Source organism: Oncorhynchus kisutch, linkage group LG2, assembly GCF_002021735.2.
Source record: "Oncorhynchus kisutch isolate 150728-3 linkage group LG2, Okis_V2, whole genome shotgun sequence".
In the NCBI taxonomy this organism is placed as follows: domain Eukaryota; kingdom Metazoa; phylum Chordata; class Actinopteri; order Salmoniformes; family Salmonidae; genus Oncorhynchus; species Oncorhynchus kisutch.
The window spans coordinates 20,622,525-20,878,418 of NC_034175.2; the positions used below are offsets into that span (position 1 = coordinate 20,622,525).

At 41.5% G+C, this 255,894-nt stretch overlaps 5 protein-coding genes and 1 pseudogene across 8 annotated transcripts; all 6 read right to left on the reverse strand.

The window, feature by feature from the left end:
- Nucleotides 1-39,339: 39,339 nt before the first annotated feature.
- LOC109902054 (ETS translocation variant 1-like) lies at nt 39,340-57,933 on the reverse strand. Of its 3 annotated transcripts, none has more exons than XM_031790397.1 (13): nt 57,811-57,933; nt 57,312-57,432; nt 56,786-56,876; nt 56,408-56,455; nt 51,728-51,781; nt 46,766-46,895; nt 45,561-45,752; nt 45,024-45,271; nt 43,042-43,110; nt 42,871-42,939; nt 42,510-42,679; nt 41,261-41,362; nt 39,340-41,089 (listed from the first exon to the last, which is right to left on the reverse strand). In XM_031790397.1, the coding sequence occupies exons 2-13, from the start codon at nt 57,354-57,356 to the stop codon at nt 40,862-40,864; spliced, it is 1,446 nt and encodes a 481-aa protein (XP_031646257.1). In that variant the 5' UTR covers nt 57,357-57,432; nt 57,811-57,933; the 3' UTR covers nt 39,340-40,861. The 3 variants fall into 3 exon arrangements, with proteins under 3 accessions (XP_031646257.1, XP_031646271.1, XP_031646265.1); XM_031790405.1 differs by lacking the exon at nt 57,811-57,933 and adding an exon at nt 57,626-57,743 and having other exon boundaries at nt 39,655-41,089; XM_031790411.1 differs by lacking the exons at nt 56,408-56,455; nt 56,786-56,876; nt 57,312-57,432; nt 57,811-57,933 and adding an exon at nt 55,734-56,378.
- A 1,981-nt stretch (nt 57,934-59,914) lies between these two features.
- On the reverse strand, nt 59,915-119,884 carry LOC109903753 (diacylglycerol kinase beta). 2 transcript variants are annotated; one of them, XM_031790414.1, is made up of 25 exons: nt 119,467-119,884; nt 115,925-116,050; nt 110,272-110,348; nt 109,884-109,904; nt 109,627-109,774; nt 108,817-108,966; nt 107,026-107,075; nt 98,727-98,801; nt 98,417-98,536; nt 97,108-97,225; nt 96,810-96,898; nt 96,430-96,546; nt 95,852-95,950; nt 95,599-95,703; nt 94,579-94,652; nt 93,827-93,901; nt 92,145-92,230; nt 90,863-90,952; nt 90,386-90,546; nt 85,541-85,605; nt 72,841-72,931; nt 71,599-71,794; nt 65,099-65,219; nt 64,869-64,929; nt 59,915-63,134 (listed from the first exon to the last, which is right to left on the reverse strand). In XM_031790414.1, the coding sequence occupies exons 2-25, from the start codon at nt 115,992-115,994 to the stop codon at nt 63,027-63,029; spliced, it is 2,367 nt and encodes a 788-aa protein (XP_031646274.1). In that variant the 5' UTR covers nt 115,995-116,050; nt 119,467-119,884; the 3' UTR covers nt 59,915-63,026. The 2 variants fall into 2 exon arrangements, with proteins under 2 accessions (XP_031646274.1, XP_031646280.1); XM_031790420.1 differs by lacking the exon at nt 109,884-109,904.
- Nucleotides 119,885-138,220: 18,336 nt separating this feature from the next.
- LOC109909144 (alkylglycerol monooxygenase) lies at nt 138,221-174,720 on the reverse strand. Its single transcript, XM_020508097.2, has 13 exons — nt 174,487-174,720; nt 171,439-171,569; nt 170,963-171,114; nt 162,676-162,779; nt 161,660-161,755; nt 160,317-160,383; nt 160,131-160,196; nt 159,969-160,048; nt 159,268-159,402; nt 158,277-158,393; nt 151,663-151,745; nt 151,273-151,369; nt 138,221-138,835 (listed from the first exon to the last, which is right to left on the reverse strand). Exons 1-13 carry the CDS (start codon nt 174,604-174,606, stop codon nt 138,755-138,757), a joined length of 1,329 nt encoding a protein of 442 aa, XP_020363686.1. The 5' UTR covers nt 174,607-174,720; the 3' UTR covers nt 138,221-138,754.
- Nucleotides 174,721-176,244: 1,524 nt separating this feature from the next.
- Nucleotides 176,245-186,913, reverse strand: LOC109909151 (homeobox protein MOX-2). Its single transcript, XM_020508110.2, has 3 exons — nt 185,863-186,913; nt 180,585-180,757; nt 176,245-177,113 (listed from the first exon to the last, which is right to left on the reverse strand). Exons 1-3 carry the CDS (start codon nt 186,407-186,409, stop codon nt 176,895-176,897), a joined length of 939 nt encoding a protein of 312 aa, XP_020363699.1. The 5' UTR covers nt 186,410-186,913; the 3' UTR covers nt 176,245-176,894.
- Nucleotides 186,914-232,022: 45,109 nt separating this feature from the next.
- Nucleotides 232,023-246,845, reverse strand: LOC109903757 (D-ribitol-5-phosphate cytidylyltransferase-like; annotated as a pseudogene).
- A 2,313-nt stretch (nt 246,846-249,158) lies between these two features.
- On the reverse strand, nt 249,159-252,018 carry LOC109902063 (sclerostin domain-containing protein 1). The gene is made up of 2 exons (XM_020498127.2): nt 251,195-252,018; nt 249,159-250,189 (listed from the first exon to the last, which is right to left on the reverse strand). Exons 1-2 carry the CDS (start codon nt 251,400-251,402, stop codon nt 249,741-249,743), a joined length of 657 nt encoding a protein of 218 aa, XP_020353716.1. The 5' UTR covers nt 251,403-252,018; the 3' UTR covers nt 249,159-249,740.
- Nucleotides 252,019-255,894: the final 3,876 nt, after the last annotated feature.

The window sequence follows — 255,894 nt, forward strand, 5'->3', positions numbered from 1 at the left end:
TTACTTCCTTAATAGCCAGCTCTAGTTAAGTGTTAAGTTAACAGTAGATTCTTAGCAAGAAATAATACTTTATTATTGTGGATGAACTATAGCATGCTAATTGCTCTCCCTGTTAGCATAGTGGTGAAAGGCTGTACCAAAAGCTACATTCTACAGAGTTACAGAAGAGAGAGGTGTGAGGACTCTGTGGCTGGTACAGGCCGTGTGGGTCAGGTGGGGTGAGGGTAGGGAGTGCATTGTATTAAATCACTGCTCTGAGTTGCCCTTAATTAAGCACAGATCTAGAATAGTTTGTGCTCCCTTAATCCAGTATTTGCTAGCACGTATTACAGTGCACAAGACTGACCTTAGATCAGCAAATGACTATAGAGAGCAGTGTTTCAGGACTTAAGTATTAGGAGTGGCACTTGTATGTGGATACTTACACCTGCACCTTAAAAATAGAAATGTTGCTCATGATTCATTTAATTTAACCTTTACTTAACCAGGCAAGTCAGTTAAGAACACATTCTTATTTTCAATGACGGCCTGGGAACATTTGGTTAACTGCCTGTTCAGGGGCAGAACGACAGATTTGTACCTTGTCAGCTCGGGGGTTTGAACTCACAACCTTCCGGTTACTAGTCCAACGCTCTAACCACTAGGCTACCCTGCCGCCCCATTCATAGTGTGGGTATCCAGTTATGTCTTCCCAAAATGGGCGTCAACATGTCTGCAGGCCAATCACTCCAATAGGAGGTCGATGGTCAAGTTTAGGAACACTTCAAATGTGTATTTTCAGACGATGGAGTATGTAGGCTATATACTGAACATTCGTTATTTAGTGTATCCAGTTGAATGGATTCAACACTTACTTATAACTGAAAACGTTTGAGATATGAAGCAAGCTCTTTGGATCATTTGTGGTGTATGAGGCTCTGCTGTAATATTATAATATCTGCTGTAAAACTGCAAGATTCCAGTTGTGTGTGTGGTGCATTAATATGAAAAACTAATTCAAACAGGGTTAAACCATTTAATGGTTTCATTTCCCCTTCAAAGTCACATTTTGGCTATCTTTAAGATGATCGCATGGGGTTAAATCATTGAGTAATGCGTTCCTATATGTGCATCAATCCCCCATAGACGACATATCCTCTGCCCACATTAACTATGGCCAAAACTGCAGAACGTTCACTTCATACATCATTAACGACTTTAGAAAACACAGAGGGTCCAGAGGACTAACATTAACTTTGTTTTTTAACAATAAAACGTACAGATACACTTCTTTGATATGGATGCACTGGGGAACTGGGAGAGGGTCAAATGAAAAGCAGTGCAGTGCAGAGGAATTTATCATTCAGCAATTACAACCGAGCCATACATTCCCACTCCTTTGGTTTATGCCAAGTGTCTGGAGGGAATGTTTCTACTGTCAGTGGGAGGAGAGGGGGAAGAGAGAGGAGAGAAAGAGAGACTTCTAGGATCTGTGGGGGGTAAACATCTCTGAGTGCCATAGGGGAGACGTATTTGAGAAATGTGTTTTTGTTGAGTTCTCATGCAGCCCAACCTCTTTTAATGCTATTCTCTTAAGGCAGTTTAGTAAGGGGATAGCAGAATACTATTTGGTGCCTATGTGGAAATACCCTGTGAGACTTTGGGGAATAATCTACTACCAATATTTGTGTTTTGAAAGGGGGAAGATTTTTTATTTAAATACCGGTTTCACGGTTTTTCAATTGTAATCAGAACAATTTCAATGACTTTATCCTTTTGAGCTTATTTTCCTCTTCAACAACCTCCTTTCATTGCCTTCAGGATCGGCACAATGTGGCAAAATGGACCTGTGAACTTTAGGCATGAAATTAGACTGATGAGTTTAAGTACTTCACAGCCCCTTGCTGTATTTCTGGTATTTATTGCCATATGTAGCGTTGGCTATAATTAAAAGATACCTGCAAATAGTAGAGATATACAGTTTTATTAGATTGTGTTATTCTGTAAAAGTAGTAAAAGGTTTAGTTCACTATTTTACAACTTGATGTTAAAAGGTTCCTCACCCTGAAAGTGGTCTATGGGCCAAGAGAATCTATAATTCATGGATCAGTTTTCTTTAAACAGCCACTACAAACTTCAGCTAACTTTAGCCACCACTAGCTAACAATCAATGGATTTGATGGCTGGCATGTGAGCATGTTTAAGTTATTTTTTTTACATGCTCACATGCCCCCATCACTTCTATTGATTGTTAGCTTGTGGTGGCTAAAGTTAGCAAAAGTTTGTAGTGGCTGTTTAAAGAACCATGGATTACACTTTATCCGGGCCCATAGGCTACTTTAAGGGTGAGGAACCATGTACCATAAAGTGGTAAAATACATATTAAGAGGGTTGTTGGTTTTCAGCCCAGTGGGGTTTTAACAGTAAAGGCCGTTATCTGATGCTAAACTGCCCTCTAGTGTAGAAATGTGTGGCTGCAGATATTCTGTCAGGTCCCACATTACAGTAAGACCAGGATTCAACCAAAGGAGCGTTGTCGACATACACGCAGCACGAGACTTTTAAAGGTAAATTACAATTGAGCCGACATCCCAGTGTTTACCATGAGTATGATCTCCTTGAACATCAGGGGAATTGCCTTCAAAAGGCACATTGTCGACGACGTGCCTTTGATTGAATCTCGTCCTAAGTGTCCCTAATATACCTATATTTACATGGTACTGCTTACATAGACAGATATAGTATCATTACATTGTTATACACTTTTTTGATATAGTTCTCACCATGTAGAGTGACTGCAAAGCCTCTGTGGTGACTCATCCCCATACATCACAATAGTTTGATGTTCTGATTTCATACAATCAGTTACCGGTGTCACAAGCCTTTCGTACTATTGTCATGTCAACAGCAGGGTTCCTGATATTGTGTTACTGTACACTAGCTCTCTTCTTGTGTAGTGTTAATGAGTGACTGTCATTGCTTTTGTTAGTGTGTCAAAGGGATGCTCCCTAGCACCTAGCCCCCACATCCATCCCCTTCAAAGTGCTAGCGAGTGATTCCTACAGTACGAATCAACACTCTGCTTAATTGGCAGCACGAGTTCTCATTGTTGTACAGTGTTGTCTGCTCTTTGTTTTCCCGTTGTTGTATTACGGATGTCTTTTCAGAGCATCTCAGCCCTTTATTTTCATATCATCATCACGGGGATCTTTATTGTAGTCGTCCGTCCGCGCATTGACCAGCGCACTGATGGTGAAGTCTTTTGGTTTAATCCATCAAACATTCAACAGAGGGCGCTATTGCAGCTCCTATGAACACTGAAGAGAGTCCTCAATGGAGTTTTACATGTAGTCTATTTGCCTGTCTGACATTCTGTATGCTATGTGCTTTAGGCATGTATTTTTGGACACTTCTATATTATTCTCTGAAGTGTGTAATATTGTGTCGAGTTAACTTTGAAGAGCCCAAAGATGAAACATTTGTTTTTCACCAACAGGCGTCAGGGCCACTGAATACAAGCACTCTGCTCAAACTAAAAACGGTCATTTTAGATATTCAACCATTAATATCTATTTTAATTAATTTCATTAATTACTTGAATTAATATATTTTTTCTACCCCAAAAAATGGGTAATAACAGTCCATACATTGTATAAAATATCATGTCAACTCAACTTTCAGACATTCTACCAAATTTCACCTTCCTAGGCCCTTTGAAACTGCTTTTCTGTTGTTGTTTTTCCTCGACCTGGCACTGTGTCACACCACAGACCGCAGTAACACTTTACAGTTTGCTCCGTGTTCTTCTCCAACAAACAGCAACACTTGAGAGAGTACATGGGCGGCAGCAGCGTTCGCAGCTGCTTTGTATGCATGCTCACAGTCGCACGCCGGGCCGTCAGTATCTGCGAGCGGTGTGATTAATTAACATCCAGTTCATAACCCCCCAAATTAGCGCTGGAGCACACAGGCTAATGAGCTGACTGTGAACCTGGAGGATACAATAACCAAACCACACCTCATCTATCAATACTGAACTTTCTCTTAGCTAAATAGGCCCAGGCATGACTTAACTGAATCTCTCTCTCTCTCGCTCTCTCTTTGTCAGTTTATACATCATTGACCATAGTAAAATACAGATAATGAAATGGCCCATGCCTTTTCTCTCATATCCTATAGCCTTGTCTGTCTCACAGGCGGGTCTTTCTCAAACATTCACCTTGAGTGACTATACCGGGCCAGTGAGCTCACCAGTCTCAGCCAGAGCCCCAACCAGCGCCGTCAGTGTCAAGCCTAGTGGCAGTAACGACAGCTGCACAAACATACATGGTGTAGTTCTTATTTCTTTCATACTACATCCAAACCAAATGCATTATTTTGCCATTCAGTCACAATCTCCTGATGGTTTTCGGGTGGACACAAAACAAACATGTTACCAAGACAGAGCAGAATACATGTAACTGTGCCCTGTTAGCTCTCAGAGACCTCGCTAACAGCTAACCCACTTGGCCTGTAAGCCACATGGTCCCATCCCGAGCTGCCAGCCGCTGTTGCCGCAGGTGATGATGAAGATGTTGGCACAAGCAACACAGACTCAGGTGCCATCTCCAAGGGACCCAGCATGCACTGTGACAATGTGATCACCTCTCAGGCGACTGACGCCTGCTAACCCCAGCCTGTGAAGCTGCCTAACTGGAAGCAAACTGATAAGGCTTGTGTATGAATGACACAATGACTTTTATGACACGTTATAAAAGGTCATGACAACGGCGATGAAGACAAAGGTTATGGTAAAAAGACTGCATACGCTACTTTATGTAGGAAAGACGATGTAGGCTACTTTATGTAGGAAAGACTCTGGGGTACTTTATGTAGGAAAGACTGTGGTATACTTTATGTAGGAAAGACTGGGATACTTTATGTAGGAAAGACGATGTAGGCTACTTTACATAGGGAAGACTGTGGGATACTTTATGTAGGACAGACTGTGGGATACTTTATGTAGGAAAGACGATGTAGGCTACTTTATGTAGGAAAGACTGTGGTATACTTTACGTAGAAAAGACTGTGGTATACTTTATGTAGGAAAGACTGTGGTATACGTTATGTAGGAAAGACGATGTAGGCTACTTTATATAGGAACGACTGTGGTATACTTTATGTAGGAAAGACTGTGGTATACTTTATGTAGGAAAGACTGTGGTATACTTTATGTAGGAAAGACTGCGGGAAACTATATGCAGAAAAGACTGTGGTATACTTTATGTAGGAAAGACTGCGGGATACTATATGTAGGAAAGACTGTGGTATACTTTATGTAGGAAAGACTGTGGTATACTATATGCAGGAAAGACTGTGGTATACTTTATGTAGGAAAGACTGCGGGATACTATATGTAGGAAAGACTGTGGTATACTTTATGTAGGAAAGACTGTGGTATACTTTATGTAGGAAAGACTGTGGTATACTTTATGTAGGAAAGACGATGTAGGCTACTTTACGTAGGAAAGACTGTGGGATACTTTATGTAGGAAAGACAATGGTATACTTTATTTAGGAAAGACTGTGGTATACTTTATGTAGGAAAGACGATGTAGGCTACTTTACTTAGGAAAGACTGTGGGATACTTTATGTAGGAAAGACTGTGGGATACTTTATGTAGGAAAGACTGTGGGATACTTGACGTAGGAAAGACTGTGGGATACTTTATGTAGGAAAGACTGTGGGATACTTTATGTAGGAAAGACTGTGGGATACTTTATGTAGGAAAGACTGTGGGATACTTTATGTAGGAAAGACGATGTAGGCTACTTTATGTAGGAAAGACTCTGGGATACTTTATGTAGGAAAGACTGTGGTATACTTTATGTAGGAAAGACTGGGATACTTTATGTAGGAAAGACGATGTAGGCTACTTTACATAGGGAAGACTGTGGGATACTTTATGTAGGAAAGACTGTGGGATACTTTATGTAGGAAAGACGATGTAGGCTACTTTACATAGGGCAGACTGTGGGATACTTTATGTAGGAAAGACTGTGGGATACTTTATGTAGGAAATACGATATAGGCTACTTTACGTAGGAAAGACTGTGGGATACTTTACGTAGGAAAGACTGTGGGATACTTTATGTAGGAAAGACTCTGGGATACTATACATAGGAAAGACTGTGGGATACTTTATATAGGAAAGACGATGTAGGCTACTTTATGTAGGAAAGACTGTGGGATACTTTATGTAGGAAAGACTGTGGGATACCATACATAGGAAAGACTGTGGGATACTTTATGTAGGAAAGGCGATGTAGGCTACTTTACGTAGGAAAGACTGTGGGATACTTTATGTAGGAAAGACTGTGGTATACTTTATGTAGGAAAGACTGCGGGATACTATACATAGGAAAGACTGTGGGATTCTCTATGTAGGTAAGACGATGTAGGCTACTTTACGTAGGAAAGACTGTGGGATACTTTCGTAGGAAAGACTGTGGGATACTTTATGTAGGAAAGACTGTGGGATACTTTATGTAAGGAAAGACTGTGGGATACTTTATGTAGGAAAGACTGTGGGATACTATACATAGGAAAGACTGTGGGATACTTTATGTAGGAAAGACTGTGGGATACTTTATGTAGGAAAGACTGTGGGATACTTTATGTAGGAAAGACTGTGGGATACTTTATGTAGGAAAGACTGTGGGATACTTTATGTAGGAAAGACGATGTAGGCTACTTTACATAGGGAAGACTGTGGGATACTTTATGTAGGAAAGACTGTGGGATACTTTATGTAGGAAAGACGATGTAGGCTACTTTATGTAGGAAAGACTGTGGTATACTTTATGTAGGAAAGACTGTGGTATACTTTATGTAGGAAAGACTGGGATACTTTATGTAGGAAAGACGATGTAGGCTACTTTACATAGGGAAGACTGTGGGATACTTTATGTAGGAAAGACGATGTAGGCTACTTTACATAGGGAAGACTGTGGGATACTTTATGTAGGAAAGACTGTGGGATACTTTATGTAGGAAAGACGATGTAGGCTACTTTATGTAGGAAAGACTGTGGTATACTTTATGTAGGAAAGACTGTGGTATACTTTATGTAGGAAAGACTGGGATACTTTATGTAGGAAAGACGATGTAGGCTACTTTACGTAGGAAAGACTGTGGGATACTTTACGTAGGAAAGACTGTGGGATACTTTATGTAGGAAATACTCTGGGATACTATACATAGGAAAGACTGTGGGATACTTTATGTAGGAAAGACGATGTAGGCTACTATACGTAGGAAAGACTGTGGGATATTTTATGTAGGAAAGACTGTGGGATACCATACATAGGAAAGACTGTGGGATACTTTATGTAGGAAAGACGATGTAGGCTACTTTACGTAGGAAAGACTGTGGGATACTTTATGTAGGAAAGACTGTGGTATACTTTATGTAGGAAAGACGATGTAGGCTACTTTACATAGGGAAGACTGTGGGATACTTTATGTAGGAAAGACAATGGTATACTTTATTTAGGAAAGACTGTGGTATACTTTATGTAGGAAAGACGATGTAGGCTACTTTACTTAGGAAAGACTGTGGGATACTTTATGTAGGAAAGACTGTGGGATACTTTATGTAGGAAAGACGATGTAGGCTACTTTATGTAGGAAAGACTGTGGTATACTTTACGTAGAAAAGACTGTGGTATACTTTATGTAGGAAAGACTGTGGTATACGTTATGTAGGAAAGACGATGTAGGCTACTTTATATAGGAACGACTGTGGTATACTTTATGTAGGAAAGACTGTGGTATACTTTATGTAGGAAAGACTGTGGTATACTTTATGTAGGAAAGAATGCGGGAAACTATATGCAGGAAAGACTGTGGTATACTTTATGTAGGAAAGACTGTGGTATACTATATGCCGGAAAGACTGTGGTATACTTTATGTAGGAAAGACTGCGGGATACTATATGTAGGAAAGACTGTGGTATACTTTATGTAGGAAAGACTGTGGTATACTTTATGTAGGAACGACTGAGGTATACTTTATGTAGGAAAGACGATGTAGGCTACTTTACGTAGGAAAGACTGTGGGATACTTTATGTAGGAAAGACAATGGTATACTTTATTTAGGAAAGACTGTGGTATACTTTATGTAGGAAAGACGATGTAGGCTACTTTACTTAGGAAAGACTGTGGGATACTTTATGTAGGAAAGACTGTGGGATACTTTATGTAGGAAAGACTGTGGGATACTTTATGTAGGAAAGACTGTGGGATACTTTATGTAGGAAAGACGATGTAGGCTACTTTATGTAGGAAAGACTCTGGGATACTTTATGTAGGAAAGACTGTGGTATACTTTATGTAGGAAAGACTGGGATACTTTATGTAGGAAAGACGATGTAGGCTACTTTACATAGGGAAGACTGTGGGATACTTTATGTAGGAAAGACTGTGGGATACTTTATGTAGGAAAAACGATGTAGGCTACTTTATGTAGGAAAGACTGTGGTATACTTTATGTAGGAAAGACTGTGGTATACTTTATGTAGGAAAGACTGGGATACTTTATGTAGGAAAGACGATGTAGGCTACTTTACATAGGGAAGACTGTGGGATACTTTATGTAGGAAAGACTGTGGGATACTTTATGTAGGAAAGACGATGTAGGCTACTTTACATAGGGAAGACTGTGGGATACTTTATGTAGGAAAGACTGTGGGATACTTTATGTAGGAAAGACGATGTAGGCTACTTTACGTAGGAAAGACTGTGGGATACTTGACGTAGGAAAGACTGTGGGATACTTTATGTAGGAAAGACTCTGGGATACTATACATAGGAAAGACTGTGGGATACTTTATATAGGAAAGACGATGTAGGCTACTTTACGTAGGAAAGACTGTGGGATACTTTATGTAGGAAAGACTGTGGGATACCATACATAGGAAAGACTGTGGGATACTTTATGTAGGAAAGACGATGTAGGCTACTTTACGTAGGAAAGACTGTGGGATACTTTATGTAGGAAAGACTGTGGTATACTTTATGTAGGAAAGACGATGTAGGCTACTTTACATAGGGAAGACTGTGGGATACTTTATGTAGGAAAGACTGTGGGATACTTTATGTAGGAAAGACGATGTAGGCTACTTTACATAGGAAAGACTGTGGGATACTTTATGTAGGAAAGACTGTGGGATACTTTACGTAGGAAAGACTGTGGGATACTATACATAGGAAAGACTGTGGGATACTCTATGTAGGAAAGACGGGATACTTTATGTAGGAAAGACTGTGGGATACTTTATGTAAGGAAAGACTGTGGGATACTTTATGTAGGAAAGACTGTGGGATACTATACATAGGAAAGACTGTGGGATACTTTATGTAGGAAAGACTGTGGGATACTTTATGTAGGAAAGACTGTGGGATACTTTATGTAGGAAAGACTGTGGGATACTTTATGTAGGAAAGACTGTGGGATACTTTATGTAGGAAAGACTGTGGGCTACTTTATGTAGGAAAGACGATGTAGGCTACTTTACATAGGGAAGACTGTGGGATACTTTATGTAGGAAAGACGATGTAGGCTACTTTATGTAGGAAAGACTGTGGTATACTTTATGTAGGAAAGACTGGGATACTTTATGTAGGAATGACAATGTAGGCTACTTTACATAGGGAAGACTGTGGGATACTTTATGTAGGAAAGACTGTGGAATACTTTATGTAGGAAAGACGATGTAGGCTACTTTACGTAGGAAAGACTGTGGGATACTTTACGTAGGAAAGACTGTGGGATACTTTATGTAGGAAATACTCTGGGATACTATACATAGGAAAGACTGTGGGATACTTTATATAGGAAAGACGATGTAGGCTACTATACGTAGGAAAGACTGTGGGATACTTTATGTAGGAAAGACTGTGGGATACCATACATAGGAAAGACTGTGGGATACTTTATGTAGGAAAGACGATGTAGGCTACTTTACGTAGGAAAGACTGTGGGATACTTTATGTAGGAAAGACTGTGGTATACTTTATGTAGGAAAGACGATGTAGGCTACTTTACATAGGGAAGACTGTGGGATACTTTATGTAGGAAAGACTGTGGGATACTTTATGTAGGAAAGACGATGTAGGCTACTTTACATAGGAAAGACTGTGGGATACTTTATGTAGGAAAGACTGTGGGATACTTTACGTAGGAAATACTGTGGGATACTATACATAGGAAAGACTGTGGGATACTCTATGTAGGAAAGACGATGTAGGCTACTTTACGTAGGAAAGACTGTGGGATACTTTATGTAGGAAAGACTGTGGGATACTTTATGTAGGAAAGACTGTGGGATACTTTACGTAGGAACGACTGTGGGATACTTCATGTAGGAAAGACTGTGGGATACTATACATAGGAAAGACTGTGGGATACTTTATGTAGGAAAGACTGTGGGATACTTTATGTAGGAAAGACTGTGGGATACTTTATGTATGATATTTGACTTAACACTAAGTTCTGTATTTGATTATTATTATCTCATTATTGCTTCAGTTTAATATGTTTAAGATGTTTTACTTGAGTGATTTTCCTTGAAACTGTGTTGACCACAGTAAAATAAAAGTCGCACTCTATACACACAGTAATGTATTAGGTAAAACACTAACGTTTCGGGATCATTGTGCCTTCTTCAGGGTTAGTATGACACTTATGTAGGCTGCATATTTGGCAATATCATAAGATGGGAATTGAGTTTGTAAGCTTTTCTTAAATGATGACATATTGTAAAGTTTTCTAAGTTGGAGCTGAAATAAAGGCTCTTGAGCTCCTGGGTAGCTCAATCAAGTTAGAGTGCAATCCTCGCTTTGTCATTATTCAACATTTTCCCTCTTTGATGTTGATGTTTCGTGTTCATCCCTCCCAGCTAAGTACTGTACACACTCCAAGCTTTTTCATATTTGGGTGATGTCCCCCCGAAGCAGCTGTTTGACAGGGCTCAACTCCATGTAACAGGATCAACTTTATCTTTCCTTGTTAAATCAAAGGAATACAGCCATGAAACTCTGCTGGCCCATAAGAAAATTATTACTGTATTGTAAAAATCAAGCATAAAATGTTTATACTACCAGAAACCAGCAGTATTTTGTAAAAGGACACCAGTTGATTCATAGACATGTTGTTTTGAATATTGGTCATTTATGTCATATAATGCATTTGCCCAGGTCAGACAACCTCAATAGCTCATTGCTAAATAAAAGTATTTTAAATGTTCATTGGTTCATTAGATAAGTGTGCCCATTTTGATTGGTAAAAGCATTCACTGGGCTTTTTCTTATTGGCTCTCCCTTATGGGCCAGATGACCATTAAGCATCCATGGGTCCGAGCCTTTTCATTACCTATGTCACATGTCGCCACCGACAACAATAACAAGGAGGGAGAAAGGATTTAAGCTCCCTCTTTAAAAGTGTAATGCTATATTTATAAGGCAGTATTTATAAACACATTTGCATATATCAAGATGAAAAAGTTGTTTGAATTGGGGGCAATTTGCATTTGGTGAAACATATGGCGGAGCCGCGGAAGCCATGGGCCATGCCTTCATTACCCGATCTTCGTTTCATCAGCTCTTTGCTCCCCCGCTGAGCCTCCCCACGGTGTCGCCTTCTGTCCCCGAGGTTCCAGTGACAGGGGACAATATGTCCCCAAGGTGAGGAGCAGGGGGAAAACCATGCGCGCCGCTTCTCCAATGATTATTTAATCAGACTTTTCACTCTGGATCTTAAGAGAGGAACAAGGGGAGAGAGACAGAGAGGTACAAAGTGCCGCTTATTACCCATTTGTTCAATGCTGGGATGAGAACGAGGGGAGACGAGGTGATTGGTGATTTATTAACGTGGAGAGAGGAAAGATGAGAGAGAAGATGGAGAGAGGTTTATGAGAGAGAAAGAGGAGGGTGAGAGGATATAGTATCCAATATTGTAGAGAGGAGAGATGGGGACAGTTGATACGAGAGGAGAAAAAGAGCAGTGAAGAGGAGGAGAGGAGGAGAGGAGGAATGAGAAGGCCGAGAGAGGAGAAGGCAGAGTAGAGGAGGGCAGAAGGGAGAGGAGAGGGGGGCATGCAGGTGAGGTGCCGGTTGGCAACTTGGCACTTGCCCATCACGGCTGGCTGCAGCTCGGCGTGCCACTCGCACCACATTTGCATGTGCAAAAAGGGCTTGTGTTGATCCACTGCGGTGGCACTCTCCTCTCCTCTAAGCATGTGTGGTTGTCACTGCTTGTGCTTTGTGTAAGTGCTTATGAAAGGGGCTCATCACAACTCTCTTTAGCTCTGATCTGATGTGTTTTGACAGGCGATACCTCGTCTGGTCCCATCTTTTCATGACTTCAGGTTATTTTCAGTCACTATTTGGAGCCTGAGTGCACAGCCAGGGAGGGCAGAAATAGTACGTCACAGTTGTCCATCACGGTTTCTCTCCTCAATGTTTCTCTTGCTATTTCCATAGTTGATTACATTTAGATGCTGCTGGATTTAGAGCCAGGTGGCTTTTACTGAAGACTACTGTTAGTCAAATATGGTGAGGTGAAAGACCTGTTTAGCAGATTCTGTGTTATTCCATTTAAAAATGAGTGACCCATATTTTTATTGCAGAAAAATCATTCAATTGCAGTGAAATTACCAGTGAAGAAAGTAACCACCCTTTTAGAATTTGTTTTTGCAATTGCTGTCTATACTGAACACTTTCCCTCCTGCAATTTTGTTCAATCTTTTCTGCAGGAACTGTACTGCAAGAACAGACAACAGGATGTAGCATATTTATATTTTTAACAGAGTATAAAAGGACATTGTCTTTTCTACATAGAGTAACAAATAGTATGTTCTACATAGAGTAACAAATAGTATGTTCTACATAGAGTAACAAATAGTATGTTCTACATAGAGTAACAAATAGTATGTTCTACATAAAGTAACCCCAATAGTATGTTCTACATAGAGTAACAAATAGTATGTTCTACATAAAGTAACCCCAATAGTATGTTCTACATAGAGTAACAAATAGTATGTTCTACATAAAGTAACCCCAATAGTATGTTCTACATAAAGTAACCCCAATAGTATGTTCTACATAAAGTAACCCCAATAGTATGTTCTACATAGAGTAACAAATAGTATGTTCTACATAAAGTAACCCCAATAGTATGTTCTACATAGAGTAACAAATAGTATGTTCTACATAAAGTAACCCCAATAGTATGTTCTACATAAAGTAACCCCAATAGTATGTTCTACATAGAGTAACAAATAGTATGTTCTACATAAAGTAACCCCAATAGTATGTTCTACATAAAGTAACCCCAATAGTATGTTCTACATAGAGTAACCAATAGTATGTTCTACATAAAGTAACCCCAATAGTATGTTCTACATAAAGTAACCCCAATAGTATGTTCTACATAGAGTAACAAATAGTATGTTCTACATAAAGTAACCCCAATAGTATGTTCTACATAGAGTAACAAATAGTATGTTCTACATAAAGTAACCCCAATAGTATGTTCTACATAAAGTAACCCCAATAGTATGTTCTACATAGAGTAACCAATAGTATGTCCTACATAAAGTAACCCCAATAGTATGTTCTACATAAAGTAACCCCAATAGTATGTTCTACATAGAGTAACAAATAGTATGTTCTACATAAAGTAACCCCAATAGTATGTTCTACATAGAGTAACAAATAGTATGTTCTACATAAAGTAACCCCAATAGTATGTTCTACATAGAGTAACAAATAGTATGTTCTACATAAAGTAACCCCAATAGTATGTTCTACATAAAGTAACCCCAATAGTATGTTCTACATAGAGTAACCAATAGTATGTCCTACATAAAGTAACCCCAATAGTATGTTCTACATAAAGTAACCCCAATAGTATATTCTACATAGAGTAACCCCAATAGTATGTTCTACATAACGTAACCCCAATAGTATATTCTACATAGAGTAACCCCAATAGTATATTCTACATAGAGTAACCCCAATAGTACGTTCTACATAAAGTAACCCCAATAGTATTTTCTACATAAAGTAACCCCAATAGTATATTCTACATAGAGTAAACCCAATAGTATTTTCTACATAGAGTAACCCCAATAGTATATTCTACATAAAGTAACCCCAATAGTATTTTCTACATAAAGTAACCCCAATAGTATTTTCTACATAAAGTAACCCCAATAGTATTTTCTACATAAAGTAACCCCAATTGTATTTTCTACAGGGAGTAACCCCAATAGTCTTATCTGCATAAAGTAACCCCAATAGTCTTATCTACATGGAGTAACCCCAATAGTCTTTTCTACATAAAGTAACCCCAATAGTATTTTCTACATAAAGTAACCCCAATAGTATTTTCTACATAAAGTAACCCCAATAGTATTTTCTACATAAAGTAACCCCAATAGTATTTTCTACATAAAGTAACCCCAATAGTATTTTCTACATAAAGTAACCCCAATAGTATTTTCTACATAAAGTAACCCCAATAGTATTTTCTACATAAAGTAACCCCAATAGTATTTTCTACATAAAGTAACCCCAATAGTATTTTCTACATAAGGTAACCCCAATTGTATTTTCTACATAAGGTAACCCCAATAGTATTTTCTACATGGAGTAACCCACTAAGGGATCTATTCAATCTGTATCTCTGAAGCGAGATAGAAATGTAAAGATTTCAGATTGAGCTGACATGTGCAGCGTTCACCGTGAATGCTGTCTCCACGTATGAAGGAACATTGCCTTGAAATTTCAGTCACTCTATAACGCTGAACTTCAGCGATACAGATTGAATAGAGCCCATAATCTTTTCTACATAAAGTAACGTACATAGTCTATCTAACATTAAGTAGCCCCAATCGTCTTTCCTACATAAGCTCATTCCAACAGAACACATGGAGAAAAAGGTTATCTCCACCAGGGTTAAAACCATCAGTGGGCCGGGCCCTGAAGAAACAGAGGCATTAAGCACAACCGGGCCTGAGAAAACGACTTTTCAGCTATGTACACAGTCAATTCAAAATACTGGTTTAATTAATTTCCCCTTATGATAATGATTTCATCTGGGCCAATAAATAGACATTTTCACTTAGTTTTATCAGCGCGCAGAATAACCCGAATATTTTTTCTGCCATTTAGTTCAAGTTAAAATAGGGGTATACAGGATGGGTGCATGTTTAGAGCCACACATCCAGTTGGTTAATAAGTAATGACTGCCCGAGATCACAGGAACCTTACACTGCAGCAAAACAAGTTAAGCACAAGCTTTGATAATGACTGTTAATAATTCAATGTGTGTAATTATCCAAATATGGAAAGCAACAATGGTGGCGGGGCGCTGTAGGGATGACGAGAGTAATTACAGCGAGAGATCGGGGTCACAAGATCAAGGGGGACATGACAGGCTACCATCTTGTCGAGTTGACTTGGTTGAACGTACAGGTGTTGTCGTCGGGACCGACTCCGTCAAACTAACTTGATCTTCTGTTTCCTCCGTCTATCAAGGGACGATGGGATTCTTTGGATGACTGACAATATGATTTACATGCCACTTCAGATGACAGACAAGGGCACAAATGACAGCATTTTCTCAAATTCCATATATTTCTGGAGGAAATGTGTTCATCTCAATCAATTCACGAGACACTAGGCTACTGCTTAACATTCACAGGTTCACAGTGTGCTCTGGCGTTTTGAGTAACCTAAATGAACTGTGACCTATTGCTTCCTCAGATATGTACCTCCTTTGTCTGTGCCTGTGATTCACTCAGGGCCCACATTTTGAGGTGAAGGATTTGCAACTCAAAACCATTTACATTAATGCCAGAGCTAATCACTCTATTTGTCATCTCCAGATTTGAATCTCATAATGTGCTCCAAAAAACCTGGAAAGAATCTGGCGTCACACAAAATCACTGTCTTTCAACAGCCCCTCTCACTCTTTTACGTGAAAAGGGCATTCACACGCATTTGGCATCCATTGTTGGGGGGTAAATGACTAATCATAACATCATTGAAGTGTAAAACAACAAACGTGGTGTCATTGACAACCTTTGCTCCCGAGCAGTGAGAGTTAATTTGATCTTGATGACACCAGGCTCTTTCAGGCCTTTTCAGGCCATAAGCAGCTGGAGCTAAGAGCACAAGATGAACGAGGGATGAATTCCACATGAGGAGAGAGAACAGAGGGGTAGAGTTGTTATTATACCTCTATTGAGGGGCTAAGAGGGGCTGCTGAATTGCCCTGGATTACATGTGTCTAATTCCAGCGCTAGGCCCTGTGAGCACTGAGCAGCCACTGGGCCTAGGGCCAGTATTAGGCGCTGGTGGAGCGCTGGTAAAAAATAAGATCACAATTGCATTTAAAGCCCAGAGAGGGAACGAGAGGGAGAGAGAGAGGAAGCCTATGAACCCTAATTGCCAGATGGCGAATATTTTCGCTCCCTTTCAACGGCGCATTAATTGCAGGGCTGCCCGGGGGTTGAGACGCACTGATCAGTGTGGTAGAGGATCCTGACCCTGATTATCCCCCGTTGAAGGAGGGAGGTAGGGAGGGCGAGGGGGGTTGTAACAGATATTCACCCAATCATTTGCCTATCGAGCCACCTGGGCCTTGACACTAGGGGTGGCGAGTGTGGAAGGGGGGGGGGGGATTTGGAGGGTCTGTGGGGGCAAGGGAAAGGCTGGTGGGGTGGTAGGGCTGCGGTTTAGGAGGTTTGAGGGGTTGTTTCAACATTCCGTGAACCCCCCCCCATCCAACACAAACTCCCTCTACCCACCTAACCCTCCTTACAAATCCCTCTTACCCCACCACCACCCTAACACCCCCTCTGCGACTCGTTTACATATCTCCCAAAGATGTAATTGAATTAAATGAAGCTTTCTTGGGGGCAGCTGCCACAGCTGCTGTTTGTGGCATGTCAAAAGGGCCGCCACTTTAAGAGCACTTACATATGATCCAAATTAGCAGGTCAGATAGGCAGGAGCTCGATGACAGGGCTGAGGCTGCCAGCGCTACGAGGGGCCCACAGCTGGGAGCATTTCATTGGGAGTGAGGGGCCTTTTCAGTTTAGACCCCTGATTATGAAGGGTGAGAGACACACACACACACACACACAGGTCACTGGGGTAATTAGGGAGCATTAGTTAACTGTCCCATTAGTTGCTCATAAACACAGAAAAGCAGGGGTCAGTGAGTCAGAGGATGAGCTCTCTAACCAATCAGCTGTGAATACTGTAAGACAGGAAGTGATGCATTGATAAAACTGTCCCTCTAAAATATACATTGAGGTAAAATTATTTTAAAAAACACCACATTTTGAATTAATTCCATTACACACAGTGTTTTCAAAAGTAGTTATAGCTGAAATCCGAAATAGGCGCAACAGCGCCACTGTCCGCCCCAGGCGCATTTATTATTGTTTTGAGGAAATGAACATCTAGCATCGTGGTAGAAAGAACAACATCGCTGTTCTATCGCACGTGCAATGATGTCGGACATTAGTTGTTTGAAGTAAGGTCTTTGCTTCTTTAATATCGCAAACGGACATGGCAGTTTACCGCTATGGATTCCAGCATAAAGGATGATGTTATTTCGAACCAATATCTCAATATATGTCCCAACATTAACTGCATTGTTTGCCATTGCTCATTGTGTTGTCAAATTATTTCAACGGTATACTTTAGTAAAGTCACTGCTTATTATAGTGTTAATAGTTTGCATTAGTTGCGCATCCAGGGGATACGTTTATATTCCAGTAATGCCTGTCATACTAATCAGCTTTCGCAAACAATTATCTAATGACTTGTCACTCAAAATCCGTCTGGCAATTATGTTTATTTTTACTGCATGGTAGTGTGGTGTTTATGACAAATGAACCATTATGTAATTGCACCTCTGTTTTCTTTAAGAGGTGTGCTGTATGATTAGCTAGCAGTAGGCTTGACATCATTAGACAAATTAGCCTTAAAGTTAACACGAACATTGACAACCTTATGTAAACAACATTGCACTTGTAAAGTGGTCATCAAACATGCGATGACAACGTGTGAAAATGTTTTTAAAAATGGTGTCACACCGCTATGAAAATGTGTTAAATTATATATCTAAACTATTGGATAAGTGCTTTACAGTGTGTGTATAATTACAGCGAAGCTATAGACGTTGGTCATGATTCCCACGGTGTGTTAAAACTAGTGCCGTTTATTATCTAGTTCATTCAAGCCTCGTTGCATTGGTGTATATTGAAGATTCTATTCCCAAAACGCTATATCCATACACTATCTTTAAGATGAATCCACTTAAGGAAAGTCTTTCTTGATAAGAGCATCTGCTAAATGACTAAAATGTCAAATGTAAATGTTTTACATACAGATATTACTTGACGTAATTATTTGTTGAAAGAAATATATAATATTGATGTCACATGTATCATTGTACAGTTCTTTATTTAAACATAGTTATTTGTTACATTTGACTGTGTAAAACCTATCAGTGCTACTTATTTCTCTGAGAGTGAGGCGGATATATAGCATTTAGCAAAAAAATACATGATTATTTGTCTCTGAAATGAAACCATCAAGTGATAGATTTGAAAACAAATACATGGAATGTCATTGAACAACCCCATGCCATGATTAAATAGTGAAAAAACACCAATCTCTTTCATAATTTCTTTCAACAATAAAAGCTGATATACCAACATTTCTGAAAAGGGATGTAATAGCGTTTTGGAATGAATCTCTTTATCTGCCTTTATCAGACGTATCATCTATGAGGTCTACCTGTCCCCTCCAAAGCCTACCATGTTTCCTAGTTTCTACCAAAGCTAGGAAACACCACTACTAACCAAGAGTATGAGGAATGAAGTTGAGTTATCGTTAACCATTTATGTCTTTTTTTGTCTTATTATTTTTCCATTACTTCTCTTATTTTCTCTCTGCATTGTTGGGAAGGGCCATAAGTAAGCATTTCACTGTTAGTCTCTAAACCTGTTGTTTTACGGAGCATGTGACAAATAACACTTGATTTGATTTGAATCTAAGGCGTTATTGTTTCTTTCCCGTCCTGTGGCGAGCAGAAAGCCTGTGACTCAGCTGTTTCCATGCTGCATTATAGAAAATGAATGTGAAGGCACACCAAACAGGCCCTTTAAAAATGCATGAGCGCTCCCTAAACCTCCCTCTCCCTCCTTCCAATAGAGCTATCACTGGGGCCTGTTATCTCCCGAACCCCCAGGTAGAAAATGGTAATGATACCACTTAACATCGCTGCACATATGGAGGGAAAATGGAAATGCCAACAGCACCTCAACTATAAAGCAAATCAAATTGAAATATTAATCCGCTGATTAATATAACATTATGAGAGCCCATTCTCTTTGTTGTTTAACAACAAAGGGTTGCAAAATAAGCAACTGCCTAAGAGGTAAGGGGTTTAAAAGAGTCCCACAGAGGTGCTAAAGCCTCTTTCAAACATCATTACTGTGCATAATGTATTCACTTCCACAGTGCTGAGATTTGATATTGATGTTTACTCATTTATTTTTTAATTAATGTTCGTTGTTAATGAATTCTTTGATGAGGGGCATTTTGTAAAGCATTATCCATGCAAGAGAAAAAAGGGGTGTAGCGTTTCTCGGCCGTTGAACTGGGTATAACAATGCTGGGTGTAAGGAGAAAAAGTTGGTGAAAAGTGGGGTCATTTGTCCCCCCCCAAAAAATCCCCAGCGATAAATTTTTTTGTTGTGGGTTTGTGATCGCAACTTCTATCCACGCGGGGATGTGTGTTGAGAAGTCGACTGGGAGTTGCACGGGAGTGGTGAGAGAGTGAGATACTTAGCTAATTAAACGAATCTTACTCAAGGCACCAAGAGGAGGAGATACAGGTTGGTTTCTCCACAGAGCCTTTGGTGGAGCTCTGTCCTTCCCCTCATCTATATTGATCACTGGGGATCTTATGGAGGACAGAAAGTGAGCAGGGAAAACAGGAAGTAAAGTGAAACCACCATCGCTCAGCATCAGCAAGAGATAGTTGAACTGTTTACTCTGAGTTTTACAAACACCTCTTGTATTATTGGTGAACTATTGTACTGTATGTTCCTCAGTTACCACCAAAGAAAGATTGTCCCATGACCTTGGATGATACTGAATCTGTGGAATCACAGTAGGCGGTTTGTACCATTTGGCCATTGGTGAGTCTCCAGTCCCCTACCCATCTGGAGACCGTTTTGTGGAAGCAGAAACCTGGACCTCGTTAGACAGCTCTTGGCAAGGCCAGTCCTGTCTCTCTACAGATACTGTACGAGGCTGTTTAAGGCTCTAATCCTACCAAACAATTAATTGCGTAATTGGATCAATTAGGCATCCCAATTGGTCACACTGATCTGCCCCAGTTGCATTATGGTTTATAAATGTATGGAAAACTTTAACACAATATAACAACACGTTCCATTCTGCTACTATTCACCTACATAAAAAAGACAATCCGCCAAAACATTTACTCAAAAATGTTGAAAAAGATTGCATGAAGTGTCTCTAAAGTGGAATTTGAATTAATCCTTGATCCTTTCTAGGTTTTAGGCAACACATGCAGTTTTGTATTTAGTAGGTTTTGGTCTGTATCACAAACATTTTAATTCCATTTCAATCATGAAAGCACTTTTCAAGTTTCCATGTCTTGTCATATTTGCAGTATATGTTTTCGAGACAGAGGGGAAATCTTTGTGACTTATTGTGTTTGCAATATCTCAATATCTCAATGTCTCAATATCTCAATGTCTCAATATCTCAATGCTCATACAGCTTCTTTTTCTGTCTATCCTTCCAGCCAGTCTCAAATGGAGCCCAGCCACACCATTTTAACGGCACATTTGTCAAAATGTGAAAGCGAAACATGGTGCAGATGTTACGCGTGTCGTAAATGATTGCTCCCACTTTCCCCCAAAAAATGTTGCAACTAGAATTACGGCTTTTCATCAGCCGATATATTTCACTTGTGATTAATTGCAACACTCACATTTGGATCATTTCTGCACAAGAGAAAGCATTTCTGCTTTGTGAAATTGATATAAAAGAAATGCAAATCGATGGTGTTCTTGGCACCAAACATATGCTGCCACAATGCCAACAAGCCTGCCCCTGACAACCCCAGCTGGGGGCTTGTAAGACTTGCTCTTGGCAAAAGAGGTTTTTTTCCAGCCGCTTTGCAAATGAACACCAATTAATACGAACAGCATCCAATTCTAGTCCTGCACCTGGTTAAGTCTCTGAGATTCTCCAAATCTATTACATGCTAAGGATCCAATGGATTGAAAGTCCATAAAGATCATCATTGTATTGGTGATGTGTGTGAAATCCTCCTGAAATCCAAACCGAGACTCTGGCCCACCATCTCAGTTCAGTTTTTTTTCTTGATCATCAGGTACAATGTAGCATTTTTGTCCTGTCCTTTTATAGCTCACCACTAACCTAGTTGTCTCTCAGCAAATGCATAGACATCTCGACTAGTCAGTTTCCCATCGACCAAATTCTGAGCTGCTGTGGTAACATCCTTGTCTCTCTCTCTCTCTCTCTCTCTCTCTCTCTCTCTCTCTCTCTCTCAAACGGATAGTCACCATATGACTTATGATGGATAGGAAGCTTTAATGAGCTCTTACAAGCAATTAAGTAATCAGGGAACCCCGCTGCTCGGCGCTGGAGCTAAGCGAGAGCGGTGACAAATGGAGGCCCATCAGTACTGTAATCAACACAGGACAAGCTCCTCTCCTTCGCTCACCACTCCCAAACAATGACACGCAAGGACAGCGATGGGGCAACCAGCATGGACCAATCTCATGTTGTTGTTGTGTCTCCAAATAGGATCTGAACCGTTGGACATTCCAATGTACTCTTTTAAAATTGTACGCACATTAGATGTGACTTGCAATACCTACAAGACAGGTTATATAGGCACTGAGTGGAAATAAGCGCAATGTCTATGCTATGTGATGTTTTTTTCTGCGTTCTGATCAACACAAACATATTGCTATGCACGATTCCTATCAATGATATCAGTATACAGTTACATTACCACTTCAGTGGGTTCCAGATGTACAGGTTTACATCTCAACATGTGGTGACAAGGAAAATGGAATCTAATTGCAAGACTTGGCCTGCTCAGCTCCCAGTCCGCCTGGGGCTACAGTATGTATGTAGTGAGGCTCTACGTTCTCAGTTTCACATTCTCACCCACCCAAAGCATGGTGTGCACCCCAGGGTGGTATGACACCTCTCCCACACTCCTGATCTTCCCTGAATAATTCAACTCTTACCATACGTCTGGTGTCGCCGTGTTGGATATCAGAACAGAGTTGGAGCCCGACACAATATGTTGCATGTTGAAAATCAAATATGTTGCTTATTAACAGGGTGGCTTTGGCGAACACTACCTGGAGAAATGCCTAAGGGAGGCTGAGAGAAGAGCGCCCATAGGGTAATGCTCTCTCATGTGAGTGAGGGAAACAGCTGAGGGTGCAGATTTGACATCACTGAAACTGGCACAGTGAACACACACCCACCCACCCACACACACAAACATGCAAGCACGCACTGTATGGAAATCAGAGAGTTAGGCCAGCCATGCATGACAAACTGTGTGTGTGTGTGTGTGTGTGTGTGTGTGTGTGTGTGTGTGTGTGTGTGTGTGTGTGTGTGTGTGTGTGTGTGTGTGTGTGTGTGTGTGTGTGTGTGTGTGTGTGTGTGTGTGTGTGTGTGTGTGTGTGAGAGAGCGAGAGAGAGAGGGCGAGAGAGCCCTGTTTATACCTGGTGCTAACATGGGTCCTTTGTCCTGATCTTGTCTACATTCTGATTGTGCCCACATTTCCAGAAATGTGTCTACACATTTAAATTAAAATGTGTCTGTTATCCGGCCATTGTGTCCAGATTTCCTGGTCCCTTCCTTTATGCAAATTAATTCACAGTAATTTTTATTTTGTAATTATTTATTTATTGTAAGACATATATTGATGTAATCAGGCAATGGTGCCACCTTTCAATGATTTTAGATGTCAGAATAATGATGATTTAAATGGTTTCTCTGTCCAGATCTAGCTACACTTGTAAGATATCCAGACACTATGCATGTCTGACTACCCTCCGGTGATGGGCAGGATGATCTAATCACAATCAGATCACAATGTGTTTTGTGAATGCCTACACCTGTCAAAAAATGTAGGCACAATCAGAATGTGGACAAGATCAGGACAAAGGATGCGAGTTAGGGAGAGGTAGAGAGAGGGAGGGAGAGAGAGAGAGAGAGAGCTGGGGGACAAAGAAAAAGGCAAGCTGGCAGGAAGTGAGTCCAACCCTCAATTGACCTCTGCTTTGAGTCAACGCTGAGGGACAACACTATGACAGAACACAATCAAAACAAGGTTTGATGTTTGGGTGGTTGCAGTATCACAATAAAGCACCGGACCAGTTATGTTTTGGTTAGCTACCATCTGGCCCGGTGCCACATGGATTGTGTTCCTTCCAATTCAAATTGGCTCGGTGAAGGACTCATGTCCTTTCATATACTGCTCATTACATTAGCCACCAAACTGAAGGTATAATAATTACCCCATCCACTGCAATTATTTCTTCACATTTTTCACTTTAAGTCATTGTGTAAGCAACAATGTTACAGATGTCTGTGGGTCCATACAGTGATGGTACACACGGAAGAGTGAGCTCTGTTGCACTGCTAACTTGGCGTCATTTCCTCAGATTCCGTACAGATTGCACCAGCTAATTATGATCTAATAACTGGCAGACTGTCTCAATATTATTACAGGAAGAGTAGGGTTAAATGAATAGCTCATCATCTGCCCTCAGTATCAGTCATGTTGTTTTAATGATCATAATTCCACCATTAAATCTTAATAATATGTCAAGGTCTTAAGGGAAGTATGTCAATTTGCTGCTTCAATTGGAATTAACCCAAGCATTGCTCAAGTTAGGTCTGTTTTTCCAAGGAGGCTTATTTTGGTAGCTATGTACACAGCACGCGAACAGACGCAGAGCCACATCATTCTTCAATCAGAGACACAAAAATGTATGTCCATTCCTTTATTAATCTGTTGATGTAGCACAAGATACAGACAAACCAATGGTTTTCTCCTTTGATTATTTGGGCTCTGGCATGTGCAAATACTCAACCATTGAAATGTTGGAAAAATTAACTCTGTTTTAAAGAGCTCCGTGTGGTTTCCATTTGGATATGCATCCCTAAATGAACTGATTTTCAGAATAAATGTGCATCTCTGATTTATAAAACAACCATAAAGACTCAAAGGACCCATGGCGCTTTTGGCTGGACTTTCAGAATCGCTAAAATCACTGCTTTGAGGTGTAAATCTGTAAGATAACTGGTTTTCTCCCCAAGGCGTTCTATTTGTGAGGGAGGCAGACACTGCAAACAGCTTCCAGCTAAGAATCGCCGTAGGAGACAGAGAGAACAAGAGAGCAAGAAACAGAAGGGGAAAAGAATAAGAGAAAAGAGGGAGAGGATGTGGGAGGGAGAGAGAAAGAAAGAAAAGAGAGGGAGAGAGAGAGAGAAACAGAAGAGGGAGAGAAATAGAAAGAGAGAAAAAGAGTGCAAAGGCGTCTGATATAGTAAACATCATCACTGCCATCCGGTAGTGTCTAAGTCTGTCTAGCTCCGCGCTATACATGTCACTAGAACACTAGAGGGGCGGTGGAGCACCAGCAAGACATCTAAATCAATCGGTGGGGAGGAGGGTGGGCGGGTGGTAACAGGGTGTACCCAGCCCCAGGCCCAGGGGTCACCACAGGCATGGGAGGGGGACCAAGGGAGAGGGTGAATGGTGCACAGTGTCAATCGCCCTGTTGAGGAATAGCATGAAGAGACAGTGCTAATGAGAAGAGCACAGTGTAAAACTCACATTAGTGTTGTATTGTGCAGTAGATAAGAGGGAGAGAGACTGTTTTATGGACTGCTGTGTTCAGCAGCTTTAACTTTATGGTAGGCATAGCCATCATGTCCATGCTACAGTCTTATAATAAGTTGCTGTTTGACTTAGCAAGAGTGGGCTCATGATCTCTGTCATTATACTGTGAAGACAGATATGTGGTAATAGGTTATCGATGAACCTATATACTTCAGTCAAAACAGTGGAAATACTATTTTTCCATTCCTCTGAGATGCCATGAATAGAAAGGTGAAATATAGACTACATGGTAAAAATAAAAATGTTTCCTAACATGAGCTTTACCACACTCAAAGGCAGAGCCCATTAGAGCAACAAAGTCTCACGAACTGAGAAACACAGTTATCTCTGAATCCCCCCCTCCTCTCCACCAGATCCTCACCTGCAAAACAACATCTCCCCAAAACGAGGTGAACGCTTGCTAAAAATAACCATTACACCTCCAACACCAATTGATCAATTGTAATTACCTACCTGTGGATTGGCCTAGTGCTGCTAGTGCTGCTTCTTAGGCCCCTGGGGCCGGTGCTATAGACAGACCTGGAGCCTGAGAGCCAGTCACAGGTAGAACTCCATAGGAAGGAGGAGAGAAGGAGCTTTTAATTGCTTTGTGCACTGTGTGTAATTGAAGGTTGAAGTGTGTTTGCCATGAGGAGTGTGACTTCACTTGGCCCTGTCTAATTAATCCTGTCACATGAGCCTTCTGCCTTCAATTTTCACTTTGCCGCTCAGCATCGCGAGGTGAGAATACAACTGGAAATATAGGTTGGTAACTGTATATCGCTCACTGGGCCAGATGCAGCACAAAAACAGCTCTGTCGCACGCTGGGTATGTACATAGGCAATGGTAGGCTTTGAGGGGAATCCTAGGGTAGGTACACCTATAGCTCATCTCTTGGCAGTAGTACTGTAGACTACTTTATCACTGACCTCAACCCAGAGTCTCTCAGAGCGTTCACAGTCAGCCCACTGACACCCTTATCGGATCACAGCAAAATCGCAGTCTACTTGAACAAAGCAATAGTCAATCATGAGGCATCAAAGCCAAAGGAATTGAGTAATATTAAGAAATGCTGTAGATGGAAGGAATGTAGTGTGGAAACCTACCAAAAAACAATTAGGCAACAACAAATGCAATCCCTTTTAGGCAACTTCCTGGACAAAATGTTCCACTGTAATAGTGAAGGTGTAAATTCTCCAATTACCTTGAATGAACTACAGGATAAAATAAAAACCCTCCAACCCAAAAATGCCTGTGTTGTTGAGGGTATCCTCAATGAAATTATCAAATATACAGACAACAAATTCTAATTGGCTATACTAAAACTTAGCTCTGGCATCTTCCCCAATATTTGGAACCAAGGACTGATCACCCCAATCCACAAATGTGGAGACAAATTTGACCCCAATAACTACCTTGGGATATGCGTCAACAGCAACCTTGGGAAAATCCTCTGCGTTAACAGCAGTTAACCGCATTAACAGCAGACTCGTACATTTCCTCAGTGAAAACAATATACTGAGCAAATGACAAATTGGCTTTTTACCAAATGATTGTACGACAGACCACGTATTCACCCTGTACACCCTAATTGACAAACAAACCGAAACAAAGGCAAAGGCAAAGTTTGATGACTTCAAACAGCTTTTGACTCAATTTGACATTTGCTATACAAATTGATAGAAAGTGGTGTTGGGGGAAAAACATACGACATTATAAAATCCATGTACACAAACAACAAGTGTGCGGTTAAAAAAGGCAAAAAACACACACATTTCTTCCTACAGGGCCTGTGGAGGGAGACAGGGATGCAGCTTAAGCCCCACTCTCTTCAACATATATACCAATGAATTGGCGAGGGCACTGGAACAGTCTGCGGCACCTGGCCTCACCCTACTAGAATCTGAAGTCAAATGTCTACTGTTTGCTGATGATCTGGGGCTTCTGTCACCAACCAAGGAGGGCCTACAGCAGCACCTAGATATTCGGCACAGATTCTACCAGACCTGGGCCCTGACAGTAAATCTCAGTAAGAGCAAAATAATGGTGTTCCAAAAAAGGTCCAGTCACCAGGACTACAAATAATTCCATCTAGACACCGTTGCCCTAGAGCACACAAAAAACGATACATAGCTTGGCCTAAACAACAGCGCCACAGGTAACTTCCACAAAGCTGTGAATGATCTGAGAGAATTTCACATGAGTTGACGCTGGAGAGACGAAGCAGGTACGGGGAGTAAAACATTTAATAAAGACAGATATTGAATGAGACAGTAACAGCGCAAGCAAACTAATATTAAAGACAAAAACTATACAATGCAGCAGTGGGGAACAGATCTGGGAACTGACAAAAATAGGGGAGGAAATAAACAGGTGATAAGTGAGTCCAGGTGAGTCCAATAACGCTAATGCGTGTGATGAGGGAAGGCAGGTGTGCGTAATGGATGGCAGGAGTGTGTGATGCAGGGCAACCTGGCGTGCTCAAGCGTCGGAGGGAGGGAAGAGCGGGAGCAGACGTGACAGAGACAAGGCAAGAAGGGCATTCTATGCCATCAAAAGGAACATAACATTTGACATATCAATTAGGATATGGCTAAAAATACTTGAATTGGTTATAGAACCCATTTCCCTTTATGGTTGTGAGGTCTGGGGTCCACTCACCAACCAAGAATTCACAAAATGGGACAATGGGACCAAATTGAGACTGCACGCAGAATTCTGCAAAAATATCCTCCGTGTACAACGTAAAACCCCAAATAATGCATGCAGAGCAGAATTAGGGCAATGCCTGCTAATTATCAAAATCCAGAAAAAAGCCTTTAAATTCTACAGCTATCTAAAAGGAAGCTATTCCCAAACCTTCCATAACAAAGCCATCACCTTCAGAGAGATGAACCTGGAGAAGAGTCCCCTAAGCAAGCTGGTAATGGGGCTCTGTTCACAAACACCAGCAGACCCCACAGAGCAGGACAGCAACACTATTAGACACAACCAAATCATGAGAAAACAAAAAGCTAATTACCTGACACATTGGAAAGAATTAACAAAAGAACAGAGCAAACTAGAATGCTATTTGGCCCTAAACAGAAAGTACACAGTGGCAGAATACCTGACCACTGTGACTGACCCAAATTTAAGGAACTCTTTGACTATGTACAGAGTCAGTGAGCATTGCCTTGCTATTGAGAAAGGCCGCCGTAGGCAGACCTGGCTCTCAAGAGAAGACTATGTGAAGAGAAGGCTATGTGCACACTGCCAAAAAAATGAGGTGGGAACTGAGCTGCACTTCCTAACCTCCTGTCAAATGTATGACCATATTAGAGACATATATTTCCGTCAGATTACACAGATCCACAAAGAATTCGAAAACAAACCCGATTTTCATAAACTCCCATATCTACTGGGAGAAATACTACAGTGTGCCATCACAGCAACAAGATTTGTGACCTGTTGCCCCAAGAAAAGGGCAACCAGTGAAGAACAAACACCATTGAAAATACAACCCATATTTATGCTTATGTATTATCCCTTATGTACTTTAACCATTTGCACATCGTTACAACACTGTATATATATACATAATACAACAGTTGTATTGCCTTTATTCTTTTGGAACTTCTGTGAGTGTAATGTTTACTGTTAATTTTGATTGTTTATTTCACTTTTGTATATTATCTACTTCACTTGCTTTGGCAATGTTAACGTATGTTTCCCATGCCAATAAAGCCCCTTGAATTGAAATTGAATTGAATTGAACATTGAGAGACTCTGTTTTTCCCAATGTGGGGGGGGGGGGGACACATATTGGGAGATCAATCAAGCTTTAGCGAAGCAACTGTCCCAGTACACACATTTGATGCCAGTTTTTTCTGTTGCTATAGGACCAATACTGTAGGTTCAAGAGTATCAATATTAATTCATTAGCATACGTTTTTAATGAGTGAAATCTCAAATGAGATGAATATGACTCATTCATACCTTCTGGCTTGAACATGTACAGTTGAAGTCTGAAGTCTGAAGTCTACATACACTTAGGTAGGAGTCATTAAAACTTGTTTTTCAACCAATCCACAAATTTCTTGTTAACAAACTATGGTTGTGGCAAGTCGGTTAGGACATCTACTTTGTGCTTGACACAAGTCATTTTTCCAACAATTGTTTAGAGAGAGATAATTTCACTTATAGTTTACTGTATCACAATTCCAGTAGTTGACTGTGCCTTTAAACAACTTGGAAAATTCCAGAAAATTATGTCATGGCTTTAGAAGCTTCTGATAGGCTAATTGACATCATTTGAGTCAATTGGAGGTGTACCTGTGGATGTATTTCAAGGCCATGGGAAAATGAAAAGACATCGGCCAAGACCCCAGAATCTTTTTTGTAGACCTCCACAAGTCTGGTTCATCCTTGGGAGCAATTTCTAAACGCCTAAGTGTACCACGTTCATCTGTACATACAATAGAATGCAAGTATAAACACCATGGGACCACACAGCCGTCATACCGCTCAGGAAGGAGACGCATTCTGTCTCCTAGAGATGAACGTACTTTGGTGCGAAAAGTGCAAATCAATCCCAGAACAACAGCAAAGGACCTTGTGAAGATGCTGGAGGAAACGGGTACAAAAGTATCAATATCCACAGTAAAACAAGTCCTATATCGACATAACCTGAAAGGCCGCTCAGCAAGGAAGAAGCCACTGTTCCAAAACCGCTGTAAAAAAAGCCTGACTACGGTTTGCAACTGCACATGGAGACAAACATCATACTTTTTGGAGAAATGTCCTCTGGTCTGATGAAACAAAAATAGAACTGTTTGGCCATAATGACCATTGTTATGTTTGGAGGAAAAAGGGGGATGCTTGCAAGCTGAAGAACACCATCCCAACCGTGAAGCACGGGGGTGGCAGCATCATGTTGTGGGGGTGCTTTGCTGGTCGCAAATGGGTCTTCCAAATGGACAACGACCCCAAGCATACTTCCAAAGCCCTGACCTCAATATAATAGAACATTTGTGGGCAGAACTGAAAAGGTGTGTGCGAGCAAGGAGGCCTACAAACCTGACTCAGTTACATCAGCTCTGTCAGGAAGAATGGGCCAAAATTCACCCAACTTATTGTGAGAAGCTTGTGGAAGGCTACCCGAAACGTTTGACCCAAGTTAAACAATTTAAAGGCAATGCTACAAATTACTAATTGAGTGTATGTAAACTTCTGAACCACTGGGAATGTGCTGAAAGAAATAAAAGCTGAAATAAATCATTCTCTCTACAATTATTCTGACTTTTCGCATTCTTAAAATAAAGTGGTGATCCTGACTGACCTAAGACAGGGAATTTTTACTAGGTTTAAATGTCAGGAATTGTGAAAAACTGAGTTTAAATGTATTTGGCTAAGGTGTATGTAAACTTCCGACTTCAACTGTATATATCTTTCTTATATGATGAAATCTTATCTAAAGATAAGAAGTTTACAGATGTAAGATCTTAATGCAACCTATATTGTCACAGCAAAATCCTGCAGCAACAGGATTTGAACGTTCAGTCCATAGTGTTGCTTGATCAGCGTTAGGCTATTAGCTGGCCAAAAGTAGGCTACATGAAAAGTGCAATACTGTTAATATAACCGATGTGTTCAGTGAATTTATGTAAATCATGAAGCTCATCTGCATTTCCTGCAAAGAAAATTCTCAGCAACAAAAGAGTAATCAAATTAAGATCCTACATCTGTAGATAAATAGTTGACTGACTTCTCACTACACTAGAAAATAAACACATACACATAAAGTAATCACACATCATACCCTCTCCAGCCTACAGACACTGAAGGGCAGAGCCAGGGACAAAACAAACAACCTCCTTGCCTCCCAACAGACTTAATGCTGACATGTTTGGCCCACATTCTGTACAAAGTGTTGTGATCATCATCACTTTTTACTATTTTTTTCCCCATTTCCACTGTTTTCCCTGCCTGGACTTGCAGGAGGAGTGAAGACGAGCCGTTGCCCACAGTGAGTCCCCCTGGCACAGATAGACATGGGATGGCCGTGCAACAGTATGTACAGCCTGCCTTCCTTCTGTTAGCAGTGCATCTGAAGATTGCAAACTGCACTGTTGCTCGCACTCCCCGATCCCGTTGTTGTCGTTGGCCAGCAGCCACCGCTATAGCGAGCCAACTGAGTTAACAGACACTTCCGCTCGGCACATAAGGAACCATCTGTTTAAAGACAAAAAATAAATAAATTAAGTGCCTCTCTATACCACCCGTTTCCTCCCTCCTCCCATCCTTCTATGACCATGCTACAGTTAAGTGTTTTACAACATAGCTACTCCTCATACTTCACTGAATAGCCAATGAAATAGTGTTAAAAGTGACTAATGTGCCTAGTGTCTCTATCTTAAAGGAATGACTTAACAAGTACTTCTCGACACCTAGATGGCATTGATTCAGGACTCTCCTCGCTGTCTAATGGGCTTTATTTAACCTCCCATATTTTGTTAGATTCTCTTTTTCTGTCCGCAACATTATTCATTGGTTGACTTCACACAATACGTGTTGTTGTCTCTTATGTATTATTTAATTGTCATGTTACTTACTAGTGCAGTCTTTGAGCAGTAGATTACTGTGGTCAATGTCAAGTAGGGTTTTGAAGTAGGGTTTGATCCTAAAGTCTCGTTGTGTTTAAACCAGGGTTCCACAGTAGCCTTGGCTCTGTAAATCTCTTCAGACATGCCAGCTTGTAGCTAAATAAATATTGGTTGAGGGGCATTTGAAAAAACATATTGTCCTGGCTCGGCATCCAATCCCTCGGCCCTCTGTTGCCAAAACAAGACGATGGGGGTCTACAGCAGAATTGATCCTCATATGAGTGGGTTTGTAATGGTCAACTCAAACTCACTGCCATGGCTGTCTCTTGGGCTTTGTTCAGGTTTTGTGTATATATCATATACTGTATATGCCATATATAGGCATATATTACGGTGTCATATATATGACGTTACATCATGTAAGCTTGTGGAGGAGCCTGGGTGTGCCATTTACAATATCACACAGCACCTTTGTTGTTCCCAATATGGTTGACGAGCAGAGGGGGGGGGAGGTTCTTGTTCTTCTGTCTTCTGTTTACACCTTGAAAGAAACGTATACACCTTGAAAGAAACATATACACCTTGAAAGAAACATATACACCTTGAAAGAAATATATTTGTCTCCCTTGTTTATGACATGTATTTTGAGATGGTGTTCTAAATCTGACAGGCGCCACACTTGGGTTTATTTTTGATCTTTAGATATCATTGGCCAGGGTCTGTGTAGGCCTCCACAGACAATTGTTTGCTTGTGCCATTTAATATGCACACTATTTGGAGCATTTTGTTAAGCTTAAAATCATAGTGTGTCTATTTTTGTTTTCGCTTCCTTTATTGACTCTGTTAGGTTCCAATATATGCACATTTTTAGAATCTCGCCAGATCCTGGATTTAGCTAACAATCCAAAGCAAACTGTTCTCTGCCTACCTTATTTAACATTAGGGAAACTTTAACATTGAGCTACAAAAGAATAAAATAACTTTAAGATAGTTATGACTAGAATACTACCACCTGTACTCAATCTCACAGGTGAATGTCCCATAAATTCTCATCACAAAGAAATGAAGGTGTATTTTAATAGGTGCATTATTTAGTAGATTTGACATGGCTGCCATGTATTAGCACAGCGAGCGCATCTGTAAAAACTCCACAGAGAAAGAAACTGATCATTTTCCCTGGACCTATTTCTAGTTCTCCTCTTAAGCCTATTTTAAGAGCATTAGGTCGTTATAAATGTGAGGTGGTCTACATTTAGCCATGCAACATCTATCATCATCTGACTACATTAGTGTACTTTCCAGGCTCTGCACTGACTAAACTCTCTCTATGAGTTAAATTAGTGGATTCCCTGACTCTTATATTAAACTTATTTTTATTTTTAAAATGTTTACTTCTCCCAGATACATTTTTCTTAGCGTTGTCATTATTGTTATTTACGCTCTATATGGCAGAAAATATTTGTTAAACGGCTGAGGAAACGCATTTAAATGGTTGAAAAATGAATTATGTATGTATACACTGAAAAGCAGCCGTATGGGAATTATGTAGCTAGGACTCCATTTTGTGCCTATTAAGAGCCCCTCTGAGGTACACTCGCTGTATGTAGCAGAGCTAATGGTCCAGGGGAGGGGAAACTGTGCGTGAGTAGGTTGGGCCCTATGCTGCTAAGTTCTCTGGGCCCGGCGACAGATGGTTGGCCACCACACTGACACTGGGTGGCTTTGTGTACTAGGGTCTGTCGTGAGACTGATCTGTGGTGTTGGCGTGGCAGAGATCAAACGACATTGTGGAAAGTGAAGAGACGGGTCGAGCGCCAGGCCAACAGTGTGACACCCGTAGAAGGAGATGCGAGACGAGGCGCTGTCGTGGCAACCCTGCCTCGACTGTTGGTTTTGACAGCCTCCCGTTTGTGTGTACAAAACGTCTCCGGAGTCGAGCGTTGGCTGGCGGTGAATGTGGCACGCCACATGGTGTGTTGGGGCTGTCGTGTGAGAGTATTAACCCTCACCACTCGTAGTGCAGGTAGGAGACGAAAAAAAGTAGCCACACTAACAATAAGTACAACAACAAATTATCACCATCATCATCATCACCATCATCACCATCATCCTCATCACGAAACACAAAAACTATTTGCAGATGCAGGCAGCAATCATAACTTCAAAGCTATGTGAACAATAGATGCCATGCTGCCATACAATCACAGATCATCATCAAGACACAAGCACAGTGTCATGTGAAGGGTTGTTTAAATACATCACCCATTTTGACAAAGGATATTATGTAAACGGTAACAAAGATAGGTCTACATATTGAGAATAGACTTTGAACGGCAAAGTACGTTTGTTTTCATTTAGTGGTATTAGACAAAATTTGATGAATGTGAGAAATCCCCATTGAAAATAAGCAGGGCATCCATTCTAAATAAGCAGGGCATCGAACAGTTCCACCCACTGGATAAAGGATAGGGCTGTTAACCGATTACTACCCCGTCAATGATCAGATCATCTTCTGCCCACAGTCTAGTCAGAAACTACTTCGACCTGACGCTCCCACCTAAAAGCATCTCAATATCCAATTCCGCAGCTTTCTAAACATGGATCAGGCCCCTATTTATTACTGCCATGATCTTGGTGTCAGTTTCTGTCAGTCAGTCTGCTCTTGGTGTTTCATCTGCTCCAGAACAGGAAGATGGCAACCAGATCAACAGGGGAACAGTGTAATGAGTGTGGATGGAACCACCGGCGATGCCTAGATCTGAGAGGGCTCCTCGTAAATTACAGACGACGCTGTTCGTCTCAGGAGTCAGCAGCTTCTCTGAGACCTTTGATCCATTCGCGAGTGAGTGGCTACTGGAGAAAACAATTACGTCAGACTACACATTACACAACCTGGATGGGCTCGGTGCAATTAATGAAACTGTTGTAGATGTAGGCTCACCTACATTGGACATTAAAGGGCCAATGTGTATTTATGAAAATGTGTGTTTTCATGTTTTGAAATATGAGTGGTGTGTAAAAAAAAATATATACAGTCAAAGGTTTGGACACACCTACTCATTCAAGGGTTATTCTTTATTTTACTATTATCTACATATTAGAATAATAGTGACATCAAAACTGAAATAACACATATGGAATTCTGTAGTAACCCAAAAAGTGTTAAACATATTAATGATGGACTGTCGTTACTCTTTTCTTTTTTTCTTTATTTTACCCCCCTTTTCTCCCCAATTTCGTGGTATCCAATTGTTAGTAGTTACTGTCTTGTCTCATCGCTACAACTCCCGTACGGACTCGGGAGAGGCGAAGGTCGAGAGCCATGCATCCTCCGAAACACAACCCAACCAAGCCGCACTGCTTCTTAACACAGCACGCATCCAACCCGGAAGCCAGCCACACCAATGTGTCAGAGGAAACACCGTACACCTAGCGACCTGGTCAGCGTGCACTGCGCCCGGCCCGCCACAGGAGTCGCTAGATCACGATGAGACAAGGATATCCCTACCGGCCAAACCCTCCCTAACCTAGACGACACTAGGCCAATTGTGCGTCGCCCCATGGACCTCCCGGTCGCGACCGGCTGCGACAGAGCCTGGGCTCAAACCCAGAGTCTCTGGTGGCACAGCTACCACTACCACTACTTTTTTCTTTTTTAAGTTCTTGCCATAATAAGGCCTTGGACTTTCACCAACTAGGGCTATGTTCTGTATACCACCCCTACCTTGTCACAACACTGATAGGCTCAAATGCATTAAGAAGGAAATACATTTGTCAAATGAACTTTTAACAAGGCACACCTGTTAATTGAAATGCATTCCAGGTGACTACATCATGAAGCTGGTTGAGAGAATGCAAAGAGTGTGCAAAGCTGTCATCAAGGCAAAGGGTGGCTACTTTGAAGAATCTCAAATATAAAATATATTTTGATTTGTTTAGCACTTTTTTTTCCCATTACTACATGATTCCATATGTGTTATTTCGTAGTGTTGATGTCTTTACTACAATGTAGAAAATGGTTCAAATAAAGAAAAACCCTTGAATGAGTAGGTGTGTCCAAACTTTTGACTGGTAATGTATATGAAACCCGTTCAGGGAACAGAACAAAAAACTGGCAAAGAATGACATTTTTCAAGGAACAGAAATGGAACCTGGAACGAAAGTGATCCATACTGTTTCAGAACAGAATCGTTATTTTAAAAGCATAGGAATCAGATAATAATGTTATTTTATGTTCCAAGCATTTTTTTCTATTCCCACAACAAAATACAACAAAGCACATATGTAAAGCACTCACTCTGTCAATCAGAAACTCATTCTAGTGTCTGCCTGCAATTTGAAAATCTTTGCCTGTGCATGTTTAGGCTACCTGCCCCTCCCCCCTCCGAAGCATAGGCTACTGAAGTTGCAAGCATGATTCAGAGATTATGGAGAGAGATTTTTTATGAACTAGAGAAGAATGGATTAACTTTTTCAATGTTAGTTAAGGATACTATAGGCCAAGATACTACTTTTTACGTTGGATTTATTAACTACAAAAGGTAAGATGTGTTTTTAATTCTGGTGGCGCTCTGAACACACAAGCTTTCTAGCTAGCTAAAGCTTGTTAGCTAGCTGACTCAAAGGACATTCAAAGTTCCTCTATAGAAGTGGCTTCTCCTAGGTATAATTCTGTAGACCTAGTTCATATAATGCATGTCATAGCAAGATGTCCAGCGCTTCAAGCCTCCTCCTCAACCCTCCCACGCTATTAAATGTATATTTTTTAAATCAGCAGACAGTGCCTTTAACTGTACCAACAGCTGTAATGGGCCTGCTATTACAGAGGCTTTATTATCTCCCTGCTTATCCTTGTAAAACCACTGTTGTTCCTCTGATTTACCCCTGAATGATTTATGCTCACTGGTCTGGCCACTGATAGACCATGGCAGGAAAGATAGAAACACACTTAGGGGCTTTCTCATGGGTAAACACACCATATTAAAAGCACACTTGTTTCGAAAGCCCAAACACATTTGCTACATGGGGGTGGCCCAATGTCATTTCACTTGTCAAATACTACAGTGTCAGAGCCAATCAGGCGACTCGGCTGGCAACACAAGCCATTTAACCTGAGCAAACACTGCGTGTCATGAAGCCCAAAGAGAACTTAGAGCCTCTGCAAACACCGGCGAGGTATAGCGAGGACCATTGGGCACGAATCAAGGCAGCCACGGTGAACACGAGTCACTCCCGTAATGGGTTTGTGATGACTCAAGAACCAAGGGCCATCTGCTTGCTCCAGCGGGGGAGGACAGAATGGACAGAATCACAGTTCAGAGACACACGAATCATCCCATTTTAGCATGACTGGTAGTAAATGGAAAAATGTAGCTACTGTCACACAATGCATAAGGTTTAAAAAAAAATTGAAATCTAAAGTGATAGTTTAGTGATTTGACATATTTAGATATGCGTTCTCTTTGAAAAGCAGTATATGGACAATGACAGAAATATGATAAATTAGCTGAACTATCCCTTTAACCCATGTTCTATGTATTGTAACCAGATAACAGGATTAGCATGGCGATTTTCAGCTCCTATACATGAAGCCTAGAGGACTTCACAAAATGAACTCCTTTCTCTGAAACCTATTAATTTATTGGTGAAATAAAATGTTATAGGATCTCTATAAGCTCTCTTGCTTAGTGCTCTTTTGTAGGGCATTCAATTTCCCTGATGACACGAACGCTCACCACCTATTTAAAACACAGAGGTTTGCATGGGATTTCAATGTGGAACTTTGAATAAACCACAGTCATTTGTGTCCGCTCTTGAACCGTGAAGTTCATTTCAACAGCCAAAGTCAACCACAGCCTTGGACACACACAACTGAGATGAGACACCAAAACTAAAAGTATTTTCTCCGGAAGCACAAGTTTGAATATACGGTCGGTCCACGAAAAAAGTGCCTTTTACATTCTTTTGATATTTTAAGGAGAAATTGTGAATCAATATTTAATTTTAAAAGCCTGTTATATTAAAAGAAATGACCTTTAATATAGACCATGTAATCACATTTGTAGTATGAACAGAGGCTTGCTAAAGTGAAAAAAGTCAATGTTTCGCCATCATTGTAAAGACCTATTTATTATGTTGCTTTGATAAAGTCATTTCTGAAGACTATTATTTAATGTGATTAGTGACTCTGTCCCTCATATTAAGGTCAACCCTTAAAATGTACTGAACATTCAAACATTCAAATGTACTGAACATTCACTTTAATATGGTGAAACTATTCCTTTAAAAAAAAAATCCAAAGAAACATTGAACATCCAATAGTAAAATCGCAGTGTCAAATCAAAAGAGCTGGGTCGACAATTTTTTGGCCACTTTCTGATGTTTTGTGGTGAAAATCTGAGCGGGTTGAGCATATCACGTTAACCCTGTTACCCATAGATAGACAGGCTAGAAATATTTGAGCAATTAAATTGCCACTCCCTGTTGCACACAACATGCTTCCATTCCTCTTTTCACGAGGAATTTAATTCAGATAAAATCTCCAACCCTGTTACCCTGTTTTTTTTATGTATACTGAACAAAAAAAGAGTAATTCTGTTTGTAATAAAGCCCTTTGTGGTGAAAAACTCATTCTGATTGGCTGTGCCCATGTGAAATCCATAGATTAGGGCCTAATGAATTTATTTCTGTTGACTGATTTCCTTATATGAACTGTAACTCAGTAAAATCATTGAAATTGTTGCATGTTGCGTTTATATTTTTGTTCAGTATAGTTGAACATCTGTTCTTTATGACAGAATGTAAAAATGAGGTCAAATCAACTGTTTTATTTTACCAAGTTACACTTCTCAAAGCACTGAATTGGTGGAACGACCCTGTAATCAAATAATATGTAATTCATCATATTAAAAGTTAGGTGTTAGTAAATGCTTCAAAAAAGCAATCAGCTGGATAAAGTTAAAGGGGCAATACATTGCACTATAGGCAATCAATAAAAACATCTAAGACTAGGACCTATAATAGGGTTTGCCTGTAACCTGGCCTGACAAATTAAGCCAAACTGTGCTTTTTCATTACCTACACATCCGTTTTCATTTTTCCCCCAGTGAAACCAATTAAACAATGCTTCCTTAAATTAGCCATTGATTTTTTTTGCGAGTGACACTTTACAAGAGGCAATAATAACTTTAAGGCAGTGTTACTTTTTCATTACTGACACTCCAGCTTTTAAGAGTAGGAACAAAAGACACCAACAATTGTCCAACATGAAAAAAATACTGCCTTAAATTAGACATTGATTTTTCTTTGGGTGTCACTTTTGGCTAAATGCTTTGCGGTAGAGTATCCCCACCAACCTGGAAATTGATGAGTTACTTTTCTCCGTTGCCCTTCTCTACACCAACCCACTCATGCTTGGTTGAACTGCTCTAAATTTGTCTATGCCTGTCAATAAATCTATGAACTACAACATCCTTACTGAGTAATGCGGTTTTGAAACCTTACAGAATATTTATGTTTTATGCAATAAGAGGTTTTGTGGTAAAATTGGCTGTGGAAATGACAACAAAAATGATATGTTCTATTTCAGTAGTTGCCGTAGATAGCTCACCAAGATCCCATACTTCAATTCTCTTTAAAAATGTTTACTTGCTAATAAATCTGAAAATATTGTATTCATGGTCAAAAAAAACATGTATATATTTTCATGGGTGACAATCACGCATGTACCAGTTTTTCAGCACTATTTTATTACAGAATTTTGGCTATTGCTAATTCCATCCCAACCTGTATACTTTTTTACAGAACTTCATCGTGAACTTCATTTTTTTCCCTTTTTGAAGAATATAAAACAAAACATATGACTAAACAAAACACTTAAACACAGAACGTAGAATTGCAGATTGCAGTTTGCCATTATTCTTAGACTATAAAATGACAGTTACAATTCGAAGCAGCAACCAATGTGCATTTACCTGATTATACATGGAAACCCTATTTCAGATAGAACATGGATCTTTATAATACTAGAAAATTCAAAATAGTTCTGATACCTTTTTATTCAAATGCAACACGTACATCATTTGTCTACAAACAAAAAGGAAAAAGTTAGATATGATTTGATTAGCATGTTTATCTCTTTTTTGTATGCATTCCTCACATTACGTTTGATTTTAAAAGGGGGACGACAACATCGTGTGATAGGATATAAAGGGAATGTTTGTTTTGTACAATTCCCACATTGTGGCCTTGAAATATCAGATAACTCGTGTTATGGCTGAAGTAATACACATCATTGACATAAAATACATTTGTGTCGTATAATGTAGGACAAATCAGAATGAAATGTTTGTTATAAATATGTAATTCATTAAGTTGGCCGCTGGTGTGATATACACAACAATACAAAGACTAAATAAGGTACAGTCTCCGCTTCATTTGTCTTTTGAATACAGGTCATTTGAATTACATATAGTAAAGTATGTTTAGGGTGAATTTGTTTGCATCTGATCGTTTCGAATTCCTACAGGTCTACACAGTCAATGCAGTTTTGAAAAGGAACCCAAAACTCAGTCATATCATGATGCACTGTGGGTCAGTCAGTACTGGCAAAGGGGCACGTTTAAAACTGGCAGCAAGGCAGCATGTAGATGTCAACTAAGATTTTTATAATTACATTACTGTTTCAAGTCTAGAATTATGTCACTTCACCATAAAAGTATCTTAAAAGCATGTCATTACAATACATTGCATTATTCACTTAAATGAGTAAGAAAGTACACATTATGGAGATGAAAGGGCAATTGAACAAAAAGAGGAATGAAAGAAATAATTGAGGATGCTTCCTGTAGCTGTCGAAAAGATCAGGAGGATTTTTTTTCTTCAAGCTCTGAGGATTCAGCTGCCTAGACTGCAGGAATATGTCCATATGTGACCTTTGGCCTTTGAGTCCTGTCTCATACGAATACGGCATGCTTATGGGGGGGGGGGGGGAGAATCCCTCCTTTAAATTCAACATAAACATCTGAAACGACCCAAATTACATAGCTAGCCCCCGCAGGTTCACAAACTGTCAGTCAGTCCATAAAGTGCACTCTCCATCCTGCAGCACAGCTTGGACGTCAAAAAATAAAATGGAAGAAAAAGGGTGGTGTTTGTGAGAGAGGGTGAGTCGGGATCCTCTGAATGACAAAGTCCTTCCCCTCCGTAGCGACTGTGAAGTACACCAGTTCGGCGTCTCGGGGCTTTACGTTAATAAACGTAGCCCTCGCTGTACGGGTGTGGCGGGTTGCAGTAGGGCCCCGCCTCCTGTACGTAGGCCATGTTCTCGTCAAAGTGTGACAGCGGCACTGTGTCCTCCTCGTTGATCTGCCGCTCCATGTCCGTCTTCAGCACGGGCCGCTGATTGTCAGGGAAGGCCATGGAGAACAGAGCCTCGGGGTCGCACACAAATTTGTACACGTATCTCTCCCCTGCCACCTGGAGATAAGATAAGATTAGATAAGATGAAATGAGATGAACTTTATTGTCCCCAAAGGGACAGTGGTCAGAGCCCATGGTTGACTATGGAGAAGACTATATTACAGCTAATCACACGTGGAACCATCGTCATATGTCTCTTGTCAGGGTGCTGCCTTAGGCCTCTTTTACCTTCTGCATAATGCCTTTTTCGTAGTAATAGCGTAACGATCGGCTGAGTTTGTCGTAGTTCATAGCAGGTCGATTCTTCTGGATTCCCCATCGACGTGCAACCTTTGTCACACACATCCACGAACAGACAGACACACATAAACAAAGGGGAAATGGTTATGGTGAAATGAATAGAACCAGAATGTCATAGAAGGATCACATTGTACAGGTTAGTGGCTTCAGTCTTGTAACATATTCCTTGTGCATAATAAGAGGTGAGAACATAACACGCCCCCTGTTGCACAACTTCCCGGTAAAAATGCAATGACGTTGTCTAAATGTCAAAGCTTACTAATCCATATTTCCTAATAACAGCAATTAGAGTGGAACCAGACTGCACACCCCTTGACAGGGATGTGTTCATTAGGAACTTGTCACCCACCCAGTGGAGCAGGCAGCAGATGTTACAGCACCTGTCTACCAGACCACACAACCTCCCATCCTCCATTCTAAAGCCCTGCTCCCACTGTCTCTGTATACCACTCTCTCTCTCCCTGTCTCTCTCTCTCTCTCTCTCTCTCCCTGTCTCTCTCTCTCTCTTTCTAACCCTGTATCTCTCTCTCTCCCTCTCTGCCTGGACCCAACACTAAAAACGTTGCACCCCCTTTCATGTCCTCATGCTCATTCATGTGTTACACCTGCCCGGGCCAAAGGCAGAATTTACCGCCACCCAAAGCCCAAAGTTAGCGCGTTTGGTCACCTGATGGTATGAATGCCCCCCTGTTCGCTGCAGCTGGCTGGTCCCACTGAGTTGGGCCATGTGGACCGATGTCAAGTTACCCCCCCAACACACACATACACACACACTCCACTAACCATTACCCAACCAACACACCAGACACTGACTGTGCCTCTGTGTCTGCGATTTGAGCGCACAAACCCAGACCTGTTCCATTTCAAAGGGCAGAACCGTCAACACCGTTTATATTTTTAGGAACAGGTTCATTGAAACGTTTAGTAGGCCACTCTCTGGTTGACAGTTTGTTTGATTTGATCAGATTTCATACTTTTAGCACGTGGTGAGGCAATAAAAAAGGAATGTCAGTACGGTACATTGCCTCGTTCAAACGTTTCCTAACACATTATTCTGACCGTTTGAAGAACAGATTTCACCTCAAACTCACTTCAATGATCAGAATAATATGGTCACTGTTGCTTGAAGGGACAAAGATACTCCATGTGGAATATGATGAGACAGACATGCACTCACCTCCTCTGGCTCGATGAGTTTGAACTCCATGCCCCGGCCGGTCCAGGCGATAAAGTGAGAGTTGGACGGGTCGTCCAGGAGAGCCACCAGGAACTGCCAGAGCTGCAGTGAGCCTCGGCGCTGGTAGGTTGGACCTTCACGATACAGACCTGACTCCTGCTTTATGTCACCTAGAGGGGGGGTGGAGGGAGGAGGATGGAGGGAGGGAGGGAGGGAGGGAGGGAGGGAGGGAGGGAGGGAGGGAGGGAGGGAGGGAGGGAGGGAGGGAGGGAGGGAGGGAGGGGAGGTTGTTATTTCACATTTCAATGAATATCTTTGATTGAAATTACAAGTGAAAGCAGCCGTTTCTTGGACATCTCACCTTCAACCTTTTCGGGGACCACGCAGGTGTCGTCGTAGAAATGTCTTGCGACTTTATCGAACATGCAGCCTGAGAGACGAGACAGTGTTGAGAAATCACGTTAGGGAAACGGCAACTTGGACGGGATGAATAACCCAACCAACATGCATGTCTCCAAGCGTCATCCCTCACCTTCAGTCCTGCTGCTGTGAGCCAGATAGCCGTCTTGCCTCAGGTAGACAGAATGGCAGCTAGGCACTTCTGCCGGAGACAGGGAAGAATGGGTGTTAGAAGCCCTTAAGGGAGCATTAAGGACAGTATCAGCTATCTGAGAGCAGTCAGTTACTGCTCACTCACTGCACCACTGCCCCTGATTAAAGAACATGTCTTCTAGCATGACACTGGAGCTCAGCCAACACTAAGCGCACAATATGACACTAGTCCTGAACAGTGCAGTGTCGTAGTCTAGGCTAAACTCAAGATAACCTATTAGCAGCATTGGAATAAATGTAGCATAAAATGTTGGGCATGTTTTCGGCTTGTTCTGTTTCTTCAGCAGTGAAGCATGATGGCTGTGATGGCTTTGTTTCACTGACTGCAACTTCACTGGTACCGTTTACAACAGTATAATATTATACTGTATATGTCTGGCCCTCCTACCACATTACAGCTGCTGGGTACAATCAAAGGGCCGAAACAGTTACAAAGTGAATGGTCAATAAAATGACTAACCCCGTTCATTTAGGGCCATCAACATTTCTCTGAACTTCATCAAAGTAATGGGCTTGTAGAGGAAATTACTGCTAATGAAATTACCAGGCTCCCCTCCCATCCTCTCCACAGGCCTGGTCTAGTAAACAAGCTGCAGAATGACTGCTAATAAATTCGCCTAAATGGTCAATCTGGGATATAAAACATGCTGGAAAAGGGCTCCCTCTGTTCATCCACGCCATCGAGATACTTGGGAAACCTGCGTAAATGTTTGCAGGGTAGTGTTCATTAGGCACCAAACTGAAGACAACAGACTGAAATAAACCTGTGTAGCTCAGTTGGTAGAGCATGGTGCTTTGCAACACCACGGCTGTGGGTTCCACTCCACGGGGGAACGGTATGAAAATGTATGCACTCACTACTGTCAGTCAATCTGGATAAGAGAGTCTGCTGAATAGCTCAGATGTAAATAGTGAGGACTACCTGGATATAGAAACATTAGTTTTCTGTTGCAAATGTTTTCTGTACGCGCTCTCTTATGAACATGTCCCTGTTGAAAAGGGCTCATGTTACAGAGAGAAGGCCAACTCAAAGGGAGCTCTCAGTGCTGTTTATATTGAAATCTTTCTCTGCATGAGGCAGCAGAGTGGACGCCACATTCCACCCTGACTGGGCACACTATTACACCACTCCACAGTAATCTCTCCTTGGCTCTAGCTTATGAATGAAGCCAGCAGGATTAGAACACCCCACCACCCCTTCTGCGGGGGCGGACTGTGACCAGGCACAGACATTAGAGCACCACAGGAAATGGAGCCCGGCACAGACACCCAAACCAGAAACCCCTGCGCTAATAATGGGTTAATCCAATCAACAGGCCCATTCCTCAAATGACAACTATCTGGTCTGATTAAAAAGAGGGTGGTTTGATGCTGTGGTGGGTCCAAATGCTCAAGTATTTGGTTATATTATTGAGTGAAAAGAGTGTCCTTTGGCCGAATTTGTCATATTTCTCTAATGATGTACACTAAAATATAAATATACAGTAGGCTACATTTTTCTATAGCTCTAACCAAGGTTATAGATTCAACGGTCGTAAAGGTGGGGAGAGGTCTGTCCGTAATAATGAAATGCTTAATTGACACCACACTCCACAAAGCAAGACCTGCAGGCTGTATGTATAGATATGTAGGCTATGTGTGACATTTTTAAAGGTATGTAGTTCTGTCCTTGATCAGTTCTTGTCTATTAATGTTCTGTATTATCTCATGTTTCTTGTTCTGTGTTGGACCCCAGGAAGAGGAGCTGCTGCTTTCGCAACAGCTAATGGGGATCCTACTAAAACACCAAAGACTAAATAAGACAATGACACCACAATATTAAATAAAACACATTTTACTGCATCTCTATTACCACCACCACCTCCCCCAAAAAAGAAGAGGACAACTAACACACCCACTCACCTGAGTCATAGGTGAAATCCCTGGGCTCCTGTTTGATCATCATGGAGGGGGGGTACGTGGGGGGAATGGGCGCCCCTACCATGGCAGGGTGCTCAAACAAGGGGTCGGAGTACTCCTGCTTGAAGCCTTGTGGGGGGAACAGGATGTTGGGCTCAGACATCTGTCTGTGGTACATGGGCCTTCCGTCCCGAGACATCGACGGTGGGGAGGGGAACGAGTGGCAGGGCTCCGACAGCTGACGTCGAAATCTGAAAAGGCAAGAAAATGACATTTTCACAAATTCTCATGATAACCGATTGAGACAGATGGACTGACATCAATACACATTTTTATACCTAAAACTTGACAATTTATACAACCTGTTGTGCATAATTAGAATGGTACATCTATGTTCTGGTAAGCTGTACTGAATGTACTATAATGATCAAATAAACTTAAAATGTGCACTTGAAACTATGTCGACAATGTTTTGTTAGTGCCATTTTAAAGATGATGTAGTGGTAGCCCACAGTATACAGTAGCTGTGTAGTACAGTACCTGTGGTCCATGGAGTAAGTGCTGTCCGGGAGGGGCTGGGAGGGCTGGAGGTGGGGGTACGTCCTGTCTGGTTTGGGGGTGGGGATGGCCGTGGGGGAGCCATTACGAAGGGGGGACACGGGGTTGCTGCAGGGGGGCGTCGCTGGGCTGGAGGGCTTCATGCCTGTGGGGTGTTTGTGCTGCTGGTAGGCACTGAGAGACACACGGGGTGGAGGGATCAGTCTGTTGTTGTTTTTACATTATGTCGACACATGCCATTTGACAGAAGCCATTGTAGTGTGGCCTAGTATTTGAACGCTATCCTTTTCCATATCCAATCGTCTTTTATGTTATAGTTATTGTCAAAATGACAGTTTAAAAACTTTTCGGGCAAAATTTTGAACTTGAATTTTGACACATTTTCCTTCTTTAAGAATATATATATATATTTTAGCGTATGTTTAGGGTTTAAAATACGTTTGTGTTTCCTCTTCTAGAATACATCTTCAAGATGACCCTTGACGTACACAGCACTGTAATATCGCAAGCATATGCCACAATGCCATATATCACAAGTCAAATCAATTAAAGATTTGATGTAACTAGGCAATTATTGTGCCATAGGCATTTTGGTTCATTTGAAAAAACACCTTAGGTAGACAGTATATTATCCTAGATCTATTCCCCAAGTCAAGCGCATCCCACTTGAAACATTTAGCACAGCACCTGGCCTTTTGTTTCATAGGGAATGGCTGCAATTCCAATGTCTTGAATTCTCAAAATGGAAGGAAGTAATACAACGTTGAAAACAGGGTGGGAAGCCAGAAGTACTGTAGTTTATCAAGCAATCATAATGAAGCAGTCATTATCCATCATACAACGTGGCGATATATTGGACAACCTGTGGGGATGAAAAAAAGACTGTACGAAATGTGATTCATTTTCATCAAACCAGATTTACCTGCAGAATCCTTGTGAGATTTCACTACAGGTAAAATAAATACTACTTCAATATCCCACAGGATATTTTCCAAACCACCAAAACCTATAATGTTCATTTTTGTGTGTTAGTCTATTTCTTTGTGTGCAATCTGGCTCTGTTGGTTCCAGATAGGGGAAAGTGGAACCTCATGTGATGTCATACTGGCTGATGCAGAGAGCTCGGATGTTTTCAACCTGTTAATACTTATTTTATCAAGCTGAGGCTGGTGCTGTGGCTTACCTACCTGATGTTGTACAGGCACTTCTCCCCATAGTGGAGTTTGAAGGGCCGCTCCTGGCCACAGGTGGAGCCCAGCTCGGAGCAGGGGCTGTGGGGCTCCTTCTTGATCTTCAGCTGCAGTCCGTGGAATGCCACTATGACATGCATGTGTGAGAGGGAGGGAAGGAGGGAGGATGGAGAGGGAGACATTAGATTGATGACGTTGAAACATTTATTCAGTAACTAATTCATTATTTATCAGTACTCTATATGTCCAAATGTACAATAGTCATATAGTCCCCATGAAAAGTAAACCTATTTTAAAGGCCCTTCCACCACATACAAAATCCTTATTCAACACTTGGGTAATAGGTATACATGTCCAGTACTTCATCTTACTCCACTGCTATCCCTAAGGACAGGGCCGGGAATATCTATGCAGACTATTTCTATTTCTAAGTCCAGAATCCCAGTCTTCATCACTCACTGTAACTTACTTCTCGCAGTTACACAATGGGAGTCTCTTCCTTCCTGAAATATGACAATCTCAAAGCAGGGCTAGACACCACTAAATCCCTATCACGTTTCAGCTAACTGCCAATACTGTCCAGACAACACTAACAAGGCCCATTGATCTGAACCCACTCTCTGTACCTATGCCCAGTTTCCCACAGTGGCCTGTGCATTTAAGAAGCTGTTAAGTGCCAAATCAGTCCTGATTAACATCCCATCATCTTGAGTCATGATCAACACTAATTCAATTGGCCACGGTGATGAAAACCAAGTCACTCAGGATCAAGTCAGTCCCGGGTACCTGGAGAGCTAGCGTGTCACCGCTAATAAACACACGTAGGCTACGTACGTGCGCGAACATGCACACGCGGTTGCACCAGGCACATGCACAACTACTGAGGAGAGTATAATCCCAAAGTGCTTTACTTATGCAGAGAATATGGCACAATCATTTCCTCGTTACCGTTGACAGGAAGAAGTTTGTCAATCTTCATGTTAAAATCCGCATCTCGACCCACTGTGACGTCAAAACAAAGTAGATACCGATCATGAATGGAAGTGAAAATCAATCAAACTAAACAAAGCACTAAAAATGCTTGTCTTTTCTCTGGTTATTTAGGGCTAGAACCATGTTCAACTGTCTACCTGGGGGATTGCCGGGCCAGTGTATGTTTTTCTAGAATGGGCCTTAGAAAACAAGCCCTTTCCAGAGCTGATGACTGAGGAAGTAGTTTAGGGGTTGAGGAGCTGAGAGAAGCGGATGTTTTGAGTTTCTCACTGCTGACTGACAGCTTGGCCTGTGTGACAGTGTCACAGTCTCTCTGTGTGGAGGAGTCGATCTGTCAACACCCCATCTGACGCCTGTGTCCCAGGGGACTGATGCACGGGGCACGTTGGGGCAAAGCACAGGGGATGTTCACAGGTCTCGCTGGCCTCGGTGGGGCGCGACCTTTACGGGTCATCGATCGGTGGTCAAAGTGGTACCTCCTGAGGGGAGACCTTTGACGAGGTCGAACGGCGTCACAGGAGTCGCAGACACAGAGGCTGCAGCCTTATCTGGCTAATTAAAGGCTTATGGCAAGAGGTACAATAAGTAACAGAGACGTATTAATGATTGTTTTGTGATGTACATGTATTTATTAGTGGACATACACTGAATAAAAATATAAACGCAGCATGTGAAGTGGTGGCCCCATGTTTCATGAGCTGAAATTAAGAATCCCAGACAACACAAAAAGCTTATTTTTCTCCAATGTTGTTTACATCCCTGGTTAGTGACCATTTCCCCTTTGCCAAGATAATCCATCCACCTGACAAGTGTGGCATATCAAGAAGCTGATTAAACAGCATGATCATTACACAAGTCCACCTTGTGCTGGGGGCAATAAAAGGCCACTTTAAAAAGTGCAGTTTTGTCACGCAACACAATGCCTCAGATATCTCAGGTTTTGAGGGAGCATGCAATTGGCATGCTGACTGCAGGAATGTCCACCAGAGAGAATTTAATGTTCATTTATCTACCATAAGCTTCCTCCAACATCGTTTTAGAGAATTTGACGTCCAACCGGCCTCACAACCGCAGACCACGTGTAACCACGCCAGCCCAGGACCTCAAATCCGGCTTCTTCACGTTCTTCATGTCGCATTTATATTTTTTATTTATATCTTTAATAAAGCCCTTTTGTGGGGAAAAACTCATTCTTATTGGCTGGGCCTGGCTCCCCAGTGGGTGGGCCTGGCTCCCCAGTGGGTGGGCCTGGTATGCCCTCCAAGGCTGACCCATGGCTGCATCTCTGCCCAGTCATGTGAAATCCATAGATTAGGCCCTAATTAATTTATTTCAGGTGACTGATTTCCTAATATGAACTGTAACTCAGTAAAATCTTTTAAATTGTTGCATGTTGCATTTATATTTTTGTTCAATATAATTATGGTTTATGAAATGATGTATTTGTCCTACAACACAGTAAGTTAATATGCACATGAACTGAATGAACTACAATGTTAAGAACAGCTCATGCGCTCTAAGAGAGACACCTAAAATAGAGATGGAAATGTCACAATAGATTTATCAGTGGGGTGCCAAGGTACACCAATCAATATGGAAAACATCACCTGTAATGACAACAGATAAACCTTTTTAGAATGTCAGGTCCATCAATGTTAAATTGCTGTGAGTATCTACAGATTGATTTATCTAAATGACTGTGCATTTTAAGAACAAGCATTTCTGACAGTTATTTACATCATTTTGAATGGTTTCATTTGAATTTCTCAAATATTCTGTCAACTTCTTTGGCTAGTTTTCTGTACAAAATGAACATGTGTTATGCTTGCCCACATTAATTGCATTTTAGTATTTTGATAAATTACTATTGTTTGTTTGGCCCTATTCCTTATTTAGAAACCAAACCATACATTTGATTCAAAACAACATTTTGATCATTGATTTTTATAAATACAGATTTGAGTGTATTTGCATTTTGTCTGACTTTATGCTTTGCAGTGCACACAATCTCTTTCATTTATTATTTTGGTTCCCTTATTTAAATCATATCTGAAATACCCCCTAACCAGCTATGCCGTTCACAGTGAATTTTCTCAATACAGCCACTATATTAGCTGCAAGCTAAGAAATGTCATTTTGGTGCCAATCATTCCTAATTACCACAAAACCCCCTTGAGGGCAACAGTTGTGTGCATTGGGTTACAAACTGTGTATTTTGGCATTTACAGTGAAGTCTACTTTTGGCAGATATTTCTCCAGTCCATTCATAAAATATCAGTCTTTTGGCAACAGGGGGAAAAAAACGTCCATTTTCACACAGTGTAAGTGCTTGTCATTACTGTTAATGTTAGTAGCTCCTATCCGCTGATTACATGTGGTCTCATTTTACACCATCTACAGTACTTCTTCATACCCTGCTAAGTTATGCTAATGAGAGCTTGGAAACCACTAAATTTGAAGGTAATAGACAAAGAAAATGTCTCCTCCATGCGCAAAGCCTTAAGATTCAATGTCTGGAAGTTTCCCCTTCAAATGTGATGTTAAGTATGGCTGATGGACATGGGAAAATTGTCCACAAGTGAAGTGATAAAGTGAGGACGTGAATGCTTCTCTATGAAGCGCAAAAAAAAATGTCAAAAATATCCGCAGTGATCTATTTCCATGTTTCCACCTGTTCTCTATGTCTATTTTCTCATACCGTATGAATGAATTGACTGTACATGTCATACACCTCGTTTTACCTCTATTGACCTCTAAACAATCCCACCATCCTCTCTCACTCTCTCCTTGGTGAAACCCATATTGGAGTCCTGCAGGCTGGGACGCCTGCTCGAGAGCCCAACCACAGTGCCCTCGCCCTCCCACCCACCATCTGTTTCTGCCTCTCCAGTCTGCTCCAGCATGCCAACAGGACGTTTCCTATGGTCAGCAGTCCCCTACTACAATGGACACGATGGGCCCTGGATGGCTTTGAAGGACATGGGGACCTCAAGACCTTATGGATGTTACTGTGCAACCATTTTGGATCCTATAGTGGATATGTACCATACTGTATGTCTACGGAGCTCAGAGAAACTGGTAGGAGGTTCCTCAAAGGCAAACAGTTTCTTGAGACAAATGTAGAAATAAAAGTATTGAAATGAACAAAATATTCTGAGGTGAATATCTAACATGTGAGTGATAAAAGTGGGGTAATGGTCATTACAGACACAGTTTCCTGCTTTCTCACTGTTGCACAGGCCTTTTGGCTCATCTAAAAGACATGTGCTAGCACTGGATCCCACTGAGCTCCACTCACTCCACTTCTGTCTCCACGTTGGCTGACTTCCTTCATAACCCCACTGTGCCAACAACAGCCTCGTCTCCACTCACTTTAAATGCTCATTGTACTGTGCCACCAAGTGCATTATAATGTATAGTGCATTTATGTCAAGACATATTGGATTTCTTCCAGTATAACCAACACAACAAATGCTGACAGTTACAGAGGATAAAATACTGTTGGAAAATATTGAGTTTGAGATTTTTATATATATATATATATATATATATACATAAAACAATATCTGATTATTATCACTCATTGCAAATGACTCAAAATATTTTGATGTTTTCCTACATAAATAAACAGTGCTATAATATCATAGCTCCCTCTTCCACCCCCTCTCTTCCACCCCCTCTCTTCTACCCTCTCTTCCACCCCCTCTCTTCTACCCTCTCTTCCACCCCCTCTCTTCGACCCTCTCTCTTCTACCCCCTCTCTTCCACCCCCTCTCTTCTACCCCCTCTCTTCCACCCCTTCTCTTCTGCACCTGTCTGCCAACCTGCAAGACTAGCTCTCCGGAGACCACATGTGAGAGTGAAGGTGGGGGTACTGAGAGACATGGGAAAATACACTCACACACAAACACATAGACTCACACATACATACACAAATACAATAACATTGTGGCATCATATACTCACAGTTTTCAGTCTGGTAGTCTGGGACAAACTGCTCGTCATTGTCGGGAACTTGAGCTAGAGAAAGAAGCAGAGAGGAAAGGAAAAAGTGATTTTCATGCCGATGGACAACACCAGACTCATGATATCCAGTCTAACCCTCTCAATCATTTATTTTGGCAAAAAGCCTCTAAAGACATAAAAAAAATCCCTTTATGGACATGTATCTATTCATGAACAAAGCAATGTAAATGCAGAATCCTCCCAATGTTTATCCAAGTTATAATGCACCAACGGACAAATAGAATGCAAATGGAGCAGCTAAAAGCTAAAATAACAGTCTCTAGGGAGAACGAATGTATTGCTCTTCCCGTCTTTCTCTTGATTGCATATGTCCTGAGGTTGTCTGGTCCATTTTTAGATGATGCTGTAGCTTCAGGAGTTTGCTATCTCCACGCCGATAGCAATAACACCCATTGTTAACAGTAGCTAATTGGGTTCTTCCCCACTGCTGAATCCACCTGTACCTGCCGAGTCAGCTCTGCTCCAATCCAGAGTGTTTCACCTATCATTCACACTCCTGTGCTTTCGGCTAATGCTAAGACAATGAAGGCTCTGCACAGGGTCCAATTAGGCATGTACATATTTATATCACACATATGTGCACTTTTTAGGTCCCTGAAGTTTGACGAGTTTGGAGAATTGTGGCAAACGGCAATATGAGAAATGTTTAAATGTGTCATTAGCACGTCTATTTTTACGCACAAAGAGGTGGATTCTCATTATCACTGAATCAGTATCATGTCGAGGCAGGTCTGTATCAGATGATCATGTTTTGTATTTTCACTTTTCAAAATGAGAGAAAAGGAACGATCCAACAAAATAGAAAAAGGAAAAACCTATTTTCTCACAATATGCGTGGTGGAAAAACACGTGAAAAACTACTAGGTCAAGCCTTGTGTGAACTAATGTTCACTGTAAAACAAGTGTCAATACAGTAGACTGATCTGATACACACTAGGAAAGATGAATTATATGGTATGGTGCAATACTGTAAAGATCAACATAACAGCAACTGAAGTATAATTGTAAAACCCTGTGCACCTGCTGACTTCAATTCTTTGTGCCAGCCAAGCCCCCTCTTGCAGTGGGATTGTGGTGTGCACTGTGATTTCTGCATCAAGATGGCCATTGTAAGAACTACAAAGCACCTTTTCGTGCAAAATAATGTCATACCTTGCCACTACAAATAATTACAGACCAGAACTTTCTCTCAATTCAAAATACTGGCTCCACCACAAAACCATGACTGGAAAACATTCACCCAGTGCAAGCCGGACCACTCAAAGAAAAGGAAACAATGTCTCCACCACAAGCGTGTACAACTTCTTTCTACCTCAAGTTCGCTAGCACTGTGTGACAAACGCGCACTGCGGGCATCACAAAGTCGCAAGGTTCAAAGCGAGAGGGGAAGAAGGATGGCGACAGACAGGTCGGAAACGAAAGGAGAGAGGGAGAAAGTGATGTTGAAGCCGGATGCATGAGTCACCGGACCCAGTCTGTGAATGGGCCAGCTGATCCCTGCAAAAATTCCCGGGGAGAGCACCAAAATTAGAACTCTGCCGCCATTCACAAAAAAGAGAGAGAGAAAGAAAGAGAGAGGGAGAGAGAGAGAGAAAAGAAAAACAGCCAAGCCCCATACACAGGCCCTGAGTAGTAGTGGCACATCCTTTGTCTTTTCCTCAGCCCATTCTTTTCATCCCAGCCCAACACCATCAGGCTCCTGTACCTACAAGTACTGTGTGTCTGATGGTGTTAGGTTTCAAACAAATCTAGCTAGCGCGCCAACAACAGGGCTGAGATGAAAAGAACGGGTTGAGGAAAAGATTTACTGTCTCCTTTTAAAAGTTTGAATTCAATAGACCAGACAGCATCAGCTATCATTTTCACATTTGTGTCAACATTTTATTTAAAAAATGACAGTATTCTAAAATTGTGGCAACCTCACCGAATAGATTTCAAAGTGAAAATGATACTTGAAGAACTCCCAAAAAGAAAGAGAAAAATAGCCTTGGCCAAAATGGCCAGGTTAAGAACCCTTCAACCTCTCGGTTTGTGATGTCAGAAATTCAGTCTGTCTCCCATAATTCCTCCTCTTATTTCCAATTACCTGAATGAATAAATCTTTGATATAGGTAGGTAGGTATTCCTTTTTATCTTAATGGACAGGAAGTAATTTATTAAATCTACTTCAATCTTGAAACGTACATCACAATGATCCACGACATGCAGAACTGTACTCCTTACAGTAATATCTATATCAGGAAACAAGGCCTTTTTCCCCCACTTAAATACTAAAATATTAAAACGACATCTTATTCTTTTACAAGCCCTGCGGTATATACTTCATAATCTAACTGGCAGAGAGTAGCTGGTAAAGTATTCCAATATCTATTTCAAAGCATACTTTTCATTTTTAAAACCCCTAAATTACACTGCAAGCATTTTTAAATGTATTAAAGAATAGATGAATCTCATCAATGATTAAGTTGCCCATCCACCTGTGCAAAGCAGGGAGAAATATTTTTCTACCTCTTTGGAAAATGTAATAAGATAACCTCAAAAAACATCACAGTTGATAGAGTATGATAAAAATGTATATTACTGGTTAAGGATCTACACTTTAGACTAGAATCATCTGCCAGTAGAGACTAAGGCCTACTGGATAAAGAAACAGGTTGTCTTGTTCAATACTAACATAGCGCAACAGTAGAGCTGAAGAAAATATCTAAACAATTTACCATAAATACACATTTTTCTAGATTAATTTCAAATATGTGGTCTGAATATAAATCATCAAAAGTTCATTCTGTCATCAAACCTCGATTCCCCTCAAAGCTTGAGAGACCAACAAAGAACAAAAGCCCTGACACTGACATACGTTGAACAACAAAATAATGATGTCATTATTGATACCAAATGTAGCCTAATTCTAATCCAAACGAAATTTGTTTTAAATAGTTAGCTAAATAGATGTTGGCATGTTTTTGTCTTCCATAATGCAGTCCACAGTTCACAAATGCAGTGCATTTAAGGAGAAAAGTAAATATGCAGTGCATTGGGGCGGCAGGTAGCCTACTGGTTAGAGCATTGGGCCAGTAACCGAAAGGTTGCTGGATCGAATCCCTGAGCTGACAAGGTAAAAATGTGTCCTTCTGCCCCTGAACAAGGCAGTTAAACCACTGTTCCTAGGCTGTCATTGTAAATAAGAATTTGTTCTTAACTGACCTGCCTAGTTAAATAAAGGATACATCATTTTTTTGAGAAAGATGTCCCACATACAGAGATAAACTTAGTTATATTTTCTGTAGAAAGGGAACACATGGTGCATTTACAATATGAGATAAGATGATGGGACCACATTGTACAGAACATAATGTCGTGGGCTTGTTTCGGTCCCTAAGCAAGCGGCAAGTACAAACTTCAAGATTTGTCATGCATGCTTACAATCATATTGACATGGGAAATTAAAATGATTAAAAAGTAATGTAGATTACTTTTATAGAAGCTACAAAGAACTCACACGTTGAATCCACAACCTACTTCATATTTACACCACTATTTACTCAGAGTCAGAAACTTTGTGATTTCCTGTTTTAAAACCTAATGCCAATAACATAGATTGGACATACTGCATATTATAATTTATAGGTCACTCTAAATGTAATCAAAGCAATATTAACATCCAGAAATGTAGCAACAAAAGTTTTAAAGAATAAAAGGCCATGTTTTTCTGTTAATGCATATTGCCGCTTATTAGCAATCAATTGTAAGGAAGAAACATTGCAAACTAATGCAAATGTCCCATGCAAAGAAAAGCATTTTCAATATGTAAATGACATTCAAGAAGATCAAATGTAGATACAACCGACAGACTAATACGTTTACAGACTTAGACATGCACAAACATATGAAACATGCATCTTACGAAAATGGTACAGGCACAATATGATCAATATTCTTTACTAACCAAAACTTCTGTGCTGCAAACAGGGCGGAAAGAAGACACCCGCGCTTAAATCCTGAAGCATCACGTCTGAGTTATACCACACAGAGCAAGTCTTGCCATTAGAAAAAATAATTCAATAAACAAAAACAAACAAAAAATAAACTCTCAACAAAAAAACATGTAAATCCGTTATTTTTCTTCCAATAGAAAGATAAAGAAACGGAGAAGACAGCTGATACTACAGCTATGGAGGATGATTTCTAGAGAGATGCGCTGAGAGGAAAAGAAAGAGAATGAGTGAGGGAGTGTGAGAGAGCGATAGAGAGGAGATGGTAGAGGACCGGTGGAGGTGGTGCGGTGGTGGCGGCTCGCGTGCGTTAGCTCTTGCCAAAAGCAGAAGAGACAGTGAGCAGCGGAGAGCTTTCTCCTGGTAATTTGTGATGACACTCTGGGTAGAGCCTCCTCAGTCTCCCTCAAGACCACGCTCATCACAGTCTCTAATGTATGCATGACACACAAGGTGCCTCTTCCACACAGGCTTTAATTGGACTGCACGTTAGTAGGAATGGAACTTGGGGCCAATTTTTTCTACATCTCTACCTTTCCCGTTCCCTTTCTCCAATTCTCTTACTATGTCTTTTAAACCAATTGAGCTTGTTGAGCTTCGACACTACAGTAAACGGGTAAACACTTACCTTCCGCCAGCCAGGTCTCTTGCAGTTGACTGAGGTCCTGGAAGAGTTCTAGGAGAATAAAACAATGGAGGACAATCATGGAGGGGAAGAAAAAAACAGGACAAAAAAAGCTTCAGAAACAATTCCCTCCACTATGACAGGCTGATAGGCTTAGAAGGCCATTGGAGGCTTGGCCAGATGATTCAGAGGCACGTGTGTAACTAATAACAACTCAATTTGTGTCTGTAGCCACTGACAGATGCTACTCGCAATCTTCACAGGTGAATGTCTTGTAATTGAGATTTTGCTTACGAGTGCAGGTGGCCACAAACCAATTGAATTTAGCTAAATGTTAAGAAGCCGTGAAATTAACTTTTCCCTCCCCTCTGCTCTACCTACCTTCAGTGTCCAGGGCTAGGTCAGAGTTAATTAATTTTCTTTTTCTGTCATTTGCCGGTCTCTCACTGCAAGTTGTCTTCCCTTGTGGCCTCTAAACGGGAGGAAACAAATCAATGTCTCCCACTGGAGTGATTCTGTTGTGTACTAGCACAGATGACAGCTGAGAGAGCAATAGATGGCCATCAATCACACATCTCACACACTTTTAAACTAGCCCCTGTCCATTTTCTTTACCTATAACTACAGAGGGAATGCAACACTTCAGTGATTACTAGTAATAACGTTATTACAATATTTCTTAGAATATATATAACATCATGTATTACACAGTAATAGTTTAAATATTACGCTATCCGTTCATACATCTGCACATGGAGGAGGTGACTGAGCGACCGAGTGACCAGCTTGCAGGTTTTACATCAACTTAATAACACAGTAATGAATAACATTTTCCTGATATCTCAGTGCTGTTTATTTGTTATTTGGTCTCGGGTTATACGTTAAAAAAAACGTGTCTCTCACTCACATTGGATTTAATATAAGGCACTTGTTGGTCTTGAATCCCATCCATTCTCCAACGCTAATGCTCTACTTTAATTGATAAGCAATTAGCCAGAATTGTCCGCGGAGTGTGCCGTCCGACCACCCTATATCAAGATGGATTGGGGGAAGAATAAAATGAATGGACCGTCTAAACTTGCCAAGGTAGTCGACCTGAAACAGTTTCATTCATAAAGGTACAAACACCTCCGCAGTGAACTTGCACTACGATTATCCCACTACAAAAGTAAATAATTGACATATTAGCTGCATAGCTCTCAATGAGTTGTGTTTACTCACCTTTGTAAAAAGGTAGGCTATGCATAAGGTTGTTTACAAACGGTCCACTTCTAGCTATAGGCTGTGCGCAAGGATGGCGATACATATTGAGAACCACCACCTAACGTGACCAAAAGCTGTACTAAATAATACTCTAAAGCATGTCGTAAACACAAAATAGAAAATAAAATAATAGGGACACTCACCTAATTAATCTGCGCCGCATTCATTCACGGGTTTCTGTCTGTATTTAGTAAGAAACAAAAGTCAGCGATGTGAAGCCCGCTGCTAAATCTGACGGCTGAAGCCTGCTCACACTCAGCTCTAGTGTTGGTTTGGCGCCGCTTGGCTTCGCCTTCTGGGGCCCCCCATGGAAAAAGAAGGCGCTCCGTTTCCTATTGGTTGTCAGTCTTTCACTGGATCCGATTTCCACCCTTCAATCAGGCACATTTTTAATCATGTGTGTTTAACTTCTAAAGAGAACAACTTGTGAGGAACAGTGTCACAACTGTTTGTCTGTCTGTCTGTCTATCTGGGTGTGTGTTTGTGCTTGTGCTTGCATGTGCATGTCTGTTTTAAACTTTATCACTTTGCACAATGTTTCTCAAAAATTGGGCTTTTAAAAAGACACTTATTATACTTTTACTTGAGCCATTGTAGTGTCTTAACACTTAGTACTTATTTATGTAATAAGAAAGACTCTGAATACAAGCAATTGAACTGGAGCTTCACATTTACTCAAACGAGTTAGTACCAGAATAACATAGAACAACACTGCGCATGACCAAGGGTGCTCCATCCTTAAAGGGGTCAGTAATTAACAGAACATAACACTACATTTGAAGAAGGAAATAGGTTACCTGTGTACAGAACCTGTTTTGTTTTGTTTGAGAACATGTTTCTCAGAGCACGTTCTTGCTCAAACACACACACACACACACACACACACACACACACACACACACACACACACACACACACACACACACACACACACACAGTCACATACCCACACAGTCGCATTCGCACACAGTCGTGTAAACGCACAGTCGCATAGACACACACAAACCTTATGTTCTCCTATTTTCCCTAACCCCTAAACCTAACCACTAACCCTAAACCTAACCCCTAAACTTAAAATAGCCTTTGTCCTCATGGGAACATGGGAAATGTCCCCACGAGGAATGTTTTTCCTTGTTTAGATAGAATAACCAACCCACACACACACACACACGCACGCACGCACGCATGCACACATACACACACGTACCCTTAGCCTAACCCTAACCTTAACCCAAAAACTTAACCTTAACCCTAAAACTAACCCTAGCTCTTAACCTTAACCCTGAACCTAATTCTAACCCAAACACTAATTCTAACCTTAACCCTAAACTCCGTAGAAATAGCATTTGACCTTGTGGGGACCAACAAAATGTCCCCACATTTTGGTCCCAACAAGTATAGTTAAACACGTCCACACACACACACACACACACACACACACACACACACACACACACACACACACACACACACACACACACACACACACACACACACACACACACACACACACACACACACACACACACACACACACACACACACACTTCCTCTGTCCTTCTTTCTCAATCAGAGGCAACACACACACAGATGTGAGCACACACACTTTGTGACCATGGAAACAGCATTTTGAAGTGGTTCCAGAGGGACTTGCTAAAGCTGCAGCTCTCCCCTAATGTAAGGGATGCACTGCTGTGTGCCTCAGACCTGCAGAAGGCACTGACCTGTAAGTAAATCCCAGGTCACTGGGCAACTGAGGACAGGTTTGCATCACAGTCAATACGACACTGACACACAGTGAGAGCAGTCTGGTGCTTTAAAAAAGATAGATATCACTAACACTCACACCTGACCCCCCCCCCCTACTAGCTCTGACTTTGCTGATAGCTACTTTATTGAGGAAACATGTACTTACTAAGACTATGATATGTGGTTGTCCCAGCTAGCTATAAATGCACTAAATGAATGCACTAACTCTAAGTTGCTCTGGATAAGCTGTCTGCTAAATTACTCAAATGTTAATGTCAAATATAAAAATCTAATGATTTGGGGGAAATTCTAAACATTTATTCTAATAATATACCGATTGGTTATTACATTAATCATAACACTTGCATAGCTGATGAAAATATCAAAGAAACACATGTAATGTTCAGTTGAAAGGGTGTTATATGTCAGTAGAAATCTTGAAGCCGTCCTATGGCCATTATTACATTTAAAAAATGCATGTTGTATTGATACACACAATGGAGAGGTGCAGTGAAATGTGTTGTTTTACCGGGTCAGCCACTGTAGTACGGCACCCCTGGAGCAAATCAGGGCTAAGAGCTTTGCTCAAGGGCACATCGACATGTTTTTCACCTTGTCGGGTCGGGTACTCAAACCAGCGACCATTCGGTTACTGGCATAAATCTCTGACTGCTAAGCTACCTGATGCCTAAGACATTGATGGGGATAGGAAGTGAATTATCTTGTCACTCCTGTGGAACCCCCCGGAGGCCTGAGAAACACAGGTCAAGCGTAGGTGTCCTGTCCATCTGACACCAAGCGAAGAGGTAAACACACTCATTTGTCTCATCCCTAGAGAGTTAGGAAAACAAACATTAACTATGTGTTCCAGTTGAGATTTTACATTGTATTGTATTAGTAGCAATACCATGTAGTTACTTTCTGCAGAAGGCATTGATTGTTTTATGTGTCACATAAGATATAAATGAGATCATAATGAATGAGGAGTTATGATTGAAATTATGTAATATAATCAAAATTATTTTCATTATTTTAAAAGTAATGTAGGCTAAAGGAAATGATTAGATTTGTTAAGGGACATTTATTTTAAGACTAATCCTATATTTAGTTGACTCAAGCAACAAGAAAAAAGCATGTTACAGGGTCATTGAAGGGTCATCGCAGGATCAGGGTGCAAACTGTACACAGCACTGTCAAGTGTGACATACCATGAGCCATAAGAAAGTTTGACAGGCATCTCTCATGGCTTGAGTGTATCCACCGTATAAATAGCTTTAGAGCAGGTGTAAGAACACTAACAGGATCGTGAGTGTCCTGTCGGTGACAGTCAACCCGTCTCAGGTGACATTGTGCCATTGAGTGCCATTAGGTGTCAACAGGGTCAAAGGTAAGAAGACATGTCGGTGAGCATGTCAAACGACAACAACATTTAATTGTTTTCATGTTCTTTTCAGTTTTTGAACAGAAGAACACATTGGCGTGATTTACAGAGGAGAGCAATGCTTTACGCAGAAAAATAACATTGTGTACAAAAATACAACTTCACTGTACAAAACAAATACTGCACATACAGAGCAAAGTAATGGAAAAGTTGGTGGAACCAAATCTTCCATAAGCAGAATGGGACTTTGAACAGAGACAGAAATCCAATACAGTCATCTTCTATCATTGAATTGTACTTAGAAAACATGCAGGAATGCATTTCACTTGAAAACTTGTATCTATTCATGTACTGTTTGGGTGTCATTCATGTGTAACAGATTTGAAGAATTTCAGATAGTGTATGGATCTGATCTGAATATGGCCTTTCGTTCTGTTTATCTTTGGTAGTATATTATATTGAGATATGGGTCAGAGGTTTTGGTGAAAACTGGACGAATCATGTCAATATAATTAAAAGTCACGATAGATTTCTGAAATTAAGAATACAATATACTGTTCAGGTTAACAATATCAGGCCATTCTTATGGTTACTCTTACTTATCTGCACATCATGTGCCAGACCAAATAGCCTCTGCAGATATCTAGAGGGAGAATGCAGAGCTTCTTCTTGTCTCTGAATAACCCAGTCATGCAAATTGATTAGACTGATTCTCAAGATTGATTCTTCAATTCTAGCTCAAGTATATCAATAGTAATTTCACATTTGGACTTGAGTTCTAATTGGTTAATGTATGCATGTATGAGTCATGTATTGTAAACATGCTCAATGGCAAACCGCTGAAAAAGACTGAACAAATCAATGACCTAAGGAGGTCAAAACCTGCTCTGGAGTCTTGACTGTGATGATTGTACTACATGATGTACTCAATTCTATTCTTTGAAAGGTTTTTCTATAATAATAGTTAAGTGTATAAACCTTTGAGCAATATTATATCTTAAAAATACCTGAGTACCTGCCCCTGAAAAACAGGACTCCCTGACCACAAAAGGTTGATTTCAGGTTGATATGATTTCATTTAGTATGAGAGAAAGGCAGTAGTTGAACCCTGACAAAGTGTTTTACTTCCAAAATGAACAACACAGTACAATTCCACATTCAAAAAATAGATCTTGGTTATCCATGCAACTCAAGATGTGCACAGCACAATTAGAAGAAATTGTCTGGATATCCCGTGCAATATAGAAAAAGTGTATATGTCATGTGACATGTGCATGCATTTGTTACCAATTCATTTTCCTTAATTGGTCTATGAGCCTTAATGGAAATAGTTTCTATGATCCAGCTGCAAGACATTTGAGCAAGAACCTGTCAAACATGTTTTGTGGGAAACCTAACAGAGCCTTTGAGATTCTTAAATCCATTCTCTGATGAAGTCAACATTGAAGAGATAGTCAGTGCCCGAAGAAATGTGAAGCAAATAACCTGAAACGTTAACTTAGACCAAATGCTTAAAGTATATGTTAACTCAATGTCATCACTGCCCTTATGCACCCTGAAAGATATGTTCACCTCATAAACAGTAATCCAATGTCCATCATGCATTGGGGTGTTCAAACGCAAACACATTCAAAACATTGACGCCGCATAAATCAATACCTTTTCATACAAATGATTTTCAATGATTGACAGAAATGTGTCACTTCCTTAAAAGGACTTGATCCACATGGCACGTTGCACAATACCACTATAAAAATGACATTTAGAAAGAAAACATGCCATCGTAACAGTATAAAGGTGAAATCTGGAAAGGTAAACAACTGTTCCAGAGGGACAATACCACTGTGTTGGCATTGTGGAGTGGCACCGCATCATGAACCAAAGCTTCTGTACTTGTAGTTCCTCACTCTAAATAAGTAAGGGGGGCACTGACATTTCCATGGCAGAAGTAGCATGCACAGCTACAGTATGCTATTGAATGGAGCTAGGCTAACAAATTGGAATCCTAGCATCATAACCTAGCGACCCAAATGGAGCTAGGCTAACAAATTGGAATCCTAGCATCATAACCTAGCGACCCAAATGGAGCTAGGCTAACAAATTGGAATCCTAGCATCATAACCTAGCGACCCAAATGGAGCTAGGCTAACAAATTAGCATCCTAGCGACCTCCGTGGGTAAGACGGCTTGATTCTCTGGAGAAGAGGCCGAAGGCGAAGTCTCTCTCTCTCAGTCTTTGCTCTCGCTGCATGTTCGTCGGATCACAGAGGAGAAGAAGCTGTTGCCTTGTGGGGGACCCATCAACATCGGGGCCTGGTTCTTATGCACTATTTCAATCTGGTGTGGACAGAGAGTGAGGGAAACAGGACAGAGTTACATGGTGGTATGCTTATGGTTGGGTGAATGCTTTCATAACATGAAACACATGGACCCACTGAACATACCTGTACACTGTACAGCAAGGGAGGTCATGGCCTGTGTAATAATGTAATCTTGCCATTCCAATAAGCGACCACAGAGAAAAGCTTGATGCTTGAATTCTATGAGTATTAGACGCTATTAGTATGTCAGAAGAAGAAAAGGTGAAACTACCACAGATCAATGAGAAGGTAAATATCAACCATCAAGGTATGCCCTGACCTGGACGCAGCTCATTATACTATAGCCCTCGCAGTATAAACAAGAATAATGAGCAAGGTGAACAGTATCATCAGCATAAAAGAAACCCTTCTACTTCAAAGAGACGCGTGCCGTTCATCGTTCATGAACTCTAACACTGTAGTGGTTGCTATTGTGCGTGGGCTTGATGTCCAAATCATATTCAACGTGACTGAACTGAATGTTACTGGAGTATCATTTAATTGACAAATTAACCTTTCCATGAGAATTGAGGTCAAAAAAAGGTTCAGCACAAAATAAGGACTTGAAAGAGAAGCTGGCCGTGTTTGAAAGCTTAAAGGGCTATAAGAGTTTGTATTTTATGGTAAAGAAATTGATACTCATTTTCAAATAGATGAATTTAAGGGGCAATCTGCAAAGCACAACAAAGTGGCTACCCTGCCACTGTTTTGGTAAATAGCTGAGGGATGGGGCTGGAGAACGTAACCAAACAATGCTATCAATACTGGGACTGACCATCCATTAGATCAAAATGATAGTTTTAACCATGTTTTAAAGCTACACAGTCAGTATTTGTTTACAATTGACTGGAGTAAAACAAATGTATATTTTGGGTTCTGATGGTGTACAACAGTTAAACTAAGATAATTAAGGAATTTCTAAGTTATATTCGTCAATAATCAATGATTATATATACTTTAAAAAAATGTATGGCCCTTTAAAGGTTATTCCAGTGTACAATAGAGATGTAGTAATACATGTTATAAGTACAAATTAATGTGGTTAATTATCTTATGTATGCAAGACATGATTTGCATAACGGTTGTTGTTAATAATTAGTTGGATAACATCCCATTTTAATGAACTTTTAACAGGTTGACTGATTCAAAATTCAGCATCGAGACGTCTGTAACTCACCATGGAAATCATCCAACACACAATTATGTATTGTCAGAGCCTAACTTTGATTTGTGGAGTTTTGCCAACAGACACAAGTGCACTTATAAACTACTTGTTTTGTCATGCACTAGATTCTCCCATAATAACTGAAAGATCTGTATGTAAATTCTGGCTCCACTTCATCTGTGACGCTGTCAGATTGTAATTAAAAGCAAACACTGGTTTAATCAGCACAAATTGAGCCATTTCATTTTGAAAAGTGAACAAAACGTAAAACAAAACAAGCACTTGTACTTAGAGTAGTTTGAGGGACCAGGTGAATACATTCAAAGAAAGGGTCGTGTTATTGCATGTCAGTTATGATAAATTACAAATATTTCAAACAATGCAACTTCCCTCTCAAGAAACTTCTGCCGGGGTACTTTAAAGCCTTAATATCTTATATGGGAGCATAGTGACAATTAGATGATAAACTTTCTATATGAACCACCTGTGTGCAGCACATTCTACATGCATTAATACCACAATACACGGAACATTGACATGACTTACAGTACAGGGAGTCTGCATCCAGGGCTCTCCATCAATCTGCATGGGGAGGGCTTTGGTGGTCCTGACAATGACAAACAAAAATCCCCCTTAAAACATGATTCTTGACTTCTGTTATGTCTAGATCTAGATTGTTTCTATGTTGTTGTCAGTGTTCAAAACGGCTGGATGGGATTAAAGAAGGTCGACTGTGGTCAGACAGTGATCAGTGGTTGTGGTCAAGGGGTACCGACCTGATGGTGACCGAGGAGCACTGGGCCAGGCGTCTTCCTGCGCTCCTCAGGCCGATGTGGATCTGTCCCATCGCCATGGCTCCCTCCAGACCCACCACCTCCAACAGCTGGTCTGACGGGTCTAACGGACACATAAACACAGCCACACATAGAACTCAGACCATCTCTCGACCATCCTGTTGAGCCGAGCATTACAGTTTGAATTGATCCTAAATCAAGCCATTGGTTAACTCTGGAATCCATGCATCTTGAGTAAGAAGAAGAAGAAGAAGAAGGAGAAGAAGGAGGAGAAGAAAGATGAGAACAGGAGGGATAAAAGAGGCAAAAAGGAAGTGTGCTTCATTTTCAAGGTGCACAGTTTGCCTTCCGCTCTCTGAAGTCTGAATATTCACTGTTGAAAGGAAAAAAGAAGCAACAAGAACAACAACCAGCAGCCATAAACAAAACACCTATTAATTAGATTGCACCGGCAATGCAAAGCAATCTTGTCTTCCTATAATTATTAATTTATTTTCTGTTTTGAAGTTATGAGCATTGATTTTGCCCCTGCTGGAAGCCCAGTGTCGCGCTGAGCCCATCTGTTTCAGCGGCCCTGTTACTCCTCCTACTCTCAGACTACCCCTCCGCAAATTAAGCCCTGTTGGGAGTGCAGAGAGACACTAATTGAAACTAAGACCCATTTTAGGGACTTGGTGGGTATGGTAGAACAAACTAGCATGCTGTCATTGATCGTGCTGTATGGTGTTGTTGCTAATGCTAGGTTGCTGCTGCTAGGGTCAGGCTGATGCTGAGGGCTTCTAAGATGTTTGAGTGATGCCTTTGACACAGTATATACATCAACCATATTTGCATTTCTATGGATGTTACTGTTGAGGGGTAGTGTCCAGCTGTAACTATAGCAACAGGCTGGGTCGGCACCCTCTGTGTTAAATTGTGAATGGAGAGCTTGCCCTGGCATGAGAGCTAAAAAGAGAGTTTGTGTGCGTTCCCACGTGTTTGTGTGCGTTCGCACGTGTGTGCTTGTGTGTGAATACGTGTGTGTTCACACCTGTGTGTGTGTTTATGCCTGCCTGCATGCCTGTGTGTGTGTGTGTGTGTACACAATGTGCTAGCCCCCTGATACTGGGCCCTCCCCCCCAGTATGCCTTCTCACGTTAGCGCTGCTGGCTCACAGAGCCCCTGGCTGACACGTACGATGGACAGCGTCACCACGGCGATGGATAAACGTGTGGAGATTCCTGGTTGCCCGGGGCTACACACAGGTCATATAGTATACCCCAGAGTGCTTACTGTGGGCCAGGAGTGTGCTCTGCTCTCAGTAACCAAGGTCAGGGCAGGGAGGTCGTCAATGGACATATGGCTTCATAAGGCTTTGAATTTGTCTATTTTTGAAAATAACAAATGATTGGTATATGATTATCATAAACAGTGGTGGTTGTATTAGTATTTTCATGAGGCTACTTCAGTTGTTTAAGTATATGCCATTGGGGGAGGGGTGAGGGACTAAGCTAACATTTTGAATTATTTTAAGATGGTCATACCATGGATCATTTAGCTATTTGATTTAGAATTGAATCCCCCAAAAATAAAATAAAATAATTTGAGAAAATATTGAATATGGCCTTTACTACTATAGTCCATAGAAATGCATGAATAACACATTCATGAATTTGCTAAATATTCAACTCTATTTTTTGTGGCACAAAACTACTTCCATTAGTTTGTACTTCAGATGAGTCCCGTGACACTTGTGGAGGTCGTAGAGCATAATGGAGAACATTGCGGTCGCGAGAGACTCCCTTATATTAGTTTGTAGTCCAAACTGTTCGGGACACTACAGATGTTTTCTTGAGAAGACCGATTTTCGGGATGTCTCATGGTCTGACAAACACTGCTGTAGCTCTGCCACCTTCCAAGGCCGACAGATGAGGTGGATGAGGCAGATCAGGTGGATTGAGACACAGCCCATGCAAAATAAACTGATAGCTCTAGCTTAAACTGACAGATTTTGATGGGGATTTTCTTATTACGTTACTTAGATTGAGGCAAAGGTGACACTTAAGGATGAATGAATGCCTGTATAATACTATCTGACTGTTACAACCAGTGCAGTGCCCGTTTAATAATAGTGATGGATGCATAACTATAGCCTGGTCTGTAGTCTATAGTCATGGAAGAAAGAACAGACTCCAGTTTCCCCAGATTTGAAAAGGGTGAGCTCAGAGGCACTGGTTGCACGTGTCAGACGAGAGAGACCGATTAAAGATGTATTTTTCTTTCTTCTTGTCAAGCGAATTTTTTTTTAAAGGGCAACACTAGTGACACCAGCACTTCCGGAGAGGTTTCTCTAACTCAGAGCCATGTAAATATATGGCTCTGCTCTCACTTATCTGTCTACTACATTCTGGTCAAGTGTTATTGGTTGAGAGTTGGTCATAGCGGAGAGGTTTTGGAACATATCATCAAGCGCTCTGAGAGAAGACCGTCATCCACTCATCATGCAGTGTTTAGTTGGGCAAAAGGTGGAGGGTGAAGTGGAAACATAGATCTTGCAGAAATAAAAACTTGTTGGTGTTGAGCGATTAGTGATTTTTGTGGTTGGTTCAGTTTCGGTTGAACGTTTTGGCACCATGCATTACAAAAAAATTATTGGTTTAGATGTTGTTGTTTTCTTTACCCCTTTTTCTCCCCATTTTCGTGGTATCCAATTGTTTAGTGGCTACTATCTTGTCTCATCGCTACAACTCCCGTACGGGCTCGGGAGAGACGAAGGTTGAAAGTCATGCGTCCTCCGATACACAACCCAACCAAGCCGCACTGCTTCTTAACACAGCGCGCATCCAAGCCGGAAGCCAGCTGCACCAATATGTCGGAGGAAACACCATGCACCTGGCAACCTTGGTTAGCGCGCACTGCACCCGGCCCGCCATAGGAGTCACTGGTGATCGATGAGACAAGGATATCCCTACCGGCCAAGCCCTCCCTCACCCGGACGACACTAGGCCAATTGTGCGTCGCCCCACGGACCTCCCGGTCGCGGCCGGTTACGACAGAGCCTGGGTGCAAACCCAGGGTCTCTGGTGGCACAGCTGGCCCTGCAGTACAGTGCCCTTAACCACTGCGCCACCCGGGAGGCCCCGATCTTAGAGCTTTTTAATGGAAATTCCAAAGCCAAAAGTAGTAGTGAAATAGTGATAATAAAATCGCCAAAACATTGAAAATATTGCCTCTGTCTGGTTCAGACTGGGTAGACATCATTAGAAACATAGAAATTTACTATGAAATAATACAACATTTCAGTTGTGTATATTACTTAATTTTTATTTGATGGCTTTATTATTTTTCATTCCTTAAAGTCATCTCATCTCATCTCATCTCTGCTCTGGCAGTAGAAGCCATACTGTACTGTCTGTAGTCATCTTGTTTAGCTAGGCTAGCCTGCCTAAGTATGCTGCAGAGCTGTCTGAAGAAATCATTTGACGAGTTCTTCAAAATAGATAAGGCATACTTTCACAAACTGTCTCTATCTCTATCACTCGTAGTAGTGTTGTGTACATTTCTCTCTCATGTGGTTAACGTGGTCTTGATTTTGGTTAATCGCTTGCACTAAAACTTGTCCTTGTAGATAAATGGAAAATACAGTCATACAAATAATACAAATGTAGTTTTACACTCATAGTGGTTTCAAAACAATCTGTTTTAAAAGAGGGGACCAAATAAAGACCAAATCGTTCCTGATCGCACATCGACATGACTTATCTCAGATAGAAGACAAGACTGAGTCACAGAGATGTTACAGTGGCTTACACACACAGCCAAGTCTTATATTAGGCAGCCCACGCCTCATAATCGAGTTGTCACAGTGCACGATTAGTCCCAACATCCTTGTCATTGTCAAATACCTGTCCAGGGCAGTCTCTACTCCACTGACAACATGCAGAGTGACAGAGAGGGAGTGGGTGAATGACGTTGAGACCACCTTTAGAATCTCCATGGTACATGTCTCAGGGAATCAGTCCCCCCCTCCCCCCATTGCCACTCCCCTCTGTCCCCGTTCTAAATAATTCACCCATAGCCATTCCCTTCCACCTGAGGGGCTTGTCTCCTGGCGTCAACAGCGGGATGACTTAACAGCTCCAGAAAGGTCAGTCGTTTTTCCCCCCAGTTTGATCCACACTTCGCACTCTATGCTCTGGGTACGTGTACAGCCCCCAGCCCCCACGACCCCCAGCCCCACCACAGCCCCCAGCCCCACCACAGCCCCCCAGCCCCACCACAGCCCCCCAGCCCCACCACAGCCCCACCACAGCCCCCCAGGCTAATGCACTCGGTGTTTATTGTCCCCTCTAATACTCCATTCTCTGATCTGACAAGTTGGGCCTCTCATCTTGAGCACACCTTTAGCAAGGGCAACCAGCAACCAGCACTCACTCACTGGCCACTAAGTGCCTTTTCAGGTTCAGGCTGAGGGTTAGGATAAAACAAAACAAAATTATTTGCACCAAATCAAATGATTTTTGGATGAATTAATGGAAGGGAAGGGAGGGACTACTGTAGTGTATCGATGGGGTGTTAATTGATCATCTCCGACCACCACTACCATCTTAACCCCCCTTGCCAAAGCTGTCATTTCTAAGGCTCTGTCCATTGCCTCTCTCCCAGTCTATAAGAGTAGAACTCAGTGAAATGGATGATGCCCTAGGTTATTAGAAAGAACATGCATGATCCAAATGGGTGCATTCATCAGTGCTTGACTCGTATTGACTGAAATTAAAGAGCAGGGGGAATCTCCTCGATACTTCACTGCTGGTGAAGCACACAGGCAGATAATGGATTTGGTACTTTGATTTTAACTAAGGAGGATACATTCCAGAGTATGTAGTCAATGGGTTGCCTATTATACAGTGCAGTGTACATCACAGTGGTACTAATTCATGAAAACATCCTTGGTATGATTGCACATTTGACAATGAAAAATTGTCACATACCCAGTCTTGTGTGATTTGACTTTCACTATGCACTGTATGTATCTGGATTTGGTTGATCTATGATCTAATCAAGCCTGGACATAATACACCAGCAAAATACTACCACATTCTACGGATGTAGAATCTTAATTTGATCACTCTTTTGTTGCTGAGAATCTTCCTGCGGGGCAGGAAAGGCAGATTAGTTTAGTGATTTACATAAATTCACTGAAAACCCGCACTAAAACACGGTTGTATTAACAGTATAGCACTTTTCATGTGGCATACTTTTGTCCAACTAACAGCCTAACCACCAATCAAGCAACATTATGGACTAAGCGTTTAAATCTATTATTTTGCTACAACAATTCTGGTCAAATTAAGATCCAATTCCCTTGCAATAAAATACTGTACACCTTCTAATACAAACACCTTGATCACAGCTACAGCATCATTGCGCACAATGGTACGTAGCATCATCTGGACATGCGTGCAACAAAAGTTTAACACTCCCCATTTCTGTCAAGCGGTCTACGCATACAATTTGATGATATGTTTGATAACTCCAAAGCATGCACCTCACAGAACTCACTGCAACTGCCTCTGCAATGGGATGCTGCAAAGCAAACGCAGCGTTCCGTTGGAAATGAATGTACTTCTGGTGTACCAAAACGCAATGACGCTGTCGCTGTGATCAAGGTGTAAGCGGTAGCCCTAGTCCACTGTGAATTACACTTCCCTACATTATGCTGCTCCATGTGAGGACAACCCTCTACATAGTATTGCCTAAGAAGGTGATAAATGCGTGTTTACAGGAACTTAACCAGTGACTAAAGGTGATCATCCGCAAACTAGACATGAGTAGACAGTTCACCAGTTTACCGGCTGACCTTAACTCCTCCTAAACAATAATATGTGTTAATTCATAGATTCTCCTTGATGGGCTTCCCATCTGACATATTTCTGTATTCAGTGCCCATAAAGGCAGCAGAATTGACACTGAGCTCCCTCAGTCTGCTCCTATTAAGCCGGGTTGTCCACTTCCACCGACACAAGCCATTACCAGTCAAGTGACAGTGCGAAACAGTGACATTAAACCGCACCCCTTCATCCCAAACCAAATCTAAGCACTGTAATTCAACTTGTCATTGGTGAAATATTCATACCAGCGCCAGGGAAAACTTTGTCCCAAAGTTTGTCTCTGATCGGTCTAATGTGAGCTTGGACAAGGTCTTGCCTCTTAGTGTCACAGGTTATTAGGAGAAAGGGTCTTCTATGCTAACAAAACTATACACAAAATGGCAGCCGATCAGCCATTGAAGCCTGTTATCCGGTGTATGTTTGGTTGTAGTACTGATCTGTAAGAGGCATACCTGAATGTGAGCAAGCCTTTGACGTTTTAAAAGACCTTAAAGGACCTATGTAAAATACCCCATGTAAAATAAATGTGACAATGTGAACAATGTTTCCTCAAAGTTGGAATTGCAATAAATACATTTCAAATTCACCAGTATGCATCATTACGATAGCTACCTTGGACAGCAAATTGAAGCTCTTTGGGGTCCAGCACTGTTGTCCTCTTATCCTGGGTCTTCTTCCCTCCCCGGCGGTTGCTCCGCCTTTTCCTGCTCTCACCCCACAGGTTGGAGCCGCCATGCATGCTGGGAATGTTTAAAATGGCGATGCCTTCCAAAGAGATGCTGTCTAGGTCCAAAGTGATGCCATCGCACTTTACAAAGGACAAGGGTCAGGAAAGAAAGCGAGAGAGAGAGAGAGAGAGGCAAAATGGAGGGAGCAAGAGAGAGAGTGATTACATCATATCAATAATCAAAGTGTTCCTCTTGAAACATTTGTGTAGCAATAAAATAATGTTAAGTAGATCATGCTAATTTTGCTTGAGCCAGATCTTCTCAGTTAGGTGTTTTCAAAACTTTACCACGCTCATCTGACAGCGTTCACTGCTGAGTGATGATTAACAGTTTATGTCGAAGCCATTTGATCTTTGACAAGCTGTAAATGTCCACCAGAAGGGGACCTGCCACCAGCCATGACTCCTAACAACCTTATACCAGTACGGCATCCATATTAGGAATACCCTCAGTTGCCAGCTGTGTAATAAAAGGCCACTTCTCTGTCCTCTCTCTCAGTAGAGTTTTATACATGGCATGTATTCCACACCGAACCTGCTCCCCTTCAGTACCATACTAAGTAGCCATCCACGGCTAATTAATGAAGACCTCTACCACCGCTGATGGCTCTGAGGAGGGGGAGATGGATCAGATAGACACCACCTTCATTATCCCTCAATATCACACACAGCAGGGCCGTGCCGGGATAATTACCTGTGTGTTGGGCTGAGTATCCGTTAGGGGAGTGGGAGGGGTAGAGGGGAGGCCTCCCTCCCTCCTCAACACTTCAAGACTGAAATTGGTACAAATGGAAGGCTATTTGTGGATCAGGAGGTGGCTGGTGCTCAGTGTCTTAAAATGGTGTGCACTAGATTAGAGGTATTATTCTTTCTCCCAGGGAGATTGTACCTAGGTGCTTTACTTTTTGCTTCTTGTTCTCACTGCATCGTGTCTGCTTTCAAAGACTTCATTTTGCATGTTAACAGTATGTGTTATTGTTGCAGAGAACAGTACGAGTAGTTTATGTTGAATTATCACATATTCATTACACAGTAGTGCAATTAAAAGGTGACAAGTCATAGGATTAAATGGCATAAAAATACTCAGTCCCAATCTCCCAAAATTGAAAGCAGGCAGTTGTATTTACCTCAACCTCCAGAAAGTCGTGGAGCTTCTTGCATGTGGCCGAGAAGGTCTCAGAAGTGCCAAACTCAAAGTACCACAGCTTATTCTTTGTTCTGAAAAACAAGACAACAAGAAGTGTAAGGGGACTTAGGAGGAAACAAAAATCTATCTCTCCCCACATCAAAATCTACTGCCATACAGTCAGCAATACAAAAAGTGGCTGAAGTGATTTTCCTCTCTCTCCTCGCAATTTCTCGCTTTTAGTTATTCTGGGTTTTATGGAATAGCTCTCTGTCTATAATAGCATTGATTCATGTAGTTTGTCAGAAATGTATTTATTTCAGACTTTTCAGAATTGACTTCGATGTATTCTCCACCATTGTTTATCAACAAAAAAATATCTAATAATAAAAAAAGTTTTATCGTCATATACACAGGAGAGGTGCAGTGAAATCTGTTGTTTTACAGGGTCAGCCATAGTAGTACGGCGCCCATGGAGCAAATTAGGGTTAAAGGCCTGCTCAAGGGCACATCAACAATGTTTTCACCTTGTTGGCTTGGGTATTCAAATCATCAACCTTCCGGTTACTGGGCCAGCACTCTAACCGCTAGGCTACCTGCTGCCTTATAACCCGTTACCGTGAATACCATCTGATATTGGATTTTAAACATATTCACAAAATCCAATCCCCAAAAACATACAACGTCACTCATTAATCATAATGTCTCACACACGTAGAAGCCCAAAGACTAACGTAAAGCCGATTAACCACTAGCGTATGTGGGGTGGGTACCTTGCATTAAAACACAGCAAGGGGTGAGAGAGGGTAATCTGACTGGCCCTTCAATTAACTGAGGACTGGGGTGCTGCTCCTGGTTCCTAGGGACACATGATCCCAGAGCTAAGCCTGATGATCAATGACCCTGCTAGTTAGAGTCACCATCTGTCTTTATAACAGAGTGATACTCTGTATAGAGCTGTATGCTTTTACTTTACTGAGCCGGCTTGTATTTATTAAGCGTCTCAGAGCAGGAGTGCAGATCTAGGATCTGGTCCCCGCTGTCCATTCATTACAATACAAAAGGTCAAACTGATCCTAGACCAACACTCCTACTCTGAGATGCTTTATGAATACTGTCCCAGATGTTAATCTGAAGATTGGTGCAGAATGTAGGCTACATCTTAAGACAGAGCAAGCTGTAAAACAAAGCAAATAGAAACTCTGAAATACTCCACGTGGACCGCTGAGTGAGAATGGATAACTGTAGGCCTAATACACAAAGGGAAATGAACATACAGAACAGAGAATAAAAATCTCTATGAAGACGGGATTTTTATAGACTCTCCAGGCTTAAAAGGCCTACAAGGTGAATCAATATTACTAAACGCTCTGGTAGCCACAGTTTGGCCAGCAAAGATTACTTGTCTCAACTTATTGCACTCTGCCCATAGAGTTAGTGAGCCTTGAAAGATTCATAATAACTCACAGCTCATCCCCCTTTGAGCAAGAATTAAGTGGGGAAAGAAGATATCTATCAAGATGTGCTTAGAAAGATGTTCAAACCTCCTTCCCATGGCAAAAACAGATGGAGCAGTCTGAGGAATATTAGCTACTCTTTGTGGATTCTGTACTGTACATGTAGTACACATTGGAGTTAAGTTTAATAAGTGAATTTAATGAGGCATTAATCAACCTCAGGAGGCTGAAGAAATTTGGCTTGTCACCTAAAAACCTCACAAATTTTTACAGATGCACAATTGACAGCATCCTGTCGGGCTGTATCACCGTCTGTTACGGCAACTGCACCACCCACAACCGCAGGGCTCTCCAGAGGGTTGTGTGGTCTACACAACGCATCACCTGGGGCACAATACCTGCCCTCCAGGATCCCTACATCACCCGATGTCACAGGAAAGCCAAAAAGATCATCAAGGACAACAACCACCCGAGCCACGGCCTGTTCACGCCGCTACCATCCAGAAGGCAAGGTCAGTACAGGTGCGTCAAAGCTGGGACCGAGAGACTGAAAAACAGCTTCTATCTCAAGGCCATCAGACTGTTAAACAGCCATCACTAGCACAGAGAGGCTGCTGCCTACATACAGACTTGAAATCATTGGCCACTTCAATAAATGGAACACTAGTCACTTTAATAATGCCACTTTAATAATGTTTACATATCTTGCATTACTCATCTCAAATGTATATACTGTATTCTATACTATCTATTGCATCTTAGCCCATGTCGCTCTGTCATTGCTCATCCATATATTTACAGTTGAAGTCGGAAGTTTACATACACTTAGGTAGGAGTCATTAAAACTCGTTTTTCAACGAATACAAAAGTATCTATATCCACAGTAAAATAATTCCTATATCAACATAACCTGAAAGGCTGCTCAGCAAGGAAGAAGCCACTGCTCCAAAACCGCCATAAAAAAGCCAGACTACGGTTTGCAAATGCACATGGGGACAAAGATCGTACTTTTTGGAGGAATGGCCTCTGGTCGGATGAAACAAAAATAGAACTGTTTGGCCATAATAACCATCGTTCTGTTTGGAGGAAAAAGGGGTAAGCTTGCAAGCCGAAGAACACCATCCCAACCGTGAAGCACGGGGGTGGCTACATCATGTTGTGGGGGTGCTTTGCTGCAGGAGGGACTGGTGCACTTCACAAAATAGGTGGCATCATGAGGTAGGAAAATTGGATATATTGAAGACATCAGTCAGGAAGTTAAAGCTTGGTCACAAATGGGTTTTCCAAATGGACAATGACCCCAAGCATACTTCCAAAGTTGTGTCAAAATGTCTTAAGTACAACAAAGGCAAGGTATTGGAGTGGCCGTCACAAAGCCCTGACCTCAATCCTATAGAACATTTGTGGGCAGAACTGAAAAAGCGTGCACGAGCAAGGTGGCCTACAAACCTGACTCAGTTACACCAGCTCAGTCACGAGGAATGTGGCAAAATTCACCCAACTTATTGTGGGAAGCTTGTGGAAGGCTACCCGAAATGTTTGACCCAAGTGAAACAATTTAAAGCAATGCTACCAAATACTAATTGAGTGTATGTAAATGTCTGACCCACTGGGAATGTGATGAAAGAAATAAAAGCTGAAATAAACCACTCTCTAGTATTATTCTGACATTTCACATTCTTAAAATAAAGTGGTGATCCTAACAGACCTAAGACAGAGTATTTTTACTAGGATTAAATAGGAATTGTGAAAAACTGAATTTAAATGTATTTGGCTAAGGTGTATGTAAACTTCCAACTTCAACTGTATATATTCTCATTCCATTCCATTCCTTATTCCATTAGGTAGTTGTTGTGGAATTGTTAGATATTACTTGTTAGATATTGCTTCACTGTCGGAACTAGAAGCACAAGCATTGCTACACTCGCAATAACATCTGCTATCCATGTGTATTTGACCAATAACATCTGATTGAATTTGATTGTGGACTGAATGCTGCTCTAACATTCATAGCATCACATCACATCCATATCGAGAAAGTTTATGAGCACCAATGTCTCTTTATAGCGAAATGCTTGACTTTCTTTCGAGATTTCTTTGAAAGCACACCTCACAGCCATTGGTTAATTTAGCCAGAGACCGCAACAGATGATTTATCATCATGGAGAGAAAAACAACCTTACAACAGTGCTGACATGCAGAACTGAATGCAATAAAAAATGGCCTTCTTTTCGCTAGGAATCAAAGCCTTACTAGCGGGATGTATTAGTGTAAGCAAAGTAACAATCACTAAATTATTGATTTCCTCATTAGGAGTTTTGTCAGGACCATTTAGCCGCTTTATAAATTAGCTTTCATTAGCCACTTGCAGGATAGCCCGGCTCGATGTTGATTTATAATGTGCAAGATGGTCAATAGGTGCGGGAAGAGAGGAGTAAGGAGAGAAAGGGAGAGCAAAAGAGAGAGCGAAAGAGAGAGAGAGACAGTGGAGGGAGACATGGGGCATGCTGAGAGGGCCTAGTACACAATAACACATCTAGCATCTCTCTAACATGACTTCCAACAGCTGCCCTGGGCTCCATGTGCAAACCTCACCATAAATCTGTGTGCTTAGCAGACCTAGGTTCAAATATGATTTGAAATAATTTAAAATACAAAAATTGTGCTTGATTGAACTTGCCTGTTGAAATGTACTAATAGAAAAGTCCCAAAAGTGCACAACTCCCCCCCCCCCCCCCCCCCCCTATTTTAACCCAGGTCTGGTTCCTTCTCTTGAGAAACGTGTCTGTGACAGCCGAGAACGAAAACACACTCCTGTTGTAGACAAAACACAAATACAGACGTGAGCATAATTTGCAAGCAAACAAATGCGGTGGCCTATTCACGAGTCTATTCAAAAACAAAGCAACTTGGGGTGTGACTGAAACTAAACGATGTGCAGTCTTTACACCTGCAGTGAGCTGTTGGACAAATATTTTTTTGGGGGGTTTGTTTTTGTTATTTTCAAGAGGCCCTTGCACATCTGAAGCACTGCGTCCTCTAAGACACAGGGGAACTACCCAGGTCTCCAAGCAGCTGTATTATTTGGTTGCCAGGCGGAAAGTTTCTCTCTGTTTACATGAGAGGCAAACTCAAGAGGCTATTTATCTCCTCTGACGTGCACTACCTTTTTGTACAGTGCACCCCATATCTTCACAGTAATAGGCTTAATAAGCGTAATACAGTATGTCTAAAACACAGCACATACAGTACACACAGCACATGCAGTATACACAGCACATGCAGTACAATATAACCAAAACCAGACACGGCTCTTTCTAGAGAGTCTCAAGTCGACTTTGTAGTAGTTAAAAATGGGAATAGATAGCTGACATGTTTGTTCCCTCCACTTAGGATGTCTAAAACACTTGTAAAAACATACAGTAGTTGTTACAGCAAATTCACAATTATAGTACTATATCAAGGTTATATTTTACTGTAACCAAAACCAAAACGCAGCACTTTGTCGTCCCCAAGTCTACTGAATGTAGCTAAACAAGGGAATAGATAGTCAAAATCAACATATACTACTACACATGGACTTCTTTACAGTACAATATAACCAAAACCAAAACGCAGCACTTTGGCGTCTACAACTTTGTGTAGTAGTTAAACATGGGAATAAATGGAATTGATAGAGTCGACATCTGACTGTCCTGTCGATTCCCTCCACTTAACCTAACAAGAGAGCCATGGCAACAAATCACAGCCTTATCTCCCTGTTCATTAGATAATTAGGAGCATCCCATTGGCCCCATCGGATTCCCATCCTTTATGTGCTGATAGACTGGCGCTCAGCACTATGATCTGAAACACAGCTGGAACAGGGAGAAGCTCCAATGAGATGACCATTGAGGATCAATGGAGAATCAACTGAAAATGATCGTCTGAACAGGCTGATACTTTTAATGTGGGTCAAGAGGTTTGACTTTGCAATAAAAGTGAATATAAAGGGGTTTCATTAACCAGAGTGTGTCCATAATATCATAACTTATAATATATCGCAAATGTAAATTCATTTTGAAGATCAGATAAACAAAGAAAGGTACTTTTTCCACCACTGAGTGCATGAGAGACAATTTGTAGCTACAACTGCAATGTCAAAAGACAACACTGTCTCAGGTTTCACCAACCACTGAAGCAAGCAGCTCCCTGCGCAGACTTAACACAGTATTATGCCCCTGTTCTCCCCTCATCAGTCAACTCATCTACTTTATAAACCCCTGTCTCGTCACTGTATTAAAAAGTGTCAAAAGGCAAACAGGCTTCAGTGTAGCATGCAGAGGCTATCCCCAGGCCACAGCACCTTGTAATACTCTTTAATGCTCTTTCTACTGTCCACTGTTAGCATGAGGCACAGAGCCATTGATTTTTCCCTCTGACACTTAATCTAAGCCCCCGTGATCTATGACCTTATTTTCACACTAATTTATTTTTGATCAGAGGTGATAAATATCACATTGACATAACCAAGTCTTTGTGCATTGCATCAATGCACTGTTTTGTTTAACATGACACCGCCCCAAGTGCTACAACTCTGACTGGCAGCTTGAAAAATGGCCTGTGTTGTGTTGTCTCCCCTTTCTTAAAGAGATATTCCAAATAAAACAGTACAATGGGTTTGAACTACAAGAAAAGTATCCCTGGGTGTATTTATAATATCAGTATCATCCCAGCAAACTAAAATTGTTCTCATAACACAAAAACGGTTCAGTCTTGATGATTATACAATGTTTGTATGAAACATTCGCCTGATGTTGCAAGATCGTTCCCAGAACGCATTTAGCCTGTTCTTTAAAGGTTCCCAGAATGTTTCATTAAATTGCGGAACATTGTGGGGATATCACAAGGTTCCCAAAACACTAAAACTGTGCAGTTGTGCTGACATTCAAATAATGTTTGTCTCAGGGTGCACAAAACGTTCCATTGGTGTTGCAAGAATGTTGACAGAACAGCGTGCGAGTTCTTTAAAGGTTCCCAGAACATTTAATTTGGTTATGGGAACAGTGTGGGTACAATATATGATCAGTTGTGATGACGTTTATACAATGTTTGTCGTGTCCAAGTTAGGTTGGACACGACATTCCCTTAATGTTTTAAGAATGTTGACAAAACACCTGGTCCATTTTTTTAAAGGTTTCCAGAACATTGGCTGGAAGGCTGCATAGAACATAACCACAATGTTCCACAATTTGCAAATGAGTCTGTTTTTATTACTTTTATTTGTTTTAGGTTTAGCATACTATTCCATTGATGTTCACACAAGATATATTTGACCTGGTCTTGGAGGTACCCTGATGAAGACAGCTTGTCTTTCGAAACATTGGTTATTACATTTTTGCATCTGAACTCCTAGAGTGTGCGGCTCGCCTTATCTTTTTCAAGTGTTCTACTCCGCTAGCCAGCACCTCGCCTAAACAGGTGTTCTACTCCGCTAGCCAGCACCTCGCCTAAACAGGTGTTCTACTCCGCTAGCCAGCACCTCGCCTAAACAGGTGTTCTACTCCGCTAGCCAGCACCTCGCCTAAACAGGTGTTCTACTCCGCTAGCCAGCACCTCGCCTAAACAGGTGTTCTACTCCGCTAGCCAGCACCTTGCCTAAACAGGTGTTCTACTCCGCTAGCCAGCACCTCGCCTAAACAGCTGTGAGTTTCTTTCGTCTCCAGACCAACATTGTCTTGGCAGCCCTCAGAAAATGTCAAGAACATTTAGAAAATGTTATATTAAAGTTTTACCTAATATTATCACAACATTCTCAGCATACATATTTCTAGTTCCTTGAAGCATAAGAAAGCAGATTGGAATACATCCCAATTATGTTTCCCTATAGATTTAATGGCAATTTGCATTTGAAGATTGTATTGTTGGCCAACTACAAAGTGATATAGACACAGAGCATTTCATTTCATCCATTTAATTAAATGTTGTTATCAAAAACATTATTTTCATGTTTTTGGGATGTTATCATCATAATGTTAATAAAACCCTAACTAGAACTTAATGGGAATCTTAGCTAATGTTCTGGGAATGTTCCCGGTTTGCTGGGATAGCTCTAATCATTTTATCTGAGTTTAAAAAATTGTCCTTGTCATTGGAACTTTTCTGTTGCAAAGCTCAGCTCATACTAAACTCAGCAAAAAAAAGAAAAGTCCTCTCACTGTCAACTGCGTTTATTTTCAGCAAACTTAACATATGTAAATATTTGTATGAACATAACAACTGAGACATAAACTGAACAAGTTCCACAGAAATGTGACTAACAGAAATTGAATAATGTGTCCCTGAAAAAAGGGGGGATCAAAATTAAAAGCAACAGTCAGTATCTGGTGTGGCCACCAGCTGCATTAAGTACTGCAGTGCATCTTCTCCTCATGGACTGCACCAGATTTGCCAGTGACTTGCTGTGAGATGTTACCCCACTCTTCCATCAAGGCACCTGCAAGCTCCAGGACATTTCTGGGGAGATTGGCCCGAGCACTCACCCTTTGATCCAACAGGTCCCAGACGTGCTCAATGGGATTGAGATCCAGGCTCTTTGCTGGCCATGGCAGAACACTGACATTCCTGTCTTGCAGGAAATCACGCACAGAACGAGCAGTATGGCTGATGGCATTGTCATGCTGGAGGGTCATGTCAGGATGAGTCTGCAAGAAGGGTACCACATGAGGGAGGAGGATGTCTTCCCTGTAACGCACAGCATTGAGATTGCCTGCAATGACAACAAGCTCAGTCCGAAGATGCTGTGACACACCGCCCCAGACCATGACGGACCCTCCACCTCCAAATCGATCCCGCTCCAGAGTACAGGCCTCGGTGTAAAGCTCATTCCTTCGTCGATAAACGCAAATCCGACCATCACCCCTGGTGAGACAAAACCGTGACTCGTCAGTGAAGAGCACTTTTTGCCAGTCCTGTCTGGTCCAGCGACGGTGGGTTTGTGCCCATAGGTGATGTTGTTGCCGGTGATGTCTGGTGAGGACCTGCCTTACAACAGGCGTACAAGCCCTCAGTCCAGCCTCTCTCAGCCTATTGAGGACAGTCTGAGCACTGATGAGGGATTGTGCATTCCTGGTGTAACTCGGGCAGATGTTGTTGCCATCCTGTAACTGTCCTGAAGGTGTGATGTTCGGATGTACCGATCCTGGGCAGGTGTTGTTACATGTGGTCTGCCACTGCAAGGACGATCAGCTGTCTTAGGCATCTAATAGTACGGACATTGCAATTTATTGCCCTGGCCACATCTGCAGTCCTCATGCCTCCTTGCAGCATGCCTAAGGCACGTTCACGCAGATGAGCAAGGACCCTGGGCATCTTTCTTTTGGTGTTTTTCAGAGTCAGTAGAAAGGCCTCTTTAGTGTCCTAAGTTTTCATAACTGTGACCTTAATTGCCTACCGTCTGTAAGCTGTTAGTGTCTTAACGACCGTTCCACAGGTGCATGTTCATTAATTGTTTATGGGTCATTGAACAAGCATGGGAAACAGTGTTTAAACCCTTTACAATGAAGATCTATGAAGTTATTTGGATTTTTACGAAATTATCTTTGAAAGACAGTCCTGAAAAAGGGATGTTACTTTTTTTGCTGAGTTTATAAAGAGGGGTCTTGTTTTTTTTGTCCAATATCAAAATACAAATAATCCTAGATTCATCACAATAAATATACTGAAGTAACAGAATGGCTTGTAAGGGATATGGTCCTATCAATTGTTATAACATAGGGACTACAATAATCAGACACATAAAATCTAAAAACTATCTATTTAATGTACATTATTTTCTGTCTGTTATCTCTCACCCTAGACGTGAACATACTGCTGGTGGGAAGGTGTGAGAAGGAAACCGTGTAGCCATCTGGTGGCTCTGCAGGGGCTATGGGGGCTCGACAGAGGATGGGGGACACAACAGGGACTAGGAGACTTTTGGAGGAGTGATGGGGAGTCAATATGTGGTTGGGGTCTTGGACAGTAAGAGCTGTTGCTACAATGTGAGAAATCAGAGGGCATTGAGACTACTATAGGGCTTTCATCTACAATCTTAGAACAAAAGGGTTCAATGGATGTCCCTATAGGAGAACCCTTTATGGTTCTAGGCAGAATCCATTTTGGTTCCATGTATCACCCTCTATGGAAACGGTTCGAAATGGAACCCCAAAAGGTGATATCTGGAACCCAAAATGGATCTACACCTTTTCTTTCTAAGCCTGTATAGAAGTATCATATGAAATATTACATACCAACCAGTTTGAATTAGAGTTTATGGAATTTACTGAAGAAGACTGGTGGCTCACTTCTGAGGTCCAGACAAGTGTGAAACTATGTTTATATAGGATACGGTTGTGTGTGTGTGTGTGTGTATGTCCATGCATTAGTGAGTGTGTGCGTTTGTTTATCTTTGTGTGTACAGTATATGTATGCGCTCACTTGCCTGCGTATGCGCATGTGTGTGACTGTGTGTACATTCACGCTGGGCTGGGGACAGGGCCACAGGTGAGATCTCTCTAAATTACACTCACAAGTGGCCATTAATTATAGATGACATCCTGGTCAGACAAACGATTTCATCCTCAAATGAGGTCCGAGGGCGGCCTCTGCCCGGGTCCACAGGGGCCCTGCGGGGAAGCGGTTTGGGAGTGTGTGTGGCAGTGTGCGAGTGGATCCAGTGGGCCCTGCACACACGGCAGGCTTTGATGAACACACTCATTATGCTAAAGAGCGCTCCATGCCTGGGCTTCCCTGTGCCTCCAGGAAAGGTTAACGCCGGAATGGTTCAACAGAACAGCCACAGGCTACATAAGGGAGAGTGGTAATAGAACCAGTGCTTAAGACAGTAGTAGTAATAGTAATAGACTGCCATACATCATATACAATACCTCAGGCTTAGAACACAGACCCGTGTCGGTGGCCATTGAACTGTTGCTAACAGATTATTGAAATTGGCTGAAAGTGTAACTGCTTTTGAGGGTACAAAGGCAAAGACGACGACAAAGTCTATCTCGCTATAATCGTGTATTTTTCTTCCTCTCCATCTCTCTCTTCCCCCCCCCCCCTTACTTTCTCTCTCTCTTGCTGAGGCAGAGATTAGTGTGTAATTACATGGGAGATCAGTAACAAGAGAGAGGAAAAAGGAGCAGTATGTTTGAACTAGGCAGAGGGAGGTAGTGTGTGGCGTCGTCACGGGTCGACTGATTGTCTTACTTTTAATCCTCAACCTCATTATCACCTCTTGGTCAGGCTGCAGTCAGTAAATGAATCTATCTGCCGACGTGTCAAATCTTCACACATTCTCCCTCATAATCGCCCAGAGGTGCCAAAACAGAGAGGGAGTCACCCCCGGCCCGGCCCCAGCATTCATTACATTCATCAACCAAATCCCCTCATTCCATAATTTAAAAAACAATATGCCATTATTTTGTTGCTAATTAAACCTGATCAAATATGTATGTCTTCTTTAAGGTCAACCCGACGACAAATGAAATTGACATGCTCTGAAGAAAGAGAGAAAGACAGAGAAATAAATGAGGAAAGGAGTGCAGAGTCGGTTGTGATTTCGATGGGGGGGGGGTGGAGTGGGGAATGCTTCTTCCACTCATTGTAACTTAGTAGCAGCCTCCGGTGCCAGGCCTGATGGCTGCTGAAAGACTCTAATACAGTAACTGAGAGATGGTGAATATATCTGATTTGGAAGAGCCAGTGATGTGCAGTTCAACTGTGACATGTGGGAATGTGTGTCAGGCTGTGTTTTTGAGTTAAGACTGCTGTGCACTTTCATGTGTCTTGGTGTTGGCTTTACACAGGCCCAAATGTTCTATCCTGTACAGACAGTGTTCTCTGCCTTACACTTGCTATTGAACACTGTTCATACACTCGGAAGGAAATGGCTCCATGATAAGTTGCATTCTACTTGCAATGGACATGAGCCCCTTGGACAAATCCAACAAAATATACGCTACCTTGAAAAACTATAATCATGCATTATTCAATTGGCAAGGATAGTGTGTAATAGAGAGATCCTAAACCCATTCCCTCCTGTAAATTATTCATTGAATTCAAATAACAGATGGTATAATTTTCTTTAAATATCTCAATCATTTTTCACATGGGCTTAAAATGGTATAAAACAATATATTTGATGTCTTTGTATACATTCTTTTTGTCCTGTGTATTAATATGTACATCCATATCGTGTTACTGAACAGTTTGGGAATGGAGATTTAACCTAATGATTAAAAAATATACAGTGTGGCTAAACCTGTACCTTCAATGTATGGCAACAGTAGCATTAGAATATGCCTAAAACACACATACTGTTCAGTAAAAACACAAACTGCAATGTAAGGAACATTTGAGTTCTCTCACATATATCTCTTTGCACTGCAGCAACCCTTGCAGATCACGTAGCCCAAACGAACCTTTGGATAATAGTTTGCTGTATGTTGAACTAAAGTCAAGAGTAAACATGATAAATGAGTACAAATGGGATTATTAGGAGACTGTGTGTCATCACTCCGACACACGCATGATGTCAAACTACCCAAGCAAATTCAATTACCCACGCCATTACTCCCTACTGCTAGTGGAGATGTATTGGTCGTGTTAAATATTGATGGGAACATAGATGCCACATTTGTTCATCTCCAAAGGTGAACACATCTATTTAAGGTAATCACAGATGCTAAATATGAGACAAGTCCATTTACTGTATCAAGTGACTACTGAAAAAAGAAGAAGAATAAGAAGAGTCTATTGCAATGAGGGTTCTGGCCATGTTTTTAGAGCTTTCTGACTTGGTGAGTATTTCTGTTCATAGATGTCACACTACCAGATGTTGAATGCCACTTTTTTTCCCCATATTGCTAAATGAATGTTAAACTTCAGAACCATCCCTAGTATGTTTGAACTATATACTTTGACAGAACCCACTGTATACATTGACCAATCAAACAATCTAAAAGTCCCCCTTGTACCAATGCAAAATTATCTCGACTCGTACATATATTTGTAGTAAACAAAATAAATTCAGTAAGAGATGGGCTAAAGTATGAGGAGAGAGGGGGGGGGAGGAAATACCAGTGCTAACCACATACCAGTTAGAAGTGGCAGCTTCACGGGTGCTGACAGTCAACAGGGGGGGGGGGGGGGGGGGGGGGGGGGGGGGGGAGTTAACATGCAGTGTTGGTGAAGTGTTGGTTAAAACCCAACAACACATACCTGCTGTTAAAGCGTTCAGGGTGTCTCTCCCTCATCATGTGGAACCGATGTGCAATGGAAGCATCCTAAAATAAGGGAGAGAAAATAACATGGATTCAGCAATGACTTTTATTTTGATACTCGTTTATACAGTGGAAAAGGCCTATTAACCAATGGACACCAATGAACACACCTACTCATTCCATTTTTCCACTTTTTTGGTTGCTACATGATTCCATATGTGTTATTTCATAGTTTTGACTATTATTCTACAATGTAGAAAATAGTAAAAATAAAGAAAAACCCTGGAATGAGTAGGCGTGTCCAAACATTTGACTGGTACTGTATATTATGGGTATAAACCTATATAAATATTTCCATTTTGAAATAAGCTACACAACCAAAATAGTTTAGATTTCTATTTGGGATATTGTTATTTCAATTAATTAATTGATGAGACATAAAGATGTCACAAAATACAGGCAAGATGTTGGTACTAAAATCAATACGATGGCTTTTTAACACCAATTAAAGTCAACTTCTTCCCCTCTGCTGATAAGCATCTCAGCCAACTTTCTATTGCACCCAAAAAACGACACATATGCCCGATGCATATTGATATGCCTAAACAGAACCAGGGTGTTTTTGAATTCCTGGCCAACTGGAAGGCGGGCGGTAGTTGAGGTTTGAGCCAGGGATGAGGGTATTGACAGAGAGCTTGACGAACAGCACGCCGTCTTTCCACACAGGCTAATTAATTAAACACACATTGCTCGTAATCACAGCTCCCAACGTACAGGATGCTGCCGGCTCCCCTGGCAACCAACTTGTTCTCTCTCTCTCTCTCTCTCTCTCTCTTACTCTCTCTCTCACTCTCTCTCTCTCTCTCTCTCTCTTTCTCTGACCCGGGGCTAGAAGTCTACCACATTGGTAGACTCACTGGCAGTGTTGGGTGTGAGTGTGTGTGTTTGCATGTAGGCATGTGTGATGAGAATGACAGACTGTGAGATTGACAACTACTCTATTAATCAAGAGAATCTAAGGAGTAAGTAAATCTGTGCATGTTTGTTGAAAAATCTGTGTGTTCTATGAAATGCTACCAAAAAGTATACTACCCCTGGGCCAGAATTGACCATGGTCTTTGTGAGTCACGATGATTGCCAAATAAAAACAACAACTGACGAACAGTCATCAACCACAAAAAGGGGGGAAAACTTCAGGAAACTTTTAGGGTTTGTTCCTATCCCCCCCACTTGAGCAATCTGTTTTGACCCGCTCCATGTTGAGGGGCTCTATTGAAACGCCAGCCACAGAGAGGACCCCCTGCTAGCTCTCAGTACAACATGTAGGAGAAACCAAAAAAATCAATGCCGTTTTCTTGATGTCTTTTCAAGACGCTGTTAAATAAAGACCAAAGAATTTCCAAGATCCCCGCAGACTCTATTTATCTTCAACATGAGCCAGAAGAGGTGAGATGATGGATATATCTGAAAGATTGGAACTTGATTTTCTTACAAACAGGACAATAACTGAAAACGAGAGAGCGAAAGGAAGGAGGAGTTGTTTGAAAATATACTGCAGCTCAGAAACCAGGGAGGATCCACTTCAAGTAACCTCCAAATTGAAGAAGGTACACTATTACCCTGTATACGGTATGTTGAATCAAATCAAAGCAAATTTGATTGGTCGCATACACATATTATGCAGATGTTATCACGGGTGTAGCGAAACACTTATGTTCCTAGCTCCAGCAGTGCAAAACAATACACGCTAATCCCAAAAATACAAATAAAGGAATTAAGAAATATAGAAATATTAGAATGAGCAATGTTAGAGTCCGGTGTGTATAGACATTGGTGTGTACAGACATTATGGACAGTATATGAATGGAAAATGTGTGTACAGTAGTAGTTATATAGGACGTGCCTAGAATACAGTATATACATAAGAAGTAGATAAAACAGTATGTAAACATTATTAAAGTGACCAGTTATCACTGACTATGTACATAGGGCAGCAGTCTTGAGTACTGGGTGTTAGCCGGGTAGTAACAGTGACTAAAGTTCAGGGCAGGGCACTGGGCAGAGGCCAGCTAGTATTAACAGTCTGATGGCCTGAAGATAGAAGCTGTTTCTCTGTCCCAGCTTTGATGCACTTGTACTGTCTCCAGATTGTGGCGGGGTGAACAGGCCGTGGCTCGGGTGGCTAGGGTACTCGATGATCTTCTTGGCCTTCCTGTGACACCAGGTGCTCTAGATGCCAGCACCCTCTGGAAAGCCCTGCAGTCCCGGACGGTGCAGTTCCAGGAGGTGATACAACCCCACAGAGTGCTCTCAATGGTGCGCCTGTAGAAGTTCCTAAACTTCCTGTAGAAGTTCCCGTCAGTCTCGAACTGTAACTAGATGGACTGCTACTGCAACTACATTCCACTAAAGCTACTTTGTCACTTAGGGCCAATGTAATGTAGAGCAAGTTCATATGTACATTAAGAGGACATTAACAGTAGATCATCTGAACTGATGATACAAACATCTTCAACCTCAATCCCCAAACAGCAGTCGGACAATGAAGTCTCTCTCTCACTCATCTTGGGGCCGCCTTCAAATAATTACCATTGTAAAACTCTGGCACCCAAATTAATACAGTACATGTGTAATGTAATATGCCCTCATAGCTCAAAGTTTAGTCCAATTATGAGTGGTGCTCAGGCAGCTGATGACTCTCCTTCACCGAGAGAGTAATGACTTTGACATGTGAGCCTGGGTCATTAGACGAACTGACTGCATCATCTTAGGACCTCCTCTGTGATTAGGTCTGTCCCCTCAGCACACTAAGCCCTGATTGAGATCATTACACTTCATGTCACTTTAACGTCCTCATAAAGGGATGGCGCCATTAATTCCATTCAACTGGACGGAATGGCTGGATTGGAAGGATAGGAACAGGAGGTGTGCTACAATAGTTGACGATGTGGTCGGATGATGGTCTATTGGGAAGACTTTATGACTTGAGTTTGGTGTAAATCTTGTAAAAATGGAAGAGGAAGTTGTAGGTGATCCTAGTACTTTGTGAAGTTTGACAGGAATGGTACGTTTTGAAATATACTCTCCCCATCCAACACTTTTACCCATTCATTCACCGACCCCTGGGCTTGTACAAGTTCAAACAGACGCCTTTCGGTTTGTGCAATGCCCTAGCCACCTTTAACGCCTGATGCAATGGCAGGTTGATGCTTATTGTCATAATCTTGCCCTGGAGACAGAAATTAGCAATTTCCACTAGCTGCAAAGTCAAAATTGGCTATATTGTAAAAATTCAGGACAACAAAAATGATATTTTTTGTCTTAATTTAAGGTTAGGTTTAAAATCAGATATTATGACTTTGTGGCTGTGCCAGCCAGTAACCGTTCTGCAGAGCTGCCTCCAATGCAATAATGCCAATAAATGCCAACCTGTGACGCAATGCTTAGAATTGTTAAGATGAAAAGAATTTGCACACTGTACATAAAATGTTTGAAATCCAAGAATAAGATGCTTATGATTACACTTTTCTGTGGCTCGACATAGTGAACCCTTTTGGTTACTACTGATCCTCCGAGTTTGACTCTACAGAAATGTCATTACAGAAACAATTTTTCTTCATCTGCATAATCTCTGAGGTAATTATTAGCTTGACTTGTTTTGTAATCTTTATTGTATTCTGTGTTTTTTTTTCCCCCAACGGAAAGCAAAATTTGATGTGAAATGTGACACAAACTATATCACACTCAATTCCATCGAGAGCTCAGAATCTTCCTAATCCCGGGCGAACAACTTCATTTGTCAACACGTTCGTTAGATATTAATCCCACTGTTAGAAGGCCATGAAAATAGTGTAATAACAACGAAGACGATTGTTTGCAATGGCTTAAAGTAATACTTCTGCTAAGGCTACTACTGTTGTTTGGTAGAAGGGTATTGCAATATCTGTATATGCATTCCGAAAACATGTTTTGCCTCAAGCCATGATGAATATTGAGGAATTATGAGAGAAATGATCTTTATTTATTCCAATGCTTACGACCCCTTCGTCTGTTAAGTGGACCTACCTTCGTCAAAACGGGACAAAGCCAAGGCATTTATTTGACTAACATTTGTAAGGACATGCATCACTCATTTCCCCGTCATGTTCGAATGTCACAACACCAAGATGCCGGCGTCTCCCAACCTGCAAATGTCAATTACCATATTTCCCCTGACATTTATCAGTAATGACCCACATGAGCAGGGTGTAATCAGTGTCATTATGTTGAAGATGGACAGAGATGGGCCTGACTCTGCTGTAGACGAGTTTAAAGGTGCGTAACACCACGCAGATGCACAACATACTACATATTCTTCAACCAGAGGTGGTTTAAGTTTAGGCACATCTCAATAAAGGCTTATTAACTAGCATTTGATCAAAATGAGTAAGATTACTCAGAAGAACATATGATTACGTTGCTGCTTTCAATTCGGTAAACAGTGTTATCCAATTGAGGACTTTATATAGATTATTCGATTGAAATGGATGATTCACGATAAGCATGAAGTTGTCAGCCTTGTTGTTTTAGGTGAGAGCCTTAGATCTAACATGGCCCCTCTCCTATTGACTAGTCCAGTTTGTAGACCCACTGTTCTTGCTCAAAGGGATACGTTTTAGATATTTACATATGTGTTTACTTATCTTGAAAGCCATCTATGGACATGGAGCGACTGCAATCCACACGTTCATTTGTTCAAACAGCCACTGCCAAGATTTTCTAGTATTAGGAAACACATTTTTCAAACCGCTTAACTATGCCTTTAATGTGACAAATGCTCTGTATATTAGTGTAGGCAACTCACCACCCCAATGGAGAAATAGTTGTTGACGATGCTGTAAGGCACAGGGTCTCCCCTCTCTTCTTTGTCTGTGGGTGTGACGTCAATCTTCCAGCGGTCCAACATCACCTCAGAGCTGTTCTCTATGTCCCTCAGGATGTTCAGAATGCTCTCTCCCTCATAACCTAACACAGAAACAACGTAGGTTAGCTTATGTCGTAGATAATACCTCAGAACATAAGCGAAAACACATTATAGTATAGGCCATAAGTATTTTAATATAACATTATTCTCAGAACTTTTAGCTATTCTAACTATTTATTTATACTGATTTATTCCTACATGAAAACATAGACAAAATAAAATGTAGTCAAATCTAAATTCAATATCATGAATCATGTAATTAGAGTACACACATTTATGTTTCCTTCATTTAAGAGGAATAATATAATTCATTAAACATTTTTGGCACACTTTGGGTCATTAAATTGCTAAACATACCTCCTCCCCATCGCAGACACCTTGCCAGGTCATTTCCTGTTCCAAGGGGAAGTACACACACAGGGGGGTTCCTGTCCAGATTGGCCTTATCTACACAAGAGGTACAACAAAAACATCCTACTTTAGTATTACTACTATGCCATTTATCAGACACTTTTATCCAGAGCAACTTACAGTCAAGCAGGGCTCCCGAGTGGCGCAGCAGTCTAAGGCATCACCTCTCAGTGCTAGAGTCTCACTACAGATCCTGGTTCGATTCCAGGCTGTATCACAACCGACCGTGATTGGGAGTCCCATAGGGCGGCGCACAATTGGCCCAGCGTCGTCCGGGTTTGGCCGGGGTAGGCCGGTCATTGTAAATAAGAATTTGTTCTTAACTGACTTGCCTAGTTAAATAAAGCATTTTACGTATGGGTGGTCCTGGGAATCAAACCTACTATCGTGGCGTTGCAAGCTCCATGCTCTACCAACTGAGCTACAGAGGACCACACCCCCACATTCTGACCACAACAACAAAACTGAACACGAATCCACTTTAATATACTGTATCTTTATTTGATTTGATTTCACTTTGATTTGCCCTGGTCTCGGAGTAAAAAAAAACAAATCTCAGTCAGTGCAGCACGGTTATCTGACCATCACTCAAATCTAAAATCTGTGCAACAACAGATAGACCTTGACTCGACGTGAATGTCCAGTCTCACAGGCTATTTCTGGAGTACTGTAGCATTCATTCTGTCCATGTTATTACTTCTCTTTGTTTTGATTGATAAAAAATTGAGGCAATTTTTAAAGGCAGAACAAGGAATATGTCTTCGAGAAAAAATTGACTTCAGGCAGGCTGTTTCTCAAATGGCGACTAATATGCCGATTTTGAACTCACATAATCACCCTATTTTACCTCCCTTGAATACGCAGGCTTGGACGTAATGAAAATATTTATATACAAATCATAAAAGTATATTTGATGATTTCTTGCAAAATAACGAGAGCACTGTTTATTTCAGCAAAGTAATACAACATTCTAATAATCAACACACACAACAGATTTTACAGTACAGCACAAGGTTTTGAAGAGAGCACAATGAAATGTTAAGGGGAAAACTGTTATAATGCAAAAGGTGTTATATTTACAATGTAAATACAATTTTTATTATGAAATTGTGAGGACCAAATTCATACTTAGGGCTAGTTCCATTCATCCCACTAGTATACTCACTAGTGTATACCAGGATGTGTTCACCAGTGTAACACTGGTGTGGAAGTGGAAGTGCACACTCACCTATGAAATCCAGAATCCAACCGACTGTCCCATCCCCACCACAAGCTAACACTCTGAAATCTGGGACCTCTCGGAAGAAATTCAACCTTGAACACAACCAAAAAAATCATATACACAATACCATTCATGTAATGCATGAAATAATTCCCCTTTCAGAGAGAAACATAATATTTTCTTTATCTACTATAAATTCATTAAAATCTTTTGACATTCTGCCCTGAAAGAATGTACTATTTTGTCCAATAGTAAATTGAACTCAAGGCTATCTTATTCAAATGTACTGGAAGTGTTTGATCTCCATACTTATCCCTATTTTATCTCACATCTATACTGTAACTCTGATGCACTGGAGCGGCTCTGCAAAGGCCCCTATAATCTCACAAAATAACACAGATCACATTGACAATTATTCCTTCAGCCAGCTAGTCTGTTCAGAGGCTAATCGGATCAAGATGGCCAATGTTCAGTCCAACTTCTTCCGTTCCTTCACAATAACAAAGCCCTAACTGAATGAGGGAGCCTCCAAACCTCATATGGCGGATAAATTATTCGCTCAATTACTCTCCAACTGGGACTGCAAACCGTATTAGGTGCAAAACAGACGGCCGCGAACATGAAAGGCAACTTTGGAGATATTTAAATACCAAGAAACAAACACTTAATTTGGGCTAATTGCGTTAGCGCTAGTGCTAATTGACAGCAGTGTGTGCAACTGCCTCAGCCTGCTAGTGGCCACGGTGACCAGTCACCTTGTTAATGCCAACCGCATTACATACACTTCACCAAATATTAACAAGGTTACAGCCGGGCAAGGTCATCTGGAATGTTCCCAGCTAAAGATAGAGAGAGGCTTCTTCTGAGTGCAACACGTCTCTAAGAGCCTCGTCAATAAACATGGTCTTCCCAGCCAACAAAGCTCCAAACACAGAGAATCAACAGCGAAGACACAATATGGCCGACAAGGTCAATTTCAAATCTTACGACTGAGTAAGATAGATCTATGGAGTAAAGCCATTGTTTTGCCCCTCTGGGCCACTGTAATTATGAGCACAAACTAAACCGTCTACAAAAGTTTTTCCTCTTCGCAAACCACTTACATTCTGCTTTCAAAACCTAATCAAAATCAAGCAACATTAGAGCACGGCAGTGACGTGTTCCTGCATTTCAGAATGCTCCCAAAGTCATGTGTCTAAAACAAAAGGGGCGGAACCTTGTGCATCAACATGACCTGCTCATCTTCTTAACCATAGACACGGATAGTCCAACAACCCCAGACCCATGCCTGTGCAGCCTACAGCGGTATGCGTGATCACACATCAACATGCCTCGCGTCACTCACAATATATCGCTATTGCCACCCACTGTAACCACTACTAGACTCAAGCACAGTGTTGTTGTCTCACTGCTTGTGATCTCTGATCTCACCTTTCAATCACGTCTGCATATGAATCCTGATTGAGTGAGAGGCTCAAATTGAGAGACCTCCCTTGCATGAGATGTTGGATATTATGACTGGGCAACAGCGGAATACATTAGGGCTTTGTAAACAGTCGCTCATCCACCACTCTGATTCCACATGTAACTTGAGGATAATAATGATAGTTGAATCATGACTGTAGAGTGTTCTGTGCACTTTAGGTGATGTTGCGGAGTCTGTGTGAGATGATTAGAGCAGAACTTACCCAGGCATGGGTCCGTTCTTGGCCAGGTTGTATACCTGCCGAGGGTTTAAGAGGTACTGGAATTTTCTGTAGATCCTGGAGGAGAGGAGAGGAGAGACAAGGAAAGGAAGAAAGAAGAGGATGAAATTGTGACAACCAGCAATACAGTGTTGAGTTGACCCACAGAAACCTAATGAAACATCTCCCCCTTACAGCTACCACAGAACATCTGGATTGTGAAGAAAAGTCCAAATGCAAACACTTAACTGAAATGTGATCAACTGAACCCCTGTACATTGTCTGTATGCCGTTTTGCTACAGTATGATTGACAGCTCCAATGCCCTATCCCAGTGTCATTGTCAGCAACTGGGAGGGCTATAGGAAGAAGTCATTAGAAAGACTAATTCATTTTCATTTCATTATATCAACTGGCTGAAGTCACATTTTGATCTCATCATTTAAACAAATGAGGACTGGAGTAATAAGGAGTAGAATGAATATGTTCAGTAATAACCCAATTAGGCCCTGGTTTAAAGAAGGAGGTCTAACCTATACACTGACCACCAGGGATGTGACAGTCAACGACAGCGCCATCTAAGAACCTCTGCTGAACCAGGCAGGAGTCCGTAGGTACATGTTATTGTGTTTCTATTTGACTAACTAAGCCTTGAGCACTCCGTGTGCAGCCGGGCTACGCAGCTCTTTGATTGAAGAGCAGTTCTGAGAATGGCTTTTTACAGAGATGTAGAGCGTGGGGAGAGAGTGTGCTTACCTGTCGCCCTGCTTCCCTCCACTCTTTGGATTCACAAACACGAGCAGAGGATGAGTTCCCTCTATTGTTGTGATCTATAGGAAAATATATCAAAACAGAAAGCGATTTCAGTCCAATTGCTTATAATGTAGTAGGCTGATCTTATGTTAAAGTATAGCGTAAAATCATTATTATAAACTGTGAATAAAAAATATGTATATTTATATATATTCTAGTTACTGGTATCGACAATTAAAAGTTCAAACATTTCTCATGTGAACCACAGACAAAACCCAACAAAATCCCAGGAAATCAACTGAACAATACCCCTCCTAATTCAAGTTATAACCATCACCATCTCCTGATTGGGAGAAGCAGTTTGAGTCTTGAGTGACACGGGGGCTATCCTTAGAGACAAGCCCCTCTATCGCTACCTCTGGTAGAGCAGTGGCTAGAGAGAAGCAGTAGGCCTCTACCACAGAGGAGGCAGCCAGGGCTGAAGCGAGGCATAAACAAAACAAGCCCTAATCGCAGGCTGTAGCCTACGAGTTGGCCTTCCTGCCGCTCAGTGGCGGGCGGCGGTGACAGTGCGCCCGTGCAGCTCCCTGACACAGATGAAGCTCTTAACTCTCCGTCTGCTATCCCAGCAGGCCGAGCGGTGGATTAATGAGCTCCCTGTCCAGCCAGGAGTGATCCATTACTTCCTCTAATTATAAATAATAATCCTGATTATTATGCTGGTTAGCCGGAGAGGGCAGAGATGGATGTGGCGGGGAGATGATTCAGGTTGATTGTCACCGGTTGTCTGTCTGTTAGATATTAGGGAGGATTTGGATGGAGCCGATTCTTGTTTTGTTCACCAGTAGAAACTAATCTCATATTAATCCTAACAGAGTAATTTTATATTATCCTGCGCTCATCAAAGTCTAAATTGTGGTTAGATTTGAAATTTCAATTTAAAGTACACATTTTTCACTAAATTCTACTAAATGTTATCCTGGTGTTTCTATAGAAGAAAAAGAAAAATGTTTGGATTGTCACCTGTAGTCCTTGGCCATCCACTGTGACTGAGTTGGCTCTCTGCATCTTCCCTCTGCCCCCTGATTGGCTGGATCTGGAATCTTTCCTCACCATAGACTGTCTTTCCTGGGGGTCAAAGTGCACAGACATCTTGAAAATAATCTAATGCACGTTATCAAAAATATGGGAAACTGTGATCTACGTATGATAAAGCTATCCTGTGGTAAATTTGTATATAAGCAGAATATGGTATCATGTTGAAAGTTAAATTCACCAGTATAACAGGACAGATTGTGTTGGGGGGCAGGACATGGTCCTTCAGTGGTCCACAGTCACACTCAGGTTTCACATGGGAGGCACACTTATTATGAAGCTGGATGAGGGGAATCAATTACAACCATATTAGTATCAGGGTGACATTCAAGATCATAACATATTATTCAATGTTACCTTTCATTTGATTGTCATTTGTAATTTGATATTAGAGTTCAGTTCCTTTAAAATGTATGGGGGCAATAAAATATAACGTTCAGTTTGTATCAGCTATGTAGAATTGTTTTTAGCTAAACGCCAAGTGCTGTTGAGTAAAAAGCAAGAGCATGTTGTGTAATTTACAAAAACACAACTCCCAACATTGGGTTTATTTAAAAAAGACTGATATCAAAACACATTTTAACTGTGGTTTATTTTCCATTAGCAGAATACTGGAAATAACTCTTACTTGGTGTAAATTGGTAAAGTGAGAGGACTCGGATAAAAGGTGCAGAAAATAAATCATAAACAGCAAGATACAGTGGAAAATAATGAGGAGGTGGCTGATTCTCCTGGGGGGTGGGGGGGGGGGGGGTGTACCGTGATTTGGCACCACACACAGTGAAGCCCAGTCAGACCCTGGTAACACTTAATGGTTTTGTGACACTTGTCACACTTGGTCGGGCAGTTTCCCTCCACCCAGAAATGGTGCATCACCTGTGGAGCGAGAAACAGAGAGAAACAGAGGAGGGAAGCAGAACAGAAAACAAGTGAGATATCCATAATAGTAAAGAAAAATGTAACAATGTTGTTTGTGTATTGGGCATGTATTTAAACCAGACTAAATATTGTAATTAGCTATGCTTAATATCAGAATGACTTGTTTAATTCCATTAGTGGGGAAGGAGCCCTGGATCTAAGCTCCGTGGAGCATCGCTGATCCGAGCGTGCCGATTAGTAAACACTCCAATTGGATGCACCTCTATGTTTTTCTTGCTCTTCACGTAGGTTTTGATGCACGACAGAGGAGCACGGGCCACACAGCGCTCATGGACAGTGTACTTGCAGACTGGGAGAGGAGGAACACACATTTTGACAACAACAAAAAAATCACAAAAACAAGTAAAAAATAGCAAACATTAAATTGAGGTTGGAGATTCACATTTTCAGGCGGCGATTTGGATCACAAAAATGCCTTCTTAATGATGAAAAAGTGCATGGAATGACAAAAATGAGAGTAGACATGAGGGAAACAACAGTTACTGTTACCATACTCACATGAGCAGCACAGCCCTTGCTTGCCCAGACCTATAAGCATGTTCAGACACAGGTTACAGTAGGCTGGCTTGTTGAAGTGCTTCAGTCTCCACACATGCTGCCCATCGTCTTTCACATTCTAAAGGGAAGATGATTGATTGGTTTGATTGATTGATTGGTTAATTATTGACTGGTTGATAATTGGGTCATTTGTTATATGGCAGATATAAATAGGCCATGTAAAACAAACATGCCTCTCTGACATGTACAATAAGGAATCACATCGTCTCTATTCGTGGCATTTTGATCTGCAGCGTTTGACAACGTTTGGCAACTGAATGTGGCCCATGTGAAAGGTTTTGCTCGTTTTTTACTGTTCTCCAAAGCCATCAACTTTAGTGGGGAGGATTGCCTGGGTTCTTTCCTTTAATCCTGTGTCATTAATCATGTCATCTATTATGTCAATCACAGCAAAATGACAGTCTGACGACACTGTAAGAGACTGTCTCATTAGCATTGTGATAAGTGACGGCTTGTTCAAGATCATTGAAGACAAGGCAGCAAAAAACTGAAAAGATGACTCCATCTAGTGGACAAAGAGAGCTAGGACATCAGTGGTGCCATCTGACGAAGCTATTGAGTAGTTAGGCGGTGATGGGAATGTCCAGGCCTTGTACCTGATTCACACAATAGGGCCCACCCCAACCATGCTGTGCTGGCTCAAATATTTTTTTCCCACATTGTCCTTTCCAGCACGGTTCCAGCAACTATGGTGGACGAGGAACCAGGCTGGCCTAATACAGCTGGCTTTGGCTCGGTTTGGCCTGGTAGTGTGAATCAGGCTACAGAGGGTTTAAAGGCCCAGTGCAGTCAAAATGATGTTTTGTCTGTGTTTTGTATCATATTATACAACAGCTGATGAAAATAACACTGTAAAGGTCAGATTTGTTTCTGTGTTATTTCCTGATAGTTGGGTCGTTCCACCAATCCGGTGCCTTTAAAAAAGTGCAACTTGCTTCAAAAAAGACGTTTGTTTTCACCTCATGTTAACATTCTGAAACATTTTAGCAAAATTCTTGCTTGAGAGGTACTTGCAGTCCTGCATACACTCTGGCCATCCAGGACCAGAAAATTGTTACCCAGATGATATTGATATAAAAATGGCTGCATTGGGCCTTTAACTGAGCTTTAACTAAATCCGGCCATCCAGGACCAGAACTGGATACTTCAGAGCCATACATAGACAATCGCTTTGGCTCCGGTCTAGAAAATTTGCCATTGAAAGTAAAAACAGTGATGATGTTAAGGTAACACATTCGTGACTACTCACCGTCTCTAGGCCCAGTAGTACCAGCAGGGGGATGGTCGTGCTGCCTCCCTGGATCCACTCCTCCAGAGACACTGTGCCGTCATGGTCATAGTCAATCTCCTGCATCATCTCCTGCAGAATCTACTCACAACCAATCAGAGACAGTACAGTGGGATCGGTCAACACAGATTATATATGACACCCTCATTCAAGCTATACAAAGTTACAGTATTTTATTGTTATTCATATAACTGAAACTTGCGGGCCCTAGAGCTTTATGTCTATGGATCTGCAGTATATTAAATGTTTATGAAAAAAAAAAGTATTTTACCGGCTTCAGTTCTGTCACATCCCATTCCAAGTACTCAGCAACATGCATCATTTGAGAGATGATGTGCTCCAGTTCCTAGAAGTGGAAAACCAATCTTGCATCAAAATATACCTATGATACAATAGCCATTCTTCAATTGATGGTTTTAGACTGATGAACAGCATGTCAGTTGGTCAGTTGGTACAATCTTCTCTCTCCAAAGGAGAGTTGTACAATGCACAACAAAAGCAGCTTGAAAACTGATACAGGCTTGATGACTTAATTACAATGGTTGCCCTACGGGAGGGCAATTATCATGTAGTGGAGAGTCATCACATGCAGACCAGAGCAATGAACATGAGACATTTACCCGCCTGCTCCTCCGTAACAAGCCCAAGCTTTTTAGAGGGCTTGTGTAATGTTACTTTAGATTATATTGTACAAGATATTCTACATTTCCATGTGTCAGTGTCATGGTTAGAATGAGATAAAGGTAAGATTCAGATTTCCAGAAGGTCCTCTACTGCAGAATTGTATTTATAGAACATTAGGTAGCTATCATGTACCATTGTACCCAGCATGGTCTCATAGACTAGACGTAACATAGTAAAATAAATCTGGGACACTCAAATTAGTATGATATGTTATGCTTGGTATAGTTACATAAGACACAGGGTTACTTAAGGCAAAAACGAAAGCAGGGTGGTTGGTCGGGTTGGATGGGTAGACTTATAACCCGAACGTCTTGCAACCCAAAAGGATTGCGTGTTAGAATCTCATCACAGACAACTTTAGCATTTTAGCTAATCAGCAAATTTACAACAACTTACTACTTGTTAGCTACTTTGCAACTACAAGCATGTTAGCTAACCCTTCCCCTAACACTAACCTTAACCAAACTCTTAACCCTAATGCTAACTCTAACCTTAACCCCTGCTCGCTATAGCAGCTTTATTCACTCTTCGTCTTCTACTTGCTAGCGCTAGTAATAGAGAAAACTCCTGTGGAAAACTTGGCCAGAAACTAGCAAGTGTCATATGAATCCACAACATCACCACAAACGTCTTTTCAAGCCAGGTGAGTTACAATCGTTTGAGATACTACCTAGTGATGTTATAATGTCACAGTTTATTATACAGATGTAATGGCTGTCGTCTGGAGATAGAGAGGAGGACCAAGGTGCAGCGTGGTAAGTGTTCATGTCTTTTTAATAAACAAACTGAACACTGGAACATAACAATAAACGATGTGAACAAAATGAAACAGTACCGTGTGGCCCAAACACTCACATGGAAACAAACACCCACAAACCAAAAGTGAAACCCAGGCTACCTAAGTATGATTCTCAATCAGGGACAACAATTGACAGCTGCCTCTGAGAACCATACTAGGCCGAATTCAAATACCAACATAGAAAAACAAACATAGACTGCCCACCCCAACTCACGCCCTGACCATACTAAAACAAAGACAAAAACAAAGGAACTGAGGTCAGAACGTGACAGTACCCCCCCCCCCCCCAAAGGTGCGGACCGCAAAACCTGAACCTATAGGGTCTGGGAGGGCATCTGTCCGCGGTGGCGGCTCTGGCGCGGGACATGGACCCCACTTCACCATAGTTTTTTTGCGCTTCTTAGCCCGCCTCCATGGCCTCTTTAGAGTGGCGACCCTCGCCGCCGACCTTGGACTGGGGACCCACGCCACAAGTCCCGAATGGACGGGAGATTCCGGCAGCGCCGGACAGGCGGGAGACTCCGGCAGCTCCGGAATGAAGGGCGATTCCAGCATCGCCTGGCTGACTGACGGCTCTGGCGGCTCAGGACAGACGGGAGACTCTGGCGGCTCAGGACAGACGGGAGACTCTGGCGGCTCAGGACAGACGGGAGACTCTGGCGGCTCAGGACAGACGGGAGACTCTGGCGGCTCAGGACAGACGGGAGACTCTGGCGGCTCAGGACAGACGGGAGACTCTGGCGGCGCTGGAGAGGAGGAAGGCTCTGGCGGCGCTGGACAGGCAGGAGGACCTGTAAGAAGGAGACGGAGAGACAGCCTGGTGCGGGGGGCTGCCACCGGCGGGCTGGTGCGTGGAGGTGGCACAGGATAGACCGGACCGTGAAGGCGCCCTGGAGCTCTTGAGCACCGAGCCTGCCCAACCTTACCTGGTTGAATGCTCCCCGTAGCCAGGCCAGTGCGGCGAGGTGGAATAGCCCGCGCTGGGCTGTGCTGGCGAACCGGGGACACCATTCGTAAAGCTGGTGCCATGTACGCCGGCCCGAGGAGATGCACTGGAGACCAGATGCGTAGAGCCGGCTTCATGGCACCTGGCTCGATGCCCACTCTAGCCCGGCCGATACGGGGAGCTGGGATTTAGCGCACCGGGCTAAGCACGCGTACTGGGGACACCGTGCGCTCCACCGCATAACAAGGTGCCTGACCAGTACTACGCCCTCTCTCTCCACGGTAAGCACGGGAAGTTGGCGCAGGTCTCCTACCTGACTTCGCCACACTCCCCGTGTGCCTCCCCCAATACATTTTTGGGGCTGCCTCTCGGGCCTCCTTCCCAGCAGTGTTCCCTCGAAGCGCTGGCTCCCATTACTGGCTTCCTCCGCTCTCCTGGCTGCCTCCACCCGTTCCCATGGGAGGCAATCGCTTCCAGCCAGGATCTCCTCCCATGTGTAGCAACCCTTGCCATCCAAAATGTCCATTCAGAAGAAAAAGCATAAAGCCTCTCTGATTGCCCGTGTTGGTATGCCCTCTGTCACCACATTCTTCAAGAAGGTAGAACCTTCCCAAGAAGAATATGATTTAGCTGCGCAGGGGGGTGTCTTTGCATACCACACTATGCGACACAATCATAGTTACAGATCTATGGACTGCACAGCACAACTCACACGGAAGATTTATGAGCCAAAGTTCACATGTGCTAGGACACAATGTGACGCCATAGTGAGTAACGTGTTAGCAACATGGGCAACTACTTTGGTAACACAGGACCTAGACCAGGTTGAATTTGTGTCCCTGTCCATTGATGTGTCCAATCATGGACATGTAAAGTTGCTGCTAATAGTAGTCAGATATTGTAAGATACAGTGCCTTGCGAAAGTATTCGGCCCCCTTGAACTTTGCGACCTTTTGCCACATTTCAAGCTTCAAACATAAAGATATAAAACTGTATTTTTTTGTGAAGAATCAACAACAAGTGGGACACAATCATGAAGTGGAACGACATTTATTGGATATTTCAAACTTTTTTAACAAATCAAAAACTGAAAAATTGGATCGTGCAAAATTATTCAGCCCCTTTACTTTCAGTGCAGCAAACTCTCTCCAGAAGTTCAGTGAGGATCTCTGAATGATCCAATGTTGACCTAAATGACTAATGATGATTAATACAATCCACCTGTGTGTAATCAAGTCTCCGTATAAATGCACCTGCACTGTGATAGTCTCAGAGGTCCGTTAAAAGCGCAGAGAGCATCATGAAGAACAAGGAACACACCAGGCAGGTCCGAGATAGTGTTGTGAAGAAGTTTAAAGCCGGATTTGGATACAAAAAGATTTCCCAAGCTTTAAACATCCCAAGGAGCACTGTGCAAGCGATAATATTGAAATGGAAGGAGTATCAGATCACTGCAAATCTACCAAGACCTGGCCGTCCCTCTAAACTTTCAGCTCATACAAGGAGAAGACTGATCAGAGATGCAGCCAAGAGGCCCATGATCACTCTGGATGAACTGCAGAGATCTACAGCTGAGGTGGGAGACTCTGTCCATAGGACAACAATCAGTCGTATATTGCACAAATCTGGCCTTTATGGAAGAGTGGCAAGAAGAAAGCCATTTCTTAAAGATATCCATAAAAAGTGTCGTTTAAAGTTTGCCACAAGCCACCTGGGAGACACACCAAACATGTGGAAGAAGGTGCTCTGGTCAGATGAAACCAAAATTGAACTTTTTGGCAACAATGCAAAACGTTATGTTTGGCGTAAAAGCAACACAGCTCATCACCCTGAACACACCATCTCCACTGTCAAACATGGTGGTGGCAGCATCATGGTTTGGGCCTGCTTTTCTTCAGCAGGGACAGGGAAGATGGTTAAAATTGATGGGAAGATGGATGGAGCCAAATACAGGACCATTCTGGAAGAAAACCTGATGGAGTCTGCAAAAGACCTGAGACTGGGACGGAGATTTATCTTCCAACAAGACAATGATCCAAAACATAAAGCAAAATCTACAATGGAATGGTTCAAAAATAAACATATCCAGGTGTTAGAATGGCCAAGTCAAAGTCCAGACCTGAATCCAATCGAGAATCTGTGGAAAGAACTGAAAACTGCTGTTCACAAATGCTCTCCATCCAACCTCACTGAGCTCGAGCTGTTTTGCAAGGAGGAATGGGAAAACATTTCAGTCTCTCGATGTGCAAAACTGATAGAGACATACCCCAAGCGACTTACAGCTGTAATCGCAGCAAAAGGTGGTGCTACAAAGTATTAACTTAAGGGGGCTGAATAATTTTGCACGCTCAATTTCAGTTTTTGATTTGTTAAACAAGTTTGAAATATCCAATGTCGTTCCACTTCATGATTGTGTCCCACTTGTTGTTGATTCTTCACAAAAAAATACAGTTTTATATCTTTATGTTTGAAGCCTGAAATGTGGCAAAAGGTCGCAAAGTTCAAGGGGGGCGAATACTTTCGCAAGGCACTGTATATGATGGAAGCACATCTGTGGAAACAAAACTGCTTGATTTTGTTGAATTGAAAGGGAAAAAAAGCAGAGGAGATTGCAGCTGAGCTCCCTGGTGGTCATCCCAAAATTTTACCTGGAAAACAAAGTTGTTGGCATTCTCTGCCGACAACACAAATACCAACTTTGGAGGACTGAATAGGCTGGGGAGGGTCAATGTCCACACCAAAGTTAAAAATGCTCTGCAGCGGGACGTGATTGGCTTAGGTTGTCCTGCCCACATCATTCATAACACGGCCAGAACAGCTTTGGATATGATTCCCCTTGTGGTTGAGTACCTGCTCACAAAGATATTTGGATATTTTCACCGTCAGAGTAGAAAGACTGAAGAGCATTTGTGAGATTGTTGGCCAGGAGTACCATAACATTTTAGGACACAGCAATGTTCGCTGGCTGTCCATGCTCCCTGCTCTAGAAAGAGTGCTGAAAATGTATGTGCCATTGAAATGGAAACCTGACAGTATTCAGTGACACGATCAAGATGCTTGGAGGCCAAGCAAAGTGCTGTGGAGTCAGCTGCAAATCTGAGAAACGTTGAGGCAAAATTGACTGCAAGTCGTGATGACAACTTCATTCCAGTTTTGGTCAGAGGACTTCTGAGAGAGCTAGAGGAAAATTAAGCAATGTCTAAGGAGAGCTTTCCCAAAACATCCCAATCGTTCTTCACTACGGCTGTGAACTACTTGCAAGCATTGGGGAAAGCACACAGATCATCTAAAAGATTTACATTATCTCCTTTTAAAAAGGCAACCTCAGCATGAAGACATCCAGAAGGCAGCAGGCACACTGCAAGAAAAATGCCCCAATGTGACCATCAATGCGGATGCATTGTTTGACGAGGTTACTGGCCTGCAAGAGATCATAAAGGGGGGATCGCTTGAAGAATGGAAAACATCTTGAGACACTGCTTAGTCAGAGATGGAGCACGGTGGTTACCCACTTCAAAGAGAATGACATCCCACACACTAACCTGGCTGATTAGCGTCTGTTGTCATGTGCTTACCTGGAAGTAATGCACCAGTCGAGAGAGTGTTCTCCCAAATGAATGATATATGGACAGCAGCAAGAAATAGGTTCACTGTTCCTACCATCAAGGCCATGCTTATTGTGAAGACAAACTTCAACCTCCCCTGCGCCAGGAGTTCATGGAGAAGCTGGACAAAAACAGAGCAATCCTGAAGAAAATACCTTCTTCTGAGAAATATACAGATTAGGTTGGTATAAGTATATTATGTAGTAACCAATCTCATCATCATCTTATTTCTTTATTATGTTAAGTATTTCACATACAGTGCCTTGCGAAAGTATTCGGCCCCCTTGAACTTTGCGACCTTTTGCCACATTTCAGGCTTCAAACAAAGATATAAAACTGCATTTTTTTGTGAAGAATCAACAACAAGTGGGACACAATCATGAAGTGGAACGACATTTATTGGATATTTCAAACTTTAACAAATCAAAAACTGCAAAATTATTCAGCCCCCTTAAGTTAATACTTTGTAGCGCCACCTTTTGCTGCGATTACAGCTGTAAGTCGCTTGGGGTATGTCTCTATCAGTTTTGCACATCGAGAGACTGAAATTTTTTCCCATTCCTCCTTGCAAAACAGCTCGAGCTCAGTCAGGTTGGATGGAGAGCATTTGTGAACAGCAGTTTTCAGTTCTTTCCACAGATTCTCGATTGGATTCAGGTCTGGACTTTGACTTGGCCATTCTAACACCTGGATATGTTTATTTTTGAACCATTCCATTGTAGATTTTGCTTTATGTTTTGGATCATTGTCTTGTTGGAAGACAAATCTCCGTCCCAGTCTCAGGTCTTTTGCAGACTCCATCAGGTTTTCTTCCAGAATGGTCCTGTATTTGGCTCCCTCCATCTTCCCATCCATTTTAACCATCTTCCCTGTCCCTGCTGAAGAAAAGCAGGCCCAAACCATGATGCTGCCACCACCATGTTTGACAGTGGGGATAGTGTGTTCAGGGTGATGAGCTGTGTTGCTTTTACGCCAAACATAACGTTTTGCATTGTTGCCAAAAAGTTCAATTTTGGTTTCATCTGACCAGAGCACCTTCTTCCACATGTTTAGTGTGTCTCCCAGGTGGCTTGTGGCAAACTTTAAATGACACTTTTTATGGATATCTTTAAGAAATGGCTTTCTTCTTGCCACTCTTCCATAAAGGCCAGATTTGTGTAATATACGACTGATTGTTGTCCTATGGACAGAGTCTCCCACCTCAGCTGTAGATCTCTGCAGTTCATCCAGAGTGATCATGGGCCTCTTGGCTGCATCTCTGATCAGTCTTCTCCTTTTATGAGCTGAAAGTTTAGAGGGACGGCCAGGTCTTGGTAGATTTGCAGTGGTCTGATACTCCTTCCATTTCAATATTATCGTTTGCACAGTGCTCCTTGGGATGTTTAAAGCTTGGGAAATCTTTTTGTATCCAAATCCAGCTTTAAACTTCTTCACAACAGTATCTCGGACCTGCCTGCTGTGTTCCTTGTTCTTCATGATGCTCTCTGCGCTTTTAACGGACCTCTGAGACTATCACAGTCCAGGTGCATTTATACGGAGACTTGATTACACACAGGTGGATTTAATTTATCATCATTAGTCATTTAGGTCAACATTGGATCATTCAGAGATCCTCACCGAACTTCTGGACAGAGTTTGCTGCACTGAAAGTAAAGGGGCTGAATAATTTTGCACGCCCAATTTTTCAGTTTTTGAATTGTTAAAAAAGTTTGAAATATCCAATAAATGTCGTTCCACTTCATGATTGTGTCCCACTTGTGTTTGATTCTTCACAAAAAAAATGCAGTTTTATATCTTTACGTTTGAAGCCTGAAATGTGGCAAAAGGTCGCAAAGTTCAAGGGGGCCGAATACTTTCGCAAGGCACTGTATACTATTGTCTGTTTTTTCTATTTTGCTCATGTTCTCTTCTGCTCTTATTCTACCCAGACTACCAGGACCACTGAATGGCTGTTCAGATCAGTTCTGTCTTGTCTGTAGTGTTTCTGTAGTATAGTTGTTTTCTCTATCACAGTGTGCCTGTTAGACTAAATACATGAAACCGGAATTGTCCCCCTTCTTCATTTCATAGATAATAACGTTTGACTGTCAAACTGGAAATGTCCCCGGTTTTTATTTCAGAAATCTGGTCACCTTACCCTAACCCCTAGCCTAGCTAATGGTAGCCACCTAGCTAATGTTAGCCACAACAAATTGGAATTCGTAACATATCACACGTATTGCAAATGTGTAACATATCATGCGAAATGGATGACATACATCCACAAATTAATACGTACCATACCATACTTAACATATCATTCTAATTGGAGTGTCACGGATTTACATTTACTATGTTAAATCTACCCTTGAGTTCATGGTTGCAGCACCAATCGTTTTTCAGTACAGTAAATAACATGGCATGTATAGGACAGAAGCAAACATGGCTCTGGTATTAGACTTTAGCAAATAACAAAGATGATGTTTCATGTAAGGCTGTGTTCAAATAATTTGTTTGGCATATTTTTGAAAAGATATGAAGAAGGAAAAATTATTACCGAACTATCCAGAGACCCATTCCCATCAGTATCATAGAGACGAAACATAACTGTGGAGAAAGAGATCAAACATTTATGAGTTTCAATTGGTGTTTTAGAGGCAATAGATGTCATTGAGACACATTTTTACGACCAATTTAGTTTCACGGATGCACTTTACTATGTTAAAGAACTAAAACTTCCTTTATTTTTTAAGGGTACAATCAGCTCCCATCAATTCAAAGCAATGTTTCTCCACATAAAAGTATTCTTAGCATCTCAGTGTTGAAGTCTGATTGGTTCCTCCACTAGCCCCCAGCCACCACTCAACACCATCACCATGGAAACAGACAGCTACCTCACCAGAACAGTGATTGTTCTCCAATACAAGTGTGACTGACAGAGATACGCGCACACACACACACACACACACACACACACACACACACACACCATATCACTATAGTAATATAATCATGACAACACTCTCCTCTGCCCTAAGTAATTTACATACTAATGGCTGTTTCCAATACGTGGGAAAGTGTTTTTAGCCCAGTCTCAGCATGAAGCTACCCCCTCCCCCAATATCAGTAGTGGTGCGGCTCGTGACAAACCCAGCTGACTTGAGGAGGGTGAGCCGGTGAATTCACTAAGGACTCGAAGAGGGGGGTTGTTAATTTCATATGGGGTTGACGTCAAACTGCTGTTTGTCAGACACTAATTAGGAGCTAATTGACAGCTTCCTGCTGTGGTGCGGTCAGGAGGAAGGGGAAGTGAGGTAGATGCCTGGAGGATTGGGAACTCTGCTGGAGCTGGGAAGGTGTTTGTGGTGGTAATCCAACGTGGCCACAGGAAGGTGATGGTGTATAGAGAGATGGGAGGAATAGCATGCAGTGAAGTCACTCAAAAAAAGCATAGAGCTAAGTTGTGTAACCATATGAACCTACAGTATAAAGACTGTTATTTGTCGTTGTCCTCACCTGCTCTTCAAAGCTGAACTAATACTAGTTGCAGTAACTTTTACTGAATCCACTGTAGTGACATAGGGTATATTTCCTCAGTCATACAGAACCAAGGGAATTTAGCTTGCTACTGATGATGATCAATACTCACTTTTTAGATGTTTCTCTTTTTGCCATGCATTCCCTGACTTTGCACAACCTATGTAGACCTACAGATATAGCAGCTAAAGTGAATGTACTGTAAGTGTAAATTGAAACCAGTCATTCTTAGAAGAACCAGCAGAGGGCCCTGTTAGCACCCCAAGACATCAGTGAGGCCAGACAGAAGGAGATGTAGGTTGGGCAGAGTGGGATTCTCTCTGCAAGGAGAGATACTGTAACATCCAAGGCTAAACCAATGTGCTCCCTGGACCAGACCTCCTAAATTATTAACACACTTAATTTTTAATGAACGGCTCTGCTCTTCAATTATTCAGCAGTTGGATGAGAATTATAAGAACACATAAAAAGTCTGATGTTCAATTATCTAATATAATATCATAAATAAATAAGTACACATCTAAAGTTTAAGTGGAATAAAGAGATACCATGGCAACGCTAATAAGGGCTTTCAGTAAACATAATGATTCAAGTAGACTACAGCGAAAGGGGTAACCTGCTGCTCCTGCTTAGGTAATGGGAAATATAGAGCAGTGTATTGGGACGAAGCTCTAACTTGTTTGGCTATGAGTGTTTGTATTTACGGTACACAAATGTCATTTTTCTCATGGGTAAACCCCAAAATAACATTATAGCCAAAGGAGCTCCAGTATATTCCCCTTTCAGAGGAAAAATAATAATGAGTCCTCACACTCCAGTTTGTCCTCGGGTCGGCCACCCTCCAGCAGTGAGAGGTAGCAGACGATGTCCTTCAGTTGAACCGTGCCTAGAGGTCTGGGCAGAGTCCTGGGTAGAGGGGGCACCTTCAGAGGGGTCGAGTTCCCTTTGATCAACTTGAGGCCTGCAGAGAGAAGAAGGCCAGAGAAGAAGGTCAAAATGTAGGCTGGTTATGATCACTGCTGAGCTTATGCCTCTAATGTCAACCTCAAACTGTCTTTCAAACTGTCTACCAATAAATCGAAATTCATGTTGTGAAATTGATTGCAGATGTTATATAGGTGTAGTTTTTGCCAATATTACGGTAGTAAATGTTGACTAGACAGCACAGTTTTAGTTTGTGAAGATTGTAGTTAGTACCTCAGAACACATTTTGTGAAAAAGAACAAGCTGATGCTACAAACGCTGCACTCAATGACTTGCCTGTAAGCTACAGTCCACGACAACAAGGCAATCTGGGGTGGTCTGACGACAGAATTAACAATACTGAACCAATTACAACAGTATCACCCAGTGGCTCTTTGTGGTAGGAGTAAAAACTAAAGCAGACCTAAACAACTTTAGTCTTTTATTTGGTGTTAGAGAGATTGTTTGTCTGCTGCTGAGGTCATAGTTTCTATGCCTTCTTGATCTGTTCCTTTGTTTGTGTCTGAAGTGAAGGTGCGGTGGTCTTTCTGGCAAAGTAGCTTTAAAAATTCAGTAACAGCGCACACAGACAATATAAAAGCTAGTTGGCCCCTTAAGGACATCATCTGAAGGTTATAGCTGAAGTGCAGGGTCTTACCAGTAACTCTGGGCTTGTCTAGGGAAGTGGGGCTGGGTTTTGGTCCCTTGTTACTGAATGATAAGAAGAGGTGTTGACAGAACTCCTCTGCCAGCTCGCTCTCCAGAAACGTCTGCATGAAGACCTTGAAGCCTTCAAAGTCAATCTCCTGAAACAAGAAACAGAACATGATCCTGGTTGGTATAATTCCCATAGTGGAAGATTTAATAACCATATCATTACCATATCATGCCTGGGAGAACAAGGAATTACATTACCTGATTGAGTATGTCTTGCTTCTATGCAGCATTGAATAAAGACATTAGGCATCTCAATAAATCTAACTTTTAAAAAGTCAGTTACTCATATCCTGAAAAGCTGGTGTGACATTTTCAGCATCCCCTCCATAACCAAAGTAAGTAGTGGCTCTTAATGTCAAATGCCAAAACTAACAAAGATATTGGTTTGAGGTGAATATAGACCGATAACATTGTTGAATGTTGTTGACATCAAAATGACCAAGAATTGGTAGCAAGTCTGAAGTGATGGTACTGGTCTACATTACAAAGAAGCCTCAAAGTAGTTCTGCAATGGTTCATGCAATGCTAATGATGCCACATCACTACCAGAACAGTCAGAACAGTGTCTTATGGGAAGAAAGACTACCTCCTCTGGGTTATATTTCGCCAACACTCCGTCTCCATGGAACTCCTGCAGCACATCTTTCAGCTTCTTGGTCGAGTCTAAAAGAAAAACATTCAGCACATGTTATAACCATAAATGCTTCCCATTAAATAGCAAATGATATCATTATGTCCGTGAAGGGAGATCCTACTGCGGGAACTCATCTAATTGTCTCTATAAAAAAGGTTCAGGCTACAGCTCTAGAGAAATCACATCTGACACCCACCAGACCGCATCGATATCCCAGGGGGAATCACCAGACTCTGGAACGGGTAGCAGGTTAGACTCCTCTGCCTGGTCCGTTTGGTCTGGTTCCTGTCAAGATCTCTTCCTGTATTTTCAAACTATGGGAGTTTAGTCCCAGGAGTGTCCTGGCAGGACTGGTCCATTTGGGCCCCTGGTGTAGACATTGTTTTATTATATTATTCTAGCTCTTCCATTATGTTATTTGTAGTGGTTAATGGTGTGTGTATATTGATTGTGTATAGTCTTGTCTACCGTATGAATCTTCTCGTTGTGTCAGACTGGGTTCACGGGACTTCTGTTTCTTTTTTTTCTGCATTTATTTGTCTGAATATGGTATGTACATTTGAAGTCGGAAGTTTACATACACATAGGTTGGAATAATTAAAACTCGTTTTTCAACCACTCCACAAATGTCTTGTTAACAAACTACAGTTTTGGCAAGTCGGTTAGGAGATCTACTTTGTGGATGACACAAGTAATATTTCCAACAATTGTTTACAGACAGAATATTTCACTTATAACTCACTGTATCACAATTCCAGTGGGTTAGAAGTTTACATCACTAAATTGACTGTGCCTTTAAACAGCTTGGGAAATTCCAGAAAATGATGTCATGGCTTTAGAAGCTTCTGATAGACTAATTTACATAATTTGAGTCAATTGGAGGTGTACCTGTGGATGTATTTCAAAGCCTACCTTCAAACTCAGTGCCTCTTTGCTTGACATCATGGGAAAATCAATTGATATCAGCCAAGACCTCAGAAACAAATTGCAGACCTTCACAAGTCTGGTTCATCCTTGGGAGCAATTTCCAAACGCCTGAATGTACCACGTTCATCTGTACAAACAACAATACGCAAGTATAAACACCATGGGACCATGCAGCCGTCATACCGCTGAGGAAGGAGACGCGTTCTGTCTCCTAGAGATGAACGTACTTTGGTGCGAAAAGTGCAAATCAATCCCAGAACAACAGCAAAGGACCTTGTGAAGATGCTGGAGGAAACAGTTACAAAAGTATCTATATCCACAGTAAAACGAGTCCTATATCGACATAACCTGAAAGGCCGCCCAGCAAGGAAGAAGCCGCTGCTCCAAAACCGCAATAAAAAAGCCAGACTACGGTTTGCAACTGCACATGGGGACAAACATTGTATTTTTTGGAGAAATGTCCTCTGGTCTGATGAAACAAAAAATAGAACTGTTTGGCCATAATGACCATCGTTATGGTTGGAGGAAAAAGGGGGAGGCTTGCAAGCCGAAGAACACCATCCCAACCGTGAAGCACAGGGGTGGCAGCATCATGTTGTGGGGGTGCTTTGCTGCAGGAGGGACTGGTGCACTTCACAAAATAGATGGTGTCATGAGGGAGGAATATTATGTTGATATATTTAAGTAACATCTCAAGACACCAAGTTAAAGCTTGGTCGCAAATGGGTCTTCCAAATGGAGAATGACCACAAGCATACTTCCAAAGTTGTAGCAAAATGGCTTAAAGACAACAAAGTCAAGGTATTGGAGTGGCCATCACAAAGCCCTGACCTCATCCCTATAGAAACTTTGTGGGCAGAACTGAAAAAGCGTGTGTGAGCAAGGTGGCCTACAAACCTGACTCAGTTACACCAGCTCTGTCAGGAGAAATGGTTCAAAATTCACCCAACTTATTGTGGTAGCTTGTGGAAGGCTACCCGAAACGTTTGACCCAAGTGAAACAATTTAAAGGCAATGCTACCAAATACTAATTCAGCGTATGTAAACTTCTGACCCACTGGGAATGTGATGAAAGAAATACAAGCTGAAATAAATCATTCTCTCTACTGTTATTCTGACATTTCTCATTCTTTAAAAAAAGTGGTGATCCTAACTGACCTGAGACAGGACATTTTTACTAGGATTAAATGTCAGGAATTGTGAAAAACTGAGTTTAAATGTACTTGACTGAGGTGTATGTAAACTTCAGACTTCAACTGTATGTATGTGTGTATGTATGTGTGTAGGCATATATGCAGTGTGTATGTATGTAAGTATGTATGTATGTATGATTGTATATTATTGTATATTATTTTACTGCTTTATGGATATAATTATTGTTTGGATTACCTTATTTACTATTATTTATTAATGTACTTTTTTTCATTCTTTATGTGATGCGCATACGGAGAACGCCAGATGCAGAATTAACATTTAATTACCACAGTGAATTACTGTAATGTTTGTTTATGTGTCAATTAATCCATTAAGGGATGGGTTGCCAATTGGCGATTGGACACGAAAATAATTAATTTCATTCATTGTAGCTTCTGGAGCAACAAGACTAGATTTGGAAGGATGACCACGTGAAACCATGAAATGTGTGCCTGGGTGCCTGTGTGATAAACCCACCAAAAATAAGTTATAAAGTATTAACTTTCTTATCACTCCTCTACATGGTCAAAAAACTGTCAAGTTGTCATCCTAATGCTAACACTTAAAAGGACATTTTTTTTATTTTTTTTATTTCACTTTTATTTAACCAGGTAGGCAAGTTGAGAACAAGTTCTCATTTACAATTGCGACCTGGCCAAGATAAAGCAAAGCAGTTTGACACATACAACAACACAGAGTTACACATGGAGTTAAACAAACATACAGTCAATAATACAGTACAAAAATAAGTTGATATACAATGTGAGCAAATTAGGTGAGATAAGGGAGGTAAAGGCAACAAAAAAAGGCCATGGTGGCGAAGTAAATACAATATAGCAAATAAAACACTGGAATGGTAGATTTGCAGTGGAAGAATATGCAAAGTAGAAATAGAAATAATGGGGTGCAAAGGAGCAAAATAAATAAATAAATACAGTAGGGGAAGAGGTAGTTGTTTGGGCTAAATTATAGATGGGCTATGTACAGGTGCAGTAATCTGGGAGCTGCTCTGACAGCTGGTGCTTAAAGCTAGTGAGGGAGATAAGTGTTTCCAGTTTCAGAGATTTTTGTAGTTCATTCCAGTCATTGGCAGCAGAAAACTGGAAGGAAAGGCGGCCAAAGGAGGAATTGGCTTTGGGGGTGACCAGAGAGATATACCTGCTGGAGCGCGTGCTGCTATGGTGACCAGCGTAGGTTACTTTAGGCCAAAATACATGTCACATCAATGTTATTTTACACAACACCTGGAAAAATACACACCGCAATGTCACTGAGCAAAAAAATCCATTCTAATAATCGTCTCTGATTATGAAATCATAACTGCAGTGAAGTAGACTGTAGAGTATTGGTGCTCATGCAGTATGTGAAGTGAGGAAAGTGTGCAATAGAGCTAATTTCACCTTTTAATGAGAAGAGAGGGGGCTAAAGTGAGCTGGAGGGACTGAAAAGGAGGGAGGAAGAGGTGGAAACAGCAGAAGGTCCATTGTTGCACCTCGGAGAATGGGATATTTTATAACCTTTCGCTGCACAGGGAGCATAATGACTAGCTGTGAGCCAATTTGAAACACGATTATCCAAATCTCTCTATCACATACTGTCCCTCACGCTTTCTCATTTACCCCCGTTCCCGTACCCTGTCTCTTCTCAGACTTTCAACATTATAGTTTTTTAGGTGGTAGATCAGCTTTAATATTGCAGATATATTGTAGTTTCCATCAATGTAATTGTCTGCATCATTTCCAATCCCCATATATTTTTTTAGTAAATATATATATACATTTATGGAAAATATTTACAAAAAAATTGGAAAGATCGGAAATGATGCAGGCAATTACATTGATGGAAGCCACAATCTAACTGCAATATTAAATCTGATTTTATGCCCCCCCCCCCCCCCCCCCCCCCCACACACTTCTAAAACAAAAGTTGCGCCCCTGGTAAACATTGCAGAAGAAGAAAAATCAATCCCAATCAGAGACAGTAAAGATATGCTGGAGGGCTGCTTACAGTCAGCGGAACAATGTTGTCAAGACGCTTAGAGCAGTTAACGAGAGAGATGTCATGGCCAAGTGAAACCCTTTGCCTGCAGAAGAGATCTCAAGCAAAAAACACTCATTATTTAGATTTGGACAGACGTCTGTGAATATCTAATAAAATACCTCCAGTTAAGATGCTATATAGATTTATGGTCCTTATTGCTGCTCAAATTAGCTCTGTTGTTTTAGTCTTCTCTAACACACCGTACGTGAGGAGAGACGGACCAAGGCGCAGCGGATGTAGAGTTCCACATATTTATTATAAAGTGAAACTTTGAAAAAAAAAAAGAAAAAAAAATTCAAATAAACGTGCACATGCACAAAACACAAAATAATATCCCACAAATGGGAATTTGGGGGAAAAATGCTACCTAAATATGATCCCCATTTAGAGACAACGATTACCAGTTGCCTCTAATTGGAAATCATACAAATCACCAACATAGAAAAATAAACTAGTACACCCCATAGAAATAATAAACTAGAATACCCCCAGTCACGCCCTGACCTACTACACCATAGAGAAACAAGGGCTCTCTATGGTCAGGGCGTGACACACTGGGATGAAGTTCTTATTGTTGTAGAGATGTGGGAAGTCTTTTGAAATCCTTCCTTTTCCGAAAAACACATTTTAAAACCAAAATATAATAAATATAGAAAATAATAATGACACTAAACCTAATTGTAATCCTGGAAACAACCAATGCAAGAAACGTTTCAGTATATCTCACTATTCCCACTGAAGGCAAGAAAAACCATCTATCTCAAAACATGCACAGTCAAATTAGTCATTTACGAAACCCTGAATACTTGCAGTAGCGTTCTTGAAAATAACTTCAAGACGTTCATAACTCTCTTTGGCCTGCAGGGGATGCTTTTGTGTTATGATTGATCATGTTTTATCATAAACAGCACCAGAGCACCAGACAGATGTACTGCTTGAGCTGGTTTTTCTGCAAAATCAGCAAGGGGATCCACTAACAGATTACAGACATATGGATGATTCCAAGTCATCAGAGAAAGAGGGGGTTTTGTACTGTTTGAGCTTTACACCAAATCAAGTTGGATTAAGCTGGGTTTCATAACGCAGTGCCAGTGCATGGAGACATTCTCTGCTCTGCTCTTATGCAGTCACCATTACAGTAACTGGGCTCTGTTATCCTGCCGTAGTCAAGCAGTAGGTAAAATCTCTCTCTGTGTGAGGTGGATCAGGACATGCTCCTGAGATGGGATCTACAGTAGTTTACTAATCCAGTGTCACATTTTATACCTGACTAGATTACATTTTCAATGAAGTTTAAACTTGATTGCGAGCATAAAGTGACGGTGTACACGTGCACACACACACACACGCGCACGCACACACACACGCATGCGCGCACACACACACACACACACACACACAAACGCTCACACACTCACACCCACTGTCAGAGACACAGACTTACATTGAGCGTACTCCTGCAGAAGGGAGAATTCAGCTGGGGTCAGAGTGACCCACTTGTCCTGGTTGGTCATTGTGATGAGTCCTCTTCTCGCTCACATCCCGAAACTATCAGCCCACAGTCCACTCTCTGGAACAGAACATAGAAAAAGTTGTTAAGCCTCTTTCATTATAGTCTTTTGTGGCAGGCTGTTAGCAGAAAGATATCTGGTTTGGGTTCTGACATTCATTCCATCATCACTGGTCATAAAATTGCATACATTTATTGAATATTGATCCTCACATCATTACATTGCTATAGTGTAGTACAATATTATAGTATACTATAGTATAGTATAGTATAGTTTAGGAGAAACCAAGAAATGCTTATGTCCATCTGTAACCAAAAAGTACATCAGTCAGTCTGTCACTCAATTAGAGACTGAGGCTAGGGACTTGTTAGATTCATAATAATTACTGAATCCCCTAATCAATGCATTTTTCATGCAACCATAAGTATTACATCAGACAAGTACATTAATCTTAGTATGGCTCACAGCCAAGCTAATGCTACCTTGTACTATCCAGCACTATGTGCTATAGCTAGCTAGTAATTTGCTAACTGGCATGTCAATGTCCAAGATGAACTCACCAACTCACTGCATTATTTGACATATTTCTTACTTACAGATGTAGGATCTTAATTTGATCACACTGTTGCAGGAGAACTTTCCTGCAATGCAGGACATTTAAAACATGTCGTGTATTTGAGGTTTAGAAATGCTGAAATTTCAGACTTTGTTTTCCCTTACAAGAAATATATCAACCCCTACAAAAATGTCCATTAATTATAATCCACATAATAATTCACATTTCCTGTTGCCTGCTTTAGCAAACTGTCTCAAATTAAGATCCTACAGCTGTACCTAAGACAACATTTAGTTTATGTGTAAAGAAGCATTTATGACAGACAGTATAAGGGACATGTAGGAGTTTAAGTTATGATTGTCCAGGACTGCTGCATGTCCTGTTGACAACAACAGAATGATGGGCCGGCTGCCAGGGGACAGACAGCTGGCATCACTGATTATGGACAATGCCATGGTGACAGAAGATTGGACAGTGTCAGAAAAGAGGGGATGTTATGCCACTTTTCCTTTGCTGTAGAGCCTCCCCCCACCAACACACACACACACACACACACTCAATGGGTTGACAAAAAAAACAGGATATGCTGACTGTAAACTTAATCCGTTCTGCATTGTAACTACTTTAACTACTGAGAAGGGTTCAAAAAGCATTACACATTCATGTAAAGAGAAATAAATAATGTGTATGTGTGTGTGTGTGTGTGTGTGTGTGTGTGTGTGTGTGTGTGTGTGTGTGTGTGTGTGTGTGTGTGTGTGTGTGTGTGTGTGTGTGTGTGTGTGTGTGTGTGTGTGTGTGTGTGTGTGTGTGTGTGCATGAGTGTTTTGGGGTAGTCGGTTACTACAGTATATAGCCTAGAGTATTGTGTTCTGTGGACTACTGAAGCTGAATATTCCACTCCCCCTGCTCTCTTAATGTACCTGTGTTAGTCTCAGAGCCAGCTTCCTTCCTTTTTGACCCAATTCCCTCTGACCAATTATAAAACCTCACAGCAACAAGTGCATGTAACAGTACTTTACCACCTCAGTTCACAACAATTTCCTAATGAAAGAGCTGGCATGGAATCATCCATTAGTGTACTAGTATGAGTGCATGTGTGTGTCTGCACATACAGTATGGACGAGCGATGTCAGAGCGGAACGGACTAAGATACAGTAGAATAGTATAGAAAACAGTATATACATATGAGATGAGTAATGTCAGAAATGTAAACATTAAGTGACTAAGATACCGTGAATAGTATAGAAAACAATATATACATATGAGATGAGTAATGCCAGAAATGTAAACATTAAGTGACTAAGATACCGTGAATAGTATAGAATACAGTATATATATATGAGATGAGTAATGCAAGATATGTAAACATTATTAAGTGAATAAGATGTCGTAGAATAGTACAGAATACCGTATATACATATGAGATGAGTAATGCCAGATATGTAAACATTATTAAAGTGCCTAGTGTTCCATTCCTTAAAGTGGCCAGTGATTTCTAGTCTATGCCTATAGGCAGCAGCCTCTCTGTGCTAGTGATGGCTGTTTAGCAGTCTGATGGCCTTGAGATAGAATCTGTTTTTCAGTCTCTCGGTCCCAGCTTTTACGCACCTGTACTGACCTCGCCTTCTGGATGATAGCGAATGATAGCTTTGCTTCAACAAAGTACTGAGTAAAGGGTCTGAATACTGTGATATGTAATTTAATTTAATTTTTTTATAAATGTGCAAAAATTTCCAAAAATATATTTTAGCTTTGTCCTTATGGGTTATTGTGTGTAGATTTATGAGGGGAAAAAACGATTTAATCAATTTTAGAATAAGGCTGTAGCGTAACAAAATGTGGAAAAAGTAAAGGGGTCTGAATACTTTCCGAATGCACTCTATATACATTATCGATGCAATTGTACAGTATAGACAGATGATTGAAGAAGAATATACCGTATATCTCTGAAATACATTCAGCATCTGTGACTAAATAGACTATAATGTGGTGCCATGTATGCATTATTATGCTATTTAGACTGCAAAAAATCACAGTAGTCAATCGAATCACTATAGGCATTGTACTCCCTCCCATAATCTTCGATCTATTGCTTATGTGACAAATACATATCGCAACTCTGCAATCCCTCTCTAGGACTTATACTTATTGCTATAATAAATACTAGTTGTTATATTTGTCTTGTAATTCACATTTACAATCCATTCCATATATAAGTGTTAGATACACAGAAAAGAAAAATTCTCAAAATGATTCTCATTCTCTATTGTTTATAATCCGTTTACATCACTGGAGGCTGGTGGGAGGAGCTATAGGAGGACGGGCTCAACGTAATGACTGGAATGGAATAAATGGAACGGTATCAAACACATAAAACATATGGAAACCATGTTTGACTCCCTTCCATTTAGTCCATTCCATCCCATTACAATGAGCCCGTCCTCCTATAGCTCCTCCCACCAGCCTCCATTGGTATACATACAGTATAATGTACATATCCTCATCATAATGTCCATAGAACTGCAACGACATTAGCACAGCAGTATTTCAAACCTTTAGCATATTTCTCAATGCTGCGAGTCTAATTACACGAGCAGTGTACAGTATCTATCGTAGCAGCACTGTGATACTGATAGGCTTGATTCATTTCCAGTGGTGCAACAGTAGGTTATCAAACACTGTTGCTGTCCTCCTCTCTCTTAAGCTCTGTATCTATCAATGAATTCATCAGTAATACCACCCCCGGTAGAGGATTCTACTGCAAGTGACAGCAGCGATACAACTAGAGAGTAGACGACACTACACATGAACAAATACACCCACTACATTACACATACACACACACACACACTATATACACACTCACATACAGTCAATGAACGAACAAACAATAGAGTGCAGTATCAAGATGATACTCACCTGCTGGATAGCCAAGGCAAACTGCCGGGAGCAGGGAGTAGTCTTCCAGACAGATGTTTAACAGATGACGCTTACACACTCTCACACACACGCATCTTGCTCTTTCTCACACGCTCACATACAAATACACACCCTCACTCACATCCTTGCTGAATGTACTGGAGGAGAGCGTAGAGGGTTTGTCATCAGATGGTGTGTGTGTGTGTGTGTGTGTGTGTGTGTGTGTATGTGTGTGTGTGTGTGTTAGACCCCCCCCCTCTCTGCTGTGTGTGTAAGATTATCCGTGTGTGGCTGTGTTCGTGTGTGTTTGTGTGTGTAAGTGTGTGTTTTTTAGAAGCAGTCAGTACTAGAGGATAGAAACTCCAATAGAAAAAGGGGGAGTGTGTGTGAGTGTGTGTGTGTGTGTGAGAAAGAGAGGGAGAGAGTGATAAAAAGCACAGAACGATCTACCGCTTGTCCGCAATGATAATCAGTTCTCATACTCACTGCTTACGTCACCCTTATCCCTCTTCTCCTCCTCTTTCTGCTCCCCTATTCCCTGGTGAGGCTGATGTCCTGAGCTCCCGCTCTCTCTCTCTCTCTCTCTCTCACTCTCTCCCTCTCTCTCTCTTTCTCTCTCTTCCTCACGCTCTCTCCCACTCTCTCTATCGCTCTCTCACGCTTTCCCTCTCCCTCACTTTCTTTCTTCCGGTCTCTCTCTCCCGTTGCCGTGGCGCGTATCACCATTAGTATTCAGCAGGCAGGTGGTAACCGCGGCGACCTGTGGGAATACCTCTTGATTGAACTGATGGGATGTGAAAGGGGCAGGGGCCGGGGGTCTAGGGGAGGGGGTGTCGTGTTCAACAGACATGAATCAGGAGTAATATTCTCTCATCACTGTGGTGCTGCAGCTGTGGAGGGCTATTTAACAGCAGCCCAAGGCCAATTACATTCAGAATCAATAGGAAAAAGGATAGGCAGGGCCCTTGACATTTTAGATACTTCAAATACAGTACATGTTTTCTATGGCTGTAGCTGAAATGCAAAAGGAAAAGACTGGAGGGCTACAATATATTATAGTTTGACGACACATATTCACCAAAGAAGCACACAACATATGAATACAATAATAGCTATTGCTGAAAAGCAGCGACATTATTTCTACTCATACAGAATGAACAACTTGCTGCTGTTATATACCAGCCTTACAAAAGAGAGAACATGTCGGACAAAACACACTGTGCCTCCCAGCAGTCTACTCTGCTATTTGGACCAAAGCTAATACCCACCAATTCATTTAACAGTCCCGGATTACACGTAGTCAGCTATCTATCGCCCCCACACCTTTCACACAACCTTCCAAATAATGGTTGTCTCATTTGACACGAAGGTCGCAGTGTATTGAATTGAATATCAGATCCCTGAAACGATGAGTGAAAATAGAGGCGAAATCATTGACCAATGTGCCAAATCTGCCAATACCGTTTATGTTTTCAGAAACACCTACAGGCTCTCTCTCAGTCTTTAGCCGACCGAGGCCAAGGGTATTTGTGTTGTTTGCCAGTGGGCCTGGCTCCAATCTAGGTATTGACATTTTCTCCCATGTGACAGTCGGTGGTTGGGAGAATACGCATCACATTGACGTAGAGAACATACCATTCCCTAGCAGTTGTTTATCACATTTTATCAGCAATAAAGAACATGTACTTGTCATATTCCACTCCAGGTTTCAATTTGAATATGGATTTACTATACAGGGTATGTCAGTGCTAACCCATACCATGTGCAATTAGTGTATATAAACTCAGCAAAAAAATAAATGTCCTCTCACTGTCAACTGCATATATTTCAGCAAACTTAACATGTGTAAATATTTGTATGAACATAACATGATTCAACAAGTTCCAGACAACTAAAATAAATTAAATAATGTGTCCAGGAAACAAAGAGGGGGTCAAAATCAAAAGTCACAGTCAGTATCTGGTGTGGCCACCAGCTGCATTAAGTACTGCAGTGCATCTCCTCCTCATGGACTGCACCAGATTTGCCAGTTCTTGCTGTGGGATGTTACCCCACTCTTCCACCAAGGCACCAGCAAGTTCCCAGACATTTCTGGGGGGAATGGCCCTAGCCCTCACCTTCCGATCCAACAGGTCCGAGACGTGCTCAATGGGATTGAGATCCAGGCTCCACGCTGCCCATGGCAGAACACTGACATTCCTGTCTTGCAGGAAATCATGCAGAGAACGAGCAGTACGGCTGATGGCATTGTCATGCTGGAGGGTCATGTCAGGATGAGTCTGCAAGAAGGGTACCACATGAGGGAGGAGGATGTCTTCGCTGTAACGCACAGCATTGAGATTGCCTGCAATGACAACAAGCTCAGTTCAAGCTCAGACCCTCCACCTCCAAATCGATCCCGCTCCAGAGTACAGGCTTCGGTGTAACTCTCATTCCTTCGACGATAAACGCAAATCCGACCATCACCCCTGGTGAGACAAAACCGTGGCTCGTCGGGGAAGAGCACTTTTTGCCAGTCCTGTCTGGTCCAGCGACGGTGGGTTTGTGCCCATAGGCGACGTTGTTGCCAGTGATGTCTGGTGAGGACTTGCAGCACAACAGGCCTACAAGCCCTCAGTCCAGCCTCCCTCAGCCTATTGCGGACAGTCTGAGCTCTGATGGAGGGATTGTGCGTTCCTGGTGTAACTTGGGCAGTTGTTGCGATCCTGTACCTGTCCCGCAGGTGTGATGTTTGGATGGACCGATCCTGTGCAGGTGTTGTTACATGTGGTCTGCCACTGTGAGGATGATCAGCTGTTCGTCCAGTCTCCCTGTAGCGCTGTCTTAGGTGTCTCACAGTACGGACATTGCAATTTATTGCCCTGGCCACATCTGCAGTCCTCATGCCTCCTTGCAGCATTCCTAAGGCACGTTCACACAGATGAGCAGGGACCCCGGGCATCTTTCTTTTGGTGTTTTTCAGAGTCAGTAGAAAGGCTTCTTTAGTGTCCTAAATTTTCATAACTGTGACCATAATTGCCTACCATCTGTAAGCTGTTAGTGTCTTAACGACCGTTCCACAGGTGCATGTTCATTAATTGTTTATGGGTCATTGAACAAGCATGGGAAACCCTTTACAATGAAGATCTGTGACGTTATTTAGATTTTTATCAATTATCTCTGAGACAGGGTCCTGAAAAAGGGACATTTCTTTTTTTGCTGAGTTTAGTAGGGTGGTAGTGGCTGGCTTATTTTTGGAGGGAGCATCCAAGCACACGCATCACCCATCCATGTTATGGATGGATCCAGTGACGCAGACCAAAACAATGGCGGCTGAACGACATGAAAGCCCCACTACGTAAATGCTAATAGAATTGCATACGATCAAAATGCAGTAGCTAGATGAGTCAGATTGTCTGCCTGTTGTGCCATGCTTACGTCATCCCTACTATGAATGAAAACAGTCAGTCGCCGTGGTGATGAATACTCACTCAAGCAAAGTATGAGCGAGGGCATAGACTAGACCTACGTCATTCCACTTCCTGACACAAACGTTATTGATCTTAGCATCACTATAATTGACTTTTGTCTTCCGTAGATCATCCACCACACAGATGAGGCTTTAGCCTGTGGGCTTAGTAATCAAATAATATTACTTAGCAAATATAGAGCAATATGATAAAGCTATAAACTATACAATTGAAGTCGGAAGTTGACATACATTTAGGTTGGAGTCATTAAAACTTGTTTTTCAACCACTCCACAAATTTCTTGTTAACAAACTATAGTTTTGGCAAGTCAGTTAGGACATCTACTTTGTGCATGACACAGGTAATTTTTCCAACAATTGTTTACAGACAGATTATTTCACTTATAATTCACTGTATCACAATTCCAGTGGGTCAAAAGTTTACAAACACTAAGTTGACTGTGCCTTTAAACAGCTTGGAAAATTCCAGAAAATTATGTCATGGCTTTAGAAGCTTGTGATAGGCTAATTGACATCATTTGAGTCAATTGGAGGTGTACCTGTGGATGTATTTCAAGGCCTACCTTCAAACTCAGTGCCTCTTTGCTTGACATCATGGGAAGATCAAAAGAAATCAGCCAAGACCTCAGAAAAAAAATATTCATCCTTGGGAGCAGTTTCCAAACGCCTGAAGGTACCACGTTCATCTGTACAAACAATAGTGCGCAAGTAAAAACACCATGGGACCACGCAGCCGTCATACCGCTCAGGAAGGAGACGCGTTCGGTCTCCTAGAGATGAACCTACTTTGGTGCAAAAAGTGCAAATCAATCCCAGAACAAAGCAAAGGACCTTGTGAAGATGCTGGAGGAAACAGGTACAAAAGTATCTATATCCACAGTAAAACAATTCCTATATCAACATAACCTGAAAGGCTTCTCAGCAAGGAAGAAGCCGCTGCTCCAAACCCACCATAAAAAGCCAGACTACGGTTTGCAACTGCACATGGGGACAAAGATCGCACTTTTTGGAAAAAGGGGGAGGCTTGCAATCTGAAGAACACCACTGAAGAACTGTGTAGCACAGGGGTGGCAGCATCATATTGTGGGGGTGCTTTGCTGCAGGAGGGACTGCTGCTCTTCACAAAATAGATGGCATCATGAGGGATGAAGTGATGTAGATATATTGAAGCAACATCTCATGACATCAGTCAGGAAGTTAAAACTTGGTCGCAAATGGTTCTTCCAAATTGACAATGACCCCAAGCATACTTCCAAAGTTGTGGCAAAATGGCTTTTAGACAATAAAGTCAAGGTATTGGAGTGGCCATCACAAAGCCCTGACCTCAATCCTATAGAAACTTTGTGGGCAGAACTGAAAAAGCGTGTGCGAGCAAAGAGGCCTAAAAACCTGATTCAGTTACACCAGCTTTGTCAGGAGGAATGGGCCAAAATTCACCCAACTTATTGTGGGAAGGTTGTAGAAGGGTACCCGAAACATCTGACCCAAGTTAAACAATTTAAAGGCAATGCTACCAAATACTAATTGAGTGTATGTAAACTTCTAACCCACTGAGAATGTGATGAAAGAAATCAAATCTGAAATAAATCATTCTCTCTTCTATTGTTCTGACATTTCACATTCTTAGAATAAAGTAGTGATTGTAACTGACCTAAGACATGGGAGTTTTACTAGGATTACATGTCAGGAATTGTGAAAAACAGAGATTAAATATATTTGACTAAACTGTATGTAGACGTCTGACTTCAACTGGATATTTTTATTTTGTATATTTTTTTTTTCACCTTTATTTAACCAGGTAGGCAAGTTGAGAACAAGTTCTCATTTACAATTGCGACCTGGCCAAGATAAAGCAAAGCAGTTCGATAGGTACAACAACACAGAGTTACACATGGAGTAAAACAAACATACAGTCAATACTATAGTAGAGAAATAAGTCTATATACGATGTAAGCAAATGAGATGAGATAAGGGAGGTAAAGGCAAAAAAAGGCCATGGTGGCGAAGTAAATACAATATAGCAAGTAAAACACTGGAATGGTAGATTTGCAGTGGAAGAATGTGCAAAGTAGAAATAGAAATAATGGGGTGCAATGGAGCACAATAAATAAATAAATACAGTAGGGGAGAGGTAGTTGTTTGGGCTAAATTATAGATGGGCTATGTACAGGTGCAGTAATCTGTGTGCTGCTCTGACAGCTGGTGCTTAAAGCTAGTGAGGGAGATAATGTTTCCAGTTTCAGAGATGTTGTAGTTCGTTCCAGTCATTGGCAGCAGAGAACTGGAAGGAGAGGCGGCCAAAGAAATAATTGGTTTTGGGGGTGTCCAGAGAAATATACCTTCTGGAGCGCGTGCCACAGGTGGGTGCTGCTATGGTGACCAGCGAGCTGAGATAAGGGGGGACTTTAACTAGCAGGGTCTTGTAGATGACCTGGAGCCAGTGGGTTTGGCGACGAGTATGAAGCAAGGGCCAGCCAACAAGAGCGTACAGGTTGCAGTGGTGTGTAGTATATGGGGCTTTGGTGACAAAACGGATGGCACTGTGATAGACTGCATCCAATATATTGAGTAGGGTATTGGAGGCTATTTTGTAAATGACATCCCCGAAGTGGAGGATCGGTAGGATGGTCAGTTTTACAAGGGTATGTTTGGCAGCATGAGTGAAGGATGCTTTGTTGCGAAATAGGAAGCCAATTCTAGATTTAACTTCGGATTGGAGATGTTTGATGTGAGTCTGGAAGGAGAGTTTACTGTCTAACCATACACCTAGGTATTTGTAGTTGTCCACATTTTCTAAGTCAGAACCGTCTAGAGTAGTGATGCTGGACGGGCGGGCAGGTGCAGGCAGAGATCAGTTGAAGAGCATGCATTTAGTTTAACTTGTATTTAAGAGCAGTTGGAGGCCACGGAAGGAGAGTTGTATGGCATTGAAGCTCGTCTGGAGGGTTGTTAACACAGTCTCCAAAGAAGGGCCAGAAGTATACAGAATGGTGTTGTCTGCGTAGAGGTGGATTAGAGACTCAACAGCAGCAAGAGCGACATCATTGAGGAATACAGAGAAGAGAGTCAGCCCAAGAATTGAACCCTGTGGCACCCCCATAGAGACTGCCAGAGAACCGGACAACAGGCCCTCCGATTTGATACACTGAACTCTATCAGGGAAGTAGTTGGTGAACCAGGCGAGGCAATCATTTGAGAAACCAAGGCTATCGAGTCTGCCGAAGAGGATGTGGTGATTGACAGAGTCGAAAGCCTTGGCCAGGTCAATGAATACGGCTGCACAGTATTGTTTCTTATCGATGGCGGTTAAGATATCGTTTAGGATCTTGGGCGTGGCTGAGGTGCACCCATGACCAGCTCTGAAACCAGATTGCATAGCGGAGAAGGTGCGGTGGGATTTGAAATGGTCGGTAATCTGTTTGTTGACTTGGCTTATAAATACCTTAGAAAGGCAGGGTAGGATAGATATAGTTCTGTAGCAGTTTGGGTCAAGAGTGCCCCCCCCCCCTTTGAAGAGGGGGGTTGACCGCAGCTGCTTTCCAATCTTTGGGATCTCAGACGACACGAAAGAGAGGTTGAACAGGCTAGTAATAGGGGTTGCAACAATTTTGGCAGATAATTTTAGAAAGAAAGGGTCCAGATTGTCTAGCCCGGCTGATTTGTAGGGATTCAGATTTTGAAGCTCTTTCAGAGCTTCACCGTTCTCATGATCATTGCAACTCCATGAGGTGAGATCTTGCATGGAGCCCCAGGCTGAGGGAGATTGACAGTTCTTTTGTGTTTCTTCCATTTGCGAATAATCGCACCAACTGTTGTCACCTTCTCACCAAGCTGCTTGGCGATGGTCTTGTAGCCCATTCCAGCCTTATGTAGGTCTACAATCTTTTCCCTGACATCCTTGGAGAGCTCTTTGGTCTTGGCCATGGTGGAGAGTTTGGAATCTGATTGATTGATTGCTTCTGTGGACAGGTGTCTTTTATACAGGTAACAAACTGAGATTAGGAGCACTCCCTTTAAGAGTGTGCTCCTAATCTCGGCTCGTTACCTGTATAAAAGACATCTGAGAGACAGAAATCTTTCTGATTGAGAGGGGTCAAATACTTCTTTCCCCCATTAAAATGCAAATCAATTTATAACATTTTTGACATGGGTTTCTCTGGATTTTTTTGTTGTTATTCTGTCTCTCACTGTTCAAATAAACATACCATTAAAAATGGTGTAGGCGTACTCCAACAAACAGAATGGTGTGGGCGTATACCGGTCATTAAACATATTCATGTGAGTAGACCGCTGATTGGCGATCTAGTATGGCTGGCTGGCTGTGTATAATAATAGGATATTACATAAGTTCCATCCCCAGTATACTCCAGCAACTACAATACGGGTCCCTAGTGGCTGGCGGTCTGTTTTGATAGTTACCTATTAGACAGTTGGGCCTCTCATTGTGTATATGCCCACAGAGAGGTGCATGGGAGCATGAACTTTGAAGGGATTGACAGTTGTTCTCCACAGACCTCCTCCACACTGACCTCATGTCATCACTCGTTCTAAATGGGCATCTATATTCTCTCAACTTCTCCATCTGTCCATCCATCACTCAATTCTACAGTATAAAACAGGGCACAAGAGCACAAGACAAGACAGCGTTATGGTTTGGAGAGATTGAAGATGGATGGGATGGGGTAGTGGAGCTTTGTCTGATCAATGTGTCCGATTGAATGTGTGTGCGTGTGTGTGTGTGTGTGTGTGTGTGTGTGTGTGTGTGTGTGTGTGTGTGTGTGTGTGTGTGTGTGTGTGTGTGTGTGTGTGTGTGTGTGTGTGTGTGTGTGTGTGGTACGTGTACTACTCCTTCCAGTGCCATGCTGACAGTTGGTAGCACAAGGCTATAACCATAACATGAGTCACTAGAACATTTATGGCAGCGGGAGAAGAAAAATCACATTTGCTCTGTCCATCTGCTGGCTGGTGCCGTAGAAGAAGAAAACCCCAGAAAAACACATCTATTAGATATCCATAATTATATCATATCCCCAAACGTTGTTTTAGTTTCTTACTATATGGCTATATATGGTCCAGGTTGCAATTACTGACATGTCAGAGGTGAGAGATACTGAAATGCATTGCACAGGGGAATGCCACATTGTGTTTCAGCTGACTGCTAACGTGAGTTAGTGTTGGTCGACTGAGCGGAACACTCTTAGACTCACGCAAGTGCTTTGATGATATCACACTGGCATAATTTATCTTCATACTGAGCCAGTGATGTAGGAAGAAAATGCAGTGTCTGTAAATCATCTCCTAATGCTGAGAGCAGGGAAAAAATGGAGGGGAGATTAAAACTTCTTAGGGCTGCAATCCCGTTAATGGGATGATATGACAACAGCCAGTGAATGTGCAGGACGCCAAATTCAAAACAACAGAAATCTCATCATTAAAATTCCTCAAACATACATGTATCGTATACCGTTTTAAAGGTAATCTTGTTGTTAATCCCACCACAGTGTCCGATTTCAAATAGGCTTTACAGCGAAAGCACCACAAACGATTATGTTAGGTGACCACCAACTCACAGAAAACCCAGCAATTTTTCCAGCCAAAGAGAGGTGTCACAAAAAGCACAAATAGAGATAAAATTAATCACTAACCTTTGATGATCTTCATCAGATGACACTCATAGAACTTCATGTTACACAATACATGTATGTTTTGTTTGATAAAGTTCATATTTATATAAAAAAATCTGAGTTTACATTGGCGCTAGTTCCAAAAACATCCAGTGATTTTGCATAGCCACATCAATTCAACATAAATACTCAACATAAATGTGGATGAACATACAAGTTATACACATGGAATTATAGATATACCTCTCCTTAATGCAACCGCTGCGTCAGATTTCAAAAAGATTTTACGGAAAAAGCAAACCATGCAATAATCTGAGACGGCGCTCAGAAAATAAATAAAATGATCCGCCATGTTGGAGTCAACAGAAATCAGAAATCACATTATAAATATTCCCTTACCTTTGATGATCTTCATCAGAATACACTCCCAGGAACACCAGTTACACAATAAATGCTTGATTTGGTCGATAATGTCCATTATTTATGTCCAAGTAGCTACTTTTGTTTAGTACACAAATCCAATCACTCGTGCAGGTCCATCCGAACGTCGGACAAAAACTTCAAAAAGTTATATTACAGGTCGAAGAAACTTGTCAAACTAAGTATAGAATCAATCATTAGGGTGTTGTTATCATAAATCTTCAATAAAGTTCCAACTGGAGAATTCCTTTGTCTGTAGAGAAGCCATGGAACGCAGGTCGCTATCATGTGAATTGCAAGTGACCAGCCCTTGGCTCTCTGCCAGACACCTGGCTCATTCAGCTCCCATTCAGCCCCACAACCCAGTAGAAGCCTCATTCAAGTTTCTAAAGATAGTTTACATCCAGTGGAAGCCATAGGAAGTGCAACTTCATCCATATCCCACTGTGAATTCAATAGGGGCTGGGTTGAAAATCGACCAACCTCAGATTTCTCACTTCCTGTTTGGATTTCTTCTCAGGTTTTTGCCTGCCATATGAGTTCTCTTATACTCACAGACATCATTCAAACAGTTTTAGAAACTTCGGAGTGTTTTATATCCAATACTAATAATAATATGCATATATTTGCAACTGGGACTGAGGAGCAGGCCGTTTACTCTGGGCACTTCTGATCCAAGCTACTCATTACAGCCCCTGCAGCCATAAGAGGTTTTATGCCACAGAACACTACATGACGAAAAGTTTGTGGACACCTGCTCGTCGAACATCTCATTCCAAAGTCAAGGGCAGTTATATGGAGTTGGTCCCCCCTTTGCTGCTATAACAGCCTCCAGTCTTCTGGGAAGGCTTTCCACTACATGTTGGAACATTGCTGCAGGAACTTGCTTCCATTCAGCCACAAGAGCATTAGTGAGGTCAGGCATTTATGTTGGGAGTACACAGTTGGCATTCCAATTCATCCTAAAGGTGTTCAATGGGGTTGAGGTCAGGGCTCTGTGCAGGCCAGTCGAGTTCTCCCACACTGATCTCGACAAACCATTTCTGTATGGACCTTGATTTGTGCATGCTGAAACAGGAAAGGGCTTTCCCCAAACTGTTGCCACAAAGCACAGAATCATCTAGAATGTCATTGTATGCTGTAGCATTAAACTTTCCATTCACTGGAACGAATGGGGTAGCCCGGAACATGAAAAAAAGCCCTAGACCATTATTCTTCCTCCATCAAACCTTACAGTTGGCACTATGCATTCAGGCAGGTAGCATTCTCCTAGCATCCGCCAAACCCAGTTTAGTCTGTCGGACTGCCAGATGGTGAAGCTTGATTCATTACTCCAGAGAATGTGTTTCCACTGCTCCAGAGTCCAATGGCAGAGTGCTTTACACCACTCCAGCCGACGCTTGGCATTGTGCATGGTGATCTTAGACTTTAGTGCAGCTTCTCAACCATGGAAACTTATTTCATGAAGGTCCTGACAAACAGTTATTGTGCTGACGTTGCTTCCAGAGGCAGTTTGGAACTTGGTAGTGAGTGTTGCAACCGAGGACAGACGATTTTTACACTCTACGCGCTTCAGCACTTGGCGGTCCCATTTTGTGAGTTTGTGTGGCCTACCACTTCGCGGCTGAGCCGTTGTTGCTCTTAGACATTTCCACTTCACAATAACCGCACTTACAGTTGACCGGGGCAGCTCTAGCAGGGCAATTATTTGACTTGTTGGAAAGATGGCATCCTATGATGGTGCCACGTTAAAAGTCACTGAGCTCTCCAGTAAGGGCCATTCTACTGCCTATGTTTGTCTATGGAGATTACACGGCTGTGTGCTCAATTTTATACACCTGTCAGCAATAAGTGTGGCTGAAATAGACAGATCCACTAATTTGAAGGGGTGTCCACATACTTTTGTTTATATAGTGTATATTACAATCCACTGTGCCATTCTTGTCCATACTATAGACGTTTACTCAGAATTCATCCTGGAGTATTGTTCAGTGGGGGACGTTTAGGACAAGAATAGACCAATAGATTGAATCAAGCGTTCCGACGTAGAAGCTTTCAGTCTTGGAAGATACTATGACAGTAAACAGTATTCGTGTCTATGCATTCTTATTGATATCTGTGTAACGGCGTTCGTCTGTTGAAAGAGGAGCGGACCAAAATGCAGTGTGGTGGTTACTCATGTTCTTTAATGAAGAAGAAGAACAAACAAACAAATACAAAACGTGATGCGAAAACCTATACAGCCTATCTTGTGACAACTAACACAGAGACAGGAACAATCACCCACAAACACACAGTGAAACCCAGGCTACCTAAATATGGTTCCCAATCAGAGACAACGAGAATCACCTGACTCTGATTGAGAACCGCCTCAGGCAGCCATAGACTATGCTAGACACCCCACAAAACCCTAAGACAAAAACGCACCACAAAAACCCATGTCACACCCTGGCCTGACCAAATAAATGAAGACAAACATAATATACTACGACCAAGGCGTGACAATCTGTCTGTTACAAATTCACAAGAAGGTGATGAAAAACACATTTTTATATTTATTTAACTAGGCAATTCAGTTAAGAACAAATTATTATTTTCAATGACTGCCTAGGAACAGTGGGTTAACTGCCTTGTTCAGAGGCAGAAGGGAAGATTTGTATCTTTTCAGCTCGGGGATTCAATCTTGCAACCTTTTGGTTACTTGTCCAACGATCTGACCACTAGGCTACCCTGGTTAGAACAACATATCTGAGTTAGAAAACGGCTTGAGCAGAATGTCACAGCTGAGATCTTGTGTTGAAGGCTTGGTGTTCCCCGTGGAAGATGCAGAGATGCTTTACTCGCCCTCTAATTCTGTCTGAGAGTGATAAACGGGGGCCTGTGAAAGACCTTCATTTGTTGGATGCTATTGTGGAGCTGTTTGGATCGTTTTAGACTGAGATGGAGAGGAAACAATGTTTTCTTTAGTCAGAGAAAAGGCTTTTGTAAATTTCGATCATAAGCGTGTGACAACTGACATGCCTTGTGAGAGCTTATTCTTATTGTCTTTCCTTTTTCATTAGGGTAAACCCAGGGGGAGAATTCTCCCACACCCGTATAACTAACAATGCTTCGTGTAGAGATGCAACAAGCCCAATTCTACTACCTATGGTTAGGATTCTATTTCAGATATACATGATAGACCGATACACAGACAACAGGCTTAATTGACATTTAAAGTCAAACAGTACACATCTAGAAGCAGCATAACCAACAGCCTCGCAAATGTACAGTATGTAGCCTACACGCTCTGTACAAAACGTAGAACAAATTGCAACACTTCTACTAGACTCATTGTGACACATTATATTCAAACATTGAGCCTGGCATTTGTATGCCTTTATTTCCCAATAGAGCCTCCGAATGGTGAGAAATTCGTAGAAATGAGACGGCATGCTTTGGCTCGTCTCATGAAGTGATGATAGGTGGAGTGAGTTGGAGAAGTAATCCTGTCAAATGGGATTCTGAAGCCTATGGTTGTAGCTTCATTTCTATCTTAAAGAGACATTGATCGGTGTCACAGAGCTTGTGACCTACTCATTTAAAGGTTACGCTACTGCAACAGAGTTAAGAGCCTATCGTAACATCACTCCACAGCGAGCTTTGTTATAGCGCAAACGACTCGTACTTTGTCAAGCGGGTGGTCATGTGTGTTGGCGAGTTAGAGGACCCTGGTTCAAGTTCAGGGAGGAAGCTCTACATGCTAAGCCAGCACACTGACACCGGTTATGCAACTTTTGGACTAATAAATTAATTATATGTACCAATTAATTCTTGAAGAATATAACTTAGAAATGCTTCATGAGTTTAGTTCAATAATTGTACCCCATCAGAACCCAAACTATAAGCTTATTTTACTCCAATGTTTGTAAATGTAAACAAAACACCATTTGGCCTTAAAACTATCCTTTTGATATCATGGATGGTCAGTCCTTTTGATATCATGGATGGTCAGTCCTTTTGATATCATGGATGGTCAGTCCTTTTGATATCATGGATGGTCAGTCCTTTTGATATCATGGATGGTCAGTCCTTTTGATATCATGGATGGTCAGTCCTTTTGATATCTCGGATGGTTACATTTCTGCTGCCTGATTTGCTGACTATCCTTTTTTGTTTAATGCATTCATTCTACATGCCATTCCAAAATGGCTGCTGTGGCTTCTGCTACGTAGCATGAGAACGAAAAATGCAGTTGAATTAAAAAACGAACAGTATTTAAATCATCTAAATTTGTCAACTGGGATAAGTAGCAGTACAGCGACATCTTGCATCCCTGGATTGAGGTATGTTCTCGAGCCATATCCAGTCCCAGCTCTGGAACATGCTTCAGAAGTTTAAAGTTAGGGGAGTTAGTGTCTTTGCCTGTTTTTAAGACTCTGATCGACAACACTGTTTGTGAAAACTGCAGTTGTTTCTAATCTTCAATTGTATCTTTAACTTGTGACACTTTGTCTTTTGTCTGTATTCTGTATTTTTCTGTAATGTTTTATGGACACGCTGCTATTTCCCTGTTTTGCCTTCTTGCCAGGTCACCCTCACAAAATAGGTTTTTAACCTCAATGGGTTTTACCTGGTTAAATAAAGGTACAAAAAAAATAACAAATAAATAAGACTAAATTGAAAAAATCTAAGAAAAAAAATACAATTTTTGCAGCCAAGCTTTCTGATCTGTAGGGAAAAATGTAGGCCTACTTCCTGCGACCCTCAGGTCAGAATTCTGGCAACTTCAGACCCATCCCTACGTTTTTTTACAGGGGCGGGGGAGCGCTCTTTGCTTTTGTTTCAACTGAGGATTTCTGATAAATGAGCCATTTATTAAAACTGTTCATTGGATATGAGAAAGGCATTGACTTATTGTATAATGTACCTTATACATTAAGGTACATTATACAAGTCGGCTGGCCCTCGCTACATATTCGTCGCCAGACCCACTGGCTCCAGGTCATCTACAAGTCCATGCTAGGTAAAGCTCCGCCTTATCTCAGTTCACTGGTCACGATGGCAACACCCATCCGTAGCATGCGCTCCAGCAGGTGTATCTCACTCATCATCCCTAAAGCCAACACCTCATTTGGCCGCCTTTCGTTCCAGTACTCTGCTGCCTGTGACTGGAACGAATTGCAAAAATCGCTGAAGTTGGAGACTTTTACCTCCCTCACCAACTTCAAACATCTGCTATCTGAGCAGCTAACCGATCGCTGCAGCTGTACATAGTCTATTGGTAAATAGCCACCCATTTTCACCTACCTCATCCCCATACTGTTTTTATTTATTTACTTTTCTGCTCTTTTGCACACCAATATCTCTACCTGTACATGACCATCTGATCATTTATCACTCCAGTGTTAATCTGCAAAATTGTAATTATTCGCCTACCTCCTCATGCCTTTTGCACACAATGTATATAGACTCCCTTTTTTTCTACTGCGTTATTGACTTGTTAATTGTTTACTCAATGTGTAACTCTTTGTTGTCTGCTCACACTGCTATGCTTTATCTTGGCCAGGTCGCAGTTGCAAATGAGAACTTGTTCTCAACTAGCCTACCTGGTTAAATAAAGGTGAAATAAAAAAATAAAAAATAAAAAAAAATAAAAATGTCCGATATTTTCCCAAGGTTGCATATTGTTGATCCCCTGTGAAAAGAGAAGAAATGTATGTTTGTGGTCGGAACGCCGGCAATAGGATTGTTGCCAAACTACATTCTGCAAGTCCCCCAGTACAAATAGGTTACCCTTCCTGTTCATGCATTTTATGATTTAATGTTGCTACCAAAACGGATCATGTTTATCAATTAAAACACACATAGTTAAGCTGAAGTAATGTTAATGCTTAATTGTTTTCCAGCTTAATTATAGAGAGAGGTCCTTCATGTTTTCTGGTCAGAGATTGTGACAGGCAAGCCGGCTTTGTGGGAAGATGGTAATTGGGGAACATTAGGCTAATGGCATGTTCCAAAGCAAAATGCATTGTGGGTAAAATGTGTTCAAACGGTAGATGCTAAGAGAGATCCTTGAGACAACCTTACCCTAAACCTTATCCTTAACCCCGTCCCCTACCCTGACCCGCATGTTTAGGTAAAACGAAAAATAATGTCCCATTTGGAACACTGACAAGTAGAGCATGAAAAAAATATTATGTCTTTTTTTTTTTTTTTTTTTTGCTCAATCTGATTGGGTGGGCCCAGCCCCTCCGTGCCTATGTGGTTGTTTCAAGTACCTATATGCTGGAGGGGGAGAGGTCTGACGCTGCCCAAATGCTCTGTCCAAATGTTGATACTTTCATATCGACGAGAAATCATTTTCAAAAAACGAAATGTTAAATTATTGCACACCTTTATATGGTTAGGTCCACACATGGCCATATGTCCATGTTACAGCACTTGTTAACAAAAGCAGAGACGACCAGCTGTTCTTAAGAGATATCTAGCGTCTCTGAACACCTGTGTGTAATGGAAGGACGTCGGAAAAGTTTTGTAACTGAAAAATACTGTTAAACAGTGTTAAACGTATACAGTAACTATATATTTTGCATTTGTGAAATGATTTTGATTTGATATGAAAGTAAAGGGCTTTATGTTTCTAGAACCGTATCTCAATGAGAATCAATTCACATTTAGATGTAGCATTTGGCTGTTTTGGCTGCCAGAGACAGTTTACCTCTGAACATAAGTCAAGGGCCCTGTGTTTTGGTTGATCATGTCACATGACCTGGATCAGATGGTCCAACACCATCCTATGACTTTTGCTGACATTTTCTGTGTAATGATCATTTCTGGAAAAGACTTCAAATGAAGGTTAAAATCCAGGTCAAGAAACATGACCAACCAAAACACAGGGCAAATAAAGTCCTTGGAGGTAAAAAGGAAGTAGGCTTTGCATACACTGTACATCTTAGGCTAGGCCTAGCCTACCTTCCAGGTAAGAGGCAAAATCCTATTAACTGTGTATCTCCAAATAACAGTGCATGTAATATCCTTTCCTACACCAAAACAACCTGCAGTAAATACTACTGACTGAGTTGAACACATCTTTTATTTAGCTTTATTTGGCATATGCTGTGTAACATACTGGCATTTTGAAATGCGACCGTGCAATATCAAACAGTGCTGAGGGAATATGTGAGACAGAAGCCATCTGACGGGTTTACTATCCTGTATGTTTTGGAATAATTCACAGTGTTTTCACACAACAACAACAGAACAAACAGTAGCATCAGGGGACCAGGGCTCAGCTGCTGATTCTAGTGGCTCTGATACACTTCTTTACCAACCAGAGACATTGTTTCAAGTGGCATTAGTCGTATGTACGGGATACGAACGCAACAACGCAACAATAAGAAATAATAAAATATAAGAATATGTTAAATGGCTCAGTAGAATATTTTTGTTGTTGTTGCATAAGTATAATACAGGAAGGCACAATGTATAGTCCAATATTTACAGGTGTTTTGGAGAAGGGGGGGAAAGTGTTTAAATTGTGCAGTATTCAGCAGTCATAGTAAGTGTCTGGTAGCAGCGGTTGTGATGTGTGTATAGCATGAATGTATATGTGTGTGTCTGTGTGGATATATGTACACTGAATATACTATACCAAACATTAGGAACACCTTCGTAATATTGAATTGCCCCCACCCCTCCTCCACCCCAACCCACAAGGTCTCAAAAGTGTTTGACAGGGATGCTGATCCATGTTGACTCCAATGCTTCCCACAGTTGTGTCAAGTTGGCTGGATGTCCTTCGGGTGGTGGACCATTCTTGATACAACCCCAGCAGCGTTGCAGTTTTTGGCACCTACTACCATAGCCTATTCAAAGGCACTTACATATTTTGTCTTGCCCATTCACCCTCTGAATGGCTCACATACACAATCCAGGTCTCAACTGTCTCAAGGCTAAAATATATTTCTTGAACCTATTGCCTCCCCTTATAGAAACTGATTGAAGTGGATTTAACAAGTGACATCAATAAGGGATCATAGCTTTCACCTGGATTGACCTGGTCAGTCTATGCCATCGAAGCAGCAGGTGTTTTCTAAATGTTTCGTACACAAAAGTGTATGTCTGTGTGGGTGTACGTGTGCTAAGGTGAGGAGAATCAGAGCAGGTGGCCAGTCCAGTTCAAGTGTTCAGCAGTCTGATGGCTTGTAGGTAGAAACTGTCTATGAGCCTGTAGGTATCAGACCTCATACTCCGATACCGTATGCCCAATGGTAAGTAAGTGAACAGCTCATTGGACATTGAATAACAGGCACCAGAGATATGTACTGTAGGCCTACGAGTCTACTCACGTGTTTCTGCAGTTCGACTAGGCTTCTATTGGGTAGGCTACCTACAGTTTTCTTTTAGTTTTTATTCTATGACCAGGCCAGCTGCCCACAGTGTGATGTACAGGTAACTATCAAAGTAAAGGAAACACCAACATGAAGTGCCTTAATAGGGCGTTGGGCCACCACGAGCCAGAACACCTTCAATGCACCTTGGCATATATTCTGGAACTCTGTTGGAGGGATGCGACACCATTCTTCCATGAGAAATTCCATCATTTGGTGTTTTGTTGATGGTGGTGGAAAACACTCTCTCTGGTATCGCCCCCACAACCGCTCCAGTGACCACTCTTGCCCTGTGGATAGGGGCATTGTCATCCTATGGGGGCATGGGCATGGAAGCCAAAATAATGGGCAGCCCAGCTTTTTTTATACAAGACCCTAAGCATGATGGGATGTTAATTGCTTAATTAACTCAGGAAACATACCTGTGTGGAAGTACCTGTTTTCAATATACTTTGAATCCCTTGTTTACTCAAGCGTTTCTATTATTTTGTCAGTTACCTGTATTAGGCAACACCAGGTACAGATCTTCCTCCTCCAATCCATACCTTAACTATTATTTGGGGAAATACAAAGCTGGCCCAAGATCAGAATCTAGGGGCAACCTTATCTATAAAATGAACGCAGTCTTAAGGCAACAATAGTGCCACCTGGTGCAGAATCCTGAAACTATTTTCCAGCCCATGGTAGTGAAGTAGAGAATGCTTCTATAGTGTTACTTATTTAGATACCCTAATACGAATGAATCACAGTTTTAGTTATAAAAAATACATGAATATCTAATACATTGTTTTTTTCTGAAACTTGTCTAATTTAGTCGAGCATGCTGTACTGCTGGCCTACAGACCAGCTAAAATGATGAGTGAGACTGGTAACAGAAAACTGTTTAGTCAAAAATTGAACAGAAAAATATAGAGTTAAGAAGTATTACATTTCATGAAAAAAGGGATCCTAGGAAAAGTTACCCTGCAGTTTTAGGAGGTATTTGTTGTACAGGTAAAGGTGTAGGTGAAGACAGTTTTAAAAGTCATTCATAATATTCTCAATGGCTCACTAAACAGGAATGTATTCCATTGATTGTCATCAATCAATCACTGAATAGCACCATATAACAGTACAATTTGAACAAAATCAGAAAAGCTACCTTCCATAAGAAACGTAGAAACACTAAACATGGCCATAAAGGTATAGTGCCTATGTCCATTCATACACACTATGCTTGTCCGATTAAAAACATTAACAAATATTATTATGAGGCAAGACATGCACATTATATATATTATTTGATTCATAGAAGCTTGTATGTTGGTTAATATGTGGGAAAGTGTGGCTACCTAAAGTCATGGCTAAAGTCCTTCAAACATTTGATGGAGCCAGGTACAGTAAGCCAATGGGACCTGACAATCTCATGTTGTCTTCTTCTTGACTGCAATCAATTGGCTGAATGTCTGCAGGCCCCAGTACAGCAGGGAGATGGAGACAAAGGCCTACAGAAAGAGAGAGAGGGAGAGAGAGAGAGAGGCATTAGGCCAATGTGTTCTTTACTTTATTAGGTGTCTGTGAGTACTGACTGACTCATTTTACACCTAGATCTTGTTGGGACTAGATGCTGTTCGTGAGCACTTACCCCAAACAAACATTCATTTTTTAAACGTATGTTTCCAAAATACTCTGGATTGCTTCAAAGTAGATTTTATTTGCTTCATTCTCTTACCCTCATTTTTGGTGTACCATTGTATGCATTCATTCATGTACACTGGCCATGATGGTCAGACTGACAGATCTAGATACATAGGATAGTAAGGAAGGATCGATCGATATTATATCTGCCCCACAATTGATAAAGGAGAATAATAACACAGCCTCATCTTTCACTTAATACATGATTGAAAGAAGACACAGAAGAACTGTGAGCCAGACATATTAGCACGGGACATATAAGGAACGGCAAAGGTTAAGGAGTAGGGCAAAATCATCTCCCATGATGCTCTCATGTTGGGGTCAAGAAGTCGAACGCCACGGGGGAATATGCCAGAACATTCTGCCAAAAGCTGTCCTGTTGCGCCTGTCCCTCCTCCCCCGACCCCCTTTCCCTCTGTGATCTGGCCCATAAACTGCATCCTACCTCGCAGAGCAAGCCAAACCAGGCCCCTGTCCATCACAGGCAACGGCCTGATGGGAAAAAAGCAGCGTTTCCTCTGGACGCCACAGCTGTTTTCCTCCGAGAGGGAGAGTGGGAGGGAATGAGAGAGCACAACAGGGCCTGGAATGTCCCCCTGCTTTTCCGCCCCTCACTACCTGTCCTGGCAACAGGTTCCCCACTGAGGGAAGGAGAGGACGGAGGGAGGGAAGGAGAGGACGGAGGGAGGGAGGGAAGGAAGGAAGGAAGGAAGGAAGGAGGAGGGGGGGTTGAAGAAAAGAGAAAAGGAGAGGGAGGCAACCTGGGCCTGAGACCAAAGCCTCAACGTCTAGGGCGGACATACCTTTTTACACTGCAGCACTTTACAGAGACATGACGTTGTGATGTGAGCTGTACCCATCCCGGAGATGGATTGGGATCGAAAGTGAAGCAAGGCCTCAGGAGTACCCCACAAATCACATAACAGGCCGAGCTGTCTGTTGGATCGACCGGGAGTACAGTATTGGTTCTACTCCCATCTCTCTGTTGGCCTGTAAGCTACATTTTAATAGACTTCTCTGGGAAAATACTGCATGTGGGATAGATTACATGCGGAAGCGGGGGTTTGATCGTCTGCAAATAAGCACTACGAACAGAGAACACTGGTTCACCAAGTAGGAATCTCAACAAATCCACTCTCACTCACTTTGTTTTGATTTCAAGAGAGGGTAGTTCGTTAGAGCACCAATGAGTCAAACAAATGGGCTCAGAGCAGGACAAATAGAAATGCATGTGGTAGATCTTAATTTCTGAGTAGTTTCTGTTTTCTTGGGTCCAAATCAAGATCTGTTTCTGACCAAGGAGGATACACTTCTACAGTAATGTCGAGACTGCATTGACTATTCGGCCATCATGTGATAAATAAAGTGATATATTGAATAGTCAAGAAAGCTGCCACCAGGTGAGAGGGTAGCCTTTCCTCTCATACCTTTGACTCCCAACCTCCCTACATTGGGGTACCTGTAGCAGTCCTGGGCAGTAGGGGGTTAACATGGTGGCGCCCTGAGTTCTCCCATGCAGCTGCACTCATGATTGAAATGAAAACAGCGCAAAATGGGTGCTGTCAGGAGTGTGATATATGACTTGTAATGGGATGTTTCCAGAGCTCCCCTCCCGTCCATATGGCTAGCCTGCCTGCCTACAGTACACATTAGGAGAGAGAGGGAGGGAGAGAGAGAGAGATGCAATACTCAAACATCTGCATAACAGGGCTAGGAAATTCTTAGACACAAACACATACTCCCTCATTCGCAGGCAGGGATACACATGAGTGCACACACACGCAGGTGTAGGTTTGTATGCATGCATGCATGCAGTGCATTCAGAAGGTACTCAGACCCCTTGACTTTTTCCACATTTTTTTACATTACAGCCTTATTCTTAAATGTATTAAAACACATTTCCCTCATCAATCTACACACAATACCCCACAATGACAAAGCATAAATGCATGAAATATAAAAAAGAGAAATACTTTATTTACATAAATATTCAGACCTTTTGCCTTGAGATCCTGTTTCCATTGATCATCCTTGAGAAGTTTCTACAACTTGATTTGAGTCCACCTGTGGTAAATTAAATTGATTGGCCATGATTTGGAAAGGCACACGCCTGTCTATATAAGGTCCCATTGTTGACAGTGCATGTCAGAGCAAAAACCAAGCCATGAGGGTGAAGGAATTGTCTGTAGAGCTCCGAGACAGGATTTTGTCAAGGCACAGATCTGGGGAAGAGTACCAAAGGGGGGGGGGGGGGGGTGCAAATAGTCTGGGTAACCAATACAGTACAGGTGTGCCAAGCTTGTAGCATCATACCAAAGAAGACTCAAGGCTGTAATCGCTGTCAAAGGTGCTTCAACAAAGTATTTAGTAAATGGTCTGAATAGTTATGTAAACGTGATGTTTCAGTTTACATTTTTTATTAAATTTGCTAAAAAAAACTAACTGTTTTTGCTTTGTCATTACGGGGTATTGTGTGTAGATTGATGGGGGGGGAAACGATTTAGTCTATATTAGAATAAGTCTGTAACTTCATTTTTTTGGGAAAAACTCAAGGGGTCTGAATACATTCCCGAATGTCCTGTACATGCACTCAAATACACACACATGCTCGAAGGTAGGCACATGGACATATATGAAGCAAACACACACATGCTCCTCTCCTGCTGGGTCTAGTTCCTCCCTCTTCAGTATAAGCAGACACACTTGACTCCTGTCTTTGAACCCAGTCAACAGAGAGATGCTGAGCAGGTTAATGTCTCTCCAGAGAGGCTACTCTGTCTGGTGCTTAACAACTGTACAAGAGCCATGGGAAACACTCTCCAACACACACATACAGAAACACAGATAAACGGACACACACACACAAATGCACGTATGTACGCATGCGCAGACACCCACGTAACACACATATAGCTTGTGCAGTAGTAATGTAGCAAAATAGTCATGATTAAGTCACAAATGGACTCCTTCAGTGTCTCAGTCTACTCTTTCCACTCTTATCAGCACTATTTTCTCCAAGGATGTCAGAGGACAGATCCAAGGTCACTACAAACCTATTTGGTCCATGAGGCCTTTCCCCTTTCTACTGTTCTGGGGTCAGCGAAAGTGAAGGATAATTCACCATCCCGACCTCCTGGCTGTGTGTCTACACACTATTACACTGTCATTACTGCAAAAGCCATAGGCTTGGCACATTCTAAAGCCTCAGCCATGGAGGTTTAGGGTCATGTCTCTAATGGCACCCTGTTTCCTTTATAGTGCACTACTTTTGAGCATAAGGCCATAGGGCTCTGGTCAAAAGTAGTGCACTTTATAGGGAATAGGATGCCATTTGGGATACACATTGTAAGCCTCAGCCATGAAAGTCTCGATCTTACTAATACCCATAATGCTCTGGGTGGCTCCAGCGTTGAGGCGGCCCACTCCGGAGAGCGCAGGCGGAAAGTTGGCAGCCGCGGCGCAACGGGAGCGGGTCCAGAGATGAAAAAACAAAGGAGCGAGAAAGAGAGAGAGGGAAAGAGGGGGAGACTTCTGCCTTGCAAAATCAAGCCCGGTGTGCTTTGATGGAGCAATCAGGCCAAGGCAAAGCCCTAGAACTAGAGTCTCAGCGGACGTTCTGTAAATCAGTTCAATGGGATTCCACAGAGAAGGGCGAAGATGGATGGAACCCCAGGGGCTTGTAAGAGAGAGAGAGAACAATCCTTCCCTCCCTCCTTCCCTTCTTTCGCTCCACCTCCACCTCTGTCTTCTCCTCCCTCTCATCCTCTACTCTGTTAGCGTATTGTACTGTAGGAACCTGGAGCATGATCACATTCAACCATCCTGGCTAGTGGCTAGTAGTGGCCGGGGACTTTAATGCATGGAAACTTAAATCCGTTTTACCTCATTTCTATCAGCATGTTAAATGTGCAACCAGAGGAAAAATAACTCTAGACCACCTTTACTCCACACACAGAGATGCGTACATACAAAGCTCTCCCCCGCCCTACATTTGGCAAATCTGACCATAACTCTATCCTCCTGATTCCTGCTTACAAGCAAAAAATAAAGCAGGAATCACCAGTGACTCGGTCAATAAAGAAGAGGCCAGTGACTCGGTCAATAAAGAAGAGGTCAGATGCTAAGCTACAGGACTGTTTTACCAGCACACACTGGCATATGTTCCGGGATTCTAGAATGCTAGAGGCATCATTACAGAACCTGGTTCGATTCCAGGTTGTATCACAACTGGCCGTGATTGGGAGTCCCATAGGGCGGCGCACAATTGGCCCAGCGTCGTCTGAGTTAGGGTTTGGCCGGGGTAGGCCGTCATTGTAAATAAGAATTTGTAGATTACAATTTTAGGTTACAATAAAGGTTACAATTCTTCCGGTGGCATTGAGGAGTATACCACATCAGTCACTGGCTTCATCAATAAAATCGATGACGTCATCTCCACAGTGACCGTATGTACATACCCCAACCAGAAGCCATGGATTACAGCAACATCCCCACTGAGCTATAGGGAAGAGCTGCCGCTTTCAAGGAGCGGAACTCTAACCCGGATGCTTATAAGAAATCCTGCTATGCCCTCAGACGAACCTAAAAAAACGCAAAGCATCAATACAGGACTAAGATTGAATCATACTACACCGGCTCCGATGCTCGTCGGATGTGGTAGGGCTAGCACACTATTACAGACTACAAAGGGAAGCACAGCCGTGAGCTGCCCAGTGACACGAGCCTACCAGACAAGCTAAATTACTGGCAAGCAACACTGAAGCACGCAAGAGAGCATCAGCTGTTCCGGACGACTGTGTGATCATGCTCTCCGTAGCTGATGTGAGTAAGACCTTTAAACAGGTCAACATTCACTAGGCCACAGGGCCAGACGGATTACCACTCCGAGCATGCGATGACCAACTGGCAAGTGTCTTCACTGACATTTTCAGTGGTAAGGGTAGGTAACAACACATTTGTCATGCTGACCCTCAACAAGGGTGCCCCTCAGGGGTGCATGCTCAGTCCACTCCTGTACTCCCTGTTCACCCATGACTGCATAGCCAGGCAGGACTCCAACACCATCATTAAGTTTGCCGACGACACAACAGTGGTAGGCCTGATCACCGTATCATGACGTGCCCTGGGAGGAGGATCAGAAATTCACATCAGACTAGAAAACATGCAGCTGACACAACATGTTTAAATAGTTGGCACTACAACTCTACCAAAGGACAAGACCATACCACGTGGAGCATTGGCTACACGGCTGGAAATGGTTCAACTCTGAGACTATCGATCACTACAGAATACGAGCAAATCTTAGACGTATAAATACTAGTCTGGAGCTAGAAGTTACATAAGTCTAGAACAAGAATACCGACAACAGCCAAAGCATCTATTCCATGATAAAATTTCTGAATGATACTCTGAAGTATCCATCCTAACCACTTACAACCCTGAAAGACATTGTGACTTCTGGGAAACTTAACCAGAGACTCTGATGATCCCTACAGGACGATTGAGGATTCCAACAGACAAGACAACAACAACATACGGGCGTAAATATATATACACATTGCAATTATTCTCGAATGAGCGGACGTTCACGTGCAAAGGATTAGCATTTCAATGAATATAATTATAGACTGTGTGTAGTGAATCCATTTTGTCTTTCCCGCTCTCTCAGTCCCCACCCCTTTCCTTTGACTACCAAGCCGTCATACTGGTTTAGCCCACTAGGGACTTTTCTGTCATTGTTAGTAACCAATATCTACTGTTTGTTTGTGATGTATTTCCATGATTATTTAGTTAGTAAATAAATAATTAAGACAATTTGTATATTGCTGATTCATTATGGAAACTAGGGTTCGTGCAGATAACCAAGAATTTTACGAAGTTCAGATGAGACTGATAGAAGGTAAAGAATAATTCATGACTGATTGATGACTGAAATGTAAGAGATTTTTTAATTCGGAAGACGGAAATCCTTAAATAAACTTCTCGTGGTGCCCCAGGTTATTAATGAGTTAATTGTTGCATGATTTAATTAAATCACGTAATCAATTAAATGTTAGGTATCAATTTGATAAAATAGCATGTCATCACATTAATGATAGTCACAGACACAACAACCGACAACGATGAGACAGCCTATAGGGAGGAGGTCAGAGACCTGGCCGTGTGGTGCCATGATAACAACCTCTCCCTCAACGTGATCAAGACAAAGGAGATGATTGTGGACTACAGGAAAAGGAGGACCGAGCAAGTCCCCATTCTCATCAATGGGACTGTAATGGAGCAGGTTGCTTGGTGTCCATATCACCAACAATCTAGCATGGTCCTAACACACCAAGACAGTCGTGAAGAGGGAACGACAAAGCCTATTCCCCCTCAGGAGACTGAACATATTTGGCATGGGTCCTCAGAAAGTTCTACAGCTGCACCACTGGTTGCATTACTGTCTGGTATGGCAACTGCTCGGCCTCCGACCGCAAGGCACTACAGAAGGTAGTGCGTATGGCCCAGTACATCACTAGGGCCAAGATTCCTGCCATCCAGGACCTCTATACCAGGCAGTGTCAGAGCAAGGCCCTAAAAATTGTCAAAGACTCCAGCCACCCTAGTCATAGACTGTTCTCTCTGCTACCGCATGGCAAGCGGTACCGGAACGCCAAGTCTAGGTCCAAAAGGCTTCTTAACAGCTTCTACCCCCAAGCCATAAGACTCCTGAACAGCGAATCAAATGGCTATGCAGACTATTTCTTACTTATCTATTTTTTACCTTACACTTATTTTTCTTAAAACTGCATAGTTGGTTAAGAACTTGTAAGTAAGCATTTCACTGTAAGGTCTACACCTGTTCTATTCGGCTCATGTGACAAATAACATTTGATTTGATTTAGTACTGGGGTTGGAATTGCATGACAGATTAGCGTAGGGGTTTGTGGTCCTCCTTTACTCCTCGTCATCCTATTTTTCCTCATCTACCTCCTCATGAGTAAATGACAAAACATCTGTGACGAATTCCCAAGAACAACATAAGGAGAAAGTTACAGATGGACAAATATACCCCCCCAGAAATGCTAACCTCCCCTGTTATTGTAATGGTGAGAGGTTAGCATGTCTTGGGAGTGTGATATAAAATGCTAACCTCCCCTGTTATTGTAATGGTGAGAGGTTAGCATGTCTTGGGAGTGTGATATAAAATGCTAACCTCCCCTGTTATTGTAATGGTGAGAGGTTAGCATGCCTTGTGAGTGTGATATAAAATGCTGACCTCCTCTGTTATTGTAATGGTGAGAGGTTAGCATGTCTTCGGGGTATGATATTTGTGCATCTCTAACATTCTCAATTCCAAAGTGCTGGAGTACAGAGTCAAAATAATTTAAAAAATTGTCACTGTCCCAATATTGTTGGAGCTCACTGTACATGTTATTACATTGGTTAGATTAGAAAGTGAGTATGTGTGTTTGTGGGTGTGCGTGTGTTTGTGGGTGTGCATGTCTGTGTTTCTGTTTCTTTTTGGGAGGGATTTAAAAAAAAAAAAAATTATTTTACCTTTATTTAACCAGGTAGGCAAGTTGAGAACAAGTTCTCATTTACAATTGCGACCTGGCCAAGATAAAGCAAAGCAGTTCGACAGATAAAACGACACAGAGTTACACATGGAGTAAAAACAAACATACAGTCAATAATGCAGTATAAACAAGTCTATATACAATGTGAGGTGAGAAGGGAGGTAAAGGCAAAAAAGGCCATGATGGCAAAGTAAATACAATATAGCAAGTAAAATACTAAGCTCCCCTGCAACAAAGATTGCCTTGCATTATATGATTCACTGTGAGCAAGGATCTCTACACTTAGAAAAAAGGGTTCCAAAAGGGTCTTTGGCTATCCCCACAGGAGAACCCTTTTTAGTTCCAGGTAGAGCTATTCTGGGTTCCATGTAAAAACCCTCTGGGGAAAGGGTTCTAGCCGGAACCAAATAGGATTCAACCTGAAACCAAAAAGGGTTCTTTAAAGGGTGCTCCTATGGGGACAGCCGAAGAAACCTTTTAGGTTCTAAACAGCACCTTTTTTTCTATCCCCAGTGTCTGTCTGTATCTATGGCTTCAGTTATTATATTGTGACTAATACATACAGAACTTGTTTTGAGAGCGTTGTTGTTGCGGCATGGAATCTGATTACATGGAATTTGGACCAGTGAGACAACAGCTGGATTTCAAGGAGAAATGGCGTATGAGTCTGTAAGTACATAAGTACATAAGTGCTTCCTTGGATTGTAAATTTGACATCTAGTCATGTTGTATATTATTGGTAATGGTTTTGTATTTCATTGATGAATCATTTACGATTAAGGGTCAATTAATTATTTAAACTCCTAAGACAACCATTATGGTGTGCTTTGGCTTTTGAGGATATCAAGTCATTATTCATAAAGTGTCTTAGAGCAAGAGTGCTGATCTAGGATCAGTTTTGCCTTTAGCTCATAATTAATAATATTATATGGACGGGGCGCCTGATCCTTAGATCAGCACTCCTACTCAGAAATGGCTTGCAGGAATTAACACAAAAAACAAGCAATCCATGGCCTTACCTGGCATGAGCCTTGACAACACATATAAACCATTTCTTACTGTTGAGTGACGTGAACCCCAGCACATTGACGGATACTATTTCACACAGGCAGTAGTTTGGACTGTTTACTTGGAGAAAACACTATTAGCCCACACTTCTTTCAAATCCCTTCATTTTTGCCAAAGAGGAGATTTGTTTTCCATCCCTGGGAGCATTCAGATGATGTCATTCTCTCAGACTTTCCATAGCCCCAAATGATCCCTTAACCTCAGGCGTTTCAGTGTGTTTCTGCTACCAGGCATTCTCTCTCAAAGGGCTCTAACGCTAACCTCTCACACCTGAAAATTAGCTAGTGGAAACAGATCTCTCAGATAACAGTGGATTTTCACTGATTGCTGTCTTATCTTTTCATTCAGGGTTGGGGTGTCAACAATGGGTGGAACTATGGGTTTATGGGACATGTTGTTTTTGTAGATGGGTCAGGTGTTGGGCTAGATAAGAGCTGCCATAAGCTGAGGTGAGCTTTGGTGTTCACGTGAACTTGATAATATTGTTCTGACTCAATGGAGAAAAAAATTCCCCCCTCAAAAATATTGAGAAAATCTAAATAAGTGTTACACAAAATAGAGGAGGAGATCAAATATGATGAATGAATAAGTTATGACGATTTCTGGCATACTTGTGGATTCAGTTATATACTGTTATATGAGCCCTGCTCACAGCGAAAAGTGCCAACTGCAAACAGACCCTCATTGGCAAAGTAGCCTGCTCATGATACTGAATCCGACTACAGACATCAACCTTTTTCTCATTGATAGTGCAGTGAGTGACTCATTTTGAATACAAAGTGACTCATCATTCTCACAGCAGGGCTGAGAAGAGCCCATCAGAGGTTCCATCTCCAATGCACTGGTCCACGGGAGAACAGGTGTATTTTTATTAGCTCTCTTAAATTGCTATGACTTCACTAGTCAGGGGGTTAACCTGTTGGGAGAGGAGCTCCTTAATGACTGTGAGTCCAACCTGGCTCTACAGCACATTCCCTTACACTTTCAGGCCTTCAGGCAGACAGACCATGAGCCTAAAAAACATATGTTACATCATTACAGGCCAGTCCTCCCAAGTCTCAATGCTCAGCCCCTAATCATAACCACACACGGATACATGTACGCACAAACACACACACATGCGGTGTACCTCACCGGGCATACACACGCACATACACACACACGCAAGCTTGCAGGCACACGCATACACACACACACACATACATATAAACACACACACACATATATATTCTCTCTCTCACACACACACATACACACATTTATATACACACACAAACACAAACAGTAAATAAAAATATAAATACAGTTGAAGTCTGAAGTTTACATACACCTCAGCGAAATACATTTAAACTCAGTTTTCACAATTTAGTCCTAGTACAAATGCCCTGCCTTAGGTCAGTTAGGATCACCACTTTATTTTAAGAATGTGAAATGTCAGGATAAGAGTAGAGAGAATGATTTATTTCAGCTTTTATTATAAAGGCTAAAGAAGGCCAGTTTTATTGCTTCTTTAATCAGAACAACAGTTTTCAGCTGTGCTAACATAATTGCAAATGGGTTTTCTAATGATCAATTAAGCCTTTTAAAATGATAAACTTGGATTAGCTAACACAACGTGCCATTGGAACACAGAAGTGATGGTTGCTGACAATGGGCCTCTGTACGCCTATTTAGATATTCCATTAGCAAATCTGCCGTTTCCAGCCACAATAGTCATTTACAACATTAACAATGTCTACACGGTATTTCTGATCAATTTGATGTTATTTTAATTGACACATTATTTTTGCTTTTCTTTCAAAAACAAGGACATTTCTAAGTGACCCCAAACTTTTGAACGGTAGTGTATATACACACACACCACACACACACACACATATATATTCTCTCTCACACACACACACTTTACGCCCGCCCACACACCACCATTCTACCTAATACAGCCTGGCTCCATGTGTGCCACTCAGACAGTGGGTGTGGGTGGGGAAGGGAGGGTGAGAGGTACCCCAGCCTTGGTTTACAGGTCAAGCCTGCAGCTTTACAAGGGAAATCTCCAGAGCCACTATAAATACCACAGTGAGCTTTAAGGGTGCTGTATATCACGCCAGTGGGCTTTAAGTGCTTCAACTCAACCTATTTTTTTGTAGTTCTTTTTTAATAGTGGAATCGAATGAGTGATTACTTTCAGTCCCCAGCGTTAATTGATCGGCGCGACTTCAAAACGCCTCCCGCCAGCAACTGAGTTGGCCGTTCACCTCACACGTCAGGACAATATATCATTACTGTACCTCATTTTTTTTTGCTGCCTCACTTGTAGTAATGGGGAACGAGGTACAAAGTCAGGAAACGTTTCATGAAAATGGTAATGCTTTTCAATGGGCACCACTTGCATAGGCGACATTTATTACGCTCCAACTGAAATACTGAGACATTGAATAGGACCTAATGACTCATTCGCAGAAAGAGTACATAAAACAAAGATGTCATGGAGAAAGTACTGCCATGTAGCATGTAGTGAATAAGTCACAATGAAAACCTTTTTCAACTTTTTTTATTTGTTTTTATCATCTTGAAAAAAAATGGGTCTGGGGAAAAAACTCCAGTCTCCTTTTTGAACACCTGAGTGTGCAGATGTGGAGTCACGCAATAAAAGTAGCGATTCAGCCGCAGTGCTCACGTGCGAATCTCATCAGCCAGCTTTGGTTAGCGGCAGACTAGACTAATTGGTTCCAGAAGTGTTGCAGTTCGCACTGCCTGGGATGGCAGGGAACAAGGGAGTGAGAGCGAGAGAGGGTGTGAGAGTGTGAGAGAGTGTGAGAGAGAGAGAGAGAGAGAGAGAGAGAGAGAGAGAGAGAGAGAGAGAGAGAGAGAGAGAGAGAGAGTGGCCAGTAATGAAAGGTCAGCCATGATCTAGAACTCCACCGCAAGTGTCATACATCGCAGGTAAATGTGGGGCCAGTGACGGACGGTTCACACACACACGTAGTCTCTCTCTCTCTCACACACACACACACACACGCTAACGCACGCGCACAAACACAATGAGGAACACTGGACACATACAGGGACACACACTAAGTATTGGCCTACTGTTACACCTAAACACAGTGCAGCTTCATCCACAGAGCATGGCTGGCTACAGGAAGGGCCAATGCTCTAACTAGGCCTAATGGCCCCTAAAGACTGGCTGTCGACTCCGCTCATCATCAAAGTGGCAACTCCCCCCACACACCACGCCCCACGCATCCCTTCATCGCCTGGAGGGCATTCTGCTAGTTGCACTACTTTCTGACACTCTTTGACATGGTCGTCGTTAAAAACAACATTCTTATTGATTGGTTAATAGGGTTGTATTACACTAATTGTTACCTCTGAAAGTATGTTTCGGTCTCCTTGTCACGTACAGTATGTCTGTATTTTCTAGTAAAATGTTTGGGACAATGAAATGGTGTGGATAAATGCCTACTTATATCTCTAGATTTCCATTACAGTAGGATACCGTTATCACACCTCTATGCCCTCAGACGAGGGCATAAATGATAGATTAGCACATCGTATCATTCTCCAAAAGGGGTTTCTAAAAATGGTTTGTAGTAGCAGCATGGTCAGTCTCCTACCTCAATGGGCACAAACAGTGGTGCAGTCATGTAGCCATATCGCAGCAGCATCATCATCAGAACACAGCGCAGCAACTCCAACATGGGTGCCGTTGGCCTGCATAGGGAAAGAACGTAACAACCGCCAATAAGGAACTGGTTGAAGTGGCATTTCGACTCATTTGATTCAAGTCAATTCAGTCATGGTATTGAAATCCAATAGATATGAGAGAATCTATTGATCAGTCATTATTGAAGTGTTTTCCATATAAATTTTCTAAATTGTTAGACTTAAATTGGGTTGGCCCACATAACCTTGAAGTGGACCAATCTGTGTGTGCAAATTCCAAGCTATTTACAGTGATGGATAACAGTACAGTAACAGTGATATGTGAAGGTACAGTACAGTACCGTTGGTCAATGATGAAACCAATGGAGGTCAGACTGAGTAGAATGTAGCCAGTCATCATCAGAACAGTCAGCTGGGATAGCATCTATAACATAAACACACAAATAATGCTTATCATGAGAAAAAGTTATGGGAAAAATACAATAAACATCAAGTACAGATGTAGGATCTTAATTTGAAAACCCTGTGGCAGGAGAACTTTCATGCAATGCGGGATATACAGAACTTAAAAGTGTATTTCAGGTTTAAAAAGGCTTCTGATGTTTGTCTTTCCTTGTTGAAATTTCAGACTTGTTTTTCCCTTACAAAAAAATGTATCAACCCCTACAAAAATGTCCATAAATTATAATCAACATAATAATTCACGTTTCCTCTTGCTGAAGGATTCTTTTTCTGTTGAAGCAAACTGGATCAAATTAAGATCCTGCATCTGTATGGTGAATTATGGGCACAGGAGATTTGACTACGAGTGAAGTCATGAACCATGTCCCTTTTAATAGCCCAAACTACACATCTATACACAGTAAGCATTTATATTACATCTAGGTCCTTGCCAGTAAATGTGACTCACACAATTAAAGCAGCCCCAGCACTTCTCTGATTCAGAAGGGTTGGGTGGAATGCGGAAGACACGTTTCGGTTGAAGTCATTAAAGTTGTGTAACTGACTAGGTATCCCCTTTCCCTTTCTCACGCTCAATATAATAGGGATATTACCTCTGACCATGTCTGTTGAGTCCCGCTAAGGGACTTGACCAGAGTGGAAGACGTTGCGGTGCATAGCTCTCAGTACCGCTACACATCAAGCCAAAGCAAACACTATGAAGAACACTAGTCCTATACTGTACACATTGACATTGACCTTGGTGAGCTGTTTGCGTTTTATTCGCACACAACCCCAACCTGTGGATGGATACATCAGTGGCGAAAATGCATGGCCTAACCTAAAAGACAGCTGTAAGACTAGCCTCTCCTAAGGGACTCGATTGGTCTGCCAGAGCAGGGGTTGGATCTTCAACACTCCACCCAGAGGCCCTGACATGCAAGCCTCACTGGTCTCCTTCCATGCAGTGCATACACAACAATGTACATTCCCAACAGGCCATATATGGCATCAACATATCAACAGGAAGCAATAAAGTAGTATTTCTTAATGTTTATATGGTACAGGCCCTATAATCGTTATACCCCATATTCCCCTAACCCACACGTGGGAACGTATAGGCGGGGCGCAACTGTATGTTATCAATTGGGACAAATAAGAGGTTATGAATCAACTATACTAAAACGTTTCCATTACATAGATTCCAAAGACACACAGTTAACCATCACTAGAGTCAGTAACGCTTAAGGCGAGGTCTAAATTGGCAGTAATACAGTAACTACACAGTTATTGTAAGCTAATTACCAATCTATTCAGCATTGTATTATTTGGTCATTGTATTTGATTTATTTATTACATTTTATTAGGTTATTATGCTGTCTTGTACCCACTGGTACTGTTACCCAGGAGACAAAGCAGGTCAGTGAGGTTACATGATCTTTACTTTGGCTATCTCTACCCTGGGGGAATGGACCCTAGACACAACTTAAATGATTGGATTTTCATGCCGGCTCAGTGCGCACATTTTTGATTTTGTCCCATATCATATTTCAACGATAACACTGAGTGAAAATAAATGAAATTCACCATCTGTTGGTGCTTCAGTGACTCCAGCACTGGACTGATAATGTTATTCTTTCTATATCCCCAGAGACCTGGAGATGAACTCGTTATTATTATGGTTATCATCACTACCATTATTATTTTCAGGACAAGAGATTGGTTGGATTCTGAGTTGAGGAATTAGCATTTCGACTTGGTCAATTTACCTGTCTGTTCTCATCGTAAAATTACCCAACCTGAAATAAACTTGTAGCGACACGAGGGCCGTGCATCTTGTAGCGACACGAGGGCAGTGCATCTTGTAGCGACACGAGGGCCGTGCATCTTGTAGCGACACGAGGGCCGTGCATCTTGTAGCGACACGAGGGCCGTGCATCTTGTAGCGACACGAGGGCCGTGCATCTTGTAGCGACACGAGGGCCGTGCATCTTGTAGCGACACGAGGGCCGTGCATCTTGTAGCGACACGAGGGCCGTGCATCTTGTAGCGACACGAGGGCCTTGCATCTTGTAGCGACACGAGGGCCGTGCATCTTGTAGCGACACGAGGGCCGTGCATCTTGTAGCGACACGAGGGCCGTGCATCTTGTAGCGACACGAGGGCCGTGCATCTTGTAGCGACACGAGGGCTGTGCATCTATACCCATGGTGTAATTAAATCAAATCAAATCAAATGTATTTGTCACATACACATGGTTAGCAGATGTTAATGCGAGTGTAGCGAAATGCTTGTGCTTCTAGTTCCAACAATGCAGTAATAACCAGTAATCTAGCTAACAATTCCAAAACTACTACCTTATAGACACAAGTGTAAGGGGATAAAGAATATGTACACAAAGATATATGAATGAGTGATGGTACAGAGCGGCATAGGCAAGATAGAGTAGATGGTATTGAGTACAGTATATACATATGAGATGAGTATGTAAACAAAGTGGCATAGTTAAAGTGGCTAGTGATACATGTATTACATAAAGATGCAGTAGATGATATAGAGTACAGTATATACGTATACATATGAGATGAATAATGTAGGGTATGTAAACATTATATTAGGTAGCATTGTTTAAAGTGGCTAGTGATATATTTTACATCATTTCCCATCAATTCCCATTATTAAAGTGGCTGGAGTTGAGTCAGTGTGTTGGCAGCAGCCACTCAATGTTAGTGGTGGCTGTTTAACAGTCTGATGGCCTTGAGATAGAAGCTGTTTTTCAGTCTCTCGGTCCCAGCTTTGATGCACCTGTACTGACCTCGCCTTCTGGATGATAGCGGGGTGAACAGGCAGTGGCTCGGGTGGTTGTTGTCCTTGATGATCTTGATGGCCTTCCTGTGACATCGGGTGGTGTAGGTGTCCTGGAGGGCAGGTAGTTTGCCCCCGGTGATGCGTTGTGCAGACCTCACTACCCTCTGGAGAGCCTTACAGTTGTGGGCGAAGCAGTTGCCGTACCAGGCGGTGATACAGCCTGACAGGATGCTCTCGATTGTGCATCTGTAGAAGTTTGTGAGTGCTTTTGGTGACAAGCCAAATTTCTTCAGCCTCCTGAGGTTGAAGAGGCGCTGCTGCGCCTTCTTCACGGTGCTGTCTGTGTGGGTGGACCAATTCAGTTTGTCTGTGATGTGTATGCCGAGGAACTTAAAACTTACTACCCTCTCCACTACTGTTCCATCAATGTGGATAAGGGGGTGTTCCTTCTGCTGTTTCCTGAAGTCCACAATCATCTCCTTAGTTTTGTTGACGTTGAGTGTGAGGTTATTTTCTTGACACCACACTCCTCCCAGAGCCCTCACCTCCTCCCTGTAGGCCGTCTCGTCGTTGTTGGTAATCAAGCCTACCACTGTTGTGTCGTCCGCAAACTTGATGATTGAGTTGGAGGCGTGCGTGGCCACGCAGTCGTGGGTGAACAGGGAGTACAGGAGAGGGCTGTTGAGGATCAGCGGGGTGGAGATGTTGTTGCCTACCCTCACCACCTGGGGGGTGAGGAAGTCCAGTACCCAGTTGCACAGGGTCCCGAGCTTGATGACGAGCTTGGAGGGCACTATGGTGTTAAATGCTGAGCTGTAGTCGATGAACAGCATTCTCACATAGGTATTCCTCTTGTCCAGATGGGTTAGGGCAGTGTGCAGTGTGGTTGAGATTGCATCGTCTGTGGACCTATTTGGGCGGTAAGCAAATTGGAGTGGGTCTAGGGTGTCAGGTAGGGTGGAGGTGATATGGTCCTTGACTAGTCTCTCAAAGCACTTCATGATGATGGAAGTGAGTGCTACTGGGCGGTAGTCGTTTAGCTCAGTTACCTTAGCTTTCTTGGGAACAGGAACAATGGTGGCCCTCTTGAAGCATGTGGGAACAACAGACTGGGATAGGGATTGATTGAATATGTCCGTAAACACATCAGCCAGCTGGTCTGCGCATGCTCTGAGGGCGCGGCTGGGGATTCCGTCTGGGCCTGCAGCCTTGCGAGGGTTAACACGTTTAAATGTTTTCCTCACGACGGCTGCAGTGAAGGAGAGTCTGCATGTTTTGGTTGAGGGCCGTGTCAGTGGCACTGTATTGTCCTCAAAGCGGGCAAAAAAGTTATTTAGTCTGCCTGGGAGCAAGACATCCTGGTCCGTGACGGGGCTGGTTTTCTTTTTGTAATCCGTGATTGACTGTAGACCCTGCCACATACCTCTTGTGTCTGAGCCGTTGAATTGAGATTCTACTTTGTCTCTATACTGACGCTTAGCTTGTTTGATTGCCTTGCGGAGGGAATAGCTACACTGTTTGTATTCGGTCATGTTTCGGGTCACCTTGCCCTGATTAAAAGCAGTGGTTCGCGCTTTCAGTTTCACGCGAATGCTGCCATCAATCCACGGTTTCTGGTTTGGGAATCTTCAACGCACGTTCTAATGAACTCGCTCACCGAATCAGCGTATTCGTCAATGTTGATGTTTGATGCAATACGAAACATATCCCAGTCCACGTGATGGAAGCAGTCTTGGAGTGTGGAATCAGATTGGTCGGACCAGCGTTGAACAGACCTCGATCAGCAATCGATATGCTGATACAATTTAGGGAGTCTTGTTTTCAGATTAGCCTTGTTAAAATCCCCAGCTACAATGAATGCAGCCTCAGGATATATGGATTCCAGTTTGCAAAGAGTCAAATAAAGTTTGTTCAGAGCCATCGATGTGTCTGCTTGGGGGGGAATATATACGGCTGTGATTATAATCGAAGAGAATTCCCTTGATAGATAATGCGGTCGACATTTGATTGTGAGGAATTCTAAATCAGGTGAACAGAAGGACTTGAGTTTCTGGATGTTGTTGTAACCACACCACGTCTCGTTAACCATGAAGCGCCCCTCTTCTTACCAGAAAGATGTTTGTTTCTGTCGGCGCGATGCGTGGAGAAACCAGCTGGCTGCACCGACTCCGATAGCGTCTCTCCAGTGAGCCATGTTTCCGTGAAGCAAAGAACGTTACAGTCTCTGATGTCCCTCTGGAATGCTACCCATGCTCGGATTTCATCAACCTTGTTGTCAAGAGACTGGACATTGGCGAGAAGTATGCTAGGGAGTGGTGCACAATGTGCCCGTCTCCGGAGTCTGACCAGAAGACTGCTTCGTTTCCCCCTTTTACGAAGTCGTTTTTTGGGTCGCCGGCTGGGATCCATTCCGTTGTCCTGGGTGAAAGGCAGAACACAGGATCCGCTTCGCGAAACTCATATTTTTGGTCGTACTGATGGTGAGTTGACGCTGCTCTTATATTCAGTAGTTCTTCTCGACTGTATGTAATGAAACCTAAGATGACCTGGGGTACCAATGTAAGAAATAACACGTAAAAAAACAAAAAACTGCATAGTTTCCTAGGAACGCGAAGCGAGGCGGCCATCTCTGTCGGCGCTGGAAGGCTAAGTTCATTTGTTTGAAATGTTTTAATATCTTTGAATTAACACTAAGACCATAAATTGTGCTACACTGCATCATCAATAGTCACGGTAAATACGTTCCTAGTCCCTAGTGAACAGGGAGGTATACATACATACATGGACATGAGTTATTGCCAGGCCAAGGTCCTAACTTTGTTATTTTCCCTGGAAATTCTGAATACAGCATCCTAAAGGCTATTTAGGTTGGGAAATGGTTGGGAAATGGTTGACTTGGCAATTAAGGCGTTTGTGTTCACTGTTAGACCACCAGCTGCTATGCTGCTGTTTCATGCGCTGGTGGCCAATAAGAGGAGGGAACTCTTTGATTGTGGGCCTATGTGGAGGGAGGACCACAACTAAGGGAACAACATGGAGGTAGGAATCACATGAAGACAGGCCATTTTGTCTCAGTTTGAAGGGCTGGGTGGGACAGCACATTTTGGCTAACCAAAACTATGCCTGGGGAAAAAAGCAGTCCAAAGATAACTACTGAGGAACCTGACTTGAATTTTTTTTTAAAGAGGGGGGGGGGGGGGGATTTTTGGCTCTGAGAGTGGAAAATAATAGACAAAGGTTATTTTAAAGAGGACTGACAGTGAGTCATTCTGACTTGATGGTAGCCGAGTCACTATTTTTCTGGGTAAATACTGTAGAAAAACAACCCAATGAAGAATGTCATAAGCTAAAATAAACAGAATGTTTGTGACTTCTTTCCTTCAGAGAAAATGAAAATGACATTATTTAAAATGGCTAAAATAAGATAGAGCCCATGTGTTTTCAATCCCAGTTGATTATCTATGACTGGTAACTTGGTGCGGCAGCGTAGCCTTGTGGTTAGAGTGTTGGACTAGAAACCGAAAGGTTGCAAGATTGAATCCCCGAGCTGACAAGGTACAAATCTGTCATTCTGCCCCTGAACAAGGCAGTTAACCCACTGTTCCTAGGCCGTCATTGTAAAATAAGAATTTGTTCTTAACTGACTTGCCTAGTTAAATAAAGGTAAAACACATTTCAAAAAACTCTTGGGATTGACAATACATACCAGCCTTGACTCAAACAGATCCTGGTAAACACCCAACAACATTAGACCATGTATGCAGACATAGACTTTCAGAGCCAGAGGCCAACTGGGATTGAATGGCAGCTCTTCTCCAGTAACCTATCAATGACATAATAAAAAAAGATTAAAACAGCAATTTAATACAGCTACACAAAAGATGAGACAATATAACATGATTCCTAAATGATGCGATTTTTTAATATGGCTTATCTTTACGCACATAATAAGATACTTTGAAATGATTCACTACAGAACATCTATACTGTATGTACTTTAAAACTTTGTTTAAAACACCAAATTGTAGAGAACTACAGGTTGGTACAGGTTTCTTGCAGGGGTTTTCCAGGGGTCTTGGGTGAGTGAGTTTCCTTCACTTCACTACCCTTGTAGGTGTTCCAGCCCACAGCTCTGCTTAGCCTCAAAAGCCAACACATTCGACCCTGACTCTCTCTCTCTCACTCTCTCTCTCTCACTCTCCCTTTAGAAAATATCAACGCACTCGTCTAGGCCTACAATGGCAAGCCTTTCAAGATATTTCAGGCAAATTCCAGCACCCTCCACATGTTTAGAATCACCATGCAAGAGTTTAGGGGCCAATTTAATCATAAAGTCGAGGGGTGGAGTTTTTTTTAAGTGTGAAGGGCCTAAATATGTGCCACCATCAGCGCTATTTCAAAGCCAACCGCTGGTGCTCCTGATTGGCACTATAGTAACACACACACACACACACACACACACCCTTTTCTCTTCTTTACGTCATAGTGATAGGTAATGAAGTATGAAAGTGTCAAATGTGTCCCTTTTGAGAATGCAGATACACCAAAAATGCTAGAACACTGTCTTCAACTCCCTCTTCACACTCTCTGTCTCTCCATAATTCCACACGTCTTACACACCCTCTCTCACTATCGCTCTCTCGTTTTCTCTCTCCCTCTAATGACAAAACATGACTTCATTTTGAACGTGGCAGTACCTCGGGCACCTCTGCGTGATCCCCCAGCCTTGGTTTGCCAGGTTTCCAACTGGGTCCTTTCCAGAGGACGCCAAATTTATTGAAGATTTTCTTGTATCTGTTGAACCTCCTCCACAAGTATTTATAGTAATGGAACTAAAGGGAAATATATAAAAGATATACCATCACATTACAGTCACATTATATAACATAAGCAGTTTTACTATAAAAGCCCTGATATTACTACATATTCATGGTTGTCAATGCTAATCTGTGCGTTAATTAATACTGTGTGGAGAATGTCCCTCCATTTGGGAGGCATTGCTCATGCGGTAGGTTGCCAGCGGTAAGGGCAGTGAAAATAATCAAACACAACTTCTAGTATTTCATTTTATTGGATTCTTTCACCTCTGCTGGGAGGTTTGTTTAAAGTTGCGCAATAATGTTATGGTTACAGCATGGCTGTCCCAGTGGTAACATTTACTCGTATATACTGATTGAGAGTAACTGCTCTACAAATGGTTTGATTCCACTGATGTAATACAGGGACAATCAGACAGTTTGCATGCAGCGTCAGCTCAGTCTAAACACTATGACAATTTGCTCTTTGATAGCTGGTATATGCATTTTATAGTCTAGTAGTTTATATCTTACAGTGTGCAAAATAAAACGCAGCAAATAAGAAAATGATCTTGTATTTTGTATTTTCTCTTGGGACTAACCTGAATATGGAAGATCTCAAATGTGTTTATTTTGTGTACGAGACCATAGACAACTTTATTGCCCTCTGGAGCAAAGGTACCTGATCAATCAAAACAAGAGAATGTAGTTATAATGACAATGCCATATTACAACAAGCAATCACCCTGTGAACCTTTACTTACCGAATAGTCTGTCCCATATTATCAGAGCTCCCCCGTAATTCTTATCAATGCAATATTCATTTCGCCCTGCCAATGAAATGCGACACATCATTTTTCTTTTTTCGCCAATACTACACTGATCAGCTCACGTCAAATATGGTAAGAAATGTGTGTGTTTGAGAGAGAAGAAGAGGCTTTCTTTCTTACCGTGGTGAACTCTGTGGTGACTGGGGGTGTTTAGGATCCACTCCAGAGGTCCCAAATCTCTGATCACCTGAAAGACAGAGAATGTACATACATTAAACAAAAAATAATTCAAAAAATTTTCTCGCAAATGTATGTTTTAACTGGTAGTGCACTCCTTGGGTATTTTGGAGCATTTTGGTTAACATACAGTAGCAACTAAATGTATCTGGCTAGAACCCTTATTTATTAGACTAACGCATCTTCTTATTTGATGAGTTCGGTCTAATGACAGAAATCGTGACGTGGCCAAATTCCCAGATGGAGGGAAGAATATTTATAAAATGGAAGTAAAAGCAACACTAGGATGGAGAGCGGTGCCAAGACCAAAAAGCAGTTGACACTGTTGATAATGCTCTTACATACACTTGAACACACACATATGCATACAGGCATGCTTGTAATAGTAGCTACTAGCTAATATGAACGCACACACTTCCTTCCAGACAAACAAACGAATGCATGTACAAGCATTCCAAAACAATATCTCCGTCACTCTATAAGGCAGACACACACACACACACACACACAGAAAATCATTACAGATCATGCCATAAGGCACATATTTCAGAAGAATCTGATTTTTCTTTGGGTGCAACTTTGACAGACATTTTGATGTTAAAGTCTACCCCTGATCGTACAGTCAGTCTGGGAAATGATGTTTAAATGATTCATTATTTCCATGTAATGAGTGGTCTGGCAACAGCCAGAGTTTCATCTTGAATGAAAACGTTTTTTGCAGCTTCACTCAAACGTTTTCATTCCCAGATCAGGTCTGGGAATCGTGTGCCAATAAATTATTCAACATCAAAAAAGTATATAAAGAAATCATAAATTATACCCCTCAGAATATGGTGATTTTATTACTGTTTTCACTAATAGTGTACTAAAAGATGGAAGTGATTCCAACTCCATTCATTCCGATAACGATTGCGGATTGTAAAAATGCTACTACCAATCACTTTAAAGGAGAACGACTGGTCTTGCTTCTGTTTGGACTATTTCATAAAATCTCATTATTTTTTATTAAACACAGGTTTGACTTGAGCTCCCCTTAACAGCAGTTAGTATAGGGACTAGAGTGAGATAACTTTCAGTCAAAGTAGCTTTATCTCTGAATTATTTTACAGTTTACACAGTAAACAGTAATTGGGAAATATGCATAATGAATCTTGTAGAATATTGACTACATGAATAATCATCATTAAACAGGGACGCATTCACTAGGCATGAAAATAAGCAAATGGGCCGAAATGAGGAGAGATAATGGTAACCTGAGACTGGGTGGTACTGTGGGCTGCATCTACCTCAGTGTGGATCCAGAACTGGTAGAGCAGGTTGAATTGGATGTGAACAGCAAACACAGAGGGTGGTACTGCCAACGCCATGGGGAGATAGAACACCTGAGGACAGACACAATGAATATCGTTAAAAGGACGCAAAAAGATGATCATTGTGGATAGTCAGATTAATATAATAGTTCCATTTAATCATTTAGATGCTTTGCAAGAAAAACAATTTCCCTAATAATCCTGTTTACATGGACACATCCGAAATCACCAATCAAAATAAATATTCTACCGCAGTGACAATGTTATTTTTGAGAAGCCTATTTGATTCTGACTTCGGACATATAAAGTTTGTATGTGAAACTACTTCAAAGATGCATACTTTCAGTTGTTCTGAATACACTTCACTCGCTCTAAAGAGGGAGGCATGCTTGGCTGGTGCTAGCACATGCGCATTTCAAATACACCACTAGAACTACGATTAAGGTGTTTACATGTCCTAATAATTCAAAAGATTGCGTATACTTATTACCGTACGCCGATTAAGGCAAGCAGAGTCATGTCAAACTCAGCCTACTGCCATAATCAGTTAATCAGTTTAATATCAAATTATTAGTGTACATGTAAACGTACTCTATGACTATGGATAAAGAACAGTATACCATACTTCGTGCATAACACAGCATTCATTGTGGTGAAGGAGCAAATGTTGGACTTATCTGCATTTCTAATGCGGCAGGCAGCCCAGCGTTTAGAGCGCTGGGCCAGTAACCGAAAGGTCGCTGGTTCGAATACCCGAGTCGTCAAGGTGAAAAATCGGTCGGTGTGTCCTTGAGCAAGGCACTTAACCCTAATTTTCACTATGGCTGACCCTGTAAAACAACACATTTCACTGCATCTATCCGGTGTGTGACAATAAAACCTGATTTTCTTTATCAAATTCTGCCATCTCCAGCATCACACAAAAGTATGTTGTTCACAATACAATAGAATAAAATAGCATATTTTTTCCAGTGGTTAAGTAGGGCTCTTACCCATGATGAGAACTGCTGTGTGAGGGATTGTCTGAGGGCTGTGGAAAGGTTGTAGTACTCTGAGCTGTGGTGGACCTGGTGGGCAGCCCACAGGAAGTTCAACTCTGTCGTGGGAACACATGTGCGCGCGCACACACACACACACGCACACAAACACACAGAGTTAGCAACAGATAGACAGGGCATCACATACTGTAACACTGTCTAACAATTAAATCTTTTAATCTCATACTGTTACAAAGTGACCTGCTTTTAATCTGTTAATGACCATGAGGAGCAATTGCAAAGTGCAAACAGTACTGTACAGGATTAAAGGTGCACTATGTAGAAATCGCACAAAAAGTTGCATTTTGACACACGCATGTCATCGCTTGCACTCCGCTTGCACACACTTTGAATTTATTGAATAAAAAAAATGAAGAAATTGAATTCATGAATGGAATGAATTGCATAATTGAATTGAATAAAAAAGTATTAGCAACCCTCATTTTTAAAACAACTAACAACACTCATTGCCAGTCTTTAGAAAATAGAGCAAAACAAGAATCTAGCAAACCATAGGAGGACATTACGATATTATGACAACGAGGATATAAAAGCATTCGTCTACAGCTGTTGACCATCCAGCCATGTCCCCGTGCTGCAGTTTACATTCCTCTGCTGTGTTGTGATACTTGCTACATTAATATTACTATTACACTTCATTTTAACATCCAAAGCAACACGCTTGTTAAGTTTCACTGGATCTCCGAGCTGTTTCCGGACCACCCATTTCTCTGTGCTCTTTGGCAGTGGCACCCCTCAAACGCTTTGGCTTCATCTACATGGGAGTAGAGGAACCTTTGCTAAGTCTGGACCACAAAGCCCCCATATAGGCTATCTATAGTAACGTATACTTTTCATTAAAAGCAGTGAAAGTTACTCAATGCCCATTAAAATCCCATGTGGTAGCCCTGATGTGCAATTGTGCTATGATTACACGATAAATGATAACACAAACGACTAATTCAACTCTAATTAAAGTTGACAACAAAGCTGAGTTTTGAAAATGTAGGGAGGCACATTTTTTTTTGCCTGCTAAATATAGTCATGCGTACGATGAGCAGATTCTCACTGGGCTAGCTCTCCTTCTGTTCTATTACGAGAGTTCATTCTAAAAGAGACATCTTGAAGGTACTGTATGGCTCTATCAGTATTTAATAAACTTGTGAATCCTATCGAAACAGAGAGCCATAAAACCCAACGGGTCGAGAGACGCCACCTGAACAAACACACCGTGTAGAAAGCGTGTGTGAAGGTGTGTACAGTAGGTGTCTGTGAAAGGAATGCCATGATCGGTCCTCGAACGCCAAAAATGAAACGTCCAAGAAGCTGTGGACTAACCATCAAAATCAGCAAGCCTTGTCTATGAGGAACTCCCAAAGCCTAGGAGACAGGGAGAGCCCTCTCACCTCTTAGAGAAAAACTGCCTGCCAGTACTCGACACCTCTGTAACGTCAACAAGCTATCAACCAGTGTGGGAGGACAGATGGTTAAAACAGCGAGAGTACAATTTTGGTTGAAAAGTTCAATGACATTACTGGACTGGATTTCAAACTTCATTTCCCGACTCTCCAGAACAGAATTCAATCTGTAGTCCCACTATAAATCTAACAGGAGGGTAAAGAGGAATGAGAAGGAGAGAAAAAGAGTAATCGACATGTGTAATAACTCCAGTCGTTTACGTGTGCTTTTACCCTTCTTCCTGTCAGAGCCCGTGGAGGAACTAGATCAACTGTTAAACACACAGAAGAAGTTATAATCCAGCCATTGTTCGAATTTTGCTAGCCCCCTTTTTTTTGGTTTGGGGGGCCGGAGCGGGCTAAGATTAATGCTGGGTGTCACTAGTAGGAAGTATGAACTGCTAGGCTTCGTTGCAAGCCATGTCCTCATCCTGCGACTCAGCAGGACATCGCATAGTTTGGCAGGCCCTATTCAGGAGAGAACTCCTTTAATAATGAGAACGAATGCCACAGAGAACCTTTCCCACCAAGAGCAGAAACGCTGAGGACTGCACATCCTCAAGTAGGGCTTTGCACCTTTTTTGAATATCAGTGATAAGTAGATAATGACGCGCTAATATGCAAAACGGAACAGAGACAGTCAATGAAAATAATAATAACATGGTCAGGTCTGTATTTTTCAGGGAAGAATCTCTGTAGGTTTGGTTTGAATGGTAGTGGGTTAAGATCAGACATTTACACTCTACTCAAATGAACACGTGCCACTAACGTGTTGTAATGTGCATCATATGGCTTCAGGTCCCACAGGTGTGTGGACTGAGGTGAGAGTAGAGTTGGGACGATAAACCACAAATGTTTTTGCTGATGTCGTTCATAACGATAAGTAGCCTAGGCTAGAGAAATGTGAAATGAAATAAGTTTGCTATTGGTGATTGTTAATGGTACAATTGAACCATCAAACTAGTAGTTTAAAGGACAATACAAAAAACGAATGCAGTGCACATTGTTATATACGTATCATTCTATTTATTGTTCAGGCAAATTATCGCAATATGGATTTTAGTCCATATTGCCCAGCTCTAGGTGATAGCGAGTTGGACTTCGATCAAACAAGATCATATTTAACCTGTAACTACAGTTCCAGGGACTGTGCTTATGTAAGATATGTCATAAACACAGAGTACTGCAATCCAAGGTCCCATTTAAACATTGTGTAATTCCAGAAAGATGCAACAACAGGTGATTACTAAGTAATGTATTAATAATAGCACTGGACCAGTAAATGAAAGGTCGCTGGTTTGAATAACTGAGCCGACAAGGGGAAATATCTGTCGATGTGCCCTTGAGCAAGGCACTGAACTCTAATTTTCTCCAGGGGCGCTGTACTACTATGGCTGACCCTGTAAAACAACACATTTCACTGCACCTATCCAGAAGGTGACAATAAAACATATATTTTTTATTTTTTCCCCCTTTAGTTTATCAACCTACAGCAAGATAATAAGGTCACCTACAGCTATAGTGGGACATCTGTTATAGCCTATCAATAGAACACAGACTATTTTAAAGCAATAATAATCGACTGCTTGAATTGCCACCCTCCGTGACCAGACCTTGGCATAATGTTTTGTCTTTGATCGGCAGTCCACCGAGTGGTTGAGTGCCCTGTCAATCATGTTCGTAATGGCCTGTAAAGGGCCTTCAGTGTTTGGATTGGAGGTCCTTACATGAAGAGCCAACTATAACACAATAACCCCTACCCTGGGACAGCCGACTGGCTCCCCCGTCACTGCAATACTTCATGCTGTCCTCAATCCCCAGTCGCACGCACACACACACACACACACACACTAAGTCAGGCCCACTTAAAGAGAATTCTAAATTCCGAGGAATACTTACTTAATTTTCTCCCAATCAACAGTGACTTGTGAGTGACTCTATGACTCTATGTCAAGATTCATAACCTGTAATTCATGTCTTAGTGCCACTGCAACATAAGTCTATTAATCTAAATCCAAACTAATCTTGCTAAAGAAACGACATATTAATGAAAATGTTTATTGTATACATACAGTACATTATTTACACCTGATCACCAACGTGTCCAAGCTCTGTTTTCATAGGTATCCCACTAAAACACTAATCCCACACACACACACACACGCACTCTCAATCAGTGAGCTGAGCTGAGCTGAGCTGAGCTTCGTGGCCTGCTAGCCATTGTTGATATTATCCCTGGGTCCCAGAGGTGCTAGCAGCCCGGGTCTCTTGTAGCACGGCCCACATCCTGACCGACCGGGTTTGGTTCTTTTGTACGCGCTCCAACCCTCCAACCTGCGCCGGGCCAGGAACTTCCAGTCACAGAGAATAGTTATGAAGCCCTGGCCACCAGGAGGTTAACCCCCGCCCCGCAGCACGGCCAAAAGGAGCTCATTTTAAAACAATAACATTCAGATCAGCAGAGCCTCCTCAGGGAGGCCCCAGCCCCAGCAACCCCAGCCCCAGCCACCCCAGCCCCGGTACAGCGCAGCGACGACCAGATCTGTTTGTCTTGACAACTGCTGCTGGCCGTAGGGCTAGGCTATGGTACTGTAGAGAGAGGACAGCCCGGCCAGACACACACTCGCACACACACGCATGCACACACACACACCACAGGATGCTATAGAGAGTGAAACGCAGGCACCCAGGTGCAACACACTAGAAAACATTATCTCAGGTGAAGGATGTCATCAGTACAGTGTAGACTATGAGTTGTGGCTTTTTTTTATGAGAAAGAACTGATGTGGAGGAAGATTTTTTATATTTACAGTAATATTACCCCCATATAATGGCGACTAATGTGACAGGTAAATAGGAATTAAACTGCTTTTTTTTTTTACAGCATACTTGGAGTACTGTACCAATTGTCCCTGTACAGTAACATGAGTATGTGTTAATACTACTGTAGCTACTAATGGATGAGAACAGAGCAAACAGATCTTCCGATGGGGACATATTTTGATATGAATGAGCTGGTGATGTACACAGACGAAAGCTGGTGTGGTGAAACTCCTCTATATCCATGATCTCACGTAGAACCAATGTGAGGGAGACCTGTGGTTCTGATCTGTGGTTTAGGAAAGCTGGCTGGATACAGATGTGTTCTGGGATGATACTAGCTATTAGTGTGATTTATACAGATGTAGGATTTTAATTTTCCCTATAATCCCACAGCAACAGGATTTGAATGTTTAGTCCATAATGTTGCTTGATGGGTGGTTAGGCTATTAGTTGGCCAAAATTAGGCTACATGAAAAGTGCAATACTGTTAAAATAACCATGTGTTAGTGTGGGTTTTCAGTGAATGTATGTAAATCACACAAATCTCTGAAAATTGTCAGTAACAAAAGAGTGATCAAATTAAGATCCTATATCTGTAGGTTAGAGGAGAATAAACAGAATCAACAGGACTGTCAACAAGTCAAGTCCTCCAAAAAAAACGTCCCGTTTCAACTCTGTACCACCAAAAAGCATATTGCCTTCTGAACATAACTGCCTTTGGACTGTACAATTTCTCGGGTGGAAAGAAGACTGTGAAAGACAATCAATAATAAGCAAATGTCATCACATTGGGAGAGGTCAAATGAAAAACAAAACACGGTACAGTACATGCTTCCCTATGCAGCTTACCTTAGAAGATATTTCTAGAAGTGAGTCAGCATACAAAGGATGCAAGCATCCTTAAATAATATATTTTCAATGGTCTGCCAGTCTGCTGATGAGGAGAGAGGCCTTGCTGTTAGAACAAAGTTAGAGTAATAACAGATTGCACTGGCAGGACTACTGGCAGAGATACATGCCAGCATAGACTTACTGAGAAAACAGAGGTGGTGACTGGAAAATGACACCGGGTAAGAAATGCAGAACTACCTAACAGAAAGGCAGAGCACAGTGAGGAAATAGTGGTGAGACGGGGACTGGGAGTACTATGAATGGTTCTAAGGTTATATTTGTGGATTATTCAATGCCCGAGAACACTTGAGAAAGTGGCTTACTCTCTGCTCACGCCGGCAAAAACTACTGTATGCGTTTTAGCAGCTAAAAACCTACTGTTTTCGCGACACACCAACTGGTAGCTCCCCTGTGACAGTGCCTCTCATTGAACCTTAACCAAGATTTGACTAGCGGATTGAATAAAATATATTAAATGTTAATTGTGCTTTATTTTGCCATTCACTTTACTCTGTATTAACTCTGTCATAAAGAATGCCTACAGACAGTTTTAAGAGGGCCTCTAACCTTAAATGCCTGGAGACTATGGCCATTTTGTTATCTGGTCCCTATCCCCAAGAGCTAACTGGCTGCCCAGAGCAAGGGCAAGTAATGTCTTCTCAATAAAGACGGCATCAGTGAAGAGTGGCCGGCTTTTTACTTTCAAAGCTCTTTCCATTCAATTATAATGAGACTGTCCTTTCAAGTGACATGAGGGGAACTATGAAATGGCCATAAAACTGTTCAAATCCACATTGGTATTTTACAGTTCTACTAATTAGGATTCACATTTCCCAATGGAGGATTTCACTCTGCCCTCTTCACAGCTTTCTATTGTAATTTCACTTTTAACACAGTATTGAGATTTATAGGTCATATGTTTTGACAGAATAGAATTGCAGATACATTTTCACATGCTCAATTGATGCAGACATTTACGATTTAAACTGTTTGATGTGTCATACCAGAACATTGTAAAATAGAGGAAAGTCGTGAAATTAAATTTAGATACACATTGTTAGCTTTCATACTTTCATACTGGAATTACAAGAGCTAAAGTATCCGTGTCTCTTAGTGACTATTACAACTAAACACAGATACATGTCTACTGCCTTATATACTGTAGACATTCACTTACACAGACAACAACCAATACGGAAATGAGAACTTTGCATTGGTCAAACTCTACCCTGGAGTAGGCCAGGAGGTCAACAACTGGTTAACCAAGATGACCTCACCGGGCCAGAATGAAGAGTGAATGAAGACTGGGTCTGGCCTGTCCTGCGGTGAGAGAGGAAGCTCCCTCTGGTAGCGAAGGGGAAAAGCTTCTGTCCTTCTATCCTGAGTGCCTGGCACTGAGTGCAGTGCCAGGCACCAGAGAATGAGCTGTGACCCCACTAAGTTCCATACAAAGTCAAAGCTGGAGTGGAGGAAATGAAAGTAAGTGGAATGTTTTGAGACATAAATATCATACCACACTTCAAAAATAAAATCTGACCACATAAACCAGAGCTATATAATATTGTATGAATAATTGTTTTAAACAATGGAGAGAATGAGAGAATGACATACACAAGCACTTCATTACAATATACTGTACAAATTCTAATTCAGGACTAGTGAAATGCTATTGAGATCAATCGCCATGGTGACTATACAAATAAGGTAAAATAGGCAGAATTGCGGCTGATATTTATGTAACCTATCGCTACAATCCACTTAGCCTGAGAAGAGTGTCATCTACCTTCATATGCCACAATAAAAACCTGCTTAGCTAAGGTTAACGACCTTCCATTGAGGATAATAAACCTCCGTGGGAGGTTTGTTTACATGTTTTATAGCCAGGCAGACCACTCAATCAGGCAGGTTGGCACTGGCAGGGGTCATTTTCTATCATACAATACAGTTGGTAGGTGTCTTACCCACCTTCAAAAACACAGTTTATATTTACCCATGACTCAAATGTCAACACAGGGACAATCTGGACTTTAAGCCAGACATATTTGAAATAGAGAAAGATCTGGAGCAGGCTTTGATGTGCCTCTGACATAAATAGAGCTACAATTTAGCACACAAACACAATGTTGCTGCTGCCAAGCAAGTTGAGAAAAACATTTTTATTACTGCATTGTCATTCAACACTGGTTGAATCAACGTTGTTTCCATGTCATTTCACTGAAATGACATTAAACCATTGTGGAATAGACGTTGATTTGACATCTGTGTCCAGTGGGACATGTGAGATTTTGTTCTGGGTGCTAAGATTATCATTGTCCAGTACAAACTGCAGATTAAGTGATAAGGGCTGAGATCCCAGGATGTTACAGACAGCCCTACACGGGGAGAAGATTTAGAGGGCTTCTTTAGTGCAGCTCCAGAACCGTGCTGCTATTGAGCCATCACTACTTACAGCTTTCTCCCTATGAAGTGCCAGGTAAGACACCATGTCTCAAGAGATCACAGCCTCTCACATCTGGTCAGTTCAAAAACATCTGGACGTAACTCACAAATAATTGCTTCCTCTCAAAAAGAAAAAAAGATGTGGGCATTATAGAATCACGCTGCATCGATAGAGAGATCAGTAAAGACAAAACATTTTGTTACGAATAATTCAATGTAGAATTGAAATACATGCAAGACTATTTGCTATTTCATTATGAGACGAGATTTAATATTTGATCAAACCTTGCATACCATACAATATTTACCCAAAAATACAAGTACAACTACTTCCCAGTACTTTTAAATATGTGTGTTTCATTTAGCTTGACCAGCTTGTTTCGGTAACACTGTAATTGAAGGGGGTGTACATAAGGCATTCATAACACCTTTATGAAACCAGTCATAACAAATCTAGGACTGTTATGACTGTGGTGAATGTCTTACGTATAACCCTCATCGAGTAAAGTGTCGACCCTTGCTTCTCATTGGTTCCATTGTACCTGGCAAGCTAAATCAAGTGCACCTCAAGTATTTGACATACTGTATGGATTTGACCCAGGTCAGGATCTAACCCAGACTGATGGCCATACCGTGAGCAAAGCGATGGACCCAGTAGTAGCTGAAGTCCACCACTAGGAAAGCCAGCCACCATGTCCAGGCAGAGTCCCAGGGTAGCTCCAGGAGACGCAAGTTGTCCCACACGTAGATGTAAGTCGTTATTTCAAAACCTCTTGCAAATAGCCTGGTGGAAAAAAGGACAAATGTATTTAGATTGGCACACAGATTCTCCACAATACATTTCAGGTGCAAAGTTAGAGGATCTTACAGTATACAAAAAATAATGGTACATATACAGCCATACATTATCATAAGAGATGCACTGCTGTTATTACTTGTCTATAGAACTCAATGAGCCAGTTTCCTGGACACAAATTAAGCCAAATCCTGGACTAAAAAGCTACTTCTATGGAGAGTCTCCATTGATCATTATTTTTTAGTTTAGCACAAGGCTTAAGCTTCCCTATAGGAATTCTCTAAACATAACAGAAAGTTAGAGTTTACTCACGTGGGCATTCTGGAAATGATACCAGCTGACACTGAGGTGACGACATCACTGACGCAGGCCAATGGGGTTCCATCCTTCAGCAGGCTCACCACCAGCTCGACAACCATCAAGCCCATAAAGAACGGGGTGGCCTGTAGTCACAAGCAAAGCAGAACAAATACGAAATCAACAGTCCAAGCACAATGAAAACTGCACCTCTTTTATGTCTTGTGTTTCCTTGAACGCTTACAGTAACCTCACATGTTTGACTTGGAAAATGAACAAGAGGACATGTGGTAAAAAGGGCTTTCATGTCTTGTGATGCATGATGTTTCCCTGATGGCTCTATGGTGAAGCAACACAGGGGTAGTCACATATCATCTCTCTCTGAGGATTTATTTCAGCTTCCAGTGGAGAGGAAAACACTCGAACAACCCATACAAATAATATTTGGAGGAACCTTTCATTTCAATAGGTCCCGTTACATCACATGACAGTTCAGACTGAAAACATGTATACCTGATGTGTCTGAATAATTATCCATCCATATATAAGTCATGTAAACAAGTGGACCATGTCTTTAATATGTATATAGTATGTTCATGTAACAAAAGAGAAAACAAACAAAAAAAAGCTATATAAACACAAGTTAATATTTTGTCATCCGATTAGGGCCCTTTTGAATAGCGTTATTCTATTCTATTCCATTATATAAGTACGCTACATACAGTATCTGCTGCATTAGGTATTACGTAGGCGTGGAGTATGTAAGAACAGAATGAGAGGTACTGACCATGTCACTCCTGTGATTGACCTGACCTGGTCACTTAAACCTTCATCTGGTCACATGACTGCACCCAGGGAGTGTGTGTGGAATGTGGATCGCGAGGTGTAGACCTGGGGGTGGAATAGGATGCGTGTGTGTGTGTGTGTGTGTGTGTGTGTGTGTGTGTGTGTGTGTGTTGGGGCGAGCTGGAGGACCACGAGGGACCGACGATCACACGCTACACTCCAACATCTGGCAGAGGACTGACGGACTAGATCTAACAAATGGGCTCAGAGCGCAAGCACTCTCTCTCCAAACCCACTGACTGAGAGAGAGATTATCATTTTGGATTCTGGCTTGAACACACCCTCTTTTTCTCATGTCTACGGTATTGTTTTACCTCGTCAGGGCTGTGTTCTTGACAGCTTTCCACTTTAGTTGGGATGGAATTCAGGTTCTCATGCACTGTGAAAAAGAGGATGCCGAGGGAATGGGTTGTTTTGGACTTTTTAAAAATCCTTCTTCACGTGTGTGTTTGACCTTCACAATCACTGTGTTTACTCTGTGTGGCATTTTCCTCCAAACAACAGGACAAATGAAAACAAGTCCTATGAAGGCTGTAACATACTTTGGGCTTGTGAAAATTGTCAAGGGAGTTGTATATAAATCTCTGTTTTTGGTCTTCGATCTTGCAAGGCAAATGACATTTGTGCAACAGATGTTGGTATTATCCCAAATGGGGCCATTTTTGTCCGGTTGTAGATGAGTGAAGTTAGCCACGAGTTTGTGAGGGGGAAGACACTAACCCTGTACACTCTCTTATGAGAGTATGTCCACTTTGTCCTAAAGTAACAGGTAGAGTGTATCTTGTTGCATAACCAATTCAACTATGGCAGGAATTCAATCGGACAAGCAATGTTGATGCAGTGTTTTTATTTATGCTATGATGATAATCACGCTATACTGGGGTTCAACAGACCAGCGGCTTTTGTAGAGGGACAAGTAATGATGCTTTGTGGGTGACATTTGTCAATGTGATCAGAGGGTCCTGAGTTTGAGCCCAGATTGGGACAAGGAACGGGATGGAAGCAAGACGGTTACAGGTGAGCTAGTTTGCTTACAGCGGGAAAATAATCCTGCAGAAACAGGGAATGTGGATTATAATTAATGCCCATTTTTGTAGGGTTTGATACATTTTTCATAAGGGAAAATCAAGAATGAAATTTCAAAGTGGAAATTTATAAACTTCAGAAGCCTTTTTAAGTCTCATATACACTGCCAGTTTTACATTTCCTGCATTGCATGAAAGTTCTCCTGCAACATGGTGATCAAATTAAGATCCTACACCTGTACATGCAGTCAACCAAAACAGACTAGTGCACGGAGTGATGACTACCTCACAAACAACAACCAGCACCGAAACAAGAGCGACACACCCATGCAAACATCACATTAGACTCTGTAACAATACTGTAGTAAATTAGGTTGTTTCATTACAGTTTGTTTGGAGCAGGATTAAGACACTGAGGAGTCCTGCTGTTTGGGTAATTGTTTTTTCTCTCTATTCATATGGCTTTATAGAAGCCTGTTAAAATGTGAGCTTTTATCCCCCAAATAACAACCGTGCTGATTTTAAGATTTCGTTAAACCTTTATCATCCAGATGTCCCATTAAAAAGTATTGGTCTGTTCTGTTATTTTGCACTGGGTGCTCTTGAGTCAAAAGTGGTCCTAAAATTCAACAATATTTAACAGACATTCCCCCGTTGGACTGAAAAGGGCACACCTCCTCACACTCATGAGCAAATACATATTGTTTGTCTAAAACTAAGGATTTGTTAGAGAATTTGAAAATAAATGTACTAATATCATATCATGTGAAAATATGAACCATACAGCCAAAACCCAAGTCCATATATGACATAAACAATAACAGCAAATAAACTTCTAAAGTGTTTGTATCATTTATACAATGTTATGCAATAGCTCTGTGAAATGAAGAGATTACAGGCTCAACTAGGCTACTGCAGAAACCAGTGTAGCGACTTTGTCACCCTATAGCACCACTTCCCTGACAGTTCCTACAGGGTTTGTGAGTTGTTTGTGACCATCTCTGTGAAGATGTATGAATATACCGTAGCATATATGATATCATTCAAACTAAGTGTGCAGACTTTATTTCGCTATGTTTAGACATGTCAAGTGTGTCACTCCTAGCATGAGCGGCACAATATCGATTATCAACAACAACAACAAACATAAAACACATCAAAGCGCTCCAGCGTTTTCAACGAACTCACTCACCTGTTGAACATATGGCGGGACATCCTCCACATTTTCAAATGATGATTCGTTCGGTGTGACAATGTAAAACATGGACCGAATTCCCTTGGTCAATGAGACGACATCCATGAATTGCGCCATTGTATGCACCTTCAATCCGTCAATCCCCCTACCCAAGGTGATGCTAAACCGATCCTCTGGGGAATTTTAACTACCGGGTGATACTCGCACAGTCATCAAACGTCATTTGAACTGCGAGATAACTGTGTCGTTTTATTTCACTCTCCAGAGGCGGGATAAAGTAAGTGGATCATAGGTCAGGTGCGGGGTTGGTTGTTTTGTCTCAGGACTGACAATGCCTTCAGCTGCCATTACATCTTACCATCGTATCAATTCCATAAATGAAAAGATAACAACAAATAAGTCTGGTGGTCTTTCATATATATTATGAACGAACCAGCTATGACATTGTCAGACCATTCTGTCTGTGGTCTGTCTTTACTCTTACGTTCCATTGATTTGCAGGTCATGGATAATTGTTTGGTATCTAATAGCGAAGCCCTATTAGTTCACATGAAATGTAATTAGCCTATTAATTGATGTTAAAATATGTTTTTTTTTAATCTTGATGGAGAGGAGAGGCATTTTCGAAAAGGAGAATGTTGCATCACCTGACATGAAAAAGAAGGCAGAGAGCATTAAATAATGAACTGCGCATAAAGAAGATAATGGAGAGATGGGTGACATTTGGTGTACCAACTGGGAGCAGTTATCAGTTTTAGAAATCCTAATTGGAAAAAAATTATTGCATGGGTGATTGCGCATTTAATTTAAGCGTCCAATGCAGCCGTTTTTTTAATCAAAATATCTAATCATTTCTGGGTAACAATTAAGTAGCTTTTTAGTTTAAAAAAGTAGTATTTTGCTAGAACTGTCTGGGAGTGGTCTGGTCTGTCTGAGAACTGTCTGGTCTGAGTGTGGAGGGGAAAACTGAAAAATAGCTGTTATTGGGAAAGGTTTGGGATGCTCTTTGCTATTGGTCTATTAACGTACTGCCTGGTGATGTCACCAGGCAAACCTAAAATCCTGCCCATGTAAACCTGCTGATTAGAAAGTCTGTGTAGATTGTATTTTCAACCAGCTACTATCAGGAAATAACACTGATCAAATTTCTTCACACTTTTACAGTGTTAGTTTCATCAGCTGTTGTACAATATGATAGAAAACAAAGTAAAACATAATTTTGACTGCACTGTGCCTTTGATGGGTACAGTATGATTATAATTTATACACACTGTTTCATCATGTTTACCACACAGTTAGCTTTTGGTAAAACTGCACTTTATTGCTATCTTGCACTAAAAGGTTCACAGTCTCCAAAATATTGTTCTAGCTCCAAATTAGAATGCACACTCACATTGTGGTGAAAAGGAGATCAAGTCTTGAAATTATTCTGTGATTTTGTAATAGAATATGATCCTTTCGCAGGTTCTCCTGTGGGGCTTTGGCAAACGTCCTAAGTCCCGACTCTGCCTTGAGGAAAAGGTGAATTAGGCATGCACCCCATCAACAGCTCTCTACACGTTGGCTAATGTTTAATTCATGTCATCTCAGTTCACAGCATAGTCCTACATTACCCTGGATTCCTGTGGATGGGAGGCATCATAAAGTTATTCAACCCAACGTGAATTCAATCTGAGAAGCATTTCAGGAGAACCTCTGTTCGTGCAATATTCAGTCAGTTTTGTTTACAAATACCAGTCAGGCAGAAGAAAATGATCACTAAGAAACATCAGAAATGTTTATTACTGTGTGAGTGGTATAGTGTGTATTAGAAATTATTGCTAGAGCGAAGGTAAGAAAATGACAGATAATTAAGTTCAGAGTATACTGTATATTAGCTGAGCAAATTTGATTCTCCTGCACACTTGATAATAATTTGATTACATCGCAATTTTTATGACAAACAGTAGAAACCAATTGAGGCAAGTGTTCAACAGTGCAAATCAAAAGCATGAACTTGCCCCTTTTTCAATGTAAGACACACAACATGGAATGTTCATAACAATTCGGCCAATTCTGAATCTGTCCTAATATTCAAAGAATATGTTCTGCTTCCAAGAGCAGTGTTGAGTGCAGGCACGTTCGTAACGTATGCTTAATGTGCATTGACCTTTTGCAATATCTCATATTCCTGCTTTGGGTTTGCAGTTCTTGAAACGTATTGGTGATCTTAGTTTGGTTTAACCAACGTCCTAACATGTATCTTCTTAGATCAAGTAACACACGTAATTTCTTTGTACATTTGTACACATTTGTTTAGCATCGTTAAACTTTGCTAATGACGACCAGATAACATGTCCTTTTAAGGACGTTCCTGAGATGTGAGTCTGAACCCACTTTGCGTAGGAGTGGCCTGCTGCTGTGCATCATAAGTGAGCATGCTCAGAACTCTTGTCGCTTTCGTGACTGTCCTCATTGGCCAGGGAGTCTGTGGAGTGATGAAGAGCCGCTATGCTGGAGAATTCAGACGGCAGCAATGTCCCCTTTTTCACGTTCACCAGTTCCTTTTCCCTCGCTACAGCCCCCTGTTGACCTCCTTTTACTCGTTTCCACTTCATCCTCCTGTTCTGGAACCACACCTTTACCTGTGGAACAACCACAAAAGACAAGCTGAGTTATTCTAAAAAGAACAGCAAAATGGCGGAGGGGTGGGAGTGGGGGGGGGGGTACATTTTGCATAGCTGGAGACTGTTACGAATACTGAGTAGAGTCCTATTAAAAGACTATTAAAAGACCTGGATATTGATCAAATGGTAAGCCTGACACTTGATACAGGCGCTGCTGTAAAGGTTTGGCAGCTATTTCTATACTCCAGCAGGGATTATGTGCTGATGTATTGTCACATTCCTTGGCATCAAGACGCTGAGTCCTCTTTTCCCTGACTCGACAACGCCTCCAGTATTTACGTATCCCAAAATGATGATTAGGCTGTTGCTTAAAAGGGTTTACGTAGAGGATCGGGTCCGAGTAGACGTGAAAGTCAACACTGACTGGGTTCTGGATGAGTCTCTCTTTCTCTCCTTGCGTTTGGATTAGATGTTGACCGATTAATCGGCCAATGTCAAGTTTTCATAACAATCGGAAATCGGTATTTTTTATTTTTTTATTTTTTATTTTATACCTTTATTTAACTAGGCACATCGGTTAAGAACACATTCTTGTTTTCAATGATGGCCTAGGAACGGTGGGTTAACTGCCTCGTTCAGGGGCAGAACCATAGATTTTCACCTTGTCAGCTCGGGGGATCCAATCTTGCAACCTTACAGACTAGTCCAATGCAAAAACGACCTGGCTCTCTCTCGTTGCACTCCACAAGGAGACTGCCTGTTACGCGAATGCAGTAAGCCAAGGTAAGTTGCTAGCTAGCATTAAACTTATCTTATAAAAAACAATCAATCATAATCACTAGTTAACTACATATGGTTGATGATATTACTAGATATTATCTAGCGTGTCCTGCGTTGCATATAATCTGACTGAGCATACAAGTATCTAAGTATCTGACTGAGAGGTGGTAGACAGAAGCAGGCACATAAACATGGTATAGAGGGAAATAGTCCTATAATTCCTATAATAACTACAACCTAAAACTTCTTACCTGGGAATATTGAAGACTCATATGTTCATATGTTCTCATGTTCTGAGCAAGGAACTGAAACGTTAGCTTTCTTCCATAGCACATATTGCACTTTTACTTTCTTCTCCAACACTTTGTTTTTGCATTATTTAAACCAAATTGAACATGTTTCATTATTTACTTGAGGCTAAATTGATTCTATTGATGTATTATATTAAGTTAAAATAAGTGTTCATTCAGTATTGTTGTAATTGTCATTATTACAAATAAATTTAAAATGTATTAATCGGCATCAGCTTTTTTGGTCCTCCAATAATCGGTATCGGTATCGGCGTTGAAAAATCATAATCGGTCGACCTCTAGTTTGGATGGTTTACTTTGAGGGATGTCATGCTGTGGGGCCTAGCTGGGTCACATGGGCAGGAAGTCACTTGATTTTACACCCAATGTGTGTCTTAAACCTTCATCAATACATGCCATGCTGACGATCACATCAGTGGTGGTGATGGATATTTTTTCGGCCCATATGATAGCACGTCAGAAGGGCACGTGTGAGCTGTGGCACACCTGCACAAGCACGCCTTCAAAGCCTTTGCCACCTGAATACAGCCTATAGCTCAATGGGGATGCATGCATTTTGTTTCTATTTTGTTGCTATTTTGTTGCTATGTTACCTAATATACAGTACCAGTATATTATATCAAATCAAGTATATCAAAAGTTTGGACACACCTACTCATTCAAGGGCTTTTCTTTATTTTTACTATTTTCAAATTTGTAGAATATTACTGATGAGTTGTACTGCAGAGTGAAGGAAAAGTAGCCAACAAATGCTCAGCATATATGGGAACTCCTTCAAGACTGTTTGAAAATAATTCCAGGTGAAGCTGGTTGAGAGAATGCCAAGAGTGTGCAAAGCTGTCATCAAGGCAAAGGGTGGCTACTTTGACGAATCTAAAATATAAAATATGTTTAGATTTGTTTAACACTGTTTTGGTTACTACATGATTGCACATGTGTTATTTCATAGTTTTGATATTTTCACTATTATTTTACAATGTAGAAAATAGTCAACATAAAGAAAAACCCTGGAATGAGTAGGTGTTTCCAAACTTTTGACTGGTACTGTACACGTTTGTGATATATCACCTATCAAGGCATTTTTAGTTCATCGACCAAAATTGAGCTTCATAGTTATAAAATCCCTATCAGGCTGACGGGTAGAGTTCCAACCCCGGCCACCCAGATTTCCTTCTGTCATTACTGTAAGTGGATCATCCTTAAAATACATCTGCAAGCTTGCACTTTTCACTCCTGTTATTGATAGTGCAGTAAGGCAAGGCTGTACAGTACTGTACAGTCCATGTCATTTCACCTAATGCTATCATCAGTGGGCTAATGACTCAATTACTTATAATGTTATTATTATGACTGGTTTGTATGGGTGGTTTTGTTTTGTTACAAGATACGAGTTTCCATGTTACTGAAGGTAAGACACAGGCCTGTCCGAGTCATGTTATGCTTTAGGGGTCATGTTGACTCTCTGGTATAGCAGGTCGGTTCATGTTCTCTAAGAGTTGGTTATGAATTTGAAATTGACATAAGAAAAATATTGGATGTTCTAAGCGCAATATAAGTGCTCCAAAACGGTACATAATTACTAGGCTGTTATGGGGTAATTACATAAATACTTCATGGAATAACCCAATGGTATTCACTGTGGTAAGGGTGATGTAATGTAACGTGTGGCCATTATTTAATGTTACATTAATGTTTAGATGGTAGGCATAATATTTTTTTATCTTAGTTTATTTGTATATTTGGGCATTTGAAATGACCTTTCGAAGTGTTACATTGAAGCACTTTGTCGAAAATCGAAAACTTAAGGTTGAAGGTTTTGAGTCTCCGATGTTACGTAAGAAACATATACTGTCAGGAATCAGTCTGTTCTATCCATTTAATCCCTACTGTATATAACAAACTACCTACAGCCAGATGTATGCCACATGTGACATATCGCTTCTCTCTGACACCCCAAATAGGTGTTACAGAACACTGTACGATGTTTCCTTCCCCGCAATTTGTCTTCCATTATTTATTTCATGGGACTGTGTTTACAGCGGCCCCTCTGCCTGCGCTCTGAGACTAATTTGTCCTAGCTGGGGGAAACAGGAAGTGACTTGCTAGACAGCACCTCCTGCTTTTGTGCCTGTCTCCATTACTTGACTGTAGGCTGACTGAAAGAATAGACGCAAATATCTGGAATATGATAGTCCCTCTTCACAGTCACAGCTGGAGCACAACAGCACGCAAACCAGAAGTTGTAAAGTTAGGAAAACATTGTATCTCCGAAAACCTCTGTATGGTCTGACTGAGGCAGACTTTTCCCACCACCCGGCATTCATGCGTTATGGGGTCAATATGTTTGAACCCAAAAGGATAAGTGGGAGAATGAGGTTAGAGTGGTGACATTACATACTTGTCTCTCTGTGAGATCGAGGTTGACTGCTATCTCGTAGCGCCTCAGTCTCGTCAGATAGTTGTGATGGGCGAACTCGGCCTCCAGCTCACGGATTTGCTCTTTGGTGAACGCCGTCCGCTCCTTCCTGGGTTTGCTGCTCACATCTGACTTGTAATTCCCGTCTTGGGACTCTGAAATCAAACACGGCACTCATTTTTTCTTTCCAGTCAGGGAGATTTATACTCAAAGAAAATAATGATAAAAAGAGTACTATATGGCAGGTGTGAGCCAGAGACACAAATACAGGCAGAGGAGGGAAGGAGTCAGGTATGGGAAACAATGGGAGCTGCCAATCACCTTTTATCGTTGCGGCATTGTTTATGCACACTGTAAGTGGCTGGGAGGACCCAGAAGCGTCTACACATGTGCCTGTTTCTAGCAGCTGTGCTCTCACACACACAGTGGGCTGGCTCTTACTCTTTACAATGTGGAGTTCATTTGTCTTACTGTTAATGGAATCGGCTGCTACCCTTGTAGTTTTAATATGGAACGAAACAGCTCTGCAGGATTTGTGAAACTATATTTCCTCAGTTTATTTACCTCAATTTTATAAGCATATTTTTCCAATCTCTCATTTAGATTTGGTGTTTAATTTTGAACAATGTTGTCAAACTTTTTAACTTACTGAGAATGGCTAGACTATGAGATGGAATACAGGGAGAGTAGCACGAACGTATGTCAGTCTGGTTTTGACCTATGATTATGATCTCATACACATAAGGACAAACTGTTACGATTCCCCAGATGAACATGAAGCAATGCAGGTCCCTTTTTTGCAAAGATATGCAAGTCTACCACCTGTTGATTAACTGGAGTGATGGGAGGAAATAGTTTTATTGAGACTTAAAGGATTTATTTGTACAACCTATGTGGATTAAAAATCTACTTGTCATTGCCATTTTGTTTCAACCTCAGGAGAAGATATTGTTAAATTTTAATTTTTCACTGTTTCTCAGAAGGAACATGTTTTGTTAATTTGGTTCCCAAACTTTCCTATTGTGACCAGACTTTGTGGTTAGGCCTTTTGGATATGCTTCAGTTGCACATTGCACTTCAAGGCAACAGCGATTGCATGCTAATTCATCTGCGGTTCTGTTCTGCAGTCGCGTTAATCCCAACAGGCGGTCCCAAATCTAAACTGTAAATAGGCTGGGAGTTTACAGGCCCGGACCAGACCAGGCACCCCACTTTGCCACGTCACTGGAGACACTCAGAGAAGTTCTTACTGAAAGAGTGTCTCTTTCAAAATATTTTCTCACAGAAAAAAGCTTTCTTTCTCTTACTCTTCTTTACTCTTCTTTTCGTGTCGTAGAAAATATAGAAGAATGGAAAATTATACAACTTTTGTTTGCAAAAAGCCATTCATCATTGATATTGTGGGAAAAAGGAAAGGAAAATTCCAAGCACGTGGTGATATGTCATAGTGCGCAACTGGCATCCATGACAGGAATACACTGCAAATATATAATCTAGTTATTCCAACATTAAGTATAAGACTTTCCTTACAGTGTGGTAAAGTAGCTGAAATTCTGTGCATCATTGTATGGTGAATAGAAAATGTCTCAACATGTCTGTAATTTCACCAGGGTTGACCAACTGTCGGTGTGCCAGGGAGCAGGCCTCATTCAAACATACCTCTTAGATGTATTTACTCTCTGGTAAACACAGCCATTGTGTAAGAATAAAGAATAACATGGCCAGCTGCTGGAGACCAGCGCAAAGCCGATTTAAAAAGAGTCCCAAGGTTTTACGACACAATTAGACAATTCGGTCCTTGCTGGAACTTTCATCTCTCCACACAAAAGGGAATAATGGGAGGACAACACAGAGCCCAGACACTGGGTAGTTTTAGGGCTCCCAAATGGTCTGAAGCCAGATCAGGGAACCCTTTCAAAAATAATGTTGGTGTCCATGCCGACGTTTCTGACAGAGAGACTTCAAAATGAAATGGTTATACTTTTCACTCCTTTCGGTGTGACATTTTCAGTTCATTGGCCAATCATTTTGTAGATTTTGTTGAGGATTCTTATCTAGGGAAAACACAATTTCACTGTGACATAGAATATTGTAATGCAAGATCTACCAAAAATAACCTCAGCATCAATAACGAAAATGGCAAAGCCATGCCCGAGTTAGTCCCTGAGTCCCACTTGCTACGGCAGCACTCAAAAATACACTCCACAATAACAAAACAGGACTCAAGCAATTACAATTACTTCATGTTTGAAATCTATTAGCACTTTCCAAATATGTTTTGGTTACACTTTACTTAAAGCCTACATGTATACTGCATTATAATTCACCTATAATACACAGTAGGAGACTTGACATGAGCATGTATGATGACCCTCTACCAATGTCGTATAATTATATAATGATCCTGACAACAAAAAAACAGCCATTTTTGAGTCAGTAAAAACGTTGAGTCATAGTGATATGGAACATTATAAGCCTTATTGTAAGACATTATGTCGATGTGCATAACATAATGTATAAAGCACTATACCTGCGGGCTAAAGTGTTCCCAAACATTCAAATCTGCCAGGTTAACCCCTAGCTCCCTCAGAGCTCCAGTATACCCCAAGAGGCCAGCCCAGGTTACACCAAACGGCACGGCCATATTCCCTCCAGGTGGGACCCTTAAAATTAGCAGGTTTCACGGAAACCAGACACCCAAATACCAGCCGGACCACTCATCACGTGACAGTGCATACCCTGCAATCCACCTTTAGGGAAAAAAATCAAACTAAATTATTTGTATTTATTGACCAGGAGAATGTTTTGCATGGAAATCTGGTTTCAAGTGTTTTATTATTGTTTTCGTATCTAATGTAAAGTTTCACAGGCTGATTTTACTCAGGTTTCAATCCAGATGGTGAAACCCAATCAGGGCTATCTCATCGAATTGGCAACACGGTGCTATTTGGACAGCTGATTGGATAAGCTAACTACGCTCAATAATCAGCATGATTGGTGTTAGCGTGAAGAGAATGTAAGGCCCACGTAATGAGGCTGCAATAACCATTGGAACTAGGGAATTGAAATGGAGCTTGGGGGCCAAGTGTTAGTTTCCAAATGATTTGACCAAGGAAAACAGGAAATAGAGGATGGAGTTCTAAATGTGTGAATATATGAGAGGTTAGTATGGTCAAAACAAGAGCAGTATTATAAATAGTAGTGACTGCCTTCGAAGTTGCGCTCTGTTAGTTTAGTAACTTTCTGTCGTTTCTCTGGCAATTTCAGCGTGGTGCTGCTACTTGTACAACGATTTGCATAGTCAGGTGTGTTAATCATTTCTATGCATCTTTTTGATATTCCTCTACATCCAAATACCATGAGTCCTTATTTTGGTAACTACTTTAAAAAAAATAGGATTGTTATAAGCCTCTGAAAAATGATAAGGAAACCTATTTTATACGCCGTCTGTCTCTATGCTGTCCATTCATTTCAAACAGAAAGAATACACATTTAATTGCCCACTTAAGTAGTTTAAGTCCCTGTGATTTTGTGAAAATGTTTCATCGTCTGTTTGAATGAGTCATGTGTCAGAAGGGATCCATGACTAAAGTGGCAAATAGTATCCTGTGTGAGTCAAGCGAAACAGGGCACTGACCACATAGGGAAATATCAATCACGTATTCAAGTGGTGTGTACAGAAGCACAGCCAGGTGACCCAAACGGAGGGTGTTGAAACAGACAGAGGTCCGTCCAGGCCCAGTGCTGCAGGATGACATTCCAGTGACCCGGTATAACGGCAGACACACTTTCCATGGGAATCAGATCCGTCCCTACTAATACGTTGACAACAAAATCTTCCCTTTAAAAAAACACTTTAACACTTACAGTGTTACAATTAAGTGCCTAATATTGATTAGAAAGGTTGAATAGTAAAAAGTTGATATATTAAAGAGATATTGGTATATTCAGAGTTATAAAGGCACTGCTACGTAGGCTATGTAATAATGTAGAAATGTATGTTCCAGTTAAGTTAATGTAATAAATTACCATATTTGTATTGTTTATATTTTGTCGATATTTCTACACTTGCTGTGTATAAAGTCCACGGTCCTTTTCACAAATGTAGAAAATCTCAATGATTATGAAAGTCACGACTGTACAGTATCTACTTGAGGTAAGTAACTCATTATTCCAAACCTTATCAATGCAATTAGACCATAATTTCACATGCGTTGTTGTAATGCTGGAAAAGCTTATTTTTTTACGTTGTATATTAATAACTGCTCAATAGTGATTGACAAAGTGATCTTCATTTGAAATGTTTAGTCGCGAAGCACGAAAACATTAGCAGTAAAAATGTGTAAGGTTGGTTGTATAGTTCATACATTTTTTAGGACCATTGAACAAACTGGTAGGAAATAGAGAGTATGTTTTTCTGGACGTTTGAAAGTTATGTTTTTTTAAAGACATTTTTTTTATTTAAAGACTATTAACATTGAAACAAATCTATTAAACTGTATATCAAATGGTATACATAATGCCACTGTAACTTAAATTGTTCAATTGAATATATTTATTGATTCAACGTCTCTTTTAGTCAGTGCAATTTATAAAAATGACTGCATCAACAATAATCCTGGAACTAAGCGCACTCCATAGTAAGAAAAGCCTAAATCTTCTCGGGTGTTTATTGTCATTCGAAGCACTGGTGTAGTCTTTTACAATCCATGACATTAATATTTTACAGTGAGCCTCATTTTCTGCCCCCTAAAAATGTGTCGAAATGAAACCGATGGGATTTAGCCCAAAACATGCCAGAAGTCTAATGCCCAACACAGAGTTATCGTCTGGCCTTTGCTCTCCCCTTTAGTCAACATACTGTAATTGCCCCTGTTCATGTCAGCCAACATCTACAAACCTCTCTTCAGACAATATAATAGCGCATTTTCTGTCAGTGAAACATAAACTTCCCTCAATCCATCTCCACGGAAAGCCTTAGAAGTCTGAGTGATTATGGCGTTCTTGAAACCACACCATTAAGGTACAGCTAAGTTATACCCATCTTGAATAAATGCTCTGCAAGTGTATTATATCATGTTTAGTATTTCAAATGTATGACAACTTATGAATAAGATGAAGATATGTAGCTTTAGTTTCCCATTTAAGTTGTGCAACATTATACTCAACCCATTTTTACATGCGGCTCACAAAATAAGGAAGAAAAAAGACAAATAAAAATAAATGTCAACCCAAAAGTTGATCTTTCCTCTGGTCTTACCTGAGCTGTCACTTTTCCTCTTGCCATTTCTCTTCTCTGCCTCAGCAGGTGACAGTGTCTGTCTTCCAAAGTCTGCAGGCACACAATTGGCCCCCGTGGGGGTGCTGCTGCCCAGGTTGGGGGTGCTGACACAGAGACTGTTCCTGCCAGGGGTGCCTAGGTCTGGGGGTGCGAGGGCACTGTCTTGGGCCGAGTGAGAGTGGGGGTGGGGGTGGCAGAGGTTGTGGCGGGAGCTCGCATTGCCAGGAGAGGGCATCTGTGGAATGTGCCAGCCAGCCTGGTGCTGAGGCGGGTGATGCTGCTGTTGCTGTGCCGGGTGATGCCCACGGTGATGGTGGTGATGCCCGCCGAACAGGCCCTCGTCACCGGGATAGCCGGAGATGATGCAGGCCGAAGGAGAGGAGGTGGCGGTGGAAGTGGCCAGGTCAGGGTAGGAGACGTGGTCCGTGCGTCCGTGGAGAGTCAGCGGAGACTGGGTGAAGGCAGGGTGCAGGGCCTGCACAGTGGCATGGGGGCTGCGGAGGCAGCCAAAGAGTGTGTGATCCATCGTATGCAAACACACAGCCCTCCAGAAAGATAAGGAGGGGGACAAAAAATGAAAGGTAACAAAAAAGTAAGCCAACTAAGTAAAAAAAAAATATATATATATATATATTTAAAAAAAGGGTCAAACAAAACACAGAATATCCAAAATCCACAACTTGTGCTCTTTCCTTAGCTCACCCCAAATTCGTCCTCTTGATAAGAGTTCGATAAAAAAGTTGTGTGTATGTCCGTGTGTGTGTTGAAAGGGGGCTCCAGTAATAATCCTGGGCATGCGGACAGTTGCCAGGCTGCGCAGGATAAACAGTGAACCCTAGATAAGCTGCCGGAGAGATTCTCAGATGACAGGAGAGAGAGGAGACTGGAGACCTGTGGAGTGGAGGGGAAGGTGGTTCCAAAGAACTGCAGTAAGAGGGGAGCCGGCAGAGGGAACGTTATAAATAGGCTGTAACGTGAGAGGGAGGCTGGGTCACAGACTGCGTACTACTGACCACATGCATATGATCGCCCTCCAAAAAGCACGGCACAATAAATCAGCTCTATTAAAATGGCTGGTGTCTCAGGAAAGAAGGCCATTTATTTTTTCGACTTTCGCTGTCTGTCTCCTGGTGGCCCCTTTTCTTCTTAGAAAAATAATCCATAATGTTTAAGATGATGATGGTGTTATGTGATAGGGTTGTACCATTTCATACTCACCATAAGAGATGGGATGTAAATATGTAAACAGACATGAGATAGGGGGTGGGTGTCCAGGGATAGCTCGATATGTATTGTCTTACCTTTGTTGATATCGTTGTGAGGTTAGTTTTGTTAAAACACGTGTTGCTTTGTTTCCTTTGCAAAGCCATCTCATACTAGTATACCTCTGTATGCGTAGTTGGTATACACCAAAAAACGTTTTACCACATAATATATATATATATATATATATATATATATATATACAGTACCGGTCAAAAGTTTGGACACACCTACTCATCCAAAGGTTTTTCTTTATTTTTACTCTTTTCTTCATTGTAGAATAATAGTGAAGACATCAAAACTATGAAATAACACATATGGAAACATGTAGTTACGAAAAAAGTGTTTAGAAAATCAAAATATATTTGATATTTGAGAAAAGAACTATGAAATAATACATGGAATCAAGTATTAACCAAAAAACTGTTAAAAAAATTAAAATATGTTTGAGATTTGAGAAAAAAAACGATTAAATAATACATAGAATCAAGTTGTAAGCAAAAAACTGCTAAACAAATCAAAATATACTTTATATTTGAGGTTCTTCAAGGTAGCCAACCTTTGCCTTGATGACAGCTTTGCACTCTCTTGGCATTTTCTCAACCAGCTTCATGAGGAAGTCACCTGGAATGCATTTCAATTAACAGGTGTGCCTTGTAGAAAGTACATTTTTGAGCCAATCAGTTGTGTTGTGACAAGGTAGGGGTGGTATACAGAATATAGCCTTATTTGGTAAAAGAACAGCTCAAATAAGCAAAGAGAAACAACAGTCCATCATTACTTTAAGACATGAAGGTCAGTCAATCTAGAACATTTCAGGAACTTTGAACATTTTTTCAAGTGCAGTCTCAAAAACCATCAAGGGCTATGATGAAACTGGCTCTCATGAGGACTGCCACAGGAAAGGAAGACCCAGAGTTACCTCTGAGGCAAAGGATAAGTTCATTAGAGTTACCAGCCTCAGAAATTGCAGTCCAAATAAATGCTTCACAGAGTTCAAGTAACAGACACATCTCAACATGAACTGTTCAGAGGAGACTGCGTGATTCAGGCCTTCATGGTCTAATTGCTCGAAAGAAACCACTACTAAAGGACACCAATAATAAGAAGAGACTTACTTGGGTGAAGAAACACGAGCAATGGACATTAGACCGGTGGAAATCTGTCCTTTGGTCTGATGAGTAGTTGAACAGATGATCTCCGCATGTGTGTTTTACACTGTGAAGCAAGGAGGAGGAGGTGTGGGGGTGCTTTTCTGGTGACACTGTCAGTGATTTATTTAGAATTCAAGGCACACTTAACCAGCATGGCTACCACAGCATTCTGCAGCAATACGCTATCCCATCTGGTTTGCACTTAGTGGGAGTCTCATTTGTTTTTCAACAGGACAATGACCCAAAACACACCTCCATGCAGTGTACGAGCTATTTGACCAAGAAGGAGAGTGATGGAGTGCTGCATCAGATGACCTGGCCTCCACAATCACATGACCTCAACCCAATTGAGATGGTTTGGGATGAGTTGGACCGCAGAGTAAAAGCAGCCAACAAGTGCTCAGCATATGTGCGAACTCTTTCAAGACTGTTGGAAAACTATTCCAGGTAACTATCTCATGAAGCTGGTTGAGAGAATGCAAAGCTGTCATCAAGGCAAAGGGTGACTACTTGGAAGAATCTCAAATCTAAAATATATTTTGATTTGTTTAACACTTTTTGGTGTTATGTGTTATTTCCTAGTTTTGATGTCTTCACTATTGCTCTACAATGTTGAAAATAGTAATTAAATAAAGAAAAACTCTTGAATGAGTAGGTGTGTCCAAACTTTTGACTGGTACTGTATGTATACATATATAAACATTAGCTTTTAAATAATAGCTAAATATAAATATCCTATATTATCTTTACAGAGGCGATGATGATCCTACTATATACTATAGAGTATAATATGACCAGTAGGAGTTTATAAAGCATGAAAATACCTAGAGGAGAAGGTATTTCTCTTTTCTTATGTCCTATTTCATTCAGACAGAAGTATTAAAAGTATTAAATTTGTCATAATCAGATATATACAAAACTTTTTTTTAGCTCTATAATAGTTTGTTGTATCTAACATATATCTAACAGATTAAATTGCATAGGATGAAAGCTGAATCCAATCATTGATTATTTAAATTTAGCAGCAGGAAGGGGTGATAAAACACAAATAAGCCTACAATCAGATTTATGTCTAATTTTGATAATGTCAACAATTTGCTGTACAACTTTTGAAATTTTGTGTGCAATTTTTTTAAACAAATAATGATTTGCCTACACACAAAACATTATACCGTTATATTCCAAATTAGATCAATACATTCAAATCTCACCGCAAGAATCAGAAATTATAAGTGGCTCAAGAATTTACAAATGACAAATTAACAGATCAAATGGCGTTAGACTATTAAATTAGCAAAATAAAACAATCCAACCTTTTTCGATCAATCAAGATATTCCAATAGCTGCATGTGTTCACCTGATGTACGGCTAATGCTTATTGCTTCGGCATCATGGTCAGTACTACACACACCAGAGCTTCAGAGACTACGCTACTGCAGCCGGCTGTGCCACATGTATGCAGGCCTGCCTGAGCAAGGAAATTAATTACACTTTGAGAGAAAATGACTTTAGCAGATAGAGAGGGGGCAGGCTGTAACTTGGGCGCTATCGTTCTCCCCATTCCTACCGTGCCTTTCGAAGGGAGCAGCACCGTGTCCACAAACTCCTTAGGTGAGCTTGAACCTTCTACTGTTCATCTTTCAAATGAAGGCTAATAGCAGTGTATGAAAGCTAGATGTTTATTCAGCTCTTCTTCGGGTGTTAATACATGTGGTTTCACTCTCTGGACATTCTGTTCACAGCATTAGTACCCTATGGCGAGAGTGTCTCAGTGAATTCTACTCTTGTTGCCCCTCGTGTGGTGTGTTGCTCGAGCCGCCGTGATATGAGTCAAAACCCCCACAGGTGGGGATGGTGATGGGGTGATGGGTAATCCACAGATTTTCTGCTGTGACTAGGAGCCCCGGGTCAGTGATGTTACAGATTAAGCCGGGAAAATGGCACCAATTTGGAGTGTGTTTAATGAGGCTTTAGCCGTGACAGGGCAGATAGAGCAAGGCCAGGATGGCACAGCGCTGTAGACATTAGATAGAGACCTGCTGCTACTCATCCAACCTGTCCCTGTCAGTCAGAGAGGCCCAATACGTCCGAACAATGTGGTTATAGACAGAGGATGATGTGTAACAACAACAACAAAAACACAATGAAATTATAGTATAGTGCTTTCAGTCTGTGTGTATTTATTGTGTAGTTATTGGTGTTGTATGTACTGGCTGGTGCAATCAAATTTCCCCCGCTGGGGATTAACGGACAGAAAAATTAAATGAAGACCTTGGTCTGACTGTAGATCTGATGGGTTCCCAAAGTCTAATACGTAGAAGAAGTGTACAAAAAAAAAAAAGCTTTTGTCAAATCCTTTTGCAGTTTTTTTGGTGTCTGTTTTGTCTTGCATACAAATTTATGTGGCAATTTAGTGTTTGGGTATAACTGACCATACTAACTGAATATTTAAAGTTAAATGTATTTGACTGAAGAATAATTATGTGTTTGTTCTTAACATTAGATGAAAAATCGAATGTGTAACGGAGGCCCCGGCTATCACCATGAGCTCTTTCTTTTCACTTGATCACCTGCCTCTTACTTAGCTGAGTTTTAATGTAGTGCTTTAGTCAGAAAGAGTTTTTTCTGAAAGAGTTTTTGATAATACAGAATAAAAACTTTCAATCAGGATGCATAAATATAAACATATGTAATCTGGTTTAAACCTTGGAATATGAAGCATTAAGCACAAGCAGGCTCACACTTGTATGTTTGTTAATACAACAAGCAGTAATCCAACACATGTCAAATGAATACATGAATATAAATATCGGGCGAGAAATATAAAGGGCGTATATTGACAGTTGTTTTCTCATTCGTGGCAAGTTGGATACGTTTTAATGAGAAAACACTTATTGTGATTTTTCAAACCTGATTTGTCATATCATCCATATGTAAGAACTGATTAGGAGGGACTGCAATTTATACACAACCATAATTATTAGATGGATGAAATTATGTTTCTTTCACGTCCATAGGCGAATTGAATATTAATGAGGTTGTTAATTACTTAATTTAATAAATTATTCGACAGCAATAAAATACATTATTTAGTGTGTAAAATTAATTGAATCCAACTTAATATAATTCTTATCTAAATCTTGTTTTTCACATGGTCTCTACTGTAGTGTTTAAACACCAAGCTTTTTCATATCCTACTTCACAAAACAACTGGTAGTAAAATATTTACTTGAACATAATTTAGCTACACCATACATATGCTTTATATAGAATTTTTCTAAAACCCAAAGACAAGATCATTTAAAATACAAAGGAAATGCATTCCTTTCTTGACCGTAAAAAAAATCCTATATTATTCCTCACAATAAAGTTTGGCATTTAAAAGCTTGTCCTGTTGAAATGGTTGTGTGGGGACAATCCCGGTGACTGTGGCAGGGAAATGTTAATCACTGCTTATTTGACTTTGAATTTCAGCTTTAGATTTAGTAAAATACTTGCGGACATGAAACCGATGTACTTAATATATGGTGCTGTTAGGCACTAACTGTTGTCTCTTTACACTCAGCATTTTGTGTATATCATTAAAATAAAAAGAGGTATCAGTTAATTCAAACCAAGTACTTATCCAAAACCTATCTTGTCATCTATGCCTTATAAATATAGAGTCAGACTTTGTTTTACATTACTATCTTATCTATGAACTTATTTATGCAGTATTTTGAAGCTGCTGTTGTTTTTCAGCATACACTGAGTGTAAAAAACATTAGGAACTCTTTCCTTTTGCCCTCAGAACAGCCTCAATTCGTCAGGGCATGGACTCTACAAGGTGTTGAAAGCGTTCCATAGGGATTCTGGCCCATGTTGACTCCAATGCTTCCCACAGTTGTGTAAAGTTGTCTGGATGTCCTTTGGGTGGTGGACCATTCTTGACAAATATGGGAAACTGTTGAGCATTAAAAACTCAGCAGTGTTGCAGTTCTTGACACACTCAGGTACGCCTGCCACCGATTACCATACCCCGTTCAAAGGCACTTAAATCTTTTGTCTTGCTCATTCACCCTCTGAATGACACACATACATACACAATCCATGTCTCAGTTGTCTCAAGGCTTGAAAATCCTTCTTTAACCTGTTTCCTCCCCTTCATCCACACTGATTGAATTGGATTTAACAAGTGATGTCAATAAGGAATCCTAGCTTTCACCTGGATTCACCTGATATGTCATGGAAAGAGCAAGTGTTCCTAATGTTTTGTACACTCAGTGTACACTGATATGTTGAATAGGATTGCAATGTTCTTGTTGAATTTTGTGGGATGTTGGTTGCACTTGAATATGCTGTATATTTTCTCTTTTGAGTAAGTACTGTACAATAAAGCTAATGTTTATTACTGAATGACCTTGCATAGTTAAGGTAATATCTATCATGCTGTAAATATGAACTGCCAAATATACTGAATGAAGGTGGCTCTGGATAAAATGTAATGAAATGTAACATAGCTTTGTTTTATTACTTTTGATTGCATTGTGTAAATACATTTGATCTCATATCTTGTTAGGAATTCAATAGACATGTATCCTGTTAGAAACTGAATGATGACTATGTTGACGATTATGACTATGATAACTATGATGACTATGATGACTATGATAACTATGATAACTATGATGACTATGTTGACTATGATAACTATGATGACTGTGATAGCTGTGATGACTATGATGACTATGATAACTATGATGACTGTGATAGCTGTGATGACTATGATGACTATGTTGACAATTATGACTATGATAACTATGATAACTATGACGACTATGATAACTGTGATAACTATGATAACTGTGTTGACTATGATACCTTTGATAACTATGATAACTATGATGATTATGATAACTATGACGACTGTGATAGCTGTGATGACTATGATAACTATGATGACTATGATAACTATGATGACTATGATAAATATGATGACTTTGATAACTATGATAACTATGATGATTATGATAACTATGATGACTATGATAGCTGTGATGACTATGATGACTATGATACCTATGATGACTATGATAACTATGATGACTATGATAACTATGATGACTATGATAACTTTGATAACTAGGATGACTATGATGACTATGATAACTATGATGACTTTGATAACTAGGATGACTATGATAACTATGATGACTATGTTGACTATGATGAGCATGATGACTATGATAACTATGATGACTTTGATAACTATGGTGACTATGATAACTATGATGACTTTGATAACTATGATAACTATTATGACTATGTTGACTATGATGACCATGATAACTATGATAACTATGATGACTATGATGACTATGATTACTATGATAACTATGATGACTATGATAGCTGTGATGACTATGATGATTATGATAACTATGATGACTATGATAACTATGATAACTTTGATAACTAGGATGACTATGATAACTATGATGACTTTGATAACTAGGATGACTATGATAACTATGATGACTATGTTGACTATGATGAGTATGATGACTATGATAACTATGATGACTTTGATAACTATGGTGACTATGATAACTATGATTACTTTGATAACTATTATGACTATGTTGACTATGATGACCATGATAACTATGATAACTATGATAACTATGATGACTATGATGACTATGATAACTATGATGACTATGATGACTATGATAACTATGATGACTATGATAACTATGATGACTATGATAACTATGATGACTATGATAACTATGATGACTAGGATTTTTAAACCTGCCACCAAGATAATGATCGCTTAATAAATCCAATAAATCTTCTGTTTTTTTTATTTTTATACAAATTCATTGTAGCTTACCTCTCTATCTGCTAGAGATTCTGGTTTTAGTTGAATTCATATCGTTTTTCAGAAGCTATAATTAACATCTAAAATGCATGGAAATCAAAATTCAGCTAACAAATTCTGATTCATGCCTATATCCCTGTACTACTGAGAAATGAAGGCGGTAATAGTGAGGTGGCCATTGTCTATCGATTGAACAATTATAGACAGCAGGGGTGACATCACCATCTATGGTGCTGCTTGGAGCTGTGGATAGCGTGATGGTCCTGCTAGGTTCTCAGAACAGGGCGACAGAGCCCGGCTGGCTGCACGGCTGCAGACTCGTGTGGTACTGAGCAGAGCCTAGCACCAGGCAGACCACACCTCAAACAGCTCAGGGTCACCCACTAAAACTCCATTTAGATCTGGACCTAGTACAACCTAGTATCCTACCTCATTTGCACACACTGAGAAATAGACTTGTTGTACTGTATTATTGACTGTATGTTTGTTTATTCCATGTATAAATCTGTGTTGCTGTATGTGTCGAACTGCTTTGCTTTATCTTGGCCAGGTTACAGTTGTAAATGAGAACTTGTTCTCAACTGGCCTACCTAGTTAAATAAAGGTGAAATGAAAAAAAAATGAAAAAGAAACACCAACACCCAAAGTCACAGGTTGGCGGGTTCCATACGCATTACTACAGCGCAAAGCCACTTTCCTCCTAGCTACATTTGTAAATGCCCTCCACCATGTTGCCCCCCACACTTAGTGAGCCATGGAAGGCGTCATACTTCAGATGTGAATGGGTGCCAGAAGGCATTGAGTTGGTCCAGACTCCAATCTGTGAATGATGCCTTCAGTGCCATTAGGCCTTAGTGTTTTTGCGATTGCCTCACCCTTGGCTTTTTTCACAATTTGTTACTGACCCCCACAAATCTCATTCACTCCAGCAGCTTGGAAACAGCATTGGGCCACTTCCATTACTTCAGCATCCCTCTGATCGTCCAGTACAACATGCTGTTCCAACAAAACAAATAATTCCGAAGAGTGAGGTCAACGTTTTGTGATTTAACGGCTTCCTTCTCTCTTTAGGTTCCTGGGGGTCTCTGGCATATTCCCAGAGCGCTAGATTCTCCCGCTAGTCACGGACTCAAAGCTCTGACTAACACTCAACGTGTCAAAGTGTTTGTCGAACCTCATTAGCTCGACCTAGCACATTATTCTAGCTCTCCATCTTCCACCATTGATCTGCTCTCAGGGCGTTGCCATACCATACCACCCTGTCAGTGGCAGGTCCAATGCAACTATCAAAATTCATTGAATTGTTAGTGATCGGTGAAGGTGTTTCCAAGTGGTTTAAACAATACCATGGCCTGGGACTCTCAACTCTCTCATGGTGGGGTGGTATGCTATGCTATGTGAACGCTGACCTCTACTGGTAAGTGTTGGGGAGGGGGTAGGGGGGAATAGCTACAGTCATGCTTCAAGTGATCCCAACTGACCTATAGCTATGAGTAATGCTAACGCATACTTGACCTCTGGTGCCGATGGGGTTATGCTGATCTCACTTACATTACACAAGCATAATAAGGGGAACACGATACTAATAGCAATCAGAGATGGTAATCACAATCATCATTATAGTTTTATTTATGGTAATTATCATATACTGTACAACGTACCAGATGGGAACGTATCAAAGTTTTTTTTACCCATCCCTTACCAGCAATCATTAGATTGATGACTCCAAAACATTTGAAAAGAATGGCTACAACTACAGATTGTCGTTAGAATTATTTAAGAATGTTGACATACTGTATTAACCATACTGTAGTATGTCACCCATGAAGCTGAAAGTGACATAATTTCAATGGTTAAATATCCATATTCTCACATAATCTGATGAGACCATGTTGCCAAGTTATTTATTTTTTTAAAGTTCAGACATATTTTCTTGACATTTATTCATCTATTATTAGTGTGTGCAGAGCAGTACTGAAGTCAAGGGTTATTGCTGCCCGGTGTCAGTCAGATTTAGCAGCGGGCCAATAGGAACTCTGTGACCTTCGCATATTTTGCACTCAGTGAGGTCATTGGCTGGTCCCCGGGGAGCCATTATCCTCTCTGTCTCCTCTCAAGCTGGGAAGTGGAGTTCCCAAGCATTTCCCTTCTTTCCTCCAGAACAATCCCATGTCTTCCCAATCAGGAGTATCTAGTAGCTGGCTTCACCCGTTTACTGAGTCCACGCGGTGTGGAGATGACGCATGACCAGCCGTCTAGGACAATAGGAGGATATTGAGACATACTGTAAGAGGGGCGATTTCATTTCAGACACCAACGCTGATAGTGAGGGCTTAGAGCAGTGGTACTCAAACCTCTCCTCGGGGACCCCCAGTCGTTCCATGTATTTAATCTATTCTGCAGCTAGCACACCTGACTCAACTTGTCAACAAACATGAATCCCTTGAATAGGGGATTCAAGTGAGCTAGTTCAGAGCTGCGACAGAATTGTGATACGCCAGGGGGTCCCCGAGCAGCGGTTTGAGAACTACTGGCGTAATAAAGAGCATAGGTGATGTTATGGAGGCTCGTTTGGAAATCGTCCAGCACAGTCTCAGATTGTAAAAGACTCTGATGTTTTATTGTTTTGTGATTTGGTGTTTGAGAAAACACATTCTTGTCCTGCGTCTATCCGAATCCTTTAGATCACACAGTAACTTAATTAACCGTGGAAATCAAACATGTTTTACTCTTTATGTATTAGTTGAACATGAAATACATGGGATTGAATAGATGGGCATGTCATTCACCATGTAAAAATCAAATGCATCCCCATGACATCTGTTGAAGAGAAATGTACAGTAAGACATGGACCTATATCCTGTCTTTTGTTTGTAGTCATCAGGTGACAGTGCAGTGTGCAGGAGCTGGGAGGTAGGTTGGGGGTTGAATCGGGCTAGCTCGTTGGGACTGAAGAGTGAAGGGGAGGAGGAGGTTTGTACGGGAAGGAGAACAGCATCAGTTCCAGGGATTTCCAGACCTCCCTGGGGCTTGATTATAAGAAGAAGGAGGGGGAGGGACTTCCTGTGACACATAATCCATCTGCACAAACAGAAGCACTGAGGGAGACCTGCGAAGGAACCAATGTCACAGCAAGTCTGTGATGGAAAATTGACACTGAGGAAGGAGAGAGAGAGAGAAAACAAAAGTATAAGTAAAGAGAGATGGAGAGTGCAGGAAGTAAGAAGCTGGAACAGAAAGATAGGGTGTGCCGATTTAAAGAAAATGAGTGGGGGAGTTGGACAGACTCAAGAAGGAATTGAAAACTCCCTGTAGCGTGAAAGCTGCAGCTATTAGTCATCCAATAGGAAACAATAGGGATGTTGTCAATCTGGGAGAGAGGACAGAACAACTTCACTCAGGAAGAAGCGTGGGATGGGACAGTATTGTATTTGAGACTATTCTTTCAAAAGTGTGTTTCTCCTCTGCAAAATGTAAAAACATTGTAGCCTACCTAGTTTGTTTACCTATGAATTAATACCCACATTAGTTCTCCATTAATTGTTTGTATGGGGCTATTAGAAAACAGTGGTAAATCAATCATTCATACTGTAAGCAATGAATAAAAAACATTTAGTTCATAAATGTGAAAATGTTTTCAAAACTTTTCTGGTTAGTATATCCCTGACCAGGGTTGGCTCTAGCCTTTTAGAGGCCCTAAGTGATTATCTATGTACGCGGCAAGATAACTTTTCGTTTTAAAGTACATTTAATGCAATTCTACACATTTTGCCATGGTGCGGATAGAAATGATAATATAATGTTTTGACAAATTTCATATAATTCTACTCATTTTGCCAGGGAGGCAGTGAGACATTTTTGCAATTTTAAAGCAAGTTTTGTGCAGTTCTACACATTTTGCCATGACTTATGTATGCCATGTTAATGATATCTGAGTGAGAGTGGGGCCCCCTGGAGGTCAGTGCCCCTGGAAACGTGCCCTGCATGCTACACTAACTGGCTAGACTAACTTACCATTCTAAAAATTGTTAGCTGACATGGCTAATTGAGTGACTGTAAGTGACAGACTAACCTGACGTAGCAGGCGTAAAATAAATGCCTGAAACTAGACCCCCCCCACATTATGTATGGTCAAAAACTGTAGGGGGAGGTTCTCTTCTGCACTGTTCAACCAATCCAGTAAATGCGGAGGAGGAGTTAAGATGGAGTCACTCCTTTTTAATGTACAAAAACGTTGTAGTAATCATGGCCGAATATGACCGGGCACGTGCCAAGGGGTCCTGACCTCCAGGGGGCCCCCATTGATTTTGTTAGTCACTCTCACTCAAGCTCTCTCTTCCATTTCCCCTGAAAACTGGAACATCCGGTTATTGATGTCCCCGCTGAGACTAATGACTGAAAAAATAGGAGAAAAACTGCTGAAGCACAACCAAATTTCAAACTTGCACCTCGTGTGTTCTACAATTCTAACTGTCAACAGTAAGTTGAGTCAAGGGCCCTCTAGTGGCCGGGGTCCCTAAGCGATCGCATATGTTGCTTATGCATAGAGCCGGCCCTGTCGCTGACTGTTCCTGAATCACACATTGTCTTAACAAATTCCTCACACCTCTTTGAAGAAATAAACTCCTCTCCTTCGACTAGTTTTGATTCAGTGCTTCCTCAGTGTCTTCCCCCAGCTGTTTACGTTTACTAATTATAGTTGTTGATATTGAATGACCCACACTGACGCACCAAAGCACCATGCATTGCCAGAGAAGTCCCAGATCAAGTGGGAAAAAATCCCCCTAATTCAGTCATCACTGTTGGCAAGTATGAAGACGGACTGTGGGTTGTGATGTTTATATCTGTCCCCCTACACTTGTTAGCTCCTTTAGGCCTATAAGGCTTTTATACATAATGTCTCAACGTCACTAGTAACTGCTTTAACTTCAACTTCAGCACCATTTGAATATATGTATTTATACAACGTATACATTGTATATTTATGGTATTTTTACAAAGCATGAGCTTTGACATCCTCTAAACACTTTGACAGACATGGAACTACCTTTCCCACAGGTACAATGTCCCCCAGTGTAGTTATTGAGGTAACACACATCTCTCAATTCAAGATGAAAGAACACCAAGCATTTACAGGAACATTCTCACACATCACTCATCTTCACGCACGTCAGTCTTGTTGTTCAGCAATCAACACGTCATTTCCCTTTCTCCTCAATAAATAAACCTTATTAAAAGATTGCCTCCTGGTATTAAAAATGCCTAACACTGAGCGACACTGCCATAGTTGTGGTAAGTCGTGTAAATAACTGTTCTGCTGAGGGCCTGCTGATCAAACACTGCACCAAGCACCATTTTCTTTCTTAATCGACTGTATCATACAACCCCATCTGTTTACCTTAAACCAGATTGCCATTTTATAGAGCTGATTACGACGTGCTAATTGCACTACACAGAGGGTTGGAGTCAGAACACACAGCAGGCAAACACAGTACGCACACAGGCTGGAATACACACACAGACTCGTACATGCAAACACACAGTCTTGAACACACACAAACCTTGGTTTTCACACAGTGGCTGGTACACACACACACACACTGCTCCAGCGGTTTACATGTGGGCTCCATTTTGCGGTGGCATGTGATAATCAATATGATCAGAATTCTGACTAACAAATGCTCCAGCAGCGCTGGTAGAGTAAACAGGAAATACATCTAGATCACATCAGTGTAGCATTCTACTGTAAACACTCTGTTCAAAATTCGTATTTGTGGCATCCCGTGCTGAAGGGACATGCCGGCTGACACTCTTGGCGCTCTCCACAAGAAAGAGCTGTTGGAGAAATAGAGCTGTGAGTTTATGGGTTTGGCCATTTGCAAGTTTTGCCAGAGCATCTGGTGGCTTTAATCACATGAGGGGAAATTAATCAGAAATGTAGGAAAGGTGAGGAGGGGGCAAGGTTTGGGTCAACTGGAGAGGGAGTCTCATAGGCCACCCTCTGTGTGTACTGAAAGGCTGTGTTGATACTTTACTTCACAAATATGACTAATTTTCAATGGACATTTATGCTTATTTATGCAGGGTTGGGGTCAATTCCATTTCTAATTCAGCCAATTCACCTCTTGAATTGATATTCAATATACACATAGAAAACACAATTCATGAAATGGAATTGACCCCAATCCTTTGTTCACTGCAGCTATCAAAGGTCACAGTTCACGGTCCTTTTAACAGTCAACATCAGGTCCACTTAAAGGAGAGGGGAGGAAGCTGGCGTTTCTAGCAGTGACTGAAACTGATCCCTCTCCCTTCTAAAAGGTGCACACCAAACACATGCAAGTGGAATCGCCACAGTGAAATTGATCTCGGCGTGAACTGAATGAGTGAAGTGTATCATAGCCCTTTGCCACCTGGAAGTCCATGTGTGTGTATGCAGACCTGCATGCAAATGTGTGTGAGTCTTAGCATGTGTGCACACGTGCATGTGTAGACGCATGTGTGTGTACGTGCAAATGTGTATGTGTGTGTGTGCGTGTGTGGCAACTGACATATAACCCGCGGGCTAATGTAATCTGATGGCAAAGAGAGGCGTGATGCGATAACTTCTACCCCTCAAATTAGTAGCATTTTTAACAAGCCTGCCCACACACTGTTAACAAAGTTCTCACGACGGCAGACCTCATAATTAACTGTGGAGCTCCCCAGATGAGCTCCAGGAGAGTAAGGAGCCCCATATATCATCCAACTATAGAGTAAGTCCCCCCCCCCCCAGAATGGAAACAATATCATATAATAATGTCTCTAGTGACATAAAACAAACCCTTAGCTTTGACGTCGACGGAGGAGAAGTTAGCTCATTTGGGGTTTAAAAAATGAAAACGTCTGAAATGATCCTGTTCTTTATGGCCAGCCTGTCTGTGTAAGTCCCCAGATTTATTTTGGTGTCTGCACAGCGGGGCATAAATCATCTCTGGTCCCTCTCCCTCTATTTCTGTCCTTTTTCTCTCTCCCTATTTCACTCTCCCTCTGTTTCTCTTCCTTCTCTCTCTCTCTCTTTCCCTCCCTCTCTCTTTCCCTCCCTCTGTCTCTCTCTCTCTTTCCCTCTGTCTCTCCTCTCTCTCTCTCTCTCTCTCTCTCTCTCTGTGTCTCGCTGTGTCTCTCTCTCTCTCTCTCTCTCTCTCTCTCTCTCTCGCTGTGTCTCTCTCTCTCTCTCTCTCTGTCTCTCTCCATCTCTGATGTCAGAGCGTGGGATGTGGCCGTCAGCATCTGCAGCAGGAAAGGGTCCTTTTTTCTCTCCTCCGGAAGAATTAGGCCTCGAGACATTACCACATTGTATTTTGCGGTGCAGTTTGGGGGAACACTCCTGGCGCTGGCCAGCCCTGTGTGCCTCTGGGGCCTCTTTCCCTCTCTCTCTCTTTAATTAGATTATAACCGGGTCCCCATTTTGCCATTCTGCTGCCTGGGCTCCATCCTCCAATCTGCCAACCCGCTACAGTACCTTCGCTGGCCGCCTCACCGTAATATCTGGCCTTAAGGGTAGGAAATGACTTAAATGTCGGTTAGACAGGATTCTGTTACACCCAATGGTGTGCTGACAAAACAGCCAGGGTAATGGAGATGTTAAAAGTGCGAGAGCAATTGAGATTTACGGCCGGGTTCTATGAAAAGTGCACACCCAGACCAAAAGCACCACAGGCTGCGCTGCTGTGGCCGGAAGACATTTGGGCCACAGCTGAGAGAACCATCACTACCCGGGTTAACTCCAAAACAGCCAATTAGATGCGCAGGGACTGTTGCAGATCAATAAATTTCACTCGAGCATGGCGCTGCTACTCAGAGGCCCAGACTTCATTCGTAAGGAATAAGGGAAAGAGGAAAGAGGGAAAGGGAAAGAGGAGAAAAGAGGCAGTCGGTCCGGATGCGTAATGAAGTCTCAGAAGTACAGCCGCTGGAACTCTCGTCTTGCGCAAGTTTTGGAATTATCTGAAGTTGTCTACCCAGCAAAAAAAACAACATGGAGTCATTATGGAATGATACATTGCATATAGCAGGGGCCAAACTCCTAGAACAAGCCTGAGAAGTCATGGCTCTAATATATATCTCGAAATTGCTCAAATACATTATCCAAAAGCTAGATAGAAAAGATAATAAATATCAATGGATCTTCAACTGCTGAAAAAAAAAAAAAGTTGATTCATTGGTAACTCTTGTGGGTTTAAATGATACAAAACATTCCCGCAGTGAGACACATCCACCCCAGAGCTGTCTATCTAAATGGGACGTGACAGCAGAAGGAAAGTCAGAGCGTCGTCTGGAGACTCCCCTCAGGGGAAGTGAACAGTACGACTGATTCGGAGTCGTAAATCATTTCGGGGAGACGCTGGAAGCTGCCAAAGGGAGAGTGTTTTCCATGTAGACTACTGAGAGAGGAGCTCTTCGAAGACGTTCCGCTGCACAGCGTGGTGGCTGGGTGGATGGCTGAAGCTGTGTGTTACTAGTCATTTCTTCCCAAAACAATTCAAATCATGATGCTATGCTATGATAACAAAGTGCGTTGCTTTAGACTTGAGGGTTTCATCTGGGGAATGGTTGCAATCTTTCACAACACTGCAATTGGAATATGCTCAGGCCCTGAGGCATGTTCTGCTCTCGTGTTTTCAGTTCTGTACAAATGGGAATTAAAAGTGTGACTGGGAGTTTGCGTAGGTGTGTGTGTCAACTCGACACTCACTGAAGGTGTCCTCGATTGAGAGGCATCCAAGGAGTTGAGGAGGAAAGAAACAAATATGACTGCTTCCTCCGGCGGAGGAGGGAAAATACCTTGAAATATGTTGATATTCCATCCTCTGTATTGCATTCAGAATTGCAACATGGCCGTCAGAGCGATGGAGTTCCTGCCGTGAAAGAAAGCTCACAGGTAAAACCAATGCCAGGTCCACAGCTGCTTCCAACTAACAGCTCTCTCTTTCTCTCTCCGTCCCTGATCTCTCTTTCTGTCTCCCCCCACACCCACACACATCATTGCACAGATCACACCGCACATCAAAATGGGATTCAGTAAAAAATGTAATCGTTTCAAAGTGATGTACTTTACCAGACATTCAGTCCAATTAGACCCTCCTTACTACCCCATATGTATGAATAGCAGTTACTGCAAGACCATTTGTAACTGAGTGGTTTAGTCTGGAGACCATGACACACAGCACACTAGAGTGAAATAACTGTAGAGCTCCATCCTAATCCCAGTCTAACTCCTAGACCTCTTCCCTCTGTTTGGTTTCTCAGCTGTTTAGTTTACATAAGAGGGACATCCCCATTTGTAAAGTTCATCACCACATCCCCATCCACACACAACTCACACTCTCCACCTACGGCAGAGCACTTCTACCCTTCCAAATACAAATAATCAGCCATGATGAGCGATAGGGCCGGCCTGCCAAGGTAATCGTAGTGGCGGATAATCACAGAGCCCAATTTAGACCACTTTGTCCTACTTAACCAAGCCCACCCTAGGATCTCGGCATGGGGCTGCTATGTCGGCTGGATTTGGACATCGTTCCTGCTGATGGAGTCTTTTGGATGTGTTTGGGTCAGGTTTGTTTCCCAAACCTCTCCTCGAGTACCCCAAGCTAGTTCCACATGTTTGACGTGATCCAGCAATAGCACACCTACTTCAGCTAATGATGGGCTTACTATTTAAATCAGGTGTGTTATTACTGGAATAAATCAAATAAGTGAAACTGCCATGGGGTACTCAAGGAGAAGTCTGGGAAACACTGGTTTAGGTTGTAACTGGGGTCCAGAAACGTTCTTTGTCAGTTCACACCTGGCTTTACACACATGGCCATGTGAATTGAACATAGTGGGGGATGGGACATGCAAGCAGGGCACAGGAGGTTGGTGGCACCTTAATTGGGGAGGATGTGTTCGTGGTAATGGCTGGAGCGGAGTAGGTGTAATGGTATCAGATACACCAAACAAATGGTTTCCATGTGGTTGATACCATTCCATTCACTGCATTCCAGCCATTATTATGAGCCGTCCTCCCCTCAGCAGCCTCCATTGAGGCCAGGCTATAACTAGGGCCAAGAATCTTTCCTGGTCATGTCATGTGGTCAGGTAAAACTCCTGGACCTACCCAAGGCCATGTGTGTTGAGCACAGTGGGGAATGGGACAGGCCAGAACTGGGGCTGATGTCAGACAGAACTTCAACACCGTCTGCCTGAGTCTCTGTTTCCTCCAGTTTCATAGGAGCCCATCAGAGAGCTGATACCCTGCTGATTCTCATCTATAAAGCTCACTGCATGTGTGGACCAGTGACAGCTCTGCGAGAGAGAATGTGGAATGAATTTATGTGGTGAAAAGCAGAGGCCATATAGGACTTAAGGGATAGCGTGAGGGATGGAGGGAGTGAGGGAAGGGGGGAGTGAGTGAGGGAAGGAAAGGACAATGCTTTAAAAGGGACAGAAAAATCACTGAAGAAAAATATTATTCAACATTTATTTAGAGAGCAACACAGAGAGGGGTGAGACAAAGGAGTGTTATCCCACAGAATTTGGAGAAGTGAGAAGTGGAAAGGAACGTTTTGAGGAGGTGTTGGAGGAAGAGTGGCTTAAGTGCAATATTTGTAGAGGGCTGAGAGCATGGTGAGCACACCGGATGTGTGTGTAGCTATAAAACACATGGCTGTATGTGTGAAAGGTAATGGTCAATAGGGTGTGAATGTCTACATTCCAGATGTAGTGTGTGTGAGCGTCTCCTTCCCTCACCCACGTCGCAATTCTCTGTATCTCTTCTTACATCTATGTTCAAAATATTCTCTCTAGTTGCAAATGAGCATAAGACAAAACTGGAGCGTTTTACCCACTGTAAACTGTGTTACTCTGTCTGCTGTTTGTGTGAACCATTTACATCCTCAGTACTCAGTTCATCTCACCTCAATCATTTTCTCCTTTATCTGGTTGATTTTGATGTATGTGTTGTATGCTGGGAAATGTAACCCTCCATGTCAGTCTTTTATACACCAATATAGTTGATCCCATAACTGTGGTCCTTGTGTGTATAAAACCGACCCGGAGACAACAACCATGCACTGGTACTGAAGGATGACAGATACTGTTATGCATTGGTTGGCCTAAGGGCTGGTGATTGCTGTCATTATAACCAATCGAAAGAACTACCTCAATCTCCTCGATTATAATTCACACACTTCACTCCACTAGAAGGCAGTATTGATGCATGCAAAACTGCTGACCCTGCTGAATTTGTGGTGTATCTTGATGGTTATATTGGTTCGCTAATACAGAACTAGTATATTTTATTAATATATTTTTTTTATTCTGATTTTTCAGCACCCTCAGCACCCCTACTTCCCGTAGCTATGCTTTGTACCTCTCATAATAGCTTTAGTGACGATCTAGATTTGCAATGACATCATAAGAGGCACTCAAAAGAACTGACCTGGGTTCAGCTCACTAAATACCTCACCTCCTGACTGTAAATAACACTGTTGTACTTGGCACCACATCTCCTACACACCCTGACCTGTGCATCCCGTCTGTATACGGTATCCTCTACACTTTGACTGCTCTATTTCCCCTTGATATATTTGTTTTTCAGTATCCAGGAAGAACGGTTTTCTTGTGGTCTGTGGGTGTATTCTCTGCTGCTTTGTGTTCTAAGGGACCCTTTGGCCCAGAGTTCCTAAACTAAGTGATCCAAGTAGTGATCTTAGTTTAGAGGAAACTCTTAACACTCACACACAAACTCACACACACACTCTTTCTCACACGCAAGCACACACGCACGCGCGCGAGTGCACCCCTCAGGGCCTCCAGGGAAGCGCCAAGGCCATAATCAAACCTGTCTGGTGAGGGTGATGATGACTGGCTGTCTGGGCCTGGCAGATCTACAGACCCCCATTTAGTTGGAACTGTGTTAGTTCTCCTATTCAGCTCTGTAAAACAGTGAATAATGGTGAAAAATTGGCCTAGCTCTGCGATGTGGTGGCCATGGTCTCCATATCTGGCTAGAGTAAAACTCTGCTCAGACATAACAAATGTCTATGACAGTGATTTCAGTCAGACTGACTCTGGTAGACCATGAGCAGGGTTGCGTAGGTTACTTTCTAAATGTAATCCGTTACAAGTGACAAGTCTAAAATTGTAATCAGTAACATTATTTTTGGATTACCCAAACTCAGTAACGTAATCTGATTACATTCCATTACGTTTAGATTACTTCCCCTTAAGAGGCATTAGAAGAAGACAAAAATGTATGTTACCAATTGAAAGACATCTATTGCAGGATAAATCCATGTTAAAGTTTATATAGCTGGCCATACATGTATGCTAAATTTTACATTATGGATTGGTTATGTAGGCTTCTTCTAATCCATTGCTTTCTACTCCATATAATAATACCATTAAATGATATCTTTACATTAAAAACCAAAGTCTATCAGAATTCCAGTCAATGCAATAAATGTCATACCCCTTGATCTTCAAGAATAGGACTTGGAAAAATGGAAGTATAGATTAGCCAAATTGTTTTCCCTGAGCATGACCCCAAAACGAAGGACTTATTAGCCGGCCCTACTCTGTTGTTTATGATTTTGTTGTCACAGAGGACTGATTTGGCTCATTGAGTTGAGTTGAAATATAAATGCTGCGCTCATAGAATGGCATGTATGGCCAAAAGTGTGCAAAGCTGTCATCAAGGCAAAAAGTGGCTACTTTGAAGAATCTAAAATATAACACTGTTTAACACTTTTTTGGTTACTACATGATTCCTTGCGTTATTTCATAGTTTTGATGTCTTCACTATTATTCTACAATGTAGAAAATAGTCAAACTAAAGAAAAATCCTTGAATAGGTGGGTGTGTCCAAACTTAGTACGGTGTGTCCAAACTTTTGACTGGTACTGTATATATAATTTATAAGTCCAAAAATAGATGTAGAAACTACAGATTGCCCCTTTAAGTCTATCAAAGGTGTGCAAGTTTGAACATGAGTCCATTAGGCCTATGGATTTCATTAGGCCTAATCTGTTACTCCCCAACCCTGAGACTGGAACCATGAGGCTAAAGGAGGGAGAGGGTAAGCCAAGGTGTCTAGATCCCAAAAAACTGATTTCCAAATAACACATGTTCAAACTTGCACACTTTTGATAGACTTAATATATTTTGTTAACAAAGAGATAAAGATCAGTGATCACACCTCTTTTACAAAAGAAAAATATGTTATTTGCCTGTACAACTGTTTTACGCTAAATGTATCGTGACTCTTCAGATCACGGTGTGCTACAGCAGTGTTTTCCAACCCTGTTCCTCCAGTACCCCCAACAGTACACTTTGTATTATTTTATTTTTAACCCCCTTTTTCTCCCCAATTTTGTGATTACGAACTTGTCTTATCGCTGCAACTCCCCTACAGGCTCAGAAGAGGCGAATATGTAGTCATGCATCCTCCGAAACATGACCCACCAAGACGTGCTTCTTAACACCTGCCCGGAACCCAGCTGCACCAATGTGTCGGAGGAAACAACGTTTAACTGACGACAGAGGTCAGCCTGCAGCCACCCAGCCCGCCACAAGGAGTCACTAGAGCGCGATGAGAACAGAACACATTTTTATTGTAACCCTGGACAAGCACACCTGATTCAACTTGTCAACTAATCATCAAGCTTCAATGAGTTGAGTGAGGTGCATTTGTCATGGGCTACAATGAAAATGTGTTCTGTTGGGGGTATTCTAGGACGAGGGTTGGGAAGCGCTGCTACAGCAAATACCACCATGGAAGTGAGCTCAATGAGAGTCCCTTGTGGAGAATGAACAAACTACAACTCTAAAGAGCTCATGCTGTACCATGATCATCCACCAGGTGTCCCTATATTGTCAAAGATGAACGATAATGTAAATCTGAGTACCAATTTTTCTGATTAGTGTCTAGTCCGCAGACAATCAACTAATGAACTGAAAGACAAGCAAATCACATATAGAAAATGTTTGAACACAAAGACAAGTCATCATATTATGATAAAACCTTCCCTCTGAAACAAAGTAAATACATATTTTTTTAACAAGACATTCCCTCTCATGTCTAGAAGCATGCAAAGTGGCGTGATCCTGACTATCCCTGAGGCAGCTTCCATCAACAGTTGGCATTCCACTACATTTTGGAGGATGTAAAATGTTGGAAATCGGATCCGCCCTGGAAGTGTAAATGGCATATACAAAGCAACAACAAAACCAATCGCTCTCCACCTCGGTACGGTTGCTGTGGAATGTGCCGGGATCAAGAGTAAAAAGCCCTTTGATGTTGAGACTTTCTTCCACTCCTGTGAGAAAAACATTAACCTGAGGGAATCCTTGTTCTCTCACTGGGATTCTCTCTCTTTCACAAACACACATGTTATCACAAGCACACTTACAACACACACACACATTCTCACAAGCACACACACATACTGTAGCCAATGTGTAGCCTACTCGTTCACACACACACACACACACACACACACATACACACACACACACAGGTGTGAGCGATGGCTGACTGAGAGGAGGGGTAAACAAAGTTACACTACTAACCTGGGTTCTGTATACCTTTGTACTATGCCTCACTTAAAGACTTACAGTAGGATGATAGACTATTGCCTTGGGGTCCCTCTTACTGTGTATGAATAGTCCATGCAGCTCCAGGGAGTTACTGTGAAGAAGCTGGAGCTTCAATAGGACTAAGCTGCTTCATTATGGGCTCAACTGATGTGTGGGGTCTCAGACAAAGCAATTACACTTGTCCCTATCACGATCTGTATATTTACCAGGAACACTGATGTAAGGTCTGTGCTACTGTATCTGTTTGAATGGAATAGGCACCCGTCGGGATTGTGTCATTGTAATGCCATAGGGACATTCTCTACAAAATGGTCAATACAGTACTGAAACCAACGGGAGATGTCCGAGGTGGTCTGCGAACTCCACAATGTTGCGGTCATAGCATAATCAAAACAAAGACAATTTATGTGATGGCTAAAACGAAAAGAAAAGTCATTTTTATTGAAAGCAATATTTTAATAAAATTTCAATGTGCCACTCATTTTATACCTCCACTCAAACATGGCAGTACAAAATCACACATGTATACAGTAATGTCAACTCCTCTCCTCCATTCAGCAGCACCTTTATCCAGTGATCTAGAGACCATTCCACATAAAAAACTATAGTATACAATGGTATATATACTATAGTATTAAGTGTAGTGTTTTTGCAGACTTTACTGTAGTGTTTACTGTAGTAATCTGTAGTATTTACAGTTAACTGTAGTATAAATACTGTAGTAATAGAAAACTGTAGTATATACTATAGTAATTCATGTAGCGTTTTACAGTAGTATTTACTGTTGTGTTATTGCAAACTGTTGTATACTGTAGTTTTTGCGGACATTACTGTAGTATTTACTATTGTGTTTTTGCTTTATTATCTTTGACATAGAAGTGGAGGCTTTCTCCTTCAGGAAACCAGTGGAGAAATACTAAGAGAGATCATTTTCTATTACCTCTAGGTAGGTAGGACTGGGGTCTGAATGGATAGTTTAGAGCTTCTGCTCTGTCTATAACCTGTAGGTAGGTAGGACTGGGGTCTGAACGGATAGTTCAGAGCTTCTGCTCTGTCTATAACCTGTAGGTAGGTAGGACTGGGGTCTGAACGGATAGTTCAGAGCTTCTGCTCTGTCTATAACCTGTAGGTAGGTAGGACTGGGGTCTGAACGGATAGTTCAGAGCTTCTGCTCTGTCTATAACCTGTAGGTAGGTAGGACTGGGGTCTGAATGGATAGTTCAGAGCTTCTGCTCTGTCTATAACCTGTAGGTAGGTAGGACTGGGGTCTGAATGGATAGTTCAGAGCTTCTGCTCTGTCTATAACCTGTAGGTAGGTAGGACTGGGGTCTGAACGGATAGTTCAGAGCTTCTGCTCTTTTCTATAACCTGTAGGTAGGTAGGACTGGGGTCTGAACGGATAGTTCAGAGCTTCTGCTCTTTTCTATAACCTCTAGGTAGGTAGGAAAAGAAGCCCTTCTCACGTTCTCCGGTGTTGTAATGCCTAGTGCATGTCCATAAAATCAGCCAAACAAACATCTGAATTCTCCTAAATCGAATTTAGTTAAGAATTACCATTTGCAGGGTGGGTGGGGAAATTATCGTTGCCCACATGTGATTCGATAGCGAGTTCAATCAACAGACGGAAGCAATTTGAAATGGGAGAACTTTGAAATTAAACCTCTATATGATTTTTTTCAAATGTGCGTTTCTGAATCACAGGTCCCGTTGCACTCGTAAGCCCGAGTGAGGGCATTCTTTACAGCTTACAGTGCATGATATTGGACAGATCTACAGCAAACCACACATTCAACTACAGACGTGTGTGTGTGTTTCTGATCAAACAGGCTAGGGTCCCACTGCTTTTAAAGGCAGACTCTACTGTTGTGGTCGTTTGCTTTCGTGATTCCTCTGAGCCTTGTGTGTTTTTTCCAGGCTGCGAATGCCTTTTGTAATCGTCCTTCACTCCCTTCTCCATTCCTGACATCAGTGAGTGACTCCCGGTTTGGGTTAGTACTTGCTTGATGAGGCCTCAGCATTGGGACAGGGCTGGTTTCTGTCTTTCAGACACAGCAGTGTTTAGAAAACTATGGCGCTGCCGTCCTGTTCCACCACTGATCTGAGATCTGAGGGGGATCTCTCGACATGTACTCTACTCTATACTCAGCCTGGTCAATTTCACATTGGACCTCATGGGTTTGAATATCAGCCTAGTCACAAAGCATTGGAAACTGTGATGAAATGAGATGTCATTAAATGCTTACGTTCTCCACATGTTTGAATTTATTTGAATGATTGTTAGAGTGACTACTCGTTCGTGAACCTATAGTGCTTATTCTATTGCTACTTGTCCATATAAGGACAGCCTCAGAGTCACAAGGAGTTAGTGTCTGCACTCATCTCCCAGTGGAATGACCTGTAACTGGTTTCCTGCTTGATTTCATTGTGTAAAATTATAATAGAAACATTTCTAATTCAGCCCCTCCTGGGTATTGTTCAGATGAAACGTTATCAGTGACCAGACCTAAAAGACGTGTAGGGGTGCAGGGGAATGTACGTGGTGAGGTGTGAGAGCGTTCAGAGCAGTGAGCGTGGAATCAGGCCTGACCGTGGTTAATGTGACTGAGCACTGGGATGCAGAACTCCTGGAGTAACTCCCTAATCAGAACCAGTGTTGGGGAGTCAGATGACAAGCATTTTCCACACCAAGAGGGGATCCGAGGCTACAACTGCTGCTAGACGGATCAGCAATAATCTATTGATTAAAGCAACACAAAGTCATAATGGAGTCAAAATATGGTAGGTTTGAGCAGGCTCCAGGAGTATTTCCTTTCAGCTTTTCCTGTGTTTGCCTATTATGTTTTTCTATTTACATTTGGCCCTGGTTTTAAGAAAATCAGAAAAGCTCAGGGAATGAAAAAAAAAAGGTCTCTCCTGTTTTTCTTTAAGATGTACCAACGTCATTGTTCTTTTACTTAAAGCGATACTTCGGGATTTTGGCAATTAAGCACGTTATCTACTTGAACTCACTTGAACTCATGGACACCATTTTTATGTCTCTGCTTCCAGTATGAAGGAAGTTGGAGGCAATTTCACGCGCCAATTCTAACTAGCGTTAGCGCAATGACTGGAGGTCTATGGTATCTACTAGCAGTTACCATAGACGACCAGTCATTGCGCTAACGCTAGTTGGCAACTTCCATCAAAATGTATGCAGACATAAAAATGGTATCCATGAGTTGATCTGACTCTGGGAAAGTAGACAAAGGGCTTCATTGCCCAAATCCTGAAGGACCCCTTTAATTACTAGTACTTGACAATGCAGCCTGGTATCATAGACTAGATGTGACATAGTAAACGTAATTCCGTGGGACTCAAATTCGTAAGATATGTTACGTTTGGTATGGTTACATAAGACAGATGGTTACTTAGGCAAAAGCTAAAGTAGGGTGGTTGGTCAGGGAGGATGTTGGAGATACAATGCGAATGCCTAGCAACCAATAAGCATGTTAGCTAACCCTGCCCCTAACCATTTTAGCTAATTCTTTCCCTAACCTTAACCCTTTTAACCCTTCCCCTAACCCTTTAACCTAACTCCTAAACTTAACCCTAACCCCTAGCCAATCTATCCAAAGTTAGCCAGCTACAGTGCCTTGCGAAAGTATTCGGCCCCCTTGAACTTTGCGACCTTTTGCCACATTTCAGGCTTCAAACATAAATATATAAAACTGTATTTTTTTGTGAAGAATCAACAACAAGTGGGACACAATCATGAAGTGGAACGACATTTATTGGATATTTCAAACTTTTTTAACAAATCAAAAACTGAAAAATTGGGCGTGCAAAATTATTCAGCCCCCTTAAGTTAATACTTTGTAGCGCCACCTTTTGCTGCGATAACAGCTGTAAGTCGCTTGGGGTATGTCTCTATCAGTTTTGCACATCGAGAGACTGACATTTTTTCCCATTCCTCTTGCAAAACAGCTCGAGCTCAGTGAGGTTGGATGGAGAGCATTTGTGAACAGCAGTTTTCAGTTCTTTCCACAGATTCTCGATTGGATTCAGGTCTGGACTTTGACTTGGCCATTCTAACACCTGGATATGTTTATTTTTGAACCATTCCATTGTAAATTTTGCTTTATGTTTTGGATCATTGTCTTGTTGGAAGACAAATCTCCGTCCCAGTCTCAGGTCTTTTGCAGACTCCATCAGGTTTTCTTCCAGAATGGTCCTGTATTTGGCTCCCTCCATCTTCCCATTAAATTGTAACCATCTTCCCTGTCCCTGCTGAAGAAAAGCAGGCCCAAACCATGATGCTGCCACCACCATGTTTGACAGTGGGGATGGGGTGTTCAGGGTGATGGGCTGTGTTGCTTTTACGCCAAACATAACGTTTTGCATTGTTGCCAAAAAGTTCAATTTTGGTTTCATCTGACCAGAGCACCTTCTTCCACATGTTTGGTGTGTCACCCAGGTGGCTTGTGGCAAACTTTAAACAACACTTTTTATGGATATCTTTAAGAAATGGCTTTCTTCTTGCCACTCTTCCATAAAAGGCCAGATTTGTGCAATATACGACTGATTGTTGTCCTATGGACAGAGTCTCCCACCTCAGCTGTAGATCTCTGCAGTTCATCCAGAGTGATCATGGGCCTCTTGGCTGCATCTCTGATCAGTCTTCTCCTTGTATGAGCTGAAAGTTTAGAGGGACGGCCAGGTCTTGGTAGATTTGCAGTGGTCTGATACTCCTTCCATTTCAATATTATCGCTTGCACAGTGCTCCTTGGGATGTTTAAAGCTTGGGAAATCTTTTTGTATCCAAATTTAAACTTCTTCACAACAGTATCTCGGACCTGCCTGGTGTGTTCCTTGTTCTTCATGATGCTCTCTGCGCTTTTAACGGACCTCTGAGACTATCACAGTGCAGGTGCATTTATACGGAGACTTGATTACACACAGGTGGATTGTATTTATCATCATTAGTCATTTAGGTCAACATTGGATCATTCAGAGATCCTCACTGAACTTCTGGAGAGAGTTTGCTGCACTGAAAGTAAAGGGGCTGAATAATTTTGCACGCCCAATTTTTCAGTTTTTGTTTTGTTAAAAAAGTTTGAAATATCCAATAAATGTCGTTCCACTTCATGATTGTGTCCCACTTGTTGTTGATTCTTTACAAAAAAATAAAGTTTTATATCTTTATGTTTGAAGCCTGAAATGTGGCAAAAGGTCGCAAAGTTCAAGGGGGCCGAATACTTTCGCAAGGCACTGTAGCTACAGTAGCCACCTAGTTAGAATTTGTAACATATCATACGTTTTGCAAATTCTTAACCTATTTTTTATTTTACCTTTATTTAACTAGGCAAGTCAGTTAAGAACAAATTCTTATTTTCAATGACGGCCTAGGAACAGTGGGTTAACTGCCTGTTCAGGGGCAGAACGACAGATTTGTACCTTGTCAGCTCGGGGATATGAACTTGCAACCTTTCGGTTACTAGTCCAACGCTCTAACCACTTGGCTACCCTGCCGCCCCTATTGTACATTTAGAAAAATTTGTAATATATAATAGGAATTGTAATTCGTAACATACCATACGAAATGGATGATGGACATCTACCAATTAATACATACCATATGAAACATAACATACTAAATGGAGTGTCTCAGAATTACATACAGAATAATATGAAATGCTCTGAGACCAGGTTGGGCAATGAGGATGAGGGCCAATACATCTGTGAACAGTCAACAGGATATGGCAGCAAACACACTCTTTTACCCTAACGTTGACTGGATATTCCTCCATTACAGAAATACACGTTGGTTTGTCAGAGGCTGGGAGGCAAAGCTTTGCGAGAAACCAAAGCATTCCAGGAAATCTGATTGCAACTCTTCCCCTTTATTTTCACCGTAAGTAATGACCAATACATTCTTTCTTTTTTTCTCTCTCAAACTGCCTTCAATCTAATTCAGAAAAATAACCTATTGACAAAGGCCATGGCAATCAGTTCATCACACGGAATCAATTCCAGAATGTTCCATGTGTTTGAGGCATTTAGTGAACTATGAGGATGATAAATGTGATGAACATGTTCATTAGTCCATTATTTACCACCCAAGTGCATTGTCAAAGAGAAAGTCTGGGAAAGCTTTAAGAGTATAGGGCCGTGTCGTGGGCTCATTTGAGACAGCTACAATCTCAGCCCTTCTAACCACCAAGCTAATGATCACTCCCCTTAACGAGGTCTGTTTGGTTATGAGCGCAGCATGACAAGCCTAACTGCTGGAAAATAAAAAAGAAAGGAATAACAAAAGAGAGGAATCGAGAGAAAGCGACTGGAGATCACCAAGGAGGATCAACGTTTTAAGCCCCGTCTAAGCCTTTGCGTTGAATTATTTCCACTTGGAAAATACATGCCTTTAAAATATGAATCATACTTCATAACAACGCATTATTAAATCAACTAGTCGCTCTCTGGTACATGTGCAAGAATTTAGTCCCTTTGAAGTCACTGCAGCTTTGAGTGGACACAACTGTCGCTGGATGTTGCCAACTTGAGCAATCGGCGGACAAGGGCCTGGTCAGGGAGGTGACCAGGAACCCGATGGTCAACCTGGCCCAATGGTCACTCGGAGTTCCAGAGTTCCTCTGTGGAGATGGGAAAACCTTCCAGGAGGAGAACCATCTCTGCAGCACTCCGCCAATCAGGCCTTTATGTTAGAATGGCTAGACGAAAGCCACTCCTCAGTAAAAGGCACGACAACCCGCTTGGAGTTTGCACCTAAAGGACTCTAAGACCATGAGAAACAAAATTATCTGGTCTGATGAAACCAATATTTAACCCTTTGGCCTGAATGCCAAGCGTCACGTCTGGAGGAAACCTGGCACCATTCCTACGGTGAAGCATGGTGGGGGAAGCATCATGCTGTGGGGATGTTTTTCAGCAACAGGGACTGGGAGACTAGACTAGCCCGAGTGAAAGATGAATGGAGCAAAGTACAGAGAGATCCTTGATGAAAACCTGCTCCAGAGGGCTCAGGACCTCAGAACGGGGCGAAGGTTCACCTTCCAACAGCACAACAACCCTAAACACACAGCCAAGACAACGCAGCAGTGGCTTCGGGACAAGTCTCTGAATGTCCTTGAGTGGCAGAGCAAGAGCCCGGACTTGAACCCGATCTAAAATCCTGAAAATAGCTGTGCAGTGATTTTAGAATAAGGCTGTAACGTAACAACATGTGGAAAAAGTGAAGGGGTCTGAATACTTTCTGAATGCACTGTATAAATGGTTTCAAATTGAAATGTAGGCCTATCCGATGACAGAAAGAGGAAACCGAGGCATAAATAATGTCAGTTCACTCAAGGAACCGCAGCTCACTCAAATGACTCTGGATGAGCTTGACAGACATGGCGGGTACCTCTCCTGACCCTAGCTCACCCACTAAACTTTTCTGTCATTGGCAGAGTCTCTGTCTGTTCTGTGCTCCCCTCTTCTCTTCTTTCCACTGCTGGCGCTCCAGGATCCATAAACCCCTCTCCCTAATGAGGCCCTATCTGGCCCATTGTTACAAACACATTCACTCAAGTCACACACGCACACTCAACAGGTAGTCCCTGTATATAGCCATGTTATTTTTACTCATAATTGCTATTCACTGTGTATTTATTCCTCGTGTCACTGTTTCTATTCGGAAGGGCCTGTAAGTAAGCATTTCACTGTTAGTCGACACCTGTTGTTTACGAAGTATGTGACGAATAACATGTGATTTGATTCACTTGCTGTGAGAGAGGGAATCTGAAACGAGGGGGGATTTTCATTTCTCCATGTCTCTAACAGCAAGTAGTCTAGTCAGACCCAATAACATGTCCTCTAGGGCCGAGGTGGTTTTCCATTGGCTCTCAGTCTCACCATGTCTTCCAGAGGTTTAATATGGATGGGGAAAACAGTTGGTTGTGGTGCAACACCACACACAAAGAGGCCTACAGTATCTCTGAGGCATAGAGGAGAGCTGAGACATGTGGAATAGAAAAACACCTGACTTGGAGTAAAATTATTATAAAACAGGTAGTTTGGATTCTGGATGCTGATTGGCTGAAACGGCATAAATGTAATGATTGCATTGTAATCAATGCTTGTCAAATGCCTGCTCTAAATATGTGTGACAATAAATACGTATACACACTAGGTATAGTGCCCACCTGTGTTGTGGGATACAATGAAAAATGTCCCTACACATGTATCTGAGACCTGGTGCTTTCACAACAAGGGTATGTCCATTATTGGGACATTTCATATTAACTAGGAAATATGAAATGAACCCAAATGAGCTTGACAAATGCAGCACTAGACTAAAACCACAGAACACTTTGATAATGGAATATATTTCACCAATATTAGACATCGGGTAACCTCACTTTCCATTTATCATTCCATTTGATCATTTAATCACGGCCTTTCATCTAGAAAATATCCCAGACAAAAGTCCATCACTTGCACATATTAATGGGAAAAGTGTCACAAGTCATACAGCATATGCCATATGTAATCCAAGAGCAGAACACACAGTTATACGCATAGAAAAGTTACTCCTCTACATCAGTCCTCCACATCTCCTATGTTAGTCCCTAATACATGCCCTTCCTACGTGGACGTGTTCACTTCAAAGTGCATCGACAAATGAACTTAGAATAGGTATCAAAAGTTAGTGACATATGGGATAAACACAAATGCTCTCTCGCACGCACACACTAGCCTTGTTATTCCAAACTGAAACCACACGTTTCCAGAATGGAACTCCAAATCATTACCGAGTCTATTTTTGCATACTGTTTAAGAGGAGGATTTTGACAGGAGTAAAACTATATGTCTTTCAAAGAGGAGAAAACATCAGCAGACCACACAATAAGCAATCCTTTGCGTACTAGCTAACTTTACTTTTAAATGCCACAGATGGGATCAACCTTTCCATCATGGAAGCAGAGCTGTGTATAGCAGTCCACCGCCACACATGAAGGGACTCTTTGAAGCTTTGGTTTTTTTTAGCAATTAGGAGTTTTAACAGTGACAATTTGCACGCCTCTGTCATTTTGAGATCTCAAGCCCTGAGGACTAGCTACCGAGGGCTCCCACTTCTGTTCCCTTCATGGATTGCCAGTGGAGCTGGAGTCCTCAGTAAAAACAGCTCATGGAAAAGCTTTCAGTAGCGCCGGGCCAAGTGCACTGCAAAGACCTGTTAGAATCACACTACCCAGCGGAGAAATCGGCCAAGCGGCCTATTGAGCCATACCGTTTGGACGTACTGTAATTGTTTTCCTATACTTGTACCGTTAGCCACGAGGGCAGTATCAGTTTCTGTGGGCAGTTTCAAACTCTTCCATGAGCGGCTCCCTCCTTGCTAAAAAAAAAACGCCGAAAATGTGCGACTTGTTTATTATCGCCTAAAATAGTAAGCTGAAATAAGAAAAAGCAGTATAAGAAGCTCTCCCCAAATGACCTATGAGGGGAGTCCCACTGGTTTAAAAGGATTGTGTTTCAGCCTTCTGCCAGCATGTACTTTTGTGGGTATTGAGGACCTACGGCCCCCTCCACTCTCATTCTAGGGGGAGGCGGTCGCTAGGGGCTAAACACACAGAGGGGGATAGCAGGTCTGGTTAATGTCCGGTTCAGAGACTTGATATGAGCCCAAACGTAACACCCAACATTTGGGGTAACTTCATCCAAAGTACGGCCTACAAGGCTACTGCTTGGGCCATGCTAAGTTAGGAGGACCCAACTCAACAGTTAAAGCATTGACTTGGGATTAGTGATTCGGGCCAAAGGGTCTGGAAGTGAGATAATGTGACAGGTCGCTGGTCAATGATTTTAGGGTGAGGCGCTGAATTTGGCAAAGTGCCCGAATATCTGTATTTGGGATGACCTTGTCCTTCCCATTCTGCCGCACTTCATTTGAAAATGACACGTATTTCATGAGCATGCTTAAGTGTGCCGATATTTATCCTCCTCCATTTGTGTGGAACTTTTGTGAGTCTCCTCAGACTTTCCAGCCAAGGAAAACCGCACTTGTATTGATACATAGCTGCTTCTTAGACCCCATTGACACGACAATTGTTGTTGCACAAACCGCTCACAGTACAGTGAGAAACCCCTTTCAAAGTGAGTTTCCAAAATATCCTGACAACTACAGCATGTATAGACTTCCCTTTGACTAATCAAACAACAAACCCAGTCAAAATGGGACACAGAGCATTTCAGCAAAGAAAATAAAGGAAGTTTGTGTTTCCATAGGGTCTTTTCAGAATGAATGCTGTGTTATTTCAACAAGCTCTAGTGAGTGATGACTTGAATTTGGCCCACCGGCAGACATACGTCTAACAGTAACCAGGACATTGACTCTTAGTCAGAGGCATGAAAACATGGGGAGGATGTACACACTGGGACATACCAAACTCCACTCACTCACACACCTCATCATAGTAGAAAGTCCCCACATTACAGATAAACATGACACGGTCTGTATCGTAGGACATCTCAGGTCAAAGACAGGTACTGGTATTTTGCTCACTGACACACCCAGACATCCCAGACATGACACACCCTGGACTTAAACACAGTACATCCTGGTCACGGCTTAGTGTCCTCACTTCCACTCCAAACACGGAGGTAGAATGTAATCGCAGACATATCTCCCATAAGCCAGGCATACAAACACCGGTGCAACAATGTGTTTCTACACTTCTGTCAAAACAACCGCATTTCACAGACTAAACAACAAGGGGATATGCAGGCCGTGCGGCCTACCAGACGATGAGCGTGAGACTGAGTGGGCAAGCAATGGGCCGTGCAATTGATATCAAAACACTTCACTAAAAATACCAATAGGTGTTTGAGACAGACGCATTACTGATCTAAATCAAATCTAAACATATGGAATTAGATTCTATTATCATCACCTTCAAAGACATCTGTAGGTAATGATGTTCTAACATTGTAATCACACTCAAGGTTTACTGTGAGGATTTTCCACATCTCAAAACACACAATACCATATCACCGTGATGCCTTTCCCCCCAATGTAGACACCGGCACACATCTGAAGGGTTAACCCTACTCAAAGTAGCCTTAAAAAGAGCCTGTAAAGCAAAAGCGTAATCCTTCCAGTGCCATGTCTCTTCTAACATTATAAACTATAGTACCTAGGTGTCTGACTACACTGTAAACTCTCCTTCCAGACTCACATTAAGCATCTCCAATCCAAAGTTAAATCTAGAATCGGCTTCCTATTTCGCAACAAAGCCTCCTTCACTCATGCTGTCAAATTTACCCCTGTAAAACGGACCATCCTACCGATCCTTGATTTCTGCGATGTCATTTACAAATTAGCCTCCAACACTCTACTCAGCAAATTGGATGCAGTCTATCACAGTGTCATCCGTTTTGTCACCAAAGCCCCATATACTACCCACCACTGCGACCTGTATGCTCTCGTTGGCTGGTCCTCGCTACATACCCGTCACCAAACCCACTGGCTCCAGGTCATCTATAAGTCTTTGCTAGGTATAGCTCCGCCTTATCTCAGCTCACTGGTCATCCCCAAAGCCAACACCTCCTTTGGCCGCCGTTCCTTCCAGTTCTCTGCTGCCAATGACTGGAACAAATTGCAAAAATCACTAAAGTTGGAGACTTATATCTCCCTCACTAACTTTAAGCGTCAGCTGTCAGAGCAGCTTACCGATCGCTGAAGCTGTACACAGTGTCACGTTCTGACCTTAGTTCCTTTGTTATGTCTTTGTTTTAGTATGGTCAGGGCGTGAGTTGGGTAGGTTGTCTATGTTCCGTTTTCTATGTTGTGTTTTTGCGTTTGGCCTGGTATGGTTCTCAATCAGAGGCAGGTGTCGTTAGTTGTCCCTGATTGAGAATCATACTTAGGTAGTAGCCTTTTCCCACTTGTGTTTCGTGGGTGTTTATTTTCTGTCTAGTGTCTTTTGCACCTTACAGAACTGTTTCGGTTTCGTTTCTTTCTCTTTGTTATTTTGTTTAGTGTTCTGAGTTTAAATAAATATCATCATGAACACATACCATGCTGCGCTTTGGTCATCACCTTCTTCCCACGACAGCCGTTACACACAGCCCATCTGTAAATAGCCCATCCATCCAACCAACTACCTAACTCATCCCCAAATTTGTTTTTGTTTTTCTGCTCTTTTGCACACCAGTATTTCTACTGGCACATCATCATCTGCACATATATCACTCAAGTGTAAATTGCTAAATTGTAATTACTTCGCCGCTATTGGCCTATTTATTGCCTTAACTGATTACTTTATTTGCACACACTGTATACAGATTTTTCTATGATGTTATTGACTGTATGTTTGTGTGTAACTCGGTGTTGTTGTTTTTGTCGCACTGCTTTGCTTTATCTTGGCCAGGTCGTAGTTGTAAATGAGAACTTGTTCTCAACTGGCCTACCTGGTTAAATAAAAATAAAGATGTGTTAACTCTACCCGCCAATACTGTGGGTGGTCAATACTGTGGGTGGTCAATGCTGTGGGTGGTCAATACTGTGGGTGGTCACAGTACACAAAGCGGTCAAATAAATTCACATATGAATACACTTTGAGGTTCTTTGCCTGAGTATATGTTTACAAACTAATTAAGAGAGACCTGGAATGTATTAATCCACTATAAGAAAATATCCTTTTGTTCGTAATAGTTCCCGTAGTTGGAATGCCGTTTCCCCGATTGGGACATGTAGAGTCTAAGTCAAGTCTTATCACAGAGTGAGAGAACCCATTGCTGGTCTTTTTAATCGACCAAATCAAAGCTGAGTAAACAGTGCTTTTGGTATGTCTAAGTCCTCCGCAGCCAAACTCCTGCGGTTGAGTTTCACACATACCGACACACATCTGGTGCACTCTGGGCACAAAAGATCAAGCTTGATATCCTGCAAGTCGCCTGGGTCCACATCTTCCCAAGGCCCTATGGGCCCTGGTTCAAAAGTAGTGCACTATATAGAGGAAAGGGTGCTATTTGAGACTCAACCAGGGGGTTTCTTATCTCGGTTTCCACAGGGCTCCACCATAACAGTAACAGGCATCATTATGAGAAAACAAAGAGAACTAATTAGGCTTATGACAGGGGAAAATACTGTGTGAATGAACGGCTGCATATTGGAACATAAATCTGATGCTAACCATTAGAAGATCTACAGAACACTGGCCAAATCTGTCAGCGCTGTCGGATATGTTATTGAAGTAACACAAAACAGCTTTCACATTGGGGTTGAGTTTTTGCAAGCACTTGATTCACTTTATCTATGGTTCGTTCAGCCGTGCACTTTTCCTATGCAGTGCCTCAAATTATACAGTACACTTTTTCCAAACCCTGGTACATGACAGATTTCAAATCAACAGAGCGAACTATTCACATGTATTTGAATCACTGTTTTAATTCCAGTTTACATCATTCCTTGTATTCTCACCGTGTCCGTGTGGGTCCTTTTCTAACAAAGGTAAAATAGTGCTTACGTTTGTCCTGTTTCACTGCATGTACAAGTAGGTAACCTGTACCAGTGTGAGGTTCAAAATGGAAATGTGTTTTTTGCATATCCCAACTCCTCCTGAGACACCTTCATAGAGTGGGGTCACGGCCAGTGTTCAGCCATTATTCACGGCGACCCTGGAGCAATTTGGGTATGAAGCAATTAAGTGCCTTGCTCAAGGGCAGATTGACAGATTTTTCACCTTATCAGATCGGCTACCTGCCACCCCATATGGAAGTACTCTTGAAGGGTGCGCCACTCAAGGTCTATAACCCATCTTAGTTAACACAAATACACGTGACATCTTAGCCCAGGAAAACTACTGAGCTGTGGTTGAGAGTGATTGGGAGCGTGCCCGAGACCGCAGTGGCGGTGGTCGTCCCTGCTCTCCCATGATCCCGTGACCTCGGCGAGGGTGCACGTCCAGGTAAGACTATGAGAAGGGTGTACAGTTTCGCCTGCCTGCCATGCGGATGGTGGACCTAAACAGGGAAGAGAATAGAACTATAAAGCGTTCTCTTTTTCTTACTCTCGTTTTTCTTTCTTTTTTTCTTCTTTTCAAGAGGCTAATCTCTTCTCAGGTTTAAGGTATTCCTGGTCTGGGATCTTTGAGGAGAAGGAAACGCGGGGAGGGTAAACATCAGGGCTCTCACTGCAGGGATTAGAGCGCCCATATATCACTGTGACAACCCTCTTTTCATGCTGTGACAGGTTGCCAGGACCCTGGACTGGGGGGGATCCGGTGACACTTCCTATCGCCGCGGCAGCCATTGATAGGGGATACGATCATAGTTTTCACACCGTAAGATTGGCTTACTGCACTAGAGCGTCTCCCAACTCTCACCACCGACAACTTCAGCCAACAGCTTAAATGGTCTGAGTGTTCAGTGTTCACACATCATGGCACACATGTCAGGTGTGCATCTTTGGTCAGGTTGAATAACACCATCGCAACAGGTCTGTGGAGGGGCTTTGATCACAGATCTTTCCACAAAGGCGGCAGTTCATTGTCCATGACTCCATTTGTTCAGCTTGGAAGAAATCTTTACCTTAGGTAAACAGGAATGGTTCTGCAACGCTGCGTTCCAGCTGTGGGTGTTGCCTTGAATAACATGAAACCACAGTCATGGCTCCTTTCAGTAGATCAACTTTGGGTCCAAAAATACATTTTCTGAAGGCCAATGAGTTGGAGATGAAGAAATTCATAATTTAAAAAAAACTTAAAATGGCATGCATTTATTCATCTGTAAAGCTAAAATACTACGAAAGTTGCTATTAATATGTGCAAAAGTGTACTTATGTGGCAATCCATTCTACTGTAGATAAATATATCTCAAACCGCAGACATTCAGATCACAATAATCCTGTACAGACTTCAGGGTGTGTCTTGTATTCCCCCGTATGATACATAACAGAAGCATTTCAATTATCTCCATTAAGTTCATCCCTACTTACTGTGGTTGACAACAACCATTCATTTAACACCAAGTGACCAAGTGAAAACATTTAAGGAGGAACAAGAGCTGTATGCTGTTAAGCAGGTCATTTTGGGGTCACATTAACTCATGCACAGACTAGGGCTGGGCGATATGGCCAAAATGTCATATCATGGTATTTTTCACATTTTTGACGGTATTTGACGTTTTTGATTAATAAAAGTCCTAAATTTGCTTTAAGAGTAGTGCGTGATCCTAGGGTGGCAACACACATATTCTACATGATTTCAAAGGGTCTTTCTCCAGTCTGATTGTTTTATACTGTTCAATTCAACTTCAACCTAAAATAATTTCCTGCATTTCCATCAATTTCTGCCTTTCCTGCACTCATTTGAGATCATTTCCACACTGCCACGATATGGGCAAAAATACCAGGCCTTATTTTAACCAAATGTTGCAATTGCGAATTAGATCAAAATACTTGGGTGAACTTTTGGAATCATGGAAATAGAATGTTTATTCTAATTCTATAGTTAGAATATAAATAATAATGTGCACTTTGAATACAGTGTTGTTTGACATGACAGCAAATGAAAATACCACGGAAGAGTTATTGTGAAAGGGTAGGAACCAAAGTGATGTTCAGTGTTTCCTGGGGGACCCAATAATCTTTGGCTACATTAAATCTTTATTCATGTACCCAACATATTTCATGCTTAGCCTATTCCTCTTTGATTTAGAAGATACTGTTGCACAAACAACATGCTGATTTAGGCCTCCACCAGCACTGGTATCAGACTGTATTAGCTAGCTACATTTGCTCTGACTCAGTACTTTTATTAGCTAGCCACCTAACTAGCGATTAGCATTAGTGGCTAACACGATTTAGCTTAACTTGCTAAGAAAATACAAACTAGCTGTTGGCAGATGTAAGAAACACAAACTAATATTGTAATAATAGACCACTTGTGGATTTATATTAAGATCAAAGTGGAAACAACATCATTGTTGCATGTGCTGCATTGACTATGCAGACAGAACGAAAGCGTCTCGTGGTCAAGCAACAACAAATGTGCTCCTTGAGTGACAGGGTGGGACTAGGTCTGTGTGGAAAGCGGCATGGAGAGTGAGAGCGGTGGGATGACTGAAGTAAACTATACAAATGGACGTTACACACGGAGTATCACATTTAACAAACCAAACATTCAAATACCGTTATAGAAGGTAAAGTAAAAACACAAACCAGTCCCTGCCAAAAAAATACGGTATACCACCCAGCCCTAACATAGACTACATTATATTTATCCTTCTTCCCCTCTAAGGACCAAGTCAATACTGAGCAAAAACAGAGAAAAAACAACCAACCAGTAATAATCCTGAAACAACAAGAACATTTAGTTTGTGGGGGAGACTATGGAGAAATGCAAGGGGCAAATAATAGATCCCTGCGGGAGCCCGCATGTAATATCAAAGAGATAGTCTCCTAATACAACAAAACATTGTCTCCCAGTAAGATGTCAGTTAAACCAGTCCATTACTGGTCCTGATAAATATACTACATTGCATTCAGGTTGCAGAGTATACGAGTATACAATGGTGCAATACTGAAAATGTACTCCACTATCACCAGACACCAACAGGTAATTTTGCTTGCAACTTCCTCTTGCTGCATTAGGAGATCTACACTACCAGATTTGCCTTGATGACAGCTTTGCACACTCTTGGAATTCTCTCAACAAGCTTCATGAGGTAGTCACCTGGAATGCAATTCAATTAACAGGTGTGCTTTCTTAAAAGTTAATTTGTGGAATTTCTTTCCTTCATAATGCATTTGAGACCGAGTCCATATTGGCAAGAGCAGCTCAAATAAGTAAAGAGAAACGATAGTCCATCATTACTTTAAGAAATGAAGGTCAGTCAATATCGAAAATTTCAAGAACTTAGAAAGTTTCTTCAAGTGCAGTCGCAAAAGCACTATGATGAAACTGGCTCTCATGAGGACCGCCACAGGAATGGAAGACCCAGAGTTACTTCTGCTGCAGAGAATAAGTTAATTAGAGTTAACTGCACCTCAGAAATTGCAGCCCAAATAAATGCTTCACAGAGTTTAAGTAACATACACATTTCAACATCAACTGTTCAGAGCAGACTGTGTGAATCAGGCCTTCGTGGTTGAATTGCTGCAAAGAAACCACTACTAAAGGACACCAATAAGAAGAAGAGACTTGCTTGGGCCAAGAAACACAAGCAATGGACATTAGACTGGTGGAAATTTGTCCTTTGGTCTGGAGTCCAAATTTTAGATTTTTGGTTCGATGTGAGTGAATGATCTTCACACGTGTATTTTCCACCGTAAAGCATGGAGAAGGTGGTGTTATGGTGTGGGGGTGCTTTGCTGGTGATACTGTCTGTGATTTATTTAGAATTCAAGGCACACTTAACCAGCATGGCTACCACAGCATTCTGCAGTGATACGCTGTCCCATCTTGTTTGGGCTTAGTGGAACTATCATTTGTTTTTCAACAGGACATGACCCAACACACCTCCAGGCTGTGTAAGGGCTATTTTACCAAGAAGGAGAGTGACGGAGTGCTGCATCAGATGACCCGTCCTCAACCAAATTGAGATGGTTTGTGATGAGTCGGTCCGCAGAGTGAAGGAAAAGCAGCCAACAAGTGCTGAGCATGTGGGAACTCCTTCAAGACTGTTGGAAAAACATTCCAGATGAAACTGGTTGAGAGAATGCCAAGAGTGTGCAAAGCTAAGGGTGGCTATCTGAAGAATATTTAAAAAAAAAAAAATTTAATGATTTGTTTAACACTTCTTTGGTTACTACATGATTCCATATGTGTTATTTCATAGTTGTGATGTCTTCACTATTATTCTACAATGTAGAAAATAGTAGAAATAAAGAAAAACCCTTGAATGAGTAGGAGTTCTATAACGTTTGACCGGTACTGTATATCATTAGTAAAATAATGTGTTTCATTCCAGTCAGTGAAGGTTTAAAATAACAAATCTCCTCACATTCGATTAGATTCTTGGGTGAGATTTCGCCCCAGGTTCTCCACAGTGGAATTATTGCAGCAATCCCATAGAATGGCCAAATGTCTTGGCATATGAGGTAATGAAACATGACAAAATCTATACTTACAGATGTCAAAGGGGAAATCAGACGAGTCTCCAACAATAAGAACAACTGTTTTCAATATGATATTTGAAACGGTATTTACCAGAGTGGGTTTACTGATCCTTATCAAGTTCTAACATCAAGAATCCCTCTACATGACTAACTAAAGAATTCCATCTCTAAACAACATGGAAATTCTAGCATACCAAAAACAATATTGCTATTTAACATTTCGTTTGAAGAGAAAAACACACAAAAAACAAGCACTGACTTTCAATTTTTGTTATAATTACAGTGTCAATGTGTGTCAGTGAGTGCTTGGCTAACATAGTCATAGGTCGATACATTTCAATCTGTTTTCACACAATGGTAACCTAAGGTTTGCTCTTTGCACTATGTCATGTACAGTATAGGAACTCTACATGCAATCTTGGTTAGGTTTCCCAGTCACGGAGTTACAATGTCTGATTGAACAGGGCTTTTAAGTACCTTTGGGATATTGTATTAAATTACAATTCATTAAATACTGTCCAGCCATTTGGGTGATATGAAAATGAAATAACACAGATGCAATGAGTTTAAGTTGTGGATGTCCATTAACATAGATATATTTGTACATATCTGGAGGCCAGGAGGACTGAAATAGGGAGTTTTGACAAGAATGAATAAGCCCATCTGGGAAGAATTATCCTCATTATAACAGAAAACCTATCACAGTGATTTATGCAAGGTCTTAGTCGGCTATTCCCCTATCTGACAAGGATAAGCATTTTCTCATAAAACTGGAACAGGAATGACTCATTAAGAGCATCACTCTCCATAGGTCAGTGGAAGACTCTGGCATGCTGGGAATTGCAGACAAAAGACCCAACATCTGATAGCGCAATCAAACTCACATGTGAAGTAGGTGCATCACACGCTTCCCCGTAAAGAATACAGAGCACCTTGTTTTAATTAGATGACACGTTGACGTCAAAGACTGACGGCCGCATGTCGTCGACACTCCAAAAAATGGAAAGCCCTCTTCACTTCATTACTCAGGTTGAATTCCTCCTAGCTAATGCTGACAAGGCTCAAATCAAAAGAGATGGTTGAGACCTCTCTCGATCTGCCCCGAACAGTGCGGTACTGCCATTGGTTTGTGATGTGTTATTGCTGCCAAGAAATGGAAGCTGTCCAAACACAAAGCTCACTGGCATGTATATCAATTGTTGCACAAACAAGATTACAACCATTATATGTTGTTGTTGTTTTTTTTTGGGGGGGGGGGCTTTTCTATTGTGAGAACATCTGGCTTTTCTGTATCCTTTCCAGCTGTTGCGACCTACTGTTGTGGGTGAGCGCAACGTAGCCACTAGCCTGCAGTAATCCAATCTCTTCAGTAACACATATCCCGCCATCTCTAATCCAGTGTTAGGAGGGTTTCACATTCATATAATCATGTAAATGCCGACAGGAACACATTTCACGTCAACCGCATCAACCCTGACAACTGCAGTGAACTTTTGACAGGCCAATGGGGAACCTCAAACACCATCCAGAGCAGAGCCTTCCCATGAGACACAGCTGAGGTATGTATGCGGTAGGGCAAACACTTGAACCAATGTGTGTGTAAGTGTAACATGGCTTTTTCACACTTGGAGGACATCTTTATCCTCTGCATGTTTCTTTTATTAAAAACAAAACACAACATCCGTGTCTGGGTGGAAAGGTTAAAAGGTCATATTCCACCCACCAATCATCCACACACCCACCCACACATGTAAGCACACACACACACATCCAACATCTAACACAGACAACACAATTAGCCTCAAGACCAAATGCATGAGGAGACAAGACTCTGGAACAAGGACTTACACAGTTCTCATTTGTTCTCTTTTGTTTGGTTTTTTGAAAAGTGCATTCCAGGGGGACTCTAAATCCAGGGGAACGTAAGGCCAGACACACATAAAAAACAAAACAAGGGGGCATACCTTTGAGTGATAAAGCTGGGTACCATAGACTAAAATATTTCCGAGCTTGGCTCCATCATGGCCGCCGGCTCTCCTCCCATCGGCTCGCTGGCGGACGAATCGTCCTTCGACACGCTCAAATACACCTATCAAAAGAAGCCCCGCCACACCCAGTCAGACATGCATCTCCTGCCAATAATGACAATCTCTTACAGAGTCTTAGAGGATGATTAAACCATTGGATCAATTAAAGCACATTGTTCAAAACACTCCTAAGAAAGACGACTGAACAAGCATGTTTATTTAAAGGTCCTTGTTTGTGGAGGGATGTTAGAGGAGTGTGTTGTCGTGTTCGGGGTAAACACACGTCGGATAGGAATCTGGGGGTAGTAATCCCTCTGGTTCAGGTGGAAAGGCCTCACAGTGTTATTTAGATAGATGGGCCCACCTTAAGACAGCATAAACCAGCACTGATGAGTCACTTAGTGTGTCATGCATGGGATGGGAAAGCATGTGAGTCTACACTGCTGCTGCTGCTAAACGTCTATTTCTAATTGGGCTGTTGACTGACGCTCGACAGGGTGAATTCACTCCAATTATGTCTTCTTATACTGGATTTTTGTGTTGTAAGCTCAATGTCAAATGTGTTAATTAATCTGTTATAAACCTATTACACATAATTATATGACTATAAGTAAAGTAAGTCACTTGTCATCAATCAACATCTGTTTTAATTCAAATAAGTGTTATTATTGATTTGTTTTGGTGCAGTAGAAGGTGCCAGTTTGGCTTAAGTCTAGACGGGATCATTACCAGGCACATACTGAATCGATTGCCACGCACTCTGTCTGTGAAACTCGATTATCTCCCACTCTGATTGCTAGGTCATTGTTTAATAATACAGACTAAGCCAGGGTTTCCCAGACTCGGTCCTCTGGACCCAAAGAGGTGCACATTTTGTTTTATTGCCCTAGCACTACACAGCTGATTCAAATAATCAACTAATCATCCACTTTTGATCATTTGAATCAGCTGTTTAGTGTTAGGGTAAAAACCAAAATGTGCAACCCTTGGGTTCTCGAGAACCGAGTTTGGGAAACGCTGGACTATGTCCTCAAGAAAGAACAACGTGTGCCATCTAATGCCACCCAGATATCCTTCACTGTTGATTTTGCGTCCTCACTTAAGACGGGGAAATTCTGAGATCGCTCTGTGAGGCAACTCTTGTTTTGAATTCAGCTCCCACCTCGCTAACTCTGTTTGGATTTAAGCCTTCCCATGATGCTGATGTTCAATGTAGGACATCCTTAAGCTGCCATGAAATCGACTTAGGCCGGGAGTAAATGTATTTTTAATAAGGTGCTGGATCTAGGGAGTCCTAGGGTTCTCTACCTGGGAAAAAGGGCATCTGGTCCACAGTAAGAGCTGTGGGGAAAACTCAGATGCATTTACTCTGGTGTGGTGGAGAGCGATGCTCCCACCCTAATGCAGCCTGGAACCTAGCTCCACACCACCGGACAGGAGCTGTTTGTGTGTGTGTGTGTGTGTGTGAGTACTTGCATGCACAGAGATTCACTGAAGACCTAACAAGGCCTTACAACACAAATCAAGGCAGGCGGTTTAATCAAGTTATCCTGTATGGCATTTGCAATGATTAAAACTGAGTTGTTTTGAAGACGTAAAGACTTGCTTAGAGAAAAAACAGAATGCAACTTCCCCAAGCCCACTGTACCTCTTTCCCCCTCACTTTGTTTTGGCAGTTGTGCTGTTGCCGGGGTGAAAAGGTAAAATCACAAAAAGCCAATAGGACCTTCATACCGTAAATATTTATTTTGGGTTCCAATTAGATTATATCGCGGGGGGTTCTACTTGAGCTGTCATGAGTTAATGTTGCTCTGTGGTTGATATTGACATCTGAACCGAGCCAAACGGTAAGTGAAAGGAGTGAATTGCTCTCAGGGGGGGGGGGGGGGGTATAGGGTTTCTAAACAGCAACATCGTTTTGTCGGAGGGACCAGAGGTAGACTGCAAAGTGAACATTTTACAAGTGGAAAAAGGTTGGCTGGCCATGTAGTACATGTACCTTGAGGAAACTAGAGCTTGCCCGAGCCAGACGTGTGCTTTAGAAAACACCCAACACAAGTTCATTCACAGTGTGGGAAACCTGATTGAGCCATGATAAACGTCCACTAAGTCCACTAAGCACAGACAACACCCATATACACAATGTTCTCTGTTAACACTGCTAACTCACCTTGTTCTGAATGTGTGCGATTGCTACTGGGATACCCAAACATCAGAGGGTTCCATGGCCTTCGCAAGCTTACAGTCCATCCTTAAAGCAACAGGGCCAATTCACAACAAGCAAAGTGAACAGTAAGGGGCAAAGAGCCCCAAGCATAGAGAACTGAAGAGAGTCTAATTTCCAGTACCAGAACAAGAGTGTTGGTAAGGCAACTGTGAATTCATATTTTTTTCTGTTATTTTACCAGGTAAGTTGACTGAGAACACGTTCTCATTTACAGCAAGGACCTGGGGAATAGTTACAGGGGAGAGGAGGGGGATGAATGAGCCAATTGTAAACTGGGGATTATTAGGTGACCGTGATGGTTTGAGGGCCAGATTGGGAATTTAGCCAAGACACCGGGGTTAACACCCCTACTCTTACGACAAGTGCCATGGGATCTTTAATGACCTCAGTCAGGACACCTGTTTAACGTCCCACCCGAAAGACGCCACCCTACACAGGGCAGTGTCCCCAATCACCAGTATGAGGCTCTATTCACACATTTATCCCCATGTGAACTCAACTCACCCAACTAATGACCACTGGATGCAGGAGTGCTCGGTCTGCCTCCTCCAACGCACTCAGCGTTTTTCCAACTTCAGGCAAGCAAGAACTGTTCACGTATGGATACAAATTAAAAGCAATTGTCAGAAAAGAGTGGAATATTGTTGAGTTGGCTATCTGAACAGCAAAAAATTTACATTTTGGCAATAACATAAAGCATTTTCATAGTGTTTAAACAGGCTTACTTATATTCTGTTTTCCTAAACTCCTGAAGTGTGAACTTACAGAAACTCAAATAAAGTTCCACTCTTTTGACAGAGATCATCTCCTTATCAAGTCTGAGATCACATCCACCTCCTCAAAGAAAGACACAAAGAAAAATTTTACAGAAATACTTTATTAAAATGTCAAATAAACCAAATTGTGATGTTAGTTAGTGCTGTTAAATTATATTGGAATGCAGGGGAGCTCAACTACAGTCCAAGAGGGTTTTCCATGCAGGAATTAATTTCTCCCTGGCACTTCATCAATTCATTTCAACCGGAGAGTCTCAGTCCACACACCTGGTTACCCAATAATAAATGAGTCCCTGATTAGAAAGCAAGGACAAAACCAGCATACATTACGTAGCTCCAGGACTAGAGTTGAACCCCATTGATCTTAAGCTAAATTCTCTCCATGGCTGGATTGCTCATTAGAACAAATGAAAGAGACAAGGAACCACTGCTGGGTTCTCTTTGTCTCTCCGAGCTGGCAGAATGATAAAGCGTAGAAAGAAGCCTGGGGACAGAATTGCAGATGAGCCAAGTTAAATGACATTACACTGTAAATCGAATCAAAATTCAGCACAGTCCAAAATAGTAAAAGCATTTTTGTTCACTGTAATTGTAACCACATTTTAGCTGAGTTTCTTTCAACGAATTTAGCCCTTGAATACAAATGAAATGAAGCTGTACAACATGCTACAGTCAGTGTGTCCATTTCATGTTCATCTCTTCTGTTTTCCCAGTAATTCTTCCCTGGTCCTGTCCAACATTTCATACACAAGAGGAAATAAACACAGAAACAAACATCCACGCTCTGTGTTTGTCACTGACTTTGAACCGTTTAGAATAACAACGACAATTATAAATATGAAATGGTTACAGGAAACATGTGGAGGGTTATTTGATCCAGAAAGATAAGTTGCTTGTGGGTTCTGAGGGAAAAGCATCAGTCAGAAATGTAGATTTGCGAGATTATATTTTCTGACATGATTTAAACAAGGTTAGTTGGGCATGAAATTCTGGAATGGGATGTTTGTTCAAGAAGTCTGTCTGGGAGAGCCAAGGAGACAGGAGGTCAAGGACCAAGTACAAGACACACCAGAGATTCCGTGACCGAGGCAGAAATCAAGTTCCAGGCTGCCAGAGGAAAAAAAAAGAGAACTGCCCCAAACTATGAGTTTCAATTCAGTTTCAATTCAGAAAGATGTTACCAACATTGTTTCCTAGTAAAGACCTTAGAAATACCAAGTCCCAGCTTAAAACAGGCTATAAAATAAAGTGTTACCTATTACTTTTTCAAACTATGAGTTGCTTGTTCGAAATGCCGAGAAACTCAGACAAAGAGAAAGGATAGACATGATTTGAATATAGTGCTCAAAGTGTAGTTCAGTGAGCTTTGTCCCGACCTAGCTGTTCCTCTATCTGGCTGTGTCCATGACTAAATATCTAGTAGGTCAAGGTTCATATTTTTGAAAAAGGAGGGATATAATTCATGTGTTCCAAGATTGTACTTAATCTTGAGTGAATATGAAATACTATCTTATACCAAGCTCAAAATGTTAAAGATAAGGAGGGGATGGAGGTGTTCTCCCTTCATCAGATCCTCCCTTCCTATCATGACACTAATGTCTATTAGATTGGGCTCCGACACAAATGGACTCAGAGCCTAAATTTAAAATAAAAAAAACATGCAGATGTTTCAGTGGTAGCTCTACTGTAATGTCAGAATTATGTTTTTGTGGTAAAATTCCAATTCCTTTGTTTCAAGACACTGAAATAAATGTGTCACTAATAGGTTTACTTATTAAATCAAAAATGATGAATGGAGAAGAAAGCTGTTTGTTTGAACGGTCTGGGAATGTCTGATAAAGGACAAGTGATCTGGGGTTATTGTGGCAACAACAACAACAAAAAAACAAAAAAATAATAATAATATTTGACCAACATTATGTACAGAACAAGAAATAAAAGTGCTAACAAGAACATTGTTTATAATATATTGCATATTAATACAATTTCATGTTTATTTTGTATCTTCCACTATGATTATGGGATCACGTCCATATTCATCCTGCTATGAGAATCCCCTAATCATATTCTCCCCACAATAACACACACGCAGCCAAATCCTCCACCTGCACACACACCACACTGTGTGCTCGCCTCCAAGCTCCAGCTCAGGCTCTACCTCCCTTATCCCCTGTATTAGATTCATTAATGGCACTGATCACAAAGCTAACTCCTCCATTTCCTCTCCTTTCATCTCCCTCGAACCCCTGGGAAGGATGTATCTGGTCCCAGACGCGTGCACCGCAACACGACCCCACCGGGCACCCGTGTGCAAGGAACGATGGTTCCAATCAGAGCCAAAGCCTTAGGTTCCTAGGATCCCATACGTCTCCGGGGTCTGCCTAGCACCACGACAGCTAGATCCGCTGCCTGTTTGACGCGTACTGCCTGATGAAGGGCTTGGCACTGCTTCACAGGAGGATGAGCTGTCGGTGTGTCTGTGCTCTCCCTGTATCACCAACACACTTCATCCGCCATGCATTTCCCCCCTCTGTTGTCAACTACCGAGGGAGGATGTATATACTTTTCGATATACGCAGGAAGGAAGAGACTCGACGGCGATGTGGGGACGGTATGGTAGGAGGCCGGGATGTCTGTTATATAATTCATGAGAATGGAGAAGTGCAATGTGATTTGTGGGGACGATATGGCAACCTGTGACCCCTTCACCCTGACTGAGAATGAACGGGAGATATGTCATACGGGGACGGTATGGGCACACTGGTTGCCCTTCAACATGATGGGCGGTAGTGAAGAGTCATCGCTGAACACTCAATTAATCAGATAATTCCCATGGCATGAACTATATGACTGCCATCTGCTTTCCGTCATGCCGGGGAGGTGGAGTGGTGGAGAGGCAGAGGGGGGATGGGGGGGAGGAGGGTTTGGAAGCCTTCAGACAAGCTCCATTATAGGTCTAACAGCAGATGGCAAGTCTAACCGGGGCCCACCCAAGCAGAGCTCACATGGTCTGGGAGAGGGGTGTTGTCGGAGGGGTGGAAGAAACATCAATGTGATGATCGCATGTAAAATCTCACAAACATTGTAATTGTAATCATCGTCATAATCATCACCATACCATGTCCAAAGCGCTCATGCGCCTCTGCAGAGCGTTGGCCAGCTCTGTAGCCTGTGCAGACTCACCTGTGACAACACAGGCCGACTGGGAGAGAGTCTCTGAAAAAGAAAGTGTACTTTGGCCACTTTTGCTGCAAAACTCCATTACTAAGCAATGATAATCATCTTTAAACATAGCGAGAATTCATTGAAATCAGCAGCACTCGCAATTCAACTTGATTTACGTGGGGAAGTGATGTGCCAAAGACACACGCACACACATGAATGAAGATGTATTCTTCCATATGCTCCCAACACACACTAACAATGAATTCATTCACACACAAAGCTCTCTTGGTATAATTACTATGCTCAATATGTCATAATCCAGTTGGACGGCCCAGGTGCATACAGAGGTAAAGAGTAGGACTGATGACTTTATGGATGTTTCCCTGACTGTGCAGAGAACATGATGGCTCTACCCTGCCCTGACTTGTATAGATGGCATTCACATCACAGACTGCAAACACCCTCCCTTACTTTCTGACAAACTTAAAAACAAGACTTGGTAGAATATCTTCATGGGAGAACAATAAAAGACTATTCTATTTCTCATCTACACTCTATTCCATTCTGACCTGGCATTGTCTCACACAGGACAAAACGCCTTTACGTCATTTATGTGGTATAGAAAATAGTGCTAACGTACATTAGGTCTATAAAGTATGTGGTTTTACTGTCGAGATAAACAACAATCATGGAAATATTGCACTTAAAAACAGTACAATGACAAAGTGATGATAAAGTACAAACAAAACAGTACAATGACAAAGTTGTGTATAAAAATGTATACAGATACATACCTTTGACAATGGACTCTGCTGCAGCCAAATCTCCTTTGTATGTCACCTACAGTAGAAATAAACTTAGTTTAACAACATGTTAGCATCAAACCTGTTCTAAAAAGCATTGTTCATTTTAGTGCAAATATATTTAGATTCATAGGCCTTACCCTATGGCTTATTTCAATGCTATAAAAACCATTAAAAAAACTTTACTTTCAGTCATCATATCAAGTAGTATTAGATACAATAGACAATGTATAAATTCACATCTGTACTTGTCCCTGTATAACAAACTAGTAATAAGAATACAGCTAGAGCTATGACAATGGCCTAATTTAGGCTAAAAGATATTGTCCCAAACTGAGTTCCAGTGTACCAGGCTTGCTCACCTTCCACAGGGTTGGCGGGCCCTCGATGGGCTTGGCATTGGTGCCACAGTACTGCAGCGCCAGATGAAGGCACTCTGTGCCAAACTTAAAGTCCGACTCGCTGCACTATGAGGACAGGACACAAGAGACGTGGGATTGTTGACGATGCATAACAAACGGAGTTAGTTCCTATTTCATAAACAGAGTTGAGAAAGTCTTCTGGGGACAAACAAAAGAGGATAGCTCACAAACTCACATCAACCATAGTTACATCTAAACAGATTTTTCATCTAGTCGGCTCGGGGATTCTAACCAGTGACGTTTCGGTTATTGGCCCAACGCTCTTAACCGCTAGGCTACCTGCCACCCCAATTCAGAGGAAAGTTGAGTTCATAACACTTTGGCCCAGTGCAGTGAGAACACATTGGAATCAGATTGCCGGCGCTGTAGATCGCATTGCATTGAAAAAGTGATATAAGCGATGAGCTCATGGCTTTTAAGATACTGTGTGTGGACTACAAAGGCTAAATCAAAGGCTAAATCATGCTACCTGAGATAATATGCGGGCAATATTTTATCAGGATTATAAAAGAGAGGGCCTTTTTCTCAGGTCCCTGGAACTGAATGAGAAATATGACTGGGTCCTGTGGTAATCGAACCTGTAGAATTCTCTCCCAGTACAAAGGCGTGCACTGGGGACAAGGATAGCGTGTCTCCCCTTTGTCTTTTCAGACCAGAGTTCTGCCAGGCTCAATGCATGTCAAACTACAAATGTGAGGCTCATGCAGAATATGTCCTACAGTGCTAACTTGACAGACACCTTACACTTCCCCAACTTCGATGGACACAAGTGGAGAGGGGGTGGTGCACTCCCCATCGCGCTAGAGTCTCTGGTTCTCACAAATACACTTACATCACAACAAATTTGTCTTAATTATCAGTGAAATGCTACTTGACTGGCCTTGACACTCCACTTCACTTGCATAGTGAATGTGCTCTCATTTTCAGAGTCAAAGCCAAAACCAACAGGGCTCCCTGGTAATCTAAAATTCGTAGGTGCCAGGAACCAAAATAACTGCAGACAAATGGGGCTCCAATTGGAACCGTACTTCGGCTCTTCGTCAAGGCTTCAAAACACTGGTATCGGCATCATCATCTAAATCGACCCAAGGTTCAAATAGCAGAGCTCTGAAGTATCTGGGCTGGTTGAAATATAAATATGGTGAATTTTTGCAGTGACGGATTTGTGATAGACAGAAAATCTTACAATGTAAAACTTATAAACCTACATTTTAAGATAAGAATCCACACATTTATGATTTTGGTCAAAGGGGTGATTCCTGACGAATCTAGGTTAAAAAAAATAAAAAATGATTTGGGAGATTTTCCCAACATTTAATCCATAGAAGGGTCCATTGGAGGAAGGATTATTGACATATTTGACATTTGTATCATAAAGCACAATTGAGAAATAATGAATTGAAGTTGGAACATTTGTGACATTATGGTCTTACCCAGGCCTCCTTTAAGACGTTAGAATGTTTCATCTGTAGGTGCTACAAAGAAAAATGTTTTTCATATGAAGCTTTGCCACTTGCTCTGTAATATAAGTAACATTTTGATTTCAATAATGATTTTCTTAAATGAATGTATGAATATTGAAAACATACCCTTTTCGATATGGCAAATGTTTTCATATATTCTTGAATATAGTATACTCTACAGGCATATCAAAGTTCCAAAGTGGGATCTCTGCTAGTTTTGATGTTATGGACAATTTTATACAGAGAAATTGTCAAAGTAGGCAATGTAACCAATCACAGCCCTCATTTTACTTGTATCATTGCACATCCTGCAAATCACCAGCAGAGGGCAACTGTTTTGAATCGATTTTCACAATCACTGTTTGTAATGCTTACAAATTGGAGCATAACTTTAACAGTAGAAGAGATCCCACTCTGGAACTTTGAAATGCCCACAGAGTATATATTGTTCAACAATATATAAAAAAATATAGCAAATCAAAACATTTTCAGTGTTGGGGGTAATGCGTTACAAAAGTACCGCATTACAGTAATGTATTACTTGTATCAGTAATGGAATATTATAACAAGTTACTGTGTTCAAATATTGTAATACTATAATAGTACTTTTTCAAGTAACGCATCCAATACTGGCAAATTGGGCCACCTTGATTGGCAAAGTGGGACACTTAATTATTTATTGTAAAGAAGGATCATTGAGAGGGTACATGAATAATATATATTCGTGATAAATTAAATGTATTAAAAACACTGGGTATTTTTGTGGAACATTAATAATTAATGATCTACACGAAATACTCTGCAATGTCAAAGTGGGGAAAAAATTCTAACATTCTAATTCTAACAAGAAAATATGAAAAATAAAGCACTAATATATCTTGATTAGATAAGTACTCAACCCCATGAGTCAACACGTTAGAATCCCCTTTGGAATAGCTTATAGCTGTGAGTCTTTCTGCCTTAGTCTCTAAAGAGCTTTCGACACCTGGGTTGTGCAACATTTGCCCATTATTCTTATCAAAATTCTTCAAGCTCTGTCAAATTGGTTGATGATCATAGCTAGACAACCATTTTCAAGTCTTGCCATTTATTTTCAAGCAGATTTAAATCAAAACTGTAACTGGGCCACTCAAGAACATTTACTGTCTTCTCGGTAAGCAACTCCAGTGTAGATTTGGCCTTGTGTTTTAGGTTACTGTCCTGCTGAAAGGTGAATTTATCTCCCAGTGTCTGGTGGAAAGTATACTGAACAAGATTTTCCTCCAGGATTTTGCCTGTGCTAAGCTCCATTACGTTTCTTTTTTAACCTGAAAAACTCCCCAGTCCTTAAAGATTAGAAGTATACCCATAACATGATGCAGCCACCACTATGCTTGGAAATATAGAAAGTGGTACTCAGTAATATGTTGTATTGGATTTTCCCCAAACATAACACTTTGTATACAGGACAAAAAGTGATTTGCTTTGCCACATTTTTTTCAGCATTCATTTAGTGCCTTGTTTCAAACAGGATGCATGTTTTGGAAAATGTTTTATTCTGTACAGGCTTCCTCATTTTCACTCTGTCAATTAGGTTAGTATTGTGGAGTAATTACAATTATTATTTAAATGATTTTTTTAAACCTTTATTTAACTAGGAAAGTCAGTTAAAAACAAATTCTTATTTACAATGACTACCTACCAAAAGGCGAAAGGCCTCCTGTAGGGATGGGGGCTGGGATAAAAAAATAAATAAAAATATATATATATACACACTGCTCAAAAAAAGTAAGGGAACACTTAAACAACACAATGTAACTCCAAGTCAATCACACTTCTGTGAAATCAAACTGTCCACTTAGGAAGCAACACTGATTGACAATAAATTTCACATGCTGTTGTTCAAATAGAATAGACAACAGGTGGAAATTATAGGCAATTAGCAAGACACCCCCAATAAAGGAGTGGTTCTGCTGGTGGTAACCACAGACCACTTCTCAGTTCCTATGCTTCCTGGCTGATGTTTTGGTCACTTTTGAATGCTGGCGGTTCTTTCACTCTAGTGGTAGCATGAGACGGAGTCTACAACCCACACAAGTGGCTCAGGTAGTGCAGCTCATCCAGAATGGCACATCAATGCGAGCTGTGGCAAGAAGGTTTGCTGTGTCTGTCAGCGTAGTGTCCAGAGCATGGAGGCGCTGCCAGGAGACAGGCCAGTACATCAGGAGGCTTACAGCCCAACACCGTGCAGGACGTTTGGCATTTGCCAGAGAACACAAAGATTGGCAAATTCGCCACTAGCGCCCTGTGCTCTTCACAGATGAAAGCAAGTTCACACTGAGCACGTGACAGACGTGACAGAGTCTGGAGACGCCGTGGAGGACGTTCTGCTGCCTGCAACATCCTCCAGCATGACCGGTTTGGCGGTGGGTCAGTCATGGTGTGGGGTGGCATTTCTTTGGGGGGCCGCACAGCCCTCCATGTGCTCGCCAGAGGTAGCCTGGCTGCCATTAGGTACCGAGATGAGATCCTCAGACCCCTTGTGAGACCATATGCTGGTGCGGTTGGCCCTGGGTTCCTCCTAATGCAAGACAATGCTAGACCTCATGTGGCTGGAGTGTGTCAGCAGTTCCTGCAAGAGGAAGGCATTGATGCTATGGACTTGCCCGCCCGTTCCCCAGACCTGAATCCAATTGAGCACATCTGGGACATCATGTCTCGCTCCATCCACCAACGCCACGTTGCACCACAGACTGTCCAGGAGTTGGCGGATGCTTTAGTCCAGGTCTGGGAGGAGATCCCTCAGGAGACCATCCGCCACCTCATCAGGAGCATGCCCAGGCGTTGTAGGGAGGTCATACAGGCACGTGGAAGCCACACACACTACTGAGCCTCATTTTGACTTGTTTTAAGGACATTACATCAATGTTGGATCAGCCTGTAGTGTGGTTTTCCACTTTAATTTGGAGTGTGACTCCAAATCCAGACCTCCATGGGTTGACAAATTTGATTTCCATTGATAATTTTTGTGTGATTTTGTTGTCAGCACATTCAACTATGTAAAGAAAAAAGTATTTAATAAGAATATTTCATTCATTCAGATCTAGGATGTGTTATTTTAGTGTTCCCTTTATTTTTTTGAGCAGTGTATATATATATATATATATATAGAGAGGACAAAACACACATCACAACAAGAAAAGATACCACAACACTACATAAAGAGAGACCTAAGACAACAACATAGCATGGCAGCAACACATGACAACACAGCATGGTAGCAACACCACATGACAACAACATGGTAGCAGCACAACATGGTACAAACATTATTGGGTACAGACAACAGTACAAAGGCAAGAGGGTAGAGACAACACATCATGCAAAGCAGCCACAACTGTCAGTAAGAGTGTCCATGATTGAGTCTTTGAATGAAGAGATGTAGAATGTTGTTGATCCATCCTAAGTTTTCTCCTATCACAACCATTACACTATGTAACTGTTTTAAAGTCACCACTGGCCTGATGTTGAAATCCTGAGCAGTTTCCTTCCTCTCCAGAAACTGGGCTAAAAATAGAGTTTTGGAGCTAGGAAGTATTTGTGTCGTGACTGGGCGTATTGATACACCCTCCAAAGCGTAAGTTAATAACTTCACCATGCTCAGATGGATATTCAATGTCTGCTTTTGATAACAAAATTTCCCATCTTCCAATAGGTTCCCTTCTTTGCAAGGCATTGGAAAACCTCTGTGGTCTTGGTGGTTGAATCTGTGTTTGAAATTCACTGCTCGACTGAGGGACCTTACAGAAAATTGTTAAACACTATTATTGCACACAGAGTGAATCCATGTTTTATTCACATTTTTACTTATGAACTTATTTAGGCTTGCCATGACAAAGGGGTTTAATACTTATTGAAAAGACATTTCAGCTTTTTATTTTCTATTTATTTGTAAACAATTCAAAAAACATTATTCCACTTTGACAATATGAGGTATTGTCTTGGCCAGTGACACAACAACATTTGAAAAGGGTCAAGGGGTGTGAACACTTTCTGAAGGCACTATTCTTGTATGGTTATGTACATAGATAGCTAGGGTTTTTAATGTTGATATCTTTCCAAGTAAAATGAAGCTATGCTAGCTTTCGCTATCAAGCTAGCCGATAGCAGAATTAAGGAAAATTAAATGGAACATTTGATCCTATTAAGAAAATGGATATCTGTTAAGGAAACATCTATTTCAAAATGGTATTTCTCCGTTCAAATGACCTTGGGGAGTGTTTAAAGTAACAGTGTCTCCCAGTTTGACAGTAGGCAATTGGCAGCAGCATACCACCCTGAATCCCACTGCTGGCTTGCCTCTGATACACAGAGTTGGTCCCGGTTGGTCCCTGGGTGGGAGACCAGATTATGCTGGAAGCGCTGTTGGAGGGCCAGTACAAGGCACTTTTTACACGGGTCCCCCAAAAAATATCCCTTGCCCCAGGGCAGTGATTGGGGACATTGCCCTGTGTAGGGTGCCTTCTTTTGGATGGGACGTTAAACAGGTGTCCTGACACTCTGTGGTCACTAAAGATCCCATGGCACTCATCGTAAGAGCAGGGGTGTTAACCCTTGGCATTCTGGCTAAATTCCCAATCTGGACCTCATCATGGCCACCTAATTATCCCCGGCTTCCAATTGGCTCATTCATACCCTGTAACTATTCCCCAGGTCGTTGCTGTAAATGACAATGTGTTCTCAGTCAACTTACCTGGTAAAATAATTGTTGTAAAAATAATGGGAAACTGCCAAAATTGTAATATTTTAAAAAGGTGAGAGTACTGTAGTACAAAAACCACTTACAGTCATTTTGATTCTCAATTACATCCCGTTACAAAATATGTTGTAATTAGACAGTGAATATTCTTCCTTCATGTTTTATAACATGATTTACCTCAGAACACTGTCATTTTACTTACCATTATGCCTCTGTTAGTCCATGGGATGCCACACCCACAATGATGATGTCATACCCATTGAACCCATTGTTTATCATCAAATACTTAGGTATTTGATGGGTATTGATTGTTGATTATGTTATTGTAGAATATTTAAATATATCTATTACAAAGCTTAAGAGTCCTACTTTTGTCTGTGTCCCATTTAACCAATACTCACCCTATATGGAATTGTTCCACAAATACGTGTGAAAGAGACATTTATACTCATTACGATAAAACATAAATATTGAATATGTTCTAACACAATTTCCATATAAACAATCAAAATCTGATGAATGCAATTCAAAAATGTGCCTTTTATCACAACGAAATTATGTATTGGTAAATCTAACACATCAAACGGATATCGTCCAAAAACATTCTGGCAGCTTTACGAAAAGATACATAGCCTACATATTAAAGCCATTAAATACCGGCTATCAAATCAAAACCCGACTTCAAATGCAGATCGCAAGATTCAAATAACCGGCGCATTGACCGCCGCGCAAATGCAAACTATGTCAGGTCAATCCTACACATAATAATGCATTGAAATGAAAGGCATATAATCAAAGGGATTACTTATCATCAAGGACCTAAAGTATTTAAGTCTAATGAAATCGACCAAACTACTGCAAAAAGTACCAAAGGAAAATCTACACCTTCGCTCATCTGATAGGCAATATAGTGGAGCTTCGTGCTGAATGGATGGCGTAAAAAAAAATCAAAATAAAGAGAATGTAATAGATTATATGTAATAGAGTGTTTTTCCAAGTAACAAATCCAAACACAGTTCATGTTTATATATTTTTTTACATTTTCATAAATAATTGCAAGAAAATTGTTGAAATACTGAAAAATTGAAATCAAAATACTACTCATAGTACAGAGCAAGACGTAAAGCTTCATGTGAATTATACTTCAAAAATGTCAAATATATGTCAACAAACATTCCTCCAAAGGACCCTTCTATGATTAAATGCTGTGAAAATCCCCCAAATCATGTTGTTTTTTTGTTCTAGTTTTGTGAGATATCACCCCAAGGTGAAATTCTTTCCATTATTATTTCACAAGTATTCTTGGATGTTTCTTCCTGTAGTAACCACTTTACTTCAATGTTATTTTTAAGTTACCTTTGCCAAGCCAAGAGGTCTTTTTCTGTTGTTCGATGGAGTGATAGGCTGCACAGTGCCAGAGTATATTAATGTGTCATTTCTTTCCCAGACATAACCATGCCATAGTGAAAATGATGGCACCCACACCACAATCTCTTCAGCTTGAAACCCTGCAGGTTCGAGCACATCTGGTGAACAATGGACGACTGTAAAGACTTGGTGTGATGTATGAGAATCATAAAGTCTTTTGTCATCTAGTCGCATTGCTGGGATTAATTATTTCTTAAGCATAAATCTCTCTCAGACTGTCATTTTATGTGATTCAAGGGACCTTTTAAAGCAATTATTTGACATTGAGAGAGAACATTCAAAACCTGCAGGACATGACTAGTGCTCGATTTGGAAAAAGGTTTGCAGACCTCTAAGGTTCTCTATTTCCCTGACCGGAAGTGGAGACAACTTCACAAAATCATTATCTAAACGTGAAAACTAACTACTGTACAAGGCTTGGTTTGGACTTTGTTTCAAGGTGCATCCTTGTTGGCATATTTCCATTTAAGAAAATCATTCAATAGTTGGTTCTTATATCAGTCACATCCCTAATTCAAATGTGCACGGTAAACATAGTCATTTTTAGCCAGGTCAAACAGACTGACTGATGCATTCACTTTCTGTTGAATTGAAACAGAATGTGAGTTTTCGTGAGATCAGGCTGGGTTCACGGGGCTATGTATTTTTTACATAGCCCCAAAATCGGGCTACCAGTTTTTATTAACTGGACCTTGGGTAGACTACAAGTAATGTTTTGTGTACAAGAGCTGCCTAGAAGTACCTACCCTCTGATAAGCCTGGTAGATGACATCATAGATGAATCCCTGGGTCATCTCACTGGCTCTGTACTTGGTTCTCTCCAGAGAATGGTCCAGGTAGCCCTCCAATGTGGTAGCAATCACTGTGGAAACCAGAGGTCGGATAGCCCCAGCAGCCTGCAAAATAATAAACGGAACAGAATATGTCATTCTTCCTTATTCTTTATGGCAAATACACACATCAATCCATAATGTATCAAATGGTTCCGATGCTATTGTGTCTTGAGGCTTACCACAATTGTTCTAGCCATGGCTGGATAACAACAATAAATACTAGCTAAACAACAGCTTGTGCATACAATGCTTTTTAAACAACATTCCTGAGATCATATTTTCTTGTGACCATGACGTGATTGTGGATGAAAATCCCCATTGTGCCAAGAACAAGTATGGTCAATGAGGTAATGGGGGCAAAATGACTTGCAAATGGAATGAAAGCAAACATGTGTTATGTGTGTTACACATGTTGTTAAAATCAAAATTAATCTCATGCTCTTCGGAGGAGACTGACATTTAATCATGATCGGGGATACTGGCAAGTTAATGAAGACCAGACTGCCGGCTTTGAGAGTCAGTCACACACACACACACACACACACACACACACACACACACACACACACACACACACACACACACACACACACACACACACACACACACACAGTCAGCCCCAATGTCAAAGAGCTCCTGCTCTCACTTCTCACTTTTGTGACCAGCCTTCAACAATATCATGTCACAGCTAGTAAAATGTAAATATGAATCACCATCTAAACATATCAGTGTCTTCCTTAGCCACTAATATCAGCCAATGTGGTTTACATTTGTCATGGCTTACAGTAGGTACACATGGCTACAGTTGAGAGCAATGAATCGGTCCGTCTGTGCCCCACTGACTGTGTCGCGGTGGAAGAGATAGAGGACTTTGAATATGTACAAACCCCTTGCTCTTTGGCAGCCATTGTTATCTTCAAGAGGAAGTCCTCTTCCACAAAGGGACGCACTGCATCATGAATGATGACCACCTTTGGTTTGACGCGGGCCATACCACCCTCTCACTCACTGAGGGCCCGACCCCATTGAATATAGATCTGTGGCGAGTAGATCCGCCATGTACCACTAGGACATTTCTGTGGTGGAAGCGGTGGATAATGTCCATCATCAAATCTAAGCTCTCCTTGGCAACCACCACAACGATGCTTTGGATCCATGGCACTCTGTCAAAGAAACAGTATGTCTAGTCATAAGTCAACAGCTTTCGCACTGCGGTTAGAACATATCATTCTTGTTGAGTATACTTGTTTCATTACTTGTGTCATGACTTGTTATATTACCATACATAACACATTCGGGTGCAATTATTTGCATACATTATTTCAACCGAATTCAAATGAAATGGTCACATTGAAACAAAAATACATGGTAGTATAAAGAACAAGTAGGCTATTTTGGACGTTGTAGAAAGTTTTGGGAAGTTGTAGAAAGACTCAAAATTGTAATGTGTGACCTGATGGATTCAGCAAAGATCTTTTGAATGGGATAATTTGAGACATTACAAAACCTCACATTTATTCAACGATAACATAAAAGAGCTTGGCACCCCAGTGAAATTGTTTGTTTACATGTGGCCACTGTCTTGTGCAGTGACAAGGTTAAGGGGCAGGACCATAAAACTACAGTATTCCAAACGGGACAGATATGTATTTGCATGCAAACATTCGACACTTCAAGTGTTACCTCTCGAAAGTTTGAATTGTGTAGCTTATCAGAAGTCTGTTGAGAAACGTGCAGAGCTGTTTGGGTGTCAATATCCCCGTTCTTTCTCCACTGCCACCGGCTGGAAGAACCACAGCTACCTGGAAATCGACACTGCAAAGTCCCGCAATGTGCTTGTCCAACCGGGCTTCGCATGTTGAGAAATGCCCTGGATCAACAGGCCTGGCCATGTCGCCCGTTTCCTCTTGCATGCTTCAGGACAATTTATTAATTTGAAGTTAAAACGGACTAACATTGATGTCACGAATATATCCTACCGGTATCCCCGTGTACCGTCCATTCATTATTTTATGGGCGGAGTCGCGTAGACTAGTGATTGATTCGATTTGCGCGGTCGAGGAAGCCCCATACGAGCTACACGTCACTGATGTTATCTGTGGGGTCTTTGCTGATGTTCTCAAGATTTCGATATCATCATATCTACTATGTATTTGTGGTTATTTATGACTTTCATGCCTTTTAAAATGTTGACTGCTTGATGCAATTGAGCATTCATTTACATTTTAGTCATTTAGTAGATGCTCTTATCCAGAGCGATTTACATGAGCAATTAGGGTTAAGTGTCTTGCTCAATGGCACATTGAGAGATTTTACACCTAGTCAGCTCAGGGTTTTGAACCAACAACCTTTCAGTTACTGGCCCAACACTCTTAACTGCCAGGCTACCCGCTGCATATTCATTTATTCAAGATTGCTTGATCTGGTGCAACTGTATAACTAGTGGGATCTGATAATTGTATGTGTAGGCCTATACGATATGGGATTACTTCACCTACAGTTGAAGTCAGAAGTTTACATACACTTAGGTTGGAGTCATTAAAACTCGATTTCAACTACACCACCAGTTTCTTGTTAACAAACTATAGTTTTGGAAAGTTGGTTAGGACATCTACTTTGTGCATGACACAAGTCATTTTTCCAACTTATAATTCACTGTATCACATTTCCAGTGGGTCAGAAGTTTACATACACTAAGTTGACTGTGCATTTAAACAGCTTGGAACATCCCAGAAAATGATGTCATGGATTTAGAAGCTTCTGATAGGCTATTTGACATCATTTGAATCAATTGGAGGTGTACCTGTGGATGTATTTCAAGACCTACCTTCAAACTCAGTGCCTCTTTGCTTGACATCATGGGAAAATCCAAATAAATCAGCCAAGACCTCAGAAAATAAATTGTAGACGTCCACAAGTCTGGTTCATCCTTGGGAGCAATTTCCAAATGCCTGAAGGTACCACATTCATCTCTACAAACAATAGTACGCAAGTATAAACATCATGGGGACCACGCAGTCATCTTACCGCTCAGGAAGGAGACACGTTCTGTCTCCTAGAGATGAACGCACTTTGGTATGAAAAGTGCAAATCAATCCCAGAACAAAGCAAAGGACCTTGAGAAGATGCTGAAGGAAACAGGTACAAAAGTATCTATATCCACAGTAAAAACGAGTCCTATATCGACATAACCTGAAAAGCTGCTCAGCATTGAAGAAGCCACTGCTCCAAACCCGCCATAAAAAAGCCAGACTACGGATTGCAACTGCACATGGGGACAAAGATTGTACTTTTTGGAGAAATGTCCTCTGGTGTGATGAAACAAAAATAGAACTGTTTGGCCATAATGACCATCGTTATGTTTGGAGGAAAAAGAGGGAGGCTAGCAAGCCGAAGAATACCATCCCAACTGTGAAGCACGGGAGTGGCAGCATCATGTTGTGGGGGTGCTTTGCTGCAGGAGGGACTAGTGCACTTCACAAAATAGATGGCGCCATGAAGAAGAAAAGTGATGTGGATATATTAAAGCAACATCTCAAGACAACAGTCAGGAAGTTGAAGCTTGGTCGCAAATGGGTCTTCCAAATGGACAATGACCCCAAGCATACTTCCAAAGTTGTGGCAAAATGGCTTCAAGACAACAAAGTAAGCGTATTGGAATGGCCATCACAAAGCCCTGACCTCAATCCTATAGAACATTTGTGGGACGAACTGAGAAAGCGTCTGCAAGCAAGGAGGCCTACAAACCTGACTCAGTTAAACCAGCTCTGTCAGGAGGAATGGGCCAAAATTCACCCAACTTATTGTGGGAAGCTTGTGGAAGGCTACCCGAAAACGTTTGACCCAAGTGAAACAATTTAAAGGCAATGCTACCAAATACTAATTGAGTGTATGTAAACTTCTGACCCACTAGGAATGGGATGAAAAAAAATAAAAGCTGAAATAACTCTCAACTATTATTGACATTTCATTCTTAAAATAAAGTGGTGATAATAACTGATCTAAGACAGGGATTTTTACTGGGATTAAATGTCAGGAATTGTGAGAAAAATGAGTTTAAATGTATTTGGCTAAGGTGTATGTAAACTTCGACTGTACATGCTTCAACATTGAAATGCCATCTAGTGTTCCATAGAACAATTTGGGGTAGGCCTACATATTTGTAGGTGGTCGACATGCGCTGCCACCCAAGATATGTTTAAAACTAAATTACTATGTGTAAGTAGCCTGCCACAGGACATGGATTTACATCAATGAAACAAGAACTTGAAAATGGCCCCAGGACATAAAATAATTGCAGGGGGAACATCAATAAAGTACGAAAAAAAAATACTGGGTAATAGTCCATTTTAAAAGTGGTAAATTAAGAATCAACATACAATAAGGGGAAATTTGGGTTAACATGTTTTATTAAAATGAAAGCATGAGCAATGACAGATTTTTGCAAAATATGTGTGATGCATATTAAAAGGTTTATCAAATGAATAGCAATACTACATATATATTACATCATATACATCTTATCGAAAACGTTTATACATATGTTATCATACTTCAGAGGACATGTGATATCATATTATATATGTACACATATTTACATTGTGTTGTGTATTTGCGGTGCTTTTGTGTTGGGAATCCCTTTTCATGCAGAGCTTATTTTATTACATTATATTGGCTGTAAAACTGTTTGTATAATGGAGTTATGAGCAGGTTTACATTGTCATACAAGAACTTAAATGACGCGAGTTATCTTAAAGTTCCAGACAGTTCTATTGGTCATGATGACCCCATTTAGGTTAATTTCATCTTATTAGCTAATGACTCATTGGTGCCCATTGGTCCTCAGATGTAGCAAGCAAACCAATGCCATTCACTTTTACAAAGTCACTTTCAGTGGTCCTCCTCACAACAAGCCAGTCCCAATAAAGAGATAATCCAAGACCACAGTCACAGAGGCATTCTGCAGTCCTGCTTTAGGGCTCTGCTTCATGCCAATTCTCATTTAGCTTAATCTTCCCTAGCCTCCTTTTGGCTTTGGCTTTGTGTTTGTGGAGAAGCTGGGGCCGAGACAAGGCAGGCTCCTCAAACTTCATATGGCTCGACTCGTTGTGTTGCCGGGAGTACCTCTTACACTTGCACGAGGTGACCACAGTGATTTTGTACGTTCTTGTGCTGCCTTCCTGGCACTGCAGCTGGATGCGTTGGGTGCGTGTCTTGTCGTTGACGCAGCGCCAGTCCTGACTGTTCCTCCGGCTCCAGAACTTTCTGCCGTAGCTGCCGCCGATCCAGTTGGGAAGCATCTGAGCGGGGAGGCACTCGCCAGCACATACTAGCTCCTTTATGGGGTTGATGCTTGTGCATTGGCCATCAGAGATGTACTTGGTGGACCTCAGCTCTCTACAGCCAACTTGGCTTCTCTGGTCTGTGAAAGAGAGTAACAGAAAAACGATGAGAAACAAACCACTTTGAAGATTCAAAATGTCCTTTTGTGGCCACAAACTATTTGGTTTCACTTTGAATCCTACTGCAGGTAACAAAGGGTTTTCGATCAGAAAACCTTACAAACACAGCCATCTATTTGGTTCATTTGGAGGTTTTTGGCACAGACTGTAAGCCTATACTGGTTACTGGCTTGTAGGGAGGAAATGGTGCATTGCACTTGCATGAGAGGAAGGGCTTTAGTGTTCTGAGCTATGTCAATGGAGCTGGCTTTCTTGTAGGATTATCAGCAGGCAACTGGTAGGACTATCAGCACTGTTCTGCTCCAGGCTACAGTTCCTCACTCTCCCTGTAATCCAAGCCAGGGCCCCATTCACAGACTGCCATACACCTCTGTGACAATGTGCCCCCTTCTCTATGACAGAGTTTGATGAATGAAGAGAGGAGAAGCTCCCTTTCTCTCCTTCATGCTCAGGGTCCTGAGAGAGCTCAAGTCAAACAGCGCCACAATCACAGACTTCCTGTGTATAGGAACACACCTCCATTCAGTGGCGCTGACACACGATCACTCCCCAAACGCTAGCCTGGCTGCCCTGGGTGACTCATCTCTGCTGCCCTGCTTGGACGCCTGCCAGGAGTGTGTGTGTGTGTGTGTGTGTATTGAAGATCATTGTGCCAAGCTTTGCCTGGTCTCACTCAGTGGGGGCATCTGATACTGTCTCTGCAGAGTGTCACTACTTAGCTACTGGCCAGAGCTGATCATGTCATTTTAGTAGTTACATTAAGAATGTAGTATATTAATTTCAAATATAATTTAGAGAACACCATCTCAACAACCTAATTGTAGAAGCCTCTATAAACCTGCTTGCGCTGGAAAAAATATGTCTATGCACTTGTCTTGAGAAATAAAATTAAAATTAAAAAGTAAATCAGTTAAAAACAAAGCACAATCTCAATGTTTTGATAAAGAATGCTGAACAATACTCACCAACTCGATCGTTCCCAGCAGTATTTCCCGCGCCTCTCCCGCCGTTTCTTGCCCGATTTAAAGAGACATTGCTCCGGGCATCCTGCACAGGAGTATCCACGTGTGAGTATAGGATCTCCGTAGCATCATTATTGAACGCCTGGCAACTCCTCACAAGAATAGAAAATAAGAATACAAGGTGGCACGACTTGCATGCGCTCAAGTGCATATTTGCTTCTGGGGATTTAGGGAATAAGCAGATCCCGTGTCAGGTAAATTGATTCTGTGCCTCTGATGTCTGCGGCAGAGATACTACGTTCTGAGCTTGTTTTATATAGGCCTGCCCGAGTCTAGTTTTGGCAACCGCTCAGGTGCACATCATGGGATCTCTTGACTGAAGGCTGGGCGTAACTGGATAACCACGCCCATGTGTCTGTGCGCTAGAGAGCCAGTGCGTCTAAAACATCTGGAGTGATCCTGTTCCTGTCTCTCCAATTGATGGGATTTGGTGCTATTGCGTAATTTGTGCTTCTTAAGATCGCAATCTATTCATCACATTTAATCTATTCAAAATAATAGAAGAACCCTCCACTTTTGGTCTTTGCAGTAATGTGTTCTTCTTCTGTTAAATGTTTTTTATATTTTTTTGTATATATATTCCCTCATTTAATCATCTTCCATGTTCTGACATGCAATCTCACCTATTCTTCTTAATTCAAAAATGAAAGCTGATACGGTCTGTGTAATTTGCTTTCGGTCTCTGTCATTCTCTTCCACTCAACCTCTCAATCCCTTGTCATTTTTATACCTAATGATTGGAGTGCCTAGACTAACTGGAGTCTTTGTGTGTGCGCAACTCATGGCAAGGAGAGATATAATTACTTCTGCGGGAGCATTCACTTCAGCCTTGTCTTCCAGATTTGAAAAGAAGTGTCACACATAGACACTAATTGTTGCTTATGTGAATGAAATCTGATACACTTTTGTTCAGTGTCATTATCATATGAACCTTAAATATAGGGCCCTCCTTCCTCCTGCGTAGAATACCACAAAGCATTGAAAACAAAGCAGATGACTGTATCTTGTCATATAATATCTGCCTGAATACATGTAAAGGTGAAGCCATAATATATTGTTTGTACTATTGTTGATTTTGTAACTAACGACCTTGTCTCTTTTTTACTTTAATGCAAGGCATATTTCACAAAAAAGTTATTTCACCTACCTCACTTCCGCCACAAAATAAAGACAATCAAACCATTTTATCCCAGGAGACTAGTAATACATGGATGGCTTTCCCGTCTACAGTCCTTTAGGTGATGGGGTGAATGGTACAGAAGTTCATACGATATACCACTGTCATGTTTCTCCTATCTAAAGGAGCAGAAAGCTGAGACAGCACCGTCTGTAGGTGTCCAGACCATGGAGACGGTGACATATAGGAGCAGATCAGGTGACAGAATCCTGTGGGAAGTAAAGGGACAGGCACACAATCCCATACACATTCCTGCACACACACACAGTGAGTTATTAACACATCGACAAGCAACATGACAGGAGTGTGTGTATTGACAGGAAGGGACCCTCATGTGGTAATAAGAGGGGGGGGGGGGACTAGAGAGGGACAACACGGGAACAAAGCCAAGAGAAAAAGTTCATGGGTGTGTAGAATTCACTATGAATCCCCAAGGAAGCCCACTGTATAAATGCAGACAATGGATTTGTGTCTTATGCTAGAGAGAGCTGTTCCCAGTTTGCCTTTAGCCACCAGATTCAAGGTACTGATTTCATTTTCCCAATTGTATATTACAATTGATATGAATTATTATGTCAAAATTGTGAAACATCCCAGTTTACTGTGAAGAATAGAATTGTGAACTTGGGCTACAATTCAGTAATAGGCCCACGATAATGTAATGAAATAAGTGCATGCAATTCAGGGAAACCTTTGTCACCCTGCAGTCAATACACTAGGTAGAGATAGTATGCCATCTACTGACCAGTCGTTGCCATTGTTGAAGGAACTCAATTGCAGCACGAGTGATAATGTCATATCATGAACGTTAAAATAATAATTATAATAAATAAAACAATATCATGATTGTTATCATTTAGCCTCACATTACACCAAAATCTATCAATTATTGCCTCCTGCCCCCCCCCCCCAAAAAAAAATACATTTCAGAAACCTGTGCAATCTGAAGATGAGGCAAGAGAACAGAATTCTTTGTTATGACAAAGAATATAAAACAGGGGTTTCCTGGCTCCAGGTAGATCTAGTAGGGTGGTTGGTTTGGTTTGTCCTTCATAGGTGATAGACATGTCTGAATTACTATACTTCATTTATTTTACCTAAAAGATTGATCAAGTATTTTGAAGATGTAATGATATTTAGAATTTCACTGCACATTCCTACAGGGGCTTCATGATGCTCTCCAGAAGTATGGAATCATGAGGGACATTGATGTCTGTCAACTTTACCTTGCCACAAAGTAGTCTTGTCATAACTTCTATGGAATCTATAACTTAAGTATTTCAAATGAGGCCCTATTCATTGCAAGGCTGTGGACGTGATGTGACCTGTAAATTATAATTTGTTGGAAAATACCAATCATGTCAGTATATGCCAGTATTATGTTATATAAAATGCACAGAATGCAAATGAACAAAATATTTGATTATAGAGGAATCGTCAATATTCCAGATTTTTCAAGATTCTCCATGCTGAGATACTTAACAAGGTACTGTAGCCAACATCACAAACAGATAATGATACTGCATATACAGTTATATTAAATGTGGGAATGTGTGACAATCAAACACTAGGCATGTCATATCAGAATAGCCAAGAAAGGAAAAATATAATTTTCCCATTTCCAAATCATAATGTTCTGTAAATGTTTCAAATTACCGAACTCTCCTACCATTCCCTCAACTGTTGCATGACAGAAAATTACCTCCAAAATGATAAAATAACATATATTTCAGGTAAATATTGCCATCTTTATTTTCCTAAGCATATGCTATAACATTGCATTGCATGTTCTGTGTGAGTTTGTCTTGATGTGGATCTGTGTTTTCCATCCTCAAGTGCACACATGCCTGTCCTGTTTATAGACTGTAGACCCAGATCTGTTTGTGCTCTTGCCAAGTCCATTGCTGTCATTGTCAAGCCAGGTTTGGCATGACAATGTCACATGGAGCTGTTAAGAGAGCAGAAACAGGCTGGCACCCAGGCTACAGTTCTTACTGTATGTTTTCCATTCCTAGACGCCCTGGGACACCTGACCTTTTGGGTTCTTCTTCTGCACAAACACCAGATGAAGAGGCTGGAGGACTGCGTGGCTGAGTTGAGGAACTTGCAGCATCTCCACACTGTCAGTGAGTGAATAGGGATTCCACTGATACTGTACAGTCTAAGGCCCTCACATTTGACATGGTTATGTGAGGAACAACAGATATGACCAGTGGAGGCTGGTGGGTGGAGGAAAAGAAGACAGGCTCATTTTAATGGTTGGAATGGAACAAATGGAACGGAGTCAAACGTGGTTTCCATATGTTTGATACCATTCCATTAATTCCATTCCAGCCATTACAATGAGCCCATCTTCCAATAGCTCCCTCCCACCAGCCTCCCTTAGATTTGACACCGTTTTGTAGATTAAAACCTGTTTGACAATTGCTTTTGCAGCTTTTTTCCCTGAATCGCTACTCACAACAGACCAGATATCGTCAATATGTGGTCCATAGCTTGCCTTCAGTGAAGCTATTGGATAGAAGAGGTATGTCAACAAATATTGAAATCATATTCCAAAAATGGGAAAATAGGCAACTAACTTGTGAAACTGTTACAATACATTGCTGTGTCAAGTCTGGGATCCTTGTTGAACCTAAAGTGATTCCCGGTTGACAGAGATGAAGCAGGAGGAGAGGAACAGTTCATTACAGCCGTTTAGTATAGAACACCATTGTGTCCCCCAGTTGGCAGCCGGGCAGAGACTCCTGCCAGTAGAGAGACTGGCATCTATGGGGAGGGATGACACCTTGCTCAAGGTAAAATACTGTACTGTACCAAAGGAGAAGAGCATTTGCCTTACATTGCAATTCACCAGCTTTTTTAATCTATTGAATTCAAAAATTTAGAAAATATGCAATCAATTTGATAATTTTCATCCGACTTGCAGTTCACTATGGATCAAGACAACATTTAAAGTAAGTCACAAATAAGGGATATGGGTGATTATCTCTTCATACAAATAAGCAATGTTACAATTGAATGTATGAATCCTAAAGTAGTGAATGTTCTCAATGTCTATTTATATGCGCTTCTCTGTGATGCTTATCTCTGCCCAGGAGCCCATTCGGTGAGATAGCATATCCCAGTGTGCACAGAGCCATGCAGAGATCCATCATGCAGTTCTCCACTGTGGACTGGAAGGCAATTTCCACTGCTGGGGGAATGGAACCAGCCAGGGGCCAACATCCTCACTGTCATGTTCAGATAACTGCACCAGAAACAAGAGGGGTGAATCTCAATTGTATTTAACCGATTCTTCATGTCCTCTCTCCTTGCACTGGAGGAGAAGATCCCAGGGGAGGAACATCAGATCTTCTCCAATATGCTTTGAGAAGAGGAGGAGGATGTGAGGAAATACAATTGAAATTCTCACCTGGAGGTCATACCACTGTGGTGTCATGCTGTATGAGCCTGTAGAGGGAGC

Excerpts from the sequence above, each read along its gene's own strand:
- LOC109909151 (XM_020508110.2), bottom strand. The coding sequence starts at position 186,409 with ATGGATCACACACTCTTTGGCTGCCTCCGCAGCCCCCATGCCACTGTG. Across the intron at positions 180,758-185,862 it reads GAGGAAAAGTGACAGCTCAG|AGTCCCAAGACGGGAATTAC; the intron begins GTAAGACCAGAG and ends GTTTGATTTCAG. Across the intron at positions 177,114-180,584 it reads TCGATCTCACAGAGAGACAA|GTAAAGGTGTGGTTCCAGAA; the intron begins GTATGTAATGTC and ends GTTGTTCCACAG.
- LOC109903753 (XM_031790414.1), bottom strand. The coding sequence starts at position 115,994 with ATGACCAACCAGGACAAGTGGGTCACTCTGACCCCAGCTGAATTCTCC. Across the intron at positions 98,802-107,025 it reads ATGGGTCTCTGGATAGTTCG|GAACTGGAGCACATCATCTC; the intron begins GTAATAATTTTT and ends TTCCACTTCTAG. Across the intron at positions 96,547-96,809 it reads AGAGCAAGAAAAACATAGAG|GTGATGCACCATTTCTGGGT; the intron begins GTGCATCCAATT and ends CTCGCTCCACAG.
- LOC109909144 (XM_020508097.2), bottom strand. The coding sequence starts at position 174,606 with ATGGCGCAATTCATGGATGTCGTCTCATTGACCAAGGGAATTCGGTCC. Across the intron at positions 171,115-171,438 it reads ATCATTTCCAGAATGCCCAC|GCTATTTGCAAGAGGTTTTG; the intron begins GTGAGTAAACTC and ends TTTTTCCACCAG. Across the intron at positions 160,197-160,316 it reads TCACCACAGAGTTCACCACG|GGCGAAATGAATATTGCATT; the intron begins GTAAGAAAGAAA and ends TTTCATTGGCAG.
- LOC109902063 (XM_020498127.2), bottom strand. The coding sequence starts at position 251,402 with ATGCACTTGAGCGCATGCAAGTCGTGCCACCTTGTATTCTTATTTTCT. Across the intron at positions 250,190-251,194 it reads TGCTGGGAACGATCGAGTTG|ACCAGAGAAGCCAAGTTGGC; the intron begins GTGAGTATTGTT and ends TCTCTTTCACAG.
- LOC109902054 (XM_031790397.1), bottom strand. The coding sequence starts at position 57,356 with ATGGATGGGATTCAAGACCAACAAGTGCCTTATATTAAATCCAAT. Across the intron at positions 42,680-42,870 it reads GGTCCCCGAAAAGGTTGAAG|GTGACATAAAGCAGGAGTCA; the intron begins GTGAGATGTCCA and ends CCCCCCCTCTAG. Across the intron at positions 41,363-42,509 it reads AACTCATCGAGCCAGAGGAG|GTTGCACGTCGATGGGGAAT; the intron begins GTGAGTGCATGT and ends TGTGTGACAAAG.